At 44.7% G+C, this 288,358-nt stretch overlaps 1 protein-coding gene across 1 annotated transcript; it reads left to right on the top strand.

Annotated features, from left to right (window-relative positions):
• The first annotated feature begins 49,111 nt into the window (after positions 1-49,111).
• On the top strand, positions 49,112-278,411 carry LOC143927920 (galanin receptor 2b-like). The gene is made up of 2 exons (XM_077452404.1): positions 49,112-49,491; positions 276,086-278,411. The coding sequence occupies exons 1-2, from the start codon at positions 49,145-49,147 to the stop codon at positions 276,891-276,893; spliced, it is 1,155 nt and encodes a 384-aa protein (XP_077308530.1). The 5' UTR covers positions 49,112-49,144; the 3' UTR covers positions 276,894-278,411.
• Positions 278,412-288,358: the final 9,947 nt, after the last annotated feature.

The raw sequence follows: 288,358 nt of genomic DNA, 5'->3' as shown, positions 1-288,358 counted from the left end.
AGGGGGCGGCCATTCATTCATGGCCACCCCCTCGCGATCGCTCCCGACGAATGGAAATGCTCCGTGACATCCCTTCCTCTCCTGTAATGTAAACACAGGCAGAGGAAGTGATGTAATCTTTCCTCCGTGTCGGTATTTTTCGTTCCGGCACCGAGGAGAGAGGATCGGTGAGTTGCACCAACACGACACTACACAGTAGAACATGGCAGGCACACTCACACCCCCCCTTCACCCCCCGATCACCCCCCCAATTACCCCTGCCCCCCCAGTCACAGTGACACCAATTGCATTTTTTTTTTTTTTGCATTGGTGTCATTTGTGACTGTAATAACTGTTAGGGCAGTTAGGGTTAGCCCCCTTTAGTTCTAATGTACCCCCCAACCCCCCCAAAAAGGTTTAAACCCGTGATCACCCCCGTCGCCAGTGTCACTAAGGCTGGGTTCACATTGCAGCGGTTTATGAGAACGGATGTGATTCGCACCGCACTGCAATGCAAATCACATCCGATCTCTGTGCGATTCGAGTTCAGCCATACAGATAGTATGGCTGAATTCGCGCCGCACCCGCCGCACCCGCCGCAAATTCGCACGGGACCCTTTTTTTGGTCCGCAGCAGAATCGGATCGCATGGATGTTCACACCATGTGATCCGAGTTTGCAGATCGCACTGCGATATGCGAACTGATCTGGGGGTGTCATTAACATTTCACTGACACTCCCAGCAGTTCGCATAGGGCAGTGTGAACTGCCGCCAGGAGGCATGCGATGCGGGAACCCGCCGCGCATTCGTGGCGTTCCCGCATCGCTCCAGTGTGAACCCAGCCTAATAAGCGATCGTTTTTCTGATCGCTGTATTAGTGTCACAGGTGACGCTAGTTAGGCAGGTAGGTATTTAGGTTCGCCGCAGCTTTTTATAGCGCCAGGGACCCCCATATACTACCGCATAAAGCCCCCTGATTGCCCCCTAGTTAACCCTTTCACCAGTGATCACCATATAACTGTTACAGGTGACGCTGGTTGGTTAGTTATTTTTTTATCGTTTCAGGGCACCCGCCATTTATTACCTAATAAAGGTTTAACCCCCTGATCACCCGGCGGGTGTCATTTGTGACTGTAATAACTGTTAGGGCAGTTAGGGTTAGCCCCCTTTAGTTCTAAGGTACCCCCCTAACCCCCCCAATAAAGGTTTAACCCCGTGATCACCCCCCGTCGCCAGTGTCACTAAGGCTGGGTTCACATTGCAGCGGTTTATGAGAACGGATGTGATTCGCACCGCACTGCAGTGCAAATCACATCCGATCTCTGTGCGATTCGAGTTCAGCCATACAGATAGTATGGCTGAATTTGCGTCGCACCCGCCGCACCCGCCGCAAACTAGCACGGGACCCTTTTTTTGGTCCGCAGCAGAATCGGATCGCATGGGTGTTCACACCATGCGATCCGAGTTTGCAGATCGCACTGCGATATGCGAACTGATCTGGGGGTGTCATTAACATTTCACTGACACTCCCAGCAGTTCGCATAGGGCAGTGTGAACTGCCGCCGGGAGGCATGCGATGCGGGAACCCGCCGCGGATTCGTGGCGTTCCCGCATCGCTCCAGTGTGAACCCAGCCTAATAAGCGATCGTTTTTCTGATCGCTGTATTAGTGTCACAGGTGACGCTAGTTAGGCAGGTAGGTATTTAGGTTCGCCGCAGCTTTTTATAGCGCCAGGGACCCCCATATACTACCGCATAAAGCCCCCTGATTGCCCCCTAGTTAACCCTTTCACCAGTGATCACCATATAACTGTTACAGGTGAGGCTGGTTGGTTAGTTATTTTTTTATAGTTTCAGGGCACCCGCCATTTATTACCTAGTCTCACTAGTGTACCCCTAAATTTAGGGGGGTCTACTTTCCAAAATGGGGTCATTTGGGGGGGGGGAAGTTTGTGCCATCTTGGCATTTTATGGCCTTCAAAACTGTAACGCCCTTAGAAAGCCTGAAGGCGGTGGTTGGTTTTCGGGGCCCCGTACGCGGCTAGGCTCACAAAAAGTCCCACATATGTGGTATCCCCGTACTCAGGAGAAGCAGCAAAATTTATTTTGGGGTGTCATTTCACATATGCCCATGGCATGCGTGAGCAATATATCATTTAGTGACAACTTTGTGAAAAAAAAAAAAAGTTTGTAATTTTCCCGCAACTTGTGGCAAAATATAAAATATTCCATGGACTCAACATGCCTCTCAGCAAATAGCTTGGGGTGTCTACTTTCTAAAATGGGGTCATTTGTGGGGGTTTTGTGCCATCTTGGCATTTTATGGCCTTCAAAACTGTAATAGGTAGTGAGAAGTGAAATCAAAAATTTACGCCCTTAGAAAGCCTGAAGGCAGTGCTTGGTTTTCGGGGCCCCGTACGCGGCTAGGCTCCCAAAAAGTCCCACATATGTGGTATCCCCGTACTCAGGAGAAGCAGCAGAATTTATTTTGGGGTGTCATTTCACATATACCCATAGCATGTGTGAGCAATATATAATTTAGTGACAACTTTGTGAAAAAATAAATAAATAAATAAAAGTTAGTAATTTTCCCGCAACTTGTGGCAAAATATAAAATATTCCATGGACTCAACATGCCTCTCAGCAAATAGCTTGGGGTGTCTACTTTCTAAAATGGGGTCATTTGTGGGGGTTTTGTGCCATCTTGGCATTTTATGGCCTTCAAAACTGTAATAGGTAGTGAGAAGTGAAATCAAAAATTTACGCCCTTAGAAAGCCTAAAGGCGGTGCTTGGTTTTCGGGGCCCCGTACGCGGCTAGGCTCACAAAAAGTCCCACATATGTGGTATCTTCGTACTCAGGAGAAGCAGCAGAATTTATTTTGGGGTGTCATTTCCCATATGCCCATAGCATGTGTGAGCAATATATCATTTAGTGACAACTTTGTGTAAAAAAAAAAAATTTTTTTTTTTGTCATTATTCAATCGCTTGAGGCAAAAAAATAAAATATTCAATGGGCTCAACATGCCGCTTATCAATTTCCTTAGGGGGTCTACTTTCCAAAATGGGGTCATTTGGGGGGGTTTTGTACTGCCCTGCCATTTTAGCACCTCAAGAAATGAGATAGATGAGGCAGTCGTAAACGAAAAGCTGCGTAAATTCCAGAAAACGTACCTTAGCTTGTAGATGTGACTACTTTTGCGCAAACCAATAAATATACAGTTATTGACTTTTTTTTTACCAAAGACATGTGGCTGAATACATTTTGGCCTAAATGTATGACTAAAATTGAGTTTATTGGATTTTTCTAATAACAAAAAGTAGAAAATATAATTTTTTTTCAAAATTTGCGGTCTTTTTACGTTTATATCGCAAAAAATAAAAATCGCAGAGTCAATCAAATACCTTTAAAAGAAAGCTCTATTTGTGGGAAAAAAAGGACGCAAATTTTGTTTGGGTACAACATTGCATGACCGGGCAATTACCAGTTAAAGCAGCGCAGTGCCAAATTGTAAAAAGAACTCTGGTCATTGACCAGCAAAATGGTCCGGTCTGAAAGTGGATAGATGTGTAAAAAAATGAATTAATAAAAAATACAAATAAATTTATTTATATGAAGTGACAAGTGGTGTGCAAAACCCAAATCATTGGATGTGAATACATATGCCTCAATATAAATGTATGTGAAAAAATGTGTATGTGATCATACTAAATGCTGAATTATAAAAACTAAATAAAATTATGAAATTGTAATTTAAATAACCATGCAGATATATACTGTGAAAAAGTGATTAAGATAAAACAAGAATGACTGAAAGGTGTGAATATGAAGCACATAAACGCGTGTACAAACTCTCGTTCACACCTTTTAATCATTCAGCCTCAGGATACGCCGGCCACAGAGATGGAAGGAGCAGGGTGTGACCGTCAAGGCAGGATCCCAGATGTGACATCCAGGATACCGGCCCAGGGGAAGCCGGAAAGGCGTGAAGGCGAAGCCGACCCGCGACACAAAAACAGGAGCCTGGCAACCCAGAAAGGAATCCGGTCACGTGGCATCCAATGTAGCAAAGGCCGCCCACGTCAGAACAGCATGAGTGGCCCCCATGCGCCGAGTGGGGGATCAATTGGGCACGCGCTTAGAGACAGGTGTCGCCAGGCAGACCGGAAGAGAGACCGATACAACCATGGGGGACACATACACATTGGTATTCTTACAGGGAAAGGTTACACAGAAATCTGGAGAAATTTGTATTGGATAAGGTAACCAAAGGAAAAGAGATCAAATGTACAGTTGGAAAAACAGTTGAAAAAACAACTAAATGTTATTCTAAAAATGAAATATTATGACAATAATGAATATACAAATAAAAATAATAATCAATATAAACACAACATCTCAACTGAGATAATCAACCTCAAGAATTGTATGCTCTGCAGTTTGAATTTGCATTTTTTTGGTTTGGCATATAGGCCATGTTGCTGGGTTAATACACTTCTGACATGCCTGCGGTGCCGGAGAGGTGGATGGGAGAATAAACCCTTTCTTCAGATTGTCATTACTCTCAGTGTGCCCAATCATAGGATCTGTGGGGAGGAAGGGTCTCCACACCCTTCTTACAGAACACATCTAAGAAATCGGGATACGCCACTGAAACTGATTGGCGCCTCTCAGAGTCAGAGTCCAGACAGAGCAAGGGTGAGGGGTGGAAGGTTGTTAGAAAAGTTTTAAATGTTTATTGTGTGACTATTAGAAAAACAATATTCCTGAGACTGATTTTTAAAATGACTTCTGAGCACGTTGTTGTATTAACTTGCTGTATTGTTTTGTCTTAACTAACTCCATAGTAAGTTGTAGGATGATTATGCTTTACTATATATAGTAGCATAAGATTGTACAGGAAACGCTGATAGCCAAAATAAAGTACCATCAGGTACCATGACACGCTATCTATGTTTCCTCAGCCAATAGAAGCATAGAGGTAGTATTCTTGTAGGGTATGAGGAGGGGGGAGACACATTATTTTGTGGGACTCTTACTGCAGCTTTTGTCCTGTAAGCATGTCTCCCTTTTGTGGGCCACATCAGAAATAAATTGTCTGCTTCTCAATACATCTGGAATTTTGACTGATCACAAGAGAAGATTCCTAACATTTTTGGTCCTTCGAGCCGGAAGCAACATGTTGGTTTTCGGATCAGACGGCCCGACAAAACTTCAGTGAGTATTGGATTTAGGAGCTCACTGAGCATTAAAAGTCCCCCCACTCAATGGTGGTCAAACAGGGGCGGGGGCCTAAGATCTGAATTCCACTGTCTGTTTCCGAACTTTGTGTGATCTAGTCCAGGTGTTTGAGAGGTGAGATAATTTAAATTTATTCTTAATTCTTTCTAAGAGTCTTTTCTTCTCTTTCTGTTTGATTCTGGTTTAATGTGTTGTAATTGCCAACATTGGTATTGATCGTATAATATCTAGATGATCCAGTGCTTGTAGACAGACACTTGGGGACGTTGTCTAAGGTAAAAAATTACGTCGCCCACTGTCCGGACAGATAACAAAAAGATTTGAGGTATACCGAACGTCAGAGGTTGATTGCCTGACGCTGTCGGAGGTTGAATGCCCGGCGATTTAAGCGCTGTTTAGTTAAGTGATCTAAAAAGATCGCAAGGCTAACTTTCTTCTGTGTGTGTTTACTTTATCTTTGCTCATGTTTATACTTTTTTGATTCTCTCTATAGTGTGGGGAGTGCTGATATTTTTACTCTTGTATTCCTATTGTTACCATGGATTGGGTAAAACAGTCTTTGTTCTTTTACATGTTTTGTGCTGCGTATTCCTAATGTGCCTTTAGAAGGAGATAAGAAATCATTCTTCACGTTCTCATGATCTGTGTGTCTGTAAAAAAAAAAAAGGAACGCACTGAACTCACTCTCCCCCTCCCCCTCCCCTCATGTAAGGAGTGAGAATTTCTCTTCAAATTCCTGTCTATAAAAGTTAACCCTTGACCAGCTTTGACAATACAGAAGGGAAGGGTTATATTGTAAATATTGAAACTTAGCATAAAAGAAAAAAAGTACACTGATAACACCAGGTTGCTTTATTATTTTAGCATGCCATGGTGTTACAGGAAGCAAGTGGCAGAAATTGTTGATGGTTTGGAGGTAGATGGGAGACATGAAGGTGGATTGCACTGTGGAGTCAATAGAATGTTGTAGAATTATTATCAGGTGGCTTGATGAATGTGAGAAAAGAAAAGGCTGAGGATGTTTCCATTACTGTGATGGTCAAGAAGCTGTTTCTCAGAAACAAGAAAATGCAGATTGCCTGACAGAGGTTAATTTGTGCATCTGTGGAAATATTAGGACTTTTTTTGGGAAAGAAAGTCTGAATAATAGTCTTAAAGTAAATATTTATATTGGATGAGTTATTTTTAGAATTCACAGACTTTCAACTGAGAAGTGTTAATGATACTATGCTGTTTATATTTGGGTACATTTATAAAGTCAAAAGGCTAAAGCCCCGTACACACGAGCGGACTTTTCAACATCCAAAGTCCGTCAGACCGAGTCCGTCAGACTATCCGATCGTGTGTGGGCTGCAACGGACTTTAGCTTCGCAAAAGTCTGACGGACTTTAGAAATGAAGCATGCTTCAAATTTTCCCGACGGAACTCCGCCGGACCCAGTTCTGATGTAGAAGTCCGCTCGTCTGTATGCTGTTCCGACAGTCCTAAAACGACGCATGCTCTGAAGCAAGTACGAGACGGAAGTGCTCGGTCTTGTAAAACTCCAGTTCGTATTGGAAGTAGCACATTCGTCATGCTGCAAATTCTGTGCTCGTTTAAATGTATAGCGCATCTTCTTTATAATGCTAGAAGAACGAAGTCTTTATTTATAATGCTAGAAGAACGAAGTTGCTTTGCTGCTCATATTCACTCACAGAGTTCTCACCAAACACATTTCTGTTTTATTTCTCCTCATCTCATGAATGATCTTGTTTTTATTTTAAAGCCCCATCTCAATATATTTTTTTTTTTTTTGAGTAATTTTTTTCCTCCATATTTTTGGTAGAATTCTTTACCATGTTTTTCTTGTGATCTCCATATTTCATTATTCTGTCAATTAAAAAAAAAAAAAAAAAGTTGTTAACTTGACCGAATAATTAAATATGGAGATCACAAGAAAAAAAATGTTCAAGAATTCAAAAAAAAATATTGATGAAAAAATTACTCCAAAAAAATAAAAAATAAAAATAAAAAATGTTGTTGACTAATTTTTTGCCTACATATTTTTGGTAGAATTCTTTACCATTTTTTTTTTATTGTGATCTCCATATTTAATTGTTCCGTCAAGTTAACACCAACAACTTTTTTTTATTTTATTTTTTTTCATTACCACAATAACCTTTTTATTTTTATTCTGGTGACAAGTTACCACAATAACATTTTTATTTTGTTTATAACCTCAAGGAGGTTAGTGTCCCTTGTTAATTTCACATTGTCTTTTATAGAAAGGTATTTGACCAAAAAACACATAGGCAATTATATTTTCAAACAAAAATATCCATTTATTCTGGTTCAACAAACAAAAAAATGAAGGCAACACTGGAGAAACTTGTGACATTTGTGTAGCCTTTTGGCCCCAGGGCAAACGTGAAACTCTGTGGAAAAGAAAATTCAAATATTACGAAATCCAATATGGTCCCAGAATCCCAGACATCAAGAGCAGCATCAGATGGTATATATGTCCCCAGGCTGTGGTACAACAGGCTGCGTCTTTTTGGTCGGACCAGAGTGAAGCCAGGTCATCACCTTCTTCTCTTCGCTCCACCCTTCACTGCACCCTTCCCTGCAGACTTCCCTGTAGCCTTCCTGGGAGGCTGTGTCTCCGGTGGTGTACTCGTGGCAGGAGGAGGAGGAGGAGGAGGAACAGGAGGAACTTGCTCCACAATATTGCTGTTGGCAGATAATTCTCCACTCAGCCCCTTCTGTAACGCCAAGAAAATTAGCCTTTCACACTGCAGACGTTGGGCCATCTCTAATTGCAGGAGACGGCTGGCGATGTAGCAGCCATAGGCCTCTTCTGCGTCAGGGGGGCTGTTTAAGACATTAGTAGCCTCTCTAATTAGGCGCAGGGATTCCTCCTGTGCTAGCGTATTTTTTTTTGCCCTTTTTGATGGAAGACGGAGGGGAGGCACTTGTGATGTTGTCAGGCTTCTACTAGGCCCGGCCACCTCCTGGCTGACAGAGGGCATGGACTCCTCCTGGCTGAGAGTGGGCCCAGCCTCCTCCTGCCTGCCACTTTCCCTACCTTCCTCCTGGCTGAGCTCATCCTGTGTATAAAAAAGGGACATTGTTTTAGTTTTTTGTTCATCAATCCTAAACATTTTTCAGCTCCTGACTTCAAAATTCTGTTAATACATATAAAAGAGTATCATTATGACACCACTATTTCTTGTTTCTGCTGGTGACAAACATTTGTGGCCACTACTGTAAATTGATATGTCCAAATTTTAACTATTTTTTAACATCAATAATAGCGTACAAATTCTAATAACATCTAGTTAACATCATTAATATTATGAATATCACTATTTTTGCTAAAAAAATACCTGGCTCCAGCTGGGTGCATCCGCTTCTTCCAGGATGGAAGGCTCATCAGCCTCTGCTGAGGTGGAGGGAATGCTGCAGGGAAGGGTGGAGGGAAGGGTGGAGGGAAGAGTTGAAAGCGACTCCCTGGGTTTACACCGGTCGTCCAGGAACCGTAGCTTTTCAAAGTACCACAGCCTGGGTACATACACATCACCTGGTGCTGCTCCTGTTGTTTTGGATTTTTCGATTTTCCTCTTTTCCTTTCGGTACATATTTTGCAATATTTGAATTTTCTTCTCCACAAAGTCCACGTCTGCCTCTGGGATCCAAGTCTGCACAAATGTCAAAAATCTCTCCAGTGTTGCCCTCCTTACTGGTTTATTAAAATAATCCTTGTGCTTGGCATGCCACAGATTTGACATCTCTTTATATTTGTCTATAAACAGACTTACAAATTCCGGATCCTTGAATTTTTGATTCATTTTTCTGAAAGACAATACACAAGCCAAAAACCATAATGTTAGCTCAGACTCTCCTAATCTTAGCCCAATATAGACTCCAGGATCTGCCACTTATTTGGGGAAATGGTTTAAACTTACCTTCGTTTTGCTTGCTCCCAACTTCCGTTCCTATTTTCGCAAACGAACATACGACATGTGATTTTTGTCGTTATATACAGTGCGTACGCGTAGAACTACGCCTGCGTTGCCCGCCCCTGACGTTCTTTTAGTCAAGTTCTTGTTTTCCCGCCCCTTTCTGCGCACTTAACGTACGTACGACATGTGCATTTTGGCGTAAGATCCAGTGCGTACGCGTAGAACTACGCCTGCGTTGCCCGCCCCTGACGTTCTTTTAGTCAAGTTCTTGTTTTCCCGCCCCTTTCTGCGCACTTAACGTACGTACGACATGTGCATTTTGGCGTAAGATCCAGTGCGTACGCGTAGAACTACGCCTGCGTTGCCCGCCCCTGACGTTCTTTTAGTCAAGTTCTTGTTTTCCCGCCCCTTTCTGCGCACTTAACGTACGTACGACATGTGCATTTTGGCGTAAGATCCAGTGCGTACGCGTAGAACTACGCCTGCGTTGCCCGCCCCTGACGTTCTTTTAGTCAAGTTCTTGTTTTCCCGCCCCTTTCTGCGCACTTAACGTACGTACGACATGTGCATTTTGGCGTAAGATCCAGTGCGTACGCGTAGAACTACGCCTGCGTTGCCCGCCCCTGACGTTCTTTTAGTCAAGTTCTTGTTTTCCCGCCCCTTTCTGCGCACTTAACGTACGTACGACATGTGCATTTTGGCGTAAGATCCAGTGCGTACGCGTAGAACTACGCCTGCGTTGCCCGCCCCTGACGTTCTTTTAGTCAAGTTCTTGTTTTCCCGCCCCTTTCTGCGCACTTAACGTACGTACGACATGTGCATTTTGGCGTAAGATCCAGTGCGTACGCGTAGAACTACGCCTGCGTTGCCCGCCCCTGACGTTCTTTTAGTCAAGTTCTTGTTTTCCCGCCCCTTTCTGCGCACTTAACGTACGTACGACATGTGCATTTTGGCGTAAGATCCAGTGCGTACGCGTAGAACTACGCCTGCGTTGCCCGCCCCTGACGTTCTTTTAGTCAAGTTCTTGTTTTCCCGCCCCTTTCTGCGCACTTAACGTACGTACGACATGTGCATTTTGGCGTAAGATCCAGTGCGTACGCGTAGAACTACGCCTGCGTTGCCCGCCCCTGACGTTCTTTTAGTCAAGTTCTTGTTTTCCCGCCCCTTTCTGCGCACTTAACGTACGTACGACATGTGCATTTTGGCGTAAGATCCAGTGCGTACGCGTAGAACTACGCCTGCGTTGCCCGCCCCTGACGTTCTTTTAGTCAAGTTCTTGTTTTCCCGCCCCTTTCTGCGCACTTAACGTACGTACGACATGTGCATTTTGGCGTAAGATCCAGTGCGTACGCGTAGAACTACGCCTGCGTTGCCCGCCCCTGACGTTCTTTTAGTCAAGTTCTTGTTTTCCCGCCCCTTTCTGCGCACTTAACGTACGTACGACATGTGCATTTTGGCGTAAGATCCAGTGCGTACGCGTAGAACTACGCCTGCTTTGCCCGCCCATGACGTTCTTTTACAAGAATATTTCCCGCCCCCTTTTCTCTACGGTGCGCAGTAGGAGAAACATGGCGGAAACACAACAGGTGCTTGATCTTAACGACTCCAGTAGTCACAAATCCCCGGAGCCACAAACGTCCCGATCCGGAAAGAGGAGATTTAAGGCCTCAAATATGGCATTTCAAGAGATGGTGGAGATGGTGGCAATCTTGCGAAGTAAGGATTATGATGGCAAGCATGGACCATACACCCATCCGAACTTGCGCAAGGCCAGAATCATGGCCAAAGTAGTTAAGACCCTGCATAATCGTTTTGGGGTACGACGGTCAAAAGACCAATTGAGGAAACGGTGGTCCGACCTTAAATTGAGGGAGCCGGATCAATACAGAAGGATCAAGAAAGTTCTGAAAAAAAGTAAGTACTTGTCGTGTGTTCCTATTTTATGATTATTGCATACAGATCCATATGCTTTACCTTTGTACAATGTAAAACATTGCTGCTTTCATGTTGTATACAGTAAAAGAATCGTATCGTTTTAACAAACCCTCGTAAATTGTTCGTGGCAAACCTCGTTTATGATACAGGGTTTAAACAGCATTTTTTGGCTGTGTAATTTTTAGGACACAACAAATGATTAGGACATTGTGGTTTAGATGTGTTTCAAAATACAATGACTAGAAAAGAACATTCAGTGTAATTGAAGGAGAGGACACTTGGCAGCTGGGTAAAAACACATCTGCACTCATGAGCAAAGGTGTGGGACACCAGAGAACATTTATTAGGGTAAACCACACGCCACACGGGGTTCCCTGGTATACTTTGGGGGGGGGGGGTTGGGCATGTGTGAACCTTGGCACAAAAAGCAAATTATTTGATTTTTTGGCAAAGTGAATTGATTTATCATGTCTTCACATTTTGCATCTCTTCATAAACCGACAATTGTACAACACTTCTAATCAAGGTTTCATCTTCCTAGTTCTGGCCTTAAATATCTGTGTGCTAAAGTATACCTTTTTGTTTGTTAATTTCTCATAGGGGAGAAAAGCCTCACAAAGCAGGATCCCAGGGACCGCCACCCTTGCCAGCAGGAATGTGAGGTTAGCCCCATCCCCCCCGTGGATGTGCATGTGGAGGAAGGAGAGGTGGAAGAAGGAGAGGAGATGGGCACCCCACCAGGTGAGTGTCTGACACCACAGCTTCAGGTAATCGATGTATACCTGCATATTTCCAAACACATGTTTTTACATCTATTTTAGGTGATGTTCTGGTTGTGGAAAGCGACACATTTCCAAGCACCAGTGCCCCCCCCGAGGATGTCGAGGAAGGAGAGGTTGAGGAAGGAGAGGTGGAGGAAGTAGGGGAGATGGGCACCCCACCAGGTGAGTGTCTGACACCCCAGCTTGTTGAAATCCATGTATGACTGCATAATTTTTGACCCAATTTTTCCCATCTATTGTAGGTGATGTTCTGTTTGTGGAAAGGGCCCCATTTTCCAGTGACAGCGCACAAAGGCTGATTGGCCAGATAATGGGCTGGAATGGGGAACTAGATGACATGCAAACTAGCCGGATCTCATGAAGACTCAGATTGACAATATGCAGCTGGAAATGAAGAACATGATCGATATTTTGGGGAGAATATAATCCGTTTCTCCATAATATCGATCATGTTCTTCATTTCCCTTGTTTTAGTTCAAAGATTGTTACTTCCCAAATTTTTATGATTGTGGCTGATTGTTGTTATACATTTTTCATATTTTTTATAGAAAAATAAAAACCACAAAAAAAAAAAAAATGTTTTTAAAAATGGGAAAAAAAAGGAAACTAAAAAATGTTTGGCAAAGAAAGTTAAATAAACCCAAAAAAAAAATTACATCACTAAATATTCAATGGCACATGTGAATGTGGCCAAATTAAAATTTTGAATAATCAAGAATGTGTGGCGTATTCTTTCAATGCTTAATACCAGTTTGGGAAAAGGGATTTTGTGTATCCAGTGACAATGGGCCTTATTGAATTTAATGAAAATACACTTGGCACTACAAGTGCACTAGGATAACATAGGAGACAGCACAAACCAAAAGCAAGCAAGAAAACACATTTCAGATTTGAGGTTCTTTTATTATTTTCCTCTTTTTAAAAATTAAATATTGTGTGGCATTGCAATGGCCCCCCTACCGTTAAAATAAGTCACATATCTTTGGCGAACTTCACGTGCACTTTGGGGGGCCAAGCCAGTACGGCCAGTATCCAGGCCTGTCAGTGATTCTGGACCAACTCCAGCCTCCGGCATTATTGTGGATAAATAAGTAGTTGAGTATTTATGTAAAAAATTGTGCAAAATGCAGCACGTAAGTACGACATAGTTAAGTTTGTATTCCGCTAGGTTTATAGCAGTCAGAAAAACACGGAACCGGCTGGCCATTATTCCAAATGCATTTTCCACAACTCTTCTCGCTCTGGCCAGCCGGTAGTTGAAAACCCTCCTCTCCGGGGTGAGGGCTCTTTGGGGGAATGGCCTCATGATGTGGTCGTCCAGAGCAAAAGCCTCATCAGCGATGAACACGAAGGGTAGTTCCTCCACATTCTCCGAATCAGGTGGCAATCCCAGGCCACCTGTCTGTAGACGGCGGTAGAACTCCGTCTGAGCGAAGACTCCTCCATCCGACATCCGGCCATTCTTCCCCACGTCCACATACAGAAATTCATACTGTGCCGACACCACCGCCATTAACACAATACTGTGAAACCCCTTGTAATTATAAAAGTATGACCCCGAATGGGGTGGTGGCACAATGTGGACGTGCTTCCCATCTATCGCACCACCGCAGTTTGGAAAGTCCCAACGGGTGGCAAAATGGAATGCCACAGTCTGCCATTCCTGTGGCGATGAAGGAAACTGGGGAGGCAAAGCAGAAAAAAACAAAATAAGTACTTTTGCACATTAAACATTGTACATTACAACACAAACTTTATTTCACGCTTCTGCCTAGTCACATGACACCGATCGTCTGCTCCCTGTCATTGGGAGCAGTGATCAGGGTCATGTCACTGCTAGCCCATCCCCCAGACAGTTAAGAAAAACACTCACCCAGAACACACTTTAAACCATTCCTTGGCCCCCTTGTGCTTAATAAAACACCTTCACTGCATGTGACATTTTTACAGTAATCAAGACAATTTTTTACAGCATTGATCACTGTATTAATGACAATGGTCACAAAAATGTATGGAAATTGGCCAATGTGTCCGCCATAATGTGGCAGTCACCAGAAAAAAAAAAAAAAAAAAACGGTTAGCAACGCCATTACTATTTTCAAAAATGGCAAGATTTTACAAATGCCAGCAAAATAGACCATATTTACGAAACGAGAGAACTTTTGCCCAAAACAATCAAGAAACGCTTAAATTGTGATTCATTTTAACACATTTTTGTTTACTAAAAGAATACGTATCATCATCAAATGATGTCCAAAAAAATCATGGTGATATATTTTTGTGCCTATCTTTCTTTAGAGCGAAAAGTGAGAAAAAAATGCATATTTGGAAAAATGCATTTTGGGTTTGTTGGTGGTTAATCACCAAAAATAAAAAAGCAGAGGTGATCAAAGACAACCAAATACAAAATCTCTTTGTGCTAATAAAATGAAGATAATTTACTAGGAGGAGCCATGTTACAAGGACGCACAATTGTCAATTCAAACAACGCACTGCCAAATCACCCAAAAAAGTGATGAAGGTCAGGAAGGGGGGAAAATCATTCCAGGGTTGAAGTGTGTTAAAAATACAATATATAATTCAACATTAATTTAAGGACACACAAACTCGTTGGAATTATATTAAGTGTGGGGGGGGGGGGGGGATCCAGTTAAAGGACACACAGACCATTTGGGATACTATTAAGGGGGGGGGGGATTCAGTTAAGGGGACACAGACCATTTGGAATAATCTTTAAAATGTTTGGTTTTAGGATAAAGCAATAGAATGGAGCTGACAAAAGACATTTTAAGTGACTAGACTAGGTGGATATGGGCCTACCATAGCATGTTGGTGAGGTTTAATGAAGGCAAATATGCATGAAAAACAAAAAAGGAGCATTAAAAGATTGCAGCATGCATGAGGACAAAGGGGACATTCACAGCATATTGCAATCATGGTAATTAGAGATTGAGGAAAGAAATACAAGGCATTAGCAAACATTAAAGACAATAAAATGTGATGTTAAATGCTAAATCTTACCTTAATATAGTCCTCCTGCAGGACCTGTATAATGGCAGAACGGGTCTCTGGGATAATGATCCCCAGAGCCTGGGGGGAGATGCCTGTCGAGAACTTCAGGTCCTGAAGGCTTCTCCCTGTCGCCAAGTAGCGCAACGTGGCGACGAGCCTCTGCTCCGGAGTGATGGCTTGCCGCATGCAGGTATCCTGCCTGCTGATATAAGGGGTCAGCAAAGCCAGCAGACGGTGAAAAACGGGGTCCGTCATCCGGAGATAATTCCTGAAATCATCAGGATTATTCTCCCGGATCTCACGAAGCAAAGGCATGTGCGAGAACTGGTCACGCTGGAGCAACCAATTCTTCGTCCATGAACTCCTCAACACCCCGTCCACGGACTGTTCTTGGGTTGCAGAATGAACTACAACACCAAGCGCAAGCAAAGCACGAACTCGACGACGAGTACGTACACGCAACATGGCTTCAAAACGGTCGGATTGTCAGAGCGAACTTAACAGACGTCACTGAAGAACAGCAAGGCCTGTGAAGAGCGAGCTGAAAGTCAGCGAGCGCAGTTAGATCGCACTGCAAAATACAGACACGAACTGACTACACGCACTAAAAAACAGATACAAACCTCACAAGCACAAACTGAAAAGCAGTGAAAAACGTTCTGGAAAATACGAGTCTGAAAACCGCGAATCGTCTCTCACCAAACTTCTACTAACACGAGATAAACACGAAATTAGCAGAAGGAGCCCAAAGGGTGGCGCACTTGGTATTGAACTTCCGTTTTATAGTCTCGTCGGACCTGGTGTACGTCACCGCGGACCAGACGGGCGGACTTTAGTGGGATCGTGTGTAGGCAAGTCCGTTGCGTCGGAACTCTGTCGGAACTCCGGCGGAACTCCGGCGGAACTCCGTCGGAAACTCCTTCGGATTTAAGTCCTCTCGTGTGTACGGGGCATAAGTTCTGAATCAGAATACTAAATATTAATTAAAAAGAAAGAAAGTTCTATTTTGGGACCCTGTGGATTTCACTTGGGACCAGAGAATAAGGGGAACAATACAAAAGGGGGTTCTTAAAGTTTTCCTAAATTTTGCAAAAATATTCTGAGGATCTGAGGAAATATATTCAGAGGTGTGTGTGTGTGTGTGTAATATATGTATTTGAATAAATGAAAGAATATTGTTTTTAACAACTCCAAGGTAAGGAAGGCATTTGGTAGTTTGATCTGTGATCCTGTGCTCATTCATGTTAGATAAAGAGTATCCATTTTCTCAGCCCCAATTTGAGTGCAGATATGACACCCCCATCCCCCTTCTTCTACAAAACTGAAGAGTGAGGCGCGTTCCTTTCTATGGGGTGGGTGTCTACTGATTACATGAATGAGTACAAAATTTAACCTTTAGAAGTATTTTAGAGTTTAGAGCATTGAATGAAGGTATGAAATAATGTAGACTACACAGTCCTTAGAAACAAAGACAAATGATGTCCTTCCTGGGTATGAAATTTTTTTGTAGAGCCTGGATTCCTGGGCATTCCATGCTGACTGCCCCATTGGTACAGGCAATACATGGGAGCCCAATGGCCCCCCAGGATGCCATAAAATGGAGTGAGGAAACATATGGCTTTTACTGACATAAAACAAGTCCTTTCTAGTTCATCAGTACTAGTCTTACCAACCAATGACAAACCTTTCCAACAAACAGTAGACTCAAGGGAAGGTCACATGACATTAGTACTTACACAGTCACATGGCGGGCACCAGAGACCGATTGCTTACTACTCTACAAAATTAGACAGTGTAACGAGAGCACTTCCACCCTGTGTGCCACGTACCTTCTAGTAGCGAGCCCGGATTGCGGAAAGAGGCTTCCCTTACAACTCCCACTACCGGTTTCCTGGCAATGTAACAGGGAACAGAGGAGTAAGGAGGGGTACAGGTGCCTGGCAGGATCAACAGATGAGTAGGATGGGTAGGTGAAGTTCAGTGGAGCAGGTAATCACAGCGAATGGATCAGCAGGTAATTTATAGCAGATAACACAGTTCAATGGAACAGGTAACTTGATGAAAAGCAGTGCAGGGAAGTAGGCAACTTGTAGCAGATGAACAGTGCAATATACACAGGTACTTGCAGCAGATAAACAGTTCAATATGAGCAGGCACTTGCAGCAGGTGAACAGTTCAATAAGACAAGTGACTTGAAGCAGATGAACAGTGCAATATAAGCAGGTACTTGCAGCAGGTGAACAGTTCAATAAGACAAGTGACTTGAAGCAGATGAACAGCGCAATATAAGCAGGTACTTGCAGCAGGTGAACAGTTCAATACAAGCAGGTTACTTGCAGCAGATGACACAGTTCAATATAAGCAGGTTCACCTTTAGCAGACGGATGGTCAAAGCAAGCCGGGTCGGATATCAGACTGGAAGCGAAGTACAAGGGAACAGGCAGGAGAATCGTCACAACAAGCCGGGGTCGGGTGCAGGCAGATAGCAGATGGGTCACAGGCAGGCCGGGTCAAACAGGAACGAATACTACGGATCAGGTCTCACAGGTATAATGCTGTAGAGCAGACAGCAGAGACCATTAGCAAGAGGCTAGTTTAAATAGGCCGTTTGGCGCCAACACGGACGCACGCACGCGACCGCGCACGTGCCCACGCACGCGCACCTGCGTACGAACGCATGCGCGTTCGTACGATCGTGCGTACCTGCGACGATCGTAAACCAGAAGACCTGGAGGTCAGTCTCTTCATGCGATTTTCATGACATTGCCCCCTCCCAAGGGGCAGCCTCCGGATGCCCTTTCGGGCAAATTTTTTCCGGATGGGCCCTTTTAAAGGATTGAATCAAGTTTTTTGCATGAATGTTGTCCTCGGGCTCCCAGGAGTTCTCTTCGGGACCATATCCTTTCCATTTGATTAAGAACTGGTTCTGGTTTCCTCTTCTTCTGAAATTTAGGATGGCTTCTATTTCAAATTCTTCTTCACCATCAACCAAGATCGGATCAGGAGGAGTGGTATTTCGGTTAGGAAATGGATTGGGAGTGAAAGGTTTCAATAAGGACACATGGAATACCGGATGGACCTTTAGTGAGTCTGGAAGTTCTAGTTCGAAAGCAACTTCGTTAATCTTCCTTTTGACTGAGAAAGGTCCTAAAAACTTGGGACCTAGTTTCCTTGCCATTTTCAAGTTTACCGTGGATAGCCACACCAAATCACCAGGTACCAGTACTAACTCCCCTCGTCTCTTCTTGTCAAAGGTTGCCTTGTTGTGCTCTTGAGTTCTAGTCATTGTTTCTTGCAGAAGTTTGTTGTTGGTTGAGAAAAAGTTCATCTTTTCCTGGACTGCTGGTACTGAGCATTCAGGAAGGGAGTTGGGTAGAAATGAAGGGTGGAAGCCATAATTGGCAAAAAAGGGTGTCTGTTTGGTGGCGGAATGGAGAGAAATATTATACGCGAACTCAGCTACTGGAAGCAGGGAGATCCAATCATCTTGTGCAAAAGAGGAAAAACAGCGTAAATATTGTTCGAGAGTTTGGTTCGTCCTCTCAGTCTGCCCATTGGACTGAGGATGATAGGCGGATGAGAAAGACAGTTCAATATTCAAGGCCTTGCAGAGGGACTTCCAGAATCGAGAGGTGAACTGTACCCCTCGATCCGACACTATATTGGCTGGTACCCCATGGAGCCTAATGATTTCCTTGATGAACACTTGTGCAGTTTCAGAGGCTGAGGGGGTACCCTTCAAGGGAATAAAATGTGCCATCTTTGACAGACGATCAACCACCACAAAGATAGTGGTATGATCGCCTGCCGGAGGCAATTCAACAATGAAGTCTAGAGACAGCATTTTCCATGGCCTGTCCGGAACAGACAATGGTTTAAGGAGGCCCCAGGCCTTAGTTTTACAGTTCTTACTTCTAATGCACATAGTGCAGGTGTTCACGTATTTCCTGCAATCCTCCCGTAACTGAGGCCACCAAAAAGTACGCTGTACCAAATCAATAGTTCTAGTGATACCAAAATGTCCAGCGAGTGCGTGGTCGTGACACAGCTCTAGGATAGATACCCGCAGAGTTTCGGGGATGTAGATCTTGTCTTTATACCACAGTAACCCACCTCTGGTTTGTAGTTCTGGTTCTGAAAAAGGTCTTTGTCCCATGGAGGCTTGTCTAAGCCGGGAGAGAAGATCTTCCTGGAGCAGAAGGAAATTCCCAGGAGCGAGAATGGTATCTGGAGGAGAAATTTCCTGGGACTTGTTGAACATCCGTGACAAGGCATTTGGTTTTATATTCTTAGACCCTGGGCGATACGTCACATGAAAAGAGAACCGGGAGAAGAAGAGTGCCCACCTGGCTTGTCTTGGTTTTAGTCTTTTTGAAGATCTTAAGTACTCCAGGTTTTTGTGATCGGTAAATATTAAAATTGGATGAGAAGCTCCTTCCAACAAATAGCGCCATTCTTCTAATGCAGATTTAATTGCCAACAGCTCCCGGTCTCCAACATCGTAATTTTTCTCGGCTGCTGATAGTTTACGCGAAAAGAAAGCCACAGGATGGAGCAGGGCCTTAGTTCCTTGTCTTTGGGATAATATAGCTCCTACGGCGATTTCGGATGCATCCACTTCTAAAACAAATGGCAGGGAGGAATCTGGATGTCTTAAAATAGGAGCGGAGGTGAAAAGTCCCTTGAGGGTCTCGAATGCTTCTTGAGCTTCAGAGGTCCAATGAAAATGGGTTCCTTGTCTAGTTCTCACAGGTATAATGCTGTAGAGCAGACAGCAGAGACCATTAGCAAGAGGCTAGTTTAAATAGGCCGTTTGGCGCCAACACGGACGCACGCACGCGACCGCGCACGCGCACCTGCGTACGAACGCATGCGCGTTCGTACGATCGTGCGTACCTGCGACGATCGTAAACCAGAAGACCTGGAGGTCAGTCTCTTCATGCGATTTTCATGACATTGCCCCCTCCCAAGGGTGCGACAATAACCGAGAACCCCTTAATAAATTTGCGATAGAAGTTGGCGAATCCAATAAAACGTTGGATTCCTTTCCTGTCTACAGGAGTTGGCCAGTCCAAAATCGCAGCGATCTTCTGGGGGTCCATTTTTATACCCTTACTAGAAATGATCAGCCCCAAGAATGGTATACTTTCCTGTTTGAACAAACACTTGTCTGCTTTTGCATATAGTCCGTGTTGGCGGAGCCGACCCAACACGCTTTTGACGTGCTTGCGATGGGCTTCAAGGGAGGAAGAAAAAATTTAAATATCATCTAAGTAAACGACAGCGAATAAGTCCAGAAAGTCCCGGAGCACATCATTGATAAAGTATTGGAAGGTAGCGGGGGCATTACACAAACCGAAGGGCATCACCAAATACTCAAAGTGTCCGAATCGGGTACGGAAAGCGCTCTTCCACTCATCTCCGGCCTTGATACGGATCAAGTTGTAAGCCCCGCGGAGATCGGGTTTAGTGAAAACCGTAGCAGTTCCCAGTCTTTGGAATAACTCTGGAAATAGAGGGAGAAGGTACCGGTTCTTTATAGTGATGTTGTTTAATTCACGGTAGTCCACGCAGGGTCGGAGAGTGTGGTCCTTCTTCTCAACCAAAAAAATACCCGCACCTGCTGGGGACGTAGACGGGCGAATTAACCCCTTCTTTAAATTTTCCTCGAGGTATTCTTTGAGTTTCTCCTGCTCTACCTCTGTTAAGGGGAAAACCCTTCCAAACGGAATTTTGGCTCCAGGAAGTAACTCAATGGGGCAGTCATAAGCTCTGCCTTTTGTTTACTGAACACGTCCAGGAATTCATGGTAAACTTCGGGAATGGCCTGACGTAAATCGGTCTCTGAGTCAATAGATAATAAGGTTGCTGGTCTCAGGAAACCGGAGGAACCACAGAACTTCTGGCAATAAGGTGAAGAAAAAGTAATTTCTCCTGTAGCCCAATTTATGGTTGGATTGTGGGCCTGTAGCCAGGGCATCCCAAGTATTACAGGAAAAAGTGGGGAGGTGATAATGTCCATCCGGAGAAGTTCTTGATGCGAACCAGAGATAACAGTAGATAGAGGTGCAGTTTCTTGAGTTACAGGACCAGATTTAATAGCCGAGCCATCGGCCAAATGGATAGAGAGTCCACGGGTCTTAAGTAGGAGAGGAATTTGATGTTGGGCAGCAAAGGATGAATCCATAAAACAGCTGCATGCCCCGGAATCAATAATGGCGGGCGTCTGTAAAGTCTTTCCTGGGAACTGTAAGGAGACAGAAATGATAAGGTGAGACGAAAACTTTACTAAAGAGTCTGGGAGATCAGGAGGCATAGATGGACACTTACGGAGCTTAATAGGAAAGTTCCTGACGTAATGTCCAGATTCCCCGCAATAGAGACATAGATTGTTATTCCGCCGACGTTGACGTTCTTCGGGGGTAAGAGATGGTTGCAAGACCCCAAGTTGCATAGGCTCAGGTGTGTCAGACGTGGCCCCGGGTCGGGCGGCAGGTGCTGGATGTAAATGGCTTGGGGCCTTTGGAAGCATCCAGGTTGGGCGAGAAAAACCTGTGGCCCTCTCGGCTCTCCTCTCTCTCAGACGACGATCGATCTGTATCGCCAAGTCAATTAGTGCGTTTAAGGTCTGTGGAACACCGACTCTAGCGAGCTCATCTTTCAAAGAATCAGAGAGTCCCATGCGGAACTGATGACGAAGGGCAGCATCATTCCAGTTCGTATCCGCGCCCCATCGCCTGAACTCGGCCACATAATCTTCTACCGCCCTTCGTCCCTGCTGGAGGGTCCGCAAGGCGGTTTCTGCAGTCGCTGAAAGTTGGGGATCTTCGTATATTTGAGCCATTGCATCAAAAAAAGTAGTAAGATTAGCCAACGCTGCGTCCTTCTGTTCTAATAGGTGGTGTGCCCAGGTCTGGGGGTCTCCAGAGAGTAAAGATACCACAAAACCCACCTTGGTAGCCTCCAGAGAAAAGGTCCGTGGTTGGAGGGCGAAATATAATTCGCAGGAGTTGCGGAAGGCCCTGAAGCCACTGCGATTCCCAGAAAATTGCTCGGGTGTGGGAACTTTAGGTTCTGGTGGTAACATCACAACTGTAGGTGCTGGTCCTGCTTCAGCTGAAGAAACTGATGGTTGAGGGGCCCCCAAGGATGCGGAGGGGTTGGAAAGAGCAATCACCCGTTCTTCCAGCCGGGTGTAGCCTTGCTGGAGGCCCTTAACTGCCTCAGAAAGTCCTGCCATGTGTTTACAAAGTTCTTCCATGGCGGAAGCTCCCCGCTCGGGCTCAGACATTGGCTGTCTGCTACTGTCACGTACCTTCTAGTAGTGAGCCCGGATTGCGGAAAGAGGCCTCCCTTACAACTCCCACTACCGGTTTCCTGGCAATGTAACAGGGAACAGAGGAGTAAGGAGGGGTACAGGTGCCTGGCAGGATCAACAGATGAGTAGGATGGGTAAAGGAGAGACTCATAATCACAAAAGCAGCCAACCCCCCCCCCCCCCCCCTGCACAATTAGTAAGAACTGTAACCAACTATTAATAACATTAAAGGAGCCGAGGAAGGAAGATCAGCGGTTGTATTCCATGGGAGTATGGGTGTCAGGAACTGAGTCCTAAGGAACATTTTTCCTTGAGATATTACCACCTAATAAAACCAGACAACAGGAAAAGGTAGACTCAGACGGGAAAGAAGAAGGCCATACTAAAATAGAAGTTCTGAGTAAAACTATAAGATTTACTAACCTAACAATAGAAGATGCCATAGCTTTGGAGACGAGCTACCAAGAAAAAAATGAGTGGTTAGAATGGTTGAGGTTAAAACAAAAAAAAAAAGGAAAACTGTTTAGTTTGTGCCGGAACCAGACCACATTTAGCAACAGTTCCTTTTCCTCTAGATCACAATACAGATCCAGAAGGTTTAAAATGTATGTTGCAATTATATAATAAGAGCTATAAACCTGAAACAAATTCTACTTGTCACACATTGAGTTTGTTGTTTCCTCCAGTACAGAGACCTCAGATACCTCCAGCGGTTACCGCCTATCCGGGCAACTTTACTTGTTTTGCACTCCCAGGGAACCGTAGCGCGGTGGATCTTGGGTCACTACCCGATGACTACTGTGTGGAGAGGATTAACATGGACAATGGTGACTGGGTTGAACATGACATTCAGAGAGCTGATGTCTGGTGGATGTGTGGGGATAAGAAACTGCGAGCTAGACTACCGGCCAATGCCCGAAGGGATTGCGCTATGGTCCAGCTGGCTATGCCCCTAAAAATCCTGTCAGAATACCCGTGGACTAAGAGTCGCCAACAGTATCGGAGGGACACCTCTCCCATGGAGTCATTTGACTCTCAGATCTACATAGATGAAATTGGGGTTCCTCACGAGGTGCCGGATGAGTTTAAAGCCAGGAATCAGGTGACAGCTGGGTTTGAGTCTCTTCTCTGGTGGGTGACTATAAATAAAAATGTTGACTGGATTAATTATATATATTATAACCAACAACGATTTGTAAACTATACTAGGGATGCTGTGAAGGGCCTAGCAGAATAGTTGGCCCCCACATCTCTAATGGTATGGCAGAACCAAATGGCTTTAGATATGGTCCTAGCTGAAAGAGGAGGGTATGCAAAATGTTTGGTAGCATGTGTTGTACCTTTACCCCTAACAATACAGTTCCTGGAGGGACCATGACCAGAGCCTTGGAAGGACTGACTGCTCTATCGAATGAATTGGCGGAAAACTCAGGTATTAATGATCCATTCACAACCTGGCTTGAAGGATGGTTCGGTAAATGGACTGGATTTATCACATCATGTTTGATCTCAATCGCTGTGGCTTTGGCTGTTTTGGTCACTTGCGGATGCTGCTGCATTCCCTGTATTCGAGGACTTTCACAAAAACTGATTGAAACTGCAGTCTCAAGAACAATGTATCAAACCCTCTCTACCTCTGAGGAGACCTATGTGGACATTGAAGCTCAACTTAATGACATACAGTCCGAAAGTGTATAACACAGGGACTATCATCGAAATGTGTTGAGATAAAATAGTCACACAAAGAGGAGGGAATGTTAGAAAAGTTTTAAATGTTTATTGTGTGACTATTAGAAAAACAATATTCCAGAGACTGATTTTTAAAATGACTTCTGAGCACGTTGTTGTATTAACTTGCTGTATTGTTTTGTCTTAACTAACTCCATAGTAAGTTGTAGGATGATTATACAAGAAACGCTGATAGCCAAAATAAAGTACCATCAGGTACCATGACATGCTATCTATGTTTCCTCAGCCAATAGAAGCATAGAGGTAGTATTCTTGTAGGGTATGAGGAGGGGGGAGACACATTCTTTTGTGGGACTCTTACTGCAGCTTTTTTCCTGTAAGCATGTATCCCTTTTGTGGGCCACATCAGAAATAAATTGTCTGCTTCTCAATACATCTGGAGTTTTGACTGATCACAAGAGAAGATTCCTAACACAGGTGACCTCTGATTGACAGTGTTGCTAACAATAGGTTGAAGGGAACTTGATTTCTCTGGTGGCCCAATTGATTTGAGGGTTGTTGGCCTGTAGCCAAGGCATGCCTAGGATGATGGGGCATAGTAGTTCTTGGTGGTGATTGGCAATGGTGGTCGGTAATGGAACAGTTTCTTGTGTGACCGGACCTGACTTGATGGTAGACCCATCGGCCAGATTTACAGATAGTCCCAGAGTCTTTGTTTGTAATGGAATCTGGTATCTAGCTACAAAAGACAAGTCCATGAAGCAGCTGCAGGCTCCAGAGTCTATGGTAATGGACACCTGGATATTCCTTCCTGTGAGCTGTAATAGGACAGGAAGAGTGACATGAGAAGATTTGTTCAATGAAGCAGAAGTATGAGTAGAAGAGATTGACAGGCATTTACGCAATTTCGCTGGACAGGATCTCACTTAATGTCCTGGTTCTCCACAATGCATGCACAGGATCTCTCAGATTGACGTTCTCTCACACGTCGATCAATCTGTAATGACAGATTAATAAGGGCTTCCAGAGATTGAGGTGCCTGTGTCAGCTTATCCTTTAGGGAATCCGGCTCATGTGAAATGTAATGCAGGGCAGGGTGGTTCCAATTGGTGTCAGAACTCCAACGCCTGAGTTCGGCCACATAGCCCTTAGTCACTTTGCTGCCTTGCTGGAGGGAGTGTAATGCTGTTTCAGCAGGGGCAGTTTGCTGGGGGTCCTCGTAGAGTTGTGGCATGGTGTTAAAAAGGTGCTGAGGTTGGTCAAAGATGCAGCTTTTTGTTCCAGGAGATGGTGTGCCCGGGCTTGAGGCTCACCCAGAAGTAGCGAGATGACAAAGCCCACCTAGGGAGAAGATACGAGGTTGTAAGGCAAAGAAAAGTTCACAAGCATTGTGGAACGCTCTATATTTGCTGTGTTCTCCAGAAAATGTTTCAGGTGTAGGTACCCTTGGTTCCGGTGGCAGCATCACAACTGCTTGTGTGGAAGCTGTACTGGCTGGTGTAGCAGAAGGATGAGCAGCACCTTGAGGGTTGGCAGGAAATGAAAGGGCTTGGACCCATTCCTCCAATCAGGTGTATCCTTGTAAGTTTTTGACAGCTTGTGTGAGACCCGCCAGGTGTTGACAAAGTTCATCCATGGGGGAGGTTCCTCGCTCAGGCTCAGACATGGCTGTTTGATACTGTCAAGTTCTCACGTACCTTGCAGATGAGCCCCATGGTGCAGAGGAAGGCCTCCCTTATGTACCTGACCCGTGGCCCCTGATAGAGCAAACTGGAGGCTCGGAAGTACAGAGCGGTATGAGTGCCTGGTGGGTTAGCTGTCAGCAGAACTGCTTCAAGGATCCTGATGCCACAGGGATTAATCCCAGTGAGATGAGAGATCCGAACAGTGAGCCAGCTGGAAACTGGGTCAACTGGTATCCGGATACCACACACCTGGATGCAGGGATTGGTAGACAATGGATCGGTTTTGAGGGGTATGAAGCACAGGCAGGTACAGGCAAGCTTGGTCCTACACAGAGAGATGATGCTGGAACAGATGCCAAAGCTAGAGGCAGGCCGGTAACAGGCCAGGTTGGTTACAGGCGGGCAGCCTGGTAGTTAAAGGAGCAGGCAGAATCACTGTCAAAAACAAGCCGGGATCAGATGCAGGCAGAAAACAGTAAGGGTCAAGGGCGAGCCGGGCCAAACACAGGAACAGATCACAGTAACAGGTAACAGCTAGCAGGGGTCATGGGAAGCTGCAGTTCAGACAGCACTGGACCTGTTTGCAAACTCTGTTTAAATAGCCCGTTTGGCACCGAAATCACGCTGGCGTGCACAAATACATGTGCACGAGTGTGCTAGTGCTAGCAAACGTGCACCAGCCAGGACAGCAGCAGGATTCATTTTGATGTGCATTTCCTGACAGCTGGGTTCCCATCACTCGGGGACCTGGGGAGCCTTAGACCTCCTACCCCAAAAGGAGACACGAGGGAAGGCCTTAGTAGGTGCACTGGATAGAGCTCCAGTGTTAAGGGTAGACAGGCAGATGAAGGGGGGAAATTCATTAAGAGCAGGAATAGGTCAAAAATCCAAATATTCCTGAATAACATGTTCAGAAATGGGAAGGGGAGGAGGGAGGGCAAGGGTAGGGGTAGGTTCTGACCCCCTTTTTGCCTCCTCAGGTTGTCCCCCTTCACTCTAATTTAAGAAGCTATACCATCCATTGGCCTCGCTTTGTGGCAAGAACAGACGATGGAAGATATGAAAGTGGAGGGGGGACTGGAGGGGGAAAGATAATAAGATGTAAGATAATTCTCAATTGTTTAACCTATAATGTACAAGGGTTAAACACCCCAGTAAAAAGACACACAATTTTAATAGAAATTAAACAATACTCTGCTAGTGTAGTCTTTCTACAGGAGACACACATTTCACATGATATGAAAATTAAACTGTATTCAAAACAGTTATATCACCCTATATGGTACTATAGAGACTCTACAACAAGAAGAGCAAAAGGAGTAGCAATAGGGTTTGCAAAAGATGTTGATTTTTCTCTAAAAGAAAGGGTGATAGACCCCCAAGGAATGTAAACGTTTTTAAAGTTAAGGTGCAGGGAATAGAGTGTACACCTTGGTTAATATAATGCCTAAATAGAAGTCCAACGGCCTTCCTAAAGGGGGTCCTGGGAAGGCTAGTGGACTTTAAAAAAGGTAAAGTAATTTTGGCAGGAGATCTAAATTTCTGCATGGACCGTAGGATAGATAGTTTGTCACAATCACAGGGGAATGGAAATCACCAATTTAGAACAGCGAAGAGGAAATTATATGAGTCCCAGTTGGTCGATATATGGAGAATACAACATCCTGAAATGAAAGACTATACATGCTATTTCCCAGTGCATAGCACATATTCTAGAATAGACTTCGGCCACATGTATGGTGGACCACAGATGGCTGGATTGTTAGAACATCTACAGAAATAATAACTTTATCAGATCATGCTCCACTAATAATGAAGTTGGAAATAGAGAGTACCCAGCTTAGGAGGAGTAACTGGAAACTAAATGAAGAACTTTTATAAGATAAAGAAGTAGAAGAAAAAATAAAAATAGAATTACAACAATATTTTCAGTTAAGTGGAACCCCAAGGATGTTGCAGGCAACGATCTGGGAGATATACAAAGTGTATATTAGGGGCATTCTGATCTCCACTAGAGCCAAAAAAAAGGGAACGAACTAGTAAAATTCAAGCATTTATAGAAATGTATGAGTTAGAACAACATCGTAAAAAAACAGCAAATCTGGAGATACAACACACGTTAATAATAAATAAAAAAAAGGGCGTGGCTTGCGCGCTGAAGAAGATGGCTGCTTAAGCCTAGAGCTCTCCACAGCCGGCCGTTTAACAGCAAAAAACAGGCAGGTATTCTCCTCTAAAAACATACCTAAATACTCTGCAGTACTCCTGGGACAGTAGGGGCAATAATGTCTCGCAAAAGAGGGGACCAAAAAAGCTGTCATCATTGACATTTAAACAGAGCAGTGAGCTGACTAAAATCCAAGATGGCGCCGCCGGAGCTGTGAGGAAAAATAATAAAACTCACACAAACCTTTCTGATAGCCATCCACCTGAAATGGATGAGGAATTATCATCCTCATATTCTAATGGCTCCTCTCAACTATCCCCAACTTCTCAGGGACCCGCAAAATCGCGGATGAAGCTGGATTCATATTGTCAGGCAGCTGATACTGTGAACACAGCTCTGCATAGTGACAATGCTATGTCCTCATTACAGACATCTATATCTGCTTTCCCAACATCAGGTCAGCCAGTACTAGATACCACAATGAAAGAAATGCTTGTGTCATTACAATCATCTATTATACAGTATCTAATCTATCCTCCATGATTCATACATTCTCTCTTGATATGAAACATATGGATGGTAGACTGCAATACGTTGAAAACAAAATGGAGGAATGCACTGAAACAGTGAATGAGCTAGTGGATGCATGTACAGAACAAAAAGATGATTCCATGTGGGTCAAGATGAAATTGGCAGATCTCGAGGACCACTCACATCGAAACAACATTAAAATGAGAGGAATACCAGAGTCAGTTCTACCTATGGACTTACGTAACTATGCAAATACACTATTTTCTACATTATTGCCAGAATTATCACCGATTGAACTTACAATTGATCGTATTCATAGAATTCCCAAACCAAAACATCTAGAAGAATCAATTCCCAGAGATGTTATTCTGCGAATTCATTTTTTATCAAGCTAAAGAGCAAATTCTCTCCAAAGCGAGGGAGCTAACTACTCTGCCACCACCATACTCAGATATACAATTATTCGCCGATCTCTCGCAATTTACACTACAAATGAGAAGACAGCTCAAAACTGTAACAAAGGCATTATCTAATCATAAGATCACATACAAATGGAGACATCCAGCCACTACAGTGGTGTGAAAAAGTGTTTGCCCCCTTCCTAATTTCCTGTTCCTTTGCATGTTTGTCACACTTAAGTGTTTCGGAACATCAAACCAATTTAAACAATAGTCAAGGACAACACAAGTAAACACAAAATGCAATTTGTAAATGAAGGTGTTTATTATTAAAGGTGAAAAAAATCCAAACCATCATGGCCCTGTGTGAAAAAGTGATTGCCCCCCTTGTTAAAACATACTATAACTGTGGTTGTCCACACCTGAGTTCAATTTCTCTAGCCACACCCAGGCCTGATTATTGCCACACCTGTTCACAATCAAGGCATCACTTAAATAGGAGCTGCTTGACACAGTAAGGTCCACCAGAAGATCCTTAAAAGCTACACATCATGCCGAGACCCAAAGAAATTCAGGAACAATTGAGAAAGAAAGTAATTGAGATCTATCAGTCTGGAAAGGGTTATAAAGCCATTTCCAAAGCTTTGGGAATCCAGCGAACCACAGTGAGAGCCATTATCCACAAATGGCGAAGACATGGAACAGTGGTGAACCTTCCCAGGAGTGGCCGGCCGCCCAAAATTACCCCAAGAGCGCAGCGACGACTCATCCAAGAGGTCACAAAAGACCCCACAACAACGTCCAAGGAACTGCAGGCCTCACTTGCCTCAGTTAAGGTCAGCGTTCATGCCTCCACCATCAGGAAAAGACTGGGCAAAAATGGCCTGCATGGCAGAGTTCCAAGGAGAAAATCACTGCTGAGCAAAAAGAACATCAAAGCTCGTCTCAATTTCTCCACAACACATCTTGATGATCCCCAAGACTTTTGGGACAACATTCTGTGGACCGATGAGACAAAAGTGGAACTCTTTGGAAGGTGTGTGTCCAAGTATATCTGGCGTAGAAGGAACACTGCATTTCATAAAAAGAACATTATACCAACAGTAAAATATGGTGGTGGTAGTGTGATGGTCTGGGGCTGTTTTGCTGCTTCAGGACCTGGAAGACTTGCCGTGATAAAAGGAACTATGAATTCTGCTGTCTACCAAGAGATCCTGAAGGAGAATGTCCGACCATCTGTTCGTGTACTCAAGCTGAAACGAACTTGGGTTCTGCAGCAGGACAATGATCCTAAACACACCAGCAAGTCCACCACCGAATGGCTGAAGAAAAACAAAATGAAGACTTTGGAGTGGCCTAGCCAAAGTCCTGACCTGAATCCTATTGAGATGTTGTGGTATGACCTTAAAAAGGCCGTTCATGCTAGAAAACCCTCTAATGTAACTGAATTAGGACAATTCTGCAAAGATGAGTGGGCCAAAATTCCTCCAGGACGCTGTAAAAGCCTCATTGCACGTTATCGCAAACGCTTGGTTGCAGTTGTTGCTGCTAAGGGTGGCCCAACCAGTTATTAGGTTTAGGGGGCAATCACTTTTTCACACAGGGCCATGATGGTTTGGATTTTTTTTCATCTTTAATAATAAACACCTTCATTTACAAATTGCATTTTGTGTTTACTTGTGTTGTCCTTGACTATTGTTTAAATTGGTTTGATGTTCTGAAACACTTAAGTGTGACAAACATGCAAAGGAACAGGAAATGAGGAAGGGGGCAAACACTTTTTCACACCACTGTATCTTGACCACTTACAATGGGAAACATTTTGCTATATCTACCATTGAAGATGGCATGCAGTTACTCCAAACATGGGGTATTATAGTTGATCCACATAACACCCCTACCTTGAAGGAAAAACCAAATTTGTTCCACTTTGGACAAAAACGTGAACAAAATAGAATTAAATACAAATGAACTACTTCTGCCTGTTAACTTATATGCATTACTGACATATACAGTCTGGTTTGATGCTCAATACCTTACTACTTGAACTTCACCCCCTATCTTGGTCAGCATTCCTTTGAGTGGATTACTGCTGACTCTTGGAAAAAAAAATTTTCTTTACTCTTTTTTTTATTTTCTTCTCTCTTTTTTTTTTTTTTTTATTAGTTTTATTTTTTTATTATTCGTTTTTTTTTTTATATGTAAGAAGGCCAGTATGGTGGCCTGAATTTATGGGAGGAGCCTGGGGGGTATTTAACCAGCCCACTCGCCTGTGGTCTTTGTCGGTTTCCTGTGCGCAATACTACGTCACTAGGCCGACTGCTCGAGTTTCGTTGCCATTCGGATAACTTCTCTCTACTAGAAGTCTCGTGGTTTTCGTTCCCGTTCGTGTTTTTTGTACAACGTCTCTGGCTCGACTGCCGCAGGTAAGGGTCTCGATTGACCTTCCTTTACTAGAAACATTTCTATATTTGAGTATCGTTAAACCCTGAAATCTCGAGTCATTTGTTACGAAACCGGGTTGTTATCACTCAAAACGCACCTTTTTTTTTCGCAGTGCCCTTCATTTCACGGGCCTCATTTCAGTAGAAATTACTTGAACAAAAAACTGCACTATTTTTGTAACTTGTTATGTTGTCTGCCTCATCACCGTGTTCCACAGACGAATCGTTGCATGTCGCATCACACGGCACAACGATTCGTACCTCTGCCACAGCTGGCTCACGTAGGTCATTTCATAATTTCACTCATTTCACTCATTTCTGTCACACACTGTGCTCCGATTCGAATCCAGTCGCATCCGCTAAATGCGCTGATTCGTACCGGTGTGCCCCTAGTTGCTCGGCCTCATTTCGGTACATGCTCCAGAGCCCACTCGTTGCTAATCGATCCGGGTCTCTGTCATGGGAATCATTTCACTGTCACCTATTACGTTCCGAATCGAAACCAGTCGCATTCTCAATGCACAGGTTCGATCGACGTGTCCCAGTTGCGTGGGCCTCATTTCAGTACATGCTCTAGAGCCCGCTCGTTGATGGTCGCAGGCTGCGTCCTCTCCGATTCGTAGCTCTATCATTGGAAACATTTCATTGTCATGTAGTGCGTTCAGTTCGAATCCGGTTGCATCCCTGTGCATCGATTCGTCCGGACGGCCCCAGGTATTTTTTCAGCCTCATTTCAGTGCATGCTGCAGAGACCGGTTCGGTTCCAGTCTCAGTTCACGGCCGGCCGATCCAGGCCTCTGTCATGACAGAAGTTGTTTCATTTTCATTTCACTGTCACGCTCCGCGCTCCGGTTCGAATCCAGTCGCACCTTCACATGCACCGATTCGTTCCGGTTCGTCCCAGGTTATTTTCCACATTTCAGTACATGCTCCAGAGTCCGCTTTGTTGTCAGTCGCACTTGCGACACGACCATTTCGTGCCTCTGTCATGGTAATCCTACTTCATTTCACTGTCACTTACAGCGCTCTGACTCGAATCCAGTAGCATCCGTGATGCATCGATTCGGTTCGGCGTGCCCCAGATGGAACGGCCACATTTCACTTTCTCCACAGGTTGCCTTACTGTACGGTCACAATTGCAGCACTTATTTGCGCTCCCGCGTTGGACACAGGTCATTCCACACTTTATCCTTCACGCCAATGATACGTCGGATTGGGACAGCAAAAAAGGGAAAAAAAAAAAAATTATGGTTAAATGGTGGTGATAATGAAAGGAATTTATGACGAAACTGTCTACTCACCGGTGCACCTCGCTCATATTAGCCAACCGTTTACGTCACTCTTCAGTTTACTTATTAGGCTCCTCACCAGTTGTCATCTGTCATTTCTCTCTCCAGGTCAGTCAAGTTCAGTAGGTCCACCCTGCACCAGCTTGGACATTGTCTTCCCAGGTAAAAAAAAAAAAAAAAGAAGAGAGAGAGGGGAAGGCGTAGAAAATGCGACAGCAACCATGCTGGCATACATATATATATATGTGAAGGCACGTGACAATATATATATACATGTATACACGTTCGCTCCCGCCTTGGTACTCAGCAACAGGTGGATTCGCTTGGTTAAATAGAGAAACAGTCTTGACTTATGTCACCCTCTCTAGGTTCCGGTCGTCCATCCTTCGTCCCCAGAGAGATAGGACATCACTCCTAGGGCACGATTCACCTGGAGCCATGTCCCAAGTCGGCAGCAAAGACCTTACCGCCCCCTTGTCTCCTCGCCCGCCTTCAGTGAGCGACAGCATACAGTCCTACAGGGGTTGGACTATCTCCAGGCTGACAGCAGAGCTGAGACGCAAGGGCATTCCCTTCCCCGCTACCGCTAGGAAGGCAGAGCTTTTCAGGCTCCTCTCTACCCTGCCAGCTACGGCTGGGCCCAGTACCCCACCTCAGGCTTCTCTCCAGTCAATCTCAGCGGCTATTTCTCAACTGCACTCAATGGTGTCGTCCTTAAACAACACGGTCACGGATGTCCAGACCAGAGTGACGCTTCTAGAGGCTCACACAGCCACAACCGCCCCTGTTCCAGTTTCAGTCCCGCCACCACTGCCGACAGGTAACGCAGGGACATGTCCTGTTGTCCACCCAGCACATCTGGTGCCGGCCGGCATAAGGAAGGACATCTTGGAAGGCAAGGATATCAACCTTGCCTCCCTGCTTATCTCAGTCCACGACCTTGCAGAAAACAAGGCCTACACAAGAGGAGACGTCTCCGTAGTCCTCAAAGCCAAGGATCCCAGGCTGAACCGCAAACTCTCCATCCCAGAGTTTGCCCTAGCCTTTGGGATGCTTAGAGACGTCATTTGTTCAGCATCCCCCGCCAGAAGGGAAGAGCTGGACTTGTACCTCCACCGAAGACTCAAGTGGACAAGTTCGGACGGTCGGTCCGAACCATGGGGGGTGCGGCCATTTGCAATAATTACAACTATGGCTCATGTAATTTTAGCCAGTGCCGCCTATTGCACGTCTGTGTCATATGTCACAGAGCGCACCCCAGAAATCTGTGTGAGGTTAAAACTCGCAAGGGCTCATGACTGAGCCACATAGACGTCCTATGCTTGGGCTTCTACCTCACCATGCACCCCACTCCTTCACTAGCCACCTTCCTCATCGGTGGCTTCACTACAGGCTTCCATACCGGCCTCATCTCCCTGCCCCACACAACCTACGAGTGCGGAAACCTCCGCTCAGCAGCTTCCGACGAGCAGGCCATTGATCAGTTGCTCCAAACCGAGGTGGAACAAGGCTTCGTCATAGGCCCCTTCACACAGCCCCCCTTCAAAATGTGGAGAGTTAGCCCTATTGGGCTTGTCAAGGGCAAGTTTTCAAATAAAAATCGTTTGGTGTACGACCTGTCTGCGCCTCATTCTTCCCACATTCCCAGTCTAAATTCCCTGATTCCTTCAGAAGAATTTTCATTAAAATACGCTTCTGCAGACATGGCGATTCAGGCCATCCTTGAAGTAGGCACAGGTGTGTGGCTGTCCAAAGCCGACATATCCGATGCCTTCAAGCTGTTGCCTATTCACCCATCCCTCTGGTGCTGGCACGTTATTAAATGGAGAGATCAATATTATTTCGCCACTAAATTAACATTTGGCTCCAAGAGCAGCCCCTGGCTGTTTCGACACGTTCGCACAGTCTCTTGCTTGGATCCTTCGGCACAAGGCCTGTTGTCAGCAAGTTATCCATTACCTGGATGACTTTCTATTGATTGAACAGCCGGGCATACCTCCAAGGGACCTTGGTAAATGAAGGACCGTCTTTGGGAATCTCAACGTCCACATTGCCGAACATAAGGTTGACGGGCCTGCCCAATTTATCACCTTCCTCGGAGTCAATCTCGACACCAGCGCCATGTAGGCCAGCCTGCCCTTCGACAACCTGACCCGCATCAGGGCAGTCCTCCATGAATTCACCTACACCAGGGGATGTACAAAGAGGCAGCTACAGGCGCTATTAGGCATGCTCAACTTTGCCATGCGAATAATTCCACAAGGTCGCTCCTTTATCTAGTGCCTGTTGGTCTGCCTTTCTCAGGCACAAGACCCAGATCAAGTCCTTAGCCTGGATATCGCAGCCATAGCAGACCTATTAATGTGGGACGAGTTCCTGTCCACCTGGAACGGTATCTCCCTGTTCATCCCGTCCATCTCACCTCTCTCGCCACAGGTAGTAACAGATGCCGCAGCTTCCACAGGATTTGCGGCTATTTTTGGCCACCATTGGTTCGCCGGACCCTGGCCTTCTCAAATACTCTTGATCCCTGGGTTTAGTCAGTCTTCATCCCTTTTCGAGCTCTACCCCATTGTAGCAGCCGCCCAGCTCTGGGGTCATACCTGGACAGGACAAACCGTAGGTTTTACCACCGATAACCAGGCCACAGCTGAAATTATCAACAAAGGCAGGTCTAAGTCTCTCTCCGTGATGTCCTTCCTTCGCAGGCTGGTGCAGCTGTCTCTGCGACATCAGTTTAATGTATACTGCACGTTTATCCCAGGAAAGTACAACCTTGCCGCTGACGCACTGTCTCGTTTTAATTTCCTGTCCTTCTTCCGGCAGGTTCCCGGAGCAGATACGGTGTCAGCTCCTATCCCACATTGGTCTCAGTTGACCCTGGACTAGAGCCGCATCTACATGGAGCCACTCGGCTCATCAACCAATCACTCGCAGGCAACACTCTGAAAGCCTACCAGGTAGCCTGGAAAGCGTTCAATACATTTCTGGTTGCCTCCTCAGTAGGCACCCCAACTGATGCCAGGCATATACTAGCCTTCACCTCGTACTGCCATAGTCAACTGGCCTTGTCCTTCAACACCATCCGGTTATACTTAGCTGGCATACAGCACTACCTCTCATTACAGGATCCTACCAAACCATCCATCTTCTCGTCTCACGCTATCCGAGCCGTCCTGCGCGGCATTCAGAAACAGCAACCACCAGACAAGGTCAAGCGGCTCCCCATCACCAGTTCCATCTTCAGGGACATGTCCACCATGCTTATCAGCTACCCCTTCGGTGTTCTCCCCAGTCTGGTCATACAGGCGGCCATTTATCTAGCCTACTACGGCTTTCTACGGCCCAGCGAGTTCACCCATAACAGCGCACACAGTCCAGTCCTTCGCAGACATCATCTGATCCGTCACCAGGACCACTTCATTCTCCACCTCTCGGTAACCAAGACTCAGCAGGCAGGCACCGGCTTAGATATCCACCTCTACAAAACCAACAACGCCTGGTGCCCGGTCGCTGTACTTTCGCAGTTACTCTCTCTACTACCCGAGCACCCGGACTCTAGTCCTCTGTTGCCCTTCCCGGTCAAACCATTAACGAACCGCCAGTTTATTAAGCATGTAAGGATTCTCCTCCGCAATTTTCTCCTCAATCCCGGTGAGTACTCCGGCCATTCCTTCCGCATCGGAGCAGCTTCATCCGCATCCCGGCACGGGGTCCCGGACCACGACATCAAAAGATTGGGCAGGTGGAAATCGGCTTGCTTCGCTCGATACATCCCTAACCCACTGGTAGAAATGTCTCGGGCATTCACCCAACTGGCTCAGTAAAGATAAAGCTGAAAACAATAAAACTCTTTTACCCCTACCCAAGTGTTTTTGCCCCCTTATTTTGGTATACCGTCCATTAGACCAGGGCACACTTTCAGGTCCATTTCATATAGGGTATCTTATGATAAACTTGTATTGTTCAGATACGTATCGGCCACAGGGCTTCGGCCATAAGTAAGAAGGCCAGTATGGTGGCCTGAATTTATGGGAGGAGCCCGGGGGGTATTTAACCAGCCCACTCGCCTGTGGTCTTTGTCGGTTTCCTGTGCACAATACCCACCCTCCCATCCCCTTTTTAGGGCATTTCTCAAAACATTTCTCTTCAAACTCATTCATTTCTAATCACTGGGTATGCCCCTTTATTTTGGTATACTGTCCATTAGACCAGGGCACACTTTCAGGTCCATTTCATATAGGGTATCTTATGATAAACTTGTATTGTTCAGATACGTATCGGCCATAGGGCTTCGGCCATAAATATATATAAACCTGTATATATATATTTTTCCTCTTGCAATATATATTGCCAAATAACTACTAATAGAGTAATAACTCTTTTTTTCATAGGTTTGAAAAAAATAAAGCTACATTGTTGTGTGCATGATTAATAGTAACTGTGAACCGATCATATAACAAATACTTAGATATTTAGTTTAAGCGTTAGAGAAACTAGAGAATATTCTTTTAGGAATATATAGAATTATAGTAACATCTAATTTTGATATACATTAATATGTCTTTCAAAATATTGTCCCTAAATGCAAGGGGACTGAATCACCCAGCGAAACGAACCTCTATGTGGAGGTCTGCCTTATCCTTTAATTGTGACATATTATGTGTTCAAGAGACACATTTTGCTAAAGATGCCTCTCCCAAATGTCACCATAAACATTTTCCTCATATTTTTCAAACAAAATTCTCCAAAAATCAAAGAGGGGTGTTAATAGCTATTAGAGATACTATTACATTTCAATTAGATAATTGAATCACTGACCCTGAAGGTCGCTATATTTTTTTGATTTGTACCATTAACAATATTCAATACACCCTTGTATCTATTTATGCTCCGAATATGAGGAAAATGCATTTCATAAAAAAAAACTATAGAGGAGGCGAAGAAAGTTCAAAAACTACACCTCCTGATATGTGGAGATTTCAATTTGATTCCAAACAATGATGTGGATTCTTCTGCTAAGTCCAAACGCTATGCTTCTCCCCTTGGTAAGTTCATAACTTCGAACGACTTATTTGATGTGTGGAGATGTGGACATGCTAATGAAAGGGATTACACATATTTGTCACCACGGCACAATACCTACTCCAGAATTGACTTATTCTTGACAGATAAATGGTTGCTTCACAAGATTTCATCCTCCCATATACATGCGGCCACGTGGTCGGATCACGCTCCCATTAGCATGTCTATAACAACCACATCATCCCAACCAAATTCATATATATGGGGAGCTAATAACTATATTCTCCAAAATGAAAATTACTCCACAACACTCCAACAACACCTTACTGAATTATTTTCAATTCATTCGACGTCTATATCTGACCCAATGATATTATGGAATGCTCATAAAGCTGTTATGAGAGGGGTGTTTATGCAATTAGGTTCTAAATCTAAAAGAAAGAGAACTCAGAGAATGGATGAACTTACTAAGGAGATAGCTAAAGCTGAGGAACGCAATAAAAATGATCCTTCTCCTTTCATTAAAACACAAATTTTCCAGTTACGTAATGAATTAAGAACCCTACTTCTAGAGACACATGAGAAATCCTATAAAAAATTCAGAGCTACAACTTATGCAACAGGGAACAAAGCAGGGAAAACAATGGCATTACGCATTAAAGGTTATCGATCTAAGACTAAAATTCCATTCCTCTATCATCCTCACACTAATGAAAAATTGCTTAAGCCTTCTTTAATAGCTGAAGCATTTAGCTCATATTATAATGATTTATATAACATTAAGAACGATGGCGATACCCATCAACCTTCTCAGGAGGAGATTGACACCTTTTTGGAGAGTGTCAAACTTCCATCTATTTCCCCACAACAATTAGAATTTCTCAATTCTCCCTTTACTATCCCTGAAATTCTACAAACTATCCGTATTCTTCCTAACTTGAAATCACCTGGTCCAGATGGTTTACAGGGGAATATTTAAAAAAATTTCAAAGTACTCTAGCACCTATACTATGTGACATTTATAATTTAGCAGCCAATTCTTCATCATTTCCCAATGAAATGCTGAATGCTTTTGTTGTAACTCTTCCAAAACCAGATAGGGAACCATCTTCACCTAAAAATATTAGACCAATTTCCTTACTCAATTTAGATGTTAAAATGTATGCAAAACTTATAGCCAAAAGACTAGATAGTTTGTTACCCTCTCTTATCCATAGAGATCAATCAGGTTTCACCAAAGGAAGACAAGCATTGGATGCTACTAGAAGAATGATAAATATAATATACCATGTAGAACTCACCAAATCGCCATCCCTGTTTCTGTCGATTGACGCTGAAAAAGCGTTTGATAGAGTTCATTGGGGATACCTGTCATCAGTTCTGACTAAATTTGGCTTAACAGGTCAAATCAACAAAGCAATATTAGCCCTGTACTCTGTCCCCTCGGCTCGAGTGTATACTACGGATTCTTTATCACCTCCATTCCCAATAACAAATGGTACACGACAAGGATGCCCCTTATCCCCCCTAATTTTTAACCTTGTTATTGAACCCCTAGCTGAGAGTATTAGGTCCAACAAAAAAATTCTAGGAGTTACCATTGTTCAGCCAAGAACATAAAATCAACCTTTTTGCAGATGATGTTGTTCTTATGATTACTGATCCTGTGAAATCCTTACCGGAAATTCAAGAAACACTAAATATGTTCAGCAAAGTTTCTTATTACAGGCTTAATGTGAATAAATCTTGTATATTGAACTTGGGGATAGATGAAAATACTACTAAACATCTTAAATTAAAATTCCCTTATACATGGACTGAAAGTACAATTAAATATTTGGGTATTCAATTATCAAATTCATGTAAAACACTGTTCCAATATAATTATATTCCACTTCGTAATGCATTACAAGAAAATCTCACTAAACTAGCATCCCATGAATTTTCATGGATGGGACGTTTGGCAGCATTTAAAATGCTTCACCTTCCACAAATTTTATACTTTTTTAGAACTCTCTTGATTCCAATTCCGTTAAAATTTTTCCAATCCCTTCAGACTCTGTTTTCTAGATTCATCTGGCAGGGTAAAAAATCTAGATGTGCTCATTCAAACTTAGTGAAGAAACGTCAAGCTGGGGGAAAAGGGTATGTGGATTTCCACGATTATTATTTAGCCTCGGTTCTCACACAGTCTAAGGAATGGTTTCTATCTCCTCCATCTACAATTTGGGGGAAGATGGAAACTGCTAAGATCACAGGAAATATTCTATCATTATGGATTCCTTCCATGGCACTTTGAGCCAAGATACCTTCTCGCATCTCCCCAACAATATTAGCAACACTTAAATCCTGGGTTCGATTTCTGCATCTAACTTCCTCACACCCTCTTCCTACCAAAGTCCAAATTCCGCTAAATACTCTACATAATTTCATGAAGACAACCTAATTTACACCATGGATAGAGAAGGGAATAAAATATATATCTGATCTACTTGATAGTGGGGTGATCAAACCATTTCCTACACTTCAAAAGAAATTTCAATTGCCAAATTCAGATTTATTCCTCTACATCCGAACTAAGAATTGCATTTCCAACCTCCCATCATGGACCTATAATGTTCCCCAATCAGCTTGGTCCTTCCTTAAGATCCCCATACATCAACAAAAAGGGATCTCTCTTTTCTATAATCTTCTTCAACAAAAAAGTGTGTTTACAAAGACTATTCCTTTAATTAGATGGGAAGAAGACTTAGGATACACCTATACAGTTGACCAATGGGAAAAAGCTTGTAACACCACATATAAAGCCACATGCTGCTCTACATTATGGGAAGTATCCATTAAATTGACTCAACGCTGGTATCTTACTCCTGAGAAAATATCTAAATTCAACGGCACATTTGACAACAAATGTTGGAGATTGTGCGGCAAAAAAGGTGATATGTTACATACATTTTGGACATGCCTTAAACTTGGGAAGTATTGGGAACAAATCTTTCAAGTTATGTCTGAAATTACCAAAACAGTCATTCCTCCAAATCCCTCACTGGCTCTATTATCCATTGATCTTGATCAATATCCTATCCAGTTTAGAAATGTGTTTACACATATTTTGCTGTCAGCCAGGATCAGTATAACGAGGAACTGGAAAAATCCTGATCCTCCTTCCATAAAAAAAAGTGATAGAATCGACTCAAACTCATTACATTTATGAATCAATTCTAGCTCTTCGGCCTCACAAAAAAGAACATACTCATAAAATATGGCAGCCATGGTTAAAATGGGCTAGTCCCCAAAACATTGCACAAGTTCTTTGTTCCTAGATAACTTGAATTAAAAAATTACTTACCAGGCTCTAATATTTTAATCTTTGTTTTGTATCTATTAAATGACAGGTTACTATTACTGTCCCGAACACAGTTTAGCACCCATAGGGGTGTTCGGGAATATATTTAGGTTCATCATCTTTGAATTACTTGAATTGGCAGTATATAAATATATGAAGATAATATTTATATTACTTTTGTGTATTGTCTCCACAATCTATGTATTAATAACCTCCCGATCGTTATTTTATTATCCCTATTATAATTGAGATACTTAATATGGTTTTCTTTATATTATATTTTTTATTATTTTTGGATACTAATATCTATGTATCTAAATACTGTAACTGATCTGTTATTTAGTCATAATTTCTGTCATTTGTCTTGATAAAAATGTAAACTTTAATAAAAACTATTGATTAAAATAATAAAAAAAAATGAGGTAAAGGAGTTAATGGAAAAGGAAACAAGACAGGTCTTCAATAGAGGAGCTAAGGGCGGATATCAATGGGAAAATAAACCTGGGAAACACTTAGGAAGAATATAAAAAAATAGGAAAGCACTAAACTTTATAGGAAAAATTTTAAATCATAAAGGGGAGATGGAATATTCAACATCGGAAATCGCAATTGTATTCCAAAGTTATAATAGTTCCTTGTACTCAGTTAGGCATAAAGGGTTACAGGTAGAAGAGTTAAAAAGAACGGAAAAAATACAAGAATACCTTAGGGAGGCAAATCTATCAAAATACCAGTAGCTAGAATACAAGTTTTAAAAAAAACAATAACCCAGGAAGAAATTATACTAACATTAAAAATACAGCAACGGGAAAGTCAAGGCCCGGATGGATTTACAGTTAGGTATCACAAAAAATGTAAAGAACAACTTATACCAAAACTATGTACATATATGAATGGGCTGGAAAAGGGGAAATGAGATGAGGAGGGAATCATTGTAAGCGTACAATATGGTTATACCTATAAGATGCTACCTTATGCTGAAGTTATAGACCAATAGCACTGCTAAATGTAAACACAAAGCTACAGAAAGCTATATGCAAACATTTTAGCATCTAGATTAAAAGAGCTGATGTCAGATTGGCCCATACAGATCAGATTGGGTTTATCCCAAGTAAGGAGGGGAAGGATAACGGAGTAAGAACACTGCTACTAATGCAAAAAAAAAAAAAAAAAAAATTTGCAATCTCAAGAGCTGCTCCTGTCAATGATGCCGAAAAAGCTTTTGAAAGGGTAAACTGGGGATTTATTATGAGCACGATAGAAACAATGGGCTTGGGCTCGAGGATGGTTCAAAGGATCAAAGTATTATATAACCATCCAACAGCTGTAGTAAAAGTGAATGGGAGCTTGTCTCCATCATTTGAAATGTATAATGGGACAAGACAAGGATACCCACTTTCACCCCTCCTATTTGTGTGGTCTCTGGAGCCATTATTGGTTACCATAAGAAACAGTGCAGACATAAGGGGGTGAATATTGGGGATAAGGAACATAATGTAGCGACATATGCAGATGATGTTCTGTTCTATATATCCAACCCCAGAATAACACTGCCAAATCTAATAAAAGAAATAAAAAGGTATGGAGAACTCTCACATTTTAAGATTAATCCTGTAAAGTCTGAAATACTAAAGACAAACATGAATAAGAAGGATAAATCAATATTACAAAAATAATTTCCTTTCACTTGGAGTAAAACACATTTAAATTACCTGGGGATAAAATTACCACCGTCAGTAAAGAATTTATATCAAGTAAATTATATTCCATTACTTAATGAGCTCAAAACGGAAATGTAATAAGGTAATAACAAGACCACTCTCTTGCGTAGGTCAGATAAACATGGTAAAAATGGTGATATTGCCAAAAATGTTATACACATTTCAAATGTTACCAATTCCACTACCCCAGACTTATTTTAAAATAATAAAAATAAACCTCAAGGTACATATGGCAGAATAAGAAACTGAGAATACAGCTCTTAGTGCCAAGTGAGGATAAAACACAAGGAGGATTAGCTGCACCAGATTTTAAAAGGTATTATAACGCTGTAATACTGGCACGAATGGTTGAATGGAAGAGAACAAAAAGTGATAAAAGATGGATGAAAGTTGAACATGTCTTAGTAATAATTTTTGGGTGCCAAAACTGTATAGGATGTTGGAGGGAAATACACATGAATTGACGAGGACTGCATTTAGGGTATGGGATGTAATATGTAGGAAATTAAAATGGGAATATAATTCACAGTTAATCTCACTCATGGAGACAAATTATTTTGCACCCAGGAATGGAGCACAATTTGGGAAATGGATTAAAGATATTAATGCACAATTAAAGGACATAATGGCTAAAATATGTTCATATCACAAATTGAAACACAAGAGGGAATTAATGACACTAAATTAATGGAAGTATTTAAAGTTGAAGCTCTTTGTGACAACATTACCACAACCTATTATATCTGAAGAGGATCTGTTTCCACTCGATTGGCTGTATAATTTACAGACGGCTCCAAAGCACGGCATTTCTCATATCTATAAAATCCTCACAAAGTGCGCAACCGAGAATACCCCCATTCATTCATAGATTGGAAAAAGAATTAGGAAGCTGTCTAGAAGAACAACAATTAAATAAAGTACTAAGAGTGGTTCATAATGTGGCAGCAAACATAAAGACAATAGAAATTAACTATAAATGTTTGGCTAGATGGTATATAACTCCCGTTAAAGTACAAAAATATCAAACAGAGAAATCTGCTCTATGTTGGAGGCGATGTAGTCTGATAGGTTCCATGACACATATCTGGTGGAAGTGTCCAAAGATACAGGACTATTGGCAAAATGTGAGGTATTACATAGGAGAGCTAGCGAAAGTGGAGATAGCTGATGATCCGTGGTTATGTTTACTCCATAATACAAATAGCACAATAAAACAATACAGGAACACGATATCTATTGAACGCATCAAAGAGGGCAACCCCAAAAAATGGTTAGACTCAGACTCCTACGCAGTGTTAATTTTGGCAGCAAATTTCGATTTAGTTTTAGTTTTCTTAGTCATAGGACTAAAATGGCATTTTCGTTTTAGTCCCATTTTAGTCTTCTGCTAATGTTTTAGTTTTAGTCTTATTTAGTCAACTAAATCTCCAGTACATTTTAGTCGCCTAAAACTCATTTTAGTCATCTGAAATCAAATGGGTGTAATTAAATTGTAATGCATTAGTTAACATTTCTCTACAATTTTGAAACTCATTATATACTGCTGGAGTGAAAAATCTCATATGTTATTATTTAAGGTATTGAGGTATGAAAATGCACTAAAGACCAGTGTTAATTTTGATGTAAAATTTCAATTTAGTTTTAGCCTTTTGACTAAAATGCCATTTTAATTTTAAGTCGTACTTTAGACATCTCAATTGTTTTAGTTTTAGTCATATTTTAGTCGACTAAAATAGTTTTAGTAATTTTAGTCGAATAAATTAACACTTGTCCTACACTGAGGGAATGGTTTAACCTCCCTAGTGGTAATCCCGAGTGTGGCTAAGGGTTAATTTTCAGTACCACTAGTGGTAACCCCAAACCAGACTCCGGATTGCATTGCAGTATCCAGGTACAATTATTTACCTTGCCCCTGGTATCCTGCGATGTCCTCCCACTGTATCCTCCATCAGATCCTCCGCCCGATGCATCAACGTACTGGGCTCCGTTCCCTGCGAGCGCTGCAACGCATGGAGTGGAGCCCGGTGGCAAATTTTAAAAAGTACAAAAAATATAACGCACGCAATACATTTGAATCTGTAGATTACATTACTGTATCAAATCATTTCACCTCAGTTTTGTCCCTAATGCTTTTTCCAGTGCCCTGCCTGTACTTTTATCTTAGATATACCGTTCTTTCTGCCTGGAAACTTGAGAGCGTCCATGGCATCAAAAAAGCATCCCTCTACGTCAAAAGTGGTTTTAGACCAGCCTGAAAACAGTGATAGTGAATTAGAGTCACTTGCAGAATTGAGTGATAGTGATTCGTGGGAAAATTCGTCATAAGAACACTGAAAGTGACAACAGTGACAATTCTGCGACTATGCTCAGTGATGTGCGAACTTGGTGCTCTATTGACTGTGGTATGGATCACACAGCACTGAGCAGAAAATTGACTCTGTCATTACTTTCAGTGTCTGATGATGAATTTTCCCACAAATCACTATCGCTCAAATGTGCAAGTGATTCTAATTCAGTATTGCTGTTTTCTAGCTGGTCTAAAACCGCTTTTGCCAAAGAGGGACTCTTTCCATTGTCCTGATTGTGACATCAGACTTTGTGCAGTCCCATATTTCAAAAATGTTCATACCCGAGATGTTTACTAAACCAATATGCAGTGTCTAGTATTACAGTGACTAGCAATATTGCACCCTTGTTTGGACAAATTTCTGTGTTTTTGATTTGATTACATTATTGAATAAAATGTATTATACTTTTTTATAATTATTTATAGTTATTTATTATATTATAATTTATGATTTCATGTTTCAAACTTTATCATGCCCGGGATGTCTACTAGACTATTGTTTGGACAGATTTAAGTGAGTTGTTCCTAAGAATTACAGACCTACAATATAAAACACCAAACTTCCATGTAAAACAATGTACCGCTTTGACATTCAAAAATAAGACATAATCACAGGGAGGTTAAAAGAATAGAGTAGTGGTTCTCAACCTACTAGTGCCGTGACCCCTTGATAAAAATTTCTCAAGTTGTGGGGACCTCTAACAGTAAAATTATTTTCGTTGGTCATTTCATTGCTGTCATTTTGCGACTTTTATGAATCAAAATATAAATATCTGATATGCAGGATGTATTTATATTCTTACAAATTCTAAAGCCCCATACACACCATCAGATTTTCTGCTGAGTTTTTCCTTCAGATTTACCAAAGCCATGTAGTACAAGGGCCTGCCTGTTTGCATACACATTTAAACTCCTAAGGTTTAACCTCATATTATATGGTTTTGGTAAATCTGAAGGAAAACCTCAGCAGAAAATCTGATAGTGTGTATGGGGCTTTAAACCGTAGAGCATAGTGATTAATCACAAAAACAATCTGTAATATATAGTGCAAAATATTTATTTAAAATTAACATATAAGTTACAAATGAATAAAATGCCCCACCGAGAGACAGGGTAAGAGCTGGGCAGACGGCGGGCGGGGGAGACAGTGGGAGCATTTGATATGACACATTGGGAGCATTGGATGGGCACAGTGGCTGCTTTTGATGGCACAGTGGCAGAAATTGATGGGCACACTGGCTGAGTGTGATGCCACAGTGGCGGCGTTTGATGGCACAGTGGCAGCAATTGATGGGCACAATTGATGTACAAAAATGCTTTTATTAATTAGTGTCTCTGACTTACCAAAGTCACTCTGGTGTTCCATCAGAATCAGCAATCCGTTGAAGGTGTTAACCGGAAGTGACGTTTCATCGCCGCCATCTTGGTATACTCGTCCGCAGCAAGGCTACAGTTAGAAGTCAGAAAACGGACATCTTTTTACACCTACCGAAGTCCTGCATTTTACACGTATTTTTACCAGAAAACTAAGCTTATATACAATGTAAGCCTTATATAGTATATCAGCTCAGTTTACTGGTAAAAATACATAGTTACATAGTTAGTCAGGTTGAAAAAAGACACAAGTTAATCCAGTTCAACCACAAAAAAAATATATATATATACCCAATTCTATACCCACAGTGGATCTAGAGGAAGGCGAGAAACCCCAGCAGAGCATGATCCAATTTACTAAAGCAGGGGAAAAAAATTCCTTCCTGATCCCCCGGAGAGGCAATCGGATTTTCCCAGGATCAACTTTACCTATAAATGTTAGTACCCAGTTATATTATGTAAATGTAAAATGCAAGACTTCAGTGGGTGTAAAAAGATGTCCACCTGCCAACTTCTAACTGTAGCCTTACTGCGGACGAGAGTACCAAAATGGCGGTGACAGAGTGTCACTTCCGTGCAGTCTCTTCTCTCCCAGAAAGTAACATCTCGCTGGCCGAGACGGACAGACTCCGGCATACACACAGTAACTTCGGGTCCATCTCGGCCAGCTTTCCAGATTGGACCAGCATTCATGACCCCCTGGCAAATCAACAATCATCCCCCCAGGAGGTCGCGACTCCCAGGTTGAGAACTGCTGGAATAGAGTATGGCTGAGGGTTAATTTTTATAAGATGGAATATCTGTGTAGTAAAGAGGATCAATGGAGAGATTTACCAGCATCTGGGAAAGATGGGCAGAATTCAAGAAAACAAAGAAATATATGGAGATCTGGGATGAATAGAGAGAGAGAGGAGGAATCCTGAGGACAAAGAGAGGGTGGAAAGGGAGAAAAAGAAGCAAGGGGAGGGGGGAGGAGGGGGAGTGTGTTGATTTAATGTATATGACTGTGAACATGTGATGTTTTAATAATTTGTGAATCAGAAAATTAAATAAATTGAAAGTAAAAAAAAAAAAAAAACTGTCTCTATTGCTCTAAGCCCCTGTACACATGGTCGTAAATTCCGACGGAAAATGTCCGATGAGACCATGTTGTCGGATAATCTGACCGTGTGTGGGCTCCATCTGACTTTTTCCATCGGAATGTCCGACCAACAAAGTTTGAGAGCGGGATATAAAAATTTTCCGACAACATGATCCGATATGACTTTGTCCGATCGTTTGTAGAGAATTCCGATCGGACAAAGTGCCACGCATGCTCAGATCAAATTACGAGACCAAAGCTATTGGCTACTAGCATGAACGTAGCCCCGTCGTAACGTACAAACTTCATCACGTTCCGAACGATCGGATTTTCCGACAACTTTGTCCAACCACGTGTATGCAACACCAGTTTCGGACAAAATCTGGCAGAAAAAATCCACCAGATTTTGTTGTCGGAATGTCCGACCGTGTGTACAAGGGCCAACAGATAGAATCCCTGTCTCTTGAAGAGTGCTACTGTAGAATAAGTCTCTGAATATACCTGTTTGTGGTGACAAACGTTTATTTTAAAATCATAACTGTATTGCTAATCTTGTGAAAGTTTCTGACTCTTTTGTTAAAAGTCGGTGGTGGAAGTTTAAAGGGTTAATTGCTTAATTAACTTAACCCAGTGACAATCACTCTTAGTCTTTTGGCACTTAGATTTTAGTCTCACAAGCCGGAAAATCTTTTTGCAGGGTGAGACTGAGAGTGTCATCGCTCGTCCACCCCCCCTTGCTGAACCATACCAGGCAACATGCCCTCAAAGAGGAAAGGGTGCTTTGGCTGTAACTTATCCCCCCTTCTTTTTTGGCCTGTCAGACTGCATGCTTGGATAAGGGTCTGATATCGTTTTTGGGGGATTTTGGACTCTCACGCCATTTTTAAAAATAAAATTGGTTAGGGGTCCCCCTCAAAATCTATACCGGACCAAAAGGGCCTGGTAAGGATTGGGGTGGACCCCCACGCTGCTTTAAAAAAGAGAATTATGCAAACTCTTCTTTTATTTATTTTCTGCTGTCAGTGAGAAATCCGGTTGGTGCTAGCTCCTCAGTAACCAGCTGAAACGAAATACATTCTTTAACTACTTATTTAACGCATGCATTTATTTAATTATTTGTTTAGTGAACGGACTGTTTTATGTTGTATCAAGCGGTTTTTGCTTTTTGAGGTAAATACCACATAAGAGATAGTAAACTGACATATCGACCTAAACTGAGGAAAACATTAGCTTTTTTTTTTTTTTTTTAAATGGGGATATTTATTATAGCAAAAAGTACAAAATATTGTGGTTATTTTTTTTCTAAATTGTCACTCTTTTTTTTTTATATAGCGCAAAAAGAAAAAACGCAGATGTGATCAAATACCACCAAAAGACAACTCTATTTTTGGGGAAAAAAGGACGTAAATTTTGTTTGGGTACAGCAATGCATGACACAATTGTCAGTTAAACCGACGCACTGCCATAACGCAAAAAATGGCCTGGTCGTTAATCAGGCCAATCTTCCAGGGCTGAAGTGGTTAAGCGATTTCTGCATTTCTAAATGCATAAAATATATATAAAAAAAAAAACTATTATTTAACACTTATAGATAATAACACCAGGAATTGTTGATCCAGGAAATATCCAATAACCTTAAAGGGATCAGGAAGAATTATTTTTTTTGCCTTCCTCTGGATCAACTGTGGATATAGAATTCTGTATATGGAGGTTAACTATTTATTTATTTTTTCTGCTGGTTGAACTAGATGGACTTGTGTCTTTTTTCAGTCTGACTAACTATGTATCTATGTATTAATTTCTCTGTATTCTTCACAGGGCTGGTGACAGCAGCGGAGCAATGTCTCAAGCTTGGAATGCCTCTGTTACATCAGAACTGCCCCCTGGGGGAATCATCGTACCTGTGGTCTTCTCCCTTATATTTGCTCTAGGCACAGTGGGAAATGGATTAGTTTTGGTTGTGCTCCTGAGGAATGGCCAAACTAAGTACAATACAACCAACCTCTTTATTCTAAACCTGGGGGTTGCAGACTTATGTTTTATTCTACTATGTGTGCCTTTTCAGGCCACCATATACACCCTGGATGGATGGTTATTTGGAGCTTTCCTCTGTAAAGCGGTTCATTTCTCCATCTACTTGTCAATGTATGCCAGCAGTTTCACCCTGGCTGCCGTTTCAGTTGACAGGTGAATAGATATTTACATTTTACCTTTTACATGTTTGATAATACTTCTTTAGGTACTATTCTCTATCACTATTATTTGTGTATTATCATGACTTCCGAACCTTTGCTTGGGTAGAAGCTGCCCAAACTGCAGTTTCCACAGTCTTGCTACTTCACAGCTCCACTGACTACATCTCATCCATCACTCACTTCCTTCCCTATTTCTAGCATTTTATTTTCATCCATCATCAGTTTCAATCACCTTTTCTGCCTTAACATACTGAATATCTTGTTAGATATGTAGGTCTATTATACGTCTTAAATATTTTATTAATCATGACTATCTCAATAGACCAATGAAAGTGCATTAATTTACATTCCTACTCTCCCCTCCATCTCCCTTGTGCACACACACACTAAGGCCTGGTTCACACCTATGCATTTTTTTTCATTTCAGTTTTGCAGAAACACAATACAGTCCATTTAACATGGTTTCCTATGGATGTAGTTCCCATCTGTGCATTTTATGGAGATGGCCAGGGACTTTTTTCTGGTTTTTGGTTCCATAGACTTCATTGGATCAAAAATGTGTATTGAAAAACGTAAAATGCACATAGAATATGCAAACTGCAGCCTGCATAGGTGTGAATCAGGCCTATCCCACACACAACTTGTCATCTTTTCTGCTACTCATATTTCATTCTCAATTCTTTAGATACTTAGTTTAACTTAAATTGTTAATTCTCTTCCTTTCATTCTTCCTCTGCATTCCTTCTCTCCCAAAGGTGATGCATTTTTTTCATGAACACATTTAGCAATCAAGCGCTTTTGTGCTCATCTGATTTCAAGGAAAAACCTTTCTAATCTATAAGGCTTCATGCACACGAGACGCAGATGCAAACTCTGCTGTACACATGTTTTTAAAAGCTGAAACCGGCGTTTAGAAACACGTGTTTTGCCGCGATTTTTACCGCGATTTAGCGGCGTTTTACCGCGCTTGCGTCTAGAAGCGTTTAGTTAAGCTAACATCATAGACCCTCCCCAGCTCAAAAAACAGTATTATTAACTATTTCAGCAATTTTGTGAGACCAGAGTGAGTAGCAGCAGCTGTGAGAGCTGCAGTGTACTTGTATTTAGCGTGTCACTTGCCACGGCACCTGCCACAAGTTGTGGATTGTCCACTTGCCACGTGACTTGCCACATCACCTGCCACGTCACTTGCCACATCATCTGCCACAAGTTGTGGACTGTCCAACTGCCACGTCACCTGCCACAAGTTGTGGATTGTCCACTTGCCACGTGACTTGCCACATCACCTGCCACGTTACTTGCCACAAGTTTTGGATTGTCCACTTGCCACGTCCCTTGCCATGTCACTTGCCACAAGTTGGGGATTGTCCACTTGCCACATCACCTGCCACGTCACCTGCCACAAGTTGTGGATTGTCCACTTGCCACGTGACTTGCCACATCACCTGCCACGTCACTTGCCACATCACCTGCCACAAGTTGTGGATTGTCTACTTGCCACGTCACTTGCCACATCACCTGCCACGTCACTTGCCACGTCACCTGCCACAAGTTGTGGATTGTGCACTTGCCACGTCACCTGCCACGTCACTTGCCACAAGTTGTGGATTGTCCACTTGCCACGTCACTTGCCACATCAGCTGCCACGTCACTTGCCACAAGATGTGGATTGTCCACTTGTCACATCACCTGCCACGTCAATTGCCACATCACCTGCCACGTCACCTGCCACAAGTTGTTGATTGTCCACTTGCCACGTCACTTGCCACATCACCTGCCACGTCACTTGCCACAAGATGTGGATTGTCCACTTTCCACGTCACCTGCCATGCCACCTGCCACAAGTTGTGGATTGTCCACTTGCAACATCACCAGCCACATCACCTGCCACAAGTTGTGGATTGTCCACTTGCCACATCACTTTCCACGTCACCTGCCACGTCACCTGCCACAAGTTGTGGATTGTCCACTTGCCACGTCACTTGCCACGTCCCCTGCCACGTCACCTGCCACAAGTGGATTGTCCACTTGCCACATCACTTGCCACATCACCTGCCACAAGTTGTGGATTTTCCACTTGCCACGTCACCTGCCAGGTCACTTGCCGCGTCACCTGCCAGGTCACTTGCCACGTCACCTGCCACAAGTTGTGGATTGTCCACTTTCCACGTCACTTGCCACTTCACCTGCCACGTCACTTGCCACAAGTTGTGGATTGTCCACTTGCCACATCACTTGCCACCTGCCATGTCACTTGCCACAAGTTGTGGATTGTCCACTTGCCACGTCACTTGCCACCTGCCATGTCACTTGCCACAAGTTGTGGATTGTCCACTTGCAATTGCAATTGTTTAAAATATTTTTCTAATGGTTTTTCATCATTTGCAATCATTTTTGAGATTTTTAATGTAAAAAAAAGGTCACCTTTAAAAACGCTTATAAACGAAAACGCAGCAGCGGTGTTTTGCCGCGTTTTGCGTCTGAAACGTGGAAACTTTTGCGTCTGAACCCATTTTTTTGCTTCTGGAAAAACGAGGTTAAACGCAACTGCATAAAAACGGCAAAAAACGAGACTGTGTGCATGGACACATAGGATAACATTGAATGAGTTCAGGAGCAGTTGAAAAAAGTGTCCAACTGCCTCTGAACACGCGTTTAACTGTGTCTCGTGTGCATGAGGCCTAATAGATTTCAAACTGAGCTCTTTACCCTTAGGTTACTTATCTTTTTGTCTTTTATCTTGTCCTATATCAGTATTCCCATCAGTGCTGTAATGAATGACATTACTTTGCTTAAATAATCTGTGGTTGTAAATCATGCTCGCATTTCTAACCTTTTCAGATATGAAATCTCGATATCCATTATCTAGAACAAGCAGAACATAAAAGTCACTAATTTTCCCTGATGTTTTTTTCTAAGCAGCTTTCGAGTCCCAAGGACTTTATGATTTTAATATATAAAACATTTCTATTCAGCTCAGTGATTAGTCACATTCAAATAGACATGCTCTGCAAATTATGTTCAATAAATATGAACTCCAGTGTTATCATGTTTTCACAATTCTCAAACTATTTGACATCTGACATCAGGGGACAGGAAAGGCCATATGCCTAGAAAAAAAGGTCATAGGACCTATTTCCTCAAGAATAAGATTGAACAATATGGATGTGCTCTCTATCAGGGGTCTGCAAAGTACAGGCTGCAGGCCACATCCTGCCGGCAAGGCCATTCTTTCCGTCCTGCTGCTAGAGTCCTCAGACTCATTTAGGGATAGCCTCTGCTCAAGCTTTGTCAGGTTACTCACCCCCTGGCAGTATGCATCACAGGTTCCACAACTCAATAAAACCCTCCCCTCCCGGTTCTTTACTGTGTTTTTGGTTGCTAGGAATAACTTCATTGCAGACCAGCCACAGCTCCCAGCTTCCACCATGCTGTTTACATCAGTGTGCTTTACCGCTGCAATTATGCATACAGTGTGTCTGTGTAAGAGCTGGGAAGCACAGCCAGTCTAATCAATGATAAAGGCACACTGATAAAAAAACTGACACTGATATAAACTGGAAATGTGAGGTGGACACAAATATGCATGTAGACTGAAAGGCATAGAAAGGGCAGGTGGAGCAGAGCTCTGATAGGGACACATGTTTGGGGGTGGAGGGGGGCTCTTATGGGGACATGTGAGAGGGGGAGCCTTCCTGAGGACATATGTGTAGGGGATCCCTGATGAGGACGTGTGTTAGGGCCCTGATGGAGACACCTATGTGTGGGGATTCTAATGGAGGCACGTGTGTGGGGGCCCTGATGGGGACACGTGTCGAATGTTCTGATAGGGACAAGTGTGGGGGGCTCTAATGGGGGACACATGTGGGGGCTCTAATGGGGGACATGTGTGTGAGGATCCTGATGAGGGCACGTGAGTGGGAGCTCTGATGGGAACACATGCGTGGGGGACTCTGATGGAGACACAAGGGTTTGAAGCCCTAATGGGGACACCTGTATGGGCCTTGATGGGGACGCATGTGTGTGGAGCCCTTGACTAACACACCAATTTGTCAGAGACTCTGATGGGTAAAGGGGACACAAAAGTTTGGGGAGATTGATAGAAACAAAGATTTAAGCCCCATACACACTATCAGATTTCCTGCTGATTTTTGTCTTCAGATTTGCCAAAACTATGTAGTGCAAGGGCCTGCCTGATTGCATAAACATTGAAACTCCTAAGGTTTGACCTCATATTATATGTTTTGGTAAATCTGAAGGAAAAAATAAGCAGAAAATCTGATAGTGTGTATGGGGCTTTACGGGGAGACTCTGATGGGGTCAAACTGTACTGCCTTTCAAATTCTTTTCTATGCCGCATTTATGAATAACAGTTTTTTTAGACTGTGAATGTGTGTAAAATATACAATGTGGCCCTCAGAGTGAAACGTTCGGAGACCCCTGCCCTTTGCCATAATTAACACTTTTTCTGTAGTTAAAGATAAAAAGGCTATAGGCCTTTAACCTCCCTGCACCTACAACTCAATTATCCATGAATCCACTAGAGTAATGTATCCATCTCAGCCATATATCCCTATTTTTTTCCAGTGTGTTTTTGGCAGTGTGAACCCCACAATTAGTTTTCATTATATTATCAATCCTCCAATCCAATGGCAGAGCAAGCAGCTTGTTTCCAAAATCTTGGGATCAGACTCTTAGCTACATTAAGTAAATGAGGGGTCACACTGCCCTTATATGATTTAAAAGAGGAGGGCAAAATAATGGAAAAGATATTGGAGGGGTGTACACCTAATTGGTGTAATGGTAGTCTTAAAGGCAAAATTGAATCCCAGAAGCTCTTGACCACCAGTCAGGAGGAAGGTCTGAACCTGCAACCTCAGCTGTGTCTGGTGATGGCTCTTCTTGCTGAACACCTGGGATGCTGGACAGCTCCCTGGACAATTCCTTGAACGATCTTGCCTTGAGCCTCGTTTCTCTTAAACCTTAAACTCTTTGCTCCTCCTATGAACTTCCTATTTTAGCCATGCCTCTGTACTTTCTTTTTGCAAGATTATTGCACTCTTTCCAGCCAATATCTCGCTTTTGTCACACCTGCTGCCATCTGTATCTTTGCTATGACTCAATATCAACATTTGGCTTGTACTTGATTCCAATCTGCGACCACTTTTTACTGACCTTTGCCTTGTTTACTGACTACACTTCTGTTCCCTACCTGCTATATCTGCTACTGGACCTTGGCTTGCTCACCTCTTCGTGCAGTGATCCTGAGGACCATGACCTGGTACTAACATGCAGCAAAGCTCATCTTTACAATCAGGTGCTCTAATGAACACTGGTTAGTGCTTAGAATTCATACCTTGGTGTTTATGCAGCTGGTCGGTGGGAGTCTCTTTACTGTTAAAGCTAATGGTCTCTGAGCCTAACCTCTGACCATGACACCACCATATATGAACAAATACATTTATTGGTGCTGCACTGTTTATGTGTGCAAAATTACCATGAATATATATGTGCAATAATTATTATGCAATAAAGGGCAAGAAACAATGTAATAATGTGTGACATCAAGTAGATTAACTAGAGTAAATGAACTGTGCAGGAGGAAAGGGGTAAATGATTCTGGATATCATCCAGCCAAGGATGCACTTTGCAGTTATGGGGTACGCTACCAGGTGCCTGAAGCAGTTTGTTACAGTTTCTTTACATGTTAGCAGTGAAAGAGCGGAAGCCCACTATACTTACATATATGAAGAAAGGTTCCCTTTTTGATTATATTCTCCCCAGCACCTCGTAGATCAGGAGTTTTTGCCATCTGGGTAAAAAATTCTAACAAGAATCTTGAGCTTTACATTTTATAGAAAAAACCATGTATGAGTCTAATGATTTCTGGAGTGGAGGTGGAGTGAACTCAGTGTCGGGTTGAAGTATGAGATTTGTGTAGAGGAAGACCCAAGTGAAAGTTTATACAGCTGGGAAAAAAGATGTCTTGTGTCTTGAGTTGTTATGCACAGAGACTCAAATAGTGAGAGATCAGAATTTTTATTGGTCACTTTACAAATGAAGCTGAATAGTTGTTGGTATCTCCATAGATCCATAAGGAAGGCCTCAAAAGAGTGGCTCAAGGTTTATAGGAGCAGTAGCTTACCAGTAGAGCCAGCTTATTAAAAGAGGTTATACCATATATGCCCCACTCCTGAAAAAAGGCACAAGTCCTCATCTGGTGTGAACCAGGGGAAGCCCCTAACAGAGCCAGAGGAGAAGTCTTTGGGGATAGTTTACTGCTTACGTTCAGTCTGTCCCAGACAGTCAAAGTTGTTAATGTGAGTGGGGATGTCTAGGCGAAATGTGGATCCACAAGTATGGAAGAGATTCAGGGAGCCATACAAATGAGTAGGATCAGCACAAAAGAGAGAGTAATGAATCAGGGACATTAACTGCTTAAAGCGGAGTTCCACCCAAATATGGAACTTATGTTGATCAGATTCCTCCCCCCTTGTGTGTCACATTTGGCACCTTTCGGGGGGGGGGGGGGGGGGATATACCTGTATAATCCAGGTATTTTCTCCCACTTCCAGGCATAGATCACTGGTAGCTGATCTGGGACACACATGTCCCAGGTGACAGCAGGGATCAGTGAGGATGTCCAGTGCGACTCTCACATGCGCAGTAGGGATTCAGGCTGTGAAGCTGCAAGGCTTCACTTCCTGATTCCTTTACCAAAGATGGCGGTCCTCCACCCGAGATCCGAGGGACAAATTGGCTTCGGGTGAGGATATCACGGGTGCCCTGGACAGGTAAGTGTCCATATTTTAAAAGTCAGCAGATGCAGTATTTGTAGCTGCTGACTTTAAAAAAAAATTTTGCCGTAACTCTGCTTTAAGGACCGCCCCGCGTACATTGATGTACCTGCACGTCATTGCTTCTTTCTGTTCTGGGGCATGCATGGGCCACTGGAACCCCACTCCTACTGTGATTGGACACAGCGGGAGCCAATCACTGGGTTCAGCGGTGGGGATGGCAATGGGACCATTCGGAGGAGAGGCAGAATGGCTTGTAACTAGGCAGATCGCCATTCTGCCAGAGAGGAAAATGGAGATCCTGTGTTACTGCATGGATCTCTGTTTTCCTCTAGTGTCAGCATTCACCCCCACAGTTAGCAAGTATTCCTTAGGAGCACCCTTTGATCGCCCCTGGTGTTAATCCCTTCCCTGCCAGTGTCATAACTACAGTTACGGTGCATTTTTTCTGTATTCATTGTATTGGTGTCACTGGTCCCCAAAAAGTGCCACTTATGCAGCGTACACACGATCGGATTATCCGGCGGACCAGAGTCCGGCGGACAATCCGCCCATGTGTGAACTAGACTTTTGACATGAACGGACTTGCCCACACATGGAGAAAAGTCCGTTCATTTTGGATGTGGCTCCAGGTAGACGGGACTAGCGAAGGAAGTCAATGTCGCCGCCTCCATCGGTAGCCCCGTCACCTGGTATGGATATAAAGGGGTAGCCCTACGCCGAAAAAACGGCATGGGAGTCCCCAAAAATCCATAGCAGACCCTTATTTGAGCACGCAGCCCAACCAGTCAGAAGCAGAAGAAGGTGGCGGTGGCAACGGCGACAGAAGACTGGGCCAATGCTAGTTAAAGAGCTGGAAGAAGAAAGTGGAGGCCCGGCAAGAAGAACCGAAGAGCGGGACAAGACCCCCGAAGTCGGAAGTAGACACCCGGACGTCGGCGGCAACGGAGAAAGCCGGGCTCCTCCTCTAGTAAAAAAAGCTAGCAGAAGCTAGCAGAGGAGTGCGGCGAGAAGACCCCCGAAGACGGTAGAAGAGAAGACCCCCGGAGCTGTTTAATAAAGTATTTTAAAAACCTGTGTTGTGTTTTTTTTAATGTACACTTTTTTCCCCAGGTGAATGGGTAGGGGTACATGGTACCCCATACTCATTCACATAGGGTAGGGGGCCGGAATATAGAGGCCCCCTTATTAAAGGGGGCTCCTGGATTCTGATAAGCCCCCCACCCGCAGACTCCGGCAACCAACAGCCAGGGTTGACGGGAAGAGGCCCTTGTCCTCATCAACATGGGGACAAGGTGCTTTGTGGTAGGGGGGCCGCAGGGCCCCCTTCCCCAAAGCACCCCCCCCATGTTGAGGGCACATGGCCTGGTATGGTTCAGGAGGGGGGCCGCTCGCTTATCCCCACCCCCTTTCCTGACCGGCAGCACTGCATGCTCGGATAAGGACTTTGGGGGGACCCCACGCCGTTTTTTCGGCGTAGGGCTTCCCCTTTAAATCCATACCAGGTGATGAGGCTAGCGAGGTGTCAATCTCGCCTATGGAGGCAGCGACATTCACTTCCTTCGCTAATTCCGTCTACCTGGAGTCACATTCAAAATTAACGGTCTTTACTCCGTGTGTGGGCAAGTCCGTTCATTTCAAAAGTCGCCAGGAAAAGTCCGGGTGTGTGTGGGCAGGTCCGCTTGTTCGGAAAGTCCGGCGGACCCTCGCTGCAAAGTCCGGCGGGTTGTCCGCCGGACTAAGTCCCCTGGATAGTCTGATCGTGTGTACGTGGCATAAGTGTCAGATTTGTCTGCTGCAATGTCACAGTCCCGCTAAAAATCGCTGATCGCCGCCATTACTAGTAAAAACAATTCAAAAAATAAAAAGTCCATAAATCTATTTGATAGTTTGTAGACGCTATCAATATACACTTGTTGGGATTTTTTTTTTACCAAAAATATGTAGCAGAATACATACTGGCCTAAATTGATGAAGAAATTAGATTTTTTTTACATTTTTATGTTTTATAGCATAATTGTTGGTCTTTTTTTGTTTATGGTGCAAAAAATAAAAATCTCAGAGGTGATCAAATACCACCAAAAGAAAGCTCTATTTGTAGGGAAAAGGGGACATCAATTTTATTTGAGTACAGCGTCACACGACCGCACAATTGTCAGTTAAAGCAATGCAGTGCCGTTTCACAAAAACTAGCCTGGTCAGGAAGGGGGAAAAACCTTCAGGAGCTGCAGTGGTTAATAGGTAATATTTCGTACTTGGTGTAACTGATTTTAAAATTGGGCAGCTGTCCAAATCTATTCAACTCAGATATTAGAACTGGGATAATGGTGAGTGGCATTGTCTGCATAAGCAGATCATTTGTGTTCTCTCAAGCCTATTTGGATGCCCGTAATGTCCCCAATGCTTCTGACCTTCTGTAGAAAGGGTTCTGGGATCAGTGTGAAGAGCAAGGGGGGCAGGAGGCACCCATGTCGGGTTCCTTTACCAATAGGAATTTGTTTGTTTCCTAGAGATTTGTTTCTAATCGGTTCAGCTACCATTCCGGTGTGGAACTTGTCTCCAGTAAAAATTTCAATAATAATGTGCAAAATTAGGCCTATTACCCCCCAGCCCTAAAGAATAAGGGTTATAGGATAATTATTAACAGTGAATAACGAAAAAAGAAGAAAAACCAAAAAATATAAAACAAAATAGTGAACACCCAATGTGTAATTATATAAACATTTAAATTCCAACAGAGTCCAATATAGATGAAATCGTCAAATCTTCTACTGTGTAGCAAGTGCTTGATCCACCACCATACAGCCAAAATTACTCCTTACCAGAATTTCATGACCCCCCACTACAGAGGGTCACCAACAGCATGTAACAATAGATATCTCCCACTTCAAAAGGGTCTCAGCTGTTCTCCTCCCTCCACCGATATCATGACCAGGTTGTCAAACAAGTATCTTTAGTTATCTCCCATATATTAGGTCATATGTGCCAATTCCATGCAAAAGAAATGAAGCTCCAATAGTGTAAAACCTTTTAATATAACTCAAATATAAAAACAAAAATGCACTTACAAAGCACAAAGGAAAGATCAGCCTTAAGTCCGATGCGCCGACCGGATGCAAACGGACAAACTCGTCGTTCCTGGGTACAATTCCTTCGTAAGGGGTGACGTCAGCGCATCGCAAAGTAAGAAGAATTGGGATTATGGAGAAACTGATCCCTATGCCCCCGGAGGAAAGGGAAAGGGAATCTATATTGCAAGTTTGGGCTCCCTGGGAAATATTTTTACAGTCAGAAGAAGGGAAGAGGTTGATTGGAGAGGAATTTGAGGATTAGACTAATTGGTCGAGTGATGTGAACCATACTCTTTGTCCAGTAAGGGCGACATACCTCTCTTTTCTCCCCTTTCCCTATCTTCTCCCTCTTTTTTTTTTCCTCTCACTTTTTAAAGGGAGGAGAGGGGAAGAGGGGAAGGAAAGGGGCTGCTATGGGGAATTGATAATGTTTTTTTTTGTTTGTCTATAAAATTGGCAGGAATACATTATGTTGTTTCCTTTCGGCGTTGTCCAATAGAATATGTGGTGGTTAGAAAGTGTTCTTTATATGTAATTATATGTAAACATTACTAATAACCTATGTTATGTAATCCTGCAAAGAAATAAAGAATAAAAAAAAAAAGTAACTTCAAATGTCTTGAATTTGGTCACATCGCACATTGTTCTTTTTTTTCATTTTTTTTTTGTCAATAATTTTTATTGTTTTTTTCATAAAATACAAACATACTGTAGAAAACAAATGCCAAGTTGAATAACTTCAGAGTATGTAGATGCATCCAGTTTTACATGTTGTATTCTAGGTAGGTACAAATAGTACAGTTAGCGTATTAGCCGTAGTATTTAACATTTTTCCAAGAGCAGATTTCAAGAGTGTCTAAAACCTTTTGTGTCTAGGTGTGTCTGCGGATGTAATGCTTCATAGGTAAGCTGCTGCTCTGGACCTTTCCGACCAGAGAGACCAAGGGAGCCAATCAGATCTGGCTTTAGTAAACGTGCCTTTGCTGGAGGCATACATCATTTCGTAGTTGTAGTGTAGATTTACTAGGCTGATCGTGTTCTCTATAGTTGGGGTCTGGGTGCTTTTCCAAAGTCTGGTTAAACTTAGCCTAGCTGCTAGCAGGATGTGGGTAGTCACTTTTCTGAGGGGGAAAGTAATATCCGCAATATTGTTTTCCAATATGTATGAATGTTCGGGCAAGCACATATTATGTGGAAAAGATCTCCTTTTGTCTTGTTGCATATCCAGCATATGTCTGGGATATTCTTACCAAAGGACGCTAATCTAGTGGGAGTTAGGTACCAGCGTAACAATAGCTTTTGGGTGAGTTCCCAGATTGAGAAGCATTGTGTAGATTTGTAGAGTGCAGTTTGCCATTATGCTTCCGAGAAAGTTTGTGTAAGATCTGTTTCCCAATGTAGATGCGAGTTTGATTTGGTGAATACTTTTTTCTGATAGAAAGTATTATAAAAAAGGGGAGATACCTTTCATTTTCTTTTCAGGGTTATTTAGAAATGACCAAGTCTGGATGGTACTTTGTATGTTGGGGTAGGTAGGTGGGAAATACAATGTTTCACTCTTAGCTAGGTAAAGAGTTAGTTGGTGGATAGGTTATATGTTTTTTGTATTTGAGGGTATGTCAGAAGGTCGGGTCCTTGAAACAGGTGTTGAATCTGTGTGATGCCTTTTGCTGCCCAATGGGTTAAGGATAGGTCAGGTGAGAATTGGTGAAGAATTTGTATTGGTAGAGGTGGATAAAAAGAGTCTGGTTGGAGCGTGTCTAGTTTGCTCAATGCCTTCTAAGCCAGAGCTGATGCTTTTATTGGGGGAGAAATTGTGTAAGGAATGGGGGTTCCCAAGGGTGTGCCCAATATCCATGTTCGTAATGTTGTGTGTTTAACCACTTGCTTACTGGGCACTTAAACCCTCCTCCTGCCCAGACCAATTTTCAGCTTTCAGCGCTGATGCACTTTGAATGACAATTGCGCGGCCATACAACACTGTACCCAAATGAAATTTTTGTCATTTTTTTCCCACAAATAGAGCTTTCTTTTGGTGGTATTTAATTACAGTTGGGAGTTTTATTTTTTGCTAAACAAACAAAAAAAGATGTAAAAAAAAAAAAATCATGTTTAATAGTTTGTTATAAAATTTTGCAAACAGGTCATTTTTCTCCTTCATTGAAATGCGCTGATGAGGCGGCACTAGTGGGCACTGATGGGCGGCACTGATAGGCGGCACTGGTGGGCACTGATAGGCACAGTTAAGGCGACACTAATAGGCACAGATAAGGTGGCACCGATAGGCACAGATAAGGCAGTACTGATGGGCACAGATAAGGCGGCACTGATGGGCACTGATAGGTGGCACTTATAGGTGGCACGGATGGGTGGCACGGATGGGTGGCACTAAGGGGCACTGATAGGTACCACTAATAGATGGGACTGATGGGCACTGATAGGTGGCACTGATAGGTGGCTCTGATAGGTGGCACTGCTGGGCACTGATGGGCCGGCACTGATGGGCACTGGTAGATGACACTGATGGGCACGGATATGTGGCACTGAGGTGCAGCAATGTTGTTGAGGCAGATTGTGGGCACTGATAGGTGGCACTGTGGGTACTGATGTATGGCACTGTGGGCACTGATGTATGGCACTGCTGGGTGGCATTATGGGCACTGATGGGTGGCACTGCTGGGTGGCACTTTTTTAATTCTCTGGGGGTTACTGGCAGGGGGCAGGTGGGCACTGATACACTGGCCGTGATTGGGACTGATGTCCCGATTGCTGGCTCTCTTTTGTCACATGATCAGCTGTTATTGGCTGACAGCTGATCACGTGGTAAGGGGTCGGGATCGACCCCTTGCTCGGATCGGTGATCAGGCGATTCTCATTGACTCGCCGGTCACAGAGCGCGCGTCGTCCCGGCAAAGGAGGTCCGCGCTGTAGCCGTCATTCGGCTATAGCGCGGATCTCAAGAGGTTAAAGGGTGCTGTTTTCATGAGATCCCATTGGGTTGAGGTTGAAACCAATCTTGTAGTTGGGTCAAGATTGAAGCTTGTAATAGTCTTTGAATTTTATGGTCCCTGTCCCTCCTGCCATTTTACGTTTGAATAGTTTAGATTGTGCACATTTAGGTTTTTTTCCCCTGCCATGGTCTGGGGGTCTTTGAAATAGCATAATGCTAACGGGATGGGGATGGTTCTAAAAAAGGTATAGGAGTTGGGGAAGGGATGTCATTTTAAAGGCAGCTAGTCTGCCAGACCAAGATAGTTTGTGTTTTGCTAGCTGTTGTGTGTCTTTCTGAAGTCTGGTGAGGAAGGGTTTGAAGTTGTAATTGAACAGATATATTGTTGATTTGGTTAGTTGAACTCCCAGATAGGTTATGCCGTTTTAGCCCAGGTGTATGCTCATTGTGTTTGCAGTAGGTTCCTAGTTATGGCGTCAATATCTATGTCAAGTATATATGATTTAGTCGCATTAATTTATAATATGATATTTTGCTTAATTGTTGCAGGACGTTTTGGACTTCCAGTAGTGAGGAGGTTGGATTTGTAAGCACAAGAATAACATCATCTGCAAATAAGTTTATTTTATGAGATGAGTTTCCTATCTCAATCCCTGTGATTTTGAGATTCTGTCTAATGTGTTCCGCCAGGTGTGCTATTAGTAGGTTGAAGATGAGAGGGGATAATGGACAGCCCTGCCTAGTTCCGCTAGATATGTTGAATGGTTGGGATAGCGTGTCCGCTGAGAATACTTGGGCCGAGGGGGTGGAGTATAATGCTAAGATGGCATTCAGTATATTGCCTTTGAAGCCAAATTTTAGAAGAGTTTGCTGTAAGTATAACCAGTGTATCCTATCGAATGCCTTCTCTGCATCCAAGGAAAGGAGCAGAGAAGGTGTTCTGCTGGACTCTGCATAGTGGATAATATCTACTAATCACCTAGTAGCATCTGATGCTTGACGTCCGGTGGGGAAGCTGGATTGATCTTTGTGAATTAAGGTGGGCATGATATTGAGTAGTCGGGTGGCCAGTGTCTTCGGGTAGATTTTTAAGTCTAAGTTTAGGAGTGATATTGGAAGGAAGTTTTGGGGTGATACTGGATCTTTGCCTGGTTTCGGTAGGGTAACAATTAGTGCTTTTAATGATTCATTCAGGAATTTTGCTGCAGAGGCTGCTTTATTAACCACTTCAGCCCCGGACCAATTGTCAGCCTAAGGACCAGAGGTCTTTTTACAATTTCGCACTGCACTGCTTTAACTGGTAATTGCGCGGTCATGCAATGTTGTACCCAAACAAAATTTGCGTCCTTTTCTTCCCACAAATAGAGCTTTCTTTTGATGGTATTTTATTGCCTCTGCGATTTTTATTTTTTGAGATATAAATGGAAAAAGACCGAAAATTTCGAGAAAAAAAAATATTTTCTACTTTTTGTTATAAGAAAAATCGAATAAACTCAATTTTAGTCATACATTTAGGGCAAAATTTATTCAGCCACATGTCTTTAGTAAAAAAAATGTCAATAAGCGTATATTTATTGGTTTGCGCAAAAGTTATAGCGTCTACAAACTAGAGTACATTTTCTGGAATTTACACAGCTTTTAATTTATGACTGCCTATCTCATTTTTTGAGGTGCTAAAATGTCAGGGCAGTACAAACCCCCCCCCCAAATGACCCCATTTTGGAAAGTAGACACCCCAAGGAAATTGCTAAGGGGCATGTTGAGCCCATTGAATATTTTTTTTTTGTCCCAAGTGATTGAATAATGACACAAAAAAAAAAAAGTTTACAAAAAGTTGTCACTAAATGATATATTGCTCACACATGCCATAGTTATATGTGGAATTTAACCCCAAAATATATTTTGCTGCTTCTCCTGAGTACGGAGATAGCACATATGTGGGACTTTTTGGGAGTCTAGCCACGTACGGCACCCCGAAAACCAATCACTGCCTTCAGGATTTCTAAAGGTGCAAATTTTTGATTTCACTCCTCACTGCCTATCACACTTCCGAAGGCCATAAAATGCCAAAATAACACAAAACCCCCCCAAATGACCACATTTTGGAAAGTAGACACCAGAAGCTATTTACTGAGAGGCACGTTGAGTCCATGAAATATTTTATATTTTGCCACAAGTTGCAGGAATATTACAATTTTTTATTTTTTTTGTACAAAGTTGTCACTAAATGATATATTTCTCACACATGCTATGGGCATAAGTGAAATTACACCCCAAAATAAATTCTGCTGCTTCTCCCGAGTACGGGGATACCACATGTGGGGGACTTTTTGGGAGCCTAGCCACGTACGGGACCCCGAAAACCAAGCACTGCCTTCCGGATTTAAATATAAAACGCTACCAAAAAAAACTGTTAGCGATCGCAGGGATCAGACCTGACTCTGCGAACGCTGCAGTTATGTGTTTAGTGTTTTTTAAGTGACAGTGATCGATTGATACTGCACTTGGGTGGGCTGGGCGGAGGGGCAAAACGCAGGTGCTAGCAGGTATCTGGGCTGATCCTGCTAACAATGCGTTTTTTTGGAACCCTAAACTGCTGGGGACGCTAGTATAGATCTGATCAGTCAGATATTGATCTGTTCAGAGTCTATATCACTACGGGAGGTTTATGCTTTGTGCGTGGGTGTTAGCGGTACTGGCACTAACCTAGCGCTGCCTGGGGTGACGCAGACCCTGACCCTAAAACCTAATTGATATCACCCGCCGGGTGATCAGGGGGTTAAACCTTTATTGGGTAATAAATGGTGGGTGCCCTGATGCTATAAAAAGCAAACTAACCAGAGTCACCCGTAACGCTTATACGGTGATCACTGGTGAAGGGGTTAACTAGGGGCAATCAGGGGGTTCAAATTTTTATTAGGTAGTATATGGGGGTCCCTGGCGCTATATAAAAACCTGACGGGGAACCTAAATAACTAACTGGCTAACCAGCGTCACCAGTGACACTTTTACAGTGATCGCTGGTGAAAGGGTTAACTAGGGGCAATCAGGGGGTTAAAACCATTATTGGGTAGTATATGGGGGTACCTAGCGCTATAAAAACCTGGCAGTGAACCTAAAAAAATAACTAGCTACCTAGCGACACTAATGCAGCGATCGGAAAATGATTGCTTAGTGACACTGGCAAAAGGGGGTGAAAGGGTTAACTAGGGGCAATCAGGGGGTTAAAACCATTATTGGGTAGTATATTGGGGTACCTAGCGCTATAAAAACCTGGCGGTGAACCTAAAAATTAACTAGCTACCTAACGGCACCAGTGACACTAATGCAGCGATCAGAAAAATTATCGCTTAGTGATGCTGGCAAAAGGGGGTGAAAGGGTTAACTCTAGGGGTAATCAGGGGGTTAAACCTTTATTGGGGGGGTAGGGGGCTACCCTGGACCTAACACTAACTGCCCTGACAGTTTTTACTGTCACAACTGACACTAAATGCAGTGATCAGTAAATAAATGATCACTGCAATCAGTGACACTGTGACTGGGAGGGGGAGGGGGCGCGGGGGGGGATCGAGGGGCGATTGGGGGGGTGATCGGGGGGGGATTTGTGTGCCTATGTGTACCTACACGTCAGTGTAGTGTTGGTGCACACTTACTTTCAGTGTTCTCCTCGTAGTCCGGTCAAAAAGACCGCCCCGAGGAGAATGACATCACTTCCTCCCTGCCTGTGTTTACTATACACAGCGGGGGAAGCTTCTCATTCGCCAGGAGCGATCAAGAGGGGATGGCCAGAAACCAACGGCCATCCCCTCAACCCGGATCGCTCCTGCAGTGAAACAGACTGCCGCATCAAGCGGGAGGGGGTCCGATCGGACCCCCCACCCGCTGGAAGGTGAGCATGTACATGTACGTGCTTGTGCCTGTCGGTGCCATTGCACCGACGCACATTGCCATGCGGCGGTCCTTAAGTGGTTAAACATGTTTTTTAAATGAGGTATTAGGTGATGGGAAAATTGTTTGAAGTATGCACCCAGGAGGCCATCGGGTCCTCGTGCTTTGTCTGGAGGTAGGGATTTGATGGTGTTTGCAATTTTATGTGAATGGTTTGTCTAGTCTAGTCAGTTGGTCAGTCGTTAGAGTTGGGAGGTTGGTTTTGTTTAAGAATGTATTAATTTCTTCAAGTGTAGGTTGGTGGGTGCTTGGGTCTTGTTTCAGGTTGTATAAGTCGCTAAAATATATACTGAAGGCATCAGCTATTGCTTGAGGGTTTCTTTGTTTTTCTTTGGTGTGAGGAAATATGTATTCTATTTTGTGTTTGATTCTTCTGGCTTTAATACGGTTAGCTAGAGCTTTACCTGCTTTGTTGGAGGTAGAATAGCAGGTGGCTTTGAACTTTCTGTGTGCCTTTTCAAAGGACTGTAAAAGGTGTGACCTGAGGTCTTGTCTGAGAGTTAGTAGTTGTGCTGTGGCAGCGGGGTGGGGGTTTGACTTAAGTTGGATTTCTAAACTTCGAATTTTAGCCATAAGAGTGTCTATATGCTGTGTCCTTTTTTTCTTGTGTTGGGAACTCAGTTTTATCAAAACACCTCGAATAAACGCTTTATGCGCATTCCACACTGCTCCTGGATTGGACACAGAGCCTGCATTATTGTCAAAGTATTCTGCTAGTTGCTTATTTATTTCTGGGGAGTAGTCTGGGTGTTGAATAATAAAATTATTCGTTCTCCACAGGAAGGAATTGCTTTGTTGTGGGGAATTTGAAATAGAGATGGTGATGGGGGCATGGTCCGACCAAGATGCGGTGTGGATCACAGGCGTGCTAATCGTTTGTTTTTTAATCTTTAAAAATTTTTTTATTTTATTTGCTTTATATTCAAATTCACAAATATTGCCACAAAATAATCACATACAATAATTCCCCTTACAAACAAATTTCCCTTATCACCCCCTCCCATCCCCCCTCCCCCTATCAGCCCTCTCCCCCTCCCATTCCCTCCACCGATAATATTCAATTCACAATTATACAAAAGTTTTAAATAACATCAAACTTAAACAAATTACTCATTCCCTTCTCCCATCCCCCTCCCCACCTCTCATTCATTCCCTCCTTCATCCATCACTCTTACATCTTACTCACCCTTTCTCATTGCTCACCCCACTTTCCCCATATTTTAACAAACTTCCCATAATTACCTCTTTTCCTATATATGTATTCCTCCTTTTTTATGTTATCTTTCACCCTTTCCATCCATTCCTTTACTGTAGGCGCTTCCCTCCTCTGCCATTTAAATGCAATTGATTTCCTCCCCTGAAAAAGGCATCTAATAACAGCTGTGTGGATATCCCCTCGTACCTCCTCTTCTTCTATCAATCCCATTATACAGATTTTAGCTTCTACTTCCAGTGATAACCCAAACACTTTATTAATTTTCCCTATTATTCCTACCCAATATCTGTATAATCTTGGGCATCGCCAAATCATGTGTATTAAATCTCCTCTTCGGTCTCCACACCTTTGGCATTCTGCGTCCTGTCTACTCCCAAATCTGAACAATTTAAGAGGAGTGTAGTATACCCTATGGATTAAATACATTTGAGATATAATATGTGATGGCGATAAGGAAACTTTCGCCCCCAATGCCAGAACCTTTTCCCACTGTTCTACCGATATTGGGCCCACCTCTCTTTCCCATTTTACCTTTTTTTTCTCCTCTATTACCTCTTCTTGTTCTGTTCCCTTTAGATACCTATAGATCTCAGAAATAACTCCTTTCGATATATTATGACTTATAATTCTCCTGAGTACAGGCATCTTACTCCATTCCAACTTCCTGTCTCTAAATTGTGCCTCTAACGCATGTTTAATTTGTATATAATTAAGGAGGTAATAAGCCGGTAACCCATATTCATCCCTTAGTTCCTGAAATGTTTTCAGTCTCCCGTCCCTATATAGTTGCGCTAAGAAGTGTACGCCCCTCCGATCCCATTCTGCTAATCTCCCCATTTTCTTAATTTCCTCTAAGTTTTTATTTTCCCATATTGGTGAGAATTCTGTATATCCTCTATACCCCAATATTACTTTTACCTCCTCCCAACACTTTACCATCAATTGGACTGTGGGGCAGCTGGTCCTAAATGAGTCGGCTTCCACTGCTTCCGCGACCGTATTATGTGGGGTATCCCTCCCCAGGGGACCACCCCCCTTTCCTGTCACTGCTGCTAGGTTACCTCCCCTCATATACTGTAATTGGGCAGCCAGAAAGTAGTATCTCATATTAGGTAGTGCCATCCCACCCATTTCCCTTGGTCTCTGTAGTACTTGTAAGCTAATTCTTGCCACACTGTTCTTCCATATCACCTCTCTAAACAAACTTTCCATTTTTTTAAACCAATATTTTGGAATCCAAACCGGTGAATTTTGTATAACATATAATATTTGAGGCATCCACACCATCTTAATTAAATTGCACCTACCGGCTACTGACAAGGGGAGGTTCTTCCATATTCTGATTTTACGCTTTAATTTTGACATAAGTGGAACTAAATTCCCTGCTATATACTGCCTTGGGTCTGCCGTCATATTCACTCCCAAGTACTTCATTTGTTTAACTATTTCTATTTGGGATACCTGTACTGGCAATGGGGTATCGAGGGGATCCACTGGTAGGAGAGCAGATTTTTCCCAGTTAATTTCGAGTCCAGAGAAATACCCGAATTCTTTTATCAGGGTCATTGCCGCCACCAATGAGGGCCCCGTGTCCCCTAAAAACAACAGTACATCGTCTGCATACAAAGCAACCTTTTCCTCTTCATTCCCTCTTTTAAACCCCCGGATATCCTGCGCCTCTCTCAAGGCTATAGCCAGAGGCCCCATCGAGAGGGCGAAAAGCAGGGGCGACAAAGGGCACCCCTGTCTTGTCCCCCTCTCCAAATGGAACCCCTCTGAACATTCCCCATTTATTCTCACTTTCGCCCTTGGACCTGTATACAGTACTCTTATCCATTGCATAAATCTCGGACCAAATTGAAATTCCGCTAACACCCTCCTCAAATAATGCCACTCCACACTATCGAAGGCTTTTTTCGCATCTAAGGACATAACTGCTCTATTCCCTTTGTTTTCTGAAGGAATCTGAATGTTTAAATAGGCGCGTCTCACATTCATATTTGTGGACCGCCCTGGGATAAACCCAGTTTGGTCCTGATGTATTAATTTTGATATTATATTTTTTACCCTTGTTGCAAGTACTTTTGCCAAGATTTTAACATCTGAACACAATAACGATATAGGTCTATATGATGCAGTCTCCAATTGGTATTTCCCTTCTTTTGCCAGGACCACCACTGTGGCCTCCATCATTGATTGCGGCAACTGCCCCACTTCAAAAGCCCCATTGAGCACCTGTAGGAGAGTCGGTAAAAGTATCTCCCCAAATTTTTTATAAATCTCTATTGGCAGTCCATCCGGACCTGGGGCTTTCTGATTTGTCATTTCTGCTGTTACTTTTTGCAGCTCCTCCAGGGTCAATGGTGCTTCCAAGCCCTCCCTATCTTCCTCCGACAGCCTGGGTAATGTTATTTTCCCAAAAAATTCCTGCATCTCCCCCTCTACTTCGGAGTTTGAAACTTTATATAGTTCCTCATAATATTTTCTAAACTCTTCCAGTATTTCAGGTGTTGACTTCCTCATACCTCCCTCCCTGTCCAATATCGCCGGTATTATTGGGGATGAACTATTTGATTTAGCAATCAATGACAATACCCTCCCCACTTGTTCCCCTTCGCCAAAGAAGGACTGCCTCTGGAACTGCCTTTTCTTCTCCTCTTTCTCCCATATAAGTCTTTTATATTCTACCTGATTTTTCTCCCATTCCTTGGAGCTTTCTTCTGAAGGGGCCCTTATATACCTCTCTTCTGACCTCCTTACCCTTTCTTTTGCTTCTATTTCCTTTGCTAACCCATTCTTCTTAATCTGCGATATCATTTTTATTAGTTCCCCCCTTAAGAAGGCTTTCAAGGTATCCCACATTATTCCCAGGGACGTAGATCCCACATTTATGCTCAAAAATTCTTTTAGATTTTCTTTTACCCCCTCCATGTTATCCATTAGTTCTAGCCAAAATGGATTTATCTTCCATTCCCTTCTGCTATATCCTCTCCCTATTGTCATTAACCACTTGCTTACTGGGCACTTAAACCCCCCTCAGTCCCAGACCAATTTTCAGCTTTCAGCGCTGATGCACTTTGAGTGACAATTGCGCGGCCATACAACACTGTACCTAAATGAATTTTTTATCATTTTTTTCCCACAAATAGAGCTTTCTTTTGGTGGTATTTAGTTACAGCTCGGAGTTTTATTTTTTGCTAAACAAACAAAAAAAGATGCAAAAAAAAAAAAAAAAAAATCATGTTTTAATAGTTTGTTATAAAATTTTGCAAACGGGTCATTTTTCTCCTTCATTGAAGTGCGCTGATTAGGCGGCACTGATAGGCTGCATTGGTGGGCACTGATGGGCTGCATTGGTGGGCACTGATGGGCTGCATTGGTGGGCACTGATAGGCTGCACTGGTGGGCACTGATAGGCATAGTTAAGGCGGCACTAATAGGCACAGATAAGGCGGCACCGATGGGCACAGATAAGGCGGCACTGATGGGCAAAGATGGGCACAGATAAGATGGCACGGATGGGTGGCACGGATAAGTGGCACGGATGGGTGGCACGGATGGGCACTGATAGGTACCACAGATAGATGGGACTGATGGGCACTGATAGGTGGCACTGATAGGTGGCTCTGATAGGTGGCACTGCTGGGCACTGATGGGCGGCACTGCTGGGCACTGATGGGCGGCACTGCTGGGCACTGATGGGCGGCACTGGGGTGCAGCACCTGAGGCAGATTTTGGGTGGCACTGTGGGTGGCACTGCTGGGTGGCACTGTGGGTGGCACTGTGGGCACTGCTGGGTGGCACTGTGGGCACTGCTGGGTGGCACTGTGGGCACTATGGGCACTGCTGGGTGGCACTGACAGGGGGCACTTACTTTATTTCAGGATGGCACTGCGGGTGGCAGGTGGGCACTGGCAGGGGGCAGGTGTCCTTTTAAATTGCTGGCCGTGATCGGGACTGATGTCCCGAACACGGCCGCCGGCGATCGGCTTTTTTTTTTTCTCCTCGCGCTGTCAGCGCGAGGAGGAATACTAGCCGATTACCGGCTCCGTTTTATCACATGATCAGCTGTCATTGGCTGACAGCTGATCACGTGATAAGGGGTCGGGATCGACCCCTTACACGGATCGGTGATCAGGCGAGTCTCCCGGACTCGCCGATCACAGAGCGCGCCGCGCGCGCCCCTCAGGGGGCGCGCAGGCCGCTCGTAACCGGGACTACGTCAATAGACGTAGTCCCGAAAATGTGGGTCCGCGCTATTGCCGTCATTTTGCAATAGCGCGGATCCCAAGTGGTTAAAAACATTACCGGTGAATGGTCCGAAATTCCCCTTGGCTCGTACTCCACCTTCTCCACCATCCCCAGCGCCTCTTCATTGCACAGCACCATATCGATCCTGGACAAGGTGGAGTACGTCTTAGAGTGACAAGAATACTGTTTTCTTAACCAGTTGCCGACCGCCGCACGCCGATGTACGTCGGTAGAATGGCACGGGCAGGCATAAGGACATACATGTACGTCCCTTGCCTCGCGCGGGTCGGGGGCCCGATCGGGCCCCCGCCCGGTGCCTGCGGCGGTCGGTTTTCATCCGGGAGAGATCCGGGACGAGGGGGCGGCCATTCATTCATGGCCACCCCCTCGCGATCGCTCCCGACGAATAGAAATCCCCGGTGACATCACTTTCTCCTCTGTAATGTAAACACAGGAGAGGAAGTGATGTATTCTCTCCTCCGTGTCGGTATTTTTCGTTCCGACACGGAGGAGAGCGGATCGGTGAGTTGCACCAACACTCTACACACACAGTAGAACATGCCAGGCACACTCACACCCCCCCTTTACCCCCCGATCACCCCCCCAATTACCCCTGCCCCCCAGTCACAGTGACACCAATGTCATTTTTTTTTTTTTTTTTTTTTTTTTTGCATTGGTGTCATTTGTGACTGTAATAACTGTTAGGGCAGTTAGAGTTAGCCCCCTTTAGTTCTAATGTACCCCCCTAACCCCCCCAATACAGGTTTAACCCCGTGATCACCCCCCGTCGCCAGTGTCACTAAGGCTGGGTTCACATTGCAGCGGTTTATGAGAACGAATGTGATTCGCACCGCACTGCAGTGCAAATCACATCCGATCTCTGTGCGATTCGAGTTCAGCCATTCGCCGCACCCGCCGCACCCGCCACACCCGCCGCACCCGCCGCAAATTCGCACGGGACCCTTTTTTTGGCCCGCAGCAGAATCGGATCGCATGGGTGTTCACACCATGCGATCCGAGTTTGCAGATCGCACTGCGATATGCGAACTGATCTGGGGGTGTCAGTAACATTTCACTGACACTCCCAGCAGTTCGCATAGGGCAGTGTGAACTGCCGCCGGGAGGCATGCGATGCGGGAACCCGCCGCGGATTCGTGGCGTTCCCGCATCGCTCCAGTGTGAACCCAGCCTAATAAGCGATCATTTTTCTGATCGCCGTATTAGTGTCACAGGTGACGCTAGTTAGGCAGGTAGGTATTTAGGTTCGCCGCAGCTTTTTATAGCGCCAGGGACCCCCATATACTACCGCATAAAGCCCCCTGATTGCCCCCTAGTTAACCCTTTCACCAGTGATCACCATATAACTGTTACAGGTGACGCTGGTTGGTTAGTTATTTTTTTATAGTTTCAGGGCACCCGCCATTTATTACCTAATAAAGGTTTAACCCCCTGATCACCCGGCGGGTGTCATTTGTGACTAATAACTGTTAGGGCAGTTAGGGTTAGCCCCCTTTAGTTCTAAGGTACCCCCTAACCCCCCCAATAAAGGTTTAACCCCGTGATCACCCCCCGTCGCCAGTGTCACTAAGGCTGGGTTCACATTGCAGCGGTTTATGAGAACGAATGTGATTCGCACCGCACTGCAGTGCAAATCACATCCGATCTCTGTGCGATTCGAGTTCAGCCATTCGCCGCACCCGCCACACCCGCCGCACCCGCCGCAAATTCGCACGGGACCCTTTTTTTGGCCCGCAGCAGAATCGGATCGCATGGGTGTTCACACCATGCGATCCGAGTTTGCAGATCGCACTGCGATATGCGAACTGATCTGGGGGTGTCAGTAACATTTCACTGACACTCCCAGCAGTTCGCATAGGGCAGTGTGAACTGCCGCCGGGAGGCATGCGATGCGGGAACCCGCCGCGGATTCGTGGCGTTCCCGCATCGCTCCAGTGTGAACCCAGCCTAATAAGCGATCATTTTTCTGATCGCCGTATTAGTGTCACAGGTGACGCTAGTTAGGCAGGTAGGTATTTAGGTTCGCCGCAGCTTTTTATAGCGCCAGGGACCCCCATATACTACCGCATAAAGCCCCCTGATTGCCCCCTAGTTAACCCTTTCACCAGTGATCACCATATAACTGTTACAGGTGACGCTGGTTGGTTAGTTATTTTTTTATAGTTTCAGGGCACCCGCCATTTATTACCTAATAAAGGTTTAACCCCCTGATCACCCGGCGGGTGTCATTTGTGACTAATAACTGTTAGGGCAGTTAGGGTTAGCCCCCTTTAGTTCTAAGGTACCCCCTAACCCCCCCAATAAAGGTTTAACCCCGTGATCACCCCCCGTCGCCAGTGTCACTAAGGCTGGGTTCACATTGCAGCGGTTTATGAGAACGGATGTGATTCGCACCGCACTGCAGTGCAAATCACATCCGATCTCTGTGCGATTCGAGTTCAGCCATTCGCCGCACCCGCCGCACCCGCTGCAAATTCGCACGGGACCCTTTTTTTGGCCCGCAGCAGAATCGGATCGCATGGGTGTTCACACCATGCGATCTGAGTTTGCAGATCGCACTGCGATATGCGAACTGATCTGGGGGTGTCAGTAACATTTCACTGACACTCCCAGCAGTTCGCATAGGGCAGTGTGAACTGCCGCCGGGAGGCATGCGATGCGGGAACCCGCCGCGCATTCGTGGCGTTCCCGCATCACTCCAGTGTGAACCCAGCCTAATAAGCGATCGTTTTTCTGATCGCTGTATTAGTGTCACAGGTGACGCTAGTTAGGCAGGTAGGTATTTAGGTTCGCTGCAGCTTTTTATAGCGCCAGGGACCCCCATATACTACCGCATAAAGCCCCCTAATTGCCCCCTAGTTAACCCTTTCACCAGTGATCACCATATAACTGTTACAGGTGACGCTGGTTGGTTAGTTATTTTTTTATAGTTTCAGGGCACCCGCCATTTATTACCTAGTCTCACTAGTGTACCCCTAAATTTAGGGGTGTCTACTTTCCAAAATGGGGTCATTTGGGGGGGGTTTGTGCCATCTTGGCATTTTATGGCCTTCAAAACTGTAACGCCCTTAGAAAGCCTGAAGGCGGTGCTTGGTTTTCGGGGCCCCGTACGCGGCTAGGCTCCCAAAAAGTCCCACATATGTGGTATCCCCGTACTCAGGAGAAGCAGCAGAATTTATTTTGGGGTGTCATTTCACATATGCCCATGGCATGCGTGAGCAATATATCATTTAGTGACAACTTTGTGAAAAAAAAAAAAAAAAAGTTTGTAATTTTCCCGCAACTTGTGGCAAAATATAAAATATTCCATGGACTCAATATGCCTCTCAGCAAATAGCTTGGGGTGTCTACTTTCTAAAATGGGGTCATTTGTGGGGGTTTTGTGCCATCTTGGCATTTTATGGCCTTCAAAACTGTAATAGGTAGTGAGAAGTGAACCCAAAAATTGACGCCCTTAGAAAGCCTGAAGGCGGTGCTTGGTTTTCGGGGCCCCGTACGCGGCTAGGCTCCCAAAAAGTCCCACATATGTGGTATCCCCGTACTCAGGAGAAGCAGCAGAATTTATTTTGGGGTGTCATTTCACATATGCCCATGGCATGCATGAGCAATATATCATTTAGTGACAACTTTGTTAAAAAAAAAAAAAAAAAAAAAAAGTTTGTAATATTCCCGCAACTTGTGGCAAAATATAAAATATTCCATGAACTCAACATGCCTCTCAGCAAATAGCTTGGGGTGTCTACTTTCTAAAATGGGGTCATTTGTGGGGGTTTTGTGCCATCTTGGCATTTTATGGCCTTCAAAACTGTAATAGGTAGTGAGAAGTGAACTCAAAAATTTACGCCCTTAGAAAGCCTGAAGGCGGTGCTTGGTTTTCGGGGCCCCGTACGCGGCTAGGCTCCCAAAAAGTCCCACATATGTGGTATCCCCATACTCAGGAGAAGCAGCAGAATTTATTTTGGGGTGTCATTTCACATACGCCCATAGCATGTGTGAGCAATATATCATTTAGTGACAACTTTGTGTAAAAAAAAAAAAAAATTTTTTTTTTGTCATTATTCAATCGCTTGAGGCAAAAAAATAAAATATTCAATGGGCTCAACATGCCTCTTATCAATTTCCTTAGGGGGTCTACTTTCCAAAATGGGGTCATTTGGGGGGGTTTTGTACTGCCCTGCCATTTTAGCACCTCAAGAAATGAGATAGGCAGTCGTAAACTAAAAGCTGCGTAAATTCCAGAAAACGTACCTTAGTTTGTAGATGTGACAACTTTTGCGCAAACCAATAAATATACAATTATTGACTTTTTTTTTACCAAAGACATGTGGCTGAATACATTTTGGCCTAAATGTATGACTAAAATTGAGTTTATTGGATTTTTCTAATAACAAAAAGTAGAAAATATCATTTTTTTTCAAAATTTGCGGTCTTTTTACGTTTATATCGCAAAAAATAAAAATCGCAGAGGCAATCAAATACCATCAAAAGAAAGCTCTATTTGTGGGAAGAAAAGGACGCAAATTTTGTTTGGGTACAACATTGCATGACCGCGCAATTACCAGTTAAAGCAGCGCAGTGCCAAAGTTTAAAAAGACCTCTGGTCATTTACCAGCAAAATGGTCCGGTCTGAAAGTGGTTAAGGGGTTCCACCTTCTCCATATATCCACAAAACCTGTTTCTTCACAGAATTGAAATAACAACCCATTAGGTCCCTCCCTACTACCAACCTTCTGTGGGAACCTATCTATTTTTTGATCCATTATCATATTAAAGTCCCCTGCTATTATGACTGGGATTCCAGGCTTATCCTTTATAAACTTCAGCAGTTCATATAATATTTCTGCATTAAATGGTGGTGGGATATACACAGTTGCGATCACACATACTCTATCTTCTATACCACAAAAAAGGAACACATATCTCCCTTTAACATCTATGATGCTCTGCTTGCAGGTTAGACCGGACCCAGGATCTATTAAGACACTCACTCCCCTTGAATAGGAGGTGTATGTAGAATGATATTGTATCCTATATTTCCTGTGTCTTAGCACACTGATTGTATCTCGGTCCAGGTGGGTCTCCTGCAAACAGAGCATCCCATAATTACCCATATTCCCCATGGAAAATAACGCACGTCTCTTCAGCTGTTCCTTCACCCCCCGTACATTCCAAGAACAGATTTTAACCTTTTTAGTGAAGTTCCCTACCTTACTGCTTACTCCCATATTTAAAGCCTAAATCACAATATCATACTTTTATTCTCCATTCTACGTGCTTTCTCTGTGTTTTCACACGTGATCTCCCCCTTACTTTTTTCCCTGTGCTCCAAAATTTTAGTCCCACACATATTTTGTATCTCAAATTTACCATATTTCTTATACACATTTTACACACGTTTTATATAAATTGGACAATTTATTTCCTTGTGCCTCACTTAATTTCATTTTCTTGTGCCCTTTTTCACTGACCACCGTATTTAATGCAATTTCACACATCAACTTTATACTTAAATATTTTTTGTGCAATTAATAATCCTTTACCATGCCTACCTATATCCTTCCCTATCCTTTCAACCTCCTTTCTCTCGCTATCATTCATCCATTCACACTCCCCATCCCTTTTTTCTTTCCCCTCCCCAACCCTCCCATGCCCCACTTGGGGCCCTTCTAAGGGGCTTCCAACATGACCGTTTTTACCTCCCAGGGTGATATATCCTCCCCACCTACTCGCCCTACCCACCCACTCCCATTACTCTTATTTCTATAACAAAAAATAGTCCACATTACTACCGAGAAAAAAAAAAAAAAAAAAGGGGGGAAGGGGGGAAGGAGAAAGGGAGGGAGACAAACAGAGCTATATGGGGGCATTCCCTCTTAGACCAGAAAAAAAAAAAAAAAGGAAAAAAATGTCCATTTTCTTTCTGTTTTCATATTACAACATCCCCCTCTGTTGCAGCAGACATTTATTTTCCACCAACCACAACTTAACTTCTTCTGGACTATTAAAAAATATGTTTTCCCCAAATGCTGATACCCTCAACTTTGCCGGATAAAGCAATGCATAGTTCACTTTAAGACTCTGCAATTTCTTTTTGCACTCTATAAACTTGGCTCTCTGTCCTTGCAGCTCTGGGGAAAAATCCGGATACAATGAAATCTTTATCCCATTATATTCAAGATTACGCAGTTCTCTTGCTCTTTGAAGGATAACAACTTTATCTCTATAGGACAGCAATTGGATGATTATGGGTCTAGGATGACTTCTTCCTTCCACCATCCTAAACGGTATTCTATACGCCCTTTCAATTGCAAAAAATCTTGATAGCTTCTCACTCCCTACTTTATCCTTTATCCATATTTCCATAAATTCAGCAAGATCATTGCCTTCGCTTTTCTCCGGAAAACCTAAAACTCTGATATTTTTCCTGCGTATAATATTTTCCATATTGTCCATTTTAACCATACACAAATTTAACTGGCCCTTCATCATTTGCATCTCCTGTTTCAGCGGGAGTACATCATCCTCCACCTGGCTGACTCTCTCCTCCATATCTGATATACGAGCCGCAGTTTTCTATACTTCATTTTTAAGATTTAACCCATCTTCTCTTATCTGCTTTAATTGATCTGATACATCATCCAATGATAATTTACATGTATTCACCGCAGATAGAATTTCTTTTAGTGATGGTTCTTTACCTTTTGCCCAAATTTCTCCTTCTGTACCTATCTCAGTGTCCCGTCCAGTCCCCCTCTCTAAGGAGAGATTACTCACGGACGCTTGTGCTTCCGATATTCCACCCATTACACCCGTAGTGTCCGACCGGACTGCCACACATATTGCTTTATTTGAACTTGTCGGCTCTATTTCGGTCGTCAAGCCCTGGCTTTTCCTTCCGACCGTTTTCACGGCTGCAGTACTCTGCGGCCGCCCCTCTCCGACTTGCACGTTCTTTTTGGGTGTTTGGAGTCTGATTAGGCATATGGGCATATCGCTCCAGTTTAGAAGCGGCGGCAGCAGCAGCAACGCCTGTCAGCCCGGTCGAGTGACCAGCCTTATCTTTGGAGCTGCGTAATGTTTGTGATCCATTATGTGTGGTCGCCTCCTCCACCCCCCTTTTCCTGGTCATACCTTCGGGTCTTACGTCTCTTCCACCGGGGGGGGGTAACGCTCAATCCCTCCCTTCGCTTTGATTCCCTCTCTCACAGGGTTTCTTACGTGGGGATCGATGTTCCTCTATGGGAGAGCTTCCTGTGGCGACCTCCACATACCTCCACTGTTGCGCCGTTCGGTCAACCGATTGTACCGTTACTCTCGCTTTGGTGGCGTCACAGCTTCGCAGCGTCCCCTCGTTTCGGCACCTCAACGCTCGGCTTCTCCTTCCCTCCTCCTCCTCCACACTACCTCGGCAGCATTAGTCTCTGGAGCGAGCGGTAGGTCTGAGCCCGCCGCGACCTCTCACCCTGACATCCGGTCACGCCCCGAAGCGTGCTAATCGTTTGTAATAGCCATTTATCTGTACAGAAGAGGTAAATTCTAGAATAGGTTTTATCATGAGAATATAAGAAAAGATTTCAGTGGGCATTCTCTACATTGTTAGAGCCCATTTTTATTTCCGGAACTAAATTGAAATCTCCGCACAAGATTAAATGTCCTTGTTGTGCTCTCTGGATCGTTTTCATAAGCTTACGGAGAAATCGTATTTGGCCTGTGTTTGGTGCATATAAATTGACTAAAGTATAGTCTGTTTTGTTAATTGTGCAGATCAAGATGAGGTATCGTCCATTGGGGTCAATGATAGATTGTTTCAGTTGAAAGGTCGCCGTGCCTTTGATTGCTATCATTACATCCCTTTTCTTTGAGGTAAAGGATGCGTTGAAAGAATATGGGAAATGCGTATGTTTGCATGTTGGGGTGGCTGTAATGGCGACATGTATCTCCTGTATACACAGGATATTGCGATTGGTTTCCTGTGCTGTTTTCCAAAGTGAATGTCTTTTAGCAGGGTAATTGAGCCCATTTGCATTTATGGAAAGAATAGTGACAGACATTTTTAGTGAGTTGTATGTGGTTCAGGCAGTCACTGGCACTTACAGTTAGTTGTAGATAGGTAGAAGATGGGAAGTGGAGTCCTTTTTTGTCTCTGTTTTGGCTCCCATTGGTCTTGGTCTACGTTGACAAGTTCCATGGTGAGGCAGAGCGGGTGCTGTAAGATGGCACTGTTAACAACAAGAAACAGTCAAAAAACAAAAATATAAACTTTGAACAAGAACTAGCTGACCTAGTGGGGAAGGAGTTGGGGAAAGCTTGGTGTAAACAGGTGGGATAGTGAAGCTTGTAGTTCAGCTATGCCACTGAGGGGGTACTTATAATCAAGAGCTTAGTAGCTAAAAGTTTTTGTGCATCGGGTAGCCGGGGAGAGGTTCCTTTGAGTGTGGATGTAGGCCCAGTTTAGGGCTAGATTCATGGGTCTGGTCAAGCGGTGCGCTTCCTCTGCGTGCAGCGGAAAGAGATATGCATGCCCTGCGTTTCCAACGGCGGGGTGGTGTCCAGTGAGGGGTCAGGAATTATTCCCTAGGTGTGGAGGAGTCGAAGGCCACTTTTAAGATTGTTGATCACGTGAGACGATCCCTCATGTGTAACAAGTCGAGTTGCAGGATATCTCCATAGTATCTTATGTTTGTGGAGGCTTTTGTTAACTGGGTTTACATGTCTCCGTAGTTGCAAAGTGTATTTGGATAGGTCAGCAAATAGAAATATGTTGTCGTATGGTGTATGACAGAGGCATCAAGATGTGAGGGTTTGGCAATTTGATTAATTCGATTGATTATGAGATCTCTTGGCGGGATATCAGGGAGGATCGTGCAAATCAGTTCCTTGGCATATTGAGGAAGATCGGGAGGCGGGATGGATTCAGGGATACCTCTCAGTTTTATATTATTCCTCCTGGATCTATCCTCTAAATCCACCAATTTAGCTTGTACCAAGGATTGTTCCTCTTTTATGTCGTCGTACATGTCAATGAGATCATTGACAGTAGTGATGCATTCTGCCATGCTACTCTCCATATGTGACACTCTTTCATCCATAGCATGCATATCAGTGGATATTTTAGTGAATAGGGATGAAATGTCAGTCATTAGACAGGATTGGAGAGAGAGCAGCATCTTTTTAAGGGTAGTATCTGATACAGGCTGTCCTGTCATAGGAAATTAGGCTATAGAAGATTGTAGGGCCTAGTTAGACTGGAAGGGGAGAAAAGCCTGGGTCTCAATTTGTGGGGCTGACGACTGTGAACTCAGCCTCATGCGGGCTTTTGCGGGGCTGCCTGTGATTGTGTTTTGCTTCGGAATCTCTATGATCGTTTGGAGGCCCGGCGCAATGTTATGACATCATGGCCGGCATCTGCATTCAAATTAACGGCGCTGCTTTGGCTGGGAAACAAGGATCGTTTTTTTTATTTTTTTTATTTTAGGCTTCCCAGCCTAGAGGTGAGATATGGGGTCTTATTGACCCCAAATCTCACTGTAAATAGGTCCGATCGTGCCATATTCCTATTACAAGGGATGTTTACTTTTTTTTTTTTTAAGTGTCAAACTAAAAAATTAAAAATAAAACTAAACTAAAAAAAATAAAAATTAAAGCGCCCCTGTCCCCGTGAGCTCGTACGCAGAAGCAAACGCATACGTAAGTCCAGCCCACATATGAAAACCACACATGTGAGGTATCGCCGCGAACGTTAGAGAGAGAGCAATAATTCTAGCCTTAGATCTCCTCTATAACCCAAAACATGTAACCAGTAAAAAAATTGAAAATGTCGCCTATGGAGAATTTTAAATACCAACGTTTGGCGTTTCTGAAAAAAAGTGTTCGAAAAATTGCTGCGCAAATACCGTGCGAGATAAAAATTTACAATGACCACCATTGTATTCTCTAGGATCTTTGCTAAAAAACATATATAATGTTTGGGGGTTCTATGTAATTTTCTAGCAAAAAAATTATGAACTTTACATGTAGGAGAGAAATGTCAGAATTGGCCTGGATGCGAAGTGGTTAATACCACTAACCTTAGCGGGAGGCTTGATTAAGGAGGCCGTCAGCTTTTTGGGGACGGTGATCGCTGTTCCTCTTTCAGGACATCGCTCCCTGTGTTCACCACCTGCTGTGGAGTGATGATGGCCATGGATGGATGAGTGGATTGGGCCAGAGACGCTCTTTTTTTCTCCCTGGGCTGATGAGCACAGCGTCTAGGCGTCCATCTCCGGCACTGGCAGACCACACCCCTGTCACATCATTCTTTAACCACCTCAATATAGGGCACTTAAACCCCCTTCCTGCCCAGACCAATTTTCAGCTTTCAGTGCCCTCACACTTAGACAAACAATTACTCAGTCATGCAACACTGTACCCAAATGAAATTTGTGTCTAGGGATGGCCTTGCGGTTCGTCCGGCTGTCAGTTTGCGGCAAATTTTGCGTGTTCGCGATTCGCCAAACCGGCGGACTTCTGGCGCTGTTTGCGCAGCGGACATATGCGTTTACATTGCGAAAGGACTTTGACCCATGATGACACATCCATCATGGGGTACAGGACAGCCAATTGAGACATTTCAGCACATGGACAATTGGACATTCCCCCTACCTTATAAATAGACCTGATCTGGAGGCCATTTTACATTCTGTCTTTTGTCAGTGTAGGGAGAGGTTGCTGTGTGGAGAAGGGACAGACTGTAGTGACACAAATTGCCAGCTATTAGGTCCACAAGAGTCCTTTTAAGGACTGGTATAGGTGTACAGTATATAGGGTTCTAGTGCACTGCTGCTGACTGCTGTGCTGCTGATTGCTGAGTGCACTGCTGACCGATTCTGCAGCTGTCTTTTGTCAGTGTAGGGAAAGGATGCTAGGTGGAACAGGGACAGTCAGTTTAATCACTAGCTATTACTACTATTAGGTCCACAAAGGTCCTTTTAAGGACTGGTATAGGTGTACAGTATATAGGGTTCTGGTGCACTGCTGCTGACTACTGTGCTGCTGATTGCTGACTGCTGAGTGCACTACTGACCGATTCTGCAGCTGTCTTTTGTCAGTGTAGGGAAAGGACGCTAGGTGGAACAGGGACAGTCAGTTTAATCACTAGCTATTACTATTAGGTCCACAAAGGTCCTTTTAAGGACTGGTATAGGTGTACAATATATAGGGTTGTACACGTATAATATACTTTCTTTCAAATATAGAAAGCCTATTATACTTGACTGCTGAGCTGAGTGCTGACCGATTCTGCAGCTGTCTTTTTATCAGTGTAGGGACTGAGAGTCAGTCTGCAAAGCACTAGCTACTAGGTCCACAAAGGTCCTTTTAAGGACTGGTATAGGTGTACAGTATATAGGGTTGTACACGTATAATATACTTTCGTTCAAATATAGAAAGCCTATTATACTTGACTGCTGAGCTGAGTGCTGACCGATTCTGCAGCTGTCTTTTATTAGTGTAGGAACTGAGGGACATTCTGCAAATCACTAGCTACTAGGTCCGCAAAGGTCCTTTTAAGGACTGGTATAGATGTATAGTATATAGCAGTGATGGCGAACCTTGATGCTCCAGATGTTTTGGAACTACGTTTCCCATGATGCTCATGCACTCTGCAGTGTAGTGGAGCGTCATGAGAGATGTAGTTCCAAAACATCTGGGGTGCCAAGGTTCGCCATCACTGGTATATAGGGTTGTACACGTATAATATGCTTTCTTTCAAATATAGAAAGCATATTATAGTGCACTGCACTGCTGTACTGCTGACTGATTCTGCAGCTGTTGTTTCTCACTGTAGGGAGGGACAGTTTGGTTTTTGGAGCAGGGACAGTCTGCAATTCACTAGCTACTAGCTAGCTACTATTAGGTCCACAAAGGTCCTTTTAAGGACTGGTATAGGTGTACTATTTGGTGTGCAGTATATAGGGGTGTAATACACATATAAAATATTTGCACATATAGAAAGCATAGTATAGTGCATTTCCACTGTGCAGCATTGTGACTTCTAAGCGGCTCTGCAGCGATACTACAAAGAGTGACAAACGCAATTTAAAAAAAGTATTATAATTGGTGTGATAGACCAGTGGCCCCCAAAAACAACAGATTGAAGCGGGGTGTTATATACCTTCTTCCACATACATACTGCACTTCTCTAGAGACTTTTGTCACAGGGTCATTTAAAAAATGACAGGCAGAGGAAGAGGCAGGCCCTTCCGCAGGGGTGGTAGGGGTAGGGCAGGCGCTACAGGCTTGAGCCAAAGTGGCAAATTGCAGAAGGTACGTGCGGCAAAGGACGCACCAGACTTGGTTGAGTGGCTCACTCAGCCTTACTCTTCTGCACCCTCCTCATCCTCTCAATCTACACCCACTTCACTCTCTGCTGTGTGCACCCCCAAAGACACTACCACCAGCACCACCACCATATACCTTCCACTTGAGTCACAGGAATTATTTTCTGATCCATTACAAGACATATCCGATGCGCAGCCATTCTTGGTATTGGATCAGGAAGAGGAGGTAGCAACAACCGCCACTCAGCAGTCTGATGACAGTACCCAGATCAGCCCAAGGAGGAGGTTGGTCCCCTCTGTTGCTGCCTACTCCGAGATCTCTAATTATAGCGGTGGGGAAGGTAACGTAGATGATGACATGTCTAGTGATGTCACGAGGGTGCACACAAGAGAGGAAGAGGAGAAGAGTTCAGAGGGAGATATGGACCAGCAGAGGAGAAGCAGGCGGAACTTAGATTGCACAGGAGGGACAAAGCAGACTGCTAATGTATCAGAAGCGAGGCATCAACCATGTATGGTCACATCTGGCGCTCCCAGGACACCGGCACATGGCTCCGCAGTGTGGGCTTTTTTTAACGTGTCCGCTGCTGACAATAGTGTTGCCATCCGCAATCTTTGCAGTCAATACATAAGTTGCGGTAAGCCCAAAACTCACCTAGGGACAACCGCCTTGAGAAGGCACATGAGCTGCCATCACTGAGCCCAGTGGGAGAAACAGAACCCACAAAGCCACACTCCAGGCTCCCACAGTCCAGCCTCATCTTCTACTTCTCCTTCTCCTCTCACCTCACAATTGTCCTCCACTTCCATCACGCCATCCTCACGTTTTTCTGCAAAAAGGCAGGCTTCCGTGGGCCAAATGTTCGAGCGTAAAAAAATGATGACGCCGGATAACCCTCTTGCCCAATGGTTGACAGCTGACTTGTCAGAACTGATAGCCTGCCAACTAATGCCATATAAACTGGTGGACTCTGAGGCCTTTCGAAAATTTATGGCCATTGGAACACCACAATGGAAGTTCCCAGGAAGGAAGTATTTCTCACAGAAGGGCATCCCAGAGCTATATGGCCATGTTCAGCGGCAAGTGAATGTATCTCTGGCACACAGTGTCGGTGCCAAGATACATCTGACCACAGACACGTGGTCTACCAAACACGGGCAGGGAAGGTATATAACTTTTACTGCCCACTGGGTGAACCTTCTGACAGCCGTCAAGCATGTAACACGTGGAACCCGTGTAGATTTGGTTTTACCACCATGGATTGCATGCAGGCCTGCCTCTTCTTCTTCTCCTCCTCCTCCTACTCCATCCTCCTCCCTCTCCTCCTCGGCTGAGTCCTCCTTTTCCACTGCTAGCGTCTCTTCCACTGCGCCGCCCAAGATCCCCAGAACCTATTCGACATATCAGGTGAGACGTGCACTCCTTTCAGCTTTGCGTTCACAGGCAGAACAGTGGCTAACACCGCTCAATTTGACAGTTGGTAAAGTGGTGTGTGACAACGGTGCCAATCAGCTTAGCGCATTGAAACAGAGCAAAATTACACACATGCCATACATGGCACACATCTTAAACTTGGTCGCGCAGCGATTTGTTGTCAAATACCCTGGGGTCCAGGACATCTTGCGGCAGGCAAGGAAAATCTCGGCCCATTTCAGAAGATCTTACACGGCCATGGCTCACCTTGCTGACATTCAGTGGCGACACAATCTGCCGGCCAGACATCTTATTTGCGATTGCCCGATGCAATGGAACTCAACCTTCTATATGCTTGATAGGCTGCTCCAGCAGAAACGTGCAGTTAATGACTACCTGTACGAACCCTGTGGCAGAACAGGTTCTGGGAGCTTGGTTTTTTTTCACTGCGCCAATGGCTGCTCATGCACGTCTCATGCAGACTTCTGCGGCCATTTGATGAGATCACCAAACCGCTTCCAGTTTATTGCAAATGGGGGCCTTCATGCTCCAGTGTTTTTAACAGGGACCCCGTATAAAAAGCATAAGGGTCAAGGACCAGTACTGGGTGGTAACGTACTTAGACCCCCGGTACAAACACAAAATGGCAGAAATGTTACCACCGTCACAGAGGGCTGTCAGAATGGAGCACTTCCAGGCCTTGCTTTGAGAAATACTGCATTCTGCTTTTGCGTGCGCTGGCAGAGGAGGAATTCCCACTCCCAGAGAAAGAGTTGCGGGTAGCAATCCAACAGCGCCTGCAAGAAGAGGGCGGTTTGAAGATGTGTTGGTGACTTCTGATATGAGGTCATTCTTTCAGCCGACCCATCGACAGGTTTCATCCGGATCCAGCATCAGGGAACGCCTAGACCAACAGGTGTCTGACTACATTGGGTTAACGGTCGATGTGGACGCTCTGTGGAGTGATGAACCCCTGGACTACTGGGTGGGCAGGCTTGACCTCTGGCCAGAGCTTGCCCAATATTTTTGGGTCCCGCAGCAAGTTGCTGGTATCAGTGCTCTCTATCTCGGTGCTGGTGTCAGTGCTCTCTCTCTATCTCGGTGCTGGTGTGGTGTCAGTGCTCTCTATCTCGGTGCTGGTGTGAGTGCTCTCTATCACGGTGCTGGTGTCAGTGCTCTCTATCACGGTGCTGATGTCAGTGCTCTCTATCACGGTGCTGGTGTCAGGGCTCTCTATCACGGTGCTGGTGTCAGTGCTCTCTATCTCTGTGCTGGTGTCAGTGCTCTCTATCACGGTGCTGGTGTCAGTGCTTTCTATCACGGTGCTGGTGGCAGTGCTCTCTATCTCGGTACTGGTGGCAGTGCTCTCTATCTCGGTGCTGGTGGCAGTGCTCTCTATCACGGTGCTGGTGGCAGTGCTCAGTTTCTATTGAGGTGCTGGTTTCAGACAGTGAGGGAGATAGCAGCAGAGAAGCCAATCAGCAGGCAGTGCCAGCACCATGGCTGAGGATCAGCACTGGACTGGCACCTCCGGACCACCGCAGTAGAGCCCTGCATAGGTGGGGGTAAGGGCCGGGCAGAGGGAGGGGCTCAAGCACAGGTTGGCACACTGGGACACTGGCACAGGACTGCGTTGCCCTGACTGTGGCACTGATCATCCCTTGCACCCCCTTCATAGCCTGCCCTGACCTTGCCTCTCCTCCATGGCCTTCATGCGCTCCTGAATTGTCAAAATTTCACAGATAATATAAGAATGCTTGTCGTTGTTGATCCCAGATTGACTTAATACTTTTGTTATGTCAATGTCCATGTTGTGGGACTATGTGTGCACAGCTAGTAAGTATTTTGTGGCTGAAAATATGATCTGGAGGTTTTTAAGGTTCGCCTGCCATTAAAGTCAATGGGGTCCGCCGCAAACTTTGCGGTTCGTGAACTTTTGACCGCGTTCACGGTTCGCGTTTGCGAAAGTCCCGTCGGAAGTTCATCCATCACTATTTGTGTCCTTTTTTCACACAAATAGAGCTTTCTTTTGGTGGTATTTAATCACTAAGGATTTTTTTTATTTTTTGTGCTATAAATAAAAAAATTTTTGTGAAAAATAGCCCTTTTCTTTGTTTCTGTCATAAAGTAAAACATAAAAAAAAAATAACCCAAATTAGTGTATATTATTTGGTCTTTGTGAAAGTTATAGAGTCTACAAACTATGGTGCCAATCCCTGAAAACTGAAAACATCTGATCGGGCCTACAGTACATCAGGTGAATCTCATTTCTTGAGGTACTAACAAGTCAGAAAAGTACAAATACCCCCCAAATGACCCCTTTTTAGAAAATACACATTCCAAGGTATTAAGTAAGTAGCAGTTGAGTTTTTTTATGTTGTAATTTTTTCCCACAATTTATTCCCACAAAATGAAGATTTTCTTTCTTTATTTTTACTAAATTGTCATATTAACTGGTTAGTTCTCTCACAGAGCATATGCATACAACAAATTACACCCCAAAATACAATCTGCTACTCCTCATGACTATGGGGATACCACTTGTGTGGTAGACTTTTACACAGCCTGGCCAAATACAAAGGCCCAACATTGAAGTAGCACCATCAGGCGATCTACGAGCATAAATTGCACATCTCATTTCTCAACCACCTATTACAATTTTCAAGGAACTGGAGCACCAGAACAATGGAATTGCCCACAAAATTACCCCATTTTGGAAAGCAAACACCCCAACATATAATCTATGTGGCATAATGAGCCTTTTGAACGGTTACGTTTCTGGAAAATGTGGGAAAAAAATGAAAACACATTTTTTTTTTTTTTTTACACAAAGTTGTCCATTTATAAGATATTTCCAACACATAGCAAATACATAGCAAAGATGACACCCAAAAATACATTCTGCTACTCCTCCTGAGTATGGCGATACCACATGTGTGGGACATTTTTTTTTTACACAAAGTTGTCCATTTATAAGATATTTCCAACACATAACAAATACATAGCAAAAATTACACCCCAAAATAGTAGACATTCCAAGGTATTAAGTAAGTAACAATAGGATTTTTATATACAGCTTACCTGTAAAATCCTTTTCTTGAGAGTACATCACGGGACACAGGAGCTCATTACATAGTGGGTTATACAGTGCCTTGCGAAAGTATTCAGCCCCCTTGAACTTTTCAACCTTTTGCCACATTTCAGGCTTCAAACATAAAGATATAAAAATTTTATTTTTTGTGAAGAATCACCAACAAGTGGGACACAATTGTGAAGTGGAACGAAATCTATTGGATTTTTGAAACTTTTTTAACTAATAAAAAAATTAAAAAGTGGGGCGTGCAAAATTATTCGGCCCCCTTGCGTTAATACTTTGTAGAGCCACTTTTTGCTGCGATTACAGCTGCAAGTCGCTTGGGGTATGTCTCTATCAGTTTTGCACATCGAGAGACTGAAATTCTTGCCCATTCTTCCTTGCAAAACAGCTCGAGCTCAGTGAGGTTGGATGGAGAGCGTTTGTGAACAGCAGTTTTCAGCTCTTTCCACAGATTCTCGATTGGATTCAGGTCTGGACTTTGACTTGGCCGCTCTAACACCTGGATACGTTTATTTGTGAACCATTCCTTTGTAGATTTTGCTGTATGTTTGGGATCATTGTCTTGTTGGAAGATAAATCTCCGTCCCAGTTTCAGGTCTTTTGCAGACTCCAACAGGTTTTCATCTAGAATGGTCCTGTATTTGGCTGCATCCATCTTCCCCTCAATTTTAACCATCTTCTTCTGCAGACTGTTTTAACCATCTTCTTCTGCAAACTGCAGGAGCCTTCCCCCCCACTTGGCCGAGTGGGGGCGCCCCTTTACAAGGAAGCTTTTGGGCTCTGCTTGGCAGGCTTTCGCCCCCAAGTCTTTTTCTGCCCCTGGGCCCGGCCCTGAGCCTTTCCTGTAGAGGAGGGTTGAGAAGGCCTCACCACTGCTTAGAGCTTGATGCTCCGGGAGAGAGAGAACGCCTAAATGATGGACGTTTGCTCCTTTTGACTGGAAGGAGAGTAGATTTACCCACTGAAATTTTTTGGACGAATTTGTCTAATTCTCCTCCAAACAAACGTTCCCCTTTAAATGGGAACCCAATCAAATGCTTTTTGCATGATAGCTCAGCTGCCCAATTCTTTAGCCATAGGGCCCTTCGCATGTGTACCAACAGGAGAGACAAACGAGATGCTTGTTGGACAGAATCCAAAATTGCATCAATCATGAAACACAGAATTTGAGGTATTTCTGCATAATTCTCCACTTCCTCACTGGGAAGGAGTCCAAGCATCTGCTTAACCTGTTCCTTGAGGAACTGACACAACCCCACGGCTGCGACTGTAGGTTGCACTACAGAGCCAGTCATGGAAAAGGAGGCTTTTAATAATGTTTCCAACTTCTTATCAGTTGGATCTTTAAATACCTGAGCATTACCCAATGGACAGGTCAGGTTTTTATTCACGCAAGAAAAAGCCGCATCAACAGATGGGACCCCCCATTTCTTGGTGAAACTTTCCTCCAGAGGATAATGCATAGAAAACCTTTTAGGAGGAGCAAACAGTTTATCGGGATGTCCCCAATCCTCATACAACAATTTATCCATTAAGGGATGAATTGGAAAGGAAAAAAGCAGTCTTTGGAACTTTCCTGACTCCCAGGGAAGAAACAGAGGACGTAGCGACTTCAGCAGCAGGCATTCTGAATGTGGTACGCACCAATTCAGTATAATACTGCACCAGTTTTCTGAGCGCCTGGGAGGAGGGGACTCTCTCCTCTTCCTCTGATTCCTTCGACTGCTCAAGATCCCTGTCCCAAGATAGGGATCTCTCCTCATTGTCAGAAGAATCATCTGAAAGAGGAATCTCAGCAGAGGGACTACCCCTTTTCCTGCTATCTTTCAGGGAAGCAGAAATAAAATTCATGATTCTCCCTTCAAAACCCTCCAATGTAGCCCTAAGGGAGTCCTCAGTGATGTATACCGGGGCTGAGACATTAGGAGAGGCTGCAAAACCTGACAGGGGCACTGACTCATCCTGTGAGGCTGGCTCCAGTCTTGCAGGGGGGGATGGTAACTTACAGGCATTTTTAGAACCCCTGGACCTAGGCGGTGATTTACCAGTGCCCTTGTTACCTCCCCCTGAGACCCTCTTACGAGGAGACATAGTCCTAAGCTACAAAGCAGAGGTACTAGTACAAAGTGCAATCACTGTTGTGCTTAAAGTCTCACAATAAATATATATGCTTAAACTGCACAACCTGATGCTGAGTAGGTGTCTAAGGTTTGCCTGGATCCAATCCCTTGGGATGCTTACTGCCCACAGCTCCTGTGTCTCACACTTTCACCCCCTGACGCTCTGGGCTTTTTAAAACTGCCGCCTGGCGCCTGCACAGTACAGCGCCGTGCACACCAACATGCATGGCTCACAACCACACTCCCCCCTCCTCCATTAGCCCGGGAGTGCGCTCTGCGCGCGTGCATGAGGACTGCCAGAATCCAGGGGGGAAAGGGAAACTCCATCAGAGATGCGTGGGACCCCCAGACTACGTTGGACCCCTGTATTACCTTTATTGTGGCAGGGATTGCAGTGGAGACGTGAGACCTCTGGAGAACCAGGCTTCGCTGAGCGTGTGTACTGAAAGGCATGTAAGTATGCATCAGGCTGCTCTTACTCCCTCTAGTGGTGGAAACCAGGTAAGACATACTACTACTCAAATTAAGAAATCCATAATATAATTATATATAGGATTAACTTCCCTTACCTGTCCTCGCCACAGGAATTGCTGAAAACAGACAGATTCCAGCCTTCACCCATCACGGCGGGCAATATTGTGCCAACCTTCAGGTTTTTTTGGGGTTCTTTCTCAGAAGAACCTCTTACCTGGACCTTGTAAAAGACTCTGCCAGAAACTTTCGTGCCACTATGTAAATAGTACACCAAGTCTGGTTTTCCCAGAGCCCAGTCTTCCAATAGGAGAGGACTTACAGGCAAAACCTTGTTTCTTCGGATAACGAGGCCCGGGTACCATACCATCTTGGGAGTCAAAATATCGGCCCGAGATATGGATCCGGTTTGTTGTAGCCCTTAGGCCCCCGCAGGGACCTGCACAGAGCTTTCTTCATAGCACATGTTTTACGTGACCAACCACCATAGACACTGGCGAAAGAACTGAGGTGCCTCCCATATGGGAGGGGTTATATAGGGGAGGAATTCTCCTTAATTGGGGTTAACCAGTGTCCAATCACCAGAGGTGCCTATATAACCCACTATGTAATGAGCTCCTGTGTCCTGTGATGTATGATCAAGAAAGTTGAGTTTTTTTTAAGTTGTAATTTTTCCCACAATTCTTTGAAAAATTAAGAGCATATGCATACAACAAATTACACCCCAAAATGCATTCTGCTACTCCTCCTGAGTATGGAGATACCACATGTGTGAGACTTTTACACAGCTTGGCCACATACAGAGGCCCAACATCCAAGTAGCACCATCAAACGTTCTAGGAGCATACATTACGTAGATAATTTCCTGGCAACCTATCATTTTTGAAGGTCCTTCATATTTCTAACATATAGCATGTACAAACCAAGAATTACAATCCAAAATAAATTCTATTGCAGAAAGGGTAAAAAAATAAGTATTACCCATTTTTAGTAGTGTCCACAGAAGAGAGCACTAATCAGGCAGCAGGCAGGAATATTGTCTATGGTCAGCACAGGGATATTGTCAGTACAGCCAAAGCATCTGTCCATAGAAATTGTCCAGGCAGAGACAGCCAGCACAGCTATAATATTGGTCCTGGTACACTGTTACCTGCAGACACTCATTATTGTACTGCTCTCCAGCCCTTCATAAACATACTGTCTCTTACTACAGCTAATTATTTGCATAGTCCAGGTAGCCGGCAGAGGTATGGTCCATTCATGCGGCAGGCAAAGGCATGATGGCAGTAAGTCAGCAGCAGGCTGAGGGCCGCAATCTGGTAAGACCTGTGCACAGGGGCACAGGGGTAGAGGCTTCGACCCATCCAAATCTCTATGAAGCCTCTGGACTCCAGACCCTAGTCCGGAAATTATGAAACTTGGAGAAAACAAAAAAAATAGTTTTCTCAATCTGGAAAAACTGTTCTGGAGCCCCTCGTGAGACCCCTGTAGCAGGGCAACAGATCAGTCCAAGTGGTAAGCAAAATCATAGTCCATAAAATAGGCCAGGGTCAGTTCACCTGCAAGCAGTCCAAGCAGTAGGCAGAAGCATATTCACAAAACAGGCCAGGATCAGTTCACATGGAAGCAGTCCAAACGGTAGGCAGAGGCATAGTCACAAAACAGGCCAGGGTCCGTTCACATGGAAGCAGTCCAAACAGTAGGCGGAGGCATAGTCAAAAAGCAGGCCAGGGTCAGTTCATGTGGAAGGCAGTGGCATGGTTATTTGGGGAAGCATGAAAAATGGTCAGCACAGATGATGAAAATGGGGAAAACATGGACTAATATTTTAGGCATGTATGATAAAGTTCAAAGCATTCACCAATGCAAAGGCCAGGTTGGGAGGGACACTGGGGACAATGGTAGCTGGTATCTTTTCCAAATCTTCTTCTGCTAGACATGCGACATCTTTTTTGCCGTCTTTGGCCTGCTTTAGATGGTGGAATGTTGTAAGGGAAGTGGCGTTCATGAAGTCGGCTAACAGCATCAGAGCGAAGGTCTTCCGGGCGGGTCTTTGTTGATAGATGAGGGACGTGACTACTTCTTCTATGAATTTTAGGAAGGGGGTGGGGCTATCTGTGGATTTGGTGTAGACTATGTAGGAATTCTAAATGGCCAAATGGATGAGATAAATTGCTACCATCTTGTACCAGAATCAGACCTCCTTATTGACAAATAGGGCTGAATCATTTGTTCATTGAAATCCACCCTCCCATGTAGAGATTATAAACTTGGACACATGTCGGCTTTTCAATGGGACCTCGTCTTTGCTGAACTACAACTGTAGTGTCATCGTGAATGGTGCACATCATGTGCACGTTCTTGTTATCCTTCTACCTCTAGTCCAACACTTCATTGCATCTCAGTGTTGCTCTTTCCCCCCTTCTCAGCTTTTTGTTTACTATGGATTGTGGGAAGCAGTCATATGACAGTGGACAGTAGGCTAGTGATTAAGCACTTAAGCACCGGAAGAATTGGCTGCTAAACGACCAGGCCATTTTTTGTGATACACCACTGCATCATTTTAACTGACAATTGCGCGGTCATGCGACGCTGTACCCAAACAAAATTGACGTCCATTTTGTCCCACCAATAGAGCTTTCTTTTGGTGGTATTTGATCATCTCTGCGGTTTTTATTTTTTTGTGCTATAAACAAAAAAACAGTGACAATTTTGAAAAAACACAATATTTTGTACTTTTTGTTGTAATAAATAGCCCCCTTTTTTTTTTTTTAAAGCACATTTTTTTCCTCAGTTTAGGCCAGTTTAGTTTACAGACATACCCCACTTTTAAGTACACAATGGGGTTCATTTACTAAAGCTGAAAAGTGCAAAATCAGGCTCACTTCTGTATAGAAACCAATGAGCTTCCAGGTTTTATTAACAAAGCTTAATTGAACAAGCTGGGGTTAGAAGCTCATTGGTTTCTATGCAGAAGTGAGCCTGATTTTGCACTTTTCAGCTTTAGTAAATAAACCCCATTGTGTACTTAAAAGTGGGGTATGCCTGTATTCTTCTACATATTTTTGGTAACAAAAATCACAAAAAGCGTATATTACATAGTAGGTGAGGTTGAAAAAAGACAAGTCCATCAAGTCCAACCTGTGTGTGATTATTGACCAACCTATTGATTGGTTTGAGCAAAAGTTATAGCGTCTACAAAATAGGGGATATATTTATGGCATTTTTATTATTATTTTTTTACTAGTAATGGCAGCGATCTGAGATTTTTATCGAGTTTGCGACATTATGGCGAACACATCGGACACTTTAAACACATTTTTGGGTCAATTGACAATTATACAGTGATCAATGCTATAAAAATGCACTAATTGATTACTGTGTAAATGTCACTGGCAGGGAAGGGGTTAAAACTAGGGGCGATCAAGGGGTTAACTGTGTTCCCTATGTGTGTGTTCTAACTGTGGGGGATGGGACTGACTATAGGAGATGAGAGATCGTGGTTCCCAACTCGTAGGAACTCACAATCTCTCTCTCCTCTCCTCACAGAACTGGGATGTGTGTGTTATACACACGCATCCCTTTTTTGCCTCTTGTGCCCGCGATTGCGTGCGTGCTTGCTATCCCACTTAAAGGAACTGACATATAGCTACGTTTCATGAAATTGCAGTATGATGGCGGCTGGTCGCAAAGTGGTTAAGTTCATCGGAAATATCATTATTTTCTGAAGGACTGAATTTTTGTCCACATCAGCATTTTGATTCATTTAGTGCAATTTTGGATATCAACAAATTTGCATGCACCCTAACTCTAATGCCCCATACACATGGTCGGACATTCCAACCACAAAATGCGTCAGATTTTTTCCAATGGATTTTGCCCGAAACTTGTCCTGCATACACACGGTCGCACAAAGTTGTCGGAAAGTAAAATTGTTCGGTACGAGGTGACATAAAACAAGTACGAAGGGACTACATAGAGGCCAGTAGCCAATAGCTTTCGTATCCAAATTTTTTCTCAGCATGCATGGCACCTTGTGTGTCAGAATTCTCTACACACGATCAGAAAAATTGAGTCTTGTTCCTCTCCCCCTGATTGCAGAGTTATGGATTCTATGTGATTTGGAGGATCTTGCTATTGAGTCCATGTCCTGACTTCTACCCGATTAACTCCCAAGGCAAGGACATGGATCTCTTTCAGAAGTTGGTGGAGAGGGACCTGACTCACCTGCCGCGCAGATGTAGGGTCTCCCCAAAACATGACAATCTCACTGGTCTGGAGAAAGAGGCTTAGTAAGGACAGTGACATTTTCATAAGAAATGCTGACAAAGGGGGTTCTATAGTGGTTTTAGATTCTGAGATTTATAGAAACGAGGCTATCCACCAGTAGTCTGAATAAAATACATACATAAGATTAAAAGGGCATCCTACATCCGCGTTTAGCAAGGATTTATGTACATGATTAGATAGAGCAGTGATAGCAAATATTTTTACCATGGGTGAGAGAGAGAAGTTTATCCCAGAAGCCCCAATAATGCCCATTTTTCATCACTTGCCCAAAGTGCTGTTTATCCCAGAAGCCCCAATAATGCCCATTTTTCATCACTACAAAAAAAAGAGAGGGGGTCCCCTGGGGGTGGACTTTTAAGGCACGTACGAATTATAATAGTATACAAATTATTTTATTACATAAAACCAACAAAAGGTAATTGAATATACAGTATACATTAAAAAGTACACCAACAGGTATATATACAACCAGTATTGATGCTATGTCGTATCATTCATTTGAACAGAAACACCCTACGCGTTTCGGAGCTTAGAAAAGCGTGTCCTCCCCAGGGGACCCCCTCTCTTTTTTTGTTGTGATGTTTTAGGATGTGGCACAACAAATTTACGTGACCCTGTCATACCCTCTCTTTTTTATTTTTCATCACTTGCCCAAAGGGTGTAGTCCTTTGTATGGTAGACCCCCAGTGGCAAGCATCGTGCCCCTGAACGAGTGTTTAGGTCAATGGCTTGATCACAAACTACAGCCCCTGGTTTCTACTTTGTCTGGTTTCTTTTGAGATGCCACGCAACTTTTAATAGATGTAGCACATCTTGAATGGGGCCCTGATTTAGTATGGATTACATGCGATGTAGCAAGTTTGCATTCTTCCATTTCCTGAAAGGCTCCATGGCAGCATACGTGTGGGTAGCCCAGCCTCCATGATTACCCAATAGGACCCAACTCCCATAAATCTTTGCTCCTCGCTACTATCAGTGTTCCTTTTTTGTCCTCCCCAGTAGGACCAGATGGTTTGTTTCCCAGAAACAAAACTTCACAACGATCGATTGGCTGATTGACTGAGAATTTTTCTTCCGATAGGCCCTGACTGTTAAGCAGGGTATGGAGTGTATTTGCAGAGTAGCGGTGAAGAAAGGATTTCCTACCTGAAGTGCGCACGGTCTGTGTCCCGTTGCTATGGGTGACCATTATCTGCTTGGAGGTGCGGCGTGTGTGTTCCAGTCCGTTCGGCCAGATGATCGTTGGTGGAGTGGTGAGCCTTTTGTGTATCCATGGCAGCAATGTATTTGTGTGTTTGCCCTTTTCGTTTGTCTAATTCGGTCTTCTCTATGCTGTTTGCAGATGCTTCCGCGTTCCAGCAAACCTCTCTCTCCTACTTCCGGGTTAGGCAGGCGTTTTGCGCATGTGCGAACCCGATGTGAAACCGAGGCTTGGCTCCCGCGCATGCGCGTGAGCGCCTCGCGTCTGACGTCGCCAATGACGTCACGGGCGCTATTTTAAAAAATCTTTGGAAGCTGTCAGAACCCTGGGAATGTTTGCAGTGGTCACAGCGACTTCCCGGGGCTGACAGTTCGGCGGTTTAAGGTAAAAGCATGTCCCTTAGGCTAGGGAAATGCTTACTCTTAAAAAAAAATGCATTTTTATTTCTCTTTGGTTTGCAGTATTTCTTAATCTGTTGGATTGTTTGGAATATGGACGCCTTACTGCCTTCTAGTGGCCAGCCCGCTCATTAGGTAGGTTGCTAGCATTCATGTTTTTTATATAATGGAGAGAGTTTTGCATAGATAGGATTGACTGTGTGTCTTTTTCTCTTTCTGTCTGTTTTGTCTTTACAGCCCTTCTGGGTCTGATCCACAGCATAATACCTCTAGACGCAGTGGATCATCAAGATCACACCGCCATAAATCCTCCTCAAGGTCTAGCCAGCATAGGTCAAGGTCTGAACAGCGTGACAAGAATTATTCTCACCCCCCTGCTGCTCACTCCAGCAGGCGGCTGGAAAAATCATGCTAGGGGTGCAGGATGCCTGTTCCATTAGACAAATCCCTATGCGATCACTGCTTCTCCAAAGCTGCAGATGAAAGGGATGGTGCAGACCAGCGTTTGGAGTCAATAGCAAGACGGGTTGTGAAGGAATCCCTGCAGGAGAGGGATGCTCTACAGTTGTGTGAATCCCCATCAGATTTGTTGGCCCCTCCAACTGGAGAGAACCCATTGCAGGAGACATGGGAATCCTCTCAACCAAGTCGCCTATCTGCTCCTATCTCAGACAGTGAATCTGACTGTGAGGATCCTGGTTTAGGATTTGACTATGGACTGGTGCCTTCATTGGTTAAAGCAGTGAGAGAAGCTCTGAAGTGGGAAGACCCTATTACTTCCCCACCAAAGCAGAGAAAATTCTTTAAACAGCTCAATAAGGAGCGACAATATTTTCCTTTCCTTTCGGAGTTGGGTGACATTATCACCGAGGAATGGAGCAAGATGGATAAAAAGGGTTCCTTGCAATCAAAAATCCTGAAGCTATACCCTTTTAAAGAAGAGGATGTGAAGTCAGCTCCACTGGTGGATGCAGCGCTCATGCGTTTGGTGAGATATGTAACCCTCCCTTTAGAAGATACGGTATCTTTTAAAGATCCTTTGGAAAGGCGGATCGACTCAGACCTAAAAAGGATCTACCTGACTTCTGTAATGGCTTGCAAACCAGTGCTTGCAATGGCAGCGGTATCTAAGGCCATAGAATCCTGGGCTGATACTGTAGAAGAATTCCTGAGGAGTATTTCTATCGAAACAGCCAAAGACTCCCCTATTCAAGAAATCAGAATGGCGTCTGCCTTTTTGGGGGAGGCATCTATTGATGTTATTCGCCTGATATCTCTGGATATGTTAGCAGCGGTCTCAGCATGCCGTGCGTTATGGCTCCATCCATGGCTGGCGGATCCAGCATCCAAACAGGCCTGGTGCCGTATTCCTTTAGAGGGGACATCTTTGTTTGGTAACAAGCTGGATACTGCCATATCCCGAGCTACAGGTGGGAAATCTGTGTTTCTTCCCCAGGACAGACGTCTTCAAAATCAAAAGCGTCCATTTCCTAGAAGACAAGGCCCTGATCGTGCCAGGGAGGCGCGTAGCTATAGACCTGGTCGAGAATTCTCAAGGTCATGGAGATCCAGGCAGTCTTCTTTTAAAAATACCTCAAAAGGGGGTTCGTCCGGCAAGCAGGATTCCGCTAAATCCTTTTGAAATTGGGCCCGCTCAAGCTTGTCAGGTGGGGGCTCGTCTTCTCCACTTCAGGCATGTTTGGGCAGCCTCAATTCGGGATTTTTGGACAGTAAAAACAGTTTCCTCGGGTCACAAGTGGGGTTTTGTCAACACCCCAAGGCTAAGATTCATTCCCACAACTCTTCCAGAATCAGAAAAGAAGAAACAAGTCCTATTGACCTACGTGAACTCTTTACTGGATCAAGGCGCAGCCGTACCCGTTCCAGAAGAAGAACGTGGAGAGGGCATGTATTCCCCACTGTTTATGGTTCAAAAGAAAAACGGCACATGGAGGCCAGTAATAGATTTGACCCATCTCAATTCCTTCATTCACAAAGAGAAGTTCAAGATGGAATCTCTGCTTACCATCCAGCAATCAGTGCATCTGGGGGACTGGATGATATCAGTCGACTTGAAGGATGCTTACTTTCATGTGCCCGTGGCAAAGCAGTTTCAACAGTACCTCCACTTTGTGGTAGGCAATCAACATCTACAATTTACATGTCTTGCCTTTGGGTTAACAACGTCCCCATGGGTCTTCTCTAAAGTTCTTTTGGCAGTTGTGGCCCTTCTCAGAGTCAAAGGTGTTCGTCTCCACCACTATCTCGACGACCTACTTCTGCTATCTCAGAACAGAGAGCAGCTCTTGGCGCACAAAGACCTAGTCATCTCCACTCTGTAAGAGTTTGGGTGGCTTCTGAACCTAGAAAAGAGTCACCTAGATCCAACTCAGTCTCTCGTTTTTTTCTAGGGGCACACTTCAACACGGTGGAAGGTACCATCGCCCTTCCAGAAGAGAAGGTTGGAGTCATACGAGACAGGATTCATGCAGCCCTTGCATCATCCCATCTTTCGGCTCTCCAATGTCTGAAGGTGATTGGCACAATGTCAGCCACCATTCCCATGGTAAAATGGGTCCAGTGGCACACTCGTCCCTTTCAGAAAGGGTTTCTACAACAGTGGGACTTATCCAGCCAGACACAGCGCATATTCCTCACTCCAGCCATGAGGACGTATCTTCTTTGGTGGCTGCAAGGGAAGAACCTGCGCAACCACCATTCGATCATTCCCATCTCCTGGGTCACGGTAACTTCAGATGCCAGCAACCGAGGATGGGGTGCTCACTGCCTTTCGGATGTCGCTCAGGGCAGGTGGACATTTCCATCACAAAGAGTCGTCTCCAATGTTCTGGAGTTGAGGGCGACCTTCCAGGCGCTTCTGTCATTCCACCATCTGATAGCGAATGCCTCGGTCATGCTAAGGTTGGACAACACAACCCTGGTGGCTTACGTAAGGAAGCAAGGGGGAACTCGCAGCTGGTCTCTGTTACAGGAGGTGGAGCCGATAACGAACTGGGCTCAGAAGAATTTGTCCAACCTTTCTGCGGTCTACATCCCAGGGGTGCAGAATGTTCAGGCGGACTTCCTATCGCGTGTCGAGATGGAAAACAACGAATGGTCCCTACACAGGGAAGTATTCGATTGGCTTCTGACCTTAGGATTGTCCCCGGAGGTCGATTTGTTCGCTTCCCCGTGCAATCGGAAGCTTCCCAAATATTACTCAAGGTTCAGGGATCCTCAGGCATATGGGATAGATGCCCTCACAGAACATTGGAAGTTTCAGACAGCTTATGCCTTCCCTCCAGTTCCGGTGATCCTGCAGTTCCTTCGGAGGCTCAGGACAGAGAAGGTGGAGATCCTCGCAGTGATTCCATTCTGGCTCAACAGGCCTTGGCTCCCTCTACTGCTGCTCCTCAGTTATCAAGAGCCAGTTCCCCTGCCTCTCAGGCCGGATTTACTATCTCAATCCACAAGGTTACATCCATGCCCATCATGTCTACACCTCAGGGTATGGTTTTTGAGAGGGAAAGGCTAGAAGCTCTTGGTTGTCCGGAAGAAGCTATTCCAACCCTTCTCAATTCCAGACGGGGGAGTACTAACATAGTATGTGAGCGCATATGGTCCAAGTTTTCAGCCCATATGTCTTCCAGAGAAAATTCTTGTAGTTCTCCAACAGTACAAGACATACTAAGCTTTCTCCAAACAGGCCTTGATTTACCTTTAGCTATCAGTTCATTGAGAGTCCAAGTGTCAGCTATTTCAGCTTTTACGGGTATTTCCTGGGCGAATCATGCACTGGTATGACAAATCTTCAAGGGAGCTATCAGGCTCAGACCCCAAAGAAAACAAGTTTCAGAGATTAGGAATCTAGGTTCGGAGGAACCTTTTCTGACTTTTTTTCCAGACAGGGCAGTATTGATTCCCATGTTGGGATTGAATCCCAAAGTAACCTCAGTCTTCCATGAGAATCAGGAAATTGTGCTTCCCACTTTCAAAAACTCAGAGAGTCAGGATGTTCATCCTCTGGACGTAGGACACGCACTAAAGCAATATTTGGAAGTCACAGCTCCTTTTAGGCAAACAAAATTCCTTTTTGTTCTCCCTCATGGCAAGAATAAAGGATTGCGAGCTCCGGCTAGATCTATCTCTACCTGGATCGTTCAGATCATTCAGAGGGCATACAGAGCAAAGGGCTTGGCTCCTCCTGAGGCACTAACGGCTCATTCAACACGGAGTATCTCAACATCGTGGGCAGCTTCTCGACATGTTGCGCCTGAAGTTATTTGCAGAGCGGCCTCTTGGTCTTCCATTAATACTTTTGTTTCTCATTATTGTGTAGAGCCAGCGGCTCTGTCTTCTGTTAATTTCGGTTTGCAAGTTTTGTCGGTTGACAATGCTAAATAAACTTTTGTTCTATACTCGTCATTTTGCCCACCCGGGTGTGTTTGGCGAGTTATTTCCCACACGTATGCTGCCATGGAGCCTTTCAGGAAAACGGAAAATTTATATCAAATACTTACCGTAATTTTCCTTTCCTGATAGGCTCCATGGCAGCAGAAGTTCCCTCCCAAATGTCTGGAGTAGGCTATTTACGGAACACTGATAGTAGCCAGGAGCAAAGATTTATAGGAGTTGGGTCCTATTGGGTAATCATGAAGGCGGGACTACCCACACAAATGCTGCCATGGAGCCTATCAGGAAAGGAAAATTACGGTAAGTATTTGATATAAATTTTCCATTTTCCCATTCTTTAGGCCTTCAGGCAGTGGCTTACTTCTTAAAACATACCAGCAGTTACTCTTTAGTCCATCAAGAGTTCTGTCATTTGGAATATTTACTTATCCATAATTTTTTTATGTTCGACTACTATCTCCAGAAGTGTGGGGCCTCCATGGGTGCCAAGTTTTCCTCCTCCCTTGTCAATTTATACATGGGATGGTGGGAGAGTCCCACATTTTTGGTGCTGGTAGTCCCCATCATTCGAGGGTTACATTTTACCATGACATAGACTATTTGCACCAAGGAAGTTGGGGACATTAGTGAATGGCTTTTGTAACTCACTGGTAATTGTCTCAATTTGAGCTTTAAGGGTACTATGGATCAGAGACAGATAAAGTTCCTTGATATTGTCTTGGTGGCTGAAGAGGCTGGTGTTTCATTTAAACTGTACAGAAAACCGCCAGAGGGCAGACTCTGGTCACCCCAAGCATACTATTAGAGGTACTCCAGTTCTCCAATTTTTAAGGTTGAAGCATATATGTAGTAACGAATCTGACTTTGAGATGGAAGCATGTAAAATAAACTCACGCTACATAGATAGGGGTTACCCTGAGTCTGTCCTCAGCAGAGCCCTCAGCATTGCAATTAACTCAGAGAGGTGATCATCTCCGTGACAAACCAGACAGATCTAAAGACAGGAACAGACATGTCAATAATCGTGACATGTCTGGATCTGTTGATATTCCTGTCTTTTCAACTTCTTACATTTTTGAATGTAATAGAATTAAAAACACGATTGTGAAATAGCTGCCTGTTTTGTATAATGATCCTATGCTGAGGTGCTATCTAGAGGTATCAGATCAGTACATGGCCAATGACATAACACATGTATGAGGTGAATCTGGGATCGACAACTACAAGCATTCTTTTTTTATATGTGAAATTGTGACAATTCAGGACTGTGGAGCGCATGAAGGCAATAGTGACTGACAATACGTAGTGGCATCAGCATGATTTGTAGTGTCAGCAAGGTGTGTTTCGATTGCTGCTAAAGGGAGAAATATGGGCAGTATATATAATACTCATTACATGGTTAAACGTTATTTTTTATTTCATACTAGGAAGTGTGATGTGGGAGATACATATTTGTATACATATATGTGAATTAAATTGCACACATATCTAAATCTAGATAATGATAGCCTCTATACCGAGGTGTAGAGATGGAGGAAACAGATAAAAAATAGATAAAAATAAGTAAAAAATGGATGGAGAAAACAAATAAAAAATAGAGAAAATTTGTTTTCTTTTAAAAAAATATTTTAAAGTTAGTATATTTAAAGGAAGGTTTTATATGTGAAAAGATGATTTTTTATTAAATAGGGAGAAAATATTTGAAATGTCGGACCGATATACAAGCAATGGGTCATATGGAGAAATTTTATTTTATTTTTCCTAATAAATCATTTTCATGAATATATATAAAAAAGCTTCTGTGTAAAAATATGTATAAAAATATCTTTTATATCGAAGGAACTCCTATATATATATATGCCCATACGGATTACCTCATAAAAAATTATGGAAAATATATATAAAAATATAAAAAATATATATAAAATATAAATAAAATATAAATCTCGAAAGTGTGTTCATTAATTTAGAATGATAAAATAATTTTTCAAGAATAGAAATATATGTTTGGTAAGACAGACTCCGGAAGAGACGTTCAGGCAAGGGAGGTCTAAGCAAACAAGGAAAAAATTTATTCCACACATTAAAAATCATTTATAAAACAGTTAAGATCAAATTCAATGTTTAACCCCCGAGGGGCGAATGTGTCAATGGTGAAGATCCATTTTGACTCTATCTGGCTGAGGGTCCTAACCTTGTGTCCACCACGCCAGTGTCTCCTATATGGCTCAATGCCCCAGAATTTCAGGTGTGAGGGATCCTTATTATGATGCGTCATGAAATGTTTAGAAACACTGTGCTTGTCAAAGCCTTTTATAATATTTTGTATGTGTTCTTTGATTCTAATTCTGAGGGTTCTTTTTGTGCGACCGATATATTGCAAGCCGCAACTGCATTCCAGCGCATATACTGCGCCTTCAGAGTTGCAGCTGATAAAATCATTAATCTCATGTGTATTTCCAGTACTCGTGGACGTGAACTCAAATATTCTTTGTGCTGGCTTTTTTGTTTTGACACATGCAAAACAACGTTTGCACAGATAAAAACCTTTCCCTGTAAAAAAGGTGAAGCTTTTGGTTGGAGGATCTGGTACATTTTTTACTATTCTGTCTCTTAATGTCGGGGCACGTTTGTAGATAAATTTGGGTACAGGCGGAAGAATGGATTTAAGGTGTATGTCATTCAGTAAGATATGCCAATGTTTCTTCACAATGCTTTCAACTTTTTTATATTGTGCATTGTAATCCAGAATAATGGCTATATTATTATGTTTCACGTCTGTACTATTTTTATCTTTAATTAGTTCTTTACGGTCGATAACGCCCACTTCGCGGATTCCTTTTCTATGAATCTATTCCCTATTATTTTGGCTTGATTGAAGAATGTTTCTTTTTTACTACAATTTCTCCTAAGTCTTAGTAGTTGTCCCTTTGGTATGTTCCATAGCCAATTCTGGTGGTGGCAGCTTGTCATGGGAAGATAACTATTTCTGTCGACGTTTTTAAAGTGCGCTATAGTGCTTAGGGTATTATCATCTTGTATGACATCTAGGTCTAGGAAGGTCACTTGCTTCTGGCTAATATCCCAATTGAGGGTTATATTGCGATCATTTACGTTTAGTTTTTCCAAGAAATTGATCAAGTCTTCTTTCTCTCCTTTCCATATAATAAAGATGTCATCGATATATCTTTTGTACACTAATAGTTCAATAGGTGCATTTGTAAATACTGTTTCGTCTTCCCACTTCGCCATGAACAGGCCAGCCACACTGGGTGCAAATTTTGCCCCCATCGCTACACCCGTTCTTTGGTGATAGTAATTCTTGTTATGCCAAAAATAGCTATTCTTGAGACAGAAATCCAAACATTTGATTAAATATTTCCTCTGTATGCATGGTAGCTCTGAATGTTTTCTCAAGCCCCATTTAGTAGCTTCACATGCTTGGTGGTGCTGGATAATTGTATAAAGTGATGCCACATCAGCAGTAGCTAAAATCAATGGTTCTTTATGATTGGGTAGATCCTCCAGAATTTGTAGTATCTGTTTCGTGTCCCTTAGATATGCCTTAGTGTTTTTTACTGTTGGTTGCAAGAAATTATCGATATAGGCCCCCATTCTTGCAGTAAGAGAGTCTATTCCGTTGACAATCGGTCTATAGGGGGGATTCTCTTTATCTTTATGTATTTTTGGGAGTGCATAAATCACAGGTGTGCGACATGCCTCTGGGACTAGGTATTGTGCTTATTTTTTATTTAGAATATTTTTCTTTAAGCCAAGGTGTACAACAAGTTTGAGTTCTTTCCGACATTTAAAAACTGGATTGCTTAAAAGTTTAAGATAGGTATTTGTGTCGTTGAGTAAATTCTCCATTCCATCGTTGTATTGTTTTTTAGATAGGATCACTATCCCTCCACCCTTGTCTGCGGGACGTATTACAATGTCTTTTCTTTTACTTAGTTTTTTAATGCCGCATCTCATAAATTTGGGTTTCTTAATTTTTAATGATTTCAGATCTTCAACTATCGTTTTCTTAAAAACATCTATAAATTTATTATTATTAATCTGGGGGTTAAAAACCGATCTGTTCCTAAGTGTGCTGTGTATAATTCCTTGTTCGGTTGTAGTACTTCGAGTTTTGATTGGGTTGCTTGCAATATATTTTTTAATATTGAGATTTCGAACGTATTTTTGAATACCTATATAGGTCTGGAATTTATCCAGATTCCTAGTAGGGGCATATTTCAAGCCTTTGTCAAGCACGCCAATTTCTTCTGCTGTCAATGGTATTCCACTAAGGTTAAAGATACCTTCTCCCTTCATTCTCTTTTTCTTTTGTTCTCTCTTTCCTCCTCTTCTGCCTCTTTTGTTCTTCCTGGACTTCTTGTTTCTCTGTGTTCTTCCGTATATTTTGGGCTCCTCCTTGTTTCCCTCTGTTCTTCCATCCGTCTCAGTGGGTAATGTTCTGCTCCTCTGCCTAAAAAAGCCCTGTTGTCCTCAGGGTCTGGGTAGTAGGTCTGGAAGTATCTGTCGTCTCTCTCTTCTTCGGGGTAATCTCGTAGTGGGGCGTAGTAGTTATGTGTAGGTATGTGATATTGGTCATATGGATGACTGTAGGCTTGTGATGGGCCTTTATTGATTATGTATTTGTGGTGGGCCCCAGTGATCTCTATCCCTGTAATTATTCTCATAGTAGGGTGCATTATTTCTAGTTTGGGGGCCTTGTGAGGCATAGGGGGGTCCTCTCTGTTCGTATGGAGGTCTGTTCCAATTTGTCCCATAGTAAGGTTTTTTATTGTTTTTCCAATATGGTTTCTTCCATCCATTTCGTGGTGTTTGATTGTATTGATTATGCTGGTTCCCTCTTCTTTCAGGTTGGGGTGTGGAGTGTTTGGGGTTGGTATTCCCATCATTGGTTCTGATTTATCGAGGGGATTCAGTTCTCTTCCCATTAGTTTGTTCTTTTGGTGGTATAGGTTTGTATGTAACATTCCGATTGGGAGCTGTGTCTTTAGGTCTGATCGTATTTTGTGGCCGTACAATTTTTTCAGGTGTGGAGTAAGTAGAAATAGGGTCAAGTTGGCCGAGTTTACTTTGCCATTTGAACACTTGATCACTCTTGAAGTCGTTAGTATCGCGAGTGTATTTTTTCCCTTTTCTGTTTTGGACCTCTTTATCCTTTTTAACAAGATCTTTGTTTAGTTGCGTAGTTAGTGTTATGAACTCTACTGATTCCTGATTCCTGATTCTACTGGGATATCCCACCTAAGTCGTCTGGGGACCAGATTGTCTTTAAGATATTGTTCGAATGTGACAATATCCCACCAAAGACTGATTCGTTTTTTCCATGTTCTGGCCTAATTTTCTCATTAAGCTTTCTATGTCTCCATTTTTTATATAGTGATCTGTAGTGCTAAAAACCTCAGCAAGATTGATATTTCTTTTATCCATAAAGGAAAATACTTCCATAATGGCGGCAGGGGTGTGTGCGTTTGTAATTAAAGGATAGTGTAGGGTGGGTACTCCTGCGCTAAAAGGAATTTGTGATGTATACGAAGTAATGGGTGCTGCATACACCGTATGGACCAAACTCGTGTCCAAATTTGTGTAGTTTGTGAAGGGAGGGGGGTGGTGTTGCGCTACCTCTAGCATATTATATATATTATATTTTTATTATATTTTATATATATTTTTTATATTTTTATATATATTTTCCATAATTTTTTATGAGGTAATCCGTATGGGCTTTTTACATATATATATAGGAGTTCCTTCGATATAAAAGATATTTTTATACATATTTTTACACAGAAGCTTTTTTATATATATTCATGAAAATGATTTATTAGGAAAAATAAAATAAAATTTCTCCATATGACCCATTGCTTGTATATCGGTCCGACATTTCAAATATTTTCTCCCTATTTAATAAAAAATCATCTTTTCACATATAAAACCTTCCTTTAAATATACTAACTTTAAAATATTTTTTTAAAAGAAAACAAATTTTCTCTATTTTTTATTTGTTTTCTCCATCCATTTTTTACTTATTTTTATCTATTTTTTATCTGTTTCCTCCATCTCTACACCTCGGTATAGAGGCTATCATTATCTAGATTTAGATATAGATATGTGTGCAATTTAATTCACATATATGTATACAAATATGTATCTCCCACATCACACTTCCTAGTATGAAATAAAAAATAACGTTTGACCATGTAATGAGTATTATATATACTGCCCATATTTTTCCCTTTAGCAGCAATCGAAACACACCTTGCTGACACTACAAATCATGCTGATGCCACTACGTATTGTCAGTCACTAGCAGTAGAACATACCCTGCGGACAACACAAATTCCGTTCTGATATACTCATTATGGCCAAGCTTATCTCAATACAATAGGAAGGTTCCGATCGAATTAACCGACGAAATAGCAACGATCACCATAGACACTATATACATGGTCTACAAGAACATGGCCGCCCCATTCATTCCTATGTGATCCACAACAAAATGGCCGCCGTAAAATGCAATTAGCTGAGCCTATATAAATCTACTACATTTCCCACAAGCCTCATCCCTGTTGAAGTCACGTGCCGTGACATAACGCGTAGGACCCGAGGCTAACGAAGACACCAAAACAGACGCTCAGGCATTGAGATACGAGCTTGGCGCTCGTTTATACAACGCTTTTTTATGCTACAGAAATGTGAGTGTTTTTAAATATTTAAATAAAAATACCTTTTCCATTCAAAATACTACACCATGGTGGGCCTGTTTTATCTCTTTTAAATGCATATCGAGAATGATATAATCCGAGGCACCCAGTGAAAGAGAGGAAGAAAAGGATTACTACCACCCCTCTCTCCCCCCCCATCCCCCTGGCTCCACTTAAAAGTGAATGAAAGTCCAGGATTGAACCGAGCTGAAGGGACTCCCCCCTCCTCTTAAAGATTACTCTGCTATACGCTGTATACCTTACAGCAGTAAGGTAATCACCCATTTTTTCCACGGGTGTCTAGGACACTGAAGATCTGATTTAGTTTCTGCACTTAAAGGCACAGTGTCACTATAATACCAAGATAGCTATATATAGTGTTCCAGCGAAGCACCTTTGCACGTTTGCACCAATATTTGCACACTGGATCAAGGACTAAAATTCAATATCGCACTTTATATTTATGTAGCTAGTCGAATTATTTGTATATACGTTACTTATATATCTTGAGTCAATTTTGTTTTATATGTTACTTATATATCTTGAGTCAATTTAGCTTTATTTGCTTGCAATCTATCACTTTTTGAACCATTCACCTATACTTCATATTTATTGCACAAGTGATATAGTCACCTATTAGTTATAATTTTATATACATTTTTTTTGTTTTTGTTGTTTAGAGATTGTTTAGTGTGTCTCTCGTTGTTTTAAAACTATTATGCGTTTTTAAACATACCGATTTAATTTATTGAATTAATTAATTTAAGATTATTCACTGATTGTTGCACTTAAATGCACTTTATCGTTTATTGCTGGATATACAACTAATATTTTGGCAATACCGTGGTAATATACCAAAAAATATACTAGAGGTAGCGCAACACCACCCCCCTCCCTTCACAAACTACACAAATTTGGACACGAGTTTGGTCCATACGGTGTATGCAGCACCCATTACTTCGTATACATCACAAATTCCTTTTAGCGCAGGAGTACCCACCCTACACTATCCTTTAGTGACATACAGCAATGACACCTGCACTGTGATATACAGCACTGACACCAGCACTGTGATATACAGCACTGACACCTGCACCGTAAGCAGCCCCAGGAGGAAGTCAGCATAGCACAGGGATGGTGGGAGCCCCTCATAATGAGTATAGCAAAGGGATGGTGGGAGCCTCTCATAATATGCACAGCAGAGGTACAGCCCAAGGAGTAAGTCAGCATAGCACAGGGATGGTGGGAGCCCCTCATAATAAGCAGCCCCAGGAGGAAGTCAGCACAGCACAGGGATGGTGGGAGCCCCTCATATTAAGCAGCCCCAGGAGGAAGTCAGCACAGCACAGGGATGGTGGGAGCCCCTCATAATAAGCAGCCCCAGGAGGATGTCAGCATAGCACAGGGATGGTGGGAGTCCCTCATAATATGCACAGCAGAGGTACAGCCCCAGGAAGAAGTCAGCAACAGCACTGAGATAGAGAGCACTAACAGCAGCACTGATACCAGCAACTTACTGCTGGGCCCCAAAAATATGACACTGCTCAACCTTTTCAAACAGGAGGGTATGGGCATATAGTACGGTGTGCTTTTTTTGTACAAGGAAGTGAGCCAAATGAAGAAAGAAGGTCTGTGTGCTCAAATAAAAAAATCGTTTATAGACATATACATGGTCTACTGGTCACATGTGTTGAATTCCTCCGAGATCCATGCCTCATTCATTTTTAGAAATGTGAGGTAGTTAACACTGTCATGAGCTAGGCGAGTACGCTTATCGGTCGCGATCCCCCCTGCTGCGCTGAACGTCCTTGTCACGTACCTTCTAGTAGCGAGCCCGGATTGCGGAAAGAGGCCTCCCTTACAACTCCCACTACCGGTTTCCTGGCAATGTAACAGGGAACACAGGAGTAAGGAGGGGTACAGGTGCCTGGCAGGATCAACAGATGAGTAGGATGGGTAGGTGAAGTTCAGTGGAGCAGGTAATCTCAGCGAATGGATCAGCAGGTAATTTATAGCAGATAACACAGTTCAATGGAACAGGTAACTTGATGAAAAGCAGTGCAGGGAAGTAGGCAACTTGTAGCAGATGAACAGTGCAATATACACAGGTACTTGCAGCAGATAAACAGTTCAATATGAGCAGGCAATTGCAGCAGGTGAACAGTTCAATAAGACAAGTGACTTGAAGCAGATGAACAGCGCAATATAAGCAGGTACTTGCAGCAGGTGAACAGTTCAATAAGACAAGTGACTTGAAGCAGATGAACAGCGCAATATAAGCAGGTACTTGCAGCAGGTGAACAGTTCAATACAAGCAGGTTACTTGCAGCAGATGACACAGTTCAATATAAGCAGGTTCACCTTTAGCAGACGGATGGTCAAAGCAAGCCGGGTCGGATATCAGACTGGAAGCGAAGTACAAGGGAACAGGCAGGAGAATCGTCACAACAAGCCGGGGTTGGGTGCAGGCAGATAGCAGATGGGTCACAGGCAGGCCGGGTCAAACAGGAACGAATACTATGGATCAGGTCTCACAGGTATAACGCTGTAGAGCAGACAGCAGAGACCATTAGCAAGAGGCTAGTTTAAATAGGCCGTTTGGCGCCAACACGGACGCACGCACGCGACCGCGCACGCGCGCACGAACGCATGCGTGTTCGTACGATCGTGTGTACCTGCGACGATCGTAAACCAGAAGACCTGGAGGTCAGTCTCTTCATGCAATTTTCATGACAGTCCTTTCAGACAGGACACTGGACGAGGGGCAAGCCAACAGTTCGATTGCAAATTGAGCAAGCTCTGGCCAGAGGTCAAGCCTGCCCACCCAGTAGTCCAGGGGTTCATCACTCCTCAGAGCGTCCACATCGGCCGTTAACCCGATGTAGTCAGACACCTGACGGTCTAGGCGTTCCCTGATGCTGGATCCGGGTGATACCTGTCGATGGGTCAGCTGAAAGAATGACCTCATATCAGAAGTCACCAACACATCTTCAAACCGGCCTCTTCTTGCAGGCGCTGTTGGATTGGTACCCGCAACTCCTTCTCTGGGAGTGGAAATTGCTCCTCTGCCAGCGCACGCAAAAGCAGAATGCAGCATTTCTCGAAGCAAGGCCTGGAAGTGCTCCATTCTGACAGCCCTCTGTGACGGCGGTAACATTTCCGCCATTTTGTGTTTGTACCGGGGGTCTAAGTACGTTGCCACCCAGTACTGGTCCTTGACCCTTATGCTTTTTATACGGGGGTCCCTATTAAAACACTGGAGCATGAAGGCCCCCATTTGCACGAAACTGGAAGCAGTGTGGTGGCCTGGCTCCTGCTCATCATCCAGGATAATGTCGTCCTCTTCATTCTCCTCTCCCCATCCACGCACAACAACAGGGATCCCAGAAAGATTTAAAACATGCTCTTCTTGCTCCTCCTCATCCGCCCCGGCACCATCCTCCTCTGACTCCTCTTCAGATTCCTGTTGTTGACTTGTCTCAGATAGAGTAGCCCCCCTGGGAATTCATCCAGCATTGCGACTTCCTCATCTTCCCGCTCCTGCTCCTCCACAGCTTGATCAATGACACATGACGCAATGCACGCTCCATAAAGAAGGCATAAGGTACCATGTCACTGATGGCACCATGGCTGCGACTGACCAGTTTGGTGATCTCCTCAAATGGCCGCAGAAGTCTGCATGCGTCACGCATGAGCAGCCACTGGCGCTCCCCAGAACCTGTTCTGCTGCAGAGTTCATACAGGTAGACGTTAACTGCACGTTTCTGCCGGAGCAGCCTATCAAGCATATAGAAGGTTGAGTTCCATCACGTCGGGCAATCGCAAATAAGACGTCTGACCGGTAGATTGTGTCGCCGCTGAATGTCAGCAAGGCGAGCAATGGCCGTGTAAGATCTTCTGAAATAGGCAGAGATTTTCCTTGCCTGCCGCAAGATGTTCTGGACCCCAGGGTATTTGACAATGAATCGCTGCACAACCAAGTTTAAAACATGTGCCATGCATGGCACATGCGCAGTTTTGCCCTGTTTCAATGCGCTAAGCAGATTGGCACCGTTGTCACACACCACTTTACCAACTGTCAAATTGAGCGGTGTTAGCCACTGATCTGCCTGTGAACGCAAAGCTGAAAGGAGTGCAGGGCCAGTGTGGCTCTTGGCTTCCAGGCACAAGAGACGCAGCACGGCATGGCAACGTCTCACCTGGCATGTCGAACAGGTTCTGGGGAGCTTGGGCGGTGCAACAGAAGAGACACTAGCAGCGGAAAAGGAGGAGTCAGCCGAGGAGGAGAGGGAGGAGGATGGAGTAGGAGGAGGAGGAGAAGAAGAGCCAGGCCTGCATGCAATCCGTGGCGGTAAAACCAAATGTACACGGGTGCCACGGGTTACATGCTTGACGGCCGTCAGAAGCTTCACCCAGTGGGCAGTAAAAGTGATATACCTTCCCTGCCCGTGTTTGCTAGACCACGTGTCTGTGGTCAGATGTATCTTGGCACCGACACTGTGTGCCAGAGATACATTCACTTGCCGCTGAACATGGCCATATAGCTCTGGGATGCCCTTCTGTAAGAAATACTTCCTTCCTGGGACCTTCCATTGTGGTGTTCCAATGGCCACAAATTTGCGAAAGGCCTCCGAGTCCACCAGTTTATATGGCAGTAGTTGGCGGGCTATCAGTTCTGACAAGCCAGCCGTCAACCGTTGGGCAAGAGGGTTATCCGGCGTCATAATTTTTTACGATCGAACATTAGGCCCACAGAAGACTGCCTTTTTGCAGAAAAACGTGAGCTTGGCGTGATGGAAGGTGGAGTGGAGGACAATTGTGAGGAGAGAGGAGAAGTAGAAGACGAGGCTGGACGGTGAGAGCCTGGAGTGTGGCTTTGTGTGTTCCGTTGCTCCCACTGGGCTCGGTGATGGCAGCTCATGTGCTTTCTTAAGGTGGTCGTCCCTGGGTGAGTGTTGGGCTTACCGCGACTAATGCGTTGACTGCAAAGATTTCAGATGGCAACACTATTGTCAGCAGCGGACACGTTAAAAAAAGCCCACACTGCGGAGCCATGTGCCGGCATCCTGGGAGCGCCAGATGTGACCGTACATGGTCGATGACTCGCTCCTGATACATTAGCAGTCTGCTTTGTCCCTCCTGTGCAATGTAAGTTATTCCTGCTTCTCCTCCCTATCTGCTGGTCCATATCTCCCTCTGAACTCCCCTCCTCTTCCTCTCTTGTGGGCACCCACGTGACATCACTAGACACGTCATCATCAACGTCACCTTCCCCACCGCTATAAGTAGAGATCTCAGAGTAGGCAGCAACAACCTCCTCCTTGGGCTGATCTAGGTACTGTCGTCAGACTGCTGAGTGGCGGTTGTTGCTACCTCCTCTTCCTGATCCAATGCAAAGAGTGGCTGCGCATCAGAAATGTCTTGATATGGATCGGAAAATAATTCCTGTGACTCAAGCGGAAGGTATGTGGTGGTGTTGTTGGTGGTAGTGTCTTTGGGGGTGCACATAGCAGAGAGTGAAGAAGAGGGTGCAGATCAAGAGGATGAGGAGGGTGCAGAAGAGTAAGGCTGAGTGAGCCACTCAACCAAGTCTAGTGCGTCCTTTAAAGTAATTGAACGCACCTTCTGCAACTTCCCACTTTGGCTCAAGCCTGTTGCTCCTGCCCTAGCCCTACCACCCCTGCGGAAGGGCCTGCCTCTTCCTCTACCTGTCATTTTTTAAATGACCCTGTGACAAAACTCTCAGTCCCTATACTGATAAAGGACTGCTGCAGAATAGGGCAGCAGTCAGCAGTAGTGCACCTCAACCCTATATATTGTGGACCTATACCAGTCCTTAAGGATTAGCAGACTGTACCTCACTCAACCCTATATACTCTAGTACGATATACCTTACCAGTCCTTATAAGGACCTTTGTGCAACTAGTAGGTTGTGATTAGCAGACTGTACCTCAGTCCCTATACTGATAAAGGACTGCTGCAGAATATGGCAGCAGTCAGCAGTAGTGCACCTCATCCCTATATATTGTGGACCTATACCAGTCCTTAAGGATTAGCAGACTGTACCTCACTCAACCCTATATACTCTAGTACGCTATACCTTACAAGTCCTTAGAAGGACCTTTGTGCAACTAGTAGGTTGTGATTAGCAGACTGTACCTCAGTCCCTATACTCATAAAGGACTATTGCAGCAGAAGGGCAGCAGTCAAGTATAATATTCTTTCTATATTTGGAAGAAAGAATATTATACGTGTACAACCCTATTACCATACCAGTCCTGAAAAGGACCTTTGTGGACCTAATAGTAACAGCTACTGATTAAACTGACTGTCCCTCACTGCCACACACAGCTTCCTGTCTGTCCCTATTTAAACTGACAAAACACAGGCTGCTGCAACAATAACTTGAATAGCACTCAAAACTATATCCTCTACTACTACACCATACCAGTCCTGAAAAGGACTTTTGTGGACCTAATAGTAACAGCTAATGATTAAACTGACTGTCCCTCTCTGCAACACACAGTGTCCTATCTGTCCCTCTCTCAGCACTGACAAAAGACAATCTGCTGCAACAATGACTTGAATAGCAGTGCCTCAAACCTATATCCTGAACTACACCTATACCATACCAGTCCTTAAAAGAACTTTTGTGGACCTAATAGCTAGCGATTTGGGTCACTGCAGTCTCTCCCTGCTCCACACAGCAACCTCTCTCTATAGTGACAGTAGAAAGAATGTAAAATGGCCGCCAGATCGGGTCTATTTATAAGTTAGGGGGAATGTCCAAGTGTCCATGTGCTGTAAAGTCTCAATTGGCTGTCCTGTACCACATGATGGATGTGTCATCATAGGTCAAAGTTATTTTACACAGTAAACACGCAAGTCCACCGGGCGAACAGCGGCAATAGTCCGCCGATCGGGCGGACCGCGAACAGCCGAAAATTCGCCGCGAACCGACCGCGGGGCAAACTGTTCGGCCATCCCTAGTAACGGTTGCTCTTGTTCTCACAAAAAAGGGGAAATGTGATATATTCTAACTCTTTGAACAAGGATTTTAAGGCATCTACATTTATTAACTGCAATACTACAGTGGTGTGAAAAAGTGTTTGCCCCCTTCCTCATTTCCTGTTCCTTTGCATGTTTGTCACACTTAAGTGTTTCGGAACATCAAACCAATTTAAACAATAGTCAAGGACAACACAAGTAAACACAAAATGCAATTTGTAAATGAAGGTGTTTATTATTAAAGGTGAAAAAAAATCCAAACCATCATGGCCCTGTGTGAAAAAGTGATTGCCCCCTTTGTTAAAACATACTATAACTGTGGTTGTCCACACCTGAGTTCAATTTCTCTAGCCACACCCAGGCCTGATTATTGCCACACCTGTTCACAATCAAGGCATCACTTAAATAGGAGCTGCTTGACACAGTAAGGTCCACTAGAAGATCCTTAAAAGCTACACATCATGCCGAGACCCAAAGAAATTCAGGAACAATTGAGAAAGAAAGTAATTGAGATCTATCAGTCTGGAAAGGGTTATAAAGCCATTTCCAAAGCTTTGGGAATCCAGCGAACCACAGTGAGAGCCATTATCCACAAATGGCAAAGACATGGAACAGTGGTGAACCTTCCCAGGAGTGGCCGGCCGCCCAAAATTACCCCAAGAGCGCAGCGACGACTCATCCAAGAGGTCACAAAAGACCCCACAACAACGTCCAAGGAACTGCAGGCCTCACTTGCCTCAGTTAAGGTCAGCGTTCATGCCTCCACCATCAGGAAAAGACTGGGCAAAAATGGCCTGCATGGCAGAGTTCCAAGGAGAAAACCACTGCTGAGCAAAAAGAACATCAAAGCTGTACTCAATTTCTCCACAACACATCTTGATGATCCCCAAGACTTTTGGGACAACATTCTGTGGACCGATGAGACAAAAGTGGAACTCTTTGGAAGGTGTGTGTCCAAGTATATCTGGCGTAGAAGGAACACTGCATTTCATAAAAAGAACATTATACCAACAGTAAAATATGGTGGTGGTTAGGGATGAGCTTCGTGTTCGAGTCGAACGTACGTTCGACTCGAACATTGGCTGTTCGTGCGTTCGGCGAATTCCGAACGTTTTGGCCGTTCGCGTCAAAATTCGAGTGACGCGCGCGCGGACCACAATGCACTGCGTTGGCGCAGTGCATTGCTGCCCGATGATTGGCCAAGCATGCACTGTGACCCCGCATGCTTGGCCAATCGCAGTGCCTGCAGCGAGGAGAGCCATGATTGGCCACAGGCATCCTGCCTGTGGCCAATCATAGCTCAGGCTGTGTAGTGCACGCCCCACACTATATAAGGCCACCTTTAAGGCGGCCTCCTGTAGTGTGTTACTTTGCATCTGAAGCAGTGGGTGTTCTGTGTACCTTCAACACAGTACACACCAATCGTTTTTGGCTGATTTCCTATCTTGCTGCTGTGTAGTGGTTGTTGTCTGTGCCCTGACTGCAGTATACACCACTATATTCACCTCACCTATATAGCTAGTGATCTAGCTTTAACCACTAAACAACTGCCCATTGCCGATTAACGGCTTCAGGGTGGTTGTTTAACTCAGAGAGGCCGTTAATTAATGGCCTCCCAGAATTCTGCTCTCGCGTGCCTCGAGGTGTGCGCACTCGAGAGCATCCGTGACCGCCGGGTCCATAGGACCCGGCGCATCACGGTAAACGGCCGCTCATAGCGGCCGTTTACCACGTGATTGCTCCGTCAAATGACGGAGTGATCACTTGGAAACAAACCGGCGTCATGTTATGACGCCTGTTCCTCCCTCCCCTTTCTGTACCGATCGGTACAGCGGAGGGGAAAGAGATCGGTGTCAGCAGCGATGTGGGCTGCATCTGCAGTGCCCACATCGCTGCTCACCGAATTTAACCCCTCAATTCCCTGCCAATACTCTGCAATACCAGTGCATACTCTGCAGTACCCTGCCATTACTCTGCAGTACCCCGCCATTACTCTGCAGTACCCCGCCATTACTCTGCAGTGCAGTACCCCGCCATTACTCTGCAGTGCAGTACCCTGCCATTACTCTGCAGTACCCCGCCATTACTCTGCAGTACCCCGCCATTACTCTGCAGTGCAGTACCCTGCCATTACTCTGCAGTGCAGTACCCTGCCATTACTCTGCAGTACCCTGCCATTACTCTGCAGTACCCTGCCATTACTCTGCAGTACCCCCCATTACTCTGCAGTAACCCCCATTACCGCCATTTTTCTGAATGATTTTCAACCATATTGCAGGAACCAGATATAACATTAAAACCGCAAGCAGTTTTAAATGGTGTTATTTCCGTTTAATGTCATTTTGTGCAGGGACTGTTCTAAACACGGGAAACACGTGGCACTTCACAGGCATACTACAGACACCCCCCAGGCACCATATTTAAAGGAATATTTCACTTTTTTTTTTCACTTTAATCGTCATTAAAATCAGTGCTCCCGCCAAAACGGTAGTTTTTAAAACTTTTTTTTGCAGTGACCCATGTCCCCTGAGGCAGGAGGCAGGTCGCCAAACCCTTTTTAGGACACCATCTTGCATATTAGCCGTTAAAATTAGCACTTTCCAATTCGAACGTTCGAGTCCCATAGACTTCAATGGGGTTCTAACGTTCGTACCGAACGCGGGGGTCGTTCGCAAGTTCTGGTGCGAACCGAACCGGGGGGTGTTCGGCTCATCCCTAGTGGTGGTAGTGTGATGTCTGGGGCTGTTTTGCTGCTTCAGGACCTGGAAGACTTGCCGTGATAAAAGGAACTATGAATTCTGCTGTCTACCAAGAGATCCTGAAGGAGAATGTCCGACCATCTGTTCGTGTACTCAAGCTGAAACGAACTTGGGTTCTGCAGCAGGACAATGATCCTAAACACACCAGCAAGTCCACCACCGAATGGCTGAAGAAAAACAAAATGAAGACTTTGGAGTGGCCTAGCCAAAGTCCTGACCTGAATCCTATTGAGATGTTGTGGTATGACCTTAAAAAGGCCGTTCATGCTCGAAAACCCTCTAATGTAACTGAATTAGGACAATTCTGCAAAGATGAGTGGGCCAAAATTCCTCCAGGACGCTGTAAAAGCCTCATTGCACGTTATCGCAAACGCTTGGTTGCAGTTGTTGCTGCTAAGGGTGGCCCAACCAGTTATTAGGTTTAGGGGGCAATCACTTTTTCACACAGGGCCATGATGGTTTGGATTTTTTTTCACCTTTAATAATAAACACCTTCATTTACAAATTGCATTTTGTGTTTACTTGTGTTGTCCTTGACTATTGTTTAAATTGGTTTGATGTTCCGAAACACTTAAGTGTGACAAACATGCAAAGGAACAGGAAATGAGGAAGGGGGCAAACACTTTTTCACACCACTGTATATTTGTGATATATGATTACCTGTGAACAATGTTCTGTTCAATATGTGGGTCGCACGACCCATAGATTGAGAGACCAGTTGGGTGACCATTTGTATGACATAGCTAAGAATCATTCAACTGATATAGCAAGACATTGGAATTTAATGTCATGAGAAGCAGTTGCATATTCAGGGGTTGAAAAGATTGTGTTATCTAAAAGGGGAGGTGACAAGAAAGCCCTTTGGCCTTAATTTCGAGTGGGATATTTCACATTTCTACGAGTAACTAGGGTATCATATATATGTGTGTGTGTGTGCACAGATATTTTACTACACACAAAGTTTTATATCACGTGTAAACGTTTTTTGCTTTTATTTTTTTCCTTAAACATGAAAACTATTGTGAAAAGTCAGTTATTGATTTAATAGTTTCATAGTTTCCAAGTCTGTGGAAAATAAAATTGGTATCTTGAGGAGTCCATATAATTTGGAGCACAATCTGGTCCAGGAATCCCAGAGATTAGGATCAGCAGCAGATGACATATCTGTCCCCAGGCTGTGGTACTGCACCAGCCTGCGTCTTCTGTCGGAACAGACTGAAGCCAGGTCATGACTTTCTTCTCTTTCGCTGCAGCCTTTCTTCCACGCTTCCCTGCAGCCTTCCTTGGAGGCTGTGCCTCTGGTGGTGGACTTGTGGCAGGAGGAAGAGGAGTATGGGCGAGCTCATATATGTGGCTGTTCCCAGTCAGCTGGCCCCTCAACCCCTTCTGAAGGGCCTCACCGAGGAGGCGTTGGCCCTCCTTCAATTTCAGCAATCTTGTGGCTAGATAGCAGCCATAGGTCTCTTCAGCATTTGGGGGGCTTCTGAGACATCACTTGCTTCCCTAGTGTGACCCAGTGCTGCCTCCTCTGTCATTGTCCCCTTCAATGGCCTTTTTGTTGTAAGGCAGAGGGGAGGTACCTGGGGAATGGGTGAGGCTCCTACTGGGCCCGTCCTCCTCCTGGCCGACACTGGGCCCGTCCTCCTCCTGGCCGACACTGGGCCCGTCCTCCTCCTGGCCGACACTGGGCCCGCCCTCCTCCTGGCCGACACTGGGCCCGCCCTCCTCCTGGCCGACACTGGGCCCGCCCTCCTCCTGGCCGACACTGGGCCCGCCCTCCTCTCGGCCGACACTGGGCACGGCCTCCTCCCAGCTGACACTGGGCACGGCCTCCTCCCGGCCGACACTGGGCACGGCCTCCTCCTGGCTGAAACTGGGCACGGCCTCCTCCTGGCTGCCACTTTCCAGACCCTCCTCCTGGCTGAGTTCATCCTGTGTGTAAAAAGAGACATAGTTTTAGTTTTTGCTTCATCAATCACACACAATTTTCAGCTCATGACTTGCAAATTGAATGTTAATAAATAGAAAAGACTATCATTCTGAACCCTAGCATTTTTCATTCTTGTCACAAACATTTTTGGCCACTACTGTCTATTGATATGCAAATCTCTTTGTTTTAAATCATTAATTTGTTATCAATTATAACATCTAGTTAACATCATTAATAGGACAATAAATATGTCTAAAAATAATACACCTGGCTCCAGCTGGGCACATCCCCTTTTTCCAGGATGGAAGGCCCAGGTTTTTCCTTGTCAGCCTCTGCTGGGGTTGAGGGAAGGCTGCAGGGAAGGGTAGAAAGTGATTCCCTGCCTTCAGTCCGGTCATCCAGAAACCGCAGTTTGTTGAAGTACCACAACCTGGGTACTTACACTTGCGCTGCTGATGCTCCTGATCGGAGTGATTTCTGGATCTTATTATGTTGCTTCTCATACATGTTCCTCAAGATCCCAACGTTCTTCTCCAAGAACATGAGGATTGCATCGGGGACCAGAGTCTTTACATATTCTAGAAGTTTCTTCAGCATTGACCTCATAGCTTGTTTATTATAATATAAGCTGTGTTTCACCTCCCACAAATTCCACATCTCCCTGTACTTGTCAGTGAAACTGGCCATAAATTCTGGGTCCTTAAAGTGATTCATATTTGCTGTATAACAATACACAAGACCAAAACACTAATGTCAGCCTAAACTCTCATAATCTTATCCAAATATAGGTCTCAATCTTGAATCAGTATAGACCACTGATGTCCCAAGTTAAAAAAATGTTACCTTTGTTAGAACGTTCGTCCTCCTTCCTCTGCACACAGAACATACATTCGAAACACACATGTTAACTTTATATACACTGCGCATGTGTGAAGCTCTGCCCGCGTCGCCTGCCCCTGATGTTCTTTCTAGAATATTCCCCTTCTCTTCGGTGCGCAGTAGGAGCAACATGGCAGAGACACAGCAGGTGTGTGATTGGAGTCAGAACAAGGAGGAGGAAAGCTTGAAGGCCAAACAGTCCCAATTCCGGAGGCGAATATTTAAGGCTTCAAATATCACCCTTCTTGAGATGGTGGACATCTTAAGGAGGAATGACTATGATGGCAAGAATGGACCGTACACCAACCCAAATGTGAGAAAGGACAAAATCATGAGGAAAGTTGTGAAGAGTCTGCACACAAATTTTGGTGTACAACAATCAAAGGAGCAAATAAGGAAATGCTGGTCAGACTGAAACTGAGGGAGCAGGATCAGTATAGAAGAATCAAGAAAGTTCTTCTAAAAAGTAAGTAGTTGTTATGTGTTCCGATTATTATTATTACTTGCATGCTGCACCATGTTATTTTCATTACTGTTGTACAGTTTAAAATGGCGACTTTCATGCTCGTGGGCATATTAATCGGTCATAGGAAACATCGATCGCTTAATAAATACAATGTTTTGGGCAGATACAGGTTAAATACATTTGGTCATACCTATTCGTCTAAAAATACATTTGGGACATTGATGTCTAGATGTGTTTTTAACTAGAATGAAATGTAAGCTTGATTCTGTGTAATGTAAGGAGAGGACACTCAGCAGCTGTTTACACAGGTGGGTGTCTGACACCCCAGCTTTAGGTACTACTATATGTATGCCTGTATATTTCTAAAATACATGTTTTTACTCCAATTTTTAGGTGATACGATGGTTGTTGAAGAGCAAGCTGAACATTTCACAAGTGCAAGGCTAAGCAATGACATCAGGTGTGGAATGGGGAAATTGACAGCATAAGGAAGAATGTTGGGTAGATGTGTTGGGTAGAATCTGAATTTCTTCCAAATGCCACCATTTTCACTTTTTGTGGAATTTCCTAAAACTTTTTTTTTACATTTTAAAAGCCAAATTTTGAAGATGCACACAGTGTGTCAACTTGTGCCATCTGCCATCAGGGGATATCAATGTATGCGTTTTGTGGGTGCAACCACTTCCTAGTAGGTGAGAGGAAGTGGTTGCACCCCCAAAACATGTCCATTGATCCCCCATGATGGGAGATAGCACATGTTGACATTAGGTATGGGATCAGAAAGGAAATCCCCATTTTGACTCACAATTTGTGTGCATCTTGTAAATTTGGCTTTTACAGGGGTGACTTCACATCATCTGATGAAGGCAAGATCAAGACCTTTTTCACACTATAAAATGTCTGATATTGCCTTCTTTTTTGCAATGTTGAACTTTGTAAGTTCCAGAGTTGTGTAAGTCATGTTTAGATACGTGCCCGTTTCTGTATTTTTGCAAAAATTTCAAGGTAAAATTTTGAAAAAAAAAAAAAGTTTTTTTTCTTTACCACCAAATGTTTTATAAAACACATGAATGTGCACGTAGTAAAAGGCTTTCTACTCAACAATGTGTGGCTTCTTCTTTCAATGCTCAATAACACTTTTATTATTAAGTTGGTGTTTACAGTGACAATGGGTGTTATTTAAATAATGTTAAAACCACTTGGCACTACAAGTGCACTAGGAGAACCTAGGAGACAGATAAAAGAAACACAAGCAGTAAATCCAAATCAAGATTTTATCATATCAATTTTTTTTGTCTCCCTGGTGCCCTCCCCAAAAGTGGCCCTATTATCCATCCTACCAGGGCCAAACAGCTCTCACAAGAGGAGCCTTCTTAGGTTCTTCTTGCCTGCAGCCCAACATGTCATATCGCAGTATTGGAAAACCCAAAACATTCCCCTCCGTTACCCTATGCTCATGGAGGAGCTACAGGCAAACCTGGGAGACACTTGGGATAAGCACAGACAGCTATGGTACCTATGGCTTCACCAGTGGGCACCACAGTGCAGCAGAGTGGGGTAGTGGTTAGTACTCTCACCTAGCAGTAAGAAGGGTCGCTGGTTCAAATCCCAACCACCACACTACCTGCCTGGAGTTTGCATGTTCTCCCTGTGCCTGCGTGGGTTTCCCCCGGGTACTCTGGTTTCCTCCCACAATCCAAAGACATGCAGGTGGGTTAATTGGCTTCTGTCCAAAATTGGCCCTAGTATATTAATGGGGCCCTTGGATTGTGGGCTCCTTGAGGGTAGGGACCAATGTGGGTGTGCAATCTACAGGAATAAGGACAATTGTAGACACTCACTCAGGTTAAATAAAGGACTCCAGTTCAACCTAACTATGAAACCATTCTTCGTTTGACCTCCTTCTCTACAGAATTACAGAACTTCTGTGTGAAGATTGGGCTATATATATATATATATATATACACACACACAAACATATACACACACACACACATATATACACACACACACACACACATATATATATATATATATATATATATATATATATATATATATATATATATACACACATATACACACACTGTATATATATGAATATGACACTGCATGGCTGGGTTTTGTATTATAAAAAAACTGTTTTAGGCTTGGTTCACACTGGAACCAGCTGCACTGTGTATCCTTGTTCCCCATTTCAGGGATGAATTAGGGCCGAATCTATGCCTGATTTTGGCCCTGAAATGGAGCCAAAGATGCACAGTTTCTGTGCAGTGTGCTCCGCAGCCGCAATGGATATATGTGAACTGGCTCCATAGGGAGCCAGTCGCATTTCCCAGTCACATTCCCCTGCTATGCGAATTGGATTTAATTTTAATAGGTGTGAACCCAGCCTAAAGAATTCATGCATATGTAAAGATATAGCATTTTGTACAAAGGATGGTATGTAAAAACTGCCTCCCCCCTTCCCCACTTTTTTTATGTACCCCCCTCCTTTCTTATTTATTACTGATTCACTTGTGTTATATTTTACCTTGAAAATCAATAAAAATTATATTCAACCTTAAAGTCCTTCCTGATTGTCACCTCTGGCAAGTTACCATGGTAAAGTCTTTGAGTAACTGGAATGTGTTCATGTTTTGGATGACTGTCACTCAAGTGCTTGCTTTTAGTAGTCAGCTCTTTTATCCATTCCACGATCATTCTGGACGTTTCCGGGAACTTCTCCTGCATAGTGTGGTATTGTAATTTCAAATTGGCTAATTGCTGTTCCGGTTCTCTAGCTCACCAATGAATCTTAGTTATTTGGAGTAATTGTGTCACCGCCTCTTCACTTTCAGTCACGACCAGTTCAGCTATCCCCTCATTGACTATCTGCATGTAGTGGCGCTGGGTTTTTCCTTTCGCCATACTTGCTTCAGAGGCCTTGATAATCTGGCAAGTCTCAATGAGATCACAGACTGTCATGTGAATCAGATGCCCACTGGTTTCGTCTTGCAACTTTTCTATATCCATCTGTGTAGAATTTCTATGCAGCAACGGTTAATACCTTAATCTTCTCTCAGCTTTGCCATGGACAGCGTAAGCACTCTTTTCCACTTCTGTGACCTTTTTGCTTTTTCTTCACCCGGCCCCACGTTGGGCGACAATTTTGTTGCACATATGCTGAAAGTCTGGTTGGTCAACAATTCCAGTGTCCAAAGTGGGAGCGGGCTTGGTAAAACCAGAAGTGTTTTTATTGAAAAGTTTCTGCAATGACACAAACACATAACCTTCAGACCTAGTAGCAACTGATATTCTGTTCATACATAATAATAACATTCTCATATGCAGGAATAACGTCCTCATAGAAGATAACAATTGTGCATGTGCTGATATGTTATTGAATCACACAGTGACAGCAGCCTTTATTGATCACAGGGATGTAAATTAAATCAATTTCATCCTAAATATGCTCCCTCTTACCTGCAATGACACATGATCTTCAGCCTGATGGAACGGGTAGCAACTGCTATTCCATTCCCACCAGAAACAAATGTCTGTCTTTTTGGTTCCCCCTACTAATTTTAGTAGTGGTTCCATTAGAATGTGCTCTCTGTCATTCAGGCTTTTATCTCTATGTTGCCATCTACTGGTGATTTAATAGAAATGCAATGAGTTTTACTTTCTCTATTAGCAGAACTATAATCCTTTATGGGGTACCCGATTTTGACATCACTTAGGCGGCGTACACACGGGCGGACTGTCTGCCGAAACTAAGTTTGTCAAACAGTCCGCTCAAACTTTTGAATGAACGAACTTGCCCACAAACGGCACTTTTTGAGCGGACAAATACGGCAAACTAAGTTCGTCGTACTAAGTCCGCGCAACTTTTGAAATGAACGGACTCGCCCACACACGAGGGAACAGTCCGCTCATTTCGAGCACGTGTCAAGGTAGGCGGGGCCCGCGACGGAGACGTCGCGGGCTCCGCCGCCTGGAATGGACTTAAAGGGGAACCCCAACGCCGAAAAAATCGGCGTGGGGGTCCCCCCAAAGTCCACAACAGACCCTTGTCCGAGCACGCTACCCGGCCGGCCAGGAAAGGGGGGCGAGCGAGCGCGCCCCCCCTCCTGAGCCGTACCAGGCCGCGTGCCCTCAACATGGGGGGTGCCTTGGGGAAGGGGGGGGCGCGCGGTCCCCCCACCCCAAAGCACCTTGTCCCCATGTTGATGAGGACAAGGGCCTCTTCCCGACAACCCTGGCCGTTGGTTGTCGGGGTCTGCGGGTGGGGGGCTTATCGGAATCCGGGAGCCCCCTTTAATAAGGGGGCCCCCGGATACCGCCCCCCCACCCTATGTGAATGAGTATGGGGTACAATGTACCCCTACCCATTCACCTGTAAAATAAAAGTACCCAAAAAAAAACACAACACACGAGATAAAATATTTTATTGCACAGCTCCGGGGGTCTTCCGTCTTCGGGGGTCTTCTCGCCGGACTCCTCCGCTACAGTGGTGTGAAAAAGTGTTTGCCCCCTTCCTCATTTCCTGTTCCTTTGCATGTTTGTCACACTTAAGTGTTTCGGAACATCAAACCAATTTAAACAATAGTCAAGGACAACACAAGTAAACACAAAATGCAATTTGTAAATGAAGGTGTTTATTATTAAAGGTGAAAAAAATCCAAACCATCATGGCCCTGTGTGAAAAAGTGATTGCCCCCCTTGTTAAAACATACTATAACTGTGGTTGTCCACACCTGAGTTCAATTTCTCTAGCCACACCCAGGCCTGATTATTGCCACACCTGTTCACAATCAAGGCATCACTTAAATAGGAGCTGCTTGACACAGTAAGGTCCACCAGAAGATCCTTAAAAGCTACACATCATGCCGAGACCCAAAGAAATTCAGGAACAATTGAGAAAGAAAGTAATTGAGATCTATCAGTCTGGAAAGGGTTATAAAGCCATTTCCAAAGCTTTGGGAATCCAGCGAACCACAGTGAGAGCCATTATCCACAAATGGCGAAGACATGGAACAGTGGTGAACCTTCCCAGGAGTGGCCGGCCGCCCAAAATTACCCCAAGAGCGCAGCGACGACTCATCCAAGAGGTCACAAAAGACCCCACAACAACGTCCAAGGAACTGCAGGCCTCACTTGCCTCAGTTAAGGTCAGCGTTCATGCCTCCACCATCAGGAAAAGACTGGGCAAAAATGGCCTGCATGGCAGAGTTCCAAGGAGAAAATCACTGCTGAGCAAAAAGAACATCAAAGCTCGTCTCAATTTCTCCACAACACATCTTGATGATCCCCAAGACTTTTGGGACAACATTCTGTGGACCGATGAGACAAAAGTGGAACTCTTTGGAAGGTGTGTGTCCAAGTATATCTGGCGTAGAAGGAACACTGCATTTCATAAAAAGAACATTATACCAACAGTAAAATATGGTGGTGGTAGTGTGATGGTCTGGGGCTGTTTTGCTGCTTCAGGACCTGGAAGACTTGCCGTGATAAAAGGAACTATGAATTCTGCTGTCTACCAAGAGATCCTGAAGGAGAATGTCCGACCATCTGTTCGTGTACTCAAGCTGAAACGAACTTGGGTTCTGCAGCAGGACAATGATCCTAAACACACCAGCAAGTCCACCACCGAATGGCTGAAGAAAAACAAAATGAAGACTTTGGAGTGGCCTAGCCAAAGTCCTGACCTGAATCCTATTGAGATGTTGTGGTATGACCTTAAAAAGGCCGTTCATGCTAGAAAACCCTCTAATGTAACTGAATTAGGACAATTCTGCAAAGATGAGTGGGCCAAAATTCCTCCAGGACGCTGTAAAAGCCTCATTGCACGTTATCGCAAACGCTTGGTTGCAGTTGTTGCTGCTAAGGGTGGCCCAACCAGTTATTAGGTTTAGGGGGCAATCACTTTTTCACACAGGGCCATGATGGTTTGGATTTTTTTTCATCTTTAATAATAAACACCTTCATTTACAAATTGCATTTTGTGTTTACTTGTGTTGTCCTTGACTATTGTTTAAATTGGTTTGATGTTCTGAAACACTTAAGTGTGACAAACATGCAAAGGAACAGGAAATGAGGAAGGGGGCAAACACTTTTTCACACCACTGTATCTTCTTGTAGCTCTTTTGCTAGCGGAGCAGTCCGGCTTTCTTCCTCCCCGCCGCCGGCCTCTTCTCCCGACTTCGGGGGTCTTGTCCCCCTCTTCGGTTCTTCTGCCGGGCCACCGCGCCTTCTTATAGCTCTTTTAGAGGCGGTGGCCCGGTCTTCTGTCGCCACTGTCGCCGTCGTCGCCGCCGCCTTCCGTTCTTCTTCTTCTTCTTCTTCTTCTTCTTCAGGAGATGTTGACACGTCGCTCTCTCCGGCCGGAATGCCAGAGCTGCGCTGCGCGGCCACTTATATAGTGACAATGGGGCGGTGTCACATGGTATATGTCACATGGGTTGGTCACATGGTGACCCCGCCCCCTTACGATGTCATAGTCCCCATGTGACATCAAGCCATGTGACCAACCCATGTGACATATACCATGTGACACCGCCCCATTGTCACTATATAAGTGGCCGCGCAGCGCGGCTCTGGCATTCCGGCCGGATAGAGCGACGTGTCAACATCTCCTGAAGAAGAAGAAGAAGAAGAAGAACGGAAGGCGGCGGCGACGACGGCGACAGCGGCGACAGAAGACCGGGCCACCGCCTCTAAAAGAGCTATAAGAAGGCGCGGTGGCCCGGCAGAAGAACCGAAGAGGGGGACAAGACCCCCGAAGTCGGGAGAAGAGGCCGGCGGCGGGGAGGAAGAAAGCCGGACTCCTCCGCTAGCAAAAGAGCTACAAGAAGATAGCGGAGGAGTCCGGCGAGAAGACCCCCGAAGACGGAAGACCCCCGGAGCTGTGCAATAAAATATTTTATCTCGTGTGTTGTGTTTTTTTTTGGGTACTTTTATTTTACAGGTGAATGGGTAGGGGTACATTGTACCCCATACTCATTCACATAGGGTGGGGGGCCGGTATCCGGGGGCCCCCTTATTAAAGGGGGCTCCCGGATTCCGATAAGCCCCCCGCCCGCAGACACCGACAACCAACGGCCAGGGTTGTCGGGAAGAGGCCCTTGTCCTCATCAACATGGGGACAAGGTGCTTTGGGGTGGGGGGGCCGCGCGGCCCCCCCCTTCCCCAAGCACCCCCCATGTTGAGGGCACGTGGCCTGGTACGGCTCAGGAGGGGGGGCGCACTCGCTCGCCCCCCTTTCCTGGCCGGCCGGGTAGCGTGCTCGGACAAGGGTCTGTTGTGGACTTTGGGGGGACCCCCACGCCGATTTTTTTCGGCGTTGGGGTTCCCCTTTAAGTCCATTCCAGGCGGCGGAGCCCACGACGTCTCCGTCGCGGGCCCCGCCTACCTTGACACGCGCTCGAAATGAGCGGACTGTTCCCTCGTGTGTGGGCGAGTCCGTTCATTTCGAAAGTACAGCGGACTGGCCCACACACGGGTGGACTGTCCGCTCAAACCAAGTTTCAGCGGACAGTTTTTCGGAATTTCCGAAAAACTTTGTTCGTCAAACTGTCCGCTGAAACTGTCCGCTGAAGCCCACACACGAGCGGACTGTCCGCTGAAACACTGTTCAGCGGACAAAGGTGAGCGAACAGTCCCCGCGTGTGTACGCGGCCTTACACATGCATCACCCAGAAGTGTTGAATGTCAAAGACACTGACAGGCTGCAGTTCTGTAATAGAATGGAGGCAGGTGTCACTAGCCAACAATAATGCAATGTATTTATTTTGTTATTGTTAAATAGTCAAGATCATTTTTTGCATAGAATAGGGCACACATATAGATTGCATATGTGTTTAGAAAATGTATTTAAATGCTTCCTAGAATTCAGTAATAAGATATTCAGCTTTTCATATGTAGGTATACAGTATGACAAATGAATACAACTTGGCCCAGACATCTGGAATGTCCATAAATGCATATTAGAAGGTGTTATGCATGTATTGTACTGTGGTTTTAATAAATGGATTAGAACCTGTAAAGCTAGATGCCTCAGGAGACTGGAAGCACGGTACATCCAGATCTTTCTCCCAAATTCTTCAGGGGATTGAACAGATTGGTCTCAATCCCTTGGCGAATAGAATGCATAGTTGCCTATTTTTATGTTTTATAAGAATATATGGAACAATTATTTAAGGGCTAAGTCCACCTTTTACAGAAAAAAAATATAAATGCACATATATTTGCAGGGAGAAAAAATGTGCATTTATAATTTGTTGCATAGCGGCCTGCAAAGCATTGCAACCTCAATCAGTGATTCACAGGTGCAGTGTCAGGCTACTGCAGACTCTTTGTCTACCTCAATGAGGGGGATTTAACAAAACTGGTGCAGCTGTGCATAATCACCAATCGGGTCTCATCTTTTAATTTCAAAGCTTAAAAAAGTGATTGTAAAGTCTCGATTTTTTTTCCTATAAAAATAACAAACATGTTATACTGTCCTGTTCTGTTGTGGTGGATTTGCACAGAGCAGCCCAGATCCTTCTCTTCTTGGGTCTCTCTTCTGTGATCCTGGCCCCTCCCTCCTGTTGAGTGCCTCCAAAGCAAGCAACCTGTTATGGGGGTACCCAAGCCAAGTCACAGCTCCCTGTGTTCATTCAGACATGGAGACCAGACCCAGCCCCACTCCCTCTCTCTTCTGATTGTCTGACTTTAATTGACAGCAGCGAGAGCTAATGGTGCTGCTGCTGTGTCTCAGATAATCAGAAGAGAGAATCTCGGATGGCTGAGACACTTGTGGACTTAACTGGACAGAGAGGGACCTCAGGTAAATATTAGGGGGCCAAGGGGGGCTTCTGCACGCAGAAGGCATTTTATCTTATTGCATAGAATAAGAGAAAATGGGTGGCCTCTGAAGATCATAACCATAAATATAAAAATAGCAATAGCAAATTGTACCATCATCCAAAACTTTTTTTTAACAGAAGGAATGTTTATTGAAATTTTAAAATATTATACATGAGAGCCGTTTGTTAACATGACAATAAATATCCTCTTAACAGAGTTGATAATGACATTTATGTCTCTTTGGAGCCATCCACATTAGTTATCGATTCACCTCTTACATCATATTGACCACAAGCACTGGGAGCTTCCATTTAGACAATATCGTTTTCCTAGCATAATAGGCTGCATAGAAGACAAATAGTCTAGTGTGTTTGGTAGTGTTCAAATTGTCAGTAATACCCAGTAACAGTATCAAGGGATCAACTTCCAACAAGAGACCTGCAACCCTATTCATGTCAGCAACCACTGCCTGCCAGAACGCCTGAATGAGAGGGTATATGAATAAAGGTACCCACCGACTGTCTGCATTTGGGGCAGGTATCCGGCACCCCTGGGTAAATTCTAGATAGTTTGGAGGGAGTGTAGTACACAAAAAATTGAGCTGGTCAAAGTGATCCCTGGCCAATATCATAAGTGGAATACAATGCCGTAAGCCCTTGGTCCAGTCCTCCTCCGTCAGAGCAGGTATATACTTTTGCCAAACGTCGAAAAGCTTAGCTGTATTCAAAGCATCTCTGCAGGTAAGCTTCAAGTATATGGAGGATAATGTGCGGTCAATCTCAGCTGTTTTTAGGAGGGACTCAACCGAGTGCACAGCAAGTACAACCCCAGCAGGAAACTGGGCCTTTATGGCATGCCTAAGCTGCATATAACTGAAATACATCCATGGTGAAAGATTAAATTGCCGCTTGAGCTCCGCCAGGGAGAGGATCGTCCCCTGGGCATGATGTGTTTCAGTTTGGTTATCTGGAATCTAGTCCAGACTTAAGGGTCCAGTATAGATTGAAGATGCGGCAGAGAGGGGTTACCCCAGAGCGGAGTGTGAGGAGAGATGGTACCCACCTCAGCAAGATAGTTGGTAACCTGCTTCCAGGCCAGCAGTGTTGTCTTCATGGAAGCAGTCACCTGAGTGCTATACCTAGGTCCATGATACACAAGATTGCTGAGCTCAGAATAGGACCCCAAGATGGCTGCCTCCAAATTTACTGCTGGAGGCTGGTTTGAAACATTTTGAGTAAACCACCATCTTACTGTGACCAGTTGTGCAGCCCAGTATTACTTCTTGAAGCGTGGGAGGGACAACCCACCCTCAGTAAAGGACATTTGCCACCCAGGGGACGGAACCCGCCCCAATAAATGAGCAAATTATTCGATCAAGTTTATTGAAGAAGGCCGCAGGCACAGGGACCAGAGCATGTCGGAATACATTGAGAAATTTGGGGAGAAATTTAATTTTAATAAGATTAACTCTTCCAACCGGAGTAAGTGGAAGATTCTTCCATACCCTGCATGCCCGTGGCCTGTTGATGATCAGGCTGCACAGCGGGAGGTAAGCGGCGGCCGCGGCCTGAACGTGGGTAACACAGGCCATGGCCGCTGCTCGCCTACCGCCATACGGCCGTGCCTGTGTCATGCGGAACTGGCGGCTGCATGGGCTGTGCTGTGTGTCTTTCTCACACACAGCTCAGCGCCGCACTGACACTTACGCTCTCCTCCTCCAGCCATGGGTGTCCGCATGGTGGGGAAAGCTGCTGCTGTCACTATTCCCCCCCTCGCTCCCCCTCCCCTTCTCACGTCGGCAGCAGGGGAAGAGAAGGCGTTTCTTTATGGTCATTTTCCCTCCCCATTGGCCAACACAGAGGGCCAATCAGAAGAAACTAGAGGGGCATCATGGGAAATGTAGTCCCAGAGATACATGGCACCATTGGTCTCCACAGGGAGCAGACTACAGTCCCCAGCATGCACTCTGCTGGGGTGAAAGAGAAAACCCAGAAACAAGCTGAGGAGTGCTTGTAGCAGCTACTACTACAGGAGACATGGCAAATGAAACAGAGGACTGTGCTGGGGGAACTAATAGCCCCAGCACAATCAGAGAGAGAGAGCTACGCTGTTCCTGCACCACCAGATAGCCACGCTGCACCGCACCACCAGAGTCACGCTGCACCGCACCACCAGAGAGAGTCACGCTGCACCGCACCACCAGAGAGAGTCACACTGCACCGCACCACCAGAGAGAGTCACGCTGCACCGCACCACCAGAGAGAGTCAGAATGCACCGCACCACCAGAGAGAGTCACGCTGCACCGCACCACCAGAGAGAGTCACGCTGCACCGCACCACCAGAGAGAGTCACGCTGCACCGCACCACCAGAGAGAGCGAAGCTGCACCGCACCCCCAGAGAGAGCCACGCTGCACCGCACCCCCAGAGAGAGCCACGCTGCACCGCACCCCCAGAGAGAGCCACACTGCACCGCACCACCAGAGAGAGCCACGCTGCACCGCACCACCAGAGAGAGCCACCCTGTACCCGCAGCTCCAGAGGGAGCTGTACCCGCAGCACCAGAGGGAGCCACCCTGTACCCGCAGCACCAGAGGGAGCCACCCTGTACCTGCAGCGCCAGAGAGCAGGTCAGTGTCACTGGGCCATGGACACAATAGGAGACAGACAGTACTGGCATGGCCACAATAGGACTGGGACACTATAATATAAAGGGGACTGCCTCGTAAAAGGGCACTGTAATCATTGCAGTGACCCTTTTTAGTGCAGTTCCCTTTATATCACAGTGTCCCTGCAAATTACAGGAGAGGACCAACACCAGCCACCCCCGCTAAAGTCTACCGAATCCCCCCCCCCCCCTGGTCCCTGGAAAGGTTGGCTGCTCAATCTAAAATGCCCAGGCCTATTTTTTGTCCCAGTCCGGGCCTGCCTGCATGTATGAGTAAGCTGCTGGAGGACAGGATACAGGTATTTCTTTGGGTCTCTCTGAACATAGATACCCAGATACCTAAATCGGGATATTTGCTGTAGGGGAATTTGTGGGTCTACTAATTGATTTCCCGCTGATAATGAGAACAGAAGCTATTTTTCCCAGTTCACCCTTATCCCGGAGAAGTATCCAAATCTGTCAATAATAGCTAAAGTTGCTTGGAGAGAGAGGTGGGTATCCTGCAAATATAGTAGCATGTTGTCTGCATACAGAGACATTTTCTTGACCAGAGGGGAATAAGATGCCCTGGACCTCTTCGGTGGTCCTCAAAAGCTCCGCCAGCAGCTCAATTGCGAATGCAAAAAGAGCCGGGGAAAGAGGGCAGCCCTGCCTGGTTCCTCGGTAGAGTGGGAAGGAGGGTGAAAGTATACCATTTGTCTAGACCCTGGCCAAGGGGGCCAAATAGAGCATCCTCAGCCAGACGATATATTTGGGTCCAAAACCAAACTTTTGAAGGACAAGCCACAAATATAACCACTCCACTGAATCAAATATCTTTTCTGCGTCCAGCGAGGCAACCGTTTCTGTGCCCACCCTGGTCGAGGTCGCTGCCATCACAGTATAGAGTCTTCGCAGGTTGATATCAGTTCCCTTTCCCAGCATGAATCCAGTCTGATCTCTGTTGACCAAAGATAGGATAACCCTACCAAGGCGGTTAGCTAGTACCTTCGCAAGGATCTTAGCATCAACATTAAGCAGTGAAATGGCCATGTATGAGGAGCATAGCTCAGGACTCTTACCAGGTTTGTGTATTACCACTATAACTGCGAGGAGGGGAGGTCTCAAATGAGGCCGACAACACCTCCAACAACCTACAGGCCAGAGTTTCCACGTGAGCCTTATAGAACTCTGCCGGGAGACCATCATCTCCCGAAGGTTTCCCTGCCTGCATGGAGCCAATAGCCTGCTGTAGTTCCTTACGGGTGAGCGGGAAGCTTAGGCTCCGGAGGGTCTCTTCCCGTCAGGAGGGAAGAGTTATCACCCCGTAACATTTTTTTTTTTTACGTCTGTTCACCTCTTCAGAAGATTTCACCTCACTTTCTGTCCCAATGACCAATGTTTTTATTACAATTTGGAGTTTTTAGTAAAACAAGGATTGGGATAAAGCATTAGTGGAGAGGAGACACATTTTTTCCCATATCAACTCTTACAGGAGAGAATTTCCCTTCCTAGGGGTAGATTTTATCTCACTTCCTGTTGTCACCTTCCGTTTTCAAGTAGGAGACATTTGAAAAGTTGGATGTTTGAAAGTAGGGGCCTGCCCTATATGCTCTGCACAAATTTGGGCCTAAGGTGTTGGTGTTGCCACAAGTTAACACTGTAAGCCCTCAAATTGACTCTTGGTGGGCACTGGAGTGCCCTGCTGTGAACTATTATATCAAGAATTGTAATTACATGCCATTGTTGAACAGTGATAGAAAAATTGGGCCTTTGGTGGTGGTGGTGCTGGTGCCACAATACTGTAAGTCCTCACAGTTACTTTCGGTAGGTGCTGAAACGGCCCTGCTGTGAAATATTATATCGAGAATTGTAATTACAAGCACCTGTTAAACAGGGGCTGAAAAATTGGGGCTTAGGCACTGGTGCCACAACGCTGCAACATCTCACAGAAACTCTAGTTGGTGAGCAGGAATGAGCCATGCTGTAAAGTATTGCATCAAAAATTGTAATTACATGCCCCTGTTAAACAGGGGCTGAAAAATTGGGCCTTGGCCGCTGGTGCCACAACAATGCAACCACTCACAAATATTGTAGTTGAGAGCAGCAACGAACTCTCCTGCAAAATATTGGTGCTGGTGCAACTACACTGTAACCCCTCACAGATACTCTAGTTTGAATGCAGGAATGAGCCCTACTGCAATGTATTGCATCAAAAATTGTAATTACACGCCCCTGTTAAACAGGGGCTAAAAAAATTGGGCTTTACCCACTGGTGGCAGTGCCCAGAACCAAAAATGTTCTTCCAAGCTATCAGCAGGATCATTGAGGAGGAAGATGATAGTCAGTCAGCATAACAAGATAGTCACTCAGCATCAGCACAGGCAGTCTTGAAGGGATGTTCCATTTCACAAAAATTATTCAGTTACATCAGCTTCAGGTGCTTGGTAGCTGGTGGTGATCCAAGACTGATTAATCTTTATGAAGGTCAGACGATCAACCAAGTCGGTTACAAAGCTTCCAGCAGCACTGAATGTGCTTTCTGGATGCAGGACAGGCCAGTAGCTCAATTGCATACTGCGCAAGCTCTGGCCAGTGATCCATCCTCAAGACCCAGTAACCCAGAAGATTTTCGGTGGGAAAGGTGTCCAAGTCTGATCTTGCCCCTAGATATTCCTGCACCATGTAAATCAGACGATGGCGATGGTTGCTGGAACCGATCATACCTTGGGGCTGCGGACTAAAAAATTGTCTGAAAGCATCGGTCAGACGGCCACCTTCTCCACCGCTCCTTCTGTGACTGACCCAAGTCTCAGCAACATGTTGTCCAGGACAAGGAATTTGTAACCTCCCAGTCTCTGGGAACGCATTGCACAGACCTTTCTGCAAGGCCTCCCGAAGAGGTCTCATCCTCTGATCTCTCTGCAATGGCAAGATAAGGTCCGCAACCTTATCCTTGTACAGTCGATCAAGGAGAGTTGCCAGCCAGTAATGATCCCTCTCCTTGATCCACTGAATACGAGGATCCTTCTGCAGACTTTGCACGATCAGGGAGGCCATGCAGCGTAGGTTAGCTGAGGCATTCAGTCCGGAGTCCACTGGGTCACTAAGGACGACATGATCCACAGCCACCACCTCCCAGCCACGTACAAGTCCACAGGTTTCTTGGGACTGTAAATCATCCCTAAAAGACAGCTGCTGCTGATGCCGAGTGCCAGGCTCCACCTCCATGGTGACACAATCCTCCTCCTCCTCTTCCTCCTGTGTGATCGGCGGGCCAGCAGGAACACTGTCTGGATAAAGGGGGCCTTGAGAGGCAATGAAGTCCTCCTCTTCCTGCCTCAAGTGCCCTGTCCATTATTCCATGCAGCGTGTGCTCCAACAGGTGGAGAAGAAGTACAGTGTCACTGATGCATGCACTGTCACTGCTCACCATGCTCGTGGCCTCCTCAAATGGTGATCATGGCACACTGGCGTGGGGGAAAAAAATGAGCTCCCCTGACCCTGTCCTGGTGCTGTAGTCCCACAGGTACTCATTGATGGCCCTCTGCTGCATGTGCAGCCGCTGCAGCATGGCCAACGTTGAGTTCCACCTGGTGGGAATGTCACAGATTAGGCGGTTCAATTCCTTTTGGAGCTCAGCCAGCCGAGCACTGGCATTATATGACCATCAGAAATGCACACAGACTTTCCTGGCCTTCCTCAGGACATCCTGTAAGCCAAGGTGCCTGCCCAAGAATGGCTGCACTACCAAGTTAAGGACATGAGCCACACAGGGCACATGGGTCAGTTGTCCCTGTCGGGGGGCAGAGAGGAGGTTGGTACCATTGTCGCAAACCACCATTCCTGGCTTAAGCTGGTGTGGCGTCAACCACCTCTCAGCCTGCTCCTGCAGAGCTGACAGAATATCTGCCCCAGTGTGGCTCCTGTCCCCCAAGCACACCAGCGCAAGCACGACATGGCATCTTTTTGCATGTGTACTTGCGTAGCCCCTTGAATGCCTACAGAGCACTGCTGGTTCCTAGAACAAAGCACAGGAAAAAGCCATGGAGGAAGAAGAAGCGGGGGTGGAGGAGAGAGGTGTGTCACAACCAGTAGTAGCATTTTGGAGGCGTGGTGGTGGAACAACCTCCAACACTACTGCACCTTGTCCTGCATCCTTCCCAGCTACCAGAAGTCACCCAATGCGCCGTGAAAGATAGGCAACATCCCTGTCCATGCCTGCTGGGCTATGAGTCAGCGGTATATGCACCTTACTGCTGACTGCCCTGTCCAGCGAGGCATGGACATTGCCTTCCACATGCCGGTAGAGAGCCGGAATTGATTTCCATGAGAAAAAGTGGCCTTTGGGAACCTGCAACTGAGGAAGCACACATTGCACAAACTCACGGAAGGGGGCCGAGTCTACCAACTGAAAAGGCAGCAGTTAAAGTGCTAGCAATGTAGCCAAGCTAGCATTCAAACGCTGGGCATGTGGATGGCTGGGAGTGAACTTCTTTCGGTGGTCCAGCAGCTGGGGCAGGGAAATTGGCCTGGTTCAATCGGATGTCAGTGTACCGCTAGCAGATTGCCCGCAAGTACTTGGCTGTGACACACCTAATTCTACACCTTCATTCCTCTCAGTGCAGGTTTCAGAGAGGAAAGAAGGTATAGTGGGGTTGGAGATCCCAGATGATGAGGAGCAAGGAGAGGTCCACTTTTTTCTTTGGTGTGGGTCTTTAAGATACGCTTGCCAATGAACTGCAATGCAGGTCAACATATGTCTGGTCAAGCATGTGGTGCCCAAGCAGCTGATGTTTTGGCCACGCAAGATAAGCTTGAGACATATGTTGCAAATAGTGGCGGTGTGATCTGATGCACTCATCTCAAAAAAGGCCCACACCAAAGAACTTTTGGAATAACACGCAGAGACAGCACCCTGCACAGGCGGAGCTCTGCGGTGTGATTCAGTCGGTGTGCTGCCCTTAAGCTGGCCCCTGGAGCACATCCTGCCTTGTTGGAGATGTGCCTCCTCCTCTCTCCTATCAGGCACCCACGTGGAGTCAGTGACCTCATCATCTCCTCCCTCCTCATCACTGGAGCAAACCTGGCAGTATGCTGCAGCTGGTGGCACATGACTGCCAGATTGCTGTCCTTCTTGGACATCCCCTCTCTCTGGGCTCACGCTACTGCCTTCCTCTTGCTGGGTATCATCATCAGAGCCTTCAAGACCCTGTGTTTACATGTAAATAACCGGCATTCATATGTAAATAGTGGCACCATTACTAGGTTAATAGATCCGGCCGGCAGCATTGATATGTAAATAAAGCTGGCATTCATATGTGTATCATGCTCCCCTGCAGTGAGGAGATGATGTGCTGTAACCTCCAGCAACCAATCAGTGAGCAGTATTACTTTATAGTAATCTCTAGTAACCAATTAACAAGCAGAAAGCATTTGCTGTAACCTCAAGCAACTAATCAGTGAGCCGTAATGTGTGCTGTAACCTCTAGCAACCAGTCACTAAGCAGTAATGATATGCTACAATTGCTGCCTGATCTGATACAGTAAACTGATTATAAGTCTAGCTGCTATTTATTTTATGTCTTAGAGCAGGTGGAGAGCAAAACTGCATGAGGGGGGCCGTTGGAGCATGTACCCAACACTGTGCTCAAACAGTTCAGGGGGAATCCTCAGGAGAACATGGTGGGTCTAGGGAAGGAGTGACTGATGCCATTGAGATGAGTGAAGAGGCCGTGTTGGCAGCTGCTTTGCCAGTACCCTGAGCCTGGGTGAGAGAGGATGAGGAGGATGAGGAGGGCTTGGTCATCCACTCTACCAAGTCTTTGGCATGTTGCGGCTCAACGCGTCCATCTGCCGAAAATAAGGACATGCGTGTCCCATGGCCACTTGCTGATGAGGATGCACCGCGTCCAAGACCAGCACTGTTGCCTCTAGACACAGAGCCTGCTTGCCCTCTTATTGGCTCGTGATTGTCTGCCTCTCCTTGTTGGCCTTCCAGACATACAGTGGTGTGAAAAAATGTTTGCCCCCTTCCTCATTTCCTGTTCCTTTGCATGTTTGTCACACTTAAGTGTTTCGGAACATCAAACCAATTTAAACAATAGTCAAGGACAACACAAGTAAACACAAAATGCAATTTGTAAATGAAGGTGTTTATTATTAAAGGTGAAAAAAAATCCAAACCATCATGGCCCTGTGTGAAAAAGTGATTGCCCCCCTTGTTAAAACATACTATAACTGTGGTTGTCCACACCTGAGTTCAATTTCTCTAGCCACACCCAGGCCTGATTATTGCCACACCTGTTCACAATCAAGGCATCACTTAAATAGGAGCTGCTTGACACAGTAAGGTCCACCAGAAGATCCTTAAAAGCTACACATCATGCCGAGACCCAAAGAAATTCAGGAACAATTGAGAAAGAAAGTAATTGAGATCTATCAGTCTGGAAAGGGTTATAAAGCCATTTCCAAAGCTTTGGGAATCCAGCGAACCACAGTGAGAGCCATTATCCACAAATGGCGAAGACATGGAACAGTGGTGAACCTTCCCAGGAGTGGCCGGCCGCCCAAAATTACCCCAAGAGCACAGCGACGACTCATCCAAGAGGTCACAAAAGACCCCACAACAACGTCCAAGGAACTGCAGGCCTCACTTGCCTCAGTTAAGGTCAGCGTTCATGCCTCCACCACAGGAAAAGACTGGGCAAAAATGGCCTGCATGGCAGAGTTCCAAGGAGAAAACCACTGCTGAGCAAAAAGAACATCAAAGCTCGTCTCAATTTCTCCACAACACATCTTGATGATCCCCAAGACTTTTGGGACAACATTCTGTGGACCGATGAGACAAAAGTGGAACTCTTTGGAAGGTGTGTGTCCAAGTATATCTGGCGTAGAAGGAACACTGCATTTCATAAAAAGAACATTATACCAACAGTAAAATATGGTGGTGGTATTGTGATGGTCTGGGGCTGTTTTGCTGCTTCAGGACCTGGAAGACTTGCCGTGATAAAAGGAACTATGAATTCTGCTGTCTACCAAGAGATCCTGAAGGAGAATGTCCGACCATCTGTTCGTGTACTCAAGCTGAAACGAACTTGGGTTCTGCAGCAGGACAATGATCCTAAACACACCAGCAAGTCCACCACCGAATGGCTGAAGAAAAACAAAATGAAGACTTTGGAGTGGCCTAGCCAAAGTCCTGACCTGAATCCTATTGAGATGTTGTGGTATGACCTTAAAAAGGCCGTTCATGCTCGAAAACCCTCTAATGTAACTGAATTAGGACAATTCTGCAAAGATGAGTGGGCCAAAATTCCTCCAGGAAGCTGTAAAAGCCTCATTGCACGTTATCGCAAACGCTTGGTTGCAGTTGTTGCTGCTAAGGGTGGCCCAACCAGTTATTAGGTTTAGGGGGCAATCACTTTTTCACACAGGGCCATGATGGTTTGGATTTTTTTTCACCTTTAATAATAAACACCTTCATTTACAAATTGCATTTTGTGTTTAATTGTGTTGTCCTTGACTATTGTTTAAATTGGTTTGATGTTCCGAAACACTTAAGTGTGACAAACATGCAAAGGAACAGGAAATGAGGAAGGGGGCAAACACTTTTTCACACCACTGTACTAATGGCCTGCAGGGAGATGAAAACACCAGCAATTGGGGTAGCTTTAGGTGCACACTGTGCAGATGACACAGTACACCGACTGTAATGGCTGCCTGCCTGTGGTATAGGATCTGAAGAACACCAGCAATTGAGGTAGCTTTAGGTGCACACTGTGCAGATGACACAATACACCAACTGTAATTACTGGAGCTGCCTGCCTGTGGTATAGGATCTGAAGAACACCAGCAATTGGGGTAGCGCCTGGAGGATGCTGGGACTGTGACATCATAAGGGATAGGGTCACCACGTGACATCACTCGGTGACCCCGTCCCTTGTCCATACATAAGTCGCCGCATAACACGTCCCCAGCATTACGGCCGGGGGAGAGCATTGTGTAAACACACTGTCTCTCCGTCTATCTCTTTCTATGAGCCGCAACACACTACGCAAGGCCACCACGCAGGCGGCCTTATATAGTGTGGGGCGTGTACTAAACCCCCTGAGCCCCAATTACCATGTTTTATCTGGGAGTTAAGGACCCGGATGTTCCATGATATAATTGTTAAGGGAGCCATAGACGAGGATGGAAATCAATATGGCATTGTAGAAACAGCTGAGTCTGCAAAACATCCGGATCCTGGGAAGCAGTCGACACCGCCCCTCCCCACATCCCCTCATTATAGCATTCAGAGAGAACACAAGAATTTTCTTGAGTAATACAAACACCTCAAATACATTCCTTCTTTTTAACTAAGAACCGTTTCAACGCCCCCCTCCCCTCACCCAGTACACCCACCCAAACTAGGGTATGCTAATGTCCCGAACCAGACCATAGTCAATGACTATCTGGGGTCATGAACAGAAAGCAGCCACCCATTTATAATTGTAGAAGGAGTTAAAAAAAAACAAAAAAAACAAAGGGGAAGAGAAAAAAAAAAAGAAGAATAGGGGTAGGGCTGAACAAGGGGATGTGTAGATACACCATGTCTGGAAGAGATGCCTCCACTGGTTGGGAGACAGTAAATGGACTCCTGAACACTATCCAGGACACAAATTCCCAGTGCAGGAGCTTTGTGATACGTAGTAGACATGTGCATTCGTTTTCGTCCGAATGCATTTCGTCCGAATTTTAGCTATTTTCGTTTTAGTTTTGACAAACGATAACGAAAGCACAGAATCCGAAAAACGAAAGATCCGACATAAATAAATGCTTTATTTTTGTTTTCATTGTTACAACAGTTTGATATAGAATAGGAGATTCGACGTGACAATAATCTGTGTCTATAGAACCTGTGGTCGAATGTGCCTAATAGGGATGAGCCGAACACCCACCTGGTTCGGTTCGCACCAGAACTTTCGAACGGACCCCAAATTCGTACGAACGTTCGAACCCCATTGAAGTCTATGGGACTCGAACCTTCGAAATGAAAAGTGCTAATTTTAACGGCTAATATGCAAGATACTGTCCTAAAAAGGGTTTGGGGACCTGGCTCCTGCCCCAGGGGACATTGGTCAATGCAAAAAAAAGTTTTAAAAACGTCCGTTTTGGCGGGAGCACTGATTTTAATGACGATTAAAGTGGGAAAAAAAAGTGAAATATTCCTTTAAATATGGTGCCTGGGGGGTGCCTGTAGTATGCCTGTGAAGTGCCACGTGTTTCCCGTGTTTAGAACAGTCCCTGCACAAAATGACATTTAACGGAAATAACGTCATTTAAAGCTGCTTGCGGTTTTAATGTTATATCTGGTTCCTGCAATATGGTTGAAAATCATTGAGAAAAATGGCATGGGTAGCCCTCCCTGCCCATTACCAGCCCCTTTGGGTCTTGTACGCATATTAAGGGGAACCCCGTACCCATATTAAAAAAAGGAAATGCGTGTGGCCCCCAGGCCCTATATACTCAGAACAGCAGTATACAGGCGGTGCAAACAAGACAGGGACTATGTAGGTTTGTTGTGTTAAGTTGAATCTGTTTGTAATTTTCAACTGGTACATTTTTAAAGTGTAGCTGCAGTCAAAAAAATTTTTTTTAAGGTTTTTGGAAAACATAGGGAAGGGTTATCACCCCTGTATAATTTGTTTTGTCGTCCATCTTTTTTCATCTCACTTGCTGTTGTCTCCTTCCGTTTGCAAGTAGGAGATGTTTGTAAGTTGGATGTTTGAAAGTAGGGGCCTGCCCTATATGCTCTGCAGAAATGGCGGAACAAGGTGTTGGTTTTGCCACAACATTGTAAGCCCTCAAAGTGACTCTTGCTGGGCGCTGGAGCGCCCTGCTGTGAACGATTATATCAAGAATTGTAATTACATGCCATTGTTGAACAGTGGTAGAAAAATTTACCTTTGGTGGTTGTGGTGCTGGTGCCACAACACTATAAGTCCTCACAGTTACTCTGGGTGGGCACAGGAACGGGCCCTCTTGTGAAATATTAGATCAAGAATTGTAATTACATGTCCCTGTTAAACAGGGGCAGAAAAATTGGGCCTTTGGTGCTGGTGCCATGACACTGCAACCTCTCCCATATACTCTAGTTTTATTGCAGGAATTAGCCCTGCTGCAAAGCATTGCATCAAAAATTGTAATTAAACGCCCCTGTTAAACAGGGGCAGAAAAATTGGGCCTTAGGCACTGGTGCTGGTGCCACGACACTGCAACCTCTCCCATATACTCTTGTTTTATTGCAGGAATTAGCCCTGCTGCAAAGCATTGCATCAAAAATTGTAATTAAACGTCCCTGTTAAACAGGGGCAGAAAAATTGGGCTTTAGGCACTGGTGCTGGTGCCATGACACTGCAACCTCTCCCATATACTCTAGTTTTATTGCAGGAATTAGCCCTGCTGCAAAGCATTGCATCAAAAATTGTACTTAAACGCCCCTGTTAAACAGGGGCAGAAAAATTGGGCCTTAGGCACTGGTGCTGGAGCCACGACACTGCAACCTCTCCCATATACTCTAGTTTTATTGCAGGAATTAGCCCTGCTGCAAAGCATTGCATCAAAAATTGTACTTAAACGCCCCTGTTAAACAGGGGCAGAAAAATTGGGCTTTAGGCACTGGTGCTGGTGCCACGACACTGCAACCTCTCCCATATACTCTAGTTTTATTGCAGGAATTAGCCCTGCTGCAAAGCATTGCATCAAAAATTGTAATTAAACGCCCCTGTTAAACAGGGGCAGAAAAATTGGGCTGATGGCATTACCCAGAAACAGAAATGTTCTTCCAACATATCATTGGAGGAGGAAGAGGATAGACAATCAACATAACAGGACAGTCACTCAGCATCAGCATAGGCAGTCTTGAAGGGATGTGATATTTAAAAAAAATTATTTGGTTACATCAGCTTCAGGTGCTTGGTAGCTGTGGGTGATCCAAGACTGATTCATCTTGATGAAGGTCAGTCGATCAACTGATTCGGTAGACAGCCGCACCCTGTGATCGGTAACAAAGCCACCAGCAGCACTGAAGGTGCGTTCCGAAAGAACGCTGGATGCAGGACAGGCCAGTAGCTCAATTGCATACTGTGCAAGCTCTGGCCAGTGATCCATCCTCAAGACCCAGTAAGCCAGAGGATTTTCGGTGGGAAAGGTGTCCAAGTCTGACCTTGCCCCTAGGTATTCCTGCACCATGTAAATCAGACGCTGGCGATGGTTGCTGGAACCGACCATACCTTGGGGCTGCAGACTAAAAAATTGTCTGAAAGCATCAGTCAGACGGCCACCTTCTCCACCGCTCCTTCTGACCGATGCCTCAGCAACACGTTGTCCAGGACCAGGAGTTTGTAACCTCCCAGTCTCTGGGAACGCGTTGCACAGACCTTTCTGCAAGGCCTCCTGGGGGTTGTCTGATCCTCTGCTCCCTCTGCGATGGCAAGATAAGGTCGGCAACCTTACCCTTGTACCGTGGATCAAGGAGAGTGGCCAGCCAGTAATGGTCCCTCTCCTTGATCCAAAGAATACGAGGATCCTTCCGCAGGCTTTGCAGGATCAGGGAGGCCATGCAGCGTAGGTTAGCTGAGGCATTCAGTCCGGAGTCCTCTGGGTCACTAAGGACAACATGATCCGCAGCTACCTCCTCCCAGCCACGTACAAGTCCACGTGTTTCTTGGGACTGTAAATCATCCCTACAAGACTGCTGCTGCTGCTGATGCTGAGTGCCAGCCTCCACCTCCATGCTGACACAATCATCCTCCTCCTCCTCTTCCTCCTCCTCATCCTCTTTCTGTGTGATGGGTGGCACAGCAGGAACACTGTCTGGATAAAGGGGGCCTTGAGAGGCAAGGAAGTCCTCCTCTTCCTGCCTCTGTTCTGCCTCAAGTGCCCTGTCCATTATTCCACGCAGCGTATGCTCCAAGAGGTGGACAAGAGGTACAGTGTCACTGATGCATGCATTGTCACTGCTCACCATCCTTGTGGCCTCCTCAAACGGTGACAGGACAGTGCATGCATCCCTGATCATGCCCCACTGGCATGGTGAGAAAAATCCGAGCTCCCCTGACCCTGTCCTGGTGCCGTAGTCGCACAGGTACTCATTGATGGCCCTCTGCTGCATGTGCAGCCGCTGCAGCATGGCCAACGCTGAGTTCCACCTGGTGGGCATGTCACATATAAGGCGGTTCTTGGGCAGGTTCAACTCCTTTCGGAGCTCAGCCAGCCGAGCACAGGCATTAAATGATCGGCGGAAATGCACACAGACTTTCCTGGCCTGCTTCAGGACATCCTGTAAGCCGGGGTACCTGCCCAAGAACTGCTGCACCACCAGGTTAAGGACGTGAGCTACACAGGGCACATGGGTCAGTTGTCCCTGTCGGAGGGCGGAGAGGAGGTTGGTGCCATTGTCGCAAACCACCATTCCTGGCTTAAGCTGGCGTGGCGTCAACCACCTCTCGGCCTGCCCCTGCAGAGCTGGTACAGAGCACACAGACAGCACGCACTAGCTCCTAACACTACTGACTGCAAGCTCTATTATAAAAGATAGATCACTAGCTATATAGGTGAGGTGAATATAGCGGTGTATACTGCGGTCAGGGCACATAGACAACAACCACTACACAACAGCAAGATCGAAAATCGTCCGAAAACGATCAGTGTGTACTGTGTTGAAGGTATACAGAACATGCACTAACTCCTGCAGATGCCTTTATTATAGAACACCAGAGATAAAGGGGTATATACAGATGTATACTGTGCTGTGCTGGAGGCACACACAACTTCCAATAACTCCTGCAGATGGCAAGTGGGCTCAAATAGAGAAGAGCTATGTAGGTGGATATAGCGGTATGTACTGGGTACAGAGCACGCAGACAGCACGCACTAGCTCCTAACACTACTGACTGCAAGCTCTATTATAAAAGATAGATCACTAGCTATATAGGTGAGGTGAATATAGCGGTGTATACTGCGGTCAGGGCACGCAGACAACAACCACTACACAACAGCAAGATCGAAAATCGTCCGAAAACGATCGGTGTGTACTGTGTTGAAGGTATACAGAACACCCACTGCTTCAGACGCCAACACACTACACAAGGCCGCCGCGCTGGCGGCCTTATATAGTGTGGGGCGTGCACTACACAGCCTGAGCTATGATTGGCCACAGGCATCCTGCCTGTGGCCAATCATGGCTCTCCTCGCTGCTGGCGCTGCGATTGGCCAAGCATGCGGGGTCACAGTGCATGCTTGGCCAATCATGAGCCAGCAATGCACTGCGCCATCGCAATCCACACAAATTTGGCGCGAACGGACCAAAACGTTCGGACTCCGCCGAACGGGCGAACAGCCGATGTTCGAGTCGAACGTATGTTCGACTCGAACACAAAGCTTATCCCTAGTGCCTAACCTTACCTCTATTAGTCCAAGATTATATAGAGAAAATATTCGACAGAGAAAAAATATTTGACAGAGAGAAAAGATTCTGCAAGTTACTGTCCTAAAAAGTGTTTGGGGACCTGGGTCCTGCCCCAGGGGACATGTATCAATGCAAAAAAAAGTTTTAAAAACGGCCGTTTTTTCAGGAGCAGTGATTTTAATAATGATTTAAGTGAAAAGATAAAAGTGTAATATTCCTTTAAATTTCGTGGGGGGGGGGGGTGTCTATAGTATGCCTGTGAGGGGGCACATGTTTCTGGTTCTTAGAACTGTCCCTGCACAAAGTGTAATTTATGCAGGAAAAAAAGTCCTTTAAAATCACTCGCAGCTATTATGAATTGTCGGCTCCGTAATACAGAGAACACTCATTGAAAGTCATTGATAAAAAAAAAAAAAAAAAAAAAGCGTGGGGGTCCCCCAAATTCAATTACCAGGCCCTTCAGGTCTGGTATGGATATTAAGGGGAACCCCGCGTCAAATGTAAAAAAAAATTGACGTGGGGTCCCCCTAAAAATCCATACCAGACCCTTTATCCGAGCACGCAACCTGGCAGGCCGCAGGAAAAGAGGGGGGACGAGAGAGCGCCCCCCCCCTCCTGAACCGTACCAGGCCACATGCCCTCATTATTGGGAGGATGCTTTGGGGGTCTGTGACCCCTCAAAGCACCTTGTCCCCATGTTGATGAGGACAAGGGCCTCATCCTCACAACCCTGGCCGGTGGTTGTGAGGGTCTGCGGGCAGGGGGCTTATCAGAATCTGGAAGCCCCCTTTAACAAGGGGACCCCCAGATCCCGGCCCTCCCTGTTTGAAATGGTAAGGGGGTACAAAAGTACCCCTACCATTTCACAAAGAAAGTGTAAAAAATAGTTAAATAAGACAAACACACTTTTGAAAAATTCCTTTATTAAAAATAAAAAAAAAGATTCCAGCGGTACTAATCCACTCTTGCTATCCAGCGACGGACGGTCATCTCTCCAGCGATGGCTCATCTCATCCAGCGCAGCGAATCCATCCTTCTTCTGTCTCCGCTGAGGAGACACTGCAGGGATTCCGGCAGCCTGACCTTTCTTATATACGGAGGGCGGGCCACCCGTCACCTGACCCCGCCCCTCTCTGACGCAAGGGGAAACCCGGGGTTCCCCGTGACATATGGGTGGCCCCGCCCCCCTCTGATCAGATTCACAGGACTCAATCACTGTGTTTAAAATCTATTATTACATGTTATTTGATACATAGATAAGAAAGGGGTGGTGTGAGATGTTATTAAAAACTAACAAATAGAAATATGTTATTAAAAGCTAACAAATAGAAATATATTATTAAAAGCTAGCGAATAGAACAATTGCAAAGGTAAAACATTGAGAAGTGAGGGGGGAGTAGAGAGTATTTAGCAGGAGATGTTTGTGTGTTAGGTGAAGGTTACAGAACACAAAATCAGCAGAGGAGGACAAAATGGAGTCTCTTTTGCTTAAATGAACAGTACAGTGAATGTCCATGTCATTTCCCTCCTTTTGTTTATTTGACACCATTCTTCTCCGCGTTACATTCAGCTGATTGCTGGTAATTCCTGTTACATTGGCGCAGAGAGACGGCGTCCTGTTCAGCTCTCTCCTAACTTTCTCACAATAATGGGTTCATCAGGGCTGGTGGACCATTTGTCGGTACAGCGGGTAGTCACACGGAGGCACAGCCTGATGAGGAAGTAAATGACAAATAGGAGAAATAGGAACATCACAATGTAAGAGCCTAATTTCTGTAACCATGTTGCTATGCCATATAAAAAGTCACCAAAACCTCCTAAAGCCTTAAAGGGGTTCCATCCATCTTTAGCAATATCTCTGGCCTTATTCTGTAGTTCCCTTATCTTAGCAAGATGTCCTTTAATAATGAATAAAAGTGGTGTTGCGCTCCGGCTGAATAAATGTGATAAACTAAAATAAACTAGCTAGTACCTTGGTAGCAGCAGGAAGGTAAGAGATAAATATTAAACTACGTGTTTAAATAAACTCAGACAATGTGCGTAACCTCTTGGGTGCAATACATCAAATAGTGCATTTAACAAAAAACACACTTAAATCGGGTGATATACAAAATCCTCCATATAGAATCCAAAATATCAGTGAAACAACGTGCAATACACATAAATTAGTAAATTATATAGTGTAGAGAACAAAAATAAAAATAAAAATAAAATACCTCTATTAATAGAAATGATGCTAAAAATAACGAATGAGATGAAATTTATAAATACTAAAAGTGCAACTTTAAGAGGTGCAATAAACAGTGATGATTAATCAAAAAATGCACATAGTGCTAGTAATAATATTTGAACTCCAAACACAGTGAAGATGTGCTCAAAAACAAGGCTCCAATGTAGCTATTAAAATAAAGTTCACTATAATCATGCAAAAAAATGTCCATTCAGTGGTAAGCAAAACGATATCCTGCGTGCCCGGAAAAAAACGGGGGGTGAGTTCCACCAGTGCTCCTGTGCGTATTGTGTCCTCACACTAGGTGCAGTAATTACCTTACCTTACTACTGTAAGGTAAACAGCACTCCCCAAACAACACTTGTTATCCGCTGGTGTGGGTTCAATAAGTAGCACAACTCTAGACACTCATTCCACCGTAGGCACGATGTATCATGCAGAGAAAACAAGGGGAACACTCCAATGGTGAAGTATGTATTCACAATTTTATTTAGATACAAAACGAAGCTTGGGTACTCACATTTAAAACGAATAAAAATATGCACAGTAAAACGAACGAGCGCCACGTTCGTACTTCCGGACGTCACTTCCGGTGTCCTCACTAACCAATTGCGTTCCTACGCGTATCGTCATGTGACTTCATCAGGGAATAACAACTGGGGTAAGGACGAACGTTTAAATAGTGTCAGTGATTGGCGGCCTATTTCCCGAAGTCCGCAATTACCAAACAGATCAATGTTAGCTGACCACAGCAGCAGCCATTTTCTCGTAGATTAGTATAATAGTAATGAGATAGGTCAGCCTACTGGTCTCCGGCCACCATTTTCTTGTAGCCAGCAGACATAACAATAATAGCAAACACTCAGGCTGCACTCACGGATAATGTAAAAATATACACAGCTTAGGTGTCATTCATTGATAGCTGTTTTATCCCAATGAGAGATAGCCGGGCACAGAGGTTCCTACTGGGGCAACCAAGAGGGCATTCCTGATACTATACAAAGCGCACATCTAACTAGTGCACCAATACAATGACATTAACTATCTAAAAAGTGACATCTAGCAGAAAAACACAGAACTTAACCACTTCCCACCAGGCCAATGCATATATACGGCCGGGTGGGAGCTGTCTACTCCTGATAGGACGTTCAGGAACGTCCTTCAGGAGTAGCGGGATCGCGCGCGCGCGCAGCGGCGCGATCCCGATGTGCTCGTGTCACATCTAGCAGAAAAACACAGAACTTAAGAAGGCCAGCAAATATTAGCAGCATTACTGGCTCAACAGCCTGACCGGTCATCAAAATAGATAGCACAGTATAAAATTTATATATAAAAAAAGAATTATTTATAAAAATATTAAAAATTAAAAAAGATGCTATAAAAATTCATTAAAAAGCAGATCCATAGGAATATCGGCTGTTAACCATATGGACTGCCAGCAGGGCAATCTAAAAACCAGTGATACCTAGAAGGGAGACAACAATCCAAAAAATCCTCCAGCTTATGTTCTGGACCATAATGAATACATAAGCTAGAAATATTAATAAGGATTGTGATTATAACTAAAATATACTGTATATAGTGGATCAAAAAATTAATTAAAAACAATAGAATGATGTAGCCTCCAAGGGAAAAACGACAATATAGGGATCCTAGCGTATACAGTGTGGACCATAATAGATACACATGGTCCTAAAAAAAGTCACCATCAATCTAAAATGACAGCGAGCAACATCCATCCAGCCGAGATCAGGCATTGGAAGTTCTCTCTTTGGGCATACACACAGAACGGAGGATAAAGGAAGGGAAGAATAGAATATACATTAAAATCACTCTCAAATTTAAAGGGGACACCGGAAAGGAAGTCCAAAGTTCTCGTGGTGTCAGTTTTAAAAATATTAAAAACATCATAATAAAGAATATCTAGCGTCGCTCTTAACATATATACAATCAGAAATCACTAATAAAACAGTTGAGGTCAAAATCAATGTTAAGCCCCTGAGGCGCGAAAGTGTCTAAAGTGAAAATCCACTTTGATTCTAGTTGACTTAATGTTCTGACCTTATGGCTACCTCTCCAGTGTCTTTTGTAGGGTTCAATGCCCCAAAACGTAAGCTGAGTGGGGTCCTTGTTGTGATGTGTACAGAAATGCCTTGAGACACTATGCTTGTCAAAGCCGTTAATAATATTTTTGACATGCTCTTTTATCCGTACCATTAGTGGTCTTTTGGTGCGGCCCACATATTGCAGGCCACAGCTGCATTGCAACATGTACACCGCTCCCTCAGTATTACAGCATATAAAATCTTTTACTTCATATATATTCCCAGTGCTTGTAGATGTGAAGTTGAATTTCTTTTCAGCTGGACGTTTCGTTTTCAAACATGCAAAACAACGTTTGCATGGGAAGAACCCTTTTCCCGTGAAAAAAGTCAGGCCTGTAGGTGGGGGGTCAGGGACATTCTTAACGATCCTATCTCTCAAAGTCAATGCCTTTTTATACACAAATTCGGGATTTTCAGGTAGCAATTCCTGTAAATGCACATCTGAACGCAGAATGTGCCAATGTCTTCTAATAATCTTTTCAAGTTTCTTATATTGAGCATTATAGTTTAGTGTCAGCGGTACCCCATTGATCTCTCGGGCCGGAGTGGGTTTGTCTTTAATTAGATTTACACAATCTTTCTACAGAAATTACTAGGAGACAGCACTGCGTATACAAAATTAACAAAGAACCCCATGTTCAAATGTAGAAAAGAGCTAGAGCAGGTAGTGCACCTTGGACTCAAGAAGAATATTCTGAACAAAAAGGAAGCCAAATATCTGATCCCGGAGTCATGTAGGACCCCGATTATCTATGCATTGCCTAAAATACACAAGGATAAAATAGACCCCCCATTTAGGCCCATAGTGAATGGGATTGACTCCCTAACCTCAAGGATTGGGGAATATATAGACAAATATCTGCAACCTGTGGTTATACAAACCGGAGCTTACCTTAGAGATACGAAGCAAGTATTGCAACTAGTAGAAGGATTATCAGAACAGGAAGGACCCTGGATTATGGCATCTGTAGATGTCTCTTCACTGTACACAGTGATCCAACACTATCAAGCCTGTGAGGCCGTGAAATGGGGCTTGAGAAAGTATAGCACGTTACCGTGCTTCCAGCGTAAATATCTAGTCAAATGCCTTGACTTCTGCCTTAAAAATAGCTATTTTTGGTATAATAGAGAGTACTTTCATCAAAGAACCGGAGTAGCGATGGGGGCCAAATTCGCTCCCAGTGTGGCATGCCTATTCATGTCTCAATGGGAAGAAGAAGTGGTTTATACTAACAAACCCGTAGAACTGGCCATGTACAAAAGGTATATTGATGATATCCTTATATTTTGGAAAGGGGAAACAACCAGTCTAGTAAGCTTTTTAGAAAGATTAAATATTAATAATAGAAATATTAAACTATCCTGAGAAGTGAGTACCGGATCAGTATCCTTCCTAGACTTAGAAATTATACAAAATGACAATAGATTATATACTAAGACCCATTTCAAAAATGTTGATAGGAATAGCTATTTACCGAGAGGGAGCTGCCATCATACTAACTGGCTTTGCAATATACCAAAGGGCCAGCTTATGAGGTTGCGCAGAAATTGCACATATACTAAAGATTACCTCCTACAAGCTGAAAAGATAGGCCAGAGGTTTATGAACAAGGGATATAAAGATGAAGATATTAGAAATAAAATTATAGAAGTGGAAAATATGGATCGTGTAAATCTAATTAAAGACAAACCCACTCCGGCCCGAGAGATCAATGGGGTACCGCTGATACTAAACTATAATGCTCAATATAAGAAACTTGAAAAGATTATTAGAAGACATTGACACATTCTGCGTTCAGATGTGCATTTACAGGAATTGCTACCTGAAAATCCCAAATTTGTGTATAAAAAGGCATTGACTTTGAGAGATGGGATCGTTAAGAATGTCCCTGACCCCCCACCTACAGGCCTGACTTTTTTCACGGGAAAAGGGTTCTTCCCATGCAAACGTTGTTTTGCATGTTTGAAAACGAAACGTCCAGCTGAAAAGAAATTCAACTTCACATCTACAAGCACTGGGAATATATATGAAGTAAAAGATTTTATATGCTGTAATACTGAGGGAGCGGTGTACATGTTGCAATGCAGCTGTGGCCTGCAATATGTGGGCCGCACCAAAAGACCACTAAGGGTACGGATAAAAGAGCATGTCAAAAATATTATTAACGGCTTTGACAAGCATAGTGTCTCAAGGCATTTCTGTACACATCACAACAAGGACCCCACTCAGCTTACGTTTTGGGGCATTGAACCCTACAAAAGACACTGGAGAGGTAGCCATAAGGTCAGAACATTAAGTCAACTAGAATCAAAGTGGATTTTCACTTTAGACACTTTCGCGCCTCAGGGGCTTAACATTGATTTTGACCTCAACTGTTTTATTAGTGATTTCTGATTGTATATATGTTAAGAGCGACGCTAGATATTCTTTATTATGATGTTTTTAATATTTTTAAAACTGACACCACGAGAACTTTGGACTTCCTTTCCGGTGTCCCCTTTAAATTTGAGAGTGATTTTAATGTATATTCGATTCTTCCCTTCCTTTATCCTCCGTTCTGTGTGTATGCCCAAAGAGAGAACTTCCAATACCTGATCTCGGCTGGATGGATGTTGCTCGCTGTCATTTTAGATTGATGGTGACTTTTTTTAGGACCATGTGTATCTATTATGGTCCACACTGTATACGCTAGGATCCCTATATTGTCGTTTTTCCCTTGGAGGCTACATCATTCTATTGTTTTTAATTAATTTTTTGATCCACTATATCCACTTGCCGACCGCCGCACGACGATGTACGTCGACAGAATGGCACGGGCAGGCATAAGGGCTTACATGTACGTCCTTGCCTGCCCGTGGGTCGGGGGCCCGATCGGGCCCCCGCCCGGTGCCTGCGGCGGTCGGTATTCGTTCGGGAGCGATCCCGGACGAGGGGATGGCCATTCATTCATGGCCACCCCCTCGCGATCGCTCCCGACGAATGAAAATGTCCCGTGACATCACTTCCTCTCCTGTAATGTAAACACAGGAGAGGAAGTGATGTATTCTCTCCTCCGTGTCGGTATTTTTCGTTCCGGCACCGAGGAGAGAGCATCGGTGAGTTGCACAAGCACTACACTACACAGTAGAACATGCCAGGCACACTCACACCCCCCCTTTACCCCCCGATCACCCCCCGATCACCCCCCAATTACCCCTGCCCCCCCAGTCACAGTGACACCAATTGCTTTTTTTTTTTTTTTTTGCATTGGTGTCATTTGTGACTGTAATAACTGTTAGGGCAGTTAGGGTTAGCCCCCTTTAGTTCTAATGTGCCCCCCTAACCCCCCCAATAAAGGTTTAACCCCGTGATCACCCCCCCTCGCCAGTGTCACTAAGGCTGGGTTCACATTGCAGCGGTTTATGAGAACGAATGTGATTCGCACCGCACTGCAGTGCAAATCACATCCGATCTCTGTGCGATTCGAGTTCAGCCATACAGATAGTATGGCTGAATTCGTGTCGCACCCGCCGCACCCGCCGCAAATTCGCACGGGACCCTTTTTTTGGCCCGCAGCAGAATCGGATCGCATGGGTGTTCACACCATGCGATCCGAGTTTGCAGATCGCACTGCGATATGCGAACTGATCTGGGGGTGTCATTAACATTTCACTGACACTCCCAGCAGTTCGCATAGGGCAGTGTGAACTGCCGCCGGGAGGCATGCGATGCGAGAACCCGCCGCGGATTCATGGCGTTCCCGCATCGCTCCAGTGTGAACCCAGCCTAATAAGCGATCATTTTTCTGATCGCTGTATTAGTGTCACAGGTGACGCTAGTTAGGCAGGTAGGTATTTAGGTTCGCCGCAGCTTTTTATAGCGCCAGGGACCCCCATATACTACTGCATAAAGCCCCCTGATTTCCCCCTAGTTAACCCTTTCACCAGTGATCACCATATAACTGTTACAGGTGACGCTGGTTGGTTAGTTATTTTTTTATAGTTTCAGGGCACCCGCCATTTATTACCTAATAAAGGTTTAACCCCCTGATCACCCGGCGGGTGTCATTTGTGACTGTAATAACTGTTAGGGCAGTTAGGGTTAGCCCCCTTTAGTTCTAAGGTACCCCCCTAACCCCCCCAATAAAGGTTTAACCCCGTGATCACCCCCCGTCGCCAGTGTCACTAAGGCTGGGTTCACATTGCAGCGGTTTATGAGAACGGATGTGATTCGCACCGCACTGCAGTGCAAATCACATCCGATCTCTGTGCGATTCGAGTTCAGCCATACAGATAGTATGGCTGAATTCGTGTCGCACCCGCCGCACCCGCCGCAAACTCGCACGGGACCCTTTTTTTGGTCCGCAGCAGAATCGGATCGCATGGGTGTTCACACCATGCGATCCGAGTTTGCAGATCGCACTGCGATATGCGAACTGATCTGGGGGTGTCATTAACATTTCACTGACACTCCCAGCAGTTCGCATAGGGCAGTGTGAACTGCCGCCGGGAGGCATGTGATGCGGGAACCCGCCGCGCATTCGTGGCGTTCCCACATCGCTCCAGTGTGAACCCAGCCTAATAAGCGATCGTTTTTCTGATCACTGTATTAGTGTCACAGGTGACGCTAGTTAGGCAGGTAGGTATTTAGGTTTGCCGCAGCTTTTTATAGCGCCAGGGACCCCCATATACTACCGCATAAAGCCCCCTGATTGCCCCCTAGTTAACCCTTTCACCAGTGATCACCATATAACTGTTACAGGTGACGCTGGTTGGTTAGTTATTTTTTTATAGTTTCAGGGCACCCGCCATTTATTACCTAGTCTCACTAGTGTACCCCTAAATTTAGGGGTGTCTACTTTCCAAAATGGGGTCATTTGGGGGGGGGGTTGTGCCATCTTGGCATTTTATGGCCTTCAAAACTGTAACGCCCTTAGAAAGCCTGAAGGCGGTGCTTGGTTTTCGGGGCCCCGTACGCGGCTAGGCTCCCAAAAAGTCCCACATATGTGGTATCCCCGTACTCAGGAGAAGCAGCAGAATTTATTTTGGGGTGTCATTTCACATATGCCCATGGCATGCGTGAGCAATATATCATTTAGTGACAACTTTGTGAAAAAAAAAAAAAAAGTTTGTAATTTTCCCACAACTTGTGGCAAAATATAAAATATTCCATGAACTCAACATGCCTCTCAGCAAATAGCTTGGGGTGTCTACTTTCTAAAATGGGGTCATTTGGGGGGGTTTTGTGCCATCTTGGCATTTTATGGCCTTCAAAACTGTAATAGGTAGTGAGGAGTGAAGTCAAATATTTACGCCCTTAGAAAACCTGAAGGCGGTTCTTGGTTTTCGGGGCCCCGTACGTGGCTAGGCTCCCAAAAAGTCCCACATATGTGGTATCCCCGTACTCAGGAGAAGCAGCAGAATTTATTTTGGGGTGTCATTTCACATATGCCCATAGCATGTGTGAGCAATATATCATTTAGTGACAACTTTGTGAAAAAAAAATTAAAAAAAATTAAAGTTTGTAATTTTCCCGCAACTTGTGGCAAAATATAAAATATTCCATGGACTCAAAATGCCTCTCAGCAAATAGCTTGGGGTGTCTACTTTCTAAAATGGGGTCATTTGTGGGGGTTTTGTGCCATCTTGGCATTTTATGGCCTTCAAAACTGTAATAGGTAGTGAGAAGTGAAATCAAAAATTTACGCCCTTAGAAAGCCTGAAGGCGGTGCTTGGTTTTCGGGGCCCCGTACGCGGCTAGGCTCCCAAAAAGTCCCACATATGTGGTATCCCCGTACTCAAGAGAAGCAGCAGAATTTATTTTGGGGTGTCATTTCACATATGCCCATAGCATGTGTGAGCAATATATCATTTAGTGACAACTTTGTGTAAAAAAAAAAAAAAAAATTATTTTTTGTCATTATTCAATCGCTTGAGGCAAAAAAATAAAATATTCAATGGGCTCAACATGCCACTTATCAATTTCCTTAGGGTGTCTACTTTCCAAAATGGGGTCATTTGGGGGGGTTTTGTACTGCCCTGCCATTTTAGCACCTCAAGAAATGAGATAGGCAGTCGTAAACTAAAAGCTGCGTAAATTCCAGAAAACGTACCTTAGTTTGTAGATGTGACAACTTTTGCGCAAACCAATAAATATACAATTATTGACTTTTTTTTTACCAAAGACATGTGGCTGAATACATTTTGGCCTAAATGTATGACTAAAATTTAGTTTATTGGATTTTTCTAATAACAAAAAGTAGAAAATATCATTTTTTTTCAAAATTTGCGGTCTTTTTACGTTTATATCGCAAAAAATAAAAATCGCAGAGGCAATCAAATACCATCAAAAGAAAGCTCTATTTGTGGGAAGAAAAGGACGCAAATTTTGTTTGGGTACAACATTGCATGACCGCGCAATTACCAGTTAAAGCAGCGCAGTGCCAAATTGTAAAAAGACCTCTGGTCATTTACCAGCAAAATGATCCGGTCTGAAGGTGGATATACAGTATATTTTAGTTATAATCACAATCCTTATTAATATTTCTAGCTTATGTATTCATTATGGTCCAGAACATAAGCTGGAGGATTTTTTGGATTGTTGTCTCCCTTCTAGGTATCACCGGTTTTTAGATTGCCCTGCTGGCAGTCCATATGGTTAACAGCCGATATTCCTATGGATCTGCTTTTTAATGAATTTTTATAGCATCTTTTTTAATTTTTAATATTTTTATAAATAATTATTTTTTTATATATAAATTTTATACTGTGCTATCTATTTTGATGACCGGTCAGGCTGTTGAGCCAGTAATGCTGCTAATATTTGCTGGCCTTCTTAACCACTACAATACAGGGCACTTTCACCCCCTTCCTTCCCAGCCCAATTTTCAGCTTTCAGCGCTCTAGCGCTTTCAGTGACAATTGCGCGGTCATGCTACACTGTACCCAAATGAAATTGTTATCATTTTGTTCGCACAAATAGAGCTTTATTTTGGTGTTATTTATTCACGACTCCGTTTTTTTTTTTTGCGATATAAGCGCACAAATAGCGGAAATTTGGAAAAAAAACAATATTTTCTTTTTTCTATTTGAAAAGAAATCCAATAAAATCAAATTTTGTCATAAATTTAAGCCAAAATGTATTCTGCTACATGTTTTTGGTAAAAAAAAAATCCGTTAAGTGTATAATAATTGGTTTGTGTGATCACGGACATATGTACGCAAATGATCATGTACATATGTGTGCAGGTGATCACGTACATATGTGTGCAGATAATCATTGGGACATGTGATTTTAGTGGGACATATGTGGGGGACATGTTTTTATTATTAGGGACATGTGTTTTTATTATTTGGAGACATATATGTTTTGGGGACATGTGTGTTTTGGGGACATATGTGGGGACTGTGTTTGTACTGTGTGGTGTGTTGTGTGTTTACACTACACTGATGATCAGTGAGTAAAAAGCTGTAAAAAGCAGCCCATACTCACTGATCATCAGCCGGCTGCAGCGTTCTGCTCTCCTCTCCTCAGCGGTGACTTCCGTGTGAGGAGAGGAGAGCCGATTGCCTAGCAACCGGCTGTTTGTTTACATCACATGACGGCCGTGATTGGACACGGCCGTCATGTGATCAGGAGGGCCAATCACAGAGCCCTCCTGCCGATCTGAGATGTGCCGTGTCCGGGTGACATGAGCACATCGGGATCGCGCCGCTGCGCGGGCGCGCGCGCGCGATCCCGCTACTCCTGAAGGACGTTCCTGAACGTCCTATCAGGAGTAGACGGCTCCCACCCGGCCGTATATATGCATTGGCCGGGTGGGAAGTGGTTAAGTTCTGTGTTTTTCTGCTAGATGTCACTTTTTAGATAGTTAATGTCATTGTATTGGTGCACTAGTTAGATGTGCGCTTTGTATAGTATCAGGAATGCCCTCTTGGTTGCCCCAGTAGGAACCTCTGCGCCCGGCTATCTCTCATTGGGATAAAACAGCTATCAATGAATGACATCTAAGCTGTGTATATTTTTACATTATCCGTGAGTGCAGCCTGAGTGTTTGCTATTATTGTTATGTCTGCTGGCTACAAGAAAATGGTGGCCGGAGACCAGTAGGCTGACCTATCTCATTACTATTATACTAATCTACGAGAAAATGGCTGCTGCTGTGGTCAGCTAACATTGATCTGTTTGGTAATTGTGGACTTCGGGAAAATGGCCGCCAATCACTGACACTATTTAAACGTTCGTCCTTACCCCAGTTGTTATTCCCTGATGAAGTCACATGACGATACACGTAGGAACGCAATTGGTTAGTGAGGACACCGGAAGTGACGTTCGGAAGTACGAACGTGGCGCTCGTTCGTTTTACTGTGCATATTTTTATTCGTTTTAAATGTGAGTACCCAAGCTTCGTTTTGTATCTAAATAAAATTGTGAATACATACTTCACCATTGGAGTGTTCCCCTTGTTTTCTCTGCATGATACATCGTGCCTACGGTGGAATGAGTGTCTAGAGTTGTGCTACTTATTGAACCCACACCAGCGGATAACAAGTGTTGTTTGGGGAGTGCTGTTTACCTTACAGCAGTAAGGTAAGGTAATTACTGCACCTAGTGTGAGGACACAATACGCACAGGAGCACTGGTGGAACTCACCCCCCGTTTTTTTCCGGGCACGCAGGATATCGTTTTGCTTACCACTGAATGGACATTTTTTTGCATGATTATAGTGAACTTTATTTTAATAGCTACATTGGAGCCTTGTTTTTGAGCACATCTTCACTGTGTTTGGAGTTCAAATATTATTACTAGCACTATGTGCATTTTTTGATTAATCATCACTGTTTATTGCACCTCTTAAAGTTGCACTTTTAGTATTTATAAATTTCATCTCATTCGTTATTTTTAGCATCATTTCTATTAATAGAGGTATTTTATTTTTATTTTTATTTTTGTTCTCTACACTATATAATTTACTAATTTATGTGTATTGCACGTTGTTTCACTGATATTTTGGATTCTATATGGAGGATTTTGTATATCACCCGATTTAAGTGTGTTTTTTGTTAAATGCACTATTTGATGTATTGCACCCAAGAGGTTACGCACATTGTCTGAGTTTATTTAAACACGTAGTTTAAGGGGCGTGGCCTGGACGGCGATGGTGTAGGTCACATGTGAGCTGAGCTCCGCTCCCGACCTATCCTGCCCAGATATCCTGCTAGCCTACACTCGACCGAGAACCGCCAGTGTCTACCCGGGAGGTCCGTGGACACCCCGGACGGCAATATCGCGATGTCCCCGCCGAAGAAGAGTAATGCTGCGGCGTCCTCCCTCGAGAAATACCGGAGAACAGACAGAGAGGGGGACCAAGATGGCGCCTCCTCACAGCGGGTGGATCAACAGGGGGCCAGCGACACTACTAAGGTGCTTGAGGCCATCTCCGTATGCCAGACATCCTTAACCTCTAAAATTGAGGAAATTCGTGTTGACATCTCCCTGATCAGGCAGGACATGACCAAGCTCAGGGACCGTGTCAAGGAAGCGGAGGACAGGATCAGTACTGCGGAGGATGCGCTGCATCCGCTTCAACATTCCCACGCGGAGGTACAACGCCAATTGCAACTCCTCGCCATGAAGCATGATGACCTGGAGAACAGGGCCCGCCGATCGAACCTTCGCTTCGTGGGCCTTCAGGAGGGTGCTGAGGGACAGGATCCCCCCACCTTCCTCGAGAATCTGCTGATTACAACCTACGGAAGGGAGGCCTTCTCCACATCGTTTGTGGTGGAGAGGGCGCATCGCATGCCGGCCAAGAGACCACCGGAGGGAGCGCCTCCCCGCACATTTATCGCCAAGCTGTTGAACTTCCGAGATCGGGATGCCATTCTGCGACTAAGCAGGGAAAAGGGTAATATCCCCTTCCAGTCTGGCCGATTGATGGTCTTTCCGGATTTCTCGGCGGAGGTGCAGCGTTTTGTGGAGGTGAAGCGACGGCTGAGGACCCACCATCTGAAGTACGCGATGATGTACCCAGCAAGGCTCCGTATTATTGGAGAGGACCGAGCACATTTTTTTGATGATGCTGCACAGGCGGCGGAATGGCTGGATAGAAGGGAGGCAGCCCGGAACCGCCTGGCCTGAACAGAGGAGGAATGCCCGGACTGCCTCGTGCAGGTGAGCCTCTGCCTTGACTGATCTTCTGTTCCAGGATCCCCCTTTGTTGCCCCGTACTGTCCTTACCTGCCGTTGCGTGGATGTTACTGCGCCCACTTCTTCTACTTATATGCTTCTCCTGTTTTTGTATTTTTTACCTTTTTTCTTTTTCCTTTTTGGGCCTTTGGACTTACCGCTCTATGCTGACTGTATTATGCTGCCTAGCGGACTATTGGCGGTCTTCTTTCTTTAAGTGGGCGCCAGGACTGTCACGAGAAGCGGGATACCTTTTTGGGGGGGGGGATAAGATATATGCCTCAATTTTATTCCCTTTTTTTTTTTCTATTCTAAACTTGTTTTATTTTATGGTTTTACTATCCGATATGGCGTGTTCTCGAGATGGCTGCTATATACAATTCACGGACATTGTGCACTGTTTCTGGACTTTTCTTGGTTTTATTTTTCACATGCTTTTATACCGGGTTGGGGGCGGGGGCGGTTGGCTCTATTGCTCCTATGGGCTTCTGGTATAGCCACAGTCGCCGTTTCAGCGAGTGGTCGTCCTCTGGTAGGGTAGGTACCACGTTGGCCGCATGCCCAGGGGACGGTGCGGGTTGACCGGCGGCGGTCACTCGGCTGTCCTTATGAGCATGACGGGGGGTCAGGGACCTACTAGGTTGGGGATGAATGCTCCAGCTATGTTGGGGAGGCTGAGGGCTGGGTGGGGGGGAGGGGGGGAATTTGTTTAAAGTTATGTTCAAAGTTGTGTTCTTGGTGGTACATGTGAATATTGCTGTAACGTGGGACTTCCCATGTGTCTTTTCCTTACGGTGTCATACTTGGGGGAGGAGGGAGGATCCACCCTTGAGGTCGAGCTGCACGCCCTGGTTTATGACTGAAATTCGGCTGGTACATGTCGGCCGTTAAATTTTTGACGTGGAATGTCCGCGGGATCAGAAACACGTAGTTTAATATTTATCTCTTACCTTCCTGCTGCTACCAAGGTACTAGCTAGTTTATTTTAGTTTATCACATTTATTCAGCCGGAGCGCAACACCACTTTTATCCATTATCACTTAATTTTGGGAGGGTTAGTAGCCCTGCCGGTGTTTTGCTGCAACCACAATTTTCTTTTATAGGGCACATAGGTTGGCGCGAGAATACCTTTACTCCCATTCCTTTAATAATGTCCTCATTATCAGAAATGTATATACAACAGTCGGTGCAAAATAACTTACACATCCCACCTTGAGCTGCAGTGAGAAAATTCAGCGTTAATCTGTGCTCTAATACTACTTTTTTAGTCTGAGCCATTTCTTCACTTAATAAACCTATATCAGTGGTAGTAAGGTTAATAATCTCATCTACAATTCTAGTGTAATTATTTATTCTTTTCATTGCTTCAAGTCCCCATCCTGTCCAGGAAGGGAACCATGACCATGCCATGTCACCTTCAGTGAACAGCTCTCTTCTGAACACTAAAGGGTATTCCGGACTTTGATCTGCTCGCACTGTATCTTTGCGAACAGCCAAAGCAGGTGCTAACTTCCCAATAAAACATGTACCTGTAACATTAGTAGGAAGCCAGGTGTAAGCTTTATTTCCACATATATAATATAACCCTCTACGTATGGACGGTATGCCTGCGCCTAAGAAACTGGAAGCAATAACATGGAATCTCAGGTAACCAATATTTTCACATATTGGGAACTGTGAGCAATTTGTACTATAAAGGGTTCTATTTAGTTCTGGATCTGGGATATAATAATATTGACCATGGTTTCCTCCATAAACTGTAATCTTTGCCCTGGTGCAATCTGAATTGCCCAACCGTGTACATTTAGTGTTAAACGGGCATGTAATGTTTAAACAAATCTGTGGCGTGTCTATCTGTTTTGAAACCATCAAAGTTGCTGATCTGTGCTCATTAGCTGTGGAGACAATGTATGAGCCATTTATTCTGGTCCTGTTTAGATCAGTGAATTTGAGAGGCATTGCTATCATGGGTATTGTTCCTGTTTAGGGATGTAAGTGAGAACACACCCAGCAGTCACTAGCATTGCTATGGGTTGCATACAATTTTAACATTTGGATGAAAGGGTTATGTTTCCATGCCTCAGTTCTCACAAACAGCAAAAAGAAAAAGAACAACATCATCATTTTTTTCAAAGGATATCATCTCTTCAGGATTTTCTTGCAGTGACTGGCGTGAATCCAGGTGGGCTTTCCTTCCAACTTGACAGCGGAACCGGTTGTCAAAAGCACCAAATGTGGTCCGTCAAATTTTGGTTCTAGCGGCTTTCTGACGTGTCGCTTGACCACCACCCAGTCACTTGGTTGGATTCTGTGAATACCTGAAACAGAATCTGGGTCGGGGATAGATTTATAAACACCTTCATGTATTTTATTCAAAGTTCTTTGCAAAATCTGAACATATTCTAACAGACTAGAGTGAGAAGCCTGCAACTGTTGGGGAAAATATAGCCCTGTTTTGGGTGGCCCTCCAAATAAAATTTCATAGGGGGACAGCCCATGTGGTTGTTTAGGGGTAGTTCGTACAGAATATAGGGCTAATGGCAAAGCTTCCACCCATCCTTTTCCTGTATCTGCTTTAATTTTTGCACATCTGTTTTTCAAAATTCCATTAAGTCTCTCAACTTTACCACTACTTTGTGGATGATAAGGTGTATGGAAAGCTTGCTGTATGTGAAGGGCTCCCATTACCTCTTTCATTACTTTCGCAGTAAAATGGGTTCCTCTGTCACTCTCAATAGTTTCAGGAACTCCATATCTACAAACTATTTCATTCAAAATTTTCTTTGCTGTTGTTTTTGCATTTGCTTTGGCTACCGGCCAGCACTCTGGCCAGCTTGAAAACATGTCAATACAAACTAAAGCGAACTTATAGGTGCCTATTCTGGGCATCTGAATGTAGTCTATTTGAATTCTTTGTAAAGGGAAATCTGGCTTAGGAGAATGCTTTTGGGGAACATGGACAGGCCTCCCTGCATTGTACAGAGCACAAGTGAGACATGAAAAACAAAACCTGGCTGCAAATGCACTAAATCCAGGTGCTATCCAATAGCAGTCAGTAAGTGCCACCATCGCGCCCTTAGCAAGATGACTGACGCCATGTGCCAGTTGTGCTAAAACTGGGTACAAACTCCTGGGTAGACACCACCTGTTGTCAGCGCTCCACAGGCCCTGCTGATTTTGGGTAGCATTACATTTGATCCACTTATCCTTCTCTTCATCAGGGGCCTGGTTCTGCAACTGAATTAGAGTTTCTACATCCCACTGCTCTTGATGAGGGGAATCTGTCCCCCGCTACCTGGGCAACCCCTACAGTGGGTGTGACTCAAAATGCCATAAGGGCAGCATCCTTTGCCGCTTGGTCCGCTAAAGCGTTTCCTCTGGCTGTCATGTCATTTCCCCTTGCATGCCCTTTTACCTTCAAGATGGCAACTTCTGCTGGTTTCTGAAAGGCCTCAAATAGCCGCTCTATGAGTTTTGCATGTCTCACTGGCTTCCCTTCACTAGTCAGGAAATTCTGTGCTTTCCAAATAGGCCCAAAATCGCGAGCGATTCCAAACGCATATCTGCTGTCAGTGTAAATGTTTCCCCTTTGATTCTCTAGGAGATGACATGCTTTGACTACAGCACACAACTCCCCTTCCTGTGCTGACATCTGGGGTGCCAATGCCTCCTGGTGTAAAATGGTGTCTGTAGTGGTTACAGCAAAACCTGTGTGTGGCTGACCATCATCGGTGTAAAATCTGGAACCATCTACAAATAAGTGTGTGTCACAATCTGATAAAGGCTCATCTTTTGCTGGTGTGACAGAGGCCCTTTCTACCTCCATCAGAGCCATACAATCATGAGAAAAACTCAGATTCTACATCAGTACCATTTGTTGCATCTTCCTCATCAATTATAGGAAGAAGAGTAGCCGGATTTAAAGTAACACACCGTTTAATTGTTAAATTCGATGGAGCAAAAAGAGCAGACTGGTACTTGTCAAATCTACTGGCAGACACATGTCTGGTATTTACTTGATTCATGATTTCCTGTACTGCATGTAGCACATACAGGATAAGAGCAGAATCTAGTACAAGCTCAGTTACTTTGTCTAGCAGCAAAATGCAGGCTGCTATGGCTCGCATACAACTGGGGGAGCCTTTAATGAGAGGGTCTAATGAGGCTGATACATACATCACAGGCCTCTGTTTGTCTCCATGTAGCTGGGTGAGTACACCTGCAGCAAATCCATTGACTTCATGACAGAACAACGAGAAAGTCTAATTATAGTCAGAAAGTCCAATGGCGGGAGCTTCAGACAAAATTTTAATAAGCTCCTTCATCTGCAATTCATTGTCCCATGTGAGGTTAAAAGGGTTCCTAGTGGTAGCCTCATATAGAGGAGCCATAAGTTCTGATGCATTTGGAATCCAGTCCCTACAATATCCCACTAACCCCAGGAAGGCACGTAGTTGCCATACATTTCTTGGCTTTTCACATTTTTGTAGAGTTTTAACTCTATCTGGGGTTAGGTGACGGATTCCATGTGAAATGCAGTGACCCAGGAAGATCACTTTCTCTTGGCAGTATTGTAGCTTATCTTTGCTAACTTTGTTGCTACTGTTATAGAGAAACATGAGAAGGCTTACGGTTTCTCTGCTACAAATGTCTTTTGTATCAGAACAAATAAGCAAATCGTCTATGTACTGAAGCAAGACTGTGTTTGGGTGTGAGGGGGACCATTGGTCCAATACCTGCTTTAACACAGTATTATATTCAGAGGGGCTACTCACAGAGCCTTGGGGCAAGCTTGTCCATGCTAATTTTTGGGCATCATTGGTAAAAGAAAAAAAATATGCCAGCAATCTGGGTGCAGGGGCACCGAAAAGAAAGCATTTGCAAGATCAATCACTGTAAAGCAGGTGCTGGAGGCAGGTATTCCACTTAGTAAAGTGTGGGGATTGGGCACAATCGGGGTATCTGCCTCAATTATATTGTTAATGGCTCTCAAATCATGCACCATGCGGTATGTCACCTGCCCACCCTTCTTGTCTGGCTTCTTTGCAATTGGGAACAGGGGTGTATTGACTTGGAACTTAATTGGTACAACAACCCCTGCCGCTTTCAGTTGAGTGATTTGATCCTTTATCCCCTTAATCTGAGCAATACTCAGTGGGTACTGTTTAATCTGTGGGAGATGGGCTCCTGGTTTAATTTTTATCATGACTGGGGTGCAATCCAGCAGACCTACATCATATTTGCTGGTGGCCCATAATTCAGCAGGAATCACTTTCAATTCTGGTGGAAATGGCGGAGTGGAGTCTTGAATTAAAAATACTCCACATGCAGTATTTAAAACTTCTCCTGACAGACTACTGACCACTTGGACTCCTGTAGGAGTGTAGTCTATGTTTGCTAAAATTTGATTCAAAATGTCAGCTCCCAAAAGATTGGTAGGAACTGTGTCTGAAACTAACACTTTAGTGACAATTTCTGTTTGCTGTCCCAGCCTGAGTTTAAGTGGCTTGGACTCAACCAAATCAGTAGATGTCCCGGTTAGGCCAACACCAGAGATAACATATGTAGATAATAATCCTGGAGGTAAGTCCTCTATATTAAAAATACTTCGGCTTGCACCAGTATCTATTAAACAGGTTAATTCTGTTTCTCCTCCAGGATAGGGGAGTTCTCGTAAAAATACTTTTACTCTGGCCTCGGGACCATTGTCTCCCCTATTTAAAGTGGAGGGCCGGTTATAAAAAAAAAAAAAAAAAAAAAAAGTCAGCAGCTGCAAACACTGCAGCTGCTGACTTAATAAACACACTCACCTGTCCAGGGCGCCCGCGATGTCGGCCGCCCGAGGCCGACCCGTCCCTCGGCTCTCGGGTCCCGGCGCCGCCATCCCTTGTAAGGGAAACAGGCAGCGGAGCCTTATGGCTTCACTGCCCGTTTCTTACTGCGCATGCGTGAGTCCCGCAGCTACTGCGCATGCGCGAGTCCCGCAGCGCTTTCTGAATGGGACGCGCTGTGTTCTGGAACACACAGTTCCCAGAACACAGCGCGACTCATTACCCAGAAGACGCCGCGACGAAGACAGAAGACAGAAGATCTCCGCGGAGGAGGAAGAGGAAGATTAGGAGAAAGTGCCTAGCAACAGGCATTTCTGGTAAGTAAAAAAAAATAATTTTTTTTCATTTTTTTTTTTTTTAGATTTTTTGTAATTTTTAACATTTTTTTGTTTTTCAGGGTGGCCCTCCCCTTTAACATGATTAATACTGGCATGCCATTTTCCTATGCCTGATCCACTGCTTTTGGCAGAGAACTGGGATCAGCATGAGGTGCCTCTAAGCTCTTTTCCAGTCTACGGTCAGGAAGATGGCAGAATTTGGCTATGTGTCCTTCCCCATCACAATTGTAGCATATGATTGGTCCCCGATTGCCACAATTTCTGAAATTGCCTTTGCCTCTTCCTCTATCTCTCTGCTTCCCCACATACATAACCTTGGGTTTGCTGTCTTTTTAGTTAATCCTGTTTTCTATGGATAACAGGATAGGCAGGACGTCTCGAATAGACATATTGCCTGCCTCAGGCCTTGCTGTGAACAACTTTTCTTTCAACTGGGGTATTAAACCATCAAGAAACCCTTGTTTCACCAGTTGTGTAGATGGACTTGCAGTTTTTCCCGCCTTCTCTTCCTCTATTTTAATGCCTGCTTCCTCAGCCATATCACTTAACCTCCTCCAATAAGCCCCTGATGCCTCCTCTTTCCCTTGCTTAGCATTCATAAATTCAGCATGTCTGGTTTGTCCATATATTTGGGGCAATTTTTCCTTCAATTTCTCACAAACCTCCCGTCCACTAACCATCTTACCTAGATTTTTGATGTCTACACCACATTCTTTAAGTATATAACCAGACACGTTGCTTCCCACTGCTTTAATAAGAAGCTGATGAATGTCAGTAGCAGAAGCCTCATATGCTTCCTGTGCAGCGCTAAGTTTGTTTGCAAACCCAATTGGTTTCTTTCTAGGATCTCCCAATCCCTCTAATATGGATCTCATATCTTGGGGGCTAAAAGGTACATGCCATTTCATTTGAGACTTACTGTCAACAGCATTACCTTCAAAAACTAATTGGGTTCTGACAGGATAAACTGCAACAGATTGATCTATGACCGTGGCAGAAGGGGTGGCATCTCCCTTCTTTCTCTCTTCATCTTGCTGCCACAATTTGGAAATTATGGTTTGCTCCGGAAGTTCAGACTCTATCTCTTTTTCTCTGGCCAAAGCCTTAAGTTCAGAGAGATCTAGTTTTGCATATGTGCCTTTGGATTTATGCCAATCATCTGTTTCTAGGATACGAGCCAAATCCCTCTTTGTAGGTTGATATGGGGCTGTTAAACCTCTGCTCTCTACTATATTGCCCAGCTCATCTTTTGTGTGTTCCATGTAATCGAATTCTTTTGCTTTTGTGCGTGGACCCCTTAAAGCCAAACTGGCAGCCACATAAGGTGGGGGGTCCTCCTCTATAGAGTCTTCTGGCCAAATGTAGTAAATTTGTGCAGTACTTTTATTAAACATCTCCATCAAGCCAGTTTGATTTGCTACTTTAGCTTCTGTCTCCCATGTGCAAGCTATTCTCCACGTTCCTTCACTGCACAGTAGTGGGCCATAATCGTGCAGAAAAGTTTGCTATACTTGTAAATCAAAAGTCCCTTAAGATTTTAAAGGTTTAGCTGTTCCCTTTGTCCATTCTACCCATTTATTTGGGGCTCAGTATAGGCGGGACCATACCTTTGGTTCATATATTCTCTAGCGCTCATCTTGCGCTGGGAATTTTCTGAAGGCCTCTCTCCCTTCATTCCCTTACTTAAATTAATGCCCATAATGACTGGCCAGTCTTCTCTATCTGTGCCTATACACTCTTGCCTCTAAAACAAATAGTACAGCAAATCTGCAGATTTACAAGAAAAGTCTCCACTTATCTACTTGGATAGAAGGGGTTTATGACAATAGACAAAACACTCATTAAGAGGCCCTCCTTGTCTCTTCTCTTCTCTGAGTTTCATCTGACCCTACCATGCGCCTCTGACCCAAGTCACCCACACGGAGTCAACACAGGGAACTGCAGAGGATTCTCCCTATCCACACACAGTCCAGCCCGTGAAGGGGGACACAAAACACATTCACACACACACACGTTACCCAACCAGAAAGGTCCAAGAGTGGTCTGGTTTCCTTGAGAACCGACAGATAGGATACATAGGAAAGGCAGAAATATAGCAAGCTTAAGGACAGCTTACCTAGCCGGCATTTAGATGTCTGCGTTCCCGATGATCCCGATCAAAGTGCGGTTCCTTCTGGAAACTCTGCCAAACTCCTGGCTGGCTCGCCAAAATTGTTATGACCGATTTCTGATTGGGACTCTAAAAAAAAGTTAATACTGCAGCTGCAGGAACAGATTCACAGGACTCAATCACTGTGTTTAACATGTAATAATAAATTTTGACACTGAACGGACATTTTATTTTATACATAGATAAGAAAGGGGTGGTGTGAGTTTCATAGTTTCATAGTTAGTAAGGTTGAATAAAGACACCAGTCCATCTAGTTCAACCTGAGTGTCTACAATTGTCCCTATCCCTGTACTTTACACACTCACATTGGTCCCTACCCACAATCCAAGGTCCCCATTCATATACTAGGGCCAATTTTGGACAGACGCCAATTAACCTACCTACATGTCTTTGGTTTGTGGGAGGAAACCGGAGTACCCGGAGGAAACCCATGCAGGCACAGGGAGAACATGCAAACTCCAGGCAGGCAGTGTCGTGGTTGGGATTCGAACCAGCGACCCTTCTTACTGCTAGGTGAGAGTGCTAACCACTACACCACTGTGCCGTGAGATGTTATTAAAAACGAACAAATAGAAATATGTTATTAAAAGCTAACAAATAGAAATATATTATTAAAAGCTAGCGAATAGAACAATTGCAAAAGTTAAAACATTGAGAAGGGAGGGGGGGAGTAGAGAGTATTTAGTAGGAGATGTTTCTGTGTGTTAGGTGAAGGTTACAGAACACAAAATCAGCAGAGGAGGACAAAATGGAGTCTCTTGTGCTTAAATGAACAGTACAGTGAATGTCCATGTCAGTTACTTGGTCATATATAGTACTTCAACTAGTTTTGTGGGGTGAACGGCTTCATCGGGAAATACATCTGTAAATAGACACAAGATCAATTGACAATATACAGTAGTCAAGACATAAACAATTGACTAAAAATATACAATTGGGTAAAGGAGAAGAGGGATACAGGGCTGCTTACCCAAGGCTCAGTGCAGTTGGAGTGCAAGGCATACCCAGTGGAACCTCCTGCAGCGACTGATGGAAATAAATCAGCAGGCTGGAGTCTGAAGGGATGAGGTATACAAGGTGAGGCTACCAAAAGTGTATTGTATGTTAAGAGAAGTCAGGTTATGACCAAATTGAGTAAGGATGAAGTGGAGGGTGAACAAGGGGATGTGATGCAAAACGTGATGAAAAATAAAAGAAATGGTGAAAAAACATAACAAAAGCACAAATACGGATGTCCCCAAAGAATCAAAACGCTGCAAAAAAAAAAAAATAAATAAAAAAAAAAAAGGAGGGAAGGGAGGAAGGGGAAGAGGGGGGTGAAGTGGAAGAGGACCGAGTAGGGAATAGGAAAAAAGGTAATTAGGAAAAAAGGGGGGGTGAAAAAATGGACAGGGGGGTAGAAAAAGGTAGAAGGGAGAGAAAACTAAGAGGGAGGAAAAAGAAAACTGGAAAATTGTATACTTACCTTTCCGTAATTTTCCTTTCCTGTCGCATCTTCATGGCAGCATACACTTCGGGTTGTGACTCTGCCTCCATAACCTGATAGGACCACATAACTATAAGATGGCGATACGACCCCTGCCCCAGCATTCTCCGTATATATATAAATCACCTCAAACGGGTGGGACATTGTATGCTGCCATGAAGAAGCGACAGGAAAGGAAAATTACGGAAAGGTGAGTATACAATTTTCCAGTTTCCTGACGCATCATGGCAGCATACACTCTGGGGAGTAACTCGCAGACTGGGTGGGAGTGCAAGAAAATAAATTTATTAACAAGGAACAGAAGAGTTGGCCTGAATAACGGCCCTTCCAAAATCTTCTGTTGAAAGCCGTGCAGAATCCACCCTATAATGTGATATAAAGGTGTTTCTGGAAGACCAGGTGGCTGCTTTACAGATAGCCTCCGCCGAGACCCTACAATAAGCTGCCCAAGAAGTTGCCACTGCCCTGGTGGAATGCACCTTTAAGCCCTCCGGAATCTGTAATTTACTCAGTAAATAAGCCTTCTCGATTGCTTTAACCAGCCATGAAGAGATGGTACGAGCTGATGCCGCTTGACCTTTCCTAGGGCCATATAGAAGAATCAAGAGGTTCTCTGATCTCCTGCATGACTCGGTTACTGAGAGATATTTCAGAATGTTGCCCCTGACATCCAGAGGATGAGGATCACCCTTATCTGTGATAAGGGCTGGAAGGTTAATCTCCTGATTAAAATTAAATGAGGAGGATACCTTCGGTACAAAACGATCTGATGGTTTTAGCACTATCCTGTCAGGGTAGACGACCAGGAAAGGCTCCCTGGCCATCAAGGATTGCATCTCCGAGACTTTTTGCTGAAGTAATAGCGATCAGAAAAGAAACTTTTAACGTCAGGTCCCAAAGGGAGATGTTGTTGAGTGGGAAAAAAACTGAAAATTGTATACTCACCTTCCATAATTTTCCTATCCTGACGCATCTTCATGGCAGCACACACTGGGTTGTGACTCCGCCCCCACAACCTGACAGGATTGTATTAGCTATAAATCTGAAGGGGAGACCCCCCACTGCATTCTCCGTATATATCATCACAAAGAAACAGGGTGGGAACTGTGTGCTGCCATGAAGATGCGTCAGGAAAGGAAAATTATGGAAGGTGAATATACAACTTTGTTTTCCCTGACGCCTTCATGGCAGCACACACTGGGAAATAACTTGCCAGTCGGGTGGGTGCAAGTAAAAATAAACTTTAATTCCTTATAATGTGGAAGAATTTGCTCTAATGATGGATCTGCCGAAGTCAGTCATGGACAAGTGAGCCGAGTCCACCTTGTAGTGGGAAATAAAAGTATGCCTGGAGGACCAAGACGCTGCTCTGCATATTGTCTCTGGAGAAACTCTACAATACGCTGCCCAGGAGGTAGCCACTGCCCTTGTTGAATGAGCCCTGATGCCTTCAGGAAATCGCCAGGCGCTGGGAGGAATATGCCTTTTTAATGATCCTGACCAGCCAGGATGCGATGGTACGTGAGGAAGCCACTTGCCCGCGTTTGGATCCATGAGGGAGGATCAAGAGAGAATCTGTCCTTCTAAAAGAGGTGGTAGCAGTTAGGTAATTAATGATGTTTGACCTCACATCTAGTGGGTGCGGATCTCCCTGATCGTTAGAGAAGGATGGAAGAATGATGTCCTGGTTGTAGTGGAAGGAAGTGGCTACTTTGGGAGGTTTGATCTTTAGATAGGCCCTCAGGAACTGGATTACTAAAGGATGGAATGCCCACTTCGTATCCGTTTTGGCTGACAGGGCAGATACTTGAACTTTGAGAATACTTAGACTCAGACCTTTGTTGACCCCTGATTGGAGGAATTCCAGAATATGAGCAGGTTCCGGAAAAATGCTATTCCATCCCTTCTGTTGAGCCATGGAGCAGAATCTTTCCCAAACTCCAGAATAAATGGTATTAGTCGTAATTTTCCTGGCTTGCATCAGAGTTGATATAACCTCTTGAGAGCAGCCCTGAGCTCTCAGCCTAGCCCTCTTAATCTCCAGGCCATCAGGTGCAACTTCTCTGGTGCTGGATGCAGCAATTGACCTTGGGATAAAAGATCCGGATTATCGGAAGAGGAATAGGAGGTTGCAGGTTGAGTTGTAGAAGTGTCGTGAACCACGGCCTCCTTGGCCATAGTGGAATATTTGCGATTACGGTCGCTGAGGACCTCCGGAACCTGGACAGGAACCTCGCAATCAATAGGGTTGGAGGAAATATATACCCCAACCTGAAGTTCCATAGGTGACTCAGACATTCCACCCCCTCTACCGATGGGAACGACCCCCTTGATAGGAATCTGAGGCATTTGGTATTTGTTGGTGTGGCTGCTAGGTCTATTTCTGGCATCCCCCAGACCTCCGCAAGGAGAGAGAAGGTTTGAGGGTTCAAGGACCACTCATTGTTGGATAAAGTTTCCCAACTTAGGCAGTTGGGTAATATGTTTTGTGTTGCTGGAACATACACTGCTTTTGAACTCGAAAGATGCATCTGGGCCCACTCTAAAATGGGCCCAAACCTCCTCCATCAATGTGGAACTCCTGGTGCCTCCTTGCCTCTGAATATAGGACACTGCCACTTTGTTGTCCATGTGGATAACCACATTCTTGCCTCTCAGGAGTGGTGCAAGCACTCTTAATGGCGTGGAAGGCTGCCCTGAGCTCCAGAATGTTCGAGACTAGGCCTAAGGCCTGAAAAGGCCACTGCCCCTGGGCTGCCTGATCCTGAAAATGGGCTACCCAACCTGTCTGGCAGGCATCCGAAGTGACTACTTCTGGATCCGGAGGGACTATTGGTCTGTATCTCCCGAGATTGCTCCGGTGTGTCCACCACCATATCGACTGCTTCACCAATCTGGAGATAAAGATCGTCTGAAGTATCGATACTCCATTCCACTGCCTTAGTAATGAGTTCTGGAGAGTTCTCATGTGCCACTGCGACCACAGGTATGATTGCGGACATAGACCCCAGTACTCTCAGATAGGCTCTGGCTGGCAACTGATTTGTTAAGTCTCTGCATCTTCCATATTAGAGGCTTGACCTTCTCCTGCGGAAGCTGTATCCTGTTCAACCTGGTGTCCAGATCTGCCCCCAGAAAAAAATATTTTCTGTGTAGGTTGTAAACTGCTCTCTTTCTCCAGTTGATTATCCACCCGAACTTCTGAAGTGTTGTAAGGAGAATCTCCCGGTGGTGGATCAGAGTTTCCTGATCCTCTGCTAAAAGCAGGATTTCGTCTAGGTAATGGAGGACTCGTAATCCTTTTTCCCTGAGAAAGGCCACTAGTGGCAACAGAACTTTGGCGAATGTCCTGGGAGCCGAGGAGATGCCGAATGGGAGACACCGGAATTGGAAATGATGCTGTTTTATGGCGAATCGCAGAAGCTTTTGAAATGCCGGATGAACTGGCACATGAAGATAAGCGTCTGATAAATCTATAGAAAGCATCCAGTCATCTAGATTTCTTGCTAGAAGAATGGACTGTAGACTTTCCATTTTGAAAGAGTCCACTTTGATGCCTCTGTTGAGCCTTTTGAGGTCTAGCATGGGTCGCAAGTCTCCTATCCTTTTTTCACCAAAAATGGGGCGGAAATAGAACCCACTCCCTTTTTGGTTTGATGGGACCTCCAGAATTGCTCCCTTCGGTTTCAACTCTGTTATGTACTTCACTAACAGATTTCTTTTGGATAGTGAGGATGGAAGTCTGGTTGTCCGGAAGTGATTTGGTGGGAATCTGTTCTTGAATTTCCATCTGTGACTGAATTTGATTGTGGATAACGTCCATAAGTCCTTTATGTGGTTTGACAACATTTTGAAGAAGTTTTTCAGCCTGGTGCCCACCTGAGCTGGGTGGACGAGCGAATTTTCAAAATGATTTCTGCTGTTCCCCAGCCGGGGTAGCCTTGGACTTCTGTATCCTGAGAAAGGAAGGTTTTACATTCTTCCAGTGCCTTCTAAACTCCCTACCCAGACGGTAGAATCTGGATTCCTGGTATTTGTCCGGCAGATTACGTTTGAAAGCTGGACCTTTCTGTGTTCTGGGTCTTCTATCGGAAGGAATCAGACCCGATTTCCTTCCTGTTACCTTGGAGATGGTCGAATCTAATTTGGTACCGAACCATCATATGGAATCCTGCACCAATTCGTTTTGGAAGCCGCGTCTGCCATCCATGGTTTTAGCCATAGAGCCCTTCTTGCCATTACTGAAGCCAGCATTGACCTGGCTGAAGACCTTATAATATCTACCGAGGCCTCTGCCACGAAATCTCCCGCTAGTTTGATTTTCTGCAGAGAAGATATTTTCCCCATCTCGACGCCATCCTGAAGGTCTTTCTCTATTCTGGATGTCCATCCCGAGATGGCTCTGGCCACTGCCACTGTGGTAATTACTGGCCTACAAGCTCCCCCAGCCGTGGAATATGCTTTTTTCAATTCCAAATCCATCTTTCGATCAAGTACATCCCGAAAAGAGACCGCATCCTCGATCGGTAATGTAACGTGACGGGCAAGACGCATTAAAGAACAGTCGACGATGGGAGCATTGATTAAGGATTTCACTTTTGTTTCCTTTAAGGGGTACATTTTTGCCAATCTATTGGTAAGACTAGCACTTTTATCCGATCTCTCCCACTCGTCCTTAATGAGATCCTCGAGTTCCTCAATGAAAGGAAATTACTCCGGATTCCTTTTCAAATTTGGAAAATATTTCCGCACTTTTGAGGGATTTGTTGCGTCTTCCTGCCAGCCAATTGCCTCTTTGACAGATTTTGCAAAGGGTTCCACTAGAGAAAAGTTAAAGCTGGCTGACATTTCCTGACCCTCACCCTCAGAGGAAGACTCTGATGCCTGAGTGAGATGGGGTTCCGCTGAAGATGTGCTGGGAACTGCTCTATCCAAAGCTGGTGTTGCTGTCTCCAGTAATGATTCTCGTACAGACTCCCTTATGAGGTCTGTAGCCATTCTTGCATCTGCTTCCTTCTCTCTGGTAGCCTCATTGAAACAGGAACGACATGCAAGCTTATCTGGCAAAGCCGGAGCGCCGCATACCCAGTAAGCGTATGAACTCTATAATTTAATTGTCACTTATGAATAATACATACATACATACATACATATAAAATAGCCCCAGGGACTTACCTTGGGTGAAATATTAGGAAAGGGAACAGAGCAGTCACTTCCAGCTGTGTAACCATAGAATTAGACAGAGACACTGTGTTTAAAAAATGGCGCCATATCGACGCCGAACGACCCTCTGCGCATGCGCGGAAGCGTCTCAAGTGTTCCGGCACCATCTTGGAAGAGGGAATACTGTATAGAAGCATAGAAGAGAAAATCTTAGCTCTGCACATGCGCAGAGCGGCGGAGCGAACAGCGGCCATGAGGGATAACAGGTACCAGCCATCCCTGCCCCCTCCACTGTGACAGAAAGGAGAAAAAAGGTACTGCTTGTTAAAAAGTACATTTTAACTGCATATACACAGGGGAAAAGAAAAAAAAGGAAAGAAAGGAAGTCCACTGCAAACAGAAGCTTTTTAAAGCTTGTTCATATGCCAAAGACTAGATGCCTCTTGAGTCCACCAGAGCGGGGGCTCCCTCCATAGAAGCTCCGTTAGACTGTACAGGAGGGACTTCCAAACAGGAGAGGCTTGAACCTGCTGGGGCGAAAGGCGGCAATAGGCTTATTCATCTGTAACAGGAGAAACCGTGTCCGTCCAACCTGTCAGGTGAGGATAAATAAGAGAATGCAGCGGGGGGTCTCCCCTTCAAATTTATAGCTAATCCAATCCTGTCAGGTTGTGGGGGCGGAGTCACAACCCAGTGTGTGCTGCCATGAAGGCATCAGGAAAAGGTTCTTTGGACAGAATTTCCATGACAACTGAAAGATCCCATGCCGGGAGTGAAGGTTTTCTAGGTGGCTTTAGCTTAAGGCAAGCTTTCTGAAACTACACAGTACAAACAATTGGCATGTAGAGGAACAGAAAAAGAGGAAACACAGCAGTAAAGGCAAAAAAAAAAAAAACACATTGATACAGTAATAATCAGCCACTTACCTCAGTATGGTGAATGAGGATCTTGAAAAATGAAAGGCAGGAAAAGTAACTACTGAAATCTAGGCTCTGGACACCAAGTACAATGCAGCTTTAGTCAATCGGCTTTTTAAATTGGCCGCTGAGGTCACGTGTGCAGCAGCGGCCGGCGCCATCTTAGATACTGGTAAAACTAACAGACTGCCCAGAGCAATTGTACTGTGCATGTGCAAAAGCACTGGGACACTCAGCACACGTCCCGGCGACCCTGGGAGGACTACAGCACCCAGCAGAACGCCCAACACAGATGGGGAAAGAAGTAAACAAAAACAGGTACACAGGGAACAGATAGAATGGAGACCACTGCATTATGATCAAGCCTGTTTAAAGTGGTTGTAAACCCTTACAACCAACTTTGACCTACAGGTAAGCCTAGATTAAGGCTTACCTGTAGGTCTAAGAAATATCTCCTGAACCTACACGGTTTAGGAGATATTTGCCGAAAGACAGGCACCGATGTCAGATGGGTCAACGGCAATATGCCATGCGTGGCGGCTCCCGTGCACATGCTTCGCCGAATGACAGTGGCAGAGCGGCGAGACCCACCGAGAAGATGGATGCGCCGGACTACAGGGGACAGCGGTGACGTCGCTGGCTCCTGTGTCAGGTAAGTAACACATAATGGACTACTATGCGATGCATAGTATTCCATTATGCTTTACCTTTGCAGGGAATGAAAGAGGAAGTAAACCCATCAGCCTGTTTAAGGCTTTTCCCAAGGTCACAGAGAGAGTTTTAAAAACATACCCCTAAGATCACCAGAGTGGGGTTCCATCCATTTAGCTTCATATAGAGGCTGTACCGGTAAGGACTTCCGACCAGGAGAGGCTAGAACCTGGCTGGGGCAAAGCGGTAAGGGGGTGCTGATCCTTGCGGTTGCAACAGGTGAGGAAAAATGAGAGAATGCTGGGGCTGGATCGTCATCTTATAGTTATGTGGTCCTATCAGGTTGTGCCATGATCCGACAGGAAAAAATATATAGAATGCATTAAGATAAAAACCCTTCTGCTTTTACAACCCCTTTAACCACATCAGCCTCAGAAAGTTTTACCCACTTCCTGATCAGGCCATTTTTTGCCATACAGCGCTGCATTGCTTTAACTGACAATTGCACGGTTGTGCGACACTGTACCAAAATAAAATTGATGTAATTTTTTTTCCCCACAAATAGAGCTTTCTTTTGTTGGTATTTGATCACTTCTGCAGTTTTTTGTGTGCTATAGACCAAAAAAAAAGCAATTTTGAATAAAAAACAATATTCCTTACTTTCCCAATAAAAAAAATAAAAATGTAAGACATCTAATTTCTTCATTAGTTAATTAGAATTCTGCTACATATTTTTGGTAAAAAAAAATCCCAATAAGCGTTTATGGTTTGGTTTGTGCAAAAGTTATGGCGGCTACAAACTATGGTTTAGATTTATGGCATTTTTTTTTTTTTTTACTAGTAATGGCGGCGATTGCTGATTTTTAGCAGGACTGACATTGTGGCAGACAAATCTCACCCTAATGCCGCGTACACACAATCAGACTATCTGGCCCGTGTGTGGGCTCCAGCGGACTTTATTTTACCCAAAAGTCTGGCGGACTTAGAAAGTTGTTTTGACTCAAAATTTGTCCGCCGGACAATACGGCCGTGTGTGTGCTAGTCCGCCGTACTTTTGAAATGAACAGACTTTTCCCGCAAGGATGATGGGACTGGAGGAGGAGGAGGAGAAGAAGAACCAGGGATCAGGCCTAAAACTGTGTAAGGGGCCTCAAAATTTCTGATGGCGGCCCTGCAGCCTTACGGGAAAGGCTGCTTTTATTTTGGGTGGGGGGTGATTTGAGGTTGAAAGCCCATTTTCATGTTACACGCCAAATACAGATGTAACATGTTGCAAAAGATGGAGTTAGCCTTCAGACCTAATGCTGATGCGGCTCACAGCAGGACCCCCGTGTCCCGGTTCACCGTTTCAGGTCCGATTTTATCCCAAATTTTGGAATGAATTCAGACCTGAAATGGACCAAAAGACACACAGGATTCCTGTGCAAATTGGCACTGGAGCCACATCGGAGATATGTGAACTGGCTCCATAGAGAGCCGGTCACAATCTCCTGCTATTGCAAATTGGATGCGGAGATAGTGTGAACATGGCCTTAAAGCTAGTTAACAAAGGCCAAAGGTAGTATAAATCCTAATATTTCTGATAATGTTAGTGTTAAAGTGATTATACTACAGTTTAAAAAGTATAATTTAAACTTTGAATTTTCTCCAAGATTATAGTTGCAAACTGTTGAAGTGAACATTAAGACCTGGTTCACATTAGTGCAAAGAGTTTTGAATGTGATTTTGCGTGTGATTATGCAGTGCAGGAGCTGTGTGATTTTTATGCAAGTGCTTTGCGATTGTTATGCAATTTTAGTGCTGTGCATTTGTGGATGCGATTTTATAACTTGGGAGGTGGCTGCTACTACCTCCTAATCATAAATGCATATACATGCATGTCTGATGCGTTTCCATTAAAGTCTATTGACCACAAAATTTCACTGCATTGCACCAAAGTAGCACAGGATCCTTCCACAAAGTTGCATCTCAGGTGTGTGACATTGATGTGAAACATTAAAAACATTGTTAATTCCACTGTTAAGTAATGACCCGGAGCAGAAGTATCACTGGGAGGACCAGCATGACTTGGGAGGGCAGTGAGTCAGAGGTAATGAGTGGGGGGTGGGCAGTCACTGGGGATTAGGAGACTGGCCGGTGGGGGGAGTTTAGAACCAAGCTGGGGGGCGGAGTCAGTGAGCAGCGGCTGTTTGTGGCGCGAAACCCCACTCGGTCAGCGGCAGTGACAGGTATCATGGGGGCCTTGCTATCACAATTGGAGGCCTTGCTATCACAACTTTGGGAGTAAGTGGCAGCAAAAGGCACTGGCTGGCTGCAGGCCACAGTTTCCAGTCTGCAGCCCCCCTCCTCCGGGTTGCACACGTGCTAGGAGGTCCAGGCCTCCTAAGCGTTTTAGCCAGGCGACAGCCAGTGTACGGGACCGTATTGGGAGATCTACTCAGGACACTTTGACTCCGCCGGCCAAGCGAAAGCCTGCTGATGCCTGTGCGATGTCAGGAGGAATCCCCACCCACAGTGGGCTTGGGGTGGGAGCCATTCAGCTGGCGCATGGCGGCCGCCTCAGTGGGCTCTCCGCCCACTAGGAGGGCAGCTCGGTGGGGGAGAGATGCCTCGGCTCTTTGCCTGGAATGGCCGGGGCCTGTAACCCAGAAGGGAGAGGAAGGAGAAGGACGGTAGCGGTAGCACAGCGCCATCTGGGGGACCTGGACGGTGTGCGGTCTAGATCGGTGGCCAGGCAGACTTCCCCTGCCCGACCCAGGGCTCAGCATGGAAGCTGCATGGAGCGGGAGGTGCGTCCCGGTATGGCATGCAGTGAGGTCGTCACTGCAGGGCGCCCAACAACTGTGGGGAATCCAGAATTGTGGCCTACTAACGCAGATTAGAGAGAGGTCGGGAGTTCCCAAGACAGTTTGTCGGAGGGGGGGTTGGATGACCGGAATGAAGGCAAGATCCAGGAGGTGGCACGTGGAACAGGAACTACAGCTGGATGTCCTGTGGGGCAACAGCAGCCAGGTAGGAACCTTTTTTCTCCTGTCCTTAGCATGGGGGATTCTGTGTGCAGGGTTGGGGGTACAGGGGTGCCAGTGGGGCATGGGGATTGCTCAGGTGTTGTGGGTCACAGATACAAACAAACCCAAGGATAAACCGAGAAAAAAAAAAAAACAAGCTTTACTTACCACCAGCCCACAGACAGCCAAATAACCTGTCTAACAGTATGTGTTAAAAACAGGGGTTTAGTCTGCACACATTTGCAAATGCATGCGTAAGCCACAGAGCCGCGCCAAGGCACCCCAATATCAGTGGTACCCAACACTAACTTATAAGTGTCCCCACAGTGGAGGCACATGCATTCTGATGGATAGGTGAAAGCAGGTGGACTGAAGGGGAGCCACCTCTTCTTAAAAGGTACAGGAGTACACTGTGGGTCACAGTCCTGGTTCCCTGTCCCTTGGGGAAGTGGGGGCGCAGGAAGTGGGGGTAGTGCAAACACATTTGGCTGGCTTGCGGGAGGTGTTCGCTCACTGTGAGGCTGGTACACGGCCGGTGGCTGTCAGGATCTTGGTAGGAGGCCGAGATGCCTGGAGTGCTCCCCTTGCGGCCGAGTGCAGTACAACCCTGAAGATGACACAGGGATGCGCTGCCCACAGAAGAACGGGTTGCCTGGTAGTAGCAACTGTTTTGCGACTGCTGTTCATGTTTGGGGGGTAATTCAGTGGCTGATGCGTTGTCTCATTTCCCGTGGGACAGATTCCGTCAACTGGCACTGGAAGCGGATGTTCACTGGATTCCTTGCGCTGAGCGGTTATGGAGCATCACATTGCCACTGCCCAGTTTTTGATCCGTAGATCGGTTTCTGCAGCAACTTGGACAGCGTACAGTGAGGTTTGGCTGGAATGGGGTGACTTGGTGCGGGAAGTCAGGAAATGCGCTCATGATGAGGGTAGAGTCCATATGCTGCTTTACTTTATAGGAAGACATTTTGAGAGCGGGGCATCGGCTTCGTATAGGTCATGGAAGTTGGCTGGGCTGGCCTTTATGTTCCAGTTGACGGGTCAACGGGACACAACTAAGGCTTTCATGGTTCGGCGTGCTATGCACGGATATCGCACTGGTCGCTCAGCAGCCGACACACGACGCCCAGTTTCTTTTACAGTTTTGTGGGACATGGTGGAGCAGTTGGGTAAAGTTTGCATCTCAGTTTGAGAGGGTCTTGTTTCGGGCCATTTTTGTATTGGCCTTTTTTGGAGCTTTTCGTGTGGGTAAGATGGTGAGTAGGAACAAAAACGGGAAGGTGGCTTGGATGTTCAAGATGTGTGGGTACGGGGATGGGGGATACTTTGGGGTTGTTTCTGAGGAGGTCCAAGATGGATCAATATGAAAGGGGGGTCTGGGTGGAGTTGAGGATGGTCCCGGGTTCTCCTATAGGTCCGGTTGCAACTGTTGGGGAATTTTGCCAAGTTAGGCCTCGAGGCCGAGGGGTTTTCTTCCAACATGAGGATGGGACAGCTGTGTCACGCTTTCAATTTCAGGTGGTGTTAAAAAAAAATGTCTGGTGGCAGCGGGGTTGAGGGCAGAAAATTATTCTTCTCACTCGTTCGGAGCGGACACGGAGGTGGTCCCATAGGGATTGGATAAGACGGTGGTTCAGAGTATTGGACGTTGGGAATCAGCGCAATTTAAATAATACATCCGCCCCCACCTGTTGTAGTTAAAAAAACCATAATGGGGGGAGATTACTGTTTGTGGCTCCTCTCTCTCTCTCTCAGCTTCCACTATTTCATAGAAAAAAGAATGTGGTAATACAGCGCTGTCTGAAAAATAGTAAAAAATGTAATGGCAAAGTGCTGAATGAAACCATGAATAAATTAAAAGCTGCGACTCAAATGTGAGATACCCACAATAATGGTAACAATTTTCCAAAAAGCTGCGCTATAGTGAACAATACAATAACAGAATGCATATAAATACAATTGACCTTTTTTTCTTTTTATTTATATGCATTCTGTTATTGTATAGAATAATTTCTACTAATTCATGTTGTGCGTTCAGGTGGGTCATTTGCTTAGGTGCCAGGGTGATGCGTTTTTCCTTCCCTCCCCCTTTTTTCTGTTTTTTTTTTCTTTCAGATTCGGAAACCTGCTTGGTGTGGATCCTGGGACACTCCTATGTGTATTGGGGTGCCAGGAGGGCAGATGTCAGGAAGGATGGCAGGTTGTTGGGTTTGTCCAGGGAGGAGGGCATAGTACGCTGGATTGGAGTTCCGCGCATGCTATGGTCCAGGGTGGTACCTGAAATGCATAGGCACGCTTGATTGGACCGCCTCCCTGATGTGGTTCTGCTACATGTGAGGGGTAATTACCTTGATTTGTGGTGCGCAAGGGAGCTGATCAGGGACATCAAATTTGATCTGTTACGGCTGCAATCCTTTTTCCTTGATACCATTTTTATCTGGTCTGATATCGTGGCCAGGACGGCTTGGCATTTGTCTCGCTCTGTCGCAGGTCTGAACAGAGCTAGGGTGAAAGTTAAAGCAGGGGCCATGTTTTTTGTACGAAACGGGGGTTTGGCGGATCGTCACCTGGATTTGGAGGAGGAAACGTGGCATTTTTTACGTTCTGATGGGGTGCACCTGAATGCTATTGGTATTGACCTGTGGCAGCTGGGTTTACAGGATGGCGTGCAGCGGGCATTCCGGGTTTGGAGGGCGATACGCGCATAAGGTATCACATGTGTGCTGTGGCGGGAGGTCTATGGGGGTCTTTGAAGGCGGTGCTGAGAAATAATTAAGGTTTAGGGGGTTGGGCCCATATGAAGGCATGGGCGTCCTTTCCCTTAAATCAGGGGTGTCCAAACTTTTTTCAAAGAGGGCCAGATTTGATGAAGTGAACATGTGTGAGGGCCGACCATTTTGCCTGACATTCTTTGAACCATTAAAATTCGGTCGTTCGAGCACTAATACACTGCCCAACAAGAATTCTCTTGTCTTTGTTGCGCTCGTTCCCGACACACAGACGAATGCTCTGCTCTTTAGGGGTACCATTAATTCTTAATGGTACCCCACACATTGCAAAATGTGGGCTGCTTTCGGTGCAGTGCAATTTAAAAAAAAAAAAAAAAAAAAAAAAGCTCAGGGACTTCTTTCCCGGCATTTTTGTGGGTAGGGAAGCTTATTGAAATGAATGGGCTGCCCTACACAGCTGTGAACCAAGGGCTTTTTGAAGGGGCAGTAAAACCACATGGTTAAGCTGTTTTACCACCCCTAACTTCTCCCCTTTAGCTGCAGAGGGAGCAGCTGGGAGTGTACACATGCTGTGGCTGCAGCTGGAGGTATACCCAGGGCGAATGGGCCTGCACTGCAACTACCCCGCAACTGTGTGGATTGCACAGTTGCGGTATAGTGATGCTGCATTTACGGGCTTAAAACAGGTGGTGAGGAGGCAACATAATGCCTCTTTACGCCTTTCAAATGCCTCTGAAAAGTGATCTGTGTATGGATTGCTTTTCAGAGGAGTGGCAGTCCAGGCTGCTCTCACACACAAGCCCTACAAAAGCAGTTCTGATGATACAAGAATGGGGGGGGGGGGGGCTGGATTAAAAGTAACATACACACAGACACATACACACACACACACACACACACACACAAGCATATACAGACACATGCATACACACACACACACACACACACACAGACACATGAATAAAGCCCTTTTAAAAACGAATCTAGCTTGTGGCACAGTACTCTACCTTTCCAGCTTCCTCATTCAGCCAGGTACTGCACTGTAGGGGGAAGCAGAGAGCACAGCACACTTCCCTGCACTTTACTTTCACTTTTGAAGCCAACGGAGCTTCTCCCAGTGCAGGGGATCGGGCTCACCTGACAGCCCTGATCCCGCGGCACACCAGGCGGGCCGTTCAAAACCGGACCCCAGGCCGGATTTTGGACATGCCTGCCTTAAATGGTAACAATGATGTGTAGTAGGTTGTATCTGGAAGGAAGTGGCTGGTTGTCCCTGAGTTTGCGTAATACACGGCGTGGGGCCTTTTTATGGGTGTACCGATACAACTAGTTGGTTGGAAATTATAATTTGCCTTCAAAGACCTCTAGATCAGCAAGGTTTAATACTGATGTGTATTTGGTTGATAATGTTTATGTAAAATGTATTTTATGTATTAAGTTATATGTTTGTGTGAATTTTGTATTTTATTTGTTGTAATAAAAAGGCTGCTATGGCCATTCGACTCCAAAGAATTGTGTCTTCTGGTCAATTGCTAGTAAAGATGTAGATGGGAGTAGAATGTTTATTGACGGGAGCCTCAGGAATATGCACATCCCTTAGTCATACAAGTATGTGCGACTCAAGTCGCATCATAAATTGCACTAGTGTAAACCAGGCCTAAGTGTCAAAAATATAACAAACAACATTATAAAAACTGAACAAATGGGGGATGCATGCGCGGAGCTGAGCCGAGCCGAGCGGTAATGCTGGCTTAGAGCTCCGGTTCGGAATGAATGGGCCTTATAAACGGCGGAGGTAACTCGCCCCTCCACACAGACATATATCAAACAAGTGCCCATACCACCCTACCTCATTTTGGGGCCATCCTGGAGAGTCACAAACATCATATGAAGCCGAAAATGGGCAAGGGACCAGCGCCTCACAGACACAGCAGCAAACAGCCAGCCCCATCTACTGCATCATTCAATAATGAATTTACATTAGAGGCACACATACCTTCTTATTCTACTTCAAATATAAATGTGGAAGAATTGGAGAATGTTGATATCTCTCCTCATAAGGATTTGCCACCTCCTGTAACACTGAGTCAAATTGAAAACTTGCTTCAAAAATCATTAAAATCAACCTCAGATCTCATCACCACAAACCTCACTAAAGAAATTAGGGAATTAGGCCAGCGCATGTCTGAACTTGAAATTAGAGTAGATGACTTGGAGAATAATTCATCAAATTTTGCCTCAGAAATTGATAGTCTTAAAGAGGAAAACGACATCTTACAATCTAAATTGGAAGATTTTGAAAATCGGGCAAGACGCTCTAATAGAGGAATCCCTGAATCAGTGACTGACTTACAAGGGGCTATGATAGCACTCTTTCAAGAATTGCAACCAGCCATACCAGTAGATCGTCTTGAGATGGACAGGGTTCATAGAGCCCCAAAAACATGACGGCCCACCCCGCGACATTGTCGCAAAATTCAATTTCTACCTTACTAAGGAACAATTGCTAAGTACGGCAAGAAATAAAGATTCCTTAAAATTCCAAGGTCATAATCATCAATTAGAAAAAACTCCAGATACACTATAAATGGCCTCCCCTCTAGTATATCATCACAGCGCTCAAAAACCCCCCTCTCTCCCTAGCTGCCACTTAAATAATTAAATATATATCTCAGAAGGTGAAAAAAAAAAAAAGGAAAATTGCCCAAAACACTACAAAAATCACCTTGTGGCGCTACAAACAAAACACTGCTAAATATCAGTGTACTACAATGTCCAAAACTAGACTACGTGAAAATTATAAACGCATGTGCATAAATACAATAAACATTAAAGTAAATTGTGATTAAATAGCAATCAAAAATCGCATATAAGTGATAAGAATCAAAAAATCACATAATAAAGTGAATAAGTGACAAAACATAAATAGAGCAAATAAATAAAAAAATATTTTCTGCTACAAATGGTGCTCTAATAACGATGTGCAGTCCAAAGAAATTTGGTCTCAAAACTACGATACTTAATCAGACACACTCAATGTCTAATAAAATAATGATGATAGCATTAGTTCAAAAACTCCTTCTCCAGTGAAAGTTCTATAGCAGAGTGTCCATAAAACGCAAAGCCTCCACCGCACCCTAGGTGTTCGTGCCCCCCTCGTTTAGAACACTCACCAACAGTATTGCCCAGCACTCTCGTGTCGGGCAAAAATGACTTATAGTGAATACAGATGATAACTGTTTCTCCAGCCAACTCTTGTGACAGACTCCGCGGCAGAGGTTAGTGGGTTAATATCTCAGAGTTACCTCAAGGAGACAAAAGAGACTTCCCATAGTGCAAAATTGCAAAGCTATTTTTAATCTTACTAAAACAATCGATTAAAATCACACTCACATGGATCAAATTAAAAGCAGGCACTTCAAATAGACTTTCCACTAATCAGTCAGGAGATCCGTCACTCTTAGGCATTGGTGAGCACACTGGAAGCAAGCTAAGTTGATATAAAAAAGCACCGTCTCTATATAAGGTAGCTGTGCGGTACCTGACAGCAGACAACCCAATTTCAAAGCAGCGCCAAATAGTGATATCCAGTCCTTCAACTTGTGTGTTCTCCTTCCTCCGCCTTCTCTCTAACCTTTTACTGTGTGTGCTGGTCGCCGTATAGCCACGCCCCCGACATGTTTCGTCCAATAGACTTCCTCATGGGTTTGGCTATCCAGCTGTCTCAACCCCCCTTTTATTTAAAATAACAAGCGACCAGTCCCTCCCAGCAAAGGTAACCCCTCCCCCCTATGGTATCCAATTGGTTGTTAGGCTCGTCCGGTGGTTGGTTAATGGTCAATTTCTCCCCAGCTCCTCCCCATCTCTGTGTACAGGGTCACTCATCAGCCCCCCACATATTGCTCTCAGCCAGATCAGGAAAGTAAATAATCGGCTGATCACCGCTCACGTCCAAAGAAGCTAATCACCGCCCACATCCAGAGAGGCTCACCCACCAAACCTTCCGATCGTTCCCCTCTTCATTTATTTAGTTCCCGCAGTAATAGATGGTTTATTTCGTCCCCGCGCATGCGTGGACTTCCGGGGAAGCCCATTCACTTTGCCAGCTGATTGGCTGTGCCTGGGCGCCGCCGTCATCACGCTTGCGCTAGCGTAATCCCCCCGGACCGCCCACTCCACCCACGACATCTTACTACACCCGGAATAACTAATAGGTTGCGCAGGCGCAGACTAATATACAGCCTCATAGCGAGGAGAGCACAATCTCCTCCCCATCAGCAACCCCCTCCAATCCGAATCATCAATGGACGAATCAGGGGGGAGATCAGCAGCCACACACAAAGCCACCAAGTAGCAGAGTCGCTCCACTCGTCCCGAACACAGCAACGACTCCACACACCCCATTCAGCCATGTATAGCATCCTAACGATGCTCCCAACCTCAACTCCACAAACAGGGATAAGCACCTATGGTGAGGCTGATCCCTCATCTAAAAATATATACATAAACCAGAATGTGTGTGCACAGAGTCTTTAAGTGTTTATATGGACAAGTGACAACTGTAAGATGCCATAAATGAAGTCATCGGGCAGCGGAGGAGATCACACAAAAGGATTCCAAATACTGTATATTAACCCCCACTACTTTAGAGGGGATGTTCAATATCTCAGTAATTATTGCACAACCTGCTAGCATTTCCTTATGCGACAAATGCCCAGGAGTTCACATAGCATTTTAAAACTTTTCCTAATCTGCAGACACACTCATTACAAAAGTACAGGTCAAAATGATGACTATGATATAAACTATTATTCTTAAACCCATCTACTTATTTCAACATAAGATACATGGACCAACAACAATCAATATAAATGACACCAAAGTGTGATAATTGGTGTCACGGTATACCTCCAAATACATACATGCAATCCTAAAAAAATTCATTTATAGATCAAACATATGAAAATAAAAATGTAAATAAATATAAAAAAATAAATATAAAAAATTATTATTTTTAAAATAAAAAATCCAAATGTTCCCCAAGATGCGTCCAAAAGTTATCTTCCTAGTTCATCTTATGTTGAAATAAGTAGATGGGTTTAAGAATAATAGTTTATATCATAGTCATCATTTTGACCTGTACTTTTGTAATGAGTGTGTCTGCAGATTAGGAAAAGTTTTAAAATGCTATGTGAACTCCTGGGCATTTGTCGCATAAGGAAATGCTAGCAGGTTGTGCAATAATTACTGAGATATTGAACATCCCCTCTAAAGTAGTGGGGGTTAATATACAGTATTTGGAATCCTTTGTGTGATCTCCTCCGCTGCCCGATGACTTCAATTATGGCATCTTACAGTTGTCACTTGTCCATATAAACACTTAAAGACTCTGTGCACACACATTCTGGTTTATGTATATATTTTTAGATGAGGGATCAGCCTCACCATAGGTGCTTATCCCTGTTTGTGGAGTTGAGGTTGGGAGCATCGTTAGGATGCTATACATGGCTGAATGGGGTGTGTGGAGTCGTTGCTGTGTTCGGGACGAGTGGAGCGACTCTGCTACTTGGTGGCTTTGTGTGTGGCTGCTGATCTCCCCCTGATTCGTCCATTGATGATTCGGATTAGAGGGGGTTGCTGATGGGGAGGAGATTGTGCTCTCCTCGCTATAAGGCTGTATATTGGTCGGCGCCTGCGCAACCTATTAGTTATTCCGGGTGTAGTAAGATGTCGTGGGTGGAGTGGGCGGTCCGGGGGGATTACGCTAGCGCAAGCGTGATGACGGCGGCGCCCAGGCACAGCCAATCAGCTGGCGAAGTGAACGGGCTTCCCCGGAAGTCCGCGCATGCGCGGGGACGAAATAAACCATCTATTACTGCGGGAACTAAATAAATGAAGAGGGGAACGATCGGAAGGTTTGGTGGGTGAGCCTCTCTGGATGTGGGCGGTGATTAGCTTCTTTGGACGTGAGCGGTGATCAGCCGATTATTTACTTTCCTGATCTGGCTGAGAGCAATATGTGGGGGGCTGATGAGTGACCCTGTACACAGAGATGGGGAGGAGCTGGGGAGAAATTGACCATTAACCAACCACCGGACGAGCCTAACAACCAATTGGATACCATAGGGGGGAGGGGTTACCTTTGCTGGGAGGGACTGGTCGCTTGTTATTTTAAATAAAAGGGGGGTTGAGACAGCTGGATAGCCAAACCCATGAGGAAGTCTATTGGACGAAACATGTCGGGGGTGTGGCTATACGGCGACCAGCACACACAGTAAAAGGTTAGAGAGAAGGCGGAGGAAGGAGAACACACAAGTTGAAGGACTGGATATCACTATTTGGCGCTGCTTTCAAATTGGGTTGTCTGCTGTCAGGTACCGCACAGCTACCTTATATAGAGACGGTGCTTTTTGATATCAACTTAGCTTGCTTCCAGTGTGCTCACCAATGCCTAAGAGTGAAGGATCTCCTGACTGATTAGTGGAAAGTCTATTTGAAGTGTCTGCTTTTAATTTGATCCATGTGAGTGTGATTTTAATCGATTGTTTTAGTAAGATTAAAAATAGCTTTGCAATTTTGCACTATGGGAAGTCTCTTTTGTCTCCTTGAGGTAACTGAGATATTAACCCACTAACCTCTGCCGCGGAGTCTGTCACAAGAGTTGGCTGGAGAAACAGTTATCATCTGTATTCGCTATAAGCGATTTTTGCCCGACACGAGAGTGCTGGGCAATACTGTTGGTGAGTGTTCTAAACGAGGGGGGCACGAACACCTAGGGTGCGGTGGAGGCTTTGCGTTTTATGGACACTCTGCTATAGAACTTTCACTGGAGAAGGAGTTTTTGAACTAATGCTATCATCATTATTTTATTAGACATTGAGTGTGTCTGATTAAGTATCGTAGTTTTGAGACCAAATTTCTTTGGACTGCACATCGTTATTAGAGCACCATTTGTAGCAGAAAATATTTTTTTATTTATTTGCTCTATTTATGTTTTGTCACTTATTCACTTTATTATGTGATTTTTTGATTCTTATCACTTATATGCGATTTTTGATTGCTATTTAATCACAATTTACTTTAATGTTTATTGTATTGTATTTATGCACATGCGTTTATAATTTTCACGTAGTCTAGTTTTGGACATGGTAGTACACTGATATTTAGCAGTGTTTTGTTTGTAGCGCCACAAGGTGATTTTTGTAGTGTTTTGGGCAATTTTACTTTTTTTTTTTCACCTTCTGAGATATACATAATCATCAATTATTCGCAGATCTTTCACAAACAATTAACAAAAGAAGAACATTGAAACCACTTCTTCAAATATTACAATGCAACTCCATAATCTACCAATAGGGCATTCCCTTCTCTGTACGTTTTACTTATCAGAGTCGCAAATACTTGTGCCAATCTGCCAAAGATCTACAAACTACTCTACAGAATTTAGGGCTGATAAATGCAAACAGAGACTTAGCCGACATATGCCAAAAATCACCCCCCATCTGCTGGTAATTCCTCTTCTGTTTCTAGAAACGATGAAGATCATAGCCCACATAAGAGAAGTCTCCAGTTCCGGATTTGTCCGATTCTATGGACTGATGAACCAAGGCTTTCCTCTTACTACTTCACTAGTTTCAAGGCAGGCCTCCTCCGAAATTTTTTGACCTCCAGCCACGGATTACACTATGCAACCACCTGAACTATGTCACTTTTGACTAATGCACTTTTTTTTGTTATCTTAAATTTTTGCTTTTTGATTATAAGTCTAAGTCTACAATGGATTTTTTGGCTCTCCATGTTCCGCAGGGATGTTCTTTGCGCCTCCTCTTGCTACCCTCAGCTGCTCAGTGTTTAACGGGCAACTGACAGTGGCTCGTGGAGGGAGATTCTCTCTCCCTTCAACGGATATGTTAAGAATTTATATATGTTATGCTATATTTTCATGATGAATGCAAACCACACTCTTTTTTTCCATTAGTTATTTTTTCTCCCCCCCCCCCCCCCCCCATACTCTGGAGACACAAAAATTATGCACATGATCCTTGTTTAAATATAAAACACAAACATAATTAAAACTCCCTCAATACCATGGCTCCATTGAATATCCTATCCTTGAATACTCAAGGATTTAACATTCCGCACAAACACCTTTCGTGCATTTTCATCTAAAAAAAGCACACATAGCATGTCTTCAAGAGACTAATTTTACTACACATTCCACTCCCACATTTTTTTAGTAAAACCTACCCACAAGTATATACGGCCTCAGCTTCCACAAAACAACGGGGTGTACTTATAGCATTCCATCATAATACCCCATTTTCACTAATAAAATAAATGAAAGATCCAGAAGATCGATATCGGATTCTTAAAGGACATTTAATGGATACAACTATCACCATTATATCTTATTATGCTCCGAACAAAAATCTTAACTTTTTTCTCTCCCATCTATTGCATACAATAGACTACCATAAAAAAGGTACAATAATTTTATGCGGAGATTCTAATCAGACCATTTTTCAATTTTTAGATAAATCACCAATCCCACAGACACATAGTTCTGATAGACAATCTTTTTCAAAACTAATCGCAAAACATAATCTAGTAGATTCCTGGCGAGAACTGAATCCTACCAAGCGACAGTATACCGTACACACTATTCATATCCTCACCATTATTTTTCTAGGATAGACCACATATTCCTATCCACAGATATGACACCAGAAATCTCATCCTCAAAAAATGTTCCTATTCCTTGGTCTGATCACAGTGCAATTTACATTACCATAGCCTCCATAATCCCCAAAAAAAAAAAAAAAAAAAACAGACCCAACATGGCTATTAAGAGATTTCCTGCTTAAAAATCCAGTACATAAAAATAATATTGAAATATCACTTAAAGATTACTGTCATGAACCAGATGTGACCAGAACTGTGTGACTGCGACAAAGTGAACCAGACACAAATAAGTGAAGGTAAATTTATTAAGCAAACGCATATAAATGTGAACACACCACCAATACGAACCAAGTGAACAAACCAAACAACCAAACAGTAAATAAACCAGTATATGTAACAAAAGGGAGTACCGGAATCGTAGTCAAGCCAGGCCGGGGTCATAAATAGGAGGTCAGCAGATGGGGGGACAAGGAGAAGGGAACAGGTACAGGAGGCGGGATCAGGGATCAGGTAACAGGGATCAGGGATCAGGTAACAGGGATCAGGGATCAGGGATCAGGGATCAGGGATCAGGGATCAGGGATCAAACAGGCTGCAGGTCAGGGCTCAAGGACAATACCAAGGCGAAGTGTATATAAACTTGCCGGGTATTTATAATGGCTGCTGTCAGTCATGTGACGCCTGACTGCAGAGGGCAATACCTGCTCCATACTGCCAGGATCCCTCCGCTGGTGGACACCAGTACTGCGGACCAAAGATGACATAATTCCAGCAGGAGACACCTGCTGGTGGATCGCAGTACTGCATGCCAAATGATTGATATTACCAGCGGAGGGAACCTTTCCTGACAGAACCCCCCCTCAAAGGAGCGACCTCCGGACGCTCCAACTAGCAGTTGCTGGGGAAAGTCCACTGCGTCAAGCTGGGCTATGGGCAAAGTCACATTAGGTTGGGTAATGGACACTTCAAGCAGGGCAGCAGACAGAACCACATCGGACCGGGAAGCTGGCACATTGGGCTGGAAGGCGGGCAGCGGCACTTCAGGCTGGAAGGCGGGCAGCGGCACGTCAGGCTGGAAGGCGGGCACATCAGGCTGGACAGCAGGCACATCAGACTGGAAGGCATCGGACTGCAAGGCCGGGACATCGGACTGGAAGGCATCAGACTGCAAGGCCGGGACATCGGACTGGAAGGCATCAGACTGCAAGGCCGGGACATCGGACTGGAAGGCATCAGACTGCAAGTCCGGGACATCGGACTGGAAGGCATCAGAATGCAAGGCCGGGACATCGGACTGGAAGGCATCAGACTGCAAGGCCGGGACATCGGACTGGAAGGCATCAGACTGCAAGGCCGGGACATCGGACTGGAAGGCATCAGACTGCAAGGCCGGGACATCGGACTGGAAGGCATCAGACTGCAAGGCCGGGACATCGGACTGGAAGGCATCAGACTGCAAGGCCGGGACATCGGACTGGAAGGCATCAGACTGCAAGGCCGGGACATCGGACTGGAAGGCATCAGACTGCAAGGCCGGGACATCGGACTGGAAGGCATCAGACTGCAAGGCCGGGACATCGGACTGGAAGGCATCAGACTGCAAGGCCGGGACATCGGACTGGAAGGCATCAGACTGCAAGGCCGGGACATCGGACTGGAAGGCATCAGACTGCAAGGCCGGGACATCGGACTGGAAGGCATCAGACTGCAAGGCCGGGACATCGGACTGGAAGGCATCAGACTGCAAGGCCGGGACATCGGACTGGAAGGCATCAGACTGCAAGGCCGGGACATCGGACTGGAAGGCATCAGACTGCAAGGCCGGGACATCGGACTGGAAGGCATCAGACTGCAAGGCCGGGACATCGGACGTCTGGCTGGAAGGCCGGGACATCAGGCTGGAAGGCGTCTGGCTGGAAGGCCGGGACATCAGGCTGGAAGGCGTCTGGCTGGGAGGCCGGGACATCAGGCTGGAAGGCGTCTGGCTGGGAGGCCGGGACATCAGGCTGGAAGGCGTCTGGCTGGGAGGCCGGGACATCAGGCTGGAAGGCGTCTGGCTGGGAGGCCGGGACATCAGGCTGGAAGGCGTCTGGCTGGGAGGCCGGGACATCAGGCTGGAAGGCGTCTGGCTGGGAGGCCGGGACATCAGGCTGGAAGGCGTCTGGCTGGGAGGCCGGGACATCAGGCTGGAAGGCGTCTGGCTGGGAGGCCGGGACATCAGGCTGGAAGGCGTCTGGCTGGGAGGCCGGGACATCAGGCTGGAAGGCGTCTGGCTGGGAGGCCGGGACATCAGGCTGGAAGGCGTCTGGCTGGGAGGCCGGGACATCAGGCTGGAAGGCGTCTGGCTGGGAGGCCGGGACATCAGGCTGGAAGGCGTCTGGCTGGGAGGCCGGGACATCAGGCTGGAAGGCGTCTGGCTGGGAGGCCGGGACATCAGGCTGGAAGGCGTCTGGCTGGGAGGCCGGGACATCAGGCTGGAAGGCGTCTGGCTGGGAGGCCGGGACATCAGGCTGGAAGGCGTCTGGCTGGGAGGCCGGGACATCAGGCTGGAAGGCGTCTGGCTGGGAGGCCGGGACATCAGGCTGGAAGGCGTCTGGCTGGGAGGCCGGGACATCAGGCTGGAAGGCGTCTGGCTGGGAGGCCGGGACATCAGGCTGGAAGGCGTCTGGCTGGGAGGCCGGGACATCAGGCTGGAAGGCGTCTGGCTGGGAGGCCGGGACATCAGGCTGGAAGGCGTCTGGCTGGGAGGCCGGGACATCAGGCTGGAACTCCGGCTCTGGCACTCCGGGCTGGGACAGATTGGTAGGTGTGGAGGCAGGTTGGGTTAATGGTAAGATCATTTTGGTTGGGAAAAACTTTCGCTTTTTCTTTGGCTTAGCTACTGAAGCTCTGTAGGTGACTGCAGGACTGTAAATAAGGGGTGCAGCAGACTGGAAAGGAGGATTGTGATATGGCAGAGAAGAGGTACCAGTAGCTGGGGAAAGAACTTGTGGGTTAGTAGACAGCGGAGAGGAGGCAGGTGAGTTAAATGCAGGATAAGTACAGGGAGCAGAGACTGGATAGGAGTATTTGGTTGGGAGCAGCGTGTACTGGGCTGCAACTGAGGTTGACATGGCTGATGGGGAAACATACTTTTGGGTAGGCTCATATCTGATGGCAGAGGTGGATTGTTTGGCTGGGGCTGATTGCACCATGTCAGACCATGCTGAAAGTAAGGGTTGTACAAACTGAAGTTTTAAGCCTCCCTGTCTAACAAAAGACTGAGCAGATACAATGCACTCAGCAATCACCCGTGGGGAACAGGCTGAGTAGTGTTCACAAAAATCAGAAGGATCATCTTCAAAAAGCCATACTAAAGATACAACCTGATTCATATCAAAAGGAGGAGTGAAATCATCACGGCCATCTGGGATACAGGGCAGGGCTAGCTCAGTACCGATCTTTATCAAAGGCTGTACCTCCTCAAACAATATATAACCCTGATCAACCAGGGAGTGAGCCAAACGCATAGCTGCAAACAACTGGTCACTAGACCATCCTTTCAAAGCCTGGCGGCAATAATCACCACTCTCAGATGCCAGCAGAGAAAGATAAATGATCTCATCAGCATTCATGTTTGCAACCAAACTGAAGCAAATGGTTCCCCTGTGCAGCCACTTCTGGTCAGGAATGGCCTTGGTATTCTGTCATGAACCAGATGTGACCAGAACTGTGTGACTGCGACAAAGTGAACCAGACACAAATAAGTGAAGGTAAATTTATTAAGCAAACGCATATAAATGTGAACACACCACCAATACGAACCAAGTGAACAAACCAAACAACCAAACAGTAAATAAACCAGTATATGTAACAAAAGGGAGTACCGGAATCGTAGTCAAGCCAGGCCGGGGTCATAAATAGGAGGTCAGCAGATGGGGGGACAAGGAGAAGGGAACAGGTACAGGAGGCAGGATGCAGGGATCAGGGATGCAGGGATCAGGTAACAGGTAACAGGTAACAGGGATCAGGTAACAGGGATCAGGGATCAGGTAACAGGGATCAGGTAACAGGGATCAGGTAACAGGGATCAGGTAACAGGGATCAGGTAACAGGGATCAGGTAACAGGGATCAGGTAACAGGGATCAGGGATCAGGGATCAAACAGGCTGCAGGTCAGGGCTCAAGGACAATACCAAGGCGAAGTGTATATGAACTTGCCGGGTATTTATAATGGCTGCTGTCAGTCATGTGACGCCTGACTGCAGAGGGCAATACCTGCTCCATACTGCCAGGATCCCTCCGCTGGTGGACACCAGTACTGCGGACCAAAGATGACATAATTCCAGCAGGAGACACCTGCTGGTGGATCACAGTACTGCATGCCAAATGATTGATATTACCAGCGGAGGGAACCTTTCCTGACAATTACCTAAAACAAAATTCTACACCCGTCATCTCTCCAACCACTTTATGGGAAGCACACAAACCTGTTCTGGCATATGTTTACAACAAGCCAATGCATTCAATAGAGAGCGGAAAGCCCTTTGCCACACCTTAGAAACAAATTTCAATACATGCTATACTGCATTCCAACATAACCCCTCTCCTACATCCAAAATAAAATTAGATAAAGCTAAATTGGAATTTGATTTGTTCCTTACTGAATCGGCAGACAAAACTATCACAAGGTTGGACCATAACTTCTATACGAATGCAAATAAACTAAATACACACTATTAGCACGGGCACTAAAATTTTGCCATAATCCAACCAAACCTATTTGCCTAAAAGTCTCCAGAGAGATCTACACAAACAACCCATTGAAAATTTTACAAACATTTAAAACACAATTAAATAATTTATATACTCTTCTGATAATATGTTGGACCCATCTAAAGCAAATTATTATTTTTTCTCATATCTCTACCCGCATTATCTAAAACACGATTGGAAAGGTTGGAGGAATCTGTGTCTATTATAGAGGTATCTAAAATGAAATAAAAGACCAGGTCCTGATGGATTTTCTGCTCTTTACTACAAAACATTTGCAGATATCTTCTCACCAGTTTTGACAAATACCTTCAATTCCCTCTTGGAAGACCACTCCTTTAGGAGAGAAAACCTGACTGCAATCATCTGCATGCCTCCTAAACCACACACAGATGATTCAATATGGTCCAATTATCACCCTATTTCCTTATTAAATTTGGACATAAAAATTTTATCCAAAATCCTAGCTAATAGATTAAATAGAATCATAGGCAATCTTATACACCGAGACCAAGTAGGTTTACTTCCAATTCGACAAGCTGGAGATAACATTAGACGTGCAATACTCTTGTCCCACGCCGCTAAATCACAGCATATCCCTACTTGTTTTCTCTCTCTAGACATTAAGAAAGCATTCGATACGATATCTTGGTCATATATGAACCGCAACAAATGGGGCTTCAGCCCTCATTTTTTACAATGGATTTCTGCACTATAACAAGACCCCAAAGCCTACATTAAATATGCAGGATGCAAATCGGATGAGTTCAATATACAGAGAGGGACAAGTCAGGGGTGCCCACTCTTGCCGTTACTTTTTGCACTACTCATTGAACCCCTAGCACAAAGAATTAGGATGAAACCTACAATAACTGGTATTGAATTGGGATCAAAAGTAACATTTCTGTCTTTACAGATGACACCAAGATATGCAGTGGAATAACGTCCTTACAGGATGTCTCCAATTTACAAGCCGACCTCAATACACTGTCTAATTGGGCGACTATGTGGCAGATGAGGTTTAATGTTGATAAATGTAAGGTTATGCACTTGGGGGTTAAGAATATGCATGCATCATACATGCTAGGGGGATTACAACTGGGGGGATCCATAGTGGAGAAGGATCTGGGGGTTTTGGTAGATCATAAGCTCAATAATAACATGCAATGCCAAGCTGCTGTTTCCAAAGCGAGCAAAGTCCTTTCTTGTATTAAGAGAGGTATGGACTCCAGAGAGAGATATAATTTTGCCCTTGTTCAAATCATTAGTAAGACCACACCTGGAATATGCAGTTCAGTTTTGGGCACCAGTTCTCAAAAAAGGATATCAGGGAACTGGAGAAAGTGCAGAGAAGGGCAACCAAACTGATAAGAGGCATGGAGGAGCTCAGCTATGAGGAGATATTAGAGGAACTAAATTTATTCACTCTTGAGAAGAGGAGAATAAGGGGGGATATGATCAACATGTTCAAATATATTAGGGGTCCATATAGTGAACTTGGTGTTGAGTTGTTCTCTGTACGGTCAACCCAGAGGACACGGGGGCACTCTTTACGTCTAGAGGAAAAGAGATTTCATCTTCAAGTACGGAAAGGTTTCTTCACAGTTAGAGCTGTGAAAATGTGGAATAGACTCCCGCCAGAGGTGGTTCTGGCCAGCTCAGTAGATTGCTTTAAGAAAGGCCTGGATACTTTCCTGAATGTACATAATATAACTGGGTACTAACATAGGTAAAGTTGATCCAGGGAAAATCCGATTGCCTCTTGGGGGGGATCAGGAAGGAATTTTTTTCCCCTGCTGTAGCAAATTGGAGCATGCTCTGCTGGGGTTTTTTTCCGCCTTCCTCTGGATCAATTGTGGGCATAAAATTGGGTATTTGGATTGTACGATTATTTTTTATTATATTTATGTGTTTTTAAGGTTGAACTGGATGGACTTGTGTCTTTTTTCGACCTGACTAATTATGTAACTATGTAACTATGAATTGGGTGGCTATCACCACAAAATATGTTTATTCGTGAATGACACCTCCTTTTTTTTTTATCCACACCACAAATTTCTGCCCCAAACCTTATGGTTGTACTTGAACATGAATTTTCACTCATTTCAGGCCTCAAAGTTAATACCCAAAAAATCCTTAGCATTAAACATCTCACTTGACGATAAAAATAAACAATCTTTACAAAATTCACTACCTTTTAAGTGGGTAGATCATAGCCTACCATATCTCGGTATCCAACTTACTTCTAACCCCTCAGATTTATTCGCAGCTAATTACCCAGCCCTATTGAAGAATACTACTACTATTATTATCTAATTGGTCATCTCTACCGATATCGTGGTTTGTAAAAATTAGCATTAAATGTCTATTTTTCCAATATTTTTTTTTATTTAGAACACTCCCAATTCCTATTCCTGCTTACTTTCTCAGACTGATTCAACAAAAAGTAACAATTCACTTGGGGAAAAATAAAACCTAGATTGCATAAGAAAACATTAGCTCTCCCTTAATCCATGGGTGGTCTGGGATTCCCAGACTTTACTGCATATTATAAAACAGCTCAATTATTGCAATTAAATTATCATTCGACCACAGAGATTCCTATGTGAGTATTCATCAAAGCTCTAAATTGTGATCCTTTTCTGATAAACAATTTATTATGGTTACAACCTACAGATCATAAAAATATAAATAATCCAATCTCTAAACATTCTTTCTCTAGCTGGAATAGACATAGAATCTCACACGGTTTGCAATCTTCACATAACCCGCTAATTTCCTTTCACAAAAATCCGGCCCTTTACCCAGCTTGGACATTTCCCCAAAAAAACTTTTAAAGCTTGGTTCAAGGCTGGTATTACTTGCCTATATAATTTAACTTCAACCTCCTCAATAAGGGTCCGTTCACACAGGGGCAACACGACTTGTAGGCGACTTGAGTGAGGCAACTTGGACACGACTTGAGTTAAGATCACAGCGCGACTTGGGATGACTTCAACACGACTTGTGATGACTTCAACCTGACTTGGGACGACTTACAAGTCGCCCCAGGCCAGGCGACTTTTGCCGTGGCCAAGCAGAGAATGAGCTCAAGGGGGAACTCCACGCCAAATTTCTGAAAAAAATTTGGCGTGGGTTCCCCCTCCGAGAGCATACCAGGCCCTTAGGTCTGGTATGGATTCCAAGGGGAACCCCCTACGCCGAAAAAACGGCGTGGGGGTCCCCCCAGATCCACACCAGACCCTTATCCGAGCACGCTACCCGGCCGGCCAGGAAAGGGGGTGGGGACGAGCGGGCGCCCCCCCCCTCCTGAGCCGTACCAGGCCGCGTGCCCTCAACATGGGGGGGTGCCTTGGGGGAGGGGGGGCGTGCGGCCCCCCCACCCCAAAGCACCTTGTCCCCATGTCGATGAGGACAAGGGCCTCTTCCCGACAACCCTGGCCGTTGGTTGTCGGGGTCTGCGGGCGGGGGGCTTATCGGAATCCGGGAGCCCCCTTTAATAAGGGGGCCCCCGGATACCGGCCCCCCACCCTATGTGAATGAGTATGGGGTACAATGTACCCTTACCCATTCACCTGTGAAAAAAAGTACAAAAAAAACACAACACAGGGAAAAAATATTTTATTGCACAGCTCCGGGGGTCTTCCGTCTTCCGTCTTCGGGGGTCTTCTCGCCGGACTCCTCCGCTATCTTCTTGTAGCTCTTTTGCTAGCGGAGGAGTCCGGCTTTCTTCCTCGCCGCCGGCCTCTTCTCCCGACTTCGGGGGTCTTGTCCCCCTCTTCGGTTCTTCTGCCGGGCCACCGCGCCTTCTTATAGCTCTTTTACAGGCGGTGGTCCGGTCTTCTGTCGCCGCCGTTGCGGAAGGCGGCGGCGGCGACAGAAGACCGGGCCACCGCCTGTAAAAGAGCTATAAGAAGGCGCGGTGGCCCGGCAGAAGAACCGAAGAGGGGGACAAGACCCCCGAAGTCGGGAGAAAAGGCCGGCGGCGAGGAAGAAAGCCGGACTCCTCCGCTAGCAAAAGAGCTACAAGAAGATAGCGGAGGAGTCCAGCGAGAAGACCCCCGAAGACGGAAGACCCCCGGAGCTGTGCAATAAAATATTTTTTCCCTGTGTTGTGTTTTTTTTGTACTTTTTTTCACAGGTGAATGGGTAGGGGTACATTGTACCCCATACTCATTTACATAGGGTGGGGGGCCGGTATCCGGGGGCCCCCTTATTAAAGGGGGCTCCCGGATTCCGATAAGCCCCCCGCCCGCAGACCCCGACAACCAACGGCCAGGGTTGTCGGGAAGAGGTCCTTGTCCTCATCGACATGGGGACAAGGTGCTTTGGGGTGGGGGGGCCGCGCGGCCCCCCCTTCCCCAAGGCACCCCCCCATGTTGAGGGCACGCGGCCTGGTACGGCTCAGGAGGGTCGTCCCCACCCCCGCTCGTCCCCACCCCCTTTCCTGGCCGGCCGGGTAGCGTGCTCGGATAAGGGTCTGGTGTGGATCTGGGGTTCCCCTTGGAATCCATACCAGACCTAAGGGCCTGGTATGCTCTCGGAGGGGGAACCCACGCCAAATTTTTTTCAGAAATTTGGCGTGGAGTTCCCCCTTCAGAGCTAATAATTCTGTCAAAGTCGCCTCCGTATAGACGGAGATCCGACTTGGAGGCGACCTCCATTGAAATCAATGGGTACCGGTCGCCTACAAGTCGGATTCAAGTAGTACAGGAACTTCTTTTGAAGTCGGAGCGACTTCAGTAGTGTGCATTAAGACAGCTCTCATTCACTTACATTGGTTTTTAAATGTTGTCCGACCTGAGGCGACTTGGGGCGACTTGAAGTCGGATCCCAAGTTGCCCCTGTGTGAACGGACCCTTAGACCTTTCCCTGAACTATGCGAGATATATAAACGTCCTCAATATGAAATATTCAGATATCTTCAAATCAAACAAACATTTTTATACTCCCCTGCTCAACTCGTGTGAAAACCCTCACACCATTTCTCAATTTGAAAGATTCTGCCTCAAAGAACCACAATCTAAAGGTCGTATTGTATTTCATCTATCTATGCCCAATTGATTTCTAAATCTAATACTATTGTACCTACATACGTAGCTAAGTGGGAAAAGGATCAGGACTGTACGATTGACTCTAAGCCCTTGTACACACGGTTGGAGATTCCGACGGAATGTGTCCTATCGGACCGTTTTGTCGGATAATCCGACTGTGTGTGGTATGCATCGGACTGTTTTTGTCGGACCCTATTTTCCAACTTGCTGGAAATATTTTTCGACAAACTGGTCTGATCGGACATACTCCGATCATGTGTAGCCTACTCCGACGGACAAGGTGCCACGCATGCTCACATTCAAATTCCGACATGGAAGCGCTCGTTCAGGTAAAACTAGTGCTCGTAAGCGATATAGCACATTCGTCACGCTGCAATGTTAAAAATTCTTTCATGAAGCGCAGTCTCTTGTTCTTTACAATGCTGCAAGAATGAACTTCTTTTGATGCTCATCGTCACACACACACACACACACACACACACACACTTCTCCCGAACGCATTTCATTACTCTTTTTTAACCATTTCAGCAATACAATTTTAGTTTGCGTCACATCTACACAATTTTAAATTTTGTTTATTCTTGTTTGGATGTTTTTTTTGGGATTTCCTAAAAATCTCCTTTAAAGACAGTTTGCAAATTTTTCCTTTTTTTGGTGTGTAAACTTACCACAACAACATTATTCTATTTTTGATATTTTGTTTTTCTTTTTTAATCTACAGGAGGTTGTTTATTGTTGGTACCCCTTGTTATTCATTTCACTTTGTTTTTTGGAAATGTACCTGCCTGCTCACAAATAAACTGGCCTTTTGGAAGGAAAACACATACACAAGTATTTCTTCAAAAAAAAAAAATACCTTTATTTCGGTGTCAGTAACAGATAAAGAGGGAGGCAGCAATGTTGAAACTGGGGAGATTAGCGAAGCCTTTGGCCCCCAGGGCACACATCAACACGCAAAAATTGGTGGCCTGAGGAATACATGTCTGAGGGAGAGCAGTCTGGTCCTGAAGTCCATGAAACCCAGAACAGCAGTAGATGACATCTATGTTCCCAGGCTGTGGTACTACAACAGGCTGCATCTTCTGTCAGACCAGACTGAACCCAGGTCATCACACTCTGGTCTTCCTTCCACGCTTCCTTCCAGGCTGTGGCTGTGGTGCTGGAGGTGTGGCAGAAGGAGGAGGAGGAGGAGCAGGGGCATGGGCCAAACCACACAAGTGTGTTTCTTGTGTCATTTGGCCCAACAGACCCTTGTGGAGAATAACCTCCTCACACAAGATCTGTTGCCCCTGCTCCATTTTATCAAGCTTGCACGCAACCAAGGTGGCAAAGGACTCTTGGTTGGTGGGTTTTGCTTGGAGTGCCGCAGAAGCCTCACCAATCAGCCTCAGGGCCGACTCCTCAACATCCCCCCCCCCTTTCTCGCCCTTTTGTGTGGAAGGCAGAGGGGGAGGGACCTGGCATTCAGTGAGGCTCCTTTGGCTGCCCACCGCCTGGCTGCCGCTTACCCCCGCCTCCTCCTGGCTGCTGCATTCCACACCCTCCTGTTCCTGGCTGAGTTCTTCCTGTGCATGAAAAAGGGACATCGTTTTAATTTTTGGTTCATCAAACACACACAATTTTCACAACAACACTGTTGCAAATTGTTAACCAATAGAAAAGACTATCATTCTGTGCCCCACATTTTTCTTTCTTGTCCCAAAGGTTTTGGCCACTACTGTCTATTGATATGTGAAATACTTTCAAAACTCAGCAATTAGTGAGCAAAAATCAAGTTAACATCATTCATTTTGACTCCACAAATATGTACAACAATACTATACCTGGCTCAAGCTGGGCTCCTCCAGTTCTTCCTGAGTGGAAGGCCCAGGTTGGGCGTTGGAAGACTCATCGGGTGTGGAATAGAGCATAGGACGCGTGGAAGGAAGAGTAGAGAGGGATTCTCTGACCTCAGCCTGGTCTGCCAGAAAATGCATCCTGTCATAATACCACAGGCTGGGGACATAAAATGTCATCTGCTGAAGCTCCAGATTGCATGGACTTCAGCACCTTGCTCCTCTCCCTCATATATGTACTCCTGAGGCTACCAATTTTCTTTTTTGAATAGTTGACATCTGCCCTGGGGACCACCGGCTTCACAAACTCAACCAGTTGCAACATTGCTGCCTGCCTCTTTTGTTTGTTACTATATAGTGGGTGTGTTGATTGCCACAGGAAGGGCATGTCTCTCTGTATTTATCGATGAACAGAGGGAGGAAGCTATGATCGTTGAACCTGTCCATAATGTCTGCAAGACACAACACAACCCCAAATGTCAGTCTAAACTCCACTAATGCAGGCCTCAATCTAGAAGCAGTGTAGCCTAGTGATGTACCAAGTTCAAAATGTTACCTTCGTTTGCACGTTCGTCGCATCAGCTTCTCCCGTTGTTCACCAATTGTACGGACGACACACGCGTGTTGCGTTTTATATACAGTGCGCATGCATGAAACTCCACGTTCTTTCTAGACTATTCCCCGCCCCTTCGCTTCCGGCGCAGTGGGGAGAGCACATGGCGGAGAGAACGCAGGTGCACACTAATAATAGTTCCACTAACGAGGAGGAGGGTGAGGAAAGCCCAGAGCCTGAAACGCCCCGATCCAGGAAGAGAAGATTTAAGGCCTCAAATATGTCTTTTGGAGAGATGTTGGAGATGGTGATGGTGGACATATTGAACAGGACGACTATGATGGGAAGTATGGACCTTACCCAAACTCAAATATCAGAAAGGCCAAGATCATGAATAAAGTTGTGAAGAGTCTTCATAAGAATTTTGGGGTACGGCGATCCAAGGATCAACTGAGAAAATGCTGGTCAGACCTGAAACTGAGGGAGCACGAGCAGTACATAAGGATCAAGCATGTTCTTGACCAAAGTAAGTAGTTGTCGTGTGTTCATATGATTATTATTGCTTGCATCCTGCTCCATGTGCTTTGATTTCATGTTGTGCAGTTTAAAATGGCCACTTTCAAGTTCATGGTTTCATTCGTTCATAGGAAACATCGTTCTGCAGGTAAGTATTCCAGCTGAACACAGTGCCCCCAATAATGTTATGACCTTGAAGCTCGGCCAAAACAAACAATTGTACAACACTTCCAAACAATGTTTCATATTGTTAATTCTGCCCTCTGTGTGCCGATTCTTTTTTTTCCCCATTCTCATAGAGGAGAGAAGACTCGACAAGTATGAGGACACCAGGGACCACACCCCTCCCAAAGAAGGGCAACTTCCAAAAGCAGAAACAGAGGAGCAGGAATTAGAGATTGTGGAGGTTGGGCAAATTGTCACCACAACAGGTGAGTGTCGGAGAACACAGCTTCCGGTAAGCTCATCAATGTATGTCACCATATTTTTATTACATGGGGTGTTTTTTCATTTTGTAGGTGATGTGGAAGAAGATTCCCGTTTTACCAGTGAAAGTGCCCAGATCCTGAGGGAGATAATGGGGTGCAATCGGGATTTGGAAAATATACAGCAAAACATCAATGATGTTAAAAATAAAATGAAGAACATCATTGATGTTTTGGGGAGAGTGTGAAACACACAAAACTAGATAGGGTTTTATTTTTTTTTTATTTTTTTTTGCCACGTCAGCGAATTCTCTAGAGGGACACAAATCAACTTTCCGTTCATCACTGTCTCCTTTCGTCTTCACATCATTGTAGCATCTCATTATATATCAGAAAGTATCAATATCAATAACAATTAAATTAAATATTTTTCCCTTATTAAATTCATATCTTTTATTCATCATACACCTCTTTATTATTCCCATTCCCATTACCCACCCCCCCCCCCCTTTCCCAAGCTAAATGTCAGCGTTTTCCCGTCTCCTCTTATCCTCCTCCCATATTGGTCTATTATGGTCTTAAATATTCTGCGTAACTCCAATCCTTCTTAAAATCTTTCCAACATTTCCATTTTTTTATTACTGATTCTCTTTTATTATCTTCTCTACTACTTAACTTTTCCATCTTATATACCTCTTCAACTGCATCTACCCACTCCCACATCGTTGGACTTTCCACCTCCTGCCACTTTTTAGGAATCAATTTCTTCGCTGCGTTAAGGAGGTGTGGGATGATAGTTTCTTGATATTGTTTTTCATTACTTTTTGTTCCGTGGAAAAGTACAATCCAAGGATCCGCCTTCACGCTTATTTTAGTTATTTCTCTTATCTTTTGCAAGATCTTTCCCCAATAGATTTTGATTTTTGGCCATCCCCACCATAGATGTGCCATTGTTCCTGTGGTTTTACAGCCCCTCCAACATTCTGCCGATCTTCCCTGTTGGACACTTATAGTTCATAAGTTAGGCACTTTCGTTCATTTCGGCTGTTTTACTGTCTATTGCCGAGCAATGTGTTAATCTTAATATTTTGCTTATTGTGTCTTTATCCCTCTGTGTTCCTAATTCCTTTTTCCCCTTTTTGATATATGGCGGGGTCTCCAGCTCTCCCACCGACATCAACAGTCCATACATCCTGGATACAATTCCTTTAGAGTTGTCTGTTGTACAGAGTCGCTCCAACATGGTCAGCTCCTCTCCAGGTCTTATTGGTTGAGGTAAGCTTCCAATAAAATGGGCCAGCTGGAGATACCGCCATCCGCACATTACCATTAAGCCCTTACTAGGTCCGACAGACTTTCGACGGAGTTCTGACAGAGTTCTGACAGAGTTCTGACAGAGTTCTGACGGACTTTCTGAATGAACGGACTTGGCCACACACAATCACACCAAAGTCCGATGGATTCGAACGTGATGACGTACGACTGGACTAGAATAAGGAAGTTCATAGCCAGTAGCCAATAGCCGCCCTCGCATCGGTTTTTGTCCGTCGGACTAGCATACACACGAGCGGATTTCTCAGTAGGAACTGGGTCCGGCGGAGTTCTGTCTGAAAAATTTGAAACATGTTCCATTTCTAAAGTCTGTCAGACTTTTGCAAATCAAAAGTCCACTGCAGCCCACACACAATCGAATGGTCTGCCGGAATCATTCCGTCGGACTTTTGATGTTGAAAGGTCCGGTCGTGTATACACGGCATTAGGGTTGCTAATATAGAACAATACGTCGTCTGCAAAAGCAGCCAATTTATGTACCTCTTTCCCCACTTCAATTCTTGTAATTTCCAGGTTATTTCGAATCGTAGAAAGTAATGGCTCTAACGATAATACAAATAAAAGGGGGGGCAGAGGGCACCCCTGTCTAGTCCCATTTTCCATCTCAAAGGGCAAGGAGGGAGATCCATTTATCTTTATAGTTGCTGTAGGGTGATAATATAATGTTTTGATCCATTGGATCATCCTTGGTCCAATTCCCATTTTTTCCAATGTCTGGAACATAAATCCCCAGTCCACCCTTGTCGAAGGCCTTTTGAGCATCCGTCGACAGTAGAAGAACCGGGGATTCTGTCTCCTCCCTCTGAGATAGCAACAGGAGAGTTCTCACCCCATTGTCCTTACCTTCCCTCCCAGCTACGAACCCGACCTGGTCCGAATGAACCAGTGAATTCATCAATGTTTTCATTCTTCCTGCTAATATTTTAGCAAATAATTTAGTGTCTGCATTCAACAGAGATATCGGTCTGTAGCTGGAAGTAATTGAGGCTGTCAGTGCCACTTTGCTCATTTCATAATTTAGCCCTAACCCATTCATGTATTTACAAAGTCTAGGAATCAGAATATCTTTACATTTTTTGTAGTAGTAAATTGTTAGTCCATCGGGTCCAGGGCTTTTCCCGGGGGCTGAGTCTGTCAATGCTTTATTTATTTCCTCCTCCGTAATGGGACTTTCTACGTTTTCATTTTCAGTAATCGTAGGTAATCTAGCATTATTTAAGTATTCATCTATTTTCCTTTTTTTTTTCCTCTTATTTCCCTTTCCTTTTCCTTATTTTTTACTGCATAGAGTCGATTATAATAGATTCTAAATGATTCTGCTATTTCTTTTGTTGTATATACCATTGCCCAGTGTTCTGTTTGGATTTTCTCTATATAATTAATAGCTTTTTTCTTTTGAAGCATTTTAGCTAAATACTTAGTGGGTTTATTACCTTCCTGGTATCTTTCTTTGGCCAATTGATTATAGATTCTTTTGGTTTCCTGTTCCATTAGCTCTCGTAGTTCTTCCCTTTTGGTCACCAATTGTTGAAACAGTTTTTTTTATCTATGGGACTATTTTTATGTTGTTGCTCCATATTAAAAATTTCATCTCTCAGTTTTTGTTTCTGATTATTTCGTTCTTTTTTTTCCCTTGACCCTAAGGCTATCAAGATCCCTCGGATGTACGCCTTATGGGCATCCCACAGGGCTTGTCCTGAGATCTCATCTGTGCAGTTTATTGAAAAATACTGTTCTAGTTCTTTATGTACTATTTCATACCCTTCTTTGTCCTGAATTAATTCTTCGTTTAAGTGCCATGGGAGAGCTTGTCTATATAGACCTGGGATCGTCATTTTCATCTTTACAGGGGCGTGATCAGATAATGTGATTATTTCTATACTAGTTTCTACAACACTTTCCAATGCTCTATGTTCTACAAAAATATAATCAGTCCTAGAATACGACCCGTGCACAGGGGAATAATACGTATAGTCAGCCTCTTCCAGATGTTGGACCCTCCAGACATCTACCAACTGACAGTTCTTTAATCTTTGTTTATTGTAAATTACTCGTCCCCTGTGCACCTGACGTACTATCTAGTTTCGAATCTAAACAAAAATGTATATCCCCCATCACAATTACCTGGCCTTCCCTAAATTCCTGTAGTTTAGCTAAAATTCCCATTAGGTATTTTATTGGGTTCTTATTCGGTGAGTATATGTTAGCTAATGTACATCTTATATTACCCAATTTTCCCTTTAGGAAGAGATATCTTCCCTCAGGGTCCGTCTTTCTATCCTCTAGGGCAATTTTTTTTGATACTTTAAACAAAAAATTTTGTATTTCTCAAAATTACAAATTTGGAAGATGCACAAAGTGTGTAAACATGCGCTATCTCCCATCATGGGGGATCAATGTAGCGAAATTGGCCTATAACTACTACATGCAGTAGGATCTTTTACCTCCTTTGGTATTATTGCGATAAATGCCGTAAGTGTATCGCGGGGGAATGTTGTATGAATGTTGACTGCTGCTCCCAGTCCATTAAAAAACTTCTGCATGTGTTTACCAAGGGATGTAAATAGCGTCTTATAATATGTGATGGTAAAACCATCTGGACCGGGGGCCTTCCCTATTTTCATAGGTCCGATCGCCTTTTGAATCTCCTCCAGTGTAAAAGGTTCATCTAGTAATTTACTTACCTCTTTAGGTAATTTGGGCATTTGTGATTTAATTAAATATTCTTCTATCTGAGTTAGAGGGAATGAGGCCTTCTGAAGATTGTATAATGTTGTAAGTAGCTTTTGAATTCCTTTGCGATGTCCTTGGGCAATGAGCAATTTTGTCCATTTGATGAGATTATATAAGAAATATAGCTCCCCAAAGCTTGTTCTCTAAGAGATTTGGCCAGGAGTTTTCCGCACTTATTGCCAGACTCATAAGATATTCTCCTACAGATCTGCATTTGTGCTTTTGCTTTAAATAGCATTAAATCTGCAATTTTTTTGCATATAATTAATAATTCAGTCTCCAGGGATGGGGTTTGGGCATGTTTGTGTCGTGCTTCTGCTATATTTAAATCCTTTAACAAGGAGGTTAAGTGGGCGGTACGCTGTTTCTTAATACGGGACCCATATTTAATGAGAATACCCCTGATTACTGTCTTGTGAGCTTCACAAACCATACCCATATTACTATTGGGGATATCATTAATTTGAAAATAAAAGTCTAGTTCTCTGTTAACCTCCTTTAAAATCTCTTTATCTTGTAATAGACTTTCATTTAATCTCCAAGTTCTCGTCTTTGAGGCAAAGTGGTCAGTTAGCGAGTAAGACACCATACATCAATCAGCTGCTTTTTATATAGAGCTCGAGTTATTAGTTTCCATGATTTAGGGGAAATTGATGACCGGCCTGATGATGTGTCCTCCGACGGTATTAACGGGGTATTAAAGTCTCCTCCTAAAATAAGTTGGCCCCTGGCAAAGTCAGCCAGTAGGTCCAAAGTTTTAGTGATAAAGAGCTCTTGGTAAGTATTAGGTGCATATATACTTGCTAGTGTTACTTCAATATCACCAATCTTACCCCGTAAATCCCCGGATCTCATTTTACATCCAAACAGTTCCATGATACCTTTGATGAAATGATTATAGAGACACCACATGTTTTAGAAGATTCATTTGTAGAATGATATACTGTTGAAAAATGTCTACTTTTCAAAACTGGCAACCTACCATCTTTAAAATGTGTCTCCTGTATATAAGCGATATCTGATTTTTTACGATGTAGGTCTTCCATAAGCACACGTCTCTTTTCAGGGACATTTAGTCACTTTGCATTCAACGAGAGCACGCTCACCAACTCCATGTCCAATAAAAAAAAATTTTAAAAAAGGAGGAAGAACCTCCCCCCTTAACCTACTCTAATAGAACAGCAAAAAAAAAAAACTTGCTAGTGCGCTCCCCAGTTCCGAGCTGGTACAGAGCACAAACCTATGGGGGAGTGTAGATAGAGACGGCCGGGGTGAAACTCCCCGGTTGACCCCCGTCTCCTCCACTCTTTTTAAATTATCGTGGATTTTGGCCATTTTTATAGGATAACATAATTCAACTGAACCACCCCCCTCCTGCAACTCTATGTATTAACCCAATATTCACCCTGCCTTTATTTATCTTATCTTCCCATTCCATCTAAAAAAAAAGCCCCCCCCCATTAAATTATCCTCTCATCTATTCCCCTCCCTCCCGTCTTTCTCCAGATATCTACCAGTTCGAGGCACCCATGTTATATATTTCACATGGATCTTATACCTCATACCTCAAATTTCTATAATATAGTAAGTGTACATGAATTTACAATTACCATATTTATCAGCGTATAACATGCACTTTTTTCCCCCTAAAATCAGGGGGAAATCGGGGGTGCATGTTATACGCCAATCCCCCACTATTTCTAACCCTTTCTGCCGCACTCTGCGGCTTCCGGGTATTTTCAGCCGCACTCGGCCGTTCTCGGCTATCTTCAGCCTTTCTCTACTATCTTCGGCCGTTCTCGGGCTATTTTCAAAAATAGCCGAGAACAGCCAAAAATAGCCGAAAATGCCCGAGTGTGGCCGAAAATACCCGAAAGCTGCCAAGAGCGGCCGAGAACTACCGAGCATCACCGAGATACACAGGACATCCGCTCTGTATCTCGGCAGTGCCATTTTTAAATGGTAAAGTCACAGACAAGCCTGCAAATGACTGACAAGGCTAAATGCAAGGCTGCAAATGACTGACAAGGCTGCAAATGACACTGATAAGGCTGCATTGATGGGCATTTAAATGTAAGTTTTTTCCTTAAACTTCCCTCCTAAAAGTTTTTTTCTTTTAAATTCCCTCCTAAACTTGGGGTGCGTGTTATAAGCCGATAAATACGGTAGTTGTCACAATAATGTAGCATCCAAGAACGGTTCTCCAGTATGACCCTACTGAATACATATCTAGAGTATTATTAATTGTATAAGGAATACATGTGAAAGGTGAGAAGAAGAAGAAAAAAAAAAAAAAGGAGGGGAAGGATCCCCTTCACCCCCCATAATATTAAATTACACCTGTTTGTTCAAAGAATCAGTGAAAAAGTGTGATCACGCGAAAATGTGTGAATATATGAATGAGTCGCCCCAATACAAGACTCCTCATAAATGGGGGTATGCTTTGAGACCCCTCATTACTACAGTGAACACTCTATATTTGTGAAAAAAAAGGGAAACCTCTACTTCCAAACCCATCCCATCCCTACCGAATTGTGTTACCCTTACTTAATCTGTCAAAACAAAAAAAAAAAAAACATTCAAACCTTAATACATCTCTTAATAACACCCTCCTATTAATAGTTGTAAAAATGGAATTTAAGTCCAGAATCCGAGGTCCTCACGAAGAAAAAAAAAGGAAAAAGTCAATTGCAAAGAGACTAGTAATTCTCTTAGTGATTAAATGTTATGAGTGAGAAGGGGATAGGGGGAAAGAAAAGGAACTAGTCGACTAAGGGTGCACTTAATTTTCCAGCAGGTGACACTTGTAGTCCCCGAGAGCCTCTTCTAGATCTGTGTGTGCTAGCATTTTGGTCAGTCTGAATGGTAGAGGGGCCTGATCGGCCCATTGGCCTGGGATTACTCTGAAGCCAATTCTGTACTTGTACCGGTTCTGCGCCCAGAAAGGTATATAAGGTGGGGAGGTCTGCCATGGAGCATAAGGTAAAAGACAATTGAGCTTTAGGAAAAGTGACCGCAAATGAATATCTCCATTTGTATGAACAGTCATGGCGTCTAGCTAGATCTAGAATTGGCCGTAGCATAGCTCGCCTTTGAAGCGTGGTTCTTGAGATATCTGGGAGTATCCTCACCATCGCCCCCTCTAAGTCTATATCCCCATATTCCCACGCTTTCTGGAGGATAAGTTCCTTCTGTTGATATCGATGTAACCTACAAAGAACATCTTGAGGTCTATCTGGGACCGAAGGCCTAGGCCCGGGTGTTCTATGCACTCTGTCCAGCTCCAAAGTAGGTGGGGTGGTCACCAGTATCTTTTGAAAAATCCCTATAACTGTCACTGCCGGATCTTCTATTCCTATCACCTTCGGTATCCCACGTAGGCGCAAGTTGTTGCAATGGCTACGGTCTTCTAATTGCTCCAAATAAAGCACGCTCCAGAGCAGAGACTCTGGTCTCCAAAGCAGTTACTGATACTTCCCCTAATTCCACCAACTCTACCCGACTAGTGAGGGCTTTTATTCCTGTCTTTACCTCCTGTATGTCCCTGCTATGGGCTTCCTCTATATGGGAGATCATGGCTTCGATATTAGCTTGCGTTGGGAGAGCCAGCAACATAGCTCTCAGATCATCTTCCATGCGATTCTGCTGTGATATAGAGCTTGCCATAATTTCCTCGGATAGGGCTGCGCTCCCTATGTCAATATCAGGGGCTAAAGAGACAGTATGTGAATTAACTAAAGAGAGTGCACTCGTATTTTCCTTGTTTAGGCTAGGTATAACCAACTCAGTGGGCTCTTGCTGTATATACAGTGTATTCGGAGATGGTGAAATTGGAGCTGTTAAAGAAGAGACACAGTCACTGTCAGCGTTAGGTTCACTAACAGCTGTAATGGGGTCAGCAAACTATTTCATCCAGGAGCTGCGTAGGTAGGGAAGTCAACTTGTCTCGGGAAGTGATGTCGCCTCTGCTAGGTCTTCTGAGCGTCAATAGCGAAATTACCTTCAGTCCTTGCTGTTGGTCTGGGAGGAGAGCAGAGGCGTTCAGTACAGCACTAGGTGGAGCGAGTCCTTCGTTCCCTCTGGATCCACGCTGAGCCCGGGCGGTATCGCAAGACGAGGGTTGCTGCCGGTCATTCAGTTCTGCCAATGGGAGGCTCTCACAATTGCAACACGAGGCACTCTGAGTCTCTGCACACAGGGCCATTCCACAGACCGCACCCAGCTCCTCTGAATGGACTCCTGAAGGCTGATACACCTGCACGCCAGCAGCGGAGGTAAGAGAGGCAGCTGGGAATTAAAGATCTCGATCTCCCGCTCTAGGTTTATTTGATGCTGTATCACTGACTGTATCACTGGCTTCCGAGGGTGGATGCAGAGGATCTTCAAAGAATTTTTTTATTCCGCACTGTGGTGTTATTCGAATGTTTGATCTATTCCCTTTATCGGTAGATCTTGTTTTATATTTTCTACGGTTTGTCATACCGCATTAAAACCGCATCCACGTGTAATATGAGCGGTGTGAGAGTGAAGGAAAACTGGGGGCAGCATGGAGCCTCACTGATGTGCTTCCTCACGCACCCATCTCTAAGCCACACCCCCCAGGAGGACTTTCTTTATCTATATAATCTGTATTTAATTGTCATAAGTCATACACTGTATGAAATATATGTCCACCTATGTATATGTTAATTATCGCCTGTGGGTAAACTATTTCATACCATTTTGTATTTGTATTGTAACCAGCGCCATATCTTGGGTTTCACACACTCTCCAATTTCCTCTCCATTAACACCACTAGAGGGAGCATGGAAGCCTCCCAGACACACTGCAGTAGAGTTCTATTAAAGTTCTAAGTTCTATCTATATCACTATGATGTACCTTACCCTTCAGATGACTTTAGATTACATGCTGCAAGGGAGCTTCAAAAATGTTACTTGTTTACATTGAGATCCACTCGCTTTGATAGGGAGAGAGTAGAGGGGAGGGTGTCCTCTGATGTCCCGGAGGTTCCAGGATCCAGTGGCTGCTATCTTTGGGCACTTTGATGCTCCTCCTGGACCGGTTTTAGGTCACAACAGCCTGGCTTCCCCGGCTGGTGCGACCTCCTCACCTGCTCCACTGGCCCTTACTACCGGGACTACGCTGGATCTCCGCTAGATCTTCACCAGAGCGTACCGCTCATCTCCTGTGACCGGAGGGGATGCTGCTCGGGATCCTCGCTACCTCCAGCCACTCCCTTCTGGTCCTAGAGATTTCCCCGCTGCACACCTCTACTCCCCCAGATGTGAAATTGATATGCCGGCAGATGCTGGGAACAGGTGAAGGGGAGCTCAGCTCCACAGCGTTACATCCCAGGAGAGAGGTTTTGCGGGCTTGGGCTTAGCAGCGCCCCGAATGACGCCCCCATCAGGCCCCTCCCTTTCCAGCTGTGATATGTTTCAGCTGAATCACAGCTCTTATATGATAGTGAGTTCTTGGACATTTTTCTTTTTTGTTAGTTCCTATGTCCTTTTTGGCACCCTTCTTGTCCTTATACTCCTATCACTATAATATTTGAACCATACTGGATATACTCCACCGCCTCAAACAAAAGCGGCATTTTCCCTATTGCAATTGGTTTCTATACATATATTTTTACCATTTGCTCTAATTCCCTGACTATAACTTTTCAGTGGCCTGAAGGTACAAGCAATGACCAAACTATTAAAAAACGAATGGTCAAATATCTGAATAGGAAGTGGGATATATCTTCCCTAGAATCACACATAAACGTTGGGGTGATACCCAGAGGTTTAAGGGAGAGAGTTATACCAGCAGGGCATTTGCATACAACACGGTTCTTAGAAAAGTGGAAAACTATTAGTGCTTAACATGGAATATCCATTACGAAACTCACAGTGGATGAAGAAAGAGCAATATTATCGGAAATTCAAACTGAACTAGATGAAATTAGGAAAGCTCTGGAACCTTTTCAAGGTGAACCAAACTTAGACACACTTAGCCCTTATACACACGGTCAGACATTCCGACAACCAAATCCGTTGGATAAATTCTGACGGATTTAGTCCGGAAGTGGTCCGGAAGTGGTGTTGCATACACACGGTCGGACTAAGTTGTCGGAAGTTCCGGTTGCCAAGAACGCGTGACGTAAGTGGTGTATGACAGGACTAGAAAAGGGAAATTCAGCACCACGTCTGGCACTCTTTGGGCTCCTTCTGCTGATCTCGTGTTTATCGCGTGTTAGTAGAAGTTTGGTGAGAGACGATTTGCGCTTTTCAGATTTGTGCTTCAGATCGTTACTGCTCTTCAGTTTGTGCTTGTAGGTGCGTATCTGCTTATCATTGCGTGTAGTCAGTAAGCATTTGTTGCTCATTGTGGACTATATCTTGGTATAGTACGCTTTGATTTGCATTGCTTATTGTCTGCTCTTTTCTGCTTTTCAGGTCGTTCTTTCAGGCATTGCTGTTTATCGGTGCTTTCTGTTGTCTGTTCTGACCAGCCGACCATTTTAAGCCATTTTTCGTGTACGTACTCGTCGTAGAGTTTGTGCTGTGCAGGGACTTGGTGTTGGGCTTATAGCTTTGACACTTGCCCGGGCCATGAACAGGGCGAGGAGGAGTTTGTGGACCAAGAATTGGTTGCGCCAGCGTGACCAGTTCTCGCACATGTCTTTGCTCCGTGAGATCCGGGAGAATAATCCTAATGATTTCAGGAATTATCTCCGGATGATGGACCCCGTTTTTCACCGTCTGCTGGCTTTGCTGTCCCCTTATATCAGCGGGCAGGATACCTGCATGCGGCAAGCCATCACTCCGGAGCAGAGGCTCATCGCCACGTTGCTCTACTTGGCGACAGGGAGAAGCCTTCAGGACCTGAAGTTCTCGACAGGCATCTCCCCCAGGTTCTGGGGATCATTATTCCAGAGACCTGTTCTGCCATCATTCAGGTCCTGCAGAAGGACTATATGAAGGTAAGTTTTCTCCTTTAACATCACATTCTATGTATTTAATGATTGCTAATGTATTGGATTTCTTTCCTCATTCCCTAATTACCATGATTGCAATATGCTCTAATTGATATGCTGTATCCCTTTGTCATCATGCATGCTGGAACTTTTTCAAGTTCCTTTTTTGTCCTTCATGCATATTTGCCTTCACTAACTTCCCCAGCATGCTCTTCTGGGGCCATAAACCTATAGTCTAGTCACTTAGCAATGTATTTTGTCAGCTCCATAGTATTGCTTTCCCCTAAACACCCCCTAAAATGTTATGTGTGTGCTTAAATTCATGCAGAGTGCCATTTTTTTTTTTTTGATTAGGCCAAACTCATTAGGAACCCCCCTCCCCCCCAACTGCTAGGTCAGCTGATAGCAATCCTCTATCCGCTGACTTTGCCAAACCCAATACCCACTCTACCTACCTTTTTCCTGGTCAGATTTATGGACGAATTCACCAAAGAATGTAGTGCAAGGGCCTGCCTCAATACTTTCAAATGCTACAGTTTCAAGTTTTTTTTCTCCTATTGTTATCTTGATAGGTAATAGCAGAATGTCAAAATGTGCTTCAATTTTTTCTTTGTTTTTGGTATTATGACACTTCTTACCTGTCCGGGGGGCTGCCAATAGTGTAAGTAAGTAGGGGCTGGCCAAAGTATCACACATTTTTCTGCACTCAGCTCTCAATGAAGTGGAGAGGGTTACCTGTCCAAAACATCCCCCCCTCATTTTTTGCAAGGGCCCATCAGATGAGGGGGGGGGGGGTGATGACTCTGATAAGGGGACCTTATACTTTAGGCTTTAAATAATCATTTCCCAAAATGTTATACTGATCTTGGCCAAAAATGTTTGTGTCTAATTTGCTTGCAATGTTAATGTGCAAAATTACTATTTTCTTTTCTTGTTTCACTCCACAGTTTCCTGCAACACCACAGGAATGGCAGACTGTGGCCTCCCACTTTGCCAGCAATTGGGACTTTCCGAATTGTGGAGGTGCAATTGATGGTAAACACGTCCGCATCATCCCACCCCCCAACTCGGGGTCCTACTATTATAATTACAAGGGGTATAATAGTATCGTGATGTTGGCGGTGGTGTCAGCGACCTATGACTTCCTTTATGTGGACATGGGGCAAAATGGCCGGATGTCGGATGGTGGAGTGTAGTGATGGACGAACTTCCGACGGGACGTTTCGCGAACGCGGACCACGAACGCGGCCGATAGTTCGCGAACCGGAACGCTCGCGGCAGGCCCCATTGACTTCAATGGGAGGCGAACTTCGCAAACCTACAGGTCAAATTTGCAGCCACAAAATAATTAATAGCTGTGCAAACATAGTCCCACCACATGGCCAATGACATAACACATGTATGAGGTGAATCTGGGATCGACAACTACAAGCATTCTTTTTTTATATGGGAAATTGTTGTGACAATTCAGGACTGTGGAGCGCATGAAGGCAATGGAGGAGAGGGAAGGTCAGGGACCAGGGTAGGCAAAGAAGAGGGTGCAGGAGATGATCACCAGCAGCGTGACATACAGCAATGACACCTGCACCGTGATAGAGTCATCTGACAGCAGCACCGTGATAGAGAGCACGGACATCAGCAGCGTGACATACAGCAATGACACCTGCACCGTGATAGAGTAATCTGACAACAGCACCGTGATAGAGAGCACTGACATCAGCAGCGTGACATAAAGCACTGACACCAGCACCGTGATATACAGCACTGACAGCAGCACCGTGATAGAGAGCACTGACATCAGCAGCATGACATAAAGCACTCACACCAGCACCATGATATACAGCACTGACAGCAGCACCCTGACAGAGAGCACTGACATCAGCACCGTTATATACAGCACTGACACCTGCACCGTAAGCAGCCCCAGGAGGAAGTCAGCATAGCACAGGGATGGTGGGAGCCCCTCATAATGAGCATAGCACAGGGATGGTGGGAGCCCCTCATAATAAGCAGCCCCAGGAGGATGTCAGCATAGCACAGGGATGGTGGGAGCCCCTCATAATAAGCAGCCCCAGGAGGAAATCTGCACAGCACAGGGATAGTGGGAGCCCCTCATAATAGGCACAGTAGAGATACAGCCCCAGGAGGATGTCAGCACAGCACAGGGATGGTGGGAGCCCCTCATAATAAGCAGCCCCAGTAGAAATATGACACCGCTCAACCTCTTCAAAGAGGAGGGTATGGGCATATAGTACGGTGTGCTTTTTTTGGACAAGGAAGTGAGCCAAATGAAGAAAGAAGGTCTCTGTGCTCGATTAAAAAAATTGTTTATAGACATATACATGCTCTACTGGTCACGTGTTGAATTCCTCCGAGATCCATGCCTCATTCATTTATAGAAACGTGAGGTAGTTAACACTGTCGTGAGCTAGGCGAGTACGCTTATCGGTCACGATCCCCCCTGCTGCGCTGAACGTCCTTTCGGACAGGACACTGGATGAGGGGCAAGCCAACAGTTCGATTGCAAATTGGGCAAGCTCTGGCCAGAGGTCAAGCCTGCCCACCCAGTAGTCCAGGGGTTCATCACTCCTCAGAGCGTCCACATCGGCCATTAACCCGATGTAGTCGGACACCTGACGGTCTAGGTGTTCCCTGATGCTGGATCCGGATGACACCTGTCGATGGGTCGGCTGAAAGAATGACCTCATATCAGAAGTCACCAACACATCTTCAAACCTACCTCTTCTTGCAGGCGCTGTTGGATTGGTACCCGCAACTCCTTCTCTGGGAGTGGGAATTGCTCCTCTGCCAGCGCACGCAAAAGCAGAATGCAGCATTTCTCGAAGCAAGGCCTGGAAGTGCTGCATTCTGACAGCCCTCTGTGACGGCGGTAACATTTCCGCCATTTTGTGTTTGTACCAGGGGTCTAAGTACGTTGCCACCCAGTACTGGTCCTTGACCCTTATGCTTTTTATACGGGGGTCCCTATTAAAACACTGGAGCATGAAGGCCCCATTTGCACTAAAGTGGAAGCGGTGTGGTGGCGTGGCTCCTGCTCATCATCCAGGATAATGTCGTCCTCTTCATTCTCCTCTCCCCATCCACGCACAACAGGAATCCCAGAAAGGTTTAAAGCATGCTCTTCTTGCTCCTCCTCATCCGCCCCGGCACCATCCTCCTCTGACTCCTCTTCAGACTCCTGTTGTGTCAGATAGAGTAGCCCCCCTGGGAATTCATCCAGCATTGCGACTTCCTCATCTTCCCGCTCCTCCACAGCTTGATCAATGACACGACGCAATGCACGCTCCATAAAGAAGGCATAAGGTACCATGTCACTGATGGCGCCATGGCTGCGACTGACCAGTTTGGTGATCTCCTCAAATGGGTGCAGAAGTCTGCATGCGTCGCACATGAGCAGCCACTGGCGCGGTAAAAAAAAAAACAGCTCCCCAGAACCGGTTCTGCCGCAGAGTTCATACAGGTAGACGTTAACTGTGCGTTTCTGCTGGTGCAGCCAATTAAGCATATAGAAGGTTGAGTTCCATCGCGTCGGGCAATCGCAAATAAGACGTCTGACCGGCAGATTGTGTCGCCGCTGAATGTCAGCAAGGCGAGCCATGGCCGTGTAAGATCTTCTGAAATGGGCCGAGATTTTCCTTGCCTGCCGTAAGATGTCCTGGACCCCAGGGTATTTGACAAGGAATCGCTGTACAACCAAGTTTAAGACGTGTGCCATGCATGGCACGTGCGTGATTTTGCTCTGTTTCAATGCGCTAAGCAGATTGGCATCGTTGTTGCACACCACTTTACCAACTGTCAAATTGAGCGGTGTTAGCCACTGATCTGCCAAAGCTGAAAGGAGTGCTGGGCCAGTGTGGCTCTTGGCTTCCAGGCACAACAGACGCAGCACGGCATGGCAACGTCTCACCTGGCATGTCGAATAGGTTCTGGGGAGCTTGGGCGGCGCAGCGGAAGAGACGCTAGCAGTGGAAAAGGAGGAGTCAGCTGAGGAGGAGAGGGAGGAGGGTGGAGTAGGAGGAGGAGGAGAAGAAGAGTCAGCCCTGCATGCAATCCGTGGCGGTAAAACCAAATGTACACGGGTGCCACGGGTTACATGCTTGACGGCCGTCAGAAGCTTCACCCAGTGGGCAGTAAAAGTGATATACCTTCCCTGCCCGTGTTTGCTAGACCACGTGTCTGTGGTCAGATGTATCTTGGCACCGACACTGTGTGCCAGAGATACATTCACTTGCCGCTGAACATGGCCATATAGCTCTGGGATGCCCGTCTCTGAGAAATACTTCCTTCCTGGGACCTTCCATTGTGGTGTTCCAATGGCCACAAATTTGCGAAAGGCCTCCGAGTCCACCAGTTTATATGGCAGTAGTTGGCAGGCTATGAGTTCTGACAAGCCAGCCGTCAACCGTTGGGCAAGAGGGTTATCCGGCGTCATCATTTTTTTACGCTCGAACATTAGGCCCACGGAAGCCTGCCTTTTTGCAGAAAAACGTGAGCTTGGCGTGATGGAAGGTGGAGTGGAGGACAATTGTGAGGAGAGAGGAGAAGGAGAAGTAGAAGACGAGGCTGGACGGTGAGAGCCTGCAGTGTGGCTTTGTGTGTTCCGTTGCTCCCACTGGGCTCGGTGGGAGCGCCAGATGTGACCGTACATGGTCGATGACTCGCTCCTGATACATTTGCAGTCTGCTTTGTCCCTCCTGTGCAATGTAAGTTATTCCTGCTTCTCCTCCCTATCTGCTGGTCCATATCTCCCTCTGAACTCCCCTCCTCTTCCTCTCTTGTGGGCACCCACGTGACATCACTAGACACGTCATCATCGACGTCACCTTCCCCACCGCTATAAGTAGAGATCTCGGAGTAGGCAGCAACACCGGGGACCAATCTCCTCCTTGGGTTGATCTGGGTACTGTCGTCAGACTGCTGAGTAGCGGTTGTTGCTACCTCCTCTTCCTGATCCAATGCCAAGAGTGGCTGCGCATCAGAAATGTCCTCTTGATATGGATCGGAAAATAATTCCTGTGACTCAAGCGGAAGGTATGTGGTGGTGGTGGTGGTGTTGTTGGTGGTAGTGTCTTTGGGGGTGCACATAGCAGAGAGTGAAGAAGAGGGTGCAGATCGAAAGGATGAGGAGGGTGCAGAAGAGTAAGGCTGAGCGAGCCACTTAACCAAGTCTGGTGCGTCCTTCTGCAACTTCCCACTTTGGCTCAAGCCTGTTGCTCCTGGCCTACCCCTACCACCCCTGCGGAAGGGCCTACCTCTTCCTCTGCCTGTCATTTTTTAAATGACCCTGTGACAAAACTCTCAGTCCCTATACCGATGAAGGACTGCTGCAGTATAGGGCAGCGGTCAGCAGTAGTGCACCTCAACCCTATGTATTGTGGACCGATACCAGTCCTTATAGAATGGCAGACTGTACCTCACTCAACCCTATGTACTGTAGCACCCTAGACAGACCAAGTTACCAGTCTTTATAAGGACCTTTGTGGACCAAGTAGGTTGTGTGTGAGTGATTAGCAGACTGTACGTCAGTCCCTATACTGATGAAGGACTGTTGCAGTATAGGGCAGCGGTCAGCAGTAGTGCACCTCAACCCTATGTATTGTGGACCGATACCAGTCCTTATAGAATGGCAGACTGTACCTTACTCAACCCTATGTACTGTAGTACCCTATACCTTACCAGTCCTCATAAGGACCTTTGTGGACCAAGTAGGTTGTGTGTGAGTGATTAGCAGACTGTACGTCAGTCCCTATACCGATGAAGGACTGCTGCAGTATAGGGCAGCGGTCAGCAGTAGTGCACCTCAACCCTATGTACTGTGGACCTATACCAGTCCTTATAGAATGGCAGACTGTACCTCACTCAACCCTATGTACTGTAGCACCCTAGACAGACCAAGTTACCAGTCCTTATAAGGAGCTTTGTGGAACAAGTGGGTTGTGAATGATTAGCAGACTGCAGCAGAAGGGCAGCAGTCAAGTATAATATTCTTTCTATATTTGGAAGAAAGAATATTATACGTGTACAAGCCTATTACCATACCACTGATACCAGTCCTGAAAAGAACCTTTGTGGAACTAATAGTAACAGCTACTCATTAAACTGACCCTCACTGCCTCACACACTGCTTCCTGCCTGTCCCTATATAAACTGACAAAACAGAGGCTACTGGAACAATAATTGAAATAGCACTTTTGTGGACCTGATAGTAACAGCTAATGACTAAACTGGCTGTCCCTGCAGCACACACCGTCCTGTCCCTTTCTCTAAACTGACAAAAGACACTCAGGCTGCTGCAACAATCACTAGCACAGCACTGCCTATCCTGAACTACACCCAACACCTATACCAGTCCTGAAAAGGACTTTTGTGTACCAAATAGCTAGCGATTTGGGTCACTGTAATCTCTCCCTGCTCCACACAGCAACCTCTCCCTATAGTGACAGAAGAAAGAATGTAAAATGGCCGCCGGATCGGGTGTATTTATAAGTTAGGGGGAATGTCCAAGTGTCCATGTGCTGTAATGTCTCAATTGGCTGTCCTGTACCCCATGATGGATGTGTCATCATAGGTCAAAGTTCTTTTACACAGTAAACACGGAAGTCCGCCGGGCGAACGGCGCCAATAGTCCACCGAATGGGCGGACCGCGAACAGCCGAAATTCGCCGCGAAACGACCGCCGGGCGAACCGTTCGGCCATCACTAGTGGAGTGTTCACACGGACAGAATTCTACTGGCGTCTCCAGAGTGGCAGTCTGGGCTTGCAACCCCCAGAGGAGAATGTAGAAGAACTCCCATTCGTTTTCGTCGCGGATGAGGCGTTTGTCCTGGGAAACCACCTGATGCGGCCTTTCCCGATGAGGACCCTCACCCCGGATCAGAGGATCTTTAATTTCTGGCTGGCCAGAGCCAGAAGAGTCGTGGAGAACACTTTTGGAACACTGGCCAGCCGGTTCCGCCTATTTTTGACGCCAATCCACAATGGCGGAATATAAACTAAATCACATTGTGCTTGCCTACTGTGTTCTACACAATTTTTTGAAAAAACATTCAGCTAACTATGTGGTCTCAATTGGCCCAGATGCAGACTTGCCTGAAAATGACAATCTCATGGCCCTTGAAGCTGCTCGTCCTGGCTTGCCCCCCCCCAAAGCGCCCGCAAGGTCAGAACCCAATACATGGAGTACTTTTGGGTAGGGCTGCCATTGATATGCCAGACAATGCATTTTTTAAATAAAATTTTCTTTGAAACTCCAATAATCTTTGTTTTTATTTACTGCTTGGCTTTGTTTTAGGTGTCTCCTAGGTATTTTTGGTGTTTTTTTTGGGCCTTTTTCTACAACAGTGCAAACCCAAGTTCTGAGCAAGATGAGGTGACAGTCTCTTCTTCAGATAATCTTATTATGTTGTGGGTCTGCTACACACACACCTTGTTTTTGTTGCTAGTGTATGTAGTGCATTACTGACAAAAATATTGCTAATTTTCAGCACCATGGCAGAAATATGTGGGGTCATGAAAATGGCTGGATTGGGGAAATGTAAACATCACTGTGGGTGTTATTTACTAAAGGCACATCCACTATGCACTACAAGTGCACTGCAAAAGTGCACCTGAAACTGCACTTGGAGTGCAAAGTGGATTTGCCTTTAGTAAATAACACCCATTGCCACAGAAACCAACAACTTTACTCCAAATCCTGCTTTTGTGCATTGAAAAAGGAAGCGACACATTGATGATAATTTCACTTTTTACTCAAAGCACATTCACATGTGCGTTTAGAAAAGGGTTTTACAACAAACCAACATATTTGGTGTATAGAAAACATTATTTTGGGTAACATTTTTATAACTTAGCGTTTTTGTGTAAACAGGCATGTATCAAAGCATAACATACAGTACACAGGAACTTACAAAGTTCAACTTTGAAAAGTGAAGACAATATCAGACATGAGTATGTACAAACTGTGCTGATATTGCCTTCATTGGCTGGTGTCATGGAGATTCTACTAGAAATCTGAACCCCAGACCTTCTGGCTTGCGGCCGCCACCGCGCATGCGCGCACGCGTCCGTGCGCTGGAGCGCGTGCGCACGCCCCTGTTGGCGCCAAACAGGCTATTTAAACCTGTCTGTCACTGACGGTCCCCGCTGTCTGCTCTACAGCGGTGTGTGCCCGAGAACCTGATCCGAAGTATTTATCTGTGATTTAGACCCGGCTTGCCTGTGACCTACCTGTTATCTGGCTGCACCCGACCTCGGCCTGTTTGTGACTACTCTCCTACCTGCTCTCTTGTGCCTCGCTTCCAGCCTGATACCTTACCCGGCCTGTTTGACGATCCCATCTGCTAACCTGACCCAGTTTGCTGAGCTGATTTCATCTGCTAAGGTGATCCAGTCTGCTGTGTTGATCCTGTCTGCCAAGCTGTTCCTGTCTGCAGAGCTGACCCCGCCTGTTCATACCTTCCCGTCTGTTGATCCTGCCAGGCACCCATACCCCTCCTTACTCCTGTGTTCCCTGTTACCTTACCAAGAAACCGGTAGTGGGAGTCGTAAGGGAGGCCTCCCTCTGCAATTCGGGCTCAAAACCACTAGGTACGTGACAGTAGCAGACAGCCATGTCTGAGCCCAAGCGGGGAGCCTCCACTATGGAAGAACTGTGTCAACACCTGGCAGGATTTTCCGAGGCAGTTAAGAATCTCCAACAGAGCTACACCCGGCTGGAAGAATGGGTGCTCGCCCTATCCAACCCCTCCGGTACCCTGGGAGCCCCTCAACCATCAGCTCCTTCAGCCGAAGCAGGACCCGCACCTACAGTTGTGATGCTCCCTCCAGAACCTAAAGTTCCTACACCTGAGCGTTTCTCCAGGGACCGCAGCAGCTTCAGGGCCTTCCGTAACTCCTGCGAATTGTATTTCGCCCTCCAACTATGGACCTTTTCTTTGGAAGCCACCAAGGTGGGCTTTGTGGTGTCCTTACTTTCCGGAGACCCCCAGACCTGGGCTCACCGTCTTTTAGAACAAAAGGATGCAGCCTTGACCAATCTCACCACCTTCTTTGTCGCAATGGCTCAATTATATGAAGACCCTCAACTTTCAGCGACTGCAGAAACCGCCTTGCGGACCCTCCAGCAGGGACGAAGAGCGGTAGAGGACTATGTGGCTGAGTTCAGGCGATGGGGATACGAACTGGAATGACGCTGCCCTTCATCATCAGTTCTGCATGGGACTCTGATTCCTTAAAAGACGAACTCGCTAGAGTCGGTGTTCCACAGACTTTAAATGCACTAATCGACTTGGCTATACAGATTGATCGACGTCTGAGAGAAAGGAGGGCCGAGAGGGCCACGGGTTTCTCTCGTCCAACCTGGATGCTTCCAAAAGTTCCAAGCCATCTACATCCAGCACCAGCCGCCCGACCAGCATCCACTTCTGACACACCTGAGCCCATGCAACTTGGGGTCTTGCGGCCGTCTCTTACCCCTGAAGAACGTCAACGACGGCGGAATAATAATCTGTGTCTCTATTGTGGGGAATCTGGACATTACACCAGGGACTGCCCTATTAAGCTCCGTAAGTGCCCATCTATGCCTTCGGATTACACAGATTCTTTAACTAAGAGCTCATCTCACCTTGCCCTTCTGTCTCCTTTCAGCTCCCAGGAAAGACTTTCCTGGGACTTTGTAGTGTTGTAGTGTTGGATCGTGATGACTACTTAAAGGAAATGCATCGGATTCTAGATGACAATGAGACCTACACCGTTCTAAATAGGAATCCCGTCTTATATTACAAAAAGACTCTTGAGAATATTGTTGCTCAGGGCTTTCAAAAGGGGATTCTTAATGAAAAGGAGAGGTTGTTTTTGGTGCCACGTGCCCCTCGTACGCCCATTATTTACTACCTCCCCAAAATACACAAAAGTGTAACTTCCCCCCCTGGACGTCCGATAGTGAGCGGTATCGACTCTGTCACGTCCCGGGTGGGCAAATACATAGATCACTTTTTACAGCCATTGGTTAATACGATGCCGTCGTATATTAAAGACACAAAACAAGTTATTAACATCCTGTCTGGATTAACCCCCAAGAGGGGCCTGTGGCTAGTGACGGCTGATGTGACGTCACTATACACGATTATTCCACACCGTTTAGGCCTAGAAGCGGTCAGATTATACTTGGAGAGGGGTTCGGGCCTTGTATCCGCACAGATTGAGTTCATTATGGAACTTTTAGAATATGCAGCAAGTCACAACTATTTCTGGTTTGATAATCAATTTTATCGCCAGGATAGGGGTGTGGCTATGGGGGCCAAATATGCCCCCAGCTTGGCCAATCTATTCATGGCCAAATGGGAGGAGGACGTCATCGATGCCCCTAGGAGACCGGAAGTGGCCCTATGGGCACGATACATTGATGACGTCCTCCTCCTATGGGAGGGTACGGAGACTGAATTACAGTCATTTATGGCCAACCTCAATATGAACAATAGAGGTATTAAGTTCAATTTTGAGGCCAGTCAGACAGAGATCTGCTTTTTAGACCTCAAGATTAAGATAGAGGGTGACTGTTTCGTAACATCAACTTTCTTCAAAACAACTGATCGCAATTCCTACATCCCCCTAGATAGTTGTCACCATGAACCCTGGCTGAAGGCTGTCCCTCAGGGGCAGTTTACACGTTTGAGGAGAAATTGCACTGAAATTAGTACTTTTGAAGATCAGGCAATTCTCCTCTCAAACAGATTTTTAGAAAAGGGGTATAATAGTGGTTGCCTATCGAAAGCCCTTCAAACAGTTCGAGCGCAGGACAGGACAACGTTACTAGGGGAGAGGAGACCTGTAGACACTATCACACAAAATAGGATCCCATTCATCACCACCTTTTCAGCACAACATCGCAGCATTAAACAACTAATACAAAAGCATTGGCACTTATTAACAAGTGATCCGATCCTTGGTACTGTTTTACCATCGAAACCACAGGTGGTGTTTAAGGGAGCATCATCTTTTGGGAGCCGGGTGGCACCGAGTGTACACGATCCCCCAAAAGCGAACAGATCTTTCTTTCAAGATATGAAGGGCTATTATAAATGTGGAAATTGTCAAGTATGCACTCTAAATGGCTGTAGAGATAGGAGGATCTACAAATTTTCATCCACGAGCACTTTAAGATCATATGATATCGAATCTTTTATCACATGCTCGTCTGAGGGAGTAGTATATCTGATACAGTGCCCTTGCGGCCTCCAGTATGTAGGGAGGACCAAAAGGGCACTTAAGACGAGGCTCAATGAACACATTGGCAACATTAGGAGGGGCTTTGATAAACATCCTGTGTCACGCCATTTTGACCAAGTACATAACAGGGACCCCTCCAACACGCTTTATGTGGGCATTGACAAATACAGACCCCATTGGAGGGGTGGGTCACTCGTTAGGGAGATCTCTAAACAAGAAATGGCCTGGATATACAAACTCAAAACTTTTGTTCCGTTTGGTTTGAATGTGGACACGGATGTGAATCCCTTTATTAATAATTCGTGAGGGCATCCACATCCCTACCACATCTTTCCAATTGTGTGTCCATTCCGTGAACACCCTCTGTAAAAAGAGGGAGCTGTTTCTTTATTAGCGACTGCAGCCGATATGCTGTGGGAACTATTGTTTTGGCTCTCAGTCTATTTTGTATTTTTTTATTGTATGGTTGTTTCTGTTCTCCAATAGAGATAATTTTTATAAATGACAAATATAGTCAAATATGGTTACCTATATCTTTAAGTTTATGATATTAGTTACCTTGAAGTGTTGCATTATCACGTCTAATTGATGATATTGTGAGCTCCCCCTACTTGATCTACACTCTGGGCCGGCGGCTTCATGGCGTATGTCCATAGGGGATATCTATGGGGGTCTCCAGGGTCACACCTATGGGGAACTTTTGATATACCTCGTCTCTGGGGTCTTAATATGGTTCGGCGTATGCTGAGGCGTTATAGGAATTGGTTAGTAGTGTTTTGTTCACTATTGAACAATTTTTCAGTGATTGCTGAATGGCAGAAATTCGGTAATCATTGAATATTTTTGTATATCACTGGTATCTTACATAGGACACTAACGATGGCTTTTTTATGGCCATTGTTATGAGGGTTTTTGATGGCCTTATTCAAGTATAGGGTGAGCCCCCATATATTGGATAAAACACAAATTCACAAATTCCTCTTATCCATTATTTTTTTTTCCATCTATGGTAATACATCTTTTACTTTCATTTCATTTTTAATTTCTTATCTTCTTTTTTTATTTTTTTATTTTTTTCATATTTTTTAATACATTCTTTTTCATAATTTTTTATTTTTTATTTTTCTGATTCTAATTCATTTTATCTGTATATGCTTTTTTCTCCTCTCCTGATGGGATGATACTATGCTTCCTTAGCCTTAAGAATATGCAGACTGCTCTTTAAAATAGCCTGGAGCAGATACTTGGGTCGGTGTGTGTGGTAACTGCCTCTGAATTTTAGACTGTCAGTGCAATGTTTGACCCATGCGGAATGTATGTCGTTCCGTGATGGGGTTGTTGCCTATATTTGGGACACCGAATCGTTCGTCCGTGCGGGCGGTCATTGGACGGCGGACGGGTTATACCGGTGATCATTGGCTGCTAGAAGCGAGGCTTGGGTCTTGTTACAGGAAGCCACGCATCGGATGTGACATGCTGACATGAGAGTGAGGCTTGGTCTCGTAACCCCATGCTGGATATGACCTTTTGCAGCGGTGGGGAGGTGTGGCTGGTTGGGCCATAAACATTGAATGGTGGCGCCAGACCAGAAGTTGGTAGAATCTGAAAACGAGGCTTGACTGTGGAGGATGGTCGTGAACCGGAAGTGGGGCGGGTTTAATACAATTACGGTGTTCTATGCTTTCCTTTCTCTTCTGGTGTTTTGTTCCTATCAGTTTGGGATACATACCAACACGGATGGGAATGTGACATAATAAATACAGTGGAACATGAAACACCAGGAGTTTTTACACCACATCACGTTGGACCGGAAGCCGCCTGTACTTGACAACGAGGCTTGGTCAAACCGGATGTCTACAAACCGGAAGTGGGGCGGGATGTTTGTTACAACATGGTGTCTCATGCGCCTCTTCCCCCTTCATGTTAATAATTGGAGGTATGTACTGGTATGGAGGATTATGAGACATAGCAGTCACAGTTGGGTTAACAGACAATAGCAGTTTGTACATCCAATCACTGGCACCACCACAGTCTGGATAAGTACTAGGAACCAATCGGGTCGGTTGCTCGTATGGGGGGTGGGCTTTTGACCCGGGCTTAGATTGTGACTGGTTGATGGGGTAAATACCTGACGAATCAGGCGTGGATATCACAGTGAGGCTTGGTTTTGGCGGGAACAGCCAGGTGCCCAGAGTGAGGTTTGGAAGGTAGAGACAGTATAAATGGAGGTGACGCAGCGTGCCGCTCGTGCCCCTGGATGACGCAATTTTGTTGTGAAACGCGTAGGGCTGAGTGGTAAGCTATACATCACCTCGTGTTTGTGACGGTTTCCAGGAGAACGGGTCTGTCTGTGAGCGTCTGGCCGGCGCCGCAGAATTAAGGCTTTTTTTCTTCTACACATTTGTAAGTGTATTTTTACTTTTTTTATCGTGAGCAATAAAGGGTTTTACACTATTTGGAGTCTTTTTCCCTTTATGGTTCCTATATTCCTGTATTTGAACCTGCCTGTGGACCTGTGAGGAGGACACCCGGGAACAGGTCCCCTTCCCTACCCCTATTGGAGTGGCAGAACTAGGAGGACACGGAGGATCCCCCTTTCTTGTGGCCGGGAGTGACATCTATCCTTACAAGTCTCGTGTGACCCTCTGTAGTGGGGGGTCATGTTGTTCTGGTAAGCAGCAAATTTTATTGTATGATGGTGGTGGATCGAATATCCCTTTTTGTTTTTCTGTTGAACCGAGAGGTGGATATCTATGAATACTGTGGTCTAATTTCGGAGGACTTTACTTTTAGTTATTTCATAACCAGTTTTCATGCACATGGACTCACTATTTAAACACTGGGTGTTTTTGTTTTATTTTGTTTGTTGATAAGAGCCTTATGTTTTGGGAACTTACATTGTAAGACTTGAGTTTTATATTTTGGTTATTTCTATGTGTGTTTTATATCATAGATGTTGTAAGTAACATGTTGTTATATTTATGATTTTTTAATTTACGTATAACCACTTGTCTATGTAGGTTAAGCGCAGCTTAGTATTTTTTCATTTTTGGCTCTGTATTATGTGACACAGTGAAGCTGCAGCTAAACGTTCACTTTCATAAGTATTACACGGGAGTATATATAATTCACAAATTTTTTTTGCACCTTAGCGCAGTTTTTTTCCTTTTTTTTTATAAGACTTTACAGACGCCCGCTATTATTGATTCCGGGGCATGCAGCTGTTTTATGGATTAATCTTTTGCTGCCAAACACCAGATTCCTCTCCTGCCTAAGTCCCATGGACTCTCTATTCATCTGGCCGACAGGTCTGCTATCAAATCTGGTCCTGTAATTCAAGAGACTGCCCCACTACCTGCTGTTGTCACCGAGAATTCCTTCGTATGGACATAATTTCCTCTCCACTCTTTCCCGTAATACTTGGTATGCCATGGCTGCAGGCCCACAATCCTGCCATAAACTGGGCCATGGAGGAAATTATTTTCTCTTCATCTTACTGCCAGAAGTTCTGTGGTTCTCCCGACCCCCTGAGACCATCCACCTTATTATGTCTTGACTCGGAAGTCAAATTACGTCAGGCCATTCCTGAAGTGTACCATGAGTTCCTCGACGTGTTCTGTTCAGTAAACAAAAGGTAGAGGTGCTTCCACCCCACTGAGCCTATGACTGCCCCATTGAACTGCTCCCTGGAGCCAAAATTCAGTTTGGAAGGATTTTTCCCCTTAAGCCTTGTACACACGGTCGGAGAATCCGTCGGAATGCGTCTTATCAGACCGAGTCATCAGATAATCCGACTGTGTGTGGTATGCATCGGACTGATTCCGTCCGAATCTCCGTCCGATCCAATTTTCCAGCATGTTGGAAATATATCCCGACCAACTGGGCCGGTCGGACCTAATCCGATCATGTGTAGAGCATTTTGATCGGACCAAGTGCCACGCATGCTCACATTCAAATTCCAACACGGAAGCGCTTGTTCAGGTAAAACTACTGCTCGTAAGCGATATAGCACATTCTGGCACACCAGACTCAACCCAGGCCATCACTCTCTGGTCTTCCTTTGTGACTTCCCATCAGGCATCCTGTCAGGAATCCATCCGTTCTGTGCGATCGGGTCTCCGTTCGCGCACGCGCGTTAGTGCCACGGGTCGTCGTGGGCACGCGCGTCTCCAGACGCGCGCGGGTGCACGCCGTTCGTATGTGCGCACGGCACACGCACGCACGTGTGCGCGTTAGCGCTATTGGCGCCAGTGGCCCTTTTTAAAGGTACAGCTGCAGATGTTCTGTGCTGTTCGTCTGCAGCTAGTACCTGAAGCAATCTGTTAACCTACCTGATACCTGAACCGGCTCCGTTTGACTCTGCTGACCTCTCCTGCTCCGACCCCGGCTTGTTTGACCCTTCTTGGACTGATACCTGTTGCCGAACCCCTGCTTGTTGTCTGATTCTTCTGCTGGCTCCTGCTTGCTGCTGTGTCTGCTGCTCTCTCACCCAGAGATCCATCCGGGCCTGCCTCTGCCTCTCCAGACCTGTGCACCACCCGTCCTGGTACCACGGCCTGCTTGCCAACCTCCATCGGCTGCCTTCCTGCTATAGAGAGCTTCTGCACCTGAAGATCTTCACCTTCCTAGCACCTGCTGCTGCATCTGGCCAGACGCTCCTACCCCGCTGTGCTCCTGTCCCTCTGTTCCCACTTCAGAGAGACTTGAACCAGAGTCGTAAGAGAGGTCTCCTTCCACCAAATCAGACTCACCATCCGAAAACCTAACACATCCTTCCAGGCTGTGGCTGGGCTCCTGTAGCTGGGGCAGGAGAAGGAGGGCGTTGGTGGACCTCCTGGCTGCCACTTGCCACAGCCTCCCCCCGACTGAGGTCTTCCTGTGTATGAAAAGGGGACATAGTTTTAGTTTTTTGATCATCAATCACAACATTTTGTGCTCCTGGCTTTTGCTAATTGAATGTTACCAAATAGAACAGACTATCATTCTGACACCAGCATTTTTCTTTCCCGTCCCAATCATTTTTGGTCACTACTGTCTATTGAGATGTAAACCACTTGGAGAAATCTCAACTTACTGATCAATAAGAATATTTAGTTAACATCATTAAATGTAACACAAGAAATATGTTCAACAATGCAATACCTGTCTCAAGCTGGGCCCCACCACATGGTGTTGCCTGGAAGGCCCAGGTTGGACATCAGAAGCCTCAGCTGGGGATGAAGGATGCCTTGGAGGAAGCCTGGAGAGTGGTGGCCTGAGTGGTGGCCTGGGTACCCCTAGGTCTACCAGAAAATGCAGCCTGTCAAAGTGCACCATCCTGGGGTAATAAACAGCATCTGGATCTCCTGCTCTCAAGGGCTCCAGGTGCTTCTTTCTCTCCCTGAAATATGTAAGCTTCATGGCCACAATTTTGCGATTCAGATAGGTCATGTCTGCCGTGGGGACCCTGATCTGCAACAAAGCAAGCAGTTTCTCCAGTGCTGCGTTCCTCTTTGATTTGTCATTATAAAACTTGTTGTGGAACTGCCACAGGCAGGGCATCTCCATGTACAGTTCTATGAATAGCCCCATAAAGTTGGCATTGTTGAATGGATCCATTTTGTCTGCAAGACACAACACAAGACAAACCCTCAAATACTAATAATGCAATTAAAATCCCTCCTAATCTTGTCCCAACATCGGCCTAGATACAAGCAGTCTTGTCTAGTGAAGCACCAAGTTAAAAATGTTACCTTCGTTTCCACGTTCGCCGCGTCCGTGACTCACACTCTCCTCCCAGATCGTACGGACGATACACATGTGTTGCGTTTTATATATAGTGCACATGCGTGAAACTCCGCCCGCCCCTGACGTTCTTTCCAGACTATTTCCCGCCCCTTCGCTTCCCGCACAGTGGGGAGAGCACATGGCGGAGAGAACGCAGATGCGCACTAATAGTTCCACTAACGAGGAGGCGGGTGAGGAAAGCCCGGAGCCTGAAACGTCCCAATACAGGAAGAGAAGATTTAAGGCCTCAAATATGTCTTTTGGAGAGATGTTGGAGATGGTCGACATATTGAACAGGACCGACTATGATGGGAAGTATGGACCTTACCCAAACCCAAATATCAGAAAGGCAGAGATCATGAATAAAGTTGTGAAGAGTCTTCTGAAGAATTTTGGGGTACGCCGATCCAAGGATCAACTGAGAAAACGCTGGTCAGACCTAAAACTGAGGGAGCACGAGCAGCACCTAAGGATCAAGCGTGTTCTTAAAAAAAGTAAGTAGTTGTCGTGTGTTCATATGATTATTCTTGCTTGCATACATGCTCCATGTGCTTTGATTTCATGTTGTGCATTTTAAAACGGCCACTTTCAAGGTCATGGTTTCGTTCATTCGTATGAAACATCGTTCTGCAGGGAAGTATTCCAGCTTAACAAAGTGTCCCCAATAATGTTCTCACCTTGTAACTCGGCCCAAAAACACAATTGTACAACACTTCCAAGCAATGTTTCAGATTCCTATTTCTGCCCTCTGTGTGCTAATTAATCTTTGTTTACATTCTTATAGGGGAGAGAACACTCGGCAAGTATGAGGACACCAGGGACTATGAGGACACCAGGGACCACACCCCTCCCAAAGAAGGGCAACTTCCAAAAGAAGAAACAGAGGAGCAGGAGGAGGAGGAGGAAGGAGAGATCGTGGAGGTTGGACAAATTGTCACCACAACAGGTGAGTGTCGGAGAACACAGCTTCCGGTAAGCTCATCAATGTATATCACCATATTTGGATTACATGGTGTGTTTGTTTGCTTTGTTTTCTAGGTGATGTGGAGGTAGATTCCCGCTTTACCAGTGAAAGTGCCCAGATTTTGATCGGGGAGATAATGGGGTGCAATAGGGATTTGGAAATTGTACAACAAAACATCAATGATGTTAAAAATAAAATGAAGAACATCATTGATGTTTTGGGGAGAGTGTGAAAAATAAAAAACTAGATAGGGTTTTATTTTTGCTTTTTAACATAAAAATGTTGTATTTTGCATAATTAAAAATTTGGAAGATGCACAGAGTGTGTAAACATGCGCTATCTCCCATCATGGGGGATCAATGTACGTGTTTTGTGTAAAGTGTCTGAGATGAAGGGGTTGCAGCCCCAAAGCATGTACAATTGATGCCCCATGATGGGAGTTAGCACATGTTGACACACTGTGTGCATCTTCCAAATTTGGATTTTTCAGGGGTCACACCACATGTGATGAAGGCAATATCAGCCCAGTTTGTACATACTCATGTCTGATATTGTCTTCACTTTTCCAAGTTGAACTTTGTAAGTTCCTGTGTTCTGTATTTTACGGTTTGATACATGCCTGTTCACACAAAAAAAACAAGTAAAAAAAAAAATATGATTAAACTCGGTTTTGGATACCCAAAATATCTTGGTTTGTTGTAAAAACATTTAATAAACGCACATATGAATGTGCTTGTATTAAAAAGTTGAATTCTCAACAATGTGTGGCTTCCTTTTTTATTGGGCTTAAAATGTATTTGTAGTCAAATTTGAGTTTGTGCTGAAAAGGAGTGCGATTTAATAAAGGCAACTCCACTTTGCACTCCAAGTGCAGTTTCAGGTGTACTTTTGCAGTGCACTTGTAGTGCATAGTGGATGTGCCTTTAGTAAAAAGCACCCACAGTGATGTGTAAATTTGGACAATCATGCCATTTTCCTGCCATGGTGTTGAAAATGAGCATGATTTTGATCAGTAATGCACTACACATTAGTTAACAAAAAGAAGGTGTGTGTGTAGCAGACCCACAACATAATAAGATTATCTGAAGAAGAGACTGTCCCCTCATCTCGCTCTGAACTTGGGTTTGCACTGTTGGTGAAAAAGGCACAATTATAATAAAAATGGCAAAGTGGGAGGCCACAGTCTGCCATTCCTGTGGCGTTGAAGGACACTGTGGAGTGACACAAGAAAAAAAACTAGTAATTTGACAAATCAACATTGCATGCAGATTAGACACCCACATTTTTTGGCAAAATTAGTATAACATTTTTTGAAATGAGTATTTAAAGCCTAAAGTATAAGGTCCCCTTATGAGAGTCATAACTCCCCCATCCCCCCCATCTGATGGGCCCTTGCTAAAAAATTAGGGGGGATGTTTAGGACAGGTAACGCTCTCCACTTGATTGAGAGCCTGAATGCCTAAATAATGTGTGATACTTTGTGAAGCCCCCCTCCTTAGTTACACTATTGGCAGCCCACCGGACAGGTAAGAAGTGTCATAATAACAAAATGGAAGGACATTTTGACATTCTGCTATTACATAGCAAGAAAATTAATGTGTTTAAAAAATCAAAATAGCATTTGAAAGTATTGAGGCAGGCCCTTACACTACATGCTTTGGTGAATTTGTCCATAAATGTGATCATGATAAAGGTATTTAGAGTGTGTATTGGGTTGGGTCAAGTCATCAGATAGAAGATTGCTATCAGCTGAGGTCGCAGTTGGGGAGAGGGGGGTTCCTAATGAGTTTGGCACAACTCCAAAAAAACAAAAAAAGGTCACTTTGCATGAATTGAAGCACACACACCACATTTGTAGAAATTTTAGGAGGTGTTTAGGGTAAAGCAATTACTATGGAGCCGCCAAAAGACATTAAATGACTAGACTATAGTTTTAGGGGCCAAGAAGAGCATGGTGGGGAAGTTAGTGAGGCAAATCTGCATGAGGACAAAGGGGCAGAGCATATGAATTAGAGCATATTGCAATGATGGTAATTAGGGAATGAGGAAAGAAATGCAAGACATTAGCAATCATGAAATACATGTGATGTTTAAGGCTAAAAATTAGCATAATATAGTCCTTCTGCAGGAGCTGAATGATGGCAGAACAGGTCTCTGGAATAATGATCCCCATAGCCTGGGGGAGATGTTTGTAGAGAACTTGAGGTCCTGAAGGCTTCTCCCTGCCGCCAAGTAGCGCAAAGTGGCGATGAGCCTCTGCTCCGGAGTGATGGCTTGCAGCATGCAGGTATCCTGCCTGGTGATATAAGGGGTGAGCAAAGCCAGCAGATAGTGAAAAACGGGGTCCGTCATCCTGAGAATAATCCAGAAATTATCAGGATTATTCTCGCGGATCTCACGGAGCAAAGGCATGTGGGAAAACTGGTGACGCTGGCGCAACCAATTCTTGGTCCACAAACGCCTCCCCTCCCTGTTCATGGACTGGGCTTGTGTCAAAGTCAAAGTAAGAACCCCTGCACAGCACAAACTGTACGATGAGTATGTAGACGAAACATGTTTGGAAAACGGTCGGCTGGTCAGAACGGACACCAGAAAGCACTGATAAACAGCAAGGCCTGAAAGGATGACCTGAATAGCAGAAGCAAGCAGACAATAAAAAAATGCCTTTCAAAGCGTACTATACCAAGATATAGTCCACAATGAGAAGCAAATACTTAATGACTGCACGCACTGATTATCAGATACGCAAAGACAAGCACAAACTGAAGAGCGGTAGCGATCTGAATCACTAATCTGAAAAGCGCGAATCTTCTCTCACCAAACTTCTACTAAAACACGAGATCAGCAGAAGGAGCCCAAAGGGTGCCGGACGTGGTGCTGAACTTCCTTTTTCTAGTCCCGCCGTACACGGCTTACGTCACCACGTTCTTGGCAACCGCTAAATCAGACAACTTGGCCCACCCGTATGTATGCAACAGTTTCGGACACAATCCGTCGGACTAAATCCGATGGACAAAATCCGACGGATTTGGTTGCCAAAATCTCCGACCGTGTGTACGTGGGCTAACAGAGGTGGAGCAAGAGAAGCTCAAAGAATATCTCGATGAAAATCTGAAGAAAGGGTTCATTCGCCCATCCACGTCCCCAGCAGGCGCGGGTATTTTCTTCGTCGAGAAGAAAGACCACACCCTCCGACCCTGTGTGGACTACCGCAAATTGAATAACATTACAATAAAGAACCGCTACCCTCTTCCTTTATTACCGGAATTATTCCGAAGACTGGGAACCACTACCATTTTCACTAAACTCGATCTCCGCGGGGCCTACAAGGACGGACGAGTGGAAGACCGCTTTTCGTACCCGATTTGGACACTTCGAGTACTTGGTGATGGCCTTCGGGTTGTGTAATGTCCCTGCCACTTTCCAATACTTTATCAACTATGTGCTTCGGGACTTTCTGGACTTATTTGCTGTTGTTTATTTAGATATTTTAATCTTTTCTTCTTCCCTCGAATCCCATCGCAAGCATGTCAAGAGTGTGTTGTGCCGGCTCCGATAACACGGTCTATATGCAAAGGCCAACAAGTGCCAATTCGAGCAGGAAAGTATACCATTCCTGGGCTTGATCATTTCCAGTAAAGGTATAAAGATGGACCCCCAGAAGATCGCTGCGATTTTGTACTGGCCAACTCCTGCAGACAGGAAAGGAATCCAACATTTCATCGGGTTCGCCAACTTTTAATCGCAAATTCATCAAAGGGTTCTCGGCTATTGTTGCACCAATCACGCAGCTAACAAAACAAGGGACCCGTTTCCGTTGGACCCCTGAAGCTCAAGAAGCTTTCGAAATCCTCAAGGGACTTTTCACCTCTGCTCCTGTCTTAAGACATCCAGATCCCTCCCTGCCATTTGTTTTAGAAGTGGATGCATCTGAAATCGCCGTAGGGGCAATATTATCCCAAAAACGAGGAGCCAGGGCCCTGCTCTATCCCGTGGCTTTCTTCTCACGCAAGCTATCAGCAGCCGAGAAGAACTACGATGTAGGAGATCGGGAATTGTTAACAATTAAATCTGCATTGGAAGAATGCCGCTATTTACTGGAAGGAGCTTCTCATCCAATCTTAATATTCACCGACCACAAGAACCTGGAGTATTTAAGATCTGCAAAAAGACTTAAGCCGAGACAAGCCAGGTGGGCACTCTTCTCCCGGTTTACCTTCCATGTAACTTATCGCCCAGGTTCTAAGAATGTAAAGACAGATGCCTTGTCACGGATGTTCAACAAATCTCAAGAAATTTCAACTCCAGACACCATTCTTGCTCCTGGGAATTTCCTTCTGCTTCAGGAAACCCTTCTTTCCCAACTTAGACAAGCCTCCATGGGGCAAATACCTTCTACAGAACCAGAACTACAAACCAGAGACGGGTTACTGTGGCACAAAGACAAGATCTACATTCCCGAGGGCCTACGGGTATCCGTTTTAGAGCTATGTCACGACCACGCACTCGCCGGGCACTTTGGCATCACCAAGACCACCGACTTGGTACAACGTACCTTTTGGTGGCCTCAGTTGCGGGAGGACTGCAAGAAATTTGTGGATACCTGCACTACGTGCATCAGGAGTAAAAGCTGTAGGACCAAGGCCTGGGCCTACTCAAACCTCTGCCTGTTCCGAACAGGCCATGGAGAATGCTGTCTCTGGATTTCATCGTTGAGCTGCCCCGGCACAGAGGATCATACCACTATCTTTGTGGTAGTTGATCGTTTGTTGAAGATGGCACACTTCATTCCCATGAAGGGTACCCCCTCAGCCCCTGAAACTGCACAGGTATTCATCAAGGAAATCATTAGGCTCCATGGGGTACCAGCCAATATAGTTTCAGATCGAGGGGTACAGTACACCTCTCGATTCTGGAAGTCCCTTTGCAAGGCTTTGAATATTGAACTGTCTTTCTCATCCACCTACCACCCTCAGTCCAATGGGCAAACTGAGAGGACGAACCAAACCCATGAACAATATTTACGCTGTTTCTCCTCTTTTGCACAGGATGATTGGATCTCCCTGCTTCCAGTAGGTGAATTTGCTTACAACAATTCTCTCCACTCCGCCACCAAGCAGACGCCCTTTTTCGCCAATTACGGCTTCCACCCTTCGTTTCTACCCAACTCCCTTCCCGAATACACAGTGCCAGCGGTTCAGGAAAAGATAGATTCCTTCTCAACCAATAACCGACTTCTGCAAGAAACCATGACTAGAACTCAAGAGCACAACAAGACAACCTTCGACAAGAAGAGACGAGGGGAATTGGTACTGGTACCTGGTGATTTGGTGTGGTTATCCACGGTGAACTTGAAGATGGCTTGGCCTTCAAGGAAACTGGGTCCCAAGTTCTTAGGACCCTTTCCAGTTAGAAGGAAGATTAATGAAGTAGCCTTTCGAATTAGAACTTCCAGACTCATTAAAGATCCACCCGGTATTCCATGTGTCCCTGTTGAAACCTTCCATTCCCAATCCATTTCCTAACCGAAGTACCACTCCTCCTGATCCGATCTTGGTAGACGGTGAAGAAGAATTTGAAGTGGAAGCTATCCTAAACTTCAGAAGAAGAAAAAACCAGAACCAGTTCTTAATTAAATGGAAGGGGTATGGTCCCGAAGAGAACTCTCATGTCTCAGGACAACATTCATGCAAAGAGTCTGATTCAATCTTTTAAGAGGGCCCATCCCGAAAAATTTGCCTGAAGGGGCATCCGGAGGCTGCCCCTTGGGAGGGGGCAATGTCATGGAGATTCTACTAGAAATCTGAACCCCAGACCTTCTGGCTTGCGGCCGTGGGCGCCACCGCGCGGGCGTGCCACCGCGCGCGTACGTGCATGTGCGCGCCCCTGTTGGCGCCAAACAAGCTATTTAAACCTGTCTGTCACTGACGGTCCCCGCTGTCTGCTCTATAGCGTTGTGTGCCTGAGAACCTGATCTGAAGTATTTATCTGTGATTTAGACCCGGCTTGCCTGTGACCTACCTGTTATCTGCCTGCACCCGACCTCGGCCTGTTTGTGACTACTCTCCTGCCTGCTCCCTTGTGCCTCGCTTCCAGCTTGATACCTGACCCGGCCTGTTTGACGATCCCATCTGCTAACCTGATCCAGTTTGCTGAGCTGATTCCATCTGCTAAGGTGATCCAGTTTGCTGAGCTGATTCCTTCTGCTAACCTGATCCAGTTTGCTGAGCTGATTCCTTCTGCTAACCTGATCCAGTTTGCTGAGCCGATTCCCTCTGCTGTAGTTACCTGCTAAGCTGATCCAGTTTGCTGAGCTGATTCCATCTGATAAGGTGACCCAGTTTGCTGAACTGATTCCATCTGCTGTTTTGATCCAGTCTGCTGTGTTGATCCTGTCTGCCAAGCTGTTCCTGTCTGTAGAGCTGACCCCGCCTGTTCATCCCTTCCCGTCTGTTGATCCTGCCAGGCACTCGTACCCCTACTTACTCCTGTGTTCCCTGTTACCTTACCAGGAACCCGGTAGTGGGAGTCGTAAGGGAGGCCTCCCTCTGCAATTCGGGCTCTAAACCACTAGGTACGTGACAGAGGGGGTGTCACCCCTGGGAAAGCCAAATTTGGAAGATGCACACACTAAGAATCCAAAAGTGGCCATTTTCCTCCTGATCCCATGCCTAATGTCAACATGTGCTATCATGGGGTATCAATGTACATGTTTTGGGGTGCAACCCCTTCATCTCAGCCACTTGCCACAAAACACGTACATTGATCCCCCATGATGGCACACTGTGTGCATCTTCCAAATTTGGGTTTTGCAAAAATATAATACGTTTTTTGAAAAAATAAAAAACGATGCTAGCTAGTTTGGGGTGTTTCAGACTCTCCCCAAAACATCAATGATGTTCTTCATTTTCTGTTGAACATCATTGATGTTTTTCTGTATATTTTCTAAATCGCGATTGCACCTCATTATCTCCCCAATGAGGATCTGGGCACTTTCACTGGTAAAATGTGATTCTTCTTCCACATCACCTAAAAAAACAAAAATAAACACACCATGTATTATAAATATGCAGACATACATTGATTAGCTTACCGGAAGCTGTGGTCTCCGACACTCACCTGTTGTGGTGACAATTTGTCCAACTTCAACAATCTCTCCTTCCTCGTCCTCCTCTGCTTCTGGTGTTGGAATTTTCCCTTCTTTGGGAGGTGTGGGGTCCCTGGTGTCCTCAGACGTCCCGAGTCTTCTCTCCCCTATGAGAATGTAAAAAAGGAATACTTAGCACACAGAGGGCAGAAATAGGAATATGAAACATTGCTTGGAAGTGTCATACAATTGTGTTTTTTGGCAGAGTTCAAAGGTGAGAACATTATTTTGGACACTTTCTAAAGCAGGAATACTTACCTGCAGTGTGAACAAATGTAGTGAAGAGTAATTTGGCAAAACATCGTTTTGGGAGTGGGCTAACGAACGATGTTTATTACGAACGATTGAACCCATGAACTTGAAAGTGGCCATTTTAAACTGTACAACATTAAATCAAAGCACATGGAGCAGTATGCAAGCAATAATAATAATATGAACACATGACAACTACTTACTTTTTTGAAGAACTCGCTTGATCCTTCTGTACTGATCGTGCTCCCTCAGTTTCAGGTCTGACCAGCGTTTTCTTAGTTGATCCTTGGATCATCGTACCCCAAAATTCTTCTGAACACTCTTTACAACTTTAGTCATGATCTTGGCCTTTCTGATATTTGGGTTTGGGTAAGGTCCATACTTCCCATCATAGTCAGTAGTCTTCAATATATCCACCATCTCCAACATCTCTCCAAAAGACATATTTGAGGCCTTAAATCTTCTCCCCCGGGATCAGAACGTTTCAGGCTCCGGGCTTTCCTCGCCCTAGTCCTCGTTAGTGGAACTATGATTGCACACCTGCATTTTCTCCGCCATGTGCTCTCCCCACTGCGCCGAAAGAGAAGGGGTGGGGAATAGTCTAGAAAGAACATCAGGGGCGGGTGGAGTTTCCGACATGCGCACTGTATATAAAACGCAACACGCGTGTGTCGTACATACGATCTGTGAACAGAGGTAGAAGCTGACGCGCCGATCGCACAAACGAAGGTACAATTTTTAACTTGGTACATCACTAACCTATACTGCTTCTAGATTGAGGCCTGCATTGGGACAAGATTTAGTCGAGTTTAGCCTGACATTAGGGTTTGTCTTGTGTTGTGTCTTGCAGAGGTTATGGATGGGTTTAATGACCACAGTTTCCTCCCTCTGTTCATCGATAAGTACAGGGAGCTGCCCTGCCTGTGGCAAGCAACACATCCACATTACAGTAACAGACTAAAGAGGCAGGCAGCAATGGAGAAACTGGTTGAGTTTGTGAAGCCGGTGGTCCCCAGGGCAGACTTCAACTATTTAAAAGTGAAAATTAGTGGCCTCAGGAGTACATATCTGAGAGAGCGGAGGAAGGTGCTGGAGTCCATGCAAACTGGAGCTGCAGCAGATGACGTTTATGTCCCCAGGCTGTTATATTATGACAGGATGCAGTATCTGTCAGACCAGGCAGATGTCAGGGAATCACTCTCTACCCTTCCTTCCACGTGTCCTTCTATGCTACATTCCACACCTGCTCAGTCTTCCGACGCCCAACCTGGGCCTTCCACTCAGGAAGAACTGGGGGAGCCCAGCTTGAGCCAGGTATAGTATTGTTGTACATATTTTGGGAGTAAAAATGAATGATGTTAACTTGATTTTTTCTCTCTAATTGCTGATTTTTGAAAGTGTTTCACATATCAATAGACAGTAGTGGCCAAAACCTTTGGGCCAAGAATGAAAAATGCTGGGCTCAGAATGATGGTCTTTTCTATTTGTTAACAATTTGCAACAGTCTTGAGCTGAAAATTGTGTGTGTATTTGATGAACCAAAAACTAAAACTATGTCCCTTTTTCATACACAGGAAGACATCAGCCAGGAGGAGGGTGTGGAATGCAGCAGCCAGGAGGTGGCTGTGAAAGTGGCAGCCAGGAGGAGGCAGGGGTAAGCGGCAGCCAATCGGTGGGCGGGCGGAGGAGCCTAACTGAATCACAGATCCCTCCGCCTTCCATGCAAAAGGGCCAGAAAGGGGGGGGGAATGTGGAGGAGTCGGTTCTGAAGCTGATCGGGGAGGCTTCAGTGGCCCTCAAAGCCACCCCCACCTATCAAGAGGCCTTTGCCGCCTTGGCTGCCTGCAAACTCCAGCAAATGGAGGAGGGGCAACAGATCTTGTGTGAGGAGCTTATTATCCACACTCTTAACAAGGGGTTGTTGGGCCAAATCACACAAGCAACACACTTGTGTGATTTGGCACATGCCCCTCCTCCTCCTCCTTCTGCCACACCTCCAGCCCCACAGCCACAGCCTGGAAGGAAGAGTGGAAGGAAGACCAGAGTGTGATAACCTGGGTTCAGTCTGGTCTGACAGAAGATGCAGCCTCTTGTAGGACCACAGCCTCGGAATATAGATGTCATCTGCTGCTGTTCCGGGTTTCTTGGACTTCAGGACCAGACTTCTCTCCCTCAGACATGTAATCCTCAGGCCACCAATTTCTGCATTTAAAAAGGTTGATGTGTGCCTCCCCAGTTTCTCCAGCGCTGCCTCCCTCTTTATTTGTTACTGACACCTAAATAAAGGTTTTTTTTGGTTGAAGAAATACTTGCGTATGTGTTTTACTTCAAAAAGGACAGTTTATTTGTGAGTAGGCAGGTACATTTCAAAAATACAAAGTCAAACGAATAACAAGGGGCACCAACACCAAACAACCTCCTGTAGATTCAAAAATAAAAAAATAAATTAAAAAGATAATAATGGTATTGTGGTAAGTTGACACACAAAACACACCCAAAAAAATGCAAAGATGAGCAAACTGTCAAAAAAGGAGATGCTGATTAAAAAAACCAACCCCAAAAAAAAAAAAAAAAAAAAAAAAGATTGGGTAGATGTGACGAATTAAAATATTGTATTGCTGAAATGAGTAAAAAGAATAAAGAAATACGTTTGGGAGAAGTGTGTGTGAATATGAGCATCAAAACAACTTCATTCTTGTGGCATTGTAAGGAAAAAGAGAATGCGCTGCATGAAAGAATTTTTAACATTACAGCGTGACGAATGTGCTATATCGATTATGAGCGGTAGTTTTACCTGAGCGAGCGCCTCCATCTCCAAATTTTATTGTGAGCATGCGTGGCACCTTGTCCATCGGACTAGGCTACACACGATCGGAACTAATGCGATCGGATCATGTTGTCGGAAAATTTTATAGCCAAGCTATAAAACTTGGTCCGTCCGATATTCCGACGGAAACAGTCCGATGGAGCCCACACACTGTCAGTTTATCTGACAACACGGTCCTATCGGACATTGTCCATCGGAATATCCGACCATGTGTACAAGGGCTTAGAAAGGAAATAGAAAAGGTCCAAAAACATTTGAGGGCATTAAAACAACAGAAGTTTAGACAGAACCTAGATGACTGGGAGAAAGGGGAGGTCTTTGATTTCACAATACACAGGGGAAGAAGTAGATCAAGAAGAAATAGGATTAGATTCAATAATCCATCCAGGACTTGACCAAATTCATCAAGTAGCGAGAACGAGGAGGTATCTAAATCAGTGGATTTTTTAGAGAAGTTAGAGTTACAGGAGCTAGAATCAGGCCCCAGGGGAAGTTACTATTGATAAGATGAACAGACATGATCAGGGGGAAGGGGAAGAGGAAAAGGAGAAGGAAGAAACACCAAGGGAAAACAGTAAGACAGACGAGGACCCGCTGCGGGAAATATCAATGAATGATGAAACCCCAATTATAGCTGAGAATCCTGAGAAAGACATGAAAGTTGTTAATCTCTCCAATTTCCAACTGAGCAAGAAACATATTGACTTGCTCAGTAAAGGTTTGTACTTTTCACCGGCAGAATCTATGGATGTGTTTACTGTCTTCAAAGACATGAATTTATTTTTACGAAAGGTACTCTTCCGATTTTGGCATGCCGGTCATGAAAATGACAAAAAAACAGGAGAGAGGGGAAGAACAGGTACCCAAAACCCCTATGGACAGAGAGGAACAGATGGTTTTGGAAAATCTACTAGCATTTTTTTTTAAAACAAATACATCTCAAAGAAGAACCCTACCTTACAAGCCTGAGAAGACAAAGTAGTCTATATATCAAATCAATGAAAATGCCACCTACATAAGTATCACTGGATTAAGGTTTTCCTTGACTTTGTCAAGGAAGACCTGAAAAGAATCAATTGGCCATGGCGAGGTCTTGATAACTTATCCACAAATGAAAGAGGGGCACTTTATGAGCTTAAACATGCAAAGGATCTACTGTAATTATCAAATAAAGTGATAAGGGGGCAACGTAGTGTTAATGCCCAATGTGAAGTATGAAAAGGAAATTTAGACACCTGGGTTATGTCTCTACATATAAAATAATATCTGAGAACTCATTTCCAGCACTAGTTGAAACCTTAAATCACACACTCCACCTAGCTTTTGAGGTTAATATGTTAACCAAAAAAAAAAATGGGAATATTTAAAAGTGAGTACAATAACCATTACCATCCCAAAGCTGCATAAATCACTCACTAATCCACCGGGCGGGGTCCCTACTGGTGTGGATAGATGTGGAGTCCCTGTACAAGCAATTCCCCACGAGTGAGGTATCAAGGCTGTCTCTTATTTTTTGGAATTCGAGCACCCGAATTTTGGGGCTCAAAATGAATTTATAATTGAGCTTATGGAGTTTGCCTTAACCAATAATTTAAATTTTTAAGAAAATACTATCAGCAAACCAGAGGCACAGCCATGGGTGCCCCCTGGCTTATGCATGCCTTCACCTTGGTGTATGGGAAACCGAGGCTGTTTACAACTCTTGGAGGTACATCAATGATATCCTGGTGGTGTAGATGAGAAGTGAGGAACAAGTTAAGGAATTTATGCTAGGCCTGAATGAAAATGAGAGAAACATTAAACTTACTTATGCAGTCGACCATACGGTACATCTATTCCCTTCATAGATCTACTTATATCCAATGGGAGTAAAATTAACACTTGTACCTACCGGAAACCAAGGGCAGCATATACCCTATTACAAGTCTCAACTCACCACCCTGAACTGCTTATTAAAGGGATCCTGGTGGGCCAATTTCTGGGAATTTGCCAGAATTGCTAACAGAACCAGGACTTCAAGGAAGAGGCATGCAAAATGTTCCAGAGATTTAGGGAAAGGGAGTGCACCCATAAGACTCTGAAGAAGGCAGGTAAAAAATCATGATCGATAGAAATAATCTATTGACAGTAAACACTAAGTCCAAAGGGAGCGAAGGAAAAAACGTCCCCCCTAGGATTATTACCACTTATGGGGCACAGTGGGAACAGGTGAGAAAGGTTCTCACCAACCATTTAAGTATCTTAACATAATCCCCAGTCCTAGCAGATTGGCCCAAGACCTCATCTCATAGCCCATAGCATAGCTCATAGCAATCTACAGGATGCTCTAATTCACTCAGAATATAAGAAAGAGAAGACAAGCAACTGGCTTACAGACCTGTCCCCAATGAAGGGCATGTATGCCTGTGGCCATCGTCAAATTTTGCAGATGTGTGAATAGATCTGCTGTGTTCACCGATGCGGATCACAATGTCGAATTTAAGATTAAGAACTTTATCAATTGCTCCGCTACAAGAGTAATCTGCATGCTAGAATGTCATTGTGAAAAATATTATGTAGGGAAAACTAAACGACAGCATAGGGTCTGCATTGGTGAACACATTGGAGACATAGTGGAAGCCAACAGGGAGGATAGGGGAATGAAAAAAAAGGAGCCGACTTCCCTAGCGATACACTTCGCCAAATTACACGGGGGTAACCCTGAGGGCTTGAAGGTTAAGGGTTATATACCCTTAATCTTCCATCCCGCAGAGAAGACTTTTACACTATATTGCTCCGGAAAGAAAAAATGTGGGTGTATAGGCTAAATATCCTTGTCCACACAGGCCTAAGTACTGAATGTAACTTTAAGTCTTTCTTGAGCAATAGACTTATAAATATCTATCTGCAACTGTGAATTTTGACTGCAAACTGATTTTGATGGTAACGCAATGGTGAGTGTTCATCAAATATGATTATTCAAATGTTTTACTGATCAATACTTGATTTCTTGAATCTTTTTCTAACCTGGACTTTCATATATCCTCTCTTTGTTTTTGTTTGTTTTTTGTGCTGTTTTCCTGCCACCTATTTCCCCCTACCTCTAATTCTATAGAAATGGAACAGCAGAAACCAATTGTAACTTTGAATGGTGAGACTGACATCTAGTGGTGGAAAATGCAAACCGATTTATTAGGTGATAAATAAATGCCCAGTACTAGTCCCTCCCATCCCAGATGAAGCTCAAGTTGATCGGGCGAAACATGTCGGATAACATAAGGCATAAATTGGGATAAAATCTTAGGAACAAATAACACGGAGGAGAGATGGGTTTGCTTTAAGAGCATATTAAATAAGGGCATTAGCCAATGCATCCCATTGGGTAATACATTTAAAAGCCTCGATGGCTTAACTCCAATGTAAAAATGCATAAAAAAAGCAAAAGAAGGCCTTCAAAAATACACGGTTGAGGGACCATTATCAGCATTCAGACTTTATAAAGAATGGAACAAGAAATGTAAGGGTGCAATAAGGACGGCTAAGACAGATCATGAAAGACACATAGCGGAAGGAGAGCAAAAAAATCCCAAGAAATTCTTTAAGTATGTAAATAGTAAAAAAGGGAGGACAGCCCATATTGGCCCCATAAAGAGTGAGGACATCTGGTTACAAAGGATGGGGAGACGGCGAAGGTACTGAATTTATTCTTCTCCTCAGTCTTCACGAGGGAATCTGGGGGCTTCAGTAACCAAAACTGCAGTGTTTATCCTCAAGACACATCACAGGAAGCACCTCCACGGTTAACAGAGGACAGAATTAAAATTAGGCTTGGAAAACTTAGCATTAATAAATCACCGGGACCAGATGGCTTGCACCCGAGGGTACTTAGGGAACTCAGTCAAGTAATTGCCAGACCATTGTTGCTAATTTTTACTGACAGTCTACTGACTGGAATGGTGCCAGTTGATTGGAGAAAAGCCAATGTAGCACCAATATTTAAAAAGGGCCCAAAATACATCCCTGGTAATTACAGACCAGTTAGCCTAACATCAATAGTATGTATACTCTTGGGGATAAGGGACTATATACGAGATTTGTAGAGATAGTAATGAGAACGGTATCAATAGCAGTAATCAGCATGGATTTATGAATAATCGTTCTTGCCAAACCAATCTACTAACCTTCTTTGAGGAGGTGAGTTGCCAGCTAGATAAAGGAAGGCCCGTGGACGTGGTGTATCTGGATTTTGCAAAAGCATTTGACACAGTTCCCCATAAACATTTTACTGTACAAAATAAGGTCCGTTGGCATGGACCATAGGTACATGGATTGAAACTGGCTACAAGGGTGAGTTCAGAGGGTGGTGATAAATGGGGAATACTCAGAATAGTCAGGGATGGGTAGTGGGGTCCCCCAGGATTCTGTGCTGGAACCAATCCTATTTAATTTGTTCATAAACGACCTGGAGGATAGGGTAAACAGTTCAATCTTTGTATTTGCAGACAATACTAAGCTAAGCAGGGCAATAACTTCTCTGCAGATGTTGAAACCTTGCAAAAAGATCTGAACAAATTAATGGGGTGGACAACTACATGGTAAATGAGGTTCAATATAGAAAAATTTAAAATAATGCATTTGGGTGGCAAAAATAGGAATGCAATCTATACACTGAGGGGAGAACCTCTGGGGGAATCTAGGGTGGAAAAGGACCTGGGGGTCCTAGTAGATGATGGGCTTAGCAATGGCATGCAATGCCAAGCTGCTGCTAACAAAGCAAACAGAATATTGGCATGCATTAAAAAGGGGATCAACTTCAGAGATAAACTGATAATTCTCCCGCTCTACAAGACTCTGGTACGACCGCACCTGGAATTTGCTGTTCAGTTCTGGGCATCAGTCCTCAAGAAGGATGTACTGGAAATGGAGTGAGTACAAAAAAGGGCAACAAAGCTGATAAAGGGTCTGGAGGATATTCGTTATGAGGAAAGGTTGCGAGCACTAAACTTATTCTCTCTGGAGAAGAGACACTTGAGAGGGGATATGATTTCAATATACAAATACCATACTGGTAACCCCACAATAGGGATAAAACTTTTTCCCAAAAGGAAGTTTAACAAGACTTGTGGTCACTCATTAAAATTAGAAGAAAAGAAGTTTAACCTTAAACTACATAGAGGGTTTTTTACTGTAAAAGCGGCAAGGATGTGGAATTCCCTTCCACAGGCAGTGGTCTCAGTATGGGGCATTGATAGTTTCAAAAAACTATTAGATAAGCACCTGAACAACCGCAACATACAGGGATATACAATGTAATACTGACATATAATCACGCACATAGGTTGCACTGGATGGACTTGTGTCTTTTTTCAACCTCACCTACTATGTAACTATATAGCATGACACCCTGAAATTGACGCATTGATGTCACATCCAATGCAGTTTGCTCACCTGCACATGCTCTATAGACTCCTCAAGTACCTGGACATACATCTTTGATCAGGCACATTCAGCCATTGCTCCATGAGACTTGATCTGAACAAGTGGTGAACTATCTTACTCTCTGTGAAACTCCCCATGCTGACTCCAGTTACACACTGACCCCGTGCTCCCTGTTAGCATAATCATATAGGCTACTCAGGGCTGCAGTGAAAGAGGAAAGTCATCACATCAAGACTGGGTGAGCGGACTTATAGAACTTTTTGACTCTGTTTTTTTGAATTGTGCAACCATGATCAATTTAGATGCAAAGTGGTCATAGCACAGCTAGTGGAACAATTGGTTTAGCTGAGTAACACTGACCCCTATATGTTTAACATCTGAAGTGAACACTGACACACAATGCTGGCTACACCATATATCTTCCATTCAGTGGAAATCCAATAATGATCACTTTGGTTCTCCAATCTTCCAAAACTGTGCTTTTAGGAGTATTCCCCCCCCCCCCCCATTCACATGTGACTTTTGGAGTCCTCACACACACAGAAACCCATATCTTCATGCAACCTGGCCATTTTTTCAATAATCCCCCCTTTTTTGGGGAAGCTGTCATTGAACTCTGCATTTAATGATTACAACATTATCTGATGGGCCACTATACAAGATAAGAGGCCCATATGTGTTTGATGTGTGAATGAGTGATATGAATGCAGCAGATGCTTTTTATTGTAGACAACGTTGTCTGTTTTCATTTTTCTGCTTGGTGGTGGAATTTTTAGATCCAGTTTTTTTGTATCATCATCTACTTTGTAATAAAGATCCTCTTTCAAGCTGCTTTACTGTAATTACATTTAGATGGGGTTTCCCAACCTTCTTTTTGTTCCTTGTCTGCTCAAATTACCTGGATTACACCCTGATCGGTGAGCCAGGATCACTGTGATTTACTTTAAAACCTGAATTGCAGCTCTTATATGATAGTGAATTCTAGAAAATTTTTCTTTTTTTTGTTTTACCTGTAAAAGTAAAATATTGAAGTTTACAACCAATTTAACTTTTCTTGCAAACATTCTGCAAGTCGGCTGCAAGTTCTGGATCAGTTATGTTGTGCAATAGTCATCACACCACAGGGGTTACTGTAGCTGAATTTTCCTGGTATAGGCTTGCAGAGCTCTTGCTGTAGACTCACCACAGCAACTTTGCTCTTGCTAGAGACTTGCCAGGCACATTTGCTACAAAATGAAAAAATGTCAACTAGAACTTGTGCTTCAAGTGCTCTGCAACTGTACAACTTGCCAGTGAAAATGTGCAGCAATAGACTTACAATTCAACACTGCCAAAAATTTGTGGTATTTTATCCTTGCTATCTAGGATATTTCAGTCACAGCACACTTGGTAACTCTGCTTGTAACTAGGAACAATGCCGGACAGGGCTCAGTGCTGGAGCTTGTTTTGCCACCACGTTGGCATACAGCTGGTGTTGACAATGTGAGATTTGTCAGCTCCACCCACTCCTCCTGCTCCTCCTTCTCCACTGAATTGTCCTATGAACCACCAGTACACCCTAAGCATTTAAGGGGCTATTCAATGAGGTTAAAAGATGCCATGAAATGCTTCGGCTGGTCTGTCTGGGGGACAGGAGCCACACTGGAGCAGAGATTCTTTCACCTATGCAGGGGCAGCCCCAGAGCTGTGTCACGCCACGGAAGCTTGAGCCAGGAATATTGGTGTACGATAATGGCACTAACCTTCTGTCCACCCTTTGACAGGGAAAATTGACACGTGCCATAACTGGTGTAGCGTTTCTTAAATAGGTACCCATGTTTGCAAGATCTTCTAATGCAGACCAGACGAGTCTGTAGCCATTTCAGGCAGTCATACACAGCCAGTGTTCAGTTGGCTGAAATTCAGAGGGAAATCCACCTGTCTGTAAACATCCTAATTTGTGCTAACTTTGGCAATTCTGTAGTGGCTGCACATGCAGGAGAGGGTCATTAAGGAGTACCTATGCAAATATGTCACAAGGACAGGCTCAGGGGAGCTCTGCTTTTTTTCCCCACACCATTGGCTACTGATAAAGGATGCATGCACTGTACTGTCACCATTTGATGGGGCAAGGAAGGTGAGCCATGACAATGTATGTGTTAGGTACCTGATAGTAGAGCCCGACTTACAGCGCTGGTTCAGGAGCCACTGGAATGGGAACAGTGGTCTTGTGAGCACAGTGGGTAGGAGTGCCTGATGGAAGTTGTAGTGGTCGGCACAGGAATGGTATGGAGATCCTCCAAGGATGGCTGGACTGCATGTGACAGAGGGCAGAAGCGATCAGCGAGCTGAGTGGCAGGAGATGCAGGAACAGCGGCTGCAGGAGCTGGATGAGAAGGCTGGAACACAACAACACAAGGCAGCAGGCAATATGCAGAGTCAGACAGTCCGGGTCGGCAGGCAATAGGCAGAAGAAACACAGCAGACAACAGAAAGGTCAGATGGTCCGGGTTGGCAGGTGATCAGGCAGATGAGAGCAGCAGACAACAGAGTCAGTAAGGCAGGCAGGAGTTGGCCACGGTTCACAGCAGAGATAGGCAGAGTCAGGCGGGTCGGATTGGAGAAGGTAGAGAAGTCAGACGGAGTCGGATCGGTAAACAATCAGCAAGACAGATTCAGATAACACAGGTACAGAGCTTCAGACAAAACAGTCCCGCACAAGTGTCACTGAAGTACTTTTAAAAGTTCCTCAGCGCCAAACAGTGCTAGCGTGCATGCGCGCGCACCAGCAAGCACCCGCTGTGCGCACACACACACCCGTTGTGCACCTGCGTGCACATGGAGAGCTCACAGGCGCATACTGGGGGGCAAACATTGCTGCACAACGAGTGTGCCCCTGATCAGCACTGGCACATTCCTGACATTATGCATCAGGGACCCTATCCCTCTTGTGTTCCTTCTGGAGCATACTCTGCATGGCATTATGGACAGGGCACTCGAGGAAGAGCAGCTGAAGGAAGAGGACTTCCTTTCCTCTCAATGCCTTCTTTATAAAGACCCCATTTGTGCAACATCACAGAACATACAAGAGGAGAGGGAGGAGGAGGACAATAATGCCAGATTTGGAGGCATTGAAGAGGAAGACGTGGTTTTTAGTCCACAGTAGGGATGGCTGAACGGCTCGCTCGGCGGTCGTTTGGCAGCGAATTTCGGCTGTTCGCAGTCCGCCCGATCGGCGGACTATTGCTGCCGTTCACCTGGCGGACTTCCGTGTTTACTGTGTAAAAGAACTTTGACCTATGATGACACATCCATCATGGGGTACAGGACAGCCAATTGAGACATTACAGCACATGGACACTTGGACATTCCCCCTAACTTATAAATAGACCCGATCCGGCGGCCATTTTAAATTCTTTCTACTGTCACTATAGGGAGAGGTTGCTGTGTGGAGCAGGGAGAGACTGCAGTGACCCAAATCGCTAGCTATTTGGTCCACAAAAGTTCTTTTCAGGACTGGTATAGGTGTTAGGTGTAGTTCAGGATATAGGTTTGAGGCACTGCTGTGCTAGTGATTGTTGCAGCAGCCTGTCTTTTGTCAGTGTAGATAGAGGGACAGGATGCTGTGTGCAGCAGGGACAGTCAGTTTAATCATCAGCTGTTACTATTAGGTCCACAAAAGTCCTTTTCAGGACTGGTATGGTAAAGTAATACATGATATAGTTTTGAGGGCTATTCAAGTTATTGTTCCAGCAGCCTGCGTTTTGTCAGTTTAAATAGGGACAGGCAGGAAGCTGTGTGTGGCAGTGAGGGACAGTCAGTTTAATCAGTAGCTGTTACTATTAGGTCCACAAAGGTTCTTTTCAGGACTGGTATGGTAATAGGCTTGTACACATATAATATTATTTCTTCCAAATATAGAAAGAATATTATACTTGACTGCTGCCCTTCTGCTGCAGTAGTCCTTTATGAGTATAGGGACTGAGGTACAGTCTGCTAATCATTCACAACCTACTAGTTCCACAAAGGTCCTTATAAGGACTGGTAAGGTATAGGGTACTACAGTACATAGGGTTGAGTGAGGTACAGTCTGCTATTCCTTAAGGACTGGTATAGGTCCACAATATATAGGGTTGAGGTGCACTACTGCTGACTGCTGCCCTTCTGCTGCAGTAGTCCTTTATCAGTATAGGGACTGAGAGTTTTATCACAGGGTCATTTAAAAAATGACAGGCAGAGGAAGAGGCAGGCCCTTCCGCAGGGGTGGTAGGGGTAGGGCAGGAGCAACAGGCTTGAGCCAAAGTGGGAAGTTGCAGAAGGTGCGTTCAATTACTTTAAAGGACGCACCAGACTTGGTTGAGTGGCTCACTCAGCCTTACTCTTCTGCACCCTCCTCATCCTCTCGTTCTGCACCCTCTTCTTCACTCTCTGCTATGTGCACCCCCAAAGACACTACCACCAACAACACCACCACCACCACATACCTTCCGCTTGAGTCACAGGAATTATTTTCCGATCCATATCAAGACATTTCTGATGCTCAGCCACTCTTGGCATTGGATCAGGAAGAGGAGGTAGCAACAACCGCCACTCAGCAGTCTGACGACAGTACCTAGATCAGCCCAAGGAGGAGGTTGGTCCCCGGTGTTGCTGCCTACTCCGAGATCTCTACTTATAGCGGTGGGGAAGGTGACGTCGATGATGACGTGTCTAGTGATGTCACGTGGGTGCCCACAAGAGAGGAAGAGGGAGATATGGACCAGCAGATAGGGAGGAGAAGCAGGAATAACTTACATTGCACAGGAGGGACAAAGCAGACTGCTAATGTATCAGGAGCGAGTCATCGACCATGTACGGTCACATCTGGCGCTCCCAGGATGCCGGCACATGGCTCCGCAGTGTGGGCTTTTTTTAACGTGTCCACTGCTGACAATAGCGTTGCCATCTGCAATCTTTGCAATCAACGCATTAGTCGCGGTAAGCCCAACACTCACCTAGGTATGATCGCCTTAAGAAGGCACATGAGAAGCCATCACCGAGCCCAGTGGGAGCAACGGAATACACAAAGCCACACTCCAGGCTCTCACCGTTCAGCCTCGTCTTCTACTTCTCCTTCTCCTCTCTCCTCACAATTGTCCTCCACTCCACCTTCCATCACGCCAAGCTCACGTTTTTCTGCAAAAAGGCAGACTTCCGTGGGCCTAATGTTCGAGTGTATAAAAATGATGACGCCGGATAACCCTCTTGCCCAACGGTTGACGGCTGGCTCGTCAGAACTCATAGCCCGCCAACTTCTGCCATATAAACTGGTGGACTCGGAGGCCTTTTGCAAATTTGTGGCCATTGGAACACCACAATAGAAGGTCTCAGGAAGGAAGTATTTCTCAGAGAAGGGCATCCCAGAGCTATATGGCCATGTTCAGCGGCAAGTGAATGTATCTCTGGCACACAGTGTCGGTGCCAAGATACATCTGACCACAGACACGTGGTCTAGCAAACACGGGCAGGGAAGGTATATCACTTTTACTGCCCACTGGGTGAACCTTCTGACGGCCGTCAAGCATGTAACCCATGGCACCCGTGTAGATTTGGTTTTACCGCCACGGATTGCATGCAGGCCTGGCTCTTCTCCTCCTCCTCCTACTCCATCCTCCTCCCTCACCTCCTCGGCTGACTCCTCCTTTTCCGCTGCTAGCGTCTCTTCCGCTGCGCCGCCCAAGCTCCCCAGAACCTATTCCACATGCCAGGTGAGACGTTGCCATGCCGTGCTGCGTCTGTTGTGCCTGGAAGCCAAGAGCCACACTGGCCCGGCACTCCTTTCAGCTTTGCGTTCATAGGCAGATCAGTGGCTAACACCGCTCAATTTGACAGTTGGTAAAGTGGTGTGTGACAACGGTGCCAATCTGCTTAGCGCATTGAAACAGGGCAAAATGACGCATGTGCCATGCATGGCACATGTCTTAAACTTGGTCGTGCAGCGATTCCTTGTAAAATACCCTGGGGTCCAGGACATCTTGCGGCAGGCAAGGAAAATCTCGGCCCATTTCAGAAGATCTTACACGGCCATGGCTCGCCTTGCTGACATTCAGCAGCGACACAATCTGCCGGTCAGACGTCTTATTTTCGATTGCCCTACGCGATGGAACTCAACCTTCTATATGCTTGATAGGCTGCTTCAGCAGAAACGTGCAGTTAACGTCTACCTGTATGAACTCTGCGGCAGAACAGGTTCTGGGGAGCTGGGTTTTTTTTCACCGCGCCAGTGGCTGCTCATGCGCGACGCATGCAGACTTCTGCGTCCATTTGAGGAGATCACCAAACTGGTCAGTCGCAGCCATGGCGCCATCAGTGACATGGTACCTTATGCCTTCTTTATGGAGCGTGCATTGTGTCAAGTGTCAAGTGGGACATCAATGCCTTAATCAATAAGGCTTGATGTTTCCACTATGCATTCCTCATTTTTTTTGTCAAAGAGTTTTATTAAGATTTACAATACAATGGAAAGTAAAGATGGTACTCGAACATATGAGACCCATCATGCATTGTATAGAAAAGGTAATAAACATCCAAACATACATAGTCACTTATGGGAAGATTAGAAGCATAGCGTTTTTTTAAGGTATGGTATGCTTACAATCAATTACTGGTATGGTTTGCAAACAACAGTAAAGGGGTAATCAGTCATTGTTGGAGTGGTAGATAATTAAAGCTTATTATCAATAAGTGACTCGGAAGAGGGAGACAATGACAAGGACAAGGACAGGGGAAAGAAATAGCACTAACGCAGGTGAGAAGCAAAAGACTCACAGAATGGTAGTGCTGTTCCTATGTAGGACATGGTTTAAATGAATAAAAGAGATCCAATTTACCAAGGCATTAATAATGATTTGTCGAAATCAGGGGGTAAGCAGTGCTTGATCCAGGGTTGCCAAACCTTTCCAAATTTCCATATTTTATCATTTTCAATAGCTTTCATTTTAGCAAATATAAGGGCCCTATTCATTTTATGTTTTGCTTCAGCCACTTCCAAAGTCTGTGATTTCCACACATTCCTAATTTTTTGACTTTTTGTCTCATTAAATAATTATTTAAATCGTTTGAATATTTAAAATTCATGTTTTTAATTTTTATTATTTTTGATTCTTTTCTTTTGTGCATCTCTACTGGTTGGTGCATGTTACCTTCGGTTGATATAATTATTCACATAAATTTACTCTTAATTGAGTTATATTTGTTTTTTAATTTTAATCCTTATTAACCACTTGACCACTGGGCACTTAAACACCCTTAATAATCAGACCAATTTTCGGCTTTCGATGCTCTCACATTTTAAATGACAATTACTCAGTCATGCAACACTGTACCCATATGAAATTTTTGTCCTTTTTTCACATAAATAGAGCTTTCTTTTGGTGGTATTTAATCACCGCTGTTTTTTTATTTTTTGTGCTATAAAAGAAAAAAGACCAAAAATTCTGTAAAAAAATGAATTTTTCTTCGTTTCTGTTATAAAATTTAGCAGATTAGTGGTTTTTCTTCATAAATTTTGGCCAAAATTTATACCACTACATATCTTTGGAAAAATAAGTACAAATTGGTGGATGTTATTTGGTCTTTGTGAAAGTTATAGAGTCCACAAGTTATGGTGCCAATATCTGAAAATTGATCACACCTGAAGGACTGACAGCCTCCTTTCTTGAGACCCTAACATGCCATAAAAGTACAAATACCCCACAAATGACCCCCTTTTGGAAAAAAGAAATTCCAAGGTATTTAGTAAGAGGCATGATGAGTTTTTTGAAGCTGTAATTTTTTCCCACAATTCTTTGCAAAATCAAGATTTTTTTTCCTTTTTTTTTCCCAAAATTGTCAAATTATCAGGTTATTTCTCACACACAGCATATGCATACAACAAATTACACCCCAAAACACATTCTTCTATAGCTCCTGAGTATGGTGATACCACATGTGTGAGACTTTTACACAGCGTGACCACATACAGAGGCCCAACATGCAGGGAGCACCATCAGGCGTTCTGGAGAACCCAGGCCAATTCTGACATTTCTCTCCTACATTTAACAATCATCATTTATTTGCTAGAAAATTACATAGAACCCCAAAACATTATATATTTTGATCACTTTTATTCCTATTACAAGGAATGTAAACATCCCTTGTAATAGGAATATGGCATGACAGGTACTCTTTACAGTGAGATATGGGGTCAATAAGATCCTGCATCTCACCTCTAGGCTGGGAAACCTGAAATAAAAATAAATAAAAAAAAGCGATTCTGGCTTTGATCGTATTGGCGAATCGGTAGAAGCACCGGAGGGCGGAGGGGGGGGACGTCCCCTCTCACCTCCTGTAAGAATGATCAAGCAGTGGAACAGCTGCTAGGATTGTTCTTATGGTGTAGGGAATCACCGGCTGAAAAAGCTGATATCTGACTGATGCCTGTAGCTACACTCATCATTCAGATATCCCCGCACAAAGTCAAGGAATCACATGACAGCCGGTGAGCGGGAAGTGGTTAAAATGCATTTTTTTTTAACACCAAGTTGTCCATTTATACACTATTTCTAACACATAGCATGTACATACCAAAAATGACACCCCAAAATAGATTCTCCTACTCCTCCTGAGTACGACGATACCACATGTGTGAGACTTCCACAGCCTGGCCACATACAGAGGCCGAGTACAACCAAGCATGGCCGAGCATGGCTGGGTATCACCGAGTATTGCAGGGTATCACCGAGTATGGCTGAGCATGGCCGAGTATGGCTGGGTATTGCAGGGTATCACCGAGTATGACTGAGCATGGCCGAGTATGGCTGGGTATTGCAGGGTATCAGAGTATGGCTGAGCATGGCCGAGTATGGCTGGGTATTGCAGAGTATCACCTGGTATGGCTGGGTATTGCAGGGTATCACCAAGCATGGCTGGGTATTGCAGGGTATCACCAAGTATAGCTGGGTATTGCAGGATATCACCGACTATGACTGGGTATTGCAGAGTATGGCTGGGTATTGCAGAGTATTGGCAGGGTATTGCAGAGTTTAGGCAGGGTATTGTAGAGTATTGCTGGGTATTGCAGAGTATTGGCAGGGTATTGCAGAGTATTGGTTGGGTATTGCAGAGTATTGGCTGGGTATTGCAGAGTATGGCTGGGTATTGCAGAGTATTGGCAGGGTATTGGCAGGGTATTGCAGAGTTTAGGCAGGGTATTGCAGAGTATTGGCAGGGTATTGAGGGGTTAATTTTCAGTGAGCAGCGATGGTGGCACTGCAGGTCCAGCCCACAGCGCTGCTGACACCAATCTCTTCCCCCTCCGCTGTACCAATCGGTACAGAGAGGGGAGGGAGGAACCGGCGTCATAACATGACGCCGGTTTGTTTACAAGTGATCGCTCCGTCATTTGAGGAGCGCATTACATCATTTACATTCTTCTATCCACTAACAGTGTAATGTGAAGGTGAGGCGTGGAACGTTATTTTAGGACATGGAGGAAATGGCTCCAGATGTCCCCTATTACCATTTTGGATGGAAATCTTTTATTGGTGAGTTACTTTATATATACCACAGCGATTGTGCATGATCCTCACACCCCAGATGATGTCTGGTGGGATGAAAAGCATTGAATGACGTTTGTAGCAATCGCTCTATACCTTTTGGGAGACAAGCTTGTTTTATCCATTTTCTTGTAAGTTTAAACCCCTCTTTTTGAATAAAAAGACCATGCAGAGTTACACTATATGGATTAATTTATCTTACATGTCCAATGCTATGGGATAACCTCATATATGAGATATACGTGCCGTTTATCTGGGACTATCTTTTTATGTGGGAACACCTGTTTCATATTGAAGTCCATCTTCCAGTCATCTCCTTCGTATGATTGATTGAGGTCATTTCCTCAACAATGCCTGTTTGACCCATGTGCTGTAGAGTAAGTGTCCACCTTGTCTGGTAAGCATGCCAACCTTACTATTTTTTGTCATCTGCACTTCATGATCAAGTATCACTCAAGATTCATCACTGTATCTGATCCACAAATTATGCACTTATTTTCACAATATTCACATTGTCTGTTTATGATGGACTACTATGATACATTTGATACATCTTCTTTATTCACTTTCACTCAAGGTTTTACTGTTTGTATAAGTATACATTCACACATTTTTTGAGTGCTACACTATTTGTTTTTGTTTGTTTCGCACTTTGTGTGCAGTGGAGTGTTGGCCGCTTACCTAGTTTTCTCTTTGAGCAATTTTTCTCTCTATACTGTGCTATAAATTGGTCAATATTACCAAGTTATTCATTTTCATAAAATGTCAGCAAGCACTTAGAACAACCCTTTGGTAAATTAGAAAAAGCAATACATTTTTTTTTTATTCTCAAAACCTTCATATTTCATCACCTATACATTATGATTCCACTACTGTTAAAGGAAACCAATACTAAAACCAGAAATTTAAAGGTTGCCATTGCAATCATTAACGCCGATTGTTCTCACATAGAGGTTTTCCAACATGCTGGAAAATATGTTTGTGATCAGTAGCTCAGTGGTCCATTTTCTGGGGAGGAAAGGGTAATAAAGAGTCAAATAGTAATGGAGGCAATATTTTGACAAATTGTTCACAAATTATTTTTTCATTCAGTTTTAAAACCATGTTCAATGGCTTTGCTGACTTGGAGAATTTTCTGTTTGCCCCTTTTCCTTTGTGCTATTGAATAAAGCTGGAGTTTAGGTAGGGCCTTGGTCCATCTTGGATCACTGTAAGTATGCATGTTCAATACCTAGTTGATCCTCATGGAAGCTGGAAAGCACTGTAGTATGTACCCCTACTACAGTGATTGCCACTAAATTCCAAGTCTTGTGCCAAGGGGCTGCCCTGATGCTTGGTTGCTTCATCAGCATAGATGTCATTCAGAGAACAACATTCATTTTCTGGATGAATTCAAAACATTCTCTGATTGGGTAAAGTCCAGCAGTAACATCAGAATCACTACTTTATCACTTTGAATTCATTTAATTTATTGAATTCACCTCATGTGTTTATTAGGCAGCATGGTAGCCACTTGGCCTGGGACCTGAAAGTTAGCAGTAATCACTGTAGTAGCAGTAACTGGACCAATGTGTATCTATGCAAAATAGTCCATACCTAAACTTTAACTACCTCTTTCCTGGCTGTTTTTATCAATTTCTGTTGTATTTTATTTAAGTACACTGCATTTATAAAGAACCATGTATGGATTCCGAGAACATAAGTTAGAATGGTACTGAATTGATCATGGTGAACATAATTACTTGTAATACAGTCCTCCCCCAAGCTGTATGTTTGGCGGGTTTGTTTCAGCTCAGCGGGTATGCTCAATTTTCTTTTCCCAAAATAGGGTAATTTCTTTCCTGTAAATGTGAAATATCATTTTTACAGTATTTCAGTATGCCAGCTAATATTTCAATAATTTAGAAAATATGACAGAAAACAGTCTCCCTGAAATGGTGTAAAAATGTCAATAAACCACATATTTTAAATTGGCCCCTATGTTTTCATTATTCAGGTACAGCTTACTTGAGTTTCCTGACAATTCACCATCCATTCCTCATTCTCAAACATTTCACTGTTTATGGCCATCCTAAAAATCTAACAAGGGATAAAAAGGGATCTAAAAAGTACATATACTCCTCTGTTATGAACTGAACTTTGAAGCTTCCGATTCTGAAGTGCATTCTTTATATATTCCTTTGAATGATATATTATGCTGGTGTCATGGATTTCTTCATAATAATATAAAAAAAGTGGGTGTGAGGCAAAGCAGAAAATGTAACTCATAAAGACCTCTAGATGTTATAGACTGGAGATTAAAAATATCTCCGTACAACACAGCAATAAAGAAAGATTTCTTGAGTCATCTAACTCTCCCCTACTAAACTAAAAACACTGACAACATTCCAGAGGTTCCGTGGCCATAGCATACACTTTTATATTATAATATCAGTCTTTTATTAGCAGTCCAAGCAATAATTATATTTGACAATCCATTTAAACCTTACTTGAAAAATCTCCCTTCATGTTAAGATTTCTACTTGTCCACTGGTCATCTTTCCACAACTTCCTGGATACCTTGTATGCTCTGCAGCTTCCCCACTGCCATATACTTTCAATTTCTAAACACTACATGGTGCCTTATGGCCTGCAAGCAGTGATTCCTGTACTAAATCTACCTCATGAAACTTTGTAGCCCAGAAGGTAGGCTCTGTGAAAAGTGTGACACAGCAGTGCCTACAGGCAGCTCTCGAGTTGCGAACAAGGTTCTATAGGATTGTTCTTAAAGTGTTTGTTAACCCCCCCCCCCCCAAAAAAAAAATACAGATCCTGGCCCCATAAAGCAGATGAACCACTTCAATACAGGGCACTTATACACCTTCCTGCCCAGACCAATTTTCATGTTTCAGTGCTGTCGCATTTTGAACAACAATTTTGCGGTCATGCTACACTGTACCCAAACAAAATTCTTATCATTTTGTTCCCACAAATAGAGCTTTCTTTTAGTGGTATTTGATCACCTCCAGGATTTTTATTTTCTGCTAAACAAATAAAAGACCAAAAATTTTGAAAAATAAATTTTTTTGTTTCTGTTACAAAATTTTGTAAATAAGTATGTTTTCTTCTTCACTGATGAGCACTGATGGGGCTGCACTGATAAGGCGGCACTGATGATGGGCACTAATATGCAACACTGATAGGTGGCACTGATATGCAGCACTGATGGGCACTGAAAGGTGGCATTGAAAGGGCACTGATAGGCAGTGATAGGTGGCACAGATGGGCACTGATATCCCATCCTCCAGGTTGTTTGGTTCCAGGACAGAACCCTGGGGGTCCCCATTTTCCACCCCAGACCATTCTGAGTACTTCCCATTTATCACTACCCTCTGAACTCGCCCATGGAGCCAGTTTTCAATCCATGTACTCACCCTATGGTCCATGCCAATGGACCTTACTTTGTACTAGAGCTGCAACTAATGATTATTTGCATAATTGATTAGTTGGGTGATTTATTGTTTTGATTAATCAATTAATCGGATAATATCCTTAACAAAATTGTGGTGTATAATTTGGTTAATATGTAAAGTTTAAAATAAAAGGCAATTTATTCTTAAATATTTATATGCAGTGGTAAATATAAATAACCAACTATATGGTTAGGGAGCAAGTTAGTGGAGCATATTCTCCACTCTGAGAATATTTTTTAATAATAATATTTAAAGAAAAAAAATTAAAGACTGTTTTGCAGATTTTCAGACAGAACTGTAATATATTATGTATGACAGACTCCCTTCTCATAGGCAGGTGGATGATAAAAGCTCCCTGCACCTGCTATCACTTATGCTGGCCATACAAAAATCATTCTCTGAGTTTTGAAGAACAGGGTACACCCCTCAAAACACTTAGGACTCTGCATCCCACAACTGTTACTGGATCTTGCTGGTCGGAACTAATGGTGGATTTATACAATTTGCTTGATTTTATCACTCATTTGTATGTTTTTAACTTCTTGCAATATTATTAGTGTCGCAAAGGTAATGTGCTAGGCTGGTTCTCCCTCTGTTCCTTTTTCTTTTAGAGTTTCTTTTAGATTTCCCCTGACCTGTGAAGATTGGCAGCACAGTTGATGTGGCTTGACTAGCGAAGATTCATGATTTTAACCAGCCACACATTTATTTCTTTGTTTTTCTTTTATAGTATAGAGTACCCATATAGCAAAGTAAGTAAATAAAAATCCTACTTTGTACAGTAAACGTTTATTGGGAACTGTATCAAATGCTTTTACAAAATCCAGATACACCACGTCCACGGGCCTTTCTTTATCTAGATGGCAGCACACCTCCTCATAGAAGGTTAATAGATTGGTTTGGCAAGAATGATTCTTCATGAATCCATGCTGATTACTGATAATGATACTGTTGTCATTACTAAAATTTTGTATATAGTCCCTTATCATCCCCTCCAAGAGCTTGCATACAATTGATGTTAGGCTAACTGGTCTGTAATTCCAAGGGATGTATCTTTGCCCTTTTTTAAATATTGGTGCTACATTGGCTTTTCTCCAATCAGCTGGTACCATTCCAGTCAGTAGACTGTTCGTAAAAATTAGGAACAATGGTCTGGCAATTACTTGACTGAGTTCCTTAAGGATCCTCGGGTGCAAGCCCTCTGGTCCCGGTGACTTAATAATGTTAAGTTTTTTCAAGTCTAATTCTAATTCTGTCCTCTGCTAGCCATGAGGGTACTTCCTGTGACATGTCATGAGGGTAAACATTGCAGTTTTGGTTACTGAAGCCCCCAGATTCCCTCATGAAGACTAAGGAGAAGAATAAATCCAATAACTTTGCCATCTCTCCATCCTTTCAATCAATTGCATCCCAAGAGTGTGGTTTATACTGTTTACAGAAAAAAAGGAAAAGAATGAATAAAGAGAGGAAAATAAAAAGTAAATAGGGAAAAGAAAAGGGGGAGTCAGATGCATACCGGTATGTTCAAAATGCTATATCAACTTCCAGACAGTCACAATTAAAAGAAAACCCTCAGACCTGAAATAATATCATAATATAAAACAGTGGTTTTGAACTTAAAGTGGAAGTCCATACAAAAACTAGAATCGCTGCATCTATAGCCACCAGCATTCTAACACTAACCTCTCTAGCCCTGTAAAGAAAAAACTAGTATACATACCTTTTTTGAAGCCAACTCGATCTGACCGAATCCCACACTGAACTGTCAGGAAGTGCCCTGTGGAAGAAACAATGTTGCTGGCCGAGCTGGTGCATGTCTGTGTGCACCAGTGCATGCGTGATTCTCAGCACCAAATGGCCTATTTAAACCGGATGTGCAGACAGTACCAGTGCTGTCTGATCTGCAGCTTCCCGTGACCCCTGCTCCTTGTAATCTGCTTCTGTGATCGATTTCCTCTATTACCTGGCCTGCCTTTGGACTCTCCCTGCCTTCTGCCTGCACCTGACCCCGGCTTGTTTTTGACCTTGATTCTGCCTGCTCCTTTAAGTACTACGATGTCTGCCAGTTCCCGACATGGCCTGTGACCCGACCTACTTTGTCTATTGCACCTGCTCCAGTATCTCCTGCCTGTATGAAGATCCAGTCTGCCTGCACCTGCTTGTGATCCATATCCCTCTGGGCTGATCCACTGTCTGCTACTTCAGCCAGTACATAATCAGCACCTGCAGTAGTGATGCTACCACCAGAGCTATTGGTACCTATGCCTGAAAGGTTTTGGGGGGACAAAGCAAATACAGAGCATTCTGCAATGTCTGTGACCTCTGTTTTGCCTTAAAGCCATATACCTTCTCTCTAGAAGCAACCATGGTGGGCTTCGTCATTTCACTGTTGGTAGGTGAGCCTCAAGCTTGGGCACACCACCTCTTGAAATAGAAAGCCACATCCCTAACAAACCTCACCACGTTCTTTGAAGCCATGTCTCAACTCTATGAGGATCCCCGGCAAACTGCCGCTGCTGCAGTTACCGACCCGGCCTGTGAACCAACCTGCCTTGTCTATTGCACCTGCTCCAGTATCTCCTGCCTGTGTGAAGATCCAGTCTGTCTGCACCTGCTTGTGATCCATATCCCTCTGGGCTGACCCACTGTCTTCCAGCCCCAGCATCCGGGTGTGGTGGGTGTCCGGATATCAGTTTATCCAGTTTCCAGCCTGTCTGCTGTCCTAATCCTTCACCATGCTGGTACTCATCCCTGCAGCATCAGGAACTCCCGAGCGGCCCTTCTGACAGCTGACCACGAGGCACTCATACCATTCTGCACTCCTGAGCCACCTGTCTGGTCTATCAAGGGCCGTGAGACAGATACGTAAGGGAGGCCTTCCTCTGCATTATCGGGCTCATCTGTCAGGTACGTAGGAACGTGATAGAGCTGTCAGCCACGGCTTTGCTGTGGAGGCGGGTACAGTGCCTGTGAACTCTGTTTTGCCTTACAGCCATGTACCTTCTCTTTGGAAGCAACCGAGGTGGGCATCATCGTTTCACTGTTGGTAGGTGAGCCTCAAGCTTGGGCACACAGCCTCTTGGAACAGAAAGCAACATCCCTAACGAACCTCACCACGTTCTTTGAAGCCATGTCTCAACTCTATGAGGACCCCCAGCAAACTGCCACTGCTGAGGCAGCATTACATTTCCTTCAGCAAGGCAGCAGAGCAGCGGAGGACTATGTGGTGAATTCAGGCATTGGAGTTCTGACACCAATTGGAATAATGCGGCCCTCCGTTACCAATTCCGGATGGGCCTATCTGATCCTCTAAAAGATGAATCTTTGGATACCCTTATCAATCTGTCAATACAAATCGACCGACACCTAAGAGAATGTCGATCTGAGAGATCTTTAGGACAATATCTTCCAACTTGGATACTGCCCAAAATTCCCAGCTTTCCCAGTCAGGCTGCTCCAGCTCCAGTAGTTCCAGCTCCTGATACATCTGAGCCCAAGCAATTGGGCTTGATCTGTCCTTCTCTCCCCACGGAAGAATGACAGTGCTGGTGACTAAACAATATGTGCATGCATTGTGGAGAACCTGGGCATTATGTGAGATCCTGTCCAGTGAACATGAGTAAGTGCCTATCAATCTGTCTATGCATGTTCCTGCTTTACACCAAACAATCTTCTCATCTTGCTCGCCCTATCCCGTTACAGCTCCCAGGAAGGAGTATCCAGGTGTCCGTCATAATTGACTCCGGAGCCTGCAGCTGCTTCAAAGACTTGACTTTTGCAGAAAGGCACCTTATTCCACGTCAAACAAAGACCCGGGGACTATCTGTAAATCTTTCCAAAGGGTCCACCATTAAGTCAAATCTGGTCACATAAGAGACTCTTCCCTTGTTGGCTATCACCTCCCATCACCAAGAATTGACCTTTCTGCCCAGCACTGTACCAGAATGCTCAATTCCTGCAGTTTCTGAAACAATGGACTTCTGCAAAAACAACAAACTGTTAAAAGAGACCATGAAAAAGATGCAGGAATACCTGCCCTGTTGGCTATCATGGCCTCCCATCACCAAGAATTACTATGCCTGGATGCCATTTCAACACGTTTATTCACCATCTCATAGGTATGCCCTGGCTGCAGGTCCACAACCCTCACATCGACTGGGCCACAGGGGAAATCTATTTCCCCTCAACTTATTGCCAGCAACATTGTCTACAAGAAGCCACAGGCAACCCGTCACCCTTACTCTGTCTGCACACTTAGGGTCCTTTCACACGGGGCGGATCAGTTCTGATCCGCCCCGTGGATGTCCGTTTGCTCAGCGGGGATCACTCCGCCGATCCCCGCTGAGCAGGGAGATGACAGCTCCGTCTCTGCACACTGTGCAGGGACGGACCTGTCACAGCGCCGCTCTCCCCTATGGGAGATCGGATGACGACGGACCGCAGTGCCCGTCGTCACCCGATCCGATCCGCAGACGGATGGAAAAATAGCTTTTTCCTCCGTCACACTTTTTCGGATCGGAGCGGGTCGGATGTCAGCGGACATGTCACCGCTGACATCCGACGCTCCATAGAGCTCTATGGAGCACCCGTTCAGGTCCGCCTGAAAAACTGACAGGCGGGCCTGAACGGGACGTTAGTGTGAAAGGGGCCTTACTCTGGATTACATCAATCAGTTCCAGTGGCATATCACGATTTCTTAGACATATTCAGTAAGAAGGGTGCAGAGACCCTTCCTCCCCACTGACCCTATCATTGTGCAATTGAGCTTCTATCAGGGGCCGAGGTTCCCTTCGGGAGGACCTTCCCTTTAACTGAACTTGATCTGGGCACGCTGAAAATATATTGATGACAATCTGAGAAAGGGGTTTATTCGACCATATACCTCTCTGGCAAAAGACCACTCTTTATGCCCCTGCGTAGATTACAGAGAGTTAAACAAAATTATTAAGAATCGCCATCTACTACCCCCTGTGCCCAAACTATTTCAAAGGCTGGGAGCTGTGGTCATCTTCACTAAGCTGGACCTTCAGGGAACATACAACTTGATTTGCATCAGAGAAGGAGATGAGTGGAAAACAGCTTTTCGTACCCTATTTGGGCATTTCAAGTACCTGGTCATGCCATTTGGTCTATGCAACACCCCGACCACCTTTTCAGCACTTAGTCAATAACATCTTTTGAGATTATCTGGACCTATACGTCATTGTATACCTGGATGACATCCTGATTTTCTCCTTACTCAAAGGATGACCACCGCAGGCATGTCAGAAATGTGTTAACCCGGCTCCAGCAACATGGACTTTATGCCAAACCGTAAAAATTTTAATTTGAACTACAGAGCATTACATTTTTGGGGTTGATCATCTTAGTTGAAGGCATTAAGTTGGACATCTAGAAAGTCACCGCCATCCTAGACTGGTTAGTACCTGCAGACAAGAAGGGCGTCAAACGTTTCACCGGATTTGCTGATTTCTACCGGAAATTCATTAGTGGGTTTTCTGCCATCACAGAACTAACCAGGCAGGACATCTGATTTCTCTGGTTTTCCAAAGCTCAGACTGCCTTTGAAATCCTTTAAGAAGTTGTTCACTTCAGCATCCATATTGAAGCATTCTGACCCTGCCCTGCCATTTGTTCTTGAAATTGATGCTTCAGAAATAGCAGTTGGAGCAGTGCTTTCTCAACGGCAAGGATCGAAGGCCCTACTCTATCCAGTTGTGTTATTTTCCCACAAACTAGCGACAGCAGAAAGGAACTATGACTAATGCCGCATACACACGTAGCAGACTATCTGGCGGACTTAGTCTGGCGGACTTTCCGGACTGTCCGCCGGATTTTCCGAACGAGCTACCTGCCCACACACGGTACTTTTGCGGCGGACTAATACGACGTACTAAGTCCGCCGGACTATCCGCCGTACTTTTGAAATGAACGGATTCGCCCACACACACAGAGGAAAGTCTGCTCATTTTGAGCGTGTCTCCAGGTAGCCGGGACCAGCGAAGGAGGCGTCGCTGGCCGCGTCACCTGGTATGGGCTTAAAGGGCGAGCACCCCCCTGCTGAGCCGTACCAGGCCGCATGCCCTCAACATGGGGAGTGCCTTGGGGAAGGGGGGCCGCGCGGCCCCCCCCACCCCAAAGCACCTTGTCCCCATGTTGATGAGGACAAGGGCCTCTTCCCGACAACCCTGGCCATTGGTTGTCGGGGTCTGCGGGCGGGGGTCTTATCGGAATCTGGGAGCCCCGTTTAATAAGGGGTCTTGTCCCCCTCTTTGGTTCTTCTTGCTGGGCCACCGCACCTTCTTCTAGCTCTTTTACAAGCGGTGGCCCAGTCTCCTGTGGCCGCTGTCACCATCTTCTGTTCTTCTCTTCTTCTCTTCTGGAGATGTTGCCTCGTCGCTGTCTCCGGTCACAATGGCAGGGACACGGCGTGCGGCGACTTATATAGGGACATCGCCAGATGATGTCCCCGCCCATTATGATGTCACAGTCCCGGTGGACAGATTGGAGTGCAAAACTACTTTCTTAGTCCACCGGACTTTTGGGTAAAAAAAAGTCCGCCGGAGCCTACACACGGGCGGATTGACTTTGATCGTGTGTATGAGGCATAAGGAGATCATGCACTCCTGGCTATCAAGGCTGCACTAGAAGAGTGGCGATACTTACTGGAAGGTGCGGCACCACCCAATTCTGGTCTATACGGACCATAAAAATTTGGAATAGCTGAGGACGGTAAAGAGATTAAAGCCACAGCAGGCCAAGTGGACTCTGACAAAAATCACACCTCCAGACACTATCTTTCCCTCAGGAAACTTCCTTGTGCTACATTAAAACTTACTATCATGGATATAACAGGCCTCTTCTAAAACTGCCTCTTCCCAAGAAATCAGCTTACACACACACACACACAGGATGGCCTACTATGGCACAAAGGTTAAATCTTTGTACCTAGAGACTTAATGGTTGCAGTATTGGAACTCTGCAATGATCACAAGCTGGCCAGACACTTCGATGCCTTAAATGCGGCTGAACTTGTGCAACACACGTTCTTGTGGCTCCAGGTACTAGGCAACTATAAAAAGTATGTTGAGTCCTGCACCATCTGTACTCGAAGTAAGAATAAAAAAGTCAAGGCTTGGGGTTTGCTAAACCCGTTGACCGTTCCAGAGAGACCCTGGAGAATGATCTCATTGGATTTCTTTGTGGAACTCCCCTCGGCAGAGGGCTTTACTACCATCTTTGTGGTGGTGGATAGACTGTCAAAAATGGCCCATTTTCTGCCAATGAAAGGGACACCCTTGGCTGTGGAAACAGCACAAATTGTCATTAAAGAAATAGTAAGGCTCCATGTAGTTCTAGCCAATATTGTGTCTGACCGGGGAGTACAGTTCACTTCCAGGTTCTGTAGAGCCTTGTGCAGATCTCTAGAGATTGAACTGTCCTTTTTCCTTCGCATACCATCCCCAGATGAACGGGCAAATGGAGAGAACTAACCAGACCATGGAACAGTACCTGCACTGCTTCTCTTCCTTCTCGCAGGACGACTGGGTCTCTTTGCTTCCTATAGCTGAGATCGCCTATAACAACTCTTCTCATTCTGCCATCAAACAAACTCCATTCTTTGCCAATTAGAAAATTAAGAAATTCCCCTTGGTGGACTTTAAAGGCAACCAGAGAAACTGAGTAAGGGTCTGTCACAATAATATAACAACAATAAATGTTTTTATTAAAGAGCAAACATAATTAAAAAGGTATACACATATGAAACATTGATGAACTGGACACAGTCAGTAAATAATACCATAATAAAGAGTTTTCATATTAAAACATCATTACACCCAACGCGTTTCGGGATATAGTGCATTCCTTCTTCAGGGGTGCAAAAAGAGGGAGGAAACTCATATGGGTAGGCTGGTTTTCAATGTTTCATTAGGTTAACATTAAAAACATTTTGCAGGTAAAAAGCAACGCATGAAGGATGCATTGGTAGGGCCACTGTTGTGGTGAATGCAAGATATTGGTGGAGTCTAACAAGTAGGCTTAAAGGTGCTGTTTCTCTGGAGAAAGATCATATTCCTATACTCCAAAGCCAGAGGCCGGCCAGATGGATATGCTGGGACCAAATAGGAGAATCCCTTAGATTACAAGGAGTGAACAGGAGGCAGCCGCACGTCCCAACATCCAACCATGTAATGCTGGATTCTTTGCCAATTACGGCTTCCACCCATCCTTTCTGCCCAGCACTGTACCAGAATGCTAAATTCCTGTGGTCTCTGAATCAATGGACTTCTGCAAAAAGGACAACCTGTTAAAAGAGACCATGACCAACATGCAGGAATACAATAAAAAGATCTTCGATAAAAAGAAACGAGGAGAACTAACCCTGGATCCAGGCAACCAGCTATGGCTATCCACAGTAAATCTGAAGCTTTCCCTGAGGGAAGTACTGGTCCACCGGAGCCTGTAATAATCGACAGTGAGGAGGAAGTTGAGGTTGAAACAATTCTGGACTGTATAAGAAGGTATGATCAGATTCATTGTTTGATTAAATGAAAGGGTTATAGGCCAGAAGATAACTTGTGGGAGCCTGAAGGCAATATTCATGCAAAGAAATTGATGTCATCTTTTAAGAAATCCCATACTGTGAAGTTAGCCCAGTTGTGCATCCGGAGGCTGCCCTTAAGGAGGGGGCAATGTCAGGAAGTGCCCTGTGGAAAAACAATGCTGCTGGCCGAGCTGGTGCACGTCTGTGTGCATCAGTATGCGCGTGCATGATTCTCTGCACCGAACGGCCTATTTAAACAGGATGTGCAGGCAGGACCAGTGCTGTCTGATCTGCAGCTTCCCGTGACCCCTGTTCCTTGTAATCTTCTTCTGTGATCAATTTCCTGTATTGCCCATCCTGCCTTTTGTCTGCACCTGACCCCGGCTCATCTTTGTCCTTGATTCTGCCTACCGACCGGAGTTACCGACCGGCCTGTGAACCGACCTGCTTTGTCTATTGCACCTGCTCCAGTATCTCCTGCCTGTGTGAAGATCCAGTCTGCCTGCACCTGCTTGTGATCCATATGCCTCTGGGCTGACCCACTGTCTGCCAGCCCCAGCATCCGGGTATGTGGTGGGTGTCCTGATATCAGTTGATCCAGTTTCCAGCCTGTCTGCTGTCCTGATCCTTCAACTTGCAGGTACTCATCCCTGCAGCATCAGGAACCCCAGAGCAGCCCTTCTGACAGCTGACCACGAGGCACTCATACCATTCTGCACTCCTGAGCCACCTGTCTGCTCTATCAGTGGCCGTGAGACAGATACGTAAGGGAGGCCTTCCTCTGCATTATCGGGCTCAGCAATCAGGTACGTAGGAACGTGATAGAGCTGTCAGCCACCGCTTCGCTGCGGAGGCAGGTGCAGAGGACACGGATGACAACCGAAACCCCATAGTAACTCTATGGGTGACGTCATTTCCCATTAATTTCACAGCTGTTGTCGGCCGTGTCCTTTGCAGAGCTTCTGCTGCTGGAGATAGCGTCGGATCACCTGCAGAAAAAGGTATTTATACAGATTTTTTTCTTTACAGGGCTAGAGAGGTTAGTGTTATAATGCCGGTGGCTATAGATGCAGAGCTTTTAGTATATGTAAGTTCTTCTAAAAGTTCTTCAGCTGTCATCCAATGACAGCTGATCATGTGATGTAAACAGAAGCCGGTAATCATCTTTTCTTCATGCTGACAGCATGATATGATGAGAAAAACAAAAATGGCGATTACCGGCTTGTGTAATCAGGACATCAGTACTGCACACTCCACACCCACTGCTGCTAAGCAGTGCCCACTAGTGTCACCTATCAGTGCCCATCAGTGCTGCCAGTGCCCATCAGTGCATCATCAGTGCCACCTACCAGTGCTGCCCATCAGTGTCACTTATCAGTGCCTATCAGTGTCCTTCAGTGCCGTCTATCAGTGCAGCCTCATTAGTGCCTCGTGATCAGTGCCCATCAGTGCCGCCCCATTAATGTCACCTTTATCAGTGCAGCCTATCAGTGCCCATCAGTGCAGCCTCATCAGCACATATCAATGAAGGAGAAAAAATTACCCGTTTGCAAAATTTTATAACAAACTATGAAAACTGTTTTCTTTTTCTCGAAATTTTCTGACTTTTTGTTTGTTTAGTAAAAAATAAAAGCTCTACTAGCGATTAAATACCACCAAAAGAAAGCTCTATTTGTGTGAAAGAAATGATAAAAATTCAGTGACAGGGCTGAAATCTGGAAATTGGCATGGGTAGATAGAATGTTTACGTGCCCAGTAAGCAAGTGGTTAAAAAAAAGTCAAAAAATTAAAAAAATGTAAAAAAAGATAAAACTGAACAAAATATATATATTTTTTTAACTGTGACTAGTCAGTATCCCTGATCACCACCACATCAGTCATATGATGATCCTGTAATGCACTGGTGTGACAGTATGTAAAAAAAAAAAATGTGAAAAAATTTTTTTTATATAATTTCTTCATAGTCCAAAAAATTGTGACAAAATAAATAAAACCTCAAAACTTTCACCATGCCGCTTACTAAATACCTTTTGAGTGTCTACCTTCTAAAAAGGGGTAATTTGGGGGGGAATTGCTATAACATTCACACAAACAAATTAATATACACTTATTGGGCTTTTTTTTTTCAAGGACATGCAGCAGATACATTTGGCCTAAATTCATGAAGATATTTGATTTTAATGGATATGTTTTATAAAACAAAGTAGAAAATAATGTTTTTTTTTTCATTTTAGGTCTTTTTTTTGGTTTACAGCATATAAAAAAAACCAGAGGTGATCAACTACCACCAAAAGAAAGCTCTATTTGTGTGAAAAAAATTATAGAAATTCCAATTGCATACAGTTTTGCATGACTGTGCAATTGCCTGTTAAAGTAGCACAGTGCTGAACAGCAAAAAAAAGCTCTGGTCATGAATGGGGTAAACCCTTTCTGAGCTTAAGTGGTTAAGCTGCAAAAGGAGCATGTGTGTGTGGGGGGTGGGGGTAAACATGCTGAGACCAAAATGATACCCTATGTTGCATATGGCGTGCACTACAACCAGCCAAATGCAAGTGAATAGGGCTGTGCTGCAGCCATGTGCGATGCACTTGGTCATGGTGTAGTACTGTGTCAGTTTGGGGGGAAAAAATATTGGTGAGGAGGCAACATATCACCTCCTTACCACCTATGAAATACCACTGAAAGGCAATCCAAGAGGAACACCAGCCCTCGCCGCAAGCATAAACAAACCCTCAGGCTTTTTTTCCTTTCTTTTAAACTGGTAGTTCAGCCACTAACTTTTATTTTTCAACATCCTTTAACAGACCAGCTGTGCAGCAAAAATGGGAGCTAGAGGGTTGAGACAAACCATTTAACACTGAAAGGGATGCATACAATGATCAGCTTTTATTTATTTATGTAAAACCTCTAACCCAAAAGGAAAAAAGAATATTGATATAATTACATAAGAAATGTTATCTGGGGTTCTGCCTTGATTTGTTAGTCAAGTTCATCTTCACACTGTCCTGACACGGAAGTTACACGACTTCTAATCTGACTTTGCCCTGTAACTTCATGTCCAACTTCCATGCTACTTCAATGGACAGGATCAGACTTTAAATCTGGTATGGATCTTGAGGGGTAACCCCAAGCCAAATAAAAAAAAAATGGCATGGGGTTTCCCAGGACCATATCAGACCCTTCAGGCCGGTATGGATTTTAAGGGGAACCCCAAAGCCATCATTTTTTTTTTAAATGGCTTGGGAGCCTACCCACAATCCATACCAGACATGCAGCCCGGCAGGTCAGGAAAAGGGGAGGACAAGCAAGCGCCCTCCTCCTGGACCATACCAGGCCACATGCCCTCCCCACCCCAAAGCACCTTGTCCCCATGTTGTTGGGGACAATGGCCTCTTCCTGACAACCCTGGGCGGTGGTTGTGGGGGTCTGCAGGTAGGGGGCTTATCGGAATCTGTAATCTTCCTTCAACAAGGGGGCCCCCAGATCCTGCCCCACCCATGGGAAAGAGTATGGGCTACTCATTCACCAAAAAAAGTGTCGTATTACAAAAAACAAGAGACGGTTTTGGAAAAGTCCTTTATTAAAAAAGAAGAATCTCCCCTGTCATAGCTCCGTGTCTTCTTCCTCATCCACTTCTCCCTTTGCTTCTTCTTCCTCTGGTCTTCTCGCTTTGCTTTTTCTCCCTCCGCCGACCTTGTCCTCCGACGCGGGCTCTTGCTGTTGTGTCAGGTCTGGCATCTGCCAGTTCTTTATAGCCATGGGGCATGGCCTTCCAGGGATGTCAAACGCAGAACCCATCCCTTGTGACATCACACCTGAAGGGGGTCCCCGTGTGACATCACAAGGGACAGGGTCTCTGGGTGACATCCCCAGATTGCTACGACCCATGCCATGGTAAGAAAAGGCAGGCACTGGACCTGACACAACAGCAAGAGCCAGCGTCAGCGGAGGACCGGGTCGGTGGAGGAAAAAAACATCAGCAGAGGGGGAAGAGCCAGTAATAGACACAGAGCTACAATAGGGGACATTCTTCATTTTTAATAAAGGACTTTAGTGTTGCAAAAAACAAGAGACGGTTTTGCAACACTACACTTTTTTTGGTGAATGAGTAGGGGTACAATGTATCCCTACTCATTCACATAGGAGGGGCCAGGATCTGGGGGCCCCCTTGTTAAAGGTAGATCCCAGATTCTGATAAGCCCCCTGCCCGCAAACCCCCACAACCACTGCCCAGGGTTGTTGAGCAGAAACCCTTTTCCCCATCAACATGGGGACAAGGTGCTTTGAAGCGGTGGAAGTAGAGCCTCCCCCCTGCCCCAAATCATGCACCCATCATGGTGATGGCCTATGGCCTGGAGGGGGTCTGGCATGGATTCTGAGGGGGCACCGTTTTTTTTTTTTAATGTTGGTGAGGGGTTTCCCGTCAAAATCCATACCAGACCAAAGGGCCTGGTATGATCTCAGGGGGGACCCCACAGCGGTTTTTACAATTTTGGCGTGGAGTTCTTCCTTAAGATTATAAGAGCACAGGTCGCTTCACACTGGTCGGATTAGTGAAGATAATGATCCGACTTGGATGCGACTTACATTCAGATTATTTGGACCAAAGTAGTGCAGGGAACATTTTACACCAGTTAAGACGGCTCTCATAGGGAACCATTGATTTTGACAAGTCATGAGACTTGTGCTCTGGAAGTTGAGCGCATGTTGGACCAGTGTGAACTAGTACATCCAACACCATCCTCTCCCCAAACTAATATTGCTGCTATTCAAATCTGTCTCTTTGGCTCCTCCACTGAAAGACAGGAAGTATGTTACTGACAGGATCACTAGGAGACAATAAAGGAAAAAAAGCCTAAAGAAAGGAAAACTAATTCAACCACCACATTTAAGGATTGGTAAGCTAAAATATATTACATTTTTGATACTGGTTTAATACCACTTTAGGTTTGAGTTAACAGCTCTACAAATCAAGGACACATATTACTAAATTACATTAATTATTTCAGGTTACCTAGCATTATTTTGATTTTACAGGTAAATATATCAGATATTTACATATTTAATCTAATTCCTGTTCATTTATCCTTTTTTCTGCAGGTACCTAGCCATCCGCTACCCACTGAAATCCAGAGACCTCCGTACCTCTAGGAATGCCCTCGCAGCTATTGCAGTTATATGGGCCCTTTCTATCCTGTTTGCTGGCCCTTACTTGAGCTACTACCATATTATTCTCTATAATCAAGTACCTATCTGTATTCCTAACTGGGAGGATCGTAAGAGGAAGATAATGGATGTGTCTACTTTTGTTTTTGGCTACCTCCTCCCTGTGCTTATTCTTGGTCTCTCCTATGCTAGAACCATCTGCTTTCTGTGGACTTCAGTGGACCCTGTAAAAACAGTGTCTGAATCCAGAAAAGCCAAACATAAAGTAACCAAAATGATTATCATAGTGGCTGTGCTGTTCTGCATTTGCTGGCTACCTCACCACTTAGTTATTCTTTGCTTTTGGTTTGGACACTTTCCCTTCAATAGAGCCACGTATGCTTTCCGTCTGGTATCTCATTGCATGTCCTATGCTAATTCTTGCCTTAATCCAATTGTGTATGCTCTTATCTCTAAGCACTTCCGTAAGAGATTTAAACAAGTTTTTACATGTATGCTGACTCAGAAACGTGCACGCAACAAGGTTCATGCAGTGCAAACTGCCAATACTGTAGCTGGTTTCTATGCTGGACACACAGAGGTCACCCAAGTTCAAGAGGATACTGCACGCAGTGGAAGAGTAGCAAGAGATGAAGTTATTGAGGGTCTTTGTCCAGAAGAGTCAACAAGTCACAGAGTGGTTGGTGGAAGCTGGGGAACACGGTTGCCCAAGGCTGTTGGCTTTACAACACAAACTACATAGAATTGCGAAGATTGAAGGAATACCAAATGAAGTCTCAAAAGCAGCATCACAGAAGGAGTTAACAAAGCTCTGCTGGTAGCTGATCCTAACTCACCTAAAATTGTAGGGTCTGACTGTAGACTAAAGGATTTTATAGCTTCTTTATGTACCTCTGTCAACATCAATCACATTGTGTTTGCTTTGGATAAGATCTGACATGGATGTGTTAGGCCCTTTTGGGCGGCTGTTCTGCCGCTGTTAAAAAGCATGTTTTGTTATTTTGAAATTCAGAGAATCCTGGCACAGCATTCACTTGCATTTGTACATTGCAATTAGCTGCATTTATGCGCGTTTATATGCGGCTGCTTTTAGCTGCGTTTGGAACATTATTGCCATTTCTGATGTGCTTCCTGTTGTTTTTCTTTCCTTGTTGCCACTGCTATCTGCAGGAGAAATAGTACACTGTGATTACATGCAGTTATGTGCAGATAGCTGCAGATAGCTGCGCTAAATTGTTCCTGGGTGTAGTCAACTTTATTTTTTCTATCTGCATAAAACCACATGTAACAAAACCGTCACTAAACGCAGTGTGTGAATGGGACCGTAGGAAAGCATTGTGTGCATTTAGCTGTGGTAGATAACTTCATCTGCCCGCAGCTAAAAGTACAATTCTATCCACCCATGTGAAAGGGGCCTAAGGCACTTGTCTACACAGGAGAATATTTGGGGAATGATATTTGTCTCAGAAAAAGCCCAGATAATTTTTTCTGTGCTTTACATTTTTCATTCATTACATTGTCTTTTTGATGAGACATCAATTGATGGTATGCAAATGTAATGTATTACTCTTGGACTGAATAATGCTGATAAGATTTTGCAATGACACAGGCAATTTATCTGCAATCCCAACATATATTATTTTTACAAAAACATGCAATTTTCTCCTTGAAAGTATACCCAAACAATCAGGTTTCAGAAAGACCTGCCTTATCTTTATTGTCAGCTAAATCTTGTGAATGTAAACACATACCCAGTTTTCATGCCATAGACCACAAACACAGGTGAATTCATAGTGGAGGGAAATGCGGTTATATTAGTTTTTTATTATTAATAATTACAATTAGCGTACCAAAAGCCATTGGATAGCAATTGTCTAATACCTGTCAATTTTGACAATTCTGAGCTGCAAATACAAAATTGTAACTATAGGTGTAGCAAACTATGCTACTTTTGTTTGAATCAGCAGGATGGGTGTCAGAGGCGTAACCAGGACCTTCAGGGCCCCGATGCAAGAAACATTGAAGAGCTCCCTTGACCATGAGGCCCTTTGCATCGGTCTCTGGGCCCTTCCTTTCTGGCCTGGGGCCCTTCTCACTGATCCCATTACAGGGCCCAATGTGACTCAAGTTCCAGTGACAAAAAAAAAAGGATCCTGCACTATTTTACTGTGATTTGAATGCCATAGACTGAAATGTTAAAGTCATTGTAAAGGATCATTTTTTATTTTTTAAATATAATAAAAACATATACTTACTTCCACTGTGCAGCTTGTTTTGCACAGAGTGGCCCCAAACATCCTGTTCTGGGGTCCCCCGGCGGCTCTCACGGCTCCTCCCTGCACCAGAAAACCCTCTAGGAGAACCGCTCTCCCAAGGGGGTTACCATGTGGGTGCGCTCCTGAGTCCAGCATTTGCATCCACAGACATGAATGCCAGACTTAGCTCTGACTCCAGCACCCACGTCATTGGATTTGATAGACAGCAGTGGGAGCCAATGGCTGCGCTGCTATCAATCTATCCAATAAAGAGCCGGGACCCCATGGAGAGAGGGACAGCGTGTCCCCGTGGAGGAGATAGAATGCATTAAGGTGAGAAAACAACCCCTTTAAATCACAAAAGTTGCAAGGAAATTGCAAGTAAGTTGCAAGCAAGTTGCAGGACTTTGGGGTCGCAGCAGTGTGAACTGAGCCTTTTGGTCCCACAGTGGGACATGTTCTGCAGTGGCCCCTTTCCTGCTGTCTCAGGACCCCCCTACAGTGGTTGAACACCAGCACCCGGTTGCAAGTGCGACCTTTGCGATCCTAGTAGTTCCACCACTGATGGTTGTTTTAGCAATGTCAGTTTGGAGATTGCTGGTACATTGGGGAGCCAGTGGTTCCTGATGTTATGGTGGGAATTTTCTACACACTGTATAGTTACACCTCTGAAGCAAACATCTTCAAGAAACCTGTGTGAATAATAAACAAACTTTGCACCTTGAATTCTACATAAAGTGCTATAATACAATCCTAAACAGCTGCTATCCACACTAAAATGACAAGGTGCTTTAGATCAATTTAATTATATGCAAAAGGGAGCGCTATGTGAATAACAGCAATATAATATACATATAAATGTGACATATCGTGGAAAAAATATATATTAGAATGCTATTAAGTTGGCATTCAAAGAATGCCAGAGTAACAAAATCAAAAATGAATATGTGCAATATTCACAACACCACACACAAAATATAAAAATCATATAAATTCATATGAAAGTCCTATATAGAAAACATATTTGAAGCTCTGAACAAAAATAGAAGAAAGAGATATCTTCTCAGATTGTTTGATAGCATAAGCCTCCACCACATGGATCACCCAATGTGCTCAAACAAATTTGCTGCTTACCAGAAATAGTTGACCACTTTACCTAAAAAGTAGGTCTGAAGTGCTTGTTGCAGAACCTGTCTGAAGGCTGTGAGCGTGTCTGGTGGTTTGGATGTCTCCTCGTGGTTTTCCCTAGTGCTGGCGTGTGTTCCACCTCACTCTGCACTCAAACCAAAGGGACCGGATGTGTATGCAACCACGGCGTCTCGACGTATGTTTTGTAATCTCTTACATCATCAGGAAGCATTCATTGGTTGTCTCACTTTGAGGGAAATTGATTTAAAAAATGACACTTTCACAGCCGCGGTGCCGGTTTACAATAAGAAATACAACCAATCACAATTTTACACTTAAAAAAAATATATATTTAAAATATATTCATTTAAACCTAAGTGATAAAAGGATGACATCTAAAGAAACACGGAATATAGAAGAATGATTATAATTTTAACATTAGGATTTATTAATAAATTGTTTTATCTAAATGTTAATTAATCAGGGAGCCTACATAGTGATTGCATAATCGTATTTAATAGAATTAAAGATGGGGCAAAGAGATTGGGACAGGAAGTACGGAGGCAGAGGTATATAAAATATTAAGGATGCCGCATGCGATTTCACCGGACTAGTCTGGAAATTAACTACAAGGGTATGGCCCGATGGTACATAACCCCAGATAGAATACATCAATTTCAAAGAGGGCTCTCTAATTTATGCTGGAGGGGATGTTTAGAAATAGGATCTATGCTTCACATTTGGTGGACATGCCCTAAAATTAAAGTATTCTGGAAAGAAGTACTATTAATAATCGAAGAAATAACGGGTTTAAAAATACCAGAAGAGCCAAGGGTGTGCCTGCTCCATGGGACCACTCTGTCCATCAAACAATATAGGAAAACACTGACACCATGTCTACTAAATGCAGCAAAAAGTTTAATCCCCTGCCAGTGGAAAGATCCAGAGAGTCCCTCCTTGAAAAGCTGTTTTTTGTCAAATTAAGTAGTAGTGCCTTTGCCCTGCACAGAGGCTGTGAGCGCGTCTGGTGGTTTGGAGGTTTCCTCGTGGTTTTCCCTAGTGCTGGCGTGCGTTCCACCTTAGGCCGCGTACACACGGGCGGATTGTCTGGCCAACTAAGTTCGTCAGACAATCCGACAGACAGTCCGTTCAAAATTTGCATGAACGGACTTGACCACACATGATGAGCAGACAGTCCGCTGAAAACTTGCGCGATGACGTGTACGGCACGTACGACGGGGCGAAAAATTCGACGTCCAATACACTGCAATGCAACCTTCGCCGTGTAAATCCTTTCTGAGCATGCGCCAAACTTAGTCTGTCGAACTAGCCTACTCACGAGCGGACTGTCCGCTGAAACCAAGTTTGGACGGACTGTCTTACGGAAATTCCGTAAGACTTTGTTCGTCAGACAATCCGCTGAAAAAGTCCGCTGAAGCCCACACACGAGCGGATTGTCCGCTGAAACACTGTTCAGCGGACTAAGTTGGGCAGACAATCCGCCCGTGTGTACGCGGCCTTACTCTGCACACAAACCAAAGGGACTAGATGTGTACATAACCACGGCGCCTCGGCGTACGTTTCGTATTCTCATACGTCATCAGGAAGCGTTCATTGGTCACTGCTGTTATCGGAGTTATATAGAAAGAGTGGGCATCTCACTTTGAGGGAAATGGATTTAAATTACACTTTCACAGCCGGGGTGCCGGTTTACAATAAGAAATAAAACCCAATCACAATTTTACACTTAAAAAATATATATTTAAACCTAATGATTATCATTTTAACATTATGATTTATTAAGAAATTGTTTTATCTAAATCTTAATTACTCAGGGAGTCTACATAGCGATTGCATAAACGTATTTAATAGAATGAAAGAAACAGAAAAAAACGTATATTTCGATGAATGGGCCACTAAAATCCCCCCATCTTAAGAGTGTAGTTTAATATATTGGTAGATTAATAAAAAAGAGGAAGGGGTATTGAGAAGGTGATCCTATAGATGCTCCTTAGTCACTGGCTAAAAAACTATTTAAGTCTAGCTCTATATTTAAACCCCTTGGCTGCATGCTTTGTAGTCTATACAGATCAGGCACATTTGGGGATATCATATTCCTCAAGACAGGAATATGATAGCCTCAAATGTGTCTGATCTCCCCAAAAAATTGGGAATATTCCATGATGGCTCAGGTTTTCATTATTGTACTAGATGTTGTCAGGCCAGGAGCAGATAACAGGTAACAGTTCAGGTGTGTTGATTATACAAAGAGTTCAAAGAGCAAGATCACATACCATGAGCAGGTCTAAGCAGAGCAGGTCAGCTGGGACTTGTAGTTCACCACTGCAGATGAAGGTAGATGTTTGCTGGACCTTGTAGTTCACCGCTGCAGATGGGGCTAGATGTTAGCTGATGCTTGTAGTTCACCGCTGCAGATGAAGGTGGATGTTTGCTGGACATTTAGTTCACTGCTGCAGATGAGGGTACTACAGTAGAATCAGGCAAAGCGTAGTCTAGGCAAACTGGGTCATACACAGGTAGATCAGAGTCCAAACGGTATTGAATCAGAAGCAAGCAAGGAGGGTCAAACAAGCTGGGTCATACACGAAAGCCACAGAGCAGATTTCAGCTGGATCAAACACAAATGTAAACTCTAACATGAGCACTGACTGAATGCTGATACAGGTGATTTAAAGGTGAGCTGGCCAATCATGGTTATTTCCCAGGCAAAGGCTGTGTCACGTGAGTTGTGCTGGGTCCTAAAGGGATTCTAGTACTGACAGTACCCCCCCTTTCTCGAGGGGTTGCTCCAGCACCCCCAGGCTTACTTGGATAATGGAGATGGAACTTCTTCTTAAGTCGATCAGCATGAAGATCACGAGCTGGTACCCAAGATTGATCCTCTGGGCCAAAACCTTTCCAATGAACAAGATATTGTAAGGAATTGCGCACTCGTCTGGAATCAAGAATAAATGCCACTTCATATTCTTGACTGTCCAACACATCCACAGGTTCTGGTTCAATTACTAGGAGGCTGGAATGAACAGGTTTCAACAATGAAACATGAAAGACATTTGGAATGCGCATGGATGGGGGAAGTTTTAATCTGTAGCACACAGGATTAACAATCTCTAAAATTTCATAAGGCCTGATGAACTTTGGGCCAAGCTTTTTAGATGGAATATGTAGGGACAGATTCCTAGATGATAGCCACACTTTGTCACCAACTTTATATCCTGGTGCCTTTGAGCGCCTCTTGTCAGCCGTTTTCTTAAAAGCCTGCACAGAGCGAGAAACAGCATGATTTACATCGGACCAGATCTTGGAGAAATTTTCAATCATGGTGTTGGCATCTGGAACATCAGAGGGCGGAAGATCAAAGGAGCACACACGAGAATGCAATCCGTAAACACAGAAGAAAGGAGAGGTCCCTGTAGATGTGCTGGCACAATTATTAAAGGCAAACTCTGCCCATGGAAGGATGTTGACCCACTCCACCTTATCTTTGGCCATGAGACAATTTACCATCTTCTCTAGAGTCTGATTACTCCTTTCTGTTTGGCCATTTGTCTCAGGATGATATGCTGAAGAATATGATAACTTAAGCTGAGAGCAAAGGGCCTTCCAAAACTGGGCTATAAACTGAGAGCCACGGTCTGAGACAATGTTAATTGGTGCCCCATGGAGCCTGAAAACATGTTTAATGAACAAAGATCCCAGTTCTTTAGCAGATGGAAGTTTCAGAAATGGAACAAAGTGGGCCATCTTACTGAACCTGTCTACCACCACCCAGATCGTGGAACATCCCTGGGACGGAGGCAAGTCAGTGATAAAGTCCACAGATAAATGGGTCCAGGGACAGGTAGGTATTGGTAGAGGACATAGGACGGGGGCTTAGAGGTACTGCTCTTGCTTCTGGCGCAAACTTCACAGGCCTGGACAAAGGCTAACACATCCTGCCTAATTGATGGCCACCAGAAGTTGCGAGAGATAATCTCAAAAGTTTGTCTAAACCCCGGATGTGCTGCAGGTTTTGATGCATGTACTTGCTGCAATACCTGCAAACGAAGAGACAGAGGGACAAAAAGCATACCAGAAGGAGTGGAGGGAGGGACTTCAGCCTGTGCTGGTAACAAGGCCTCAGAGATGTCAGTCTGGGTGAAAGCCAAAATCCTATCCTCAGAGATAATGGGTTGTGGAGGAAGTGGAGGAGGAGATTCTGATAAAAAATTTGCGAGACAAGGCATCAGCCTTAATGTTTTTCTGTCCTGGTAAATAAGAAATTGTGAAGTCAAATCTGGAGAAGAACAATGACCACTTGGCTTTATGTGAGTTCAGTCTTTTAGCAGAACGGATGTATTTAAGGTTTTTTTAGTCAGTCAGAACTATGAATGGGTAGCGAGCTCCCTCCAGCCAATGTCTCCATCCCTCCAAAGCTAGCTTTATGGCTAAAAGTTCTCTGTTGCCTGTATCATAATTGCACTCTGCTGGGGAATATTTACGGGACAAGAAGGCACAGGGGTGGATGGCAGCATTTACTGGAACCTTTTGTGACAAAAGCGCCCCCACCCCTAATTCAGATGCATCTACCTCCACAATAAAATGTAGCTCAGGGACAGGATGGCGAGAATTGGTGCAGAGGTAAAGGCACTGAGTGAAGGCTCCCCGGGCTTCAGTAGTCCATTCAACCACTTAAGGACCGCCGCATGGCAATGTACGTCGGCACAATGGCACCGACAGGCACAAGCACGTACATGAACACTGCTTGCCTTCCAGCGGGTGGGGGGTCTGATCGGACCCCCTCCCGCTGGATGCGGCAGTCCGTTTCGCTTCAGGAGCGATCCGGGATGAGGGGATGGCCGTTGGTTTCTGACCACCCCCTCTCGATCGCTCCTGGTGAATGAGAAGCTTTCCCCGCTGTGTATTGTAAACACAGGCAGGGAGGAAGTGATGTCATTCTCCTCGGGGCGGTCTTTTTGACCAGACTGCGAGGAGAACAGAGAAAGTAAGTGCACCAAACACTACACTGACATATAGGTACACATAGGCACACCCCTGATTGCCCCTAGTTAACCCTTTCACCCCCTTTTGCCAGTGTCACTAAGCGATCATTTTTCTGATCGCTGCATTAGTGTCATTAGTGCCTCTAGGTAGCTAGTTATTTTTTTAGGTTCACCGCCAGGTTTTTATAGCGCTAGGTACCCCGATATACTACCCAATAATGGTTTTAACCCCCTGATTGCCCCTAGTTAACCCTTTCACCCCCTTTTGCCAGTGTCACTAAGCGATCGTTTTTATGATCGCTGCATTAGTGTCACTGGTGCCGCTAGGTAGCTAGTTATTTTTTTAGGTTCCCTGCCAGGTTTTTATAGCGCTAGGTACCCCCATATACTACCCAATAATGGTTTTAACCCCCTGATTGCCCCTAGTTAACCCTTTCACCCCCTTTTGCCAGTATCACTAAGCAATCGTTTTTCTGATCTCTGCATTAGTGTCACTGGTGCCGCTAGGTAGCTAGTTCTTTTTTTAGGCTCACCGCCAGGTTTTTATAGCGCTAGGTACCCCCATATACTACCCAATAACGGTTTTAACCCCCTGATTGCCCCTAGTTAACCCTTTCACCCCCTTTTGCCAGTGTCACTAAGCGATAGTTTTTCTGATCGCTGCATTAGTGTCACTGGTGCCGTTAGGTAGCTAGTTATTTTTTTAGGTTCACCGCCAGGTTTTTATAGCGCTAGGTACCCCCATATACTACCCAATAATGGTTTTAACCCCCTGATTGCCCCTAGTTAACCCTTTCACCAGCAATCACTGTATAAGTGCCACTGGTGATGCTGGTTAGCCAGTTATTTTTTTAGGTTCACCGCCAGGTTTTTATAGCGCTAGGTACCCCCATATACTACCCAATAACGGTTTTAACCCCCTGATTGCCCCTAGTTAACCGTTTCACCCCCTTTTGCTAGTGTCACTAAGCGATCGTTTTTCTGATTGCTGCATTAGTGTCACTGGTGCCGCTAGGTAGCTAGTTATTTTTTTAGGTTCACCGCCAGGTTTTTATAGTGCTAGGTACCCCCATATACTACCCAATAATGGTTTTAACCTCCTGATTGCCCTTAGTTAACCCTTTCACCAGCGATCACCGTATAAGTGCCACTGGTGACGCTGGTTAGCCAGTTAGTTATTTAGGTTCCCCGTCCGGTTTTTATATAGCGCCAGGGACCCCCATATACTACCTAATAAATATTTTAACCCCCTGATTGTCCCTAGTTAACCCTTTCACCAATGATCCCTGTATAAGTGTTACGGGTGACTCTGGTTAGTTAGTTTGCTTTTTATAGTATCAGGGCACCCATCATTTATTACCCAATAAAGGTTTAACCCCCTGATCACACGGTGGGTGATATAAATGAGGTTTTAGGGTTAGGGTCTGCGTTGCCCCAGGCAGCGCTAGTTTAGTGCCCGTACCGCTAACACCCACGCGCAAAGCATAAACCTCCCGTAGTGGTATATAATCTGAACAGATCAATATCTGATCTGATCTGAGCTATACTAGCGTCCCCAGCAGTTTAGCGTTCCAAAAAAACGCATTGTTAGCGGGATCAGCCCAGATACCTGCTGGCACCTGCATTTTGCCCCTCCGCCCAGCCCACCCAAGTGCAGTATCGACCGATCACTGTCACTTACAAAACACTAAACACATAACTGCAGCGTTCGCAGAGTCAGGTCTGATCCCTGCAATTGCTAACAGTTTTTTTTTGGTAGCGTTTTATATTTAAATTCGGAAGGCAGTGCTTGGTTTTCGGGGTCCTGTACGTGGCTAGGCTCCCAAAAAGAATTCGTTGCGCCAGCGTGACCAGTTCTCGCACATGCCTTTGCTCCGTGAGATCCAGGAGAATAATCCTGATGATTTCAGGAATTATTTCCGGATGACAGACCCCGTTTTTCACCGTCTGCTGGCTTTGCTGACCCCTTATATCAGCAGGCAGGATACCTGCATGTGGCAAGCCATCACTCCGGAGCAGAGGCTCATCGCCACGTTGCGCTACTTGGCGGCAGGGAGAAGCCTTCAGGACCTCAAGTTCTCTACAGGCATCTCCCCCCAGGCTCTGGGGATCATTATTCCAGAGACCTGTTCTGCCATCATTCAGGTCCTGCAGAAGGACTATATGAAGGTAAGTTTTATTCTTTAACATCACATTCTATGTATTTCGTGATTGCTAATGTCTTGAATTTCTTTCCTCATTCCCTAATTACCATCATTGCAATATGCTCTAATTTAGATGCTCTGCCCCTTTGTCCTCAGGCATATTTGCCTCACTAACTTCACCACCATGCTCTTCTTGGCCCATAAAACTATAGTCTAGTCACTTAACAATGTCTTTTGTCAGCTCCATAGTATTGCTTTACCCTAAACACCCCCTAAAATGTCTACAAATGTGATGTGTGTGCTTCAATTCATGCAGAGTGTTTTTTTTTCTTTTTTTTGGGGGGGGGGGGTGTGCCAAACTCCCCTCCCCCCAACTGCTAGGCCAGCTGATAGCAATCCTCTATCTGTTGACTTTACCAAACCCAATACACACTATACCTACCTTTTTGATGCTCACATTTATGGATGAATTCACCTAAGCATGTAGTGTAAGGGCCTGCCTCAATACTTTAACCTTTTTTTTTTTGCTTTTAACCTATTAATTATCTGGATATGTAATAGCAGAATGTCAAAAAGTGCTTACATTTTGATTAATTTTTTTGTATTCTGACACTTCTTACCTGTCCGGTGGGCTGCCAATAGTGTAACTAAGGAGGGGCTTCCCAAAGTATCACACATTATTTAGCCATTCAGCTCTCAATCAAGTGGAGAGAGTTACCTGTCCTGAACATCCCCCCCTCATTTTTTAGCAAGGGCCCATCAGATGGGGGGGGGGGGGGGTGATGACTCTCATAATGGGATATTAGACTTTAGGCTTTAAATACTCAGTTCCCAAAATGTTTAACTAATTTTGTCATAAAATGTCTAATCTGCTTGGAATGTTGATTGGTCAAATTAATAATTTTTGCTCTTGTTTCACTCCACAGTGTCCTTCAATGCCACAGGAATGGCAGACTGTGGCCTCCCACTTTGCCAGTCGTTGGGACTTTCCCAATTGTGGAGGAGCAATAGATGGGAAGCATGTCCGCATCGTCCCACCACCCAACTCGGGGTCATACTATTTTAACTATAAGGGGTTTCATAGTATCGTGATGTTGGCGGTGGTGTCTGCAACATATGAGTTTTTGTATGTGGACATGGGGCAAAATGGATGGATGTCGGATGGTGGAGTGTTCTCACGGACGGAGTTCTACTGGCATCTCCAGAGTGGCAGTCTGGGCTTGCCACCCCCAGAGGAGAATCAGGAAGGACTCCCGTTCGTCTTCGTCGCGGATGAGGTGTTTGCCCTGTTTGCTGTGTTCTGCACAATTATTTGAAAAAAGTTTCTGCGAACTATGCGGTCTCAGTTGGCCAACAAGAAGCAGACTTGATGGACAATGCAGATAACCTCACGGGCCTTCAACATGCTCATCCTGGCTTGCCCCCCCAAAGCGCCCGTGAGGTTAGAACACAATACATGGACTACTTTGTGGGTAGGGGGGCCATTGATATGCCAGACAATGTCTGAGCGGCATTTTAAAATTAAATTTTTATCTGAAACTCCTTCATTTACTGTGTGGCTTGGTTTTATGTGTCTCCTAGGTATAATTATGTTTGATCAAGTTGTGCCTTTTTCACCAACAGTGCAAACCCAAGTTCTGAGCGAGATGAGGGGACAGTCTCTTCTTCCGATAATGT

The sequence above is a fragment of the Lithobates pipiens genome, unplaced genomic scaffold (genome assembly GCF_037356315.1).
Source record: "Lithobates pipiens isolate NorthernLeopardFrog02 unplaced genomic scaffold, aLitPip1_a1.2 Scaffold_23, whole genome shotgun sequence".
Classification (NCBI taxonomy): domain Eukaryota; kingdom Metazoa; phylum Chordata; class Amphibia; order Anura; family Ranidae; genus Lithobates; species Lithobates pipiens.
Note: the sequence above shows the minus strand (reverse complement) of the source record. Positions and strands in the feature narration are given on the sequence as shown.

What these genes read in the sequence shown, in the direction of transcription:
- LOC143927920 (XM_077452404.1), top strand. Translation starts at nt 49,145, where the DNA reads ATGTCTCAAGCTTGGAATGCCTCTGTTACATCAGAACTGCCCCCTGGG. An exon ending in GCTGCCGTTTCAGTTGACAG is followed by an intron (nt 49,492 to 276,085) that starts GTGAATAGATAT and finishes TTTTTTCTGCAG; the next exon opens with GTACCTAGCCATCCGCTACC.